Genomic DNA, 288,358 nt, shown 5'->3' on the forward strand with positions numbered 1-288,358 from the left:
ACAAGCAATAGGTGCATCTGTCGGCAAATCCAGCCAGACTCTTGATGGCAGCGCTTGAACAAATGGTGTGACGGTTATCTCTCTATAAACATAATTCATTATTGAGTGCACATTTAGCCTGATAAGCAATTCCCATTTTCTCTCTCTGTATATGTATAGATTCATATGTGACAAGTAAGCAGTCCGTGAGACAATTTTCTTCACTTACACAAGTCAGCATCAATAGAGATATGTTGATTGATATGCATCCAAAAGGGAACTTGATAATCTTTCACTCAATGTGGCGACGAGTTAAATGCTTTGCAATGTAAAAAAACAAACAAACAAAACCCAGAAACAAAACCGCCATCACTAAATATGTCTTAGCAATACAATCTGGCATAATGCCTTTTCTGTTACGTGAGGCAAGTGTTAAGGTGAACGACCCAGCATCTATAAACCTTTGGGATATTTTCCCCCCTCTCAATGTTTCCTAATGCTTCCCGTGGTTTTGTGGGGTCTGGACCATTTCAGATTTGGAAGAGGTTTTTAATAATCTATCCTGTATTTATTACAATCTTACCTTTGATGTGTTTTTAATGTAATTTTTTATCCTGTATTGTTGTTTTAATTGATATATTGCATTACTGTTTTATCTGTTTTATATTGTGATTGTATTATGTTGCTTATATTTTGTCCTTATGTTGTTTGGGCCTCTGCCCCATGTAAGTCGCCCCGAGTCCCCACTGGGAGATGGTGGCGGGGTATAAATAAAGTTTTATTTATTATTATTATTATTATTATTATTATTATTATTATTATTATTATTATTATTATTATTCTAACAAGAAGTGACTCAGAAATTGAATGTCCAGTCATTTCTTATTGGAATAAAAGGCAAGTGGAGGGCTTAAATAATGGTCAAAGGCTTGAAATTAGCCTTTTTGTAAATTTCCTTCAATGAAGAAAAATCCTATGATGTAGGCTTTATCACATTCACCAGACCTGGGAAACAGTTACAAACCATGAGGCAGCTGGACCCTATCATCTCTAATGAATTGATGAACTGTATTTAATCTGGACCAATTTTTTTCCTTGTCGATCTGGAGGCAGAACAGCACACATTCCAACTGTCCCAATTTGGTAATGGTAGTCTAATTAATCCTTTGTCACCCTACATTTCAGTTGCTTTTAAGGAGCCCCTGGTGGTGCAATGGGTTAAACCCTTGTGCCGGCAGGACTGCTGACTGACAGGTCAGTGGTTCAAATGTGGGGAGAGCAAATGAGCTCCCTCTGTCAGCTCCAGCTCCCCATGTGGGGAAATGAAAGAGGCCTTCCACAGGATGCTAAAACATCCAGGCATCCCCTTGGCAATGTCCTTGCATATGGCCAATTCTCTCACACCAGAAGTGACTATCAGTTTCTCAAGTTATTCCTGACACACACACACAGACACACACACACACACAAAGTTCCTTTTAAAATGTCCCAGTATCTCTCCCTTATGCCGACATCTCCCTTTGTTCAAACTACAAAAGTAGTGGTAAACTGAGTTGAAACTGCAAAAGTAGCACAAAACAGAGAGGAAAAGGTGCCCCATTAATACATACTTACAGACCTGTACACAGATGTGTGACTATAGGATAGTTTTCTCTGGAACTCATAAAAGTTACATTTTTGGTACAGTCCCCTAGCTAGTAGGTTCATTGTCTATGCAGGTCTCTGATTTTCCTACCAATGCATGACCACTATAAATTATTTTGAAGAAATCCCTTTTGCATTCCCAGCCTGACACTTGCTGTTTGTTAATTTTGAAATGCCTGATATCACCCAAACAGCATGCTAATCTCCTTGCTCTACAGCTTGTTACTGCAACTTGCCCAGTGTCAATGAAGCAAATCTATAATGCACGAACAATGCTTAATCTATTATTAACTGCTCAGAAGGTACTCATCTGCCAGCGGCTTTTGCAAGAAAATATGGCATCGCAAATTGTTTGGAAAAAAGAAATAAAAAATCCTTCCAAATTAGCTGCAAAGTTTGCTTGCTGACATTTAGAAATAACTGATTTGTTTACTCAGGAAACCTTAAAAACTCAATGCAAACAATTGAAAATTCAATGAACAATTCAGTTTTTAGGATGGTCTCCTAAAAAGACTATGTTTTTGTTGACTGTTTTGTTGAATAAATTGTTATTTAAAAAAAGAATTAATAGATAAGCATATTATTTTTAAGGGACACTGGGAAGAGAAATGCAATCTATTTGTTCCATGGGCCACTAAGAAGTGTTGATAGTCATTTATTTGGTATGTTTGTAACACAACTTTTGACCAATACAGGTGTATGAGGAAACTTGCAACTCACTGTTAAAGTATGAATAATTCCCTCAAACGTACAGGTGATAGATATACCTGCACTCTAAACCCTGTTAAAAAAGATACCAGCTCAAAAATTCATGTTTGGTGAACTATTCTAGAATGGTGGTTTTGTAATAAAATGTGGTATACTCTCCTCAATCCATCCCCAACCCAAACTCTCAAAATAAGCTGAAATTCTAGATATGGTTTGAATTATTTCCCTTGTTCCATTTTGCTGTCAGGATGGTCTATGGTCAGTGCAGGGCTCCCCTCCTCCCCACGACTTTCCTTTCCAGTAACCTGATTTATTTTGTTTTAAAACATTACATTAAACAAAAGTAACAATAATCTCCCACCCCCTTTAGCCCCTACATTTAGGAATGTAGCTGGGGCGACAAAATGAGGGAACTACCTCTCCAAATAAGAATGGTGCCACTTGATGAGATATGTTTCAGTTTCCAAAGTTCTTGCATTTTAGAGAGTGAAATATAGAAAGTTCCTCAAGCCTAGAACTGTTGTATTTGTTGCATTCATACTCCTTTGACAACATTGTCCTCCACCTTTCTTTGGATGCCTAAACTGTATTTCTAAATGTTCAAATGATGTTTTAAGATACTTTAATGCCCAAAATTTGGGATTGAAAGAAAATCTCATAAGAGGAGCAGAATTCTTAATGCCCTGATTTTAGTATGTCTTCCCTCCTTCGCAAATTCTATATCCCTAGACAAAAGTGAGCATAGGAGTAAAAAAACAATCAGCTATCAGTGTGGAAATAACACTCAATGGAATCCTGTTGGGGTCTTTATGTCTTTGTAAGTGGATGTATGACTGCGGAATTTAAAATGGTGCAAAATCCACTTGAGATTGGCTGTTACATCACAATGAAGCAGAGCTGGCATGCAATGATGTGTAATGTGAATCAATGGCCATTGGTCCTGATGTGCAACGGGCACTCCTGCCGGTGCATCTTCACAATTTAGTAAAAGGGTTTATTAGTGCTTCTGCTACATAGATATTTATTTATTTAATTCATTTATAGACTGCTTTTCTCAGCCCTAGGGGGACTCAAAGCGGAGTACAGCATTACATGGCAAGGATACAATGCCTCACATCCATATAAGCATATAAAAACATTACACATCTAAAAGCAATCACTAGATAGATATATGTCACATCAAAGGTCATATAGGATTCCAACAAATTGCTGAATTCATTTGACAGTAGTGTAATTGTTAACAACTAGCTGGCAAGATTTATTCATACATGACTGCTGACCTAGTCAAAAAGGGGGGCCAATTGTTACCTGCCCCCTCACAACACACACACTTGTCTTCCTGATCAGTTACAATAAGTAGCATTCATTGGTTTGGCCTGTCCAGTTCCCTGTTTCTGTTCCTCTTTACTGCAGGTTGGTATCATTTTACTATCCCAATGTTCTGAGTATCTTCAGTAGAGAAGTCCAAATGAAAGCCAAATCAAATTCCCTTCCAATGCCAGCCAGAACCTATATCCACATGCTTTGAACTTTATGGAAGCTGTCCCTAGAGGCTCCCATTGTGGAAGGGAGGTTAAGGCATTAAGAAGTCCAGTTCCTTCAGGAGCTGCTGTCTCAGGTCACCCAGGTGACTTCCGCAAAGTGGCACCTGCCCAAGATTTGTCTGGATCCCTGTGTCTTTCATTTTTGGGGGACAGACAGAACTGAGAGAATACCTTTTAACTATACTGATTTCGCAATGGCACCCTCAATTACTGTAATCTCCTTTGCTCCACTTTCCCCAGCTGCTTTATCTATCCCTCACCCCTTTTCTTCTGCATCAGTTTGCTTCAATTGCTGCAAACTGAGTTCAAAACTGCAAAAGTAGTTTTCACTCAATTAAATCAGCAGTGGAAAGAGGAGATTACAGAACCATGCTTTTTCCAGTAGCTCTGGCAAAAGAAAACTACTACAGCCTTTCCTAGACTATGTGTTTTTTCCCAAATACTGTATAACTTTTGCCATTTTGATGATAGAGGTATGCTAGTTTTCACGTGACAGATCGTGTAAGAGAAGTCTAACTTTGTCAGGGACTGACAGATCTGAATGTCTAGGACTGAATGACAAAATATGCCTAATTAATAGAAAAACCTGTTAAATAGAATAGGAATCTGTGCAAACATGTATAGGATTGTACTGCACACATATGGCATTTTTGATAGCTATTGCTTATAACATTTGCCTTTCACTTGCCTTTCTTTCTATTCCATTATCTAATTGTGAACACGGTCCTTAGAACTTGGACCTTTCCCCCCTTTTGCTTACACTGTGACATTTTTGGGCGGAATCTAGGGTGGCATTTGAGGTTTGGAAAAACTTTTTTTCTGGGATGATCATTATATTTTGAAAAACAAATGTTGGAATAATGGAAATTTGACTTGGGAAATTAATTGGCTCACCAACTGTGAAACTAGTATTTTGTACAGAAAAATATAGGCTTAAAGAACTGTTTTGGAACTGTTTTATGACTCATAGACTGTCCCAACTCTCTGCTCTGCAGGGATGCTCTTAAATTTAATGGGCATAACTATTTGTCATTTCTGTGCAAACAGCAATCACTTCCACTCTGTCAATAGCGAGCGCGCTGCATTCTGCTTCATCAGTTTCAATGGGCTTGAATAACAGAAACAACAACAATTTTATTCATTTCTATTTTACCTTTATCTCAATAATGGCATTCAAGGAAGCTAAAATATGTAAAATAATGCGTACGGAAACTATACAAAGCAAGAATAAAAGTATAAATACAAACAAACCATTAGGCATTAAAATTGAATTCATTAAAAGACTATGTACAATCCTTAAAACAACACTGTATAATATTAAATGCCCACACTTAATCAGTTTATATAATCTTGATGGCATGCCACTGGATTTTCCCTTGTTCATTGTATTTGTGACTACAGACTTAATCTGTTAATAAACTGATTTATTTCTAACTATTCATCCAAGGCGGTCAAGGTGTTTCATTTGGTTTCTTCTCTATTTCCAAATGCTATATTCACAAGAATCCATTGACAGATTAGGACTCAACACAAGCTGTTTGAATGAACAGTTTTTTAAAGTGTTTACTAGGCTTGTCCGATCGATGGAAAAAATGTTTCAATTCTCGTTTCTAAAGTAGGGGGTGCCGGCTCTTCGATGTAGAAATTATTTCTAAATGTTTCACCCAAAATTTTCGGATATTTCCGAAAATTCGTAATGTTTCTAAAATGTTTCTAAAATGGTGGACGCGCATGCGCAATCGCCAAAAAACAGAAACCTGGGGGGACTTTTCTGGGGGTCTCCCGCCCTCATTTCTTGAGCTATTCTCATCAAATTTGGTACAGTGGGAGAACACATTCCACACTCTTTGCTCAACAAATTGCAGAATGTTTCCTGTCTCCTATTACTTTTGGCGAATTTTCATAACTTTTTATAATACACTATTTTTCAATATTTGAAGAAACCTGTTCCTGGTTTGAAAGTCTTATTTCCTGTTCAATTGGGTTCTTATCACTGTAAAAGTCCCTCTTCTACTTGTGTAGACTTTGGATTAGAAATGCAGCACACGCCAAGCAATGCCTTGACAGGATTGGCAACGTCCTTTGGAAACTATAAATTGCTGTGGACCCTCTATTGAATCAAATCAATGTCTGACTTTGTGATTGCAGAAATAAAACTCAGCCCAAGGCTTGGGAATAGAAATGGAGCGTGAGGGAAGCAATGCCTTGGCGGGTGCCCCACGTCCTTTGGAAACTATTACTTCCAATGTACCCTTTTAAGTTTGAAAGCTATGTGTGTCTTTGTAATTGATGCAATAACACTCAGCCCAGGGGCTTGGGATTATAAATGAAGCGTGAGGGAAGCTCAGCGCTTACAGGGACGCAGACGTGCTTAGAAAACTATAATTTTCAAGCTCCCTCCTTTTAAGGCTTGGAAAGAAAGGCTTATGTGGTGATTGCTTTATTCCAGAAAAATTTAAAAAGGAAAGGCAAAAGTTCTCCCTCAGGAGTAGGAAAGCAAAAGCACCCCAGAGCTCAGTGGTTACAGGGACGCAGGCGTGCTTAGAAAACTATAATTTTCAAGCTCCCTCCTTTTAAGGCTTGGAAAGAAAGGCTTATGGGGTGATTGCTTTATTCCAGAAAAAGTAAAAAAGTAAAGGCAAAAGGTCTCCCTCAGGAGTAGGAAAGCAAAAGCACCCCAAAGCTCAGCGGTTACAGGGAAGCAAGCTCCCTCCTTTTAAGGCTTGGAAAGAAAGGCTTATGAGGTGATTGTTTTATTCCAAAAAAGGAAAAAAAGAAAGGCAAAAGGTCTACCTCAGGAGAAGGAACCACCCCAAGCTCAGCACTAGCAGGGAGGGACGCAGACTCCTTTGGAAAAAAAAATTCCCAACATCCACAGCAAGGACTCTGCCCCAAGCCAATTTCCCCCCAACACAATATCTAACCAGCAACAACCCTCTACCCCCAGTCACTTTGCCCTCTCAGCTTCACGGCGCGCCCGAACCACCCTCTCTCCTCGGTATCCCAACCCAGAATGGCTTGGCTCCATGCGGAGGCAATTTTTATAGCGATCCTCCACGTGGACGCAGAGGACGCTAGCCCCCACCTTTTTTAGCCATCATGGAAGACCCTGATTGGCAGGGAGCAGGAGCCATGTTAGGCTGCGCTAGGCTCCCGTTCATGTTAGGTTGCAGAAACAAAATAATAATAATAATAATATTTTAAAAATATATTTTTAAAAATTTTTGAAGGAAAAAAAATAACGAAAATTTTAAGACACAATTACAGAATGGGCCAACGATGGATCGTATTACATTGCCAGTTGCGCCCAGGGAAAACGTTTCAATACTCGTTTCAAAAAACAGGAACAATACGAAATAATTACGGTAGGAGAATTTTTACGAACATATGGACAACCCTAGTGTTTACGATAGGATCGAACACACTCCATCACATGATGCTCCTTTCATATCGTAGTTGCTCCATGGGTTCCTGTCTGTTTTCTGTCTGCAGCCCATCAGGTTTTTGAGACATATAACAATTGTCTCAAACCATAAACTGTACACCACTATCGCTGTATTTTCTGTGTGATGGATCACCGTAGGACTCATCCATCTGCATTTCATTCAGATTCTTATTGATATGTTTTCCTGTAGTATTCTGGGTTCTTTGCACTCCTGTCTTTGATTTCTTGACCTCCTGTTTGTTTCTCCAGAGAAAGAAAGGTAATTAAAGAACTATTGCATTTATTTCCAAACAACCTTGATTTCTTTGAGTATATCAGACAGCGTGTGATGACAAACCCGCAAGGTGTAAAATTGAAGATGGGAGTAGATGGGCTTGTGTGATGAGGTACTTTATTTTGACACTTAACAAACGGATTACAGGTGAAACACTACAGGAAGCATATTCAATGACCTGTAATATGATGAAGTCTGGAGAGTAGCCCAAAGCAAATATGGATTCAAACCCAGGTCTAATACAACCCATTACACTGTTTGGAAGATGTTCTTTGCTATTCTTGTTATTTGTTGTTGTCAGCTTTGATTTATGGTGACCCTATGAATGAAGACCTCCAAGAGCCCTAATCTTGCTATGCTGCTATAAACTCAGGGATGTCACTTCATTCATTTTGGGGACTTCTACACAGCCATATGACCCAGAATATTAAGGTAGATAATCCACAATATTTGCTTTGAACTGGATTATCTGAGTCGACACTGCCATATAATCCAGTTCAATGTGGATTTCCTACCTCCATCTCAAGCATGGTTGGTGGGGATGAGAGAGAGGGTCTTCTTGGTGTTTGCCCTTCCCAGGAAACTTAGGCAAGCCCCCACATTACAGCACTTTTGGAAAGAGCTAAAAACTTGGTTCTTTCAACAGGCCTTTTATAATGTTTAAGACAGGAGTCAAACTACTATCTTTAGCTAAGAAAGACTAAATTGATTGCGTGAATCTTTTAATCAATGGCTACTGACATATTTTATTGACTCTATTGCTCTTTCTAATTTTATATGTTTCATTTTAAATGTGTTATTGGTTTTTAATGTTGATATACTGTCTTTATTATGTTGTGTGGAACCATCGTGTGCTATTTGTAAGCCGCCCCAAGTTCCTATGGGAGATGGTGGTGGAGTATAAATAAAAGATGATGATGATGATGATGATGATGATGACGACTTAGTCAATTCAACTGTGATGTAAAATCCATCTACACTGGCACCTAAAACTGGGACTGGTCCTGGATTCTGCAGCTGTGTTTTCATCTCTCCGTTTGTGAACCATAGCAGTGACAAGAGTGGAGTCCCAAATGTCCAGTTGGGCCAAACCTTGCTCACTTCCACTAGATAGCGACCTTTACCTTTTCTGTTTGTCATGATGGAACAGTCAGGAGCTCTCAGGAGTTCTGTAGCTTCTTCCATGGTGAAAAGCAACACCCCCTTTTCCCTGTGCAGAGAAAACAGGATGGCAGCACTGGTTCACATTAGAACCACCCTTAACTGTTCACACCAACCCTGAAGTGCAGTGCAGCTGCAGGGATTCAGGGAAGCTTCAAAGCATTCCTTAACTTCTGCTAATGAGGGTGAAATTGGGTTAGTTGGTTCTAAGCCAAGATAGGGGCCAGAAGTCCCTGAATGTCTTGTGGGCGTCCAGGAGCAACTTCTGGGTAGACAGGCCCATTGTTTTCAGATTTTATTTTACTTACTTCCACGTTATGAAGAATTTTTTTTTTGACTGAATCAAGTCTCATGATAGCCTCAGTTTAGCTATGGTGGTTGCTAGTTGGATGTTTCTATTGCTATACATGTATTTTACTGGGAATTTGGCTTAAATGATGCATTTTTTTATTCTTCTGCTAAGGTTCTTTTCTTCATTTATTCCTTGCCTATATGTCTGTGAAATTATATCATGGCCCTTAGGAACCTTACATCGTCATAAAATAGTTTCACCTCTATTAACCTGTTCATATGTTTGGACTGAAGCAGAACTCCATGAACTCTCTTGCTCTATATTATATGTATGCATCTGATTTTCCCTCCTTAACAGTAGTGTCTTTCATTTATTCTGGCTGAAATGCATTCTATACATTTTGGCATAGATCTCAACTTCTACTAATTAGTCTTAACTAGTCTCATTTTTGGCACATTGTGTGAAAAAAAAGTTATGGCTTTTTATCTTATTTTATTTATATCCCACTTCTCCTCTTTTATAAAACCAACGGTGGCTTCTAAAAATTTAAGGCCATAGCCAGAAAGTGTGTGTGTGTGTTTGTGTGTGTGTGTGTGTGTGTGTGTGTGTGTGAAACTTTTTCTAGTGAATCATGAAGAGTAGTTCCATGGTGCAAAATAATTTAGAAATCAGGCTCCATTGATAAACTTCAGTGAACACTCAAGACAGATAAACTTCAGTGGACACTAATGGGGATTTGGTTAATCAGTTAAAATTCACGAATAAACCAGGTTTTTTTTAAAAAACCTGAAAAATTTCAGGGGGGGGGGGGTTGAACCCCTAATCCCCCCCCCTTGGCTACAGCCCTGGATTTGGTATCCACAGGGATCATGAAACCAAACCCCAACAGTTAACGAAGGACTCCTATACCATGTCTCTGCTAAAGCAATCTATATATCGGAGCTCCCAGATGGCGTAGTGGACTAAGTGACTTGAAGATTGGGTTGCTGACCTGAAAGCTGCCAGGTTCAAATCCCACCCTGGGGGGAGAGTACGGATGAGCTCCCTCTATCAGCTCCAGCTCTATGCGGGAACATGAGAGAAGCCTCCCACAAGGATGGTAAAAACTTCAAAACATCCGGGCATACCCTGGGCAACGTCCTTGCAGACGGCCAAGTTGCTCCTGACACGAAACAAAAACTTTTTTATACATACTTTTGCATCTATATTTCAAATATTCCAGTTTTTCTTCCTTCCACATTGTTGTTGTTATTGTTGTTGTTGTTGTCATCCGTGACTTACTTCCGTGTGTGGAAAGTAAATTGAAAGTGCAAAAGTTTACACACAGTTAATTCAGCAAGTGAAGAGGAGGGGACAGAATGCTTCCTTTCTCAGTAAGCTGAAGTTTATTTATCGTGTCAGAAGCGAACCGAGGGTACATGTGTCATATATTTAAAAATGCAAACAAAGTTTAAAATTTGGCATTATATTAAATGTCCTTTGACCAGTAGCTAGCCACTTGGAGTGCCTCTGGTTTTGCTATAAGAAAATCCTCCATTGTGCATGTGGCAGGGCTCAGACTGCATTGTAATAGGTGGTCTGTGGCTCTAGTAAAAGATCATTTATATTGGTCTGCCTCTGAAATTTCAGTAGGTAGGTACCCAACATTGTAGGAAAAATGTTTTATGTCTTCTTTGATTTAGATGAAAATCTAAAGCAGATATTATTTTTCATGACTGTAATGCTCATCTCACATTGTAAACAAGTATTAGGAGTTGCTGTAGCGGAAACCAGACTTCCCCTCTTCTCGGCTTGTGTGTCTGTGCGGACGCAGTGGAAGTAGGAGACAGACAACTGGAGGTTTTTTCCAAAGAAAGCAGTTTACTAAAAGTTTCCTGCAGCTGCAGAGGTTCATCCCACGCACAACTAGATGCTGAAAAGGGAGAACCCCGCAGACAGGGTCGAGTGTCTATTTATACAATTCAGTGGGTTCAGTTTACGACCGCCCACATATCAAACCATTGGTGCATATTTGTGGTGCAGTATTACATTTCATTACTTTCGTTTCTCTCAAAACACATGATTTCAGGGAAACCATGTGATAACCCATCGGCTGTGTTCCTGGCCTGCTCGTACCTCCTTATATGGCCATTTCCTCCTACCCCTTCATTCCTGCCTTATTCCCCCATTTTTTTTTTTTTTTGCGAAGCGTGTATACAAAAGCTGAAGCAAACTAAATGAGCAGACTTATGGGTCCCTCCAATCCCTTCTAGCTTGCAGCCAAGCTATCTTTTCAGTGGAAAATGAGCGCAGAATAGCATTTGTACATAGTTTCATCACCAGAGGTAAACAACACATGAGGATTAAAAATATTAATCAGGTTTTAGAAAGGACATAGTCCACAGTAGAATTCTGATCTAGCCCAGTCATTTGGCTTCTTCCGATGATGGATTTGTTGCTATGGCCAGAGGTGGCCATTCACATACATGTCCAACTTTCAGGTCTTTTCAGTCTTTGGCATAAAGTCAAACTGGGGGTGTGTTTCCTCTTCCTTGATCAAAGGAATAATGTTCAGTTAATTTGAAGAAAGTCTCTTTGTCCAATCAAGTCTCTAGTCTCTAAGAATTGTCTCTGTGTAAAGAAAAGTCTGTAAAGAAAATCTCCATCTCTCACAGGGCTTTAGCTGTTATACCCAGTATGTGTGGCGTGGGGTAGACTTAAACTCCTACGGGTTTTTGATTCCAAAACAGGCCTTCCAGTAATAATGCCTTATGGATCTCCATTTTGGAAAACAGGCCTCTCAGTAACAATGCCTTATGGATCTCCAATTTAGGAACAGGAGTCCAAAAAGCTGAAAAAGAAAGCAGGAAGACAGTGAGAGAGAATGGGGGAGGGGGAACGGATTACCCATCTGTCGATCATCCTGTTCGGCATCACTTTTGTCTCAGCCAATCTTGTTGAAATCCCTTGTCTCTCCACGGGTGAGGCAGGTAGGCCACTATTCAGCTCCCAAACGACCCCTCCATGGCCTCTTGAGAAATGATTCCTCCATGGGCCTTCTTTCGCGATCTGCAGTAATCCTTTTTACTCTGGTCCTGCTGCAATGGTTAACTTATTTTATTCTTTGTCACATTGCCTCCGTGCTATATCCTCCTTTTGGCTTAAAAAGCAAGGTTGTTAGATGGCATATGAAAAAAGTCCCTCATTGTCTCTCAAATCCGTCAAAAATCCGAATTATTTGCAATGTCCCATTACAAAAGGTCCTATCCAGGAGAGTTGGGTCAAAATAGAAAATTGTATGTTGTTGAGTTGGTCAGCCCTTACAGCCTCCAGCCTTATGCCACACTCCATCACAGCCTTAGCACTCAGCAACACCTATAGGCCCTCCCAGGCCTCTCAATAAACTTGTCTCATAGACTTCTGGGTTTATCCCATACAGGAGTTCAGGACCTGTAGCAAAAAACAATGAGAGGGAAAAGAAGGGGAGGGAAATACTCATCCTTCCAGGCTGTATGGCTCTTGAAGCACTCTCTCTAGTCGTTTCGCTCACATCCAAGGCAGGCCTCCTCAGAGGTTGTGCCTTTGACAACACACTCATCTGTCTTGAAATCCAACAAAATCTTTCTTCTCCACATCTTTTTCTTTTCCTTTCCGCAAACGATTTAACAATCGTGTATCCACTTGCTGCAATGCAATCTTCCACTCCAGTCCTGCTGCAGTGTTAAACTTACTCAATTCCCCTTTTACACCGACTCGTTGAACAGCTCAAAATTTGTTAGTAACACACGTTGAAAAGCCTCCTGCCGCTTCTCAAATCTGGCAAAATCCAGGCTGGGGGCGATGGAAAAAAATGCCCCTATTTGCATGATCTAATGTCCCGTTTACAAAAGTCCTAGTCCTTCCTTTCCGTAACCTTTAGAAAGAGTTGGGCCAAAATCACAAAGTCCAGAATCCAAATCTCACAAAATTATTATGAAGCAACATGAGACGTAGCCAATTATATCATGTCTTTGGTTCTCAAAAGGATAACTTTTTATCACTTGGGCACTAGCTCCCTTTTTGAATAAAATGTCAATCAAAAATTTAAAAATCAATGTCAGTTCTTAATCCTTCTGTGTCAGGAATATGGGGTCAATTTTTTTTTTCAAAAACAAATATATATATATATTTTTTTCTTGCACTGCCAACTTGTGACAGTTTTCCATACAAAGTCTCTACAACCAATAACTCCTCTCCTTGTATTCCAAAGTGCTGCAAAAAAAAAAAAAAAGAACCTCCAACATTTCCCTATAACCTGTAAGGGGTTTAAAGTCTGTAGCACCATGTTCTCTAAAAACACTGAAGCATTGTTCTTTCAAAACAAGGATTTTTTTTTTTCAAGCCTAAGACCATTTTTTTTTTTCCAAAAAAAATATCTACAGCTTCCGAATTGCTTCTGAACAAATCTACTAACATTGTTTATAACTCTTTATGCATTTTGAATTCAACACATACATCTCATTCACACAAGGTCCACAGGAATTCTGATTAGTGGTTAGTTGTTTAGATAAAGTCACACACTCTATCTCAGCTCATGAAACATTCTCACCCAGTTGTCCCAAAATAAGTCCAAAAGCAAGGATTTAAGATCCAGGTGAAAGACAGAACCCCAATATATATATATATATACACACATTTACATCATCATTTTCTTTCTTTCTTTTTTTCATATTAAATTCACATTACATTTTTACAGCGGCTTTCATTGACCTTGGCTGTCCACTGGAATTCCATTATCTTTCTCTGGGCATTTCGCCTGAGTTTTAACAAGAATAACAGGGAGTTTTTACCTTGAACTGTTGCCAAGATTTTCCCACTATCTTTTTGGCATGAGGCCCAGGTGCAAAGGAAAACTTTTTAAGAAAACAGCCTTTGTTCCTCAGAAATAACAAGGAAAAAAAAAAACTTTCTGAGCCTCAACACCACTTTAACTCCCTCCCTTTTTCTCGCCTCTCTGCAGCTTGTCAGCAAAAGCAAACTAACACAGACAGACCCTCTTCGGATCAGATTTTTTCAACCGTAATAAAACATTTCTAGATATTTGTGCTCAACATTTTTTGTGTAAATCTATAGACTCATTTTTCATTTTCACTTCAATATTACCACGAAACATGCAGAACTTGAAACTCATTATTCCCCACACATAACAAAGAAATCAAACAGTTTTTTTTTTTTTTTTCCTTTCCCCGGGAGTTGCGACTCCTCATGAGTCCTGCACGACTTGGTCTTGGGGCACCCTCACAAGTCTTGTTCTCTGGGGAATTCCTTCTACGGCTCTACTTGCAACTGAGCCGAAATTGTCTAACATACACTGTAATGGGGTGGTGGATTTGAACCCACTGCCTCCCATCCTGCCTAATAGAGGGGACTGCCTTGGACTGGGCACCTGGACACTCAACGGTGTGTGTCAGGAATAACAAGACAGAACCCCTTTATACCTCCCTGGGAACCTTTGTGTCCCTCCCGGCGCTGTTCCCTTAGTGTCTCATTTTAACCACTATACTTGCCAGATTGCTGTAGACGTCGGACCAACCTTCGCCCCTGGACTTTTCCCTGGATCCTTTTCCCTGCCTGGTTTCTTTGGAACCTCGCTGTCGTTGCGGCTCCCACCGTCGGCCGGCGTTGGCATCAGAGGCAAGTACCGCAGCCGGTCTTACAATATTCAGGGGCCCCTTCTCGTCTCACGGTAGTTGCCTCCGGCCCCCACCGCCGAGTTGGGACCGTCCCGCCAACGGGATCCGTCTCCGATCTCCTGGCCCGTCTTATTGTGGAATCACGTCGGGGTCACCAGAAAATGTAGCGGAAACCAGACTTCCCCTCTTCTCGGCTTGTGTGTCTGTGCGGACGCAGTGGAAGTAGGAGACAGACAACTGGAGGTTTTTTCCAAAGAAAGCAGTTTACTAAAAGTTTCCTGCAGCTGCAGAGGTTCATCCCACGCACAACTAGATGCTGAAAAGGGAGAACCCCGCAGACAGGGTCGAGTGTCTATTTATACAATTCAGTGGGTTCAGTTTACGACCGCCCACATATCAAACCATTGGTGCATATTTGTGGTGCAGTATTACATTTCATTACTTTCGTTTCTCTCAAAACACATGATTTCAGGGAAACCATGTGATAACCCATCGGCTGTGTTCCTGGCCTGCTCGTACCTCCTTATATGGCCATTTCCTCCTACCCCTTCATTCCTGCCTTATTGCCACAATGTTTACTTCTGAAAGGGAAATGCTACTTTAAGTAACATCACTGTTAAATCAGTCCTGTACATGTCTCCCAGGTAAATGGATGTAAGACTGCAGATTCAATATTTCTGCATATTTTTTAAAAAACGATTTTGACAGGTACAGCCGAATGCAACTATTGCAGCCTCTTCTAGCTTGCACATTTTCCCACAATAATAGTTTCTGGCATATTGATCCACTCTGATGTTACTTGGCCACACTTGTCCTAGTTTCCATCTGTGAAATGTTGGAGTGTATGCAAAAGGTAATAGGGTGGGTAGCAAAGCTTGAAATCAGTTCCTTGAATGCAAAAACTTCCATTTTTCTCCCTGTGTCTTCCCTTGAATATGAAAAGTTTTTTAGATGTGCCAGTTTGAGTCGCTGTGGTTGTTAACTCATGGAATGGATGGATTTGTTCAAAGATCCTAAGGAGCAATGCTGGTTTGAACACTTCCCCCATCCCTCCGCCCCGAAAAGGCATAAAAGAAAACACTCACAGTTATGTCTCCTGGCACATGAAGAAATGTAAACCATTGATCTTGGTATAAATGCTGAAAACTGTAGACGAGAACAGAAGAAGAAGAGGAAGGGGAGGGAAAAAAGAATCCAATTTATTCCAAATAAAACTACTCTGTTCTCTGGTGACAGATTCCAGAGTCAAACACCAGAGGGGAACTGACAGCAGATGTTTTAGAGCCAAGACACAGAGGGTCTGAGTAATAGTATAGAAAAGAAATTGCTTTGAACTTCACCCCTGTTTTAAATACTTCAAATCAATAGGGTCACAAAGCTCTTTAATAGAGTGATGAGGTCCTGGCCTAGCAGATCTTCACAGTGACAAGTTGATGTGCTTCCTCGCAGCCGGGTCATAAAAATTTCAGGCTTCCTTCTGAAAGAAGGCTTTGTGTTCCAGGGGTCCATTTGGAGTAAGTCCCTTGTATGGCCAGTCTCAAAAGCTGAGCTCTAATAGTCTACATCTAAATGGGACTGACCTCATGAATTACCTCCCGAAACTTCATCTATAAACTGGCTCCTTCTTATACAGACTGATGAATTCTTGTTTATTCCTAAATGGCTGTCACAAAACCTATTCATCAAACTCTTAACGGGGACGAGAAGTCTCACATAATCCGGCGTCAAGCGCGGCACCATTAAATAATCATTAGACTTCATTGCTGGTCTCGAGTCCCACTCCAAATCCACAAAGCAGGCTTTTTACCATTCATCAGAACTGCATCTCGATGAGATTTTGACCTGATTAATAAAAAAGGGTGTTTTTTGTCACTATCTGTTTCATGGCTGCGCTCCTTGTTCTTTCAGGAGAGGTGGGATTTGCACCCCAGCCCCCTCCCTTCTTAACAAAAGTAAGAGAAAATAAAGGCAGATGGCCAACTCTTTTCAATATCCATTTGCTTTATTTGAGCAGTTTAATGTAGTGAAACAGAATGAAATGTTGCTACTTGCTAAATGGTAAACAACGCCATTACCCAGAATTCCACAGCAGAGCAGCAACAAAACCGACTGCTAGTGATTAATCAAACTGTTGTAATTGTAATGCATGATACATAATAGATAGTGTGCTGGGCTTCCACCCCCCCCCCCCCCCCCGCTTCCTTCCAGAGCTGCAAATTAGCAAATAATAACTTCTATACAGAGCACATATCCATTCCATGCTGCTAATGCACAAATCACACAAAAATAAATAAAGAAATAAAAGGCCATTACGGCTAGCCATTATGTCTGTTTGATTTTTCTTTAAGCTGCAACAAGTGCTATTAGAGTTTTATAGTCTGGTGCAGCAGGTCAATTGTGCCTACAGGATAAAGGGGGAGATATTAGCCCGGGATCCAGACTTGCATACATGTGAAATCTCCTTTTGCATTGCTTCTGAGGTTATATTTTTGTTTTTGAAGATGGGGATAAGGCTTAGCTTTTAAGATATATGCACAACCCACAATACCAAATGGATGAAAAACAGGTTTATCTCCAGGGAGTGTGCACTCAGCAAATCTGTGAGAGACAATATGCAGCATATATGTAGACAGAAATTAGTTGTGTGCATGTTCATGGGTGTTTTTCATCCTTTATAGGAGTGTTATCTTTTCTATTTCCCCCGATGATGCCTCTGAAGTTTTGCATTTTAAATTTTAAAATGCATCTTTCCAAATGTTTTTGTGGTAAAGAGGTACTAAACAGTGTTTCAGCTTTTTACTAAAGAGCTTTCCAAACTGTGTGTCATGACACATTAATGTGTCAGATGCAGTGTGCTGGTGTCATGCAAATATAATGAGAAACCTCTGAGTCCATGTGAAATAAATCCTATATTTTAAAAAATATAAATGAAAGTTTTTCATAATATATCTTGTATTCCCATACATTTTGTTATTACAATTTATGTATGCGTATCCACTTCATTTTGTTATTCCAAATATGATAGGTTTTTTTTTACTAGGTTTGCTAGTAAAACTGTGTCCTGAAATGATGCATGTCTAAAAATTGTGTCACCAACATGAAATGTTTGGAAAGCTCTGGTCTAATGGCTTAAACAGTATTAAGGGTTAAAGTGATCTTAAATTAATAGCATCTGTCTTTTTCAATAGAGTCATATTTATAAAATCTTATGTGCCTTTGCTAGGGTTACTCAGTGATTGAATCATATAAGAATTCTTGGTTGCAAGAACTGCTTGGAAATTGCATTAATCTACCACAATCCTTCAGGATTATATTAATAACTTCCATGCATGCATGCTGTCAAATGTCTTGCATGAGGGAGGCAAACTAGCCATGATAGGCAAAACCCATCAATAGCTGCCAATCCCATAGGGCCATTCTACTTATGTGTCAGCATGCTAGCACTGAAAGGGTGGGACCCCCCTCTCCTGCTTTCCACACTTTCCCTTGCTATTCCAATCTGATAATTAAAAAATCTGTAATATTTGAGGTATATTCACCATAGCTGCAACTGCGGAATGTATTTAAAAATTAATTTAAAAATTACAGAGAAGTGGAAGTGCAAGAAGGCAGAACTACTGAGTATTTAGAAGTATGAGTGCTGGATCACAGATTGGTGAATCAGTGCTATTGCATGAAAGAAGAGACGTATGATGACAAGGGTGCTCATGCCAGTGGGTAACTACTATTGGTGAATGAAAACAGTTGTGGAATAGTGGTTTTGTGCAATAAAGTCTTCAGTCCCTTTCCAATGTTTGAATATGTGAAGGAAGGAATACCAATTGTGGCTTCTGAACCCTATGTGTTCACTTGTAGAGAAGAAACAAGAAGTCACATGATGTTACTTGACTCTTCTGTGTATTCAAAGAATTGTATGTAAGGGGCTAGGGAGGAAAGCTCTTTTAGACTATAGCAGTAGCAGTAAGCAAATCTGTTAGTTTTGCTTTCTCTCCAATTAAAGATTCTGACATTTCAAGTTCTCCCCTTCTCAGATATGAAGAGGTTTGTGATTTTTACTAAATTCTGGTGAACAGGGAACCAAAAAAACACCCCCCCCCCCAATTCTCACCCACTCACACTGGGATAAATACATTAAATTGATTTATCCTTCTGTCTGCCTGTCTGTCAGTAACTTTCTGTTTCTCTCTCTGTTTATTAGATTTGTATCCCATCTTTATTCCCTAATAGAACTTAAGGTGGCTTACAATAAAAAAATGAATAAAGCAAATACAATTAATGAGATAAAACAAATTCAGGCATAAAAGATTAAAAACTCACACTAATTAAAGAAAGCATAGCACCCGCACTGCTAAAAGCCCCTTTGGCAACAAGTGACATCAGTTGCCAAAGGTCTGCCTCAATAAAAAGCTTTTTGCCTACCAGTAGAAAGACAACCAGAGTTGAATTGCCACAGGGTGGAAAAAGCGGCTTAACCTTGTTCCTAAACTTTGTGAGACACATGATGTTCGCTCTTTCCCAGAGGAGCACTAGATTTAAAAACAAAACAAAACCCCGAAGGCTATAACATGGATTAAGCTAACTCACTTTTAATCGATTCTTTAGGGGGAAAAAACTTTTTGGTGTGTCTCATCATCTGGTTTAGATTTTGAATTTATTTGCCAGCATCTTGTAGAGATTTTAATGTTGGATCAAAACTCAACAGATGAGGGTCTGAATCCTTGTCTAGCCATGGGCACCTGCTAAATGATATTGGATGAATCACATTCTCTCAGCACAAGAGGAAGGCACTGGTAAATCTCTGAATCCCTTTTGCAGGAAAACCCTGAAATAGGATTGTCATAAGAATAGCTATCATTTTACAGAGGAAAACTAGGACACATGTAGCCAAGTCATAATAGAGTATGGTTAAAGATGGCAAAATGTATTAATGAAGAAGAACAGTACTAGGACAGGTTACAGTAGGCTGCATTTGCCTGAACTACTGAGAAGGTAAGATTTCACCCTTCCTCTCTTCTCCACCCTACAAATTCAACTGAATGCAAACTACTTTTGCACTTTGAAATTGGAACAGTGGCAGCAAACTGCAGATAAAGGGAGAAAATGGAAGGAGCAAATACTAATTGGACATCTTAAAAGCAGCTAAAAAATGGAAGACAGAAGATTAATCAGGACTGTTTATGACAAATTAGAATAGTCAGCGCTGAGCTGCTGAACTTGCGGACCAAAAGGTGCCAGGTTCAAATCCCAGGAGCGGAATGAGCGCCCACTGTTAGCTCCAGCTCCTGCCAACCTAGCAGTTCGAAAACATGCAAATGTGAGTAGATCAATAGGTACCGCTCTGGCGGGAAGGTAACGATGCTCCATGCAGTCATGCCGGCCACATGACCTTGGAGGTGTCTACGGACAACACCAGCTCTTCGGCTTAGAAATGGAGATGAGCACCAACCCCCAAAGTCGGTCACAACTGGACTTAATGTCAGGGGAAAACCTTTTAAACCTACAAGTTGAAATTAATTTGAAAGCACATAATTAGCATGTTGCCTGAGAAAGCAACCAATCAGATGAGACAGAGCACATACCTGAATATGCAGTGTGAATATTTATGGGGATAAATGGGGAAAATGTTATGTGACCTGGCATATCTAGAATTAATGCAATCCAAGCCTTCAACATCAGTGCAGTTGGCATGCCTCATTGAAGTGAATTTCAAGACATGTTAGAAAAGTACTGGCTCCAAAACTACTCTCTAAGCCAGTGCTTCTCAACCTGTGGGTTCAACAGATGCTTTGGCCTTCAACTCCCAGAAATCCTAACAATTGGTAAACTGGCTGGGATTTCAGGAAGTTGTAAAGCAAAACATCTGGGGACCCACAGGTTGAGAACCATTGGTATAAGTGATGAGGAACACATGCAATTTGGCTATTAGGTCTTGCTGTGGTGTATCCAACACAACACAATTATAGCAGTTTGATAGCACTTTAATTGGAATGGTTCCATTATATGAAACATTGAGATCTGCAGTTTGGTGAGATGCTTAGGGTTCTCTGCTTGACAGCTCTAATCCATTCCCTTGAAGTACAGCAGAGGGTTCCAAATTCCTCACCAAACTACAACCCTCAAGACTCCAAGGGCCAGAGTCAAGTGCTATCATTGTGCAGTGTGGACACATCCATGGTTATTATGAACACATATCAACTTTAAGAGAAGATGGAGTCCTTTTATGCTTTTCTCTGCATTATAGGACATTTTAATCCATGTGTTCAATGCCAACTTTATTCTAGATATCAGAAGAGGGTCTCCTACTGCACATATGGCTGAACAGTAAAGCTGCATTTTGGTCTTGTACCGTGGTTGCATGAATAACAGGCATTCGTTAGTCTCAGGCTACTTCTCTAAAAATATTATGTGAGAACAGTGATGCTTAGGAAGCAAGTAGCACTCCTGATACAGGCTGAAGGTGCCTGGTTGCTGTGCAGACAATTTCCTTCTTTGCATCCATAACATCTGCGAAGGATCACACTGACGTGTTTTCTGTGGTAAATCTAGTCTGTCTTCATCTAGATATATAGAGCTACCAAGAGTTCATCAAGATCTGGGAAGTTTGACGTAGAGAAATGAAATCTAGCTGGTGGGAATTAATTTATGAGCTTGTCAATTGTGAAAAGTAGAAAAGAGGACGTCATAAAATATACAACCAATTTGAAAGCAAGTTCTAAAGAAAAACCACTGTGGCCTTCATGGTAAACTTTGACCTCTGTTAACCCATTAATTGAAAAGTCTCTTTGATGACCCTCTAGATCTCTTCATAAGGCAAGTTAGCTACTCCAAGCCTCTTCAAACTTTTCATTTCTCTCCATAGTTAATAGAAATAAGAAACTCCACTTTCTTTAACAGAATTCACTCTAAACTGAACCTCATGATTAAAAGCCTTGTGGTTACTCAAACATTTTACATTTATTATTTTCTCGTGTAAAGGCCACACACACTTCATAATTCCATTTTTTGTATAATTTTGTTAGATGTAACTTCCACCAATTTCACATATGGCAAAATTAGGATTCAAGTAAAGTAAGACTGGTCAAATCTAGGGTTGATTATATTCCACCATTGCTTCCGTATTTGCTAACCCAACAGAAACTGTTCACAGAACAGTGCTTAAATTAGAGACAGAACTCTGAAAAATTACTTTTTGTGCTTTTTTAAATGTCAGGAGTGATTTGAGAAACTGCAAGTCACTTCTAGTGTGAGAGAATTGGCCATCTGCAAGGACGTTGCCCAGGGGACGCCTGGATGTTTGATGTTTTTCCATCCTTGTGGGAGACTTCTCTCATGTCCCTGCATGGAGCTAGAGCTGACAGAGGGAGCTCATCCACACTCTCCCTGGGTTGTATTCAAACCAGCAACTTTCAGATCAGCAACGCAACCTTCAAGTTATCAGTTCTGCCAGCACAAGGGGTTTAGCCGGCACAAAGGGTTTTTGTGCTGTAATACCCAGAATCCTGCTTGCTGGAAGTTCTGGGAGTGATTGTCTGAAGAAATAACTTTTACTGTGCTCTCATTAAGGTTGGGCATATCTGTAAAGCCTTATCTTACATTTTTATGCTGATAAAGTTGTACTAGTCTGTCCTGGTTTCCTGTTGGATGGCCAGTCCCTTTTCTGACTAAAACAATCCCTATTTTATTTGCAATTTTCAAAATACACCCTTTTTGAAATGCACACATTTTTACATACATTTTTAATATCTCCTCCACCTCTTTTTATAAATTAAGAAAGGTATGGGTAGTACCTGGAACAACAGAATCTACTGTAGTATTGTGTGCGGTATTTGTCCCGTTTGTTCAGTTCATGTTTCTGTCCATTCATATGGCATGAAACGGGTAGTCCCTCCCCCCCCCCCCCGAAACAAAAATTAATTCAATACGAAAGGCAGGCAGGCTCCAATAGCTGGCTCAGATCAACATAGGTCCAAAGTGCCGGGCTGCGGGCAATCCCGTGCTTTGGGTCTATGGGTGCAGGCTTTGGGCCTACGCGCCAAGGCCTCGCAGGGTCTGCTGCAGACTCTGCAGCAGAGCACCAAGTAAGGAGCTCTCTTTACTTGGTGGTCAGCTGCAGACTCTGCTACAGACCCTGTGAGGTCTGGGTGGGTAGGCCCAAAGACTGCACCTGTAGGCCCAAAGCTCCCATTCAAATTTATTGCGAACTTCAAATTTGCCCCCAGTTGGGAAGCAATATCACATACATATCCCTTGATTCTATTAGATTCTAGTGCTGTGCATTTAGGACTTACCTTGTTTTGTTTCATGTCCCGGGTGCAGGCTTTGGGCCTATGCACCTGGGCCTCGCAGGGCCTGCAGCTGATTGCCGAGCAAGGAGCCCTCCTTACTCACCAATCGGCTTCAGGCCCCGCAAGACTTGGATGCATAGGCACAAAGCCTGCACCTGTAGGCCCAGGTGCTTTGGGCCTACGGGTGAAGACCCCCTCATCCAAAAATGGGTCGAAAGAAAACAGATCTTTTGGTCCCCGAAAACAGAGAAATAAATGTCTCCTGAATTCGGCAGGCTCAGATGAAAATGGATCAGGACCCCGACGAAAGCCGGGACATGAAACAAAACAAGGTAAGTCCTAAATGCACAGCACTAGAATCTAATAGAATCAAGGGATATGTATGTGATATTGCTTCCCAACAATAACACTGTTATGATTGAGCCTCGTGGCTCTGTTTCTGACAGGCGTGGGCGTAAGACTCCTCGAGAGTCGGATACTCTCGAGGAGCGAGAGAGAAAAAGACTGCGAGACATATTTGCAGCACCCTCTGACGAAGAGTCTTTCGAAGGGTTCACGGAGAGAATGGAGGAAGGGCTGGTTAGCTCAGAGGAGGATGAGATGGATTGGACTCGGGTAAGGGAGGAATTGGGGGCCACTGGCCATGATGGGGCAGAAGATGAATGGGGACCTTCAGGATTAGACCCATGGCGTAGCTGGAGGGATGGGACGGGATCCACAGCTGGAGATGCTGTTGGGCGTAGTCAGAGGTGTTCCAGCTCTGACGAGGAAAGTGATGAGGAAACGCCCGGGTTAAGGAGGGCAGCTGACAGTGATGAAGATTTGTAACTGGCATAAAATGGGGCTTGGGAGCAATTGCAAATTGCGTCGGGCAAGGTAATCTGGGCAAACGCTTGGGATTCGTGTGTGTGTGTGGGACGCTTCCCTGAAGACTTGTGTACTTTCCTGTGCTGAGACGTAAGTTGATTGGAATCCAGGGTCAGACGGCGGGAGGGATTGTGTGGGCATTTGTTTGTGCAAACCTGTGCTTACTCTTATTAGCTTGACCTTCCGTCGTCTTCCTGACGGACGCCATCTCCTGCTTTGAGAACTCGGACTGAACTGACCACGGCTTGTCTTCCCCCCTTCTTGGACTTGGAAAAACTACAAACGTCTGCTTCTGGCTTTGATCTACGGAACGGAACTGGTCTACTCTACTGCTAAAATCCCTGGCTGCGTCTGCTCGTGTTGGAGATCCTGTCTGCTGTGTGTGTGTGTGGGAGCGACGCAAGTTACTCTAAAAAACAGTGTTGGCAGCAGAGAGGAATCTGCTGCCAATTAGTTGCATTCCTTGTATCTTTTGTTTCTTGGTTTTCGTTTTGTTTTTTACCCAGGCTGAAGAAAGCAGTTTGTTTTTTACCCGGATTAAACTCCGGTTTAATCCGGTTTATCTTTTGAGCATTTACTTTTGCCCCTTTTTGCTCCTAAAGGCAAAAATTGCCTGGCCCTTGTGTTTTTACGGGCATTTTTGAGTTCTGTAATCTAATAAACTCTGTTACTTTGAATCTTGTGGCGTTCTGTCCTTGACAGATTGCCCGACGCCCATAAAAGGTTTATTGCAGCAATAAACCCGTCAGGAAGACGATGGATGAGTTAAGGGTCAAATTAGATCAATTGCAAACGGCCTTTACCGTTAGCCAAACCGCTCATGCCGTGAAAGGACATGTTTTGACTCCTGAACGCTTTGACGGAACCAGGTGCAAGTTGCCAACCTTTTTGGCACAAGTGGAGCTTTATTTTTCTCAGCTCAGTGCTCACGCGTATCCTACAGACACTAGCAAAGTGGCCTTTATTTTGAGTTTGTTGACCGGTCCCGCAGGACAATGGGCCACTAATTTAATTTTGGGAAATGACCCAGTCAAGGACAATTTGAATAATTTCAAAAAGTTGTTAACTGATACTTTTGGGGATCCTCTCCGCACGGAGAACGCTGGGTGGGCTCTGTATCGGTTGAAACAGGGAAAGGGGACTGTTTTGGATTACTTAAATAAGTTTAACCTGTATCGCCACCAGCTGGATTGGGGGGAAAATGCATTCATGCTTTTATTTACTGCCGGGTTAAGTGAGATGCTCCAGGATGAATTAGCACGCTTGGAGCCGGCTGAAAGCTGGGACGCCTTAGTAGCTAAGGTGCTGCGTTTAGACGCAAGGTTCGAGGCTCGTAAACATTCAAAAGCAATGTGTGCGCCACCCATGCATGTAACCAGGGCACCTGTGGTGATGGGGGAAGAGCCCATGGAGCTGGGGGTCTTTAAAAAACTGTCTACAGAGGAAAAGAGCCGTAGGAGGCAGCTGGGCTTGTGTTTGTACTGTGGGAATGCTGGGCATTTTGCCAAAAGTTGTAATGTGAAACCTTCCCAGCTTTCGGGAAAAGGCCAGCCCTAGTGCGACGTGAGTCCAACGCACTAGGGCTCCTCAAGCAGTCAACTGAGGGGAGGAAGCATGTTTTCGTACCCATTACATTATCTGTTGGGGGAAGGGAACTTGTTTCTACTTTGGCACTGCTGGACTCAGGAGCCACGGTCTCTTATGTAGATATTGAGTTTGCTAAGAAGCATGGCATTCCTAAGGTGCGCAAGGCATGCGACGTGTGGGTGGAAGGAGCAGATGGGAGACTGCTGGAGACTGGGGTGGTTAACCAGGAAACCTCGGCAGTAACGTGGGAGGTGCAGGGAGTAACGGGAACGTTTGTGTGGGATATTACGAGCTTGCCTAGATATGATGTGATCCTGGGGATGGATTGGCTAGCTGTAGTAAACCCACAAGTAGATTGGGCAACACGTAAAGTGATCTTAAAGAGGCAGGACTGTTGCACTCTAAATGTTACTCATTCTGATATGGAGGGAGTGCCTGCTGAGTATGGGGAGTTCTCTGATGTATTTTGTAAAAAAGAAGCGGACAAATTACCACCGCACAGGCCATATGATTGCGCCATCAAGTTGGCAGAAGGTGCGAAACTGCCAGCAGGGAGGCTGTATGCCTTGACTGTACCGGAAAGGCAAGCTTTGCGGGAGTTTTTAGATGAAAATTTAGCCAAGGGGTTTATTCGCCCATCTAGTTCTCCAACTGCGGCACCAGTATTCTTTGTAGCCAAAAAAACTGGGGAACTTAGGCTGGTCTGCGACTATCGGATCCTAAACAAATACACCATTCGGGATAGGTACCCGCTCCCTTTAATCTCGGAACTGTTATCAAGGGTGCAAGGGGCTAAGGTCTTTACCAAGCTTGACCTGCGGGGGGCCTATAACTTAATCCGTATACGGGAAGGGGATGAATGGAAGACGGCATTTAACACGTGTTTCGGATGCCACGAGTTCCGAGTCATGCCTTTTGGGCTTTGTAATGCTCCTGCGGTCTTCCAGAGGTTCATGAACGATGTGTTCAGGGACCTAATTGACCAATTTTTAGTGATTTATTTGGATGATATCTTGATTTTTTCTAAGGACGAGAAAGAACATCGTCAACATGTCAAGCAGGTTCTGCACCGACTGCGGGCTAATGGGCTTTTCGCCAAGGCTTCCAAGTGCGTCTTTCATGTGCCTGAAGTGGAGTTCCTAGGTCATGTAGTGTCAGGTAGGGAACTTAAAATGGACCCACATAAGGTTGACGCCGTCAACTCATGGCAGGAGCTGAAGACTAAGAAGGATGTACAAAGGTTCTTAGGTTTCGCTAATTACTACCGGGAGTTTATTCCGAATTTTGCAAAGCTCACGGTACCTTTGACGCAGCTTCTGCGCAAGAAACAGCCATTTGTGTGGGGGCGGGAAGCTCACGAGGCATTTCTACAACTTAAGTCTAGTTTTCAATCGGACAACATACTAACCCATCCTGATGTTGACAAACCGTTTGTGGTAGAAGCGGACGCTTCTAGCTACGCGTTGGGGGCTGTATTGTCTCAGAAGGATTCCTCAGGGACCTTGCGTCCCTGTGGATTTTACTCGCGGCAACTAACACCCTTCGAGCAGAACTATACCATATGGGAGAAGGAGTTGTTGGCGATTAAGGTGGCGTTTGAGGTGTGGCGGCACTGGCTTGAAGGGGCACGGCACCAGATCGTGGTCAGGTCTGATCATAAGAACTTAGAGCACTTGCAAACAGCAAAGAAGTTAAACCAGCGTCAAATCCGCTGGGCTTTGTTTTTCTCCAGGTTTAACTTCAAGGTGCAGTTCGTGGAGGGGAAGGCAAACTTGCGGGCCGATGCTTTATCCCGCAAGCCAGAATTTAAGACCAATGAGCAGGTAGTATGTCAGACCATCTTGCCTACTGCCTCGCTGTGTGTTGTAGATAATGAGCTCGGGTTACATGACCAGATCCTTGAGGCTCAGAAAGATGATGTGTGGACTCAGGAGCAACTGATGTTGCTCTCAGCAGGTAACCGTACCATACTGCCGCATCTCCAAGATCAAGACGGGGTATTGGTGCGTAGGGGGCAGGTTTACGTACCAGTGGGGGCCCTCAGGTTGGAGGTGATTAGAGCCCACCATGACGAACCCATGGCTGGGCACTTTGGCAGGTTCAAGACCGTACAGCTTATCACCAGGAGCTACTGGTGGCCAAAGATGCGGCAAGACATTCTGCGCTTTTGTGACAGCTGCGCCGTTTGCCAGCAAAGTAAGACGCCTGTTGGGCGCCCTAGAGGGTTGTTGTCGTCTTTACCTGTTCCGGAGAGGCCATGGCAAATCATTTCCATGGATTTCATTTCAGATTTGCCTAAGTCTGGGGGTTATACTTGTATTTGGGTGGTGGTGGATTTATTTAGTAAACTGGCTCATTTTATTCCTTGTTCAACCATTCCGGCGGCCCCTACGTTGGCCTTACTATTTACAAAGCACATCTATCGCTTGCACGGAGCACCCGAGGTGATTATTTCCGATAGGGCTCCGCAATTTGTGTCACGCTTTTGGAAACACTTCCATGAGTGCTTGGGGACTAAGTTAAACGTGTCGTCCGCCTTCCATCCGCAAACGGATGGACAGTCGGAACGGGTTAATGGGCTCTTAGAGCAGTATTTGCGTTGTTTTTGTTTAGATCAACCCACGGCTTGGGTGAAGTGGTTACCGGTGGCGGAATTTGCTTACAACAATGCGGTGCACACGTCTAGTCAGCATACGCCGTTTGAGCTTACTTATGGCTTTCACCCACGGGGAGGTGTGGCGCCGTCGACCAATGTGGTCTCTTCGGACCCTGTGTACCGCTCTACGGAAATGGCTGCATTGCATGATGTTGCCCGTCGCTTACTGTTGGAAGCTAAGGCAACGCAGAAGACTCAGGCTGACCGCCACAGGCAGGCAGGGGAGGAGTTGGAAGAAGGGGATTTGGTGTGGTTATCTTCCAAACATATTAAACAGGCTGGGGGAAAGTTTGCGCCTCGGTATTTGGGTCCCTTTCCTATCGTTAAAAAGATTTCTTCTGTTGCGTTTCGTTTGCGTTTACCGTCTAGTTTAAAGGTCCATCCAGTCTTTCATCGTTCGCTGTTGAAACTTGATACCTCTAGTCGTCGTGGTGCTATAGCGGAGGGTATCACTGCCACTTCTCCGCCATCGGGGGAGGAGGCCTTTGTGAGAGGGGATAGTGTTATGATTGAGCCTCGTGGCTCTGTTTCTGACAGGCGTGGGCGTAAGACTCCTCGAGAGTCGGATACTCTCGAGGAGCGAGAGAGAAAAAGACTGCGAGACATATTTGCAGCACCCTCTGACGAAGAGTCTTTCGAAGGGTTCACGGAGAGAATGGAGGAAGGGCTGGTTAGCTCAGAGGAGGATGAGATGGATTGGACTCGGGTAAGGGAGGAATTGGGGGCCACTGGCCATGATGGGGCAGAAGATGAATGGGGACCTTCAGGATTAGACCCATGGCGTAGCTGGAGGGATGGGACGGGATCCACAGCTGGAGATGCTGTTGGGCGTAGTCAGAGGTGTTCCAGCTCTGACGAGGAAAGTGATGAGGAAACGCCCGGGTTAAGGAGGGCAGCTGACAGTGATGAAGATTTGTAACTGGCATAAAATGGGGCTTGGGAGCAATTGCAAATTGCGTCGGGCAAGGTAATCTGGGCAAACGCTTGGGATTCGTGTGTGTGTGTGGGACGCTTCCCTGAAGACTTGTGTACTTTCCTGTGCTGAGACGTAAGTTGATTGGAATCCAGGGTCAGACGGCGGGAGGGATTGTGTGGGCATTTGTTTGTGCAAACCTGTGCTTACTCTTATTAGCTTGACCTTCCGTCGTCTTCCTGACGGACGCCATCTCCTGCTTTGAGAACTCGGACTGAACTGACCACGGCTTGTCTTCCCCCCTTCTTGGACTTGGAAAAACTACAAACGTCTGCTTCTGGCTTTGATCTACGGAACGGAACTGGTCTACTCTACTGCTAAAATCCCTGGCTGCGTCTGCTCGTGTTGGAGATCCTGTCTGCTGTGTGTGTGTGTGGGAGCGACGCAAGTTACTCTAAAAAACAGTGTTGGCAGCAGAGAGGAATCTGCTGCCAATTAGTTGCATTCCTTGTATCTTTTGTTTCTTGGTTTTCGTTTTGTTTTTTACCCAGGCTGAAGAAAGCAGTTTGTTTTTTACCCGGATTAAACTCCGGTTTAATCCGGTTTATCTTTTGAGCATTTACTTTTGCCCCTTTTTGCTCCTAAAGGCAAAAATTGCCTGGCCCTTGTGTTTTTACGGGCATTTTTGAGTTCTGTAATCTAATAAACTCTGTTACTTTGAATCTTGTGGCGTTCTGTCCTTGACAAACACTTCCTGCACCTCAAAATGAGGTAGAAATCCCCCAGAGTCAAGCATCAGGTACCTAGACAACTGGAGAATGCAAGGAAAAGAAATAAAGATCACTTGTCTTCTGATTTCTATTATCCCTGAAATAGGGCTAACAAGTTAAGAATCCTGAGATATCAGGACTAAAACCTAAGGAACAGGAATTACCCTTCTGTGATGTCACAAGGGATAACCCCTTATGATGTCTTAAAGCATGAATCATGAAGCATCCATCACAGCTGCAGAATACTTTATTCAAATTTTAAAAAAAAAACCCAAGTTTAACAAATGAGGAAAATATGTGAGGAGTACATACTATAAATGGAAAAGAGATTTGCCAGTTTCCCAGCTGGGGGCAAATTTGAAGTTCGCAATAAATTTGAATGGGAACAAAGTGGTATGTGAAGGTCTTGTAATGTGTAGCAACTTTTTTTGTTCTCAAAACAATTAAAAACTTTTTGAAATGGAGTTTTGACAGAATTTTGAGAAAATTTGCAGGTTTGCTGAAAAATTCGGTTCTCAATTTTTTTCACAAACTGCCTTTTCTCATGCAGTTTCTTGGGCAAGCTGTGTAACTTTTCATAGAAAGAGTTGTAGTTTCACATCAATGCAGGAAAATATCCCAAATGTCCCAAAGTTATAGGGTAAAAAAAATTTATATAGAAATTTTAAGATTTACAATCCTTAGTACCCATATTTTTCATGGCAGTGCTCTCATTTTGAGATTCTTCCCTTAGTCCTGAAGACTGGAGAAGAGGACCTGAAATCTGATAACTCTAATCAGCAAGGCTTTCATTCAGTTTTCACCTTTGCATGGATTTTCTAGATGACCTTAAATATGCATGACTTTGTCATAATTTCTGGCGCCTCTGGTCTGTTTATTATGCACTTAGTTTGCCAGACTGAGACCTTAGCTACAGCCTGCCACAAAGCTATATCCCTGGCTTAATAGCAGGTCTATATAATTATTTCTGTATCACAATAAGAGAGAGAGAGGATATTGATTTAAGTTCAACTAATGAAGGCATAGCAGCAGTGATATTTGAATAAAGGACTTCTTACATCAGACTTCCACTTAATCACAAAGGAGTTGCATCAGCCATACAATTCACTGGGGATGAGAAAAATTAAGTGAAATATAAAAACTGTTATGTAGGAAAGGTAATAAATGTCTTGGGTTTGTATTTTCAGGTGAGGGATTATGAAATTTTGTTTCTTGGAAATGAATGCAGAATCAGATAGCTATACATTTCTGGATTTTTATGCTTCTTTAAAATAAGAGGGATATGAAAAATGCAATATAAACACTTTGAAAAAATATGTAACAGAAATGCAAAAACAGACAAAGAACGCTTGAGAGACAGATAAACAGCACATTAAGGGGGGTGAGTGTAAATTCACTGAAATATGTATGCATCACCATGCACCAGTGTAGATCTGAGCCAGAATGAATTATTGGAAAACTTTGATGAGATCAATCCTGACTATTATTTATGATTTCAAAAGTATTCCATCTGCTTTAGAATACATTAAACACTAAGCATTTGAGTCCACATACTCCTAGCAGCTGATCTGCTCAGCCCTATTTATTTTCTATTCATTCCAGTCACCTCAAGAAATGGGTGAAATGCTACATAATCAAGATGGACTTGGACGTATGAGTCCTTTTGGTTCCTGGCAGAAAAGATCTGTAGCTCAAACCATTCAGTTTAGCCAAGCTTATCTGAAATATATAAACTACTGAAGGCATGACAGCCACAGTCTCCAACTTCCTCCCTTTTTTTGTTTATGGATCTGACCTGCATGTTTTCACTACTTCAAACAAGAAGGAGAAATGCTGTGTGTTTCTGTGCCTGGAATTTGTTATTTTAGATTGCTTGTATGACATTGGGATGGTCTCCGATTGCTCTTATCTACCTTGGCTCACAGGGATGTTAAACATCAGACCTCACAAAGCCTACATACCCCAGGAACTGCTTTCCTAGCCCCAGCATACTTCAGGAGATATAAACAAATCTGATGGGACTAAAAGCTAATAAAAATAAAGAAGACATTAAGGACTAAGCGATTGCTTGCAGGGTCCAAATGTTTTATGATGCTACAGTTGTTCACTGGTCTGAAATGAACAATAGGAGAGAAAGGACCAAAACTTTCCTTTAAGGCAGGAATTGTAAGTTACCCAAAACTGAAGGAGTTACTTTTAAAAGTAATTGGAATTATATGTCCAAGGGAACCCTAGTTACTTTAAAAGAATTCTTCCCATTTCGCAAAATTAATTAAAATAAAAAGCATCTAAACGGGCAACAAAATGCCATGGTGTTCACATGACTGCTCCTGAGCTACGTCAATGGCGAGAACAGAGTCCTCACTGTGCATTTGACAGTAACCTTTACCTGTACCATTGTTTGTTGCTGTAGCAGTGGCCTAGGATTTCCAGGGAGCTTGGAGTCATTGCTTGGTGCCCCTGCTGAGCAAAGGTGCCCATGTGATTCAGAGAGAGGGAACTGAAAAAGAGGTTATTCCTCTCCTCTCTCCAAGTTGTGCAAGTGCCTTTGCCTACATTGGCAATGGTCCTGTTATAACAGCAGCAACAAATATTGCAACCTCTAGGCACATTTGCACTGGAGGAGTCCTGAATGCACAAGTGTCCAGCATCCCTGGCTGTTTGCTTCTATTATTCTCCGTCACTAGGTGGAAGATGTAGCACTGTCCCAGCATATTCTAGGAGGGAAATTATGGTAGCTAACAGCCAGCCACTTGAATATCCTGTTTCTCTCTCTTACTGTATGGGAAATGGGGAGGAAGGCACAATATGTTAAGCATTTAAATATACTGTATCACCTCCAACTGTCCCAATTTGGCAGGCACAGTCTAGACCAGGCATGGGCAAACTTGGGTCCTCTAGGTGTTTTGGACTTTAACTCCCACCATTCCTAACAGCCGGTAGGCTGTTAGGAATGGTGGGAGTTGAAGTCCAAAACACCTAGAGGGCCCAAGTTTGTCCATGCCTGGTCTAGAATAATCCTTCATCATCCCACTTTCAGCTGCTTTTGAAATGTCCAATTTTCCTCTCTTCTCTTGTCACTTTCTCCCTTTGCCCTTAGCTTACCCCATTTACTGCAAGCTGTGCTAAAAGTGCAAAAGTAGTCAGTTTCCATTAATTCAGCAGGTGGGAGAAAAAAACAAACAAAGGGACAAGGTCTTTTCCTTCCCAGTGGCTCACGCAAGACTAAACTGCTGGAGCTGCCCCTAACCTGTGTCTTCCTCCTCATTACAAACATTTGACATACTGACCACATTTGGATGTTGTTTGGCCTCCTGTGCCTTTTCACCTGTGAGATGTTGATGGGCATAAGATTATGGTATTCTCTATTCTCTCCCTCCCAAAGATAAATGAAATTACTAACTCTCTTAACTGGGTGTGTGTGATCATTTGAGCTTATTATTAGCATACACCTATATTTTGATTTATCCTGTTTGTAAGTCATAACCCATACCAGTAACTGCTATTCCCCTTCCCAAAGTGCATGGCTGTGCTTTCCCTTAATCACCAAAGTTTCTCTGAATAGGTTTTGTTCTGTCAGTGTCTAAATCCTACAATTTGGCACAGCAAGAATTTATTATACAGTTACTGACTTCTGGTTTTGGTTGCCTCAGTTTCAAACTGTCCTCCCCCTCCCCACCATTGCTGTTCAATTTTGCGTCTTCAGGTTCATTACAAGCCTCAGAGAGCTGAGTAGAAAATCAGTAGGGCCCACCTTCCCATCATGTCAGATAGTAAAGCTTAGTCATGCAGCTTAAAATAAAGTAAGCAGAGGGCAGATGGCAAAGAGGACAAAATGTGGTTTATTTAATCTGCCTTGTGTTTGCAAGGAAGCAATTGTCTTTGAAGCTCCTGAAAACAGAGTGTTACCAGAAGACAAATAATCAGGCTTCCCTTTCCAGGCTGCATATGACACTGTTTGTCTAGCCTCAGCAGCAGGCGCTTAAAGTTAATGCAACGCTTTCAATAAATTCGCCATATGTACAGGCAACCATACCTGAGCAATACCTCTCTAAGAAGTGTAAAGCTGGATTAGACCTGCTTTCTGGATGTAAAGTGGTCCACAAAGATGGCAGTTTTTTATCTGAATATTGTATGCTAGGGCCATTAGCTGGACTATTATCTAATTTTGCAATGAAATCTTGAAATCTTCCCTCCAGTTTTATGGATGTTTTTTTCCCCTACAGAAAAAGATTTTTTTTTGCCTTATTTTCAGAGCACCCATTTTGTTTTGTGTTTTGGAGGTGTCTTCAAGAGCCCCGGTGGCAAAGTGCATTAAAGCACTGAGCTGCAGACCGAAAGGTCCCAGGTTCAAGTCCCGGGAGCGGCGTGAGCGGCCGCTGTTAGCTCCAGCTCCTGCCAACCTAGCAGTTCGAAAACATGCCAATGTGAGTAGATCAATAGGTACCGCTCCGGCGGAAGGTAACGGCGCTCCATGCAGTCATGCCGGCCACATGACCTTGGAGGTGTCTACGGTCAGTGCCGGCTCTTCGGCTTGGAAATGGTGATGAGCACCACAGCCCAGAGTCAGACATGACTGGACTTAACGTCAGGGGAAACCTTTACCTTTACTCTTTCAAGACTGCACACCTCTAATCTTCCTGATTTTGCTGAGACAGTCTATGTTAATCTTATGTCATCTCATTTTTTAAAGTTGCTTTAGAAATGTCTGTTTCTCTTTCCTTTTCCCATTTTCCTTTTTTGTATGAAGTGTACTGCAACTGCTGCAAACCGAGTTCAAAGTGCAATCAGCCAAGCCAGCCCTATAGCCTTACCTTCTCTTATCGTATGCATCCTTCCTTATTAGTAACTTTTGCCGTTGTGACCATACAATGATGTTCTTTGGCCAATGTATCTCAGTTTTATCTGTAAAAGATTGGTAGGTTTGAGATTACCTTGTTATAGAATCATAGACTTGGAAGAGACCAAAATGTCCATCCAATTCAATCTCTTGTCTTACCTTGAAGCCCCTACCTTCAAGAAGTTCTTCCTAATGTTTAAGCAGAATCTCTTCTCAGTAGTTTGAATCCATTTGCTCTGTGTCCTAGTCTCTGGAGCAGCAGAAACCAACCCTTCTTCATCTTCAGTATGATATATTTTCACATTTTTAAATATGGCTAGCATGTCCCTTCTTAACCTTCTTTCATCCATTCTAAACAAACCCACCCAGATTGCTAAGCCACTCCTCATATGGCTTGGCTTACACTTATATATATGCGTGGTCTGACATATTCCATACAACTGAGATTTCAGGACTAGGACCAGCCCCTTAGGATGTCTTGGGAGCATTTCACACATAGAAATGGGAACAGGTGTGGCAAAGCAAGACCACAGTGAAATATCACAAAAATCACTGATTAAAAATAAGACATTAACTAGGAACACATTAGCTACAGCTGCTTGCTTTACCTAAACCTACTGGGAAGTACAATATCTGGTCCTCTGTTCTTTTCCCCCTATCCTGAGTTAATTGAGGACAAAATAAAGTCAGCTCTTCACATTTGCAGGGGTCACTTTTGTGGATTTGATTAGTCATGGATTTGAGTCATACATTATCTCTAAGAATCTCTGTGACCTCATCTACACTGCTGTATAATCCAGTTTGAAACTACATTTATATGGTCAGTGTAGATTAGAGGGCATAGAGATTCCTAGAGAGGTGGTCTCTTAGGTGATTCTTTATTTATGCTTTTATTCCTATTTTTGCATAGTTTCTGTGCCCCTAGCCACAATGAACGTGGAGAGCTGACTATGCTTCTTCACATTGAACCCAGTTTGCAGTAACTGAAGCAAGTCAGAAGAAAGTAGGAGGAGGATAGAGAAACTGAGGGCCCTTCCAGACAGGCCTCAAAATGCAAATGACACCTCCGGTAAAAGAGAATTAACTCTGCTTTGTCCCTAATTAGTTTGATACCCCATTAGACCCGGGCCTTCCTGAAAGGTCTGGGTCTAAAGGGATATTGGTCCTGTGGAGATTGACTCCTGGGTCCTTCCTGTCCCCACAGCCCTCTTTGTTCTTCTGGCTCCTTGAGCCCAGATAATTGAGAGGGCATCCACTGCCTTCCCCCCCCCCCTCAAAAGCCCTTAAAAGAAATAAAACCTACTCCAATGGCACTCCTCCAGCAGGCCTCCTGGCGCATAGAAATGTTGTGCCTGGAGGCGAGGCGGGGCATGGTAAGCATCATTTCTGCTCTCCAGGTGGCCTGCTGGAGGAGTGCCACGTTAGGTGTTTTCTTCTTTTAAGGGCTATTTTTGTGGGAGTTGGGGTGGCCTCATGCCATGATGGTACTTACCACGATGGCATGGGACACCCCCTCCCAGGAAAGCCTGAGTTTTGGGGAAGGTGTGGGGACAAAAACCCATTGACAAAGCAGGTTTTTAAAACCCGCTTCAGCATGGGTTTTCCCTATGTCTGGAAGTGTTTTGAGACATTCTTAAAGCAGCTGAAAAGGTAGGACCATAGAAGATAAATCAGGACTATCCTGGCCAAATCAGGACAGCTGGGGGGATGCAACCTGCACAACTGCTCGCCTCTATCTGTGCTGGTGCAGGTTGCTGGAAGGTGGAATCCAACAACATTTTGAGGGTCTTATGATTCCTTTTCCTGCCTCAAGTTTTCAGTTAGCTCCCTTTTGTCTGTGGCTGGTGCCATTTTGGCTACATAAGCAATGAGAGTCAACTTCAGAAATATGATTTATGTTTTTCCCCCCAGAGTTGGGCCTGCTTTTAAAATAACAACAGTAATGAAAACAATATAAAAATACCGCAGAATGTTTTAAGGCAGTCGTTAAAATGGGGTCATAAAATGGCAGCATAATCTCCCAACAACATTGCAACAATGCCAGCAATAAAAAGAGACATTCGGACTTGTATCCAAACAGTTTCTAAATATAGCTGAGCTGTTTCATCCAATCCCTGAATGCAAGGCAAAACATATCCATCATCAAGAAGATATTCTGGGTGAAAGTAAGGAAGAACTCCATGGCTAAAACAGAATGAATAAGAATTTCCTTGAATTAATAGCCTCAACAAAAAGAGCCATTTGGTACTTTCCAAGATCTGATGTGAGAAGAAACACACTACATCTTCAGAAATAACAGTTGCAACACCAATGGGGTATTTTGGAGAAATAAAGGGCACACGAAAATTTGCACATTTTATAATGTAAATGATTTAAAAGTGTGTACACAACTGGAAAAGAAATATATACTAAAACACTTCAGGCAATGGAAACATATGCTGCTGCTGTTAGTTCATTTATGTACCACATTCTTCCCAATAATGGGACTGAAAGGGGGTTTATAAATTATGAAAACTAGTACTGTAAGATTGTATCTGAAGGAACTATGTCCCAGGGTTTCACATTGAAACACAAAAATGTGAGTAACGATGAACGTTATTGAGTGAATGACTTCTGGTGATAGCATACCATAGAGCAGGGGTCCCCAAACTAAGGCCCGGGGGCCGGATGCGGCCCTCCAACATCATTTACCTGGCCCCCGCCCTCAGTTTTATAATATAATATTTTTATATCAGTTTTAATAATATAATATATTGTATATACATATAATATTGATAATAATCTTATGTTATACAATATAATACTAATAGTAATACCATATAATGATATTAATTATATGTTATATATTACATATTATATAATAGTATAGTGGTATAGTTCAATATAGTAATATATAATGCTAATATTGTGTTATGCTAATAATATAATATATTGTATGTACATACAGCTGCTCTGAGTCCCCTTCGGGGTGAGAAGGGTGGAATATAAATGTAATAAATAAATGCAGTAAATAAATAATTAATTTTAGACTTAGGCTCGGCCAAAATCTGACATGACCTGATGGCACACAACAACAACAACAACAATCCTAATTAACTTGACTATCTCATTGGCCAGTAGCAGGCCCACACTTTCCACTGAAATCCTAATAGGTTTATGTTGGTTAAAATTGTTTTCATTTTTAAATATTGTATTGTTCTTTCGTTGTTGTTGTTGTTGTTGCACTACAAATAAGACATGTGCAGTATGCATAGGAATTTGTTTGTATTTTTTTCAAATGATAATTCGGCCCCTCCACAGTCTGAAGGATTGTAGACCGGCCCTCTGCTTTAAAAGTTTGGGGACCCCTGCCATAGAGCAATGGCAGAGAATCTAGAAAATGGCACCACTAGATAATCCAGTGCAATACTATGGTCAGTGCGACTCAATGGCAGAAACATACTATAGAACAGGCATGGGGAAACTTCAGCCCTCCAGGTGTTTTGGATTTAAACTCCCACTATTCCTGACAGGTGTAAAGAATTTTTGGGAGTTGAAGTTAAAAACACCTGGAGGGCCAAAGTTTGCCCATGCCTCTATAGAATCAATTGTTTATTTCGTGTCAAAAGCATTGAGATCACAAGAATCAATTGTGGCAGGGCTACTTAAGCATTTCCACTTGTACCCCCTTTCATTCTGATAAATTTGTACATGACCCCAGGTATATAAATAGGCATAGAAATCAAAACATTTACTGATAACAAATCAGCATTTGCAAGGCTTGCTAAACAGGCTAATTTTGCCTTTTGTGGAATACATCTGAAGCATCCTCTGCAAACATTGCACAATAGATCTGTGTAAATGTCTAAAACAGTCATGAAGTGATGTTTAGGAATCTCTTACTGTTGCCATTTTTAGAAGGTACCCCAACACTGAGCTAAGACGACCTCATTTGGGGTCAGGACCCACAGTTTAAGAAGAAGTGACCTGGGAGACCAAGAGAGGAAATGAAACCATTGATACCAGTCCCTTGGATGTATATATGTGTGTGCGTGTGGGGGGGATTTAAAACTATGAGTGATGTCTATATCTATGTTTTTAAAAACAATTAAACAAGCCAAAGATTTAAAAACCACTTAAATTCATTAAATGTAAGATCTGAAAATCAACAGCACAACACACCATCAAAATCCCATCATAGAATATTGGATAAAGAGCACAGAAAATGCTCACATTAGGAAAAACGATCATACATTTCCATGTGGATTGCCTCCTCCAGCTTTATGACCAGGGAGATGAAAAACACGCAAGAGAGCTTCTAAGAAACAAAACAGAATTTAAGGCTGGCTGGTTTTCATATTCTACTGAAAAGGCCATTTAGAAATTGAATAATCTGCTTCAATAATATCCCTCAAATTGCAGAATCAAAGTCTAATATGAACAAAATGCACCAATTCCAAATGTGAAGCCCAAAAAGCAATTACCTAGTTATAGTTCCAAGGCCACACAAAATATTTATTTCAATAAGAGCTATATGTGTGTGTGTGTGTGTGTGTTTATCTATCTCTATCTCTATATCTAGTAACTCTCTGAAGTATCAGGAGACTATATTAGAAACTTTGGGAGACCATAAATGAACAAAACAAACCATCTACCATTACCTTTTAACTGGAACCCCTGGTGGCATTATGGGTTAAATCCTTGTGCCGGCAGGACTGCTGACCGAAAGGTCGATGTTTCAAATCCCGGGAGCGGGGTGAGCTCCTTTCTGTCAGCTCCAGCTTCCCATACAGGGACATGAGAGAAGTCTCCCACAGAATGGTAAAACATCCGGGCATCCCCCAAGCAATGTCCTTCCAGACAGCCAATTCTCTCACACCAGAAGCGACTTGCAGTTTCTCAAGTTGCTCCTGACATGAAAAAAAGACTTTTTAACTCACTTAGGCCCTACACTGCCATATAATCCAGATTATCAAAGCAGATAATCCTCATTATCTGCTTTGAATTGGATTATATGAGTCTACACACTGCCAAATAATCCAGTTCAAAGCAGATAATCTGGATTTTATATGGCAATGTAGAAGGGGCCTTTGTGGGGCATGAGGAAGTTGTCCAAAGCATAGTATGATAGTTCTCTCCCACCATTTAACCAGGCCAGCACCTCTAAATTATGTTTTCACCACAAAATGAGTAACATTGTCCTTCTTAACAAAGTTGTGTGTTTCCAAGTCATTTACGGCTTATGCCAACCCAAATGTAAACCTATCACCCTGTGGGTTTCCATGGCCAAGCATGGTCTCTAGAGTAGGTTCAACACTCAAGCTATTAAAAGCTGTAATTATAACAAAAGCTAAACATATTTGATATTGGGGAGAGGATCAGAAATAACTAAGGTAGTTATTTGTAATGCTTTATTTCCATTTCCACTCTTTCCTCACACTTTTCTCTCCAGCAAGCTTTCTCCTTTTGTGTATCATAAAAATCAATTATGCCCAGTTTCTTCCATCCTTCTTGCACTAGGTTCATCAGTGTCCCCAAGAAAACAGGTTTTAATTGCTCAAATTTGATCCGTGACACAATTTCAACCTTTCCCTATTCCCCTATATACATCTATAGCAGCCATTGACTTTCAGTACACTATGTGAATCTAAGCTCATTCTTTTTACTGATGTTATTCTGATTACATGAATGTAGGATGTTTTCCTTCTTTAAAAAATGTTTTTAAGAGTAGGAGAAATGCACCTTTAGCTATTCAAAGATGCATCTTTCTAAATAAGCATCAGGAGAAGAGATTGCATTAACCTTTTGGATAACCGGAAGCATATTAATCTCACCCCCTGCAGACTTTGTTGCCTTTCTCTCCCTTCCTCCTCAAATTTGGGAACATCCGTTAGCAACGCAGCATCTGATTAGCAAAAGTATTTAGTAAGCTAATGTTCACTGTCCACAGCAGGAGGTTCACACAGCTTGGCTGATGAGAAATGAACTGCCTGAAGCGAGCCTTTAATGGCAACTAATTTCCCATATTTGATACTCAGCTCAGCCAACTAATATCTAGTTCAACCGTGACAAGACAATCACAGTTAGTTTTGAAAATCCTTTAATCTGGGATGCAAAACAGTATGCTCAAGGCTATAATGAACTCCTAAGATTATGTGCTGGCGATTTTGTTTTTGGCTAGGGAGGGTTTAAGCGTCCATGGCTCCTGGATTTTGCTGCAACATGATATGGGCATAAACTGCCCACTACAAACCCAGCCCAGTATCTGCACTGAGAAAGGTCAAGAGGGAAAATATCACACCCTTCTCTTGCAATAACTGAAAGGATATGGCTTTAACCAGGAATATAACTTGAGCCATGGCTGCCTTTCAAATCTATTGATCTTGTAATTTGTAAATGCGCTTAAAATAGCTACCATGTATTATATACTACAGTGGCTTCATCTTTGACAAATCCCATTACTCTATCTCATTGCACAGTGAATTATTAAATAGAACACTTAACCTAATTAGATATGATTGTCATGAAACATGAAGGCTTCTTTATACAACTTATTTTTAGTTGTTGTTTTCAGGAGGGCTTTTTTTCTCATCCTGTACTCCTTTTTCAAATCCATCTTGTCTATACAGGTTGGGTATTCCATATCTAAAATGCTCAGGACCAGAAGATGTTGGATTTTGCGGGATTATACCCCTGCATAAATAGGGGTATAGCGTCTAGATACAGGGAAGTCATGCTCCCCCTCTATTCTGCCTTGGTCAGACCACACCTGGAATACTGCGTCCAATTCTGGGCACCATAGTTGAAGGGAGATGTTGACAAGCTGGAAAGCGTCCAGAGGAGGGCGACTAAAATGATTAAGGGTCTGAAGAACAAGCCTTATGAGGAGCGGCTTAAAGAGCTGGGCATGTTTAGCCTGCAGAAGAGAAGGCTGAGAGGAGACATGATAGCCATGTACAAATACGTGAAGGGAAGTCATAGGGAGGAGGGAGCAAGCTTGTTTTCTGCTGCCCTGCAGACTAGGACACGGAACAATGGCTTCAAACTACAGGAAAGGAGATTCCACCTGAACATCAGGAAGAACTTCCTCACTGTGAGGGCTGTTCGACAGTGGAACTCTCTCCCCCGGTGGAGGCTCCTTCCTTGGAGGCTTTTAAGCAGAGGCTGGATGGCCATCTGTCGGGGGTGCTTTGAATGCGATTTCCTGCTTCTTGGCAGGGGGTTGGACTGGATGGCCCATGAGGTCTCTTCCAACTCTACTATTCTATGATTCTATGATTCTATGATTTGGAATATTTGCAATATAATGATATCTTGGAGGTGTGATCAGAGTATAACCACAATGCTTCATAGTCACTCTATATACATGGTCTGAATGTAATAATGTATATACAACTAGCTGTACCCGGCCATGTATTGCTGTGGCCCAGTCTAATTCAATGAGAAAGAAAGGATAGAGAATCATGTTATTTTCCTGCTGGGAAAGGCCATAGGCCCCTCCCAGGGAGTGACCCCCGTGCCTCCCCACCATTATTGAAAATCAGGCTAACAGTATTTTAAAAAATCTGAAATCAGGACAGTAAATGAAGAACATCACCCAGAAAACAGAGGAATTCCATACATGAAATAATCAGTGCCAACTAACACCTCCCAACAAAGGATTCCCCCAGGCAGGAAGAAGACAGGCTTTGAAGCTGCAAGGCTATTCAATGCTAATCAAGATGGCCAATTACAACATTCACACTTGCCTCAAGCAGAAAAGAGTTCATTCTCCCACCCTGAACCTTCCCCGGATATATTTATATAATTATTTTATTTAATTATACTATAATACAGTTATAATATGCTATTATAATATAATAATACAATAAGTACAATAATAAAATATAATAATGTAATACAATTATAATAATATAATAAGGAGTGGTATCTCCTGGTCACCTGGCTGGGGCCCACGATACGGATTTTTACTCTCAGTATCCCTCCTTTCTGTGGCTAGGCCACAGAACCTCAGCTTCACATAACTTGCCAAGCCAAGCTGAGTGGTGAGGAGGCAGGCCTAGCCATCCCTTGTGGCCCCACCCACATCAGTTGCTAAAGGGAGGAGACTGCTTGGTTGTTGCTGGTACTGTTGCTAAGGGGAGGAGCTGTCTTCTACGGTGGTTGCTAAGGGAGGAGGGTACTTCTTGGCCATTGCTAAGGTTTTATCTGTCTGAGGTGTGACAGGTTTGTGATAGCAGGTATGTAAATAGCTTAAAACACTTGTCAGTTCAAATGCTACATTGTGTCCAAATTTCATAGCAATAGGTGAAATAGTTTAGGAGATATGATGTCCTCACAAATGGACATTACATTTTTATTTATATAGATATTTTAAAATGATTTTGTGGATTAATCAAAGGCTTTGTATATTGAGTCATCAGAAAGCAAAGGTGCCACTATCTCAGTCACCCATGTGAACCATTTCGTATTTTGGAGTATTAGAGATGTGGGAATTCCAGATAAGGGGTGTTTAACCCGTACCTATTTTTCTGAGAGTGATATTCATTTTAACATGACTTAATTAAGCTCTTTGTTTCTAAAGTACAATGGCATATACACTATATATGTTTATTTATTATTTATTTAAAACATTTATATTCTGCCCTTCTCGCCCCAAAAGGGACTCAGGGTGGAACACAACATATATATGGCAAACATTCTGTGCCGAAGCATAAGATAAACTATAAATATACATAAACACTAAAATCATTTATCTTTACATTAAAACCATTAAATTATTTAAAATCATCACAAGTCTGCCATGAAATTTCTTATTGCTGGTATGTTCCTGGTAATATCTGAAACTGGTAAATGTCAACATATGTATTTTGACAAAGTCAGATTTTGGGAAAACCTAAGAGAAACCCCAACAAATATCCATATTTTCTCAAATAGTTTTCTACATTTTTCTCTAAAAAAATGGGAAATGCACATATTTTGGAAACTTGCCTTCACATCTTTCCTTTCAGAGTGGTAATAGTCATGAAGGTTGGTACTGAAGACATTCACTGCAGTATAAGTATGTCACACTGGTCTGTAGTGTGAATAGGCATTAGAATAGGATCTGTAATTCCCTAATTTAATTCACTATCTAGGGAATTATTTCACACACACTCAACTGAGGACAGATACCTCCTCTCATTTTTTTTTACCATCACCTCTGGCGCTGTGCATCTTCTATATGCCTGGATTAAATAGGATATAATTAGAATTTCCCCCCTTGCTCTTGCTTACCATTTTTCAGCTTGAAGAGAGCCACACTGTTCTATTTATGTTTCAGTAATGATAAAAGTCTTAAGACTGTCCTATAAATCACTTGAAAATGCATGTCTGATAGGTACTGTGGTGTATGGCTAACATAACCCAGAGCCCCTATACTGTCAAGACCTCACCAGTGGGCTGTTCCTAACCCCAGTGATTGAAGCCTGCATCTGGGAAGTCCAGTGAGATAATTACTGACAATCCCTTTCAGGGAATTATCAGATCTATGAAGCTGGGCTGGTGGGTTTCACTCGACCCTTGAGAAACACAATGACCTCATATGTGGCTGATTTATGGGAAGAGCTCTTGCCGTTCATCATAACTTGCTCTTTCCAAATTGCCCAGAGATACCTCACATATCTGTTTCTGTTCAATCTGCCTATCAAAGTATTACTTACCAGAATTACTTTAGAAAAAAAATAGTTTTTCTCTTGCAGCCAAGCAATGATAGTCAAGTAAATATTCTTCTTTTAATAAAGCAACTCCATTTAACTGACATGCTTTGGAGGACTTATGGCAGCCTGGTACTTTTAAAAAGTGTCTTTTGATTTTGTACTAGTTTGCTGGTTTGATTCATAGATCAGCTTGGCAAAATGGGCTATTTTCCAAAGGAACAAACAAGGAAAATGCTGAGATTATTCAACACCAGTCCCTTTGTGAAGGCAACCCAGTACCTTCCACAGTTGGTCACAGAGGGCTTCCTGTCAGCCTCCAACCCTTTCAATTCTCTGCTTTGGGAGCAATTGCAAGAAAGATGTAAAAAAAGGAGAAATGTACCTCTCTCCTCCCTAAACCAACACCTGGAAGGCTATTTCAGCTCCACTATCTGAATCCTAGGGTATGAGCATAGAATATCTATTGTTGTTGTGGCTCTTGTGTCCCTTCAAGTCATTTCCAACATGGTTATCTTCAGGTGAACCTATGATGGAATTTTCTTGGCAAGATGTGTCCAGAGGAGTTTTGCCTTTGGTTTCCTCTGAGGCTAAGAGAGTGTGACTTGCCCAAGGTCATCCAGTGGGTTTCCATGACAGAAGTGGATTCAAACCCTGGTCTCCAAAATCATAGTCTAATGCTCAAACCATTGCACCATGCTGGTTATCACAGTGTGATAACAACAACAATAACTTCATTATGTAACTTTGTAAATACAGTTTTCCTATGGCTATCCATAGGAAAATTGTATTTACAAAGTTACATAATGAAGTTGTTGTTGTTGTTATTATTATTATTATTATTATTATTATTATTATTATTATTATTATTATTATTATCCTGTCACCAGCAGGTAGAGACCCTTTATTTAAATAAGCATTTGATTATTGAATAGGGTTTGTGTGTTGCATATGAATATGGTTTTACATGATTTACATGATTAATATGGTTTTACATAATTTTATTATTTGGTTTGGCAGAAGCCTCACTAGATAGTTGCTAAAACCAAATTGCCATAAGGGGCCAAATTGTACTCTGTAGCTGTTTGGAGTAGGATTTTTAACATGCCAGTGCTAAATGTATGAAACAATGCACAGACAATTATATTTTTGGAAATGCATTCATTTATGTAAATAAATACACTAGCATGTAATGCATTTTTATTCCCATGGATCTTGATATGCAGAACACTGATTTTATATATTGAGATTATATTGTAAAAGCTTTTGACAATACATTATATTGTATATTTTAATTTTTACAAACTACTTTGAAACTTGTAGTTTTAAATGGTTTATCTGTGTGTGTGTGTGTGTGTAAATGAATGAATGCTCAGCTTACTTGTCACTTGGAAAATTGCTGCCAAGGGTTTTTCCTAAAACATTTACCTCATTTCAAGTGGTTCAATGACCGATGAAATGTCTTTCCAGCTTTTTCACCTGTGAATGGTTTATGAACTTGTGGAGAGGATATTCACATAGCCTGCTTAGAATACAAGAAAACAAAATATTTGATGATGTGATCAAGAAACATGTATACAAAAGAGAGGATGAATGTTTGCCATCTCATACATTTTCTTTAAGAAAGAAGAATCTTAAGGCAGTAATTCTTAATCTTTCATCCTCCAGGTGTTGTGTACTTAATCACTCAGAATCCTTGCAACTTTGAGCAAGATAGCTGGGGTTTCTGGAAGCTCAAGTCCAAAACATTTGGAGGACCAAAGTTTGAGAACCATGGGACAACAATCGTGCTTCCTCTTTAATTGTACAGTTTTTATATGTCTGTTTTATTGTAAGCCGCCCTGAGTCCCCTGTTGGGTGAGAAGAGCGGGATATAAATATTGTAATAAATAAATAAATAAATAAATAAATAAGTCTTCTGAAGTAGAGAGGAGAATGGGCTTGTTAACTGTGTTATAGTTGCAGTCACACTGCTTGCAAAACATGGTAATATATTGGCTGTAGGTAACAGAGGAAGCAACAGGAGATAAAACAGAAAGCAGCTACATAAAAATATTGCCAATTATATACTTTTTCTTAGATTCATATTGAAGAGCTCTTTTTCCAGCTGCTGTAACAAGAGAGGACAAGTGAGTACACCTGAAACTTAATGGAAGCAGCAGCAGCAGCTCAAATTTGCAGGAATTCAATGGCAATCCCTTACAGTATGTGTATTGGGAAAGCTCTAGTGGTTGCGATAAACCCACTCCTGACAAATTTCATCCTTGACGCAACAAGGAGGCTGCTCATATATTGTCTCCTGGGTTAACCCAAAATGGCGCTCTGAAATCTTTGGGAAGAAAATGCTGTTACAGTTGGATAGTCTCAAAGACATTCATAGTTCAGGGTTGATTAAGGCTTTGTCACATTCAGATCTGGTTGTCATAGGATTAGGGAGATCAGTTCATATGAGTCAATTAAAATACAAGGTACTGAATATTTGTCTTACTTTTTGGGAGTGGCAGTGAAATTATAAAAAAACCACTACATTGAGAAGGGATGGGTAATTTCAGGGCCATGTTTTAATAAACAATTTTAGAGCGCATCTTTGGGCTTTGAATAGATGGATAGGCTTGTTTAATGGTCCCCTTTTAAACAATTTGCTGGCTGCTGTTGTTGTTATTACTATTTGCAAGACAAGTGTTATTATTTTAAGGCCAATTGGGACAGGATAGAAGTGGAAATCACCATTCTAGCTGGGTTTTAAAATGAGAAAATAGGCAATTGTACCTTGAAAAGAGATTAAAAATGCGTAAATGATTTCCATTCTTTTTTGTTACCAATGATGGGGTAGTAACGCTGATAAAGCTGCAGTCATTTCAATTGTTACATTTGACTGCATGCCAATCAGTGACCAATAATCGAGTAGAGGAATGACATATGGGTGTGTGTGAAACAGATGCACATAATGGCATGAGTAACATATTCTTGAGCATTTCTACTCAAGAGCAAGACTTACTGGATTTGATGGTATTTGCTCTCAGGCAAAGATGTGTAGGAATGCAGTCAAGCAGTGTGATTTGATTGGCAATTCAGAAGATGTCTGAACTCAATGGGACTTACTCCCAGGTAAGTGTACATTGCTTGCAAATTGGCCATACATCCCATACCCATTAAGCTCCATTGACACCAGAAGGACATATTTCTCATTACTAGTGGATATACCATTAAGCTTGATGGGTCCTTTATATTCACCTGCTATGTTGAAGTATCAGAGCTGTGTTTCCCAGATAAATACTCATTAGTGCAATGGAAATGCCCCAATAGTCTTTCCAGGGCTCTTTGCAATTTCACTTTAAATCATGAGTTTTCAGGCAGATTTTTAAAAATGGAGAATCTTGATTGCCCCCTCCTTCCAAGGTATCATATATCTGTGAAGACGGCATTGATTTGCTCTGGAGAAGGTGAAAGCAGGTGTGTGTGTGTGTGTATTTGGAGAGGGAGAAATCTAATTGTGGCCCTTGCCCAACATAATTTACATAACTCTGATTGATGAGATAGGAACAAAAATGTTTGCAATGCAAGAAGATAGGAATGTGGGGATTTAAGCAGGACGTACCTCAAAATGAGCTGTCTGAGGTAATTAGGAAACACATACTTCATATGTTTTCATTAGATAGTCCTATTATGCTACATAAGACCATGGAGTTTGATTAAAATTCCTTCCAATATAAAAATGTTGATGCAAATTACCAAGAAATCAGATTATTATGTTTTAAAAACTCAGAAGTGGACCTTCTCTCTAGATACATTTGGGTTAATAAATTGGACTCAAATAAAAATTACTAAAGAGGGACTGGGAAATAGAGTTAAAATTGTTGTTCATTTATACTCCCCCCCCCCCCCCCCCCCGTGCTTCACAGCAATGGCACTTTGGCAATCAGGAGTCAAGCTGGAAGGAAATCATCATAGATCATCATATGAATAGCAAAACAACAAAGAACCTTGTCATATTTAATATTTCAGTATGATATTACAGTAAATGTCCCAAACATTACAAATGAATTGTAATGTTTGTTGTATCTGAAAAAATGGATTGTAATCCATGAACTCTTATAATAGAGTTGAAGGTGCCACAAAATGATTATTTTGCTAGAACAGACTAACATACCTACCCCATTGAAAACAACAAAGAATGATCTTCAGCTATCATGATGTAATGGTTTGCATGTTGGACAAGAGGTGCATCTGTGCTGTAGGATTAACGCACTTTGATACTACTAAAACTGACATGGCTCAGTGCTCTGGAATCAGGGGAGTTGTAGATTTACAAAGTCTTCAATCTTCTCTGCCAAAGAATGATGGTACCTCACCAAACTACAACTTCCATGAGTCCTAAGTATTTAGCCATGGCAGTCGAAATGGGGTCAGATTGCATTAAATCTACAGTGTAGGTCCATCCTAAGACTCTGAGACAGCAAGGTTCAGATCCCCATTCAGTCATGGAAATCCACTTGGGCAAATCACTCTTTTTGCTAGCTTTAAAAGTCAGTGGCAAAGCCCCTCTGGATAAATCTTGCCAACAAAATCTTTGGATGAGGTAGTCATTAGTTGGGCCCGTGTGTGTGTATGTTTTAGAATAAACAGATGCCTAAAGAGGAATGTGTTGAGAATTATTTTGGATTTGACCTGAAACAAGCAGAGTGATCTGAATTATGCTCCTAGTGGCTCTCTCTTTTGGTCAGGTTCCTATTAGATACAGAATTATAGTTATACTGACAATGGAAGCAAGGTAAAGGTAGAAAGAAGACAAACAGGCAAGGCAAAGTGACAAGAAAAAAAACCTGGCATTATTATCATCAGCAAGGAAAAGAAAAGAAGCTGCACATTCCTGAAATACCTGGTTTGGTTTCTATCAGGTGAAGGTTTTTGGAGCCAAGGCAGTATGGGTAAAGTGATATGAGCAATACAGTAAAGTAGATGGGTGTTTGTCCAAGTCAACCTGTTTTGTGCTGCTTTCACTCCAATAGCCTTGGAAGCCATGCATTTGATGAAAATGTGGCTTGGAGCTATTAGCCTCCTCCTATTCATACCACCCTTCTGTACAATAAATAAGCAGTAGAATTGCTTGCATAATAGTCCAGACATGTCGCAGACAAATGAGCTAGAATCCTTTTAATCACATATGGAGTCACAAAAACTCCTATGTGTCTGAACTTGTAAGATCAGTGTAAAAGGAGGTATCCAGTATCTCCCTCATGTGACGATCCCCCCCCCCCCCCCCAAATGCCACCTATCTATCAATTGCTGACATGTGATCCATATCCATTTAGTGGCTGAGAAAGGAGAAAGAATATAGGCAGCATCCAGTTTCTGCAACTGGACACACAAAGAAGATTGCATCTTTCCAGACCTTACAGATGATCCCTGGAAGTCCAGGAAGATGGTATTTTCTTTGTGTATTTGGATGGAGAAACACAGCAAGACATCACCAAGGCATCAATACCTATGAGAAAAGTGGTTTAGAAACAGTTGAAATGTATATTTATGGGGAGGGTCCAAAATGTTGTCTTTTCCAGGAGGCTCAGGCAAAGGAAACCACTGCAGTCTCATTTAGTTTGTGTGTTCTTTCTCATTAATAACTTTAGCAATCCTGGCCTCACTCTGATGTTGCTTGGCCATATGAAGCATAGTTTGCATCTGTAAATTGCAGAGAAGATGGACTTGCAAATCACAGCAGTCAGCCTTTCTCTAGTCCAATGGTTCTCAGCCTGTGGGTCCCCAGATGTTTTGGCCTTCAACTCCTGGAAATCCTAACAGCTGGTAAACTGGCTGAGATTTCTGGGAGTTGTAGGCCAAAACACCCGGGGACCAACAGGTTGAGCTCTGGTCTAAGCAAATAGTAAAACAAGGCTAGAGTAGCAGCTACTGCAGGCAGAGTGTGTGTCACCCTTGAGGTAAATGGGAGCCACCAATTATCCCATACTTGAGATAATTGGGAGTCATCTGCAAGGTCCCTGGGCTTCACAAGGAACAACATTTGCATAGTATCGTAATTAAAATTAGACTTATGCTATGGGATGAGAGAATGCAAATCACACCTCCTAGGCCCAATGCTCTCCTGAGATGCCCTTTCTTACAGAAAGACCATGTATTTTTTATATGTTTCTTGTTGCTGAACTATGGTAGAAATCGTTGTAGAGCATTGCAAACAAAGAAGGAGGTTCTTAGTTAGCCACAAATCTTTTATTTACTTCAAGGATAGGAAACCTTTTCAGTCAAGAGCTTCAGTTTCAGAGAAGTTCTCAGAGGCCATGTGGGCCAGAGATAAAATCACAGGAATACCATAATTTAGGAGACATCTCTTGCTGACATCAACTAAACCCGAGGAGAGGCAAGCCAAATTTAAAAGAATGTGGGAAAACATAAAAGCAAGAAAAGCACTAAATGCTGGTGCTATGGGGAGGGAAGCATTGCCATCCAGAGGGCCAGACTGAAACTCTAGAAGGTCCAGATTTATTTACACACACACATCCAGTATTAAAATATGATTTAACATTTCTACCAATAGGTTTTTCAACCATCTTCAAAACTCTCTTGAGATTTGCCTCTGCAAAAGTGAGTTGCATTAACATATAATAATAAATATGATAAATAAATATTTATTTATATCCCGCTTTTCTCCCTGAATGGGACCCAAAGTAGTTCACAACATTTTTTTTAAAAAAAACAGTACAAATAACAAACAATGTGTTGTCGAAGACTTTCATGGCCAGAATCCCTGGGTTGCTTTGAGTTTTCCGGGGCTGTATGGCCATGCAGGAAGCAGCTAAGCTTTGAAGCTGCAAGGCTATTCAATGCTAATCAAGGTGATCTATTGCAACATTCATACTTGCCTCAAATAGACAATAATTCTTTCTCCGACCCTGGACATTCCAAAGATATATAAACCCCACTTGCCTAGTTGTCAACAGCCCTCACAACCTCTGAGGATGCCTGCCATAGATGTGGGTGAAACATCAGGAGAAAATGCTTCTGCAACATGGCCATACAGCCTGGAAAATTCAAAGCTACCCAAACAACAAACACATATAAGAATAAAACCATCATAAGAGTGACATAAATAAACATTCTGACATGGTTTAACAATGATTGGTAATATTCTCTCCTGCAGGTTTGGGGCTCATTGTCTGGAGGAAGTAGACCTTTCATATCACCTAAAATATGATGGTTTACAACATAATTTACTCATACATTCACCTGTGAGTTGTCAGAGATGTGAAATCAAATTATGTATATATGCCTAACCCAAAGTATAATCATTTAAACACCTTGCTCCTCTCTCCTACTCACCTTCCCATTCCAATTCACGCCTCTAACGTCAATTTTACACTTTCCTTAAATGAAAATATATATGCACTAGAATGGAAGCTACATTAGTGTCCACATTAATCTTCTCAGCCAGCAACTCTCAAGTCTCAGAAGGAGAGACATCAAGGAGAAATGTTCACCACACCAAAACCTATGGCTGAGAGCTCACCTTGTGGAAACTTGATCTCATTAAAAACAAGCCTGAGAAATAAGCCTCCTACTGTGTAACTGTGTACATAACTGCTGTGCAATAGAATCTACAAGATAATCCTCGAGGTAACCTGCTTTACCAATCCTTTGCATGCTTTGTATATTTTGTAGATTAATTTCTTTTCTGTATTTTTTCTGCTGAACATCATAATAAAATCTATCTGAAAAAAAAAAGAACAAAGGAGGGGGCGGATCAGATTTTCCTGCTACCAGGGGGAAAAACCCGTTGAAAGCACCAAGTTTGCTGACAGATGGCAGAATCAGTTGAAAATCGAGTACCATATTTACTAAGTCGAACACTTTTAGTAAGCCAGAAAAGTGTTATCTAATTCTTTCCCCTGTGTGTGTGTATGTTTTAGAATAAACAGATGCCTAATGAGGAATGTGTTGAGAATTCTTTAGGAAGAACCTGGAATCCCCCTGCCTCGGAGTCTGACCTTGGTGCTTTTAAAAATCAAAAGGAGATCAACAGCATGGACAGAGCAGGATCCTTAGGGAGCAGCAGAGTTTGCTTGTAATGGGACAAGGATACCAAAAGCTGTTATCACATAATGTAGGCGGATGAGGAACGTGATAACCCTTTCATTGGATGTTCTATTCTGTTTATTCAACACCCAAAGAATGTGGTGAGGGAAAGGGCAAATACTCTCAGAAGTGCTCACAAACCTGACAGTCACACAGTGAACACACTGGATTCATATGTGTTTTGCAGTTGATATCACACAATAGCTTGTTGAGGCATATGTTTCTTTGCATCCTGACTGAGAAATAGGGATGGTGCGTATGGAGGGAAAATTTACCAGCTCTTTGGAGATAAGCATTGAACATAAATGCTTAGTATCTGTGACTGTAAATCTTGCCGAATAGATCTTTGCTTCCACATCTTGTCCTCTGGAATTAAGGGGGAAAAAAAGACAGTGATGTGCACATGCCTTTTTCTGGTGTTTAAGAAGTCTCAAACCTCAGATTAACATTTCCAGGTGAGGAAATTCAGCCATTTTAGTCTGTTACAATTAAAATACCAGTGACAGGTGGTTACCTGCTGTAGGAGGAGTCATCCGTTGGTTCAGGGTGATTCATAGAGAATACTCTTTCTGTATCATGGTCTATAGTGGTCAATAAAGAAGAAATGTATTATCAAAAAAGAAAGAATCCATGTATGACTCAAAATGATATTTGCTAATTTATATATAGCTTTAGAAATAACTGCTAGAGCTGCTGTCTAGATGCTGATTGTGGATGATAGCTCCAGTGCTTTCTTCCTGGGATTATTTGTTTTACATGGGAGTTTATCACACAAAGCAGGCAAATCAGCAGAACAGGTGGATCATCACCTTTGGTGAAGGTACCTATCGCATGATGCCATATGCATATTGCTGCCTGTTTGCCTCTCTCTGTGATTTTATGGCTCCAGAAAGGGAGGCCTCTTCTATTATCTGTGCTTGCATTCTATAGATTTCTTTGCCTGAAACTTTTCTTTTGATGCTAAACTAGTGAATTAGAAAACGAGTGAATCGCCAGCTGTGGTTCTCAACCTGTGGGTCCCCAGATGTTTTGGCCTTCAACTTTCAGAAATCCTAAAAGCTGTTGGCTAGGATTTCTGGGAGTCGTAAACCAAAACACATGGGGACCCACAGGTTGAGAACCACTGCTCTAGCTGGACAGGCATCAGATGGCCCTGCAGATAGCATCCCTACAGCCTCTCCAGGTAAAGGGAAATAACTGGATGCACCCTACTCTTGAACAAAATGCAAATGGAGGCATTGGGGGTTGCATGGTTTACAAGATATGGAGGGATATTTTGGTAAGAACAGAATTCCAACCTCCACAATAAGAAAAAAAAGTGAGCTGCAATGTCGTAAGATTGTCTGATTCACTAACAGGATGCTAGACTCTGTTTTTGAAATGTTGAGTATTCAAATGCTGGGACATTTATTTATTTATTTACAGTATTTATATTCTGCTCTTCTCACCCCAAATGGGACTCAGGGTGGATTACAATTCACATATACATAGCAAACATTCAATGTCATTAGACATACAACATATAGGCAAACACAGAGGCAATTTAACATTTCCAGCTTCATGAGGGTATGCTCAATTCTGGCCACAGGGGGAGCTGCCACTTCATCGTCCATTTGTGACAACAAGTCCTTGATGGTAGTACTTCCTCAATCCTTTCCGCAAGCTGCTGGCAGTTTTTAAGGCATTGTAAATCAATTAAATTAACCGCCTCCCATAAAGCAGTACCTAGAATTTTCTACACAACAGATGCAACTGTTTATCAAGTTGCTTAGGTCGGCAGCAAGCTAGGCTATTAACGGTTGGGAGCCCTATCTGACCCCAGCTTCGATCACATGACCTCTTGGTCAGTAGTGAATTATTGCAGCTGGCCACTACCCAGCTGTGCCACAGCCCGGCCACATATCTTGTGCTAGATTGTCACATGAAACCCCCAAGGCAAACATAGAAAAGAATGACAACAGTACAAATATGGTCCTTAATATTGAGAAATATCAGCAATTGCAGTATATTTCTCAAATAGAATAACTAATGCTCTCAGCAGAAGTTCGAAGAGTTCACCAGCTCACCACCAACATAAGATCAAGTATGGAAAAAAGTAAATATATTCTTCTTTCTGTGGTATAAAAAAGTAGTTTTATTCTCAAATACTTGCGCATAATCACCACAGCTTCATCTTCTTGGGGAAAGGTAAGAAAAGAAAGAGTACTACATGGTATCAAGAGAATTGGAGCATTTCACTAGAGAGGCTTTTATCCCATGCTTCATGGAGCACAGGCAGGGAGAGAAAGAGGTGTGAAAAAGCAGATGAGACCCCAGAGAACAAAGGAAGGCCACATGGTGCAGAAAGAGAATGGATGTGAGAAGCGCACACACAAACAGGAAGTTACCATAAATGTATTGTGCCAAAACTCCTAGAGGAAGACATGTGGTCTTAACTACCAGAGAATACTGACATGCAAGGTTGCTAACTCCAACACACAGGGCCTCCAATCCAAGTGAATACCTGGAGATAATGCAATAAAAACACTTTAAATTCTATCTATGATGCTTCATATCATTGGACATCTGACCTGCAGGGAAGAAGTGTGATGGGGATGGCCGTGATTATCAGCAACTGCAATAACATATTAGTTACATAGAGCACACCTGCACCAAGCTAGACACCCTGAGCACAATCAAAGAATGCTGCCACCTTTTATCACGGCACAGATGTTTCAACTTAGCTTTTCAATGAGGCAGCTAATAGGTCAAAGTTATTGCAAGTGATGTTAGGATAGATTGTAGAGGGTCACTTGCTGCAAGACTCCAGGGCTATCAGAGGTTAGTACCTTCCATAAGCAATAAATCTAGTGGTTTTTATTAGAGGACAAGCAGTTCTCCTCCTCTCCCCTCCCCCAAGCTATAGCTATCAAATATAACTGATGGGAGAGGAATAAGAGATGAAGCAACATGAAAAATAGGCCTTTCCGCCAATTTAAAAGATTACTTTTCACTTTAAACCACCCACACACCTCTCTTTTGAAATCTTGGTTTCTGAACCTGCCTGGCTTTGGGTATGTGTGCGTATGATTGTAGCTTTGTCAATCTTAAAGAGATAAAATTATCACGAAGTTCTCTTTAAGATCATAATAAACAAGTATGGTTAGGTTAGCACATTTTTGAGAATATGGTGGTGGATTAGGGATGAACAAGGATACGGTTTGGTTTGAGACTTTTTAAAAGACAAGAAATGTAAACTTCTCATATTTTAGATGGAAATGATTTGAAATGTTTTTTAAAAAGAGACTATCGACTTCATTAGACAGGGTACTTTTTGGTGGTATATGCTGGTTCATTTCCCTTTTGCAATGGAACCCGCCATCTCCTGTTCCATGATGTAGAACAGTGGTTCTCAACCTGGGGTCCCCAGATATTTTTGGTCTTCAACTCCCAGAAATCCTAGCAGCTGGTAAACTGGTTGGGATTTCTGAGAGTTGTAGCCCAAAAACATCTGGGGACCCCAGGTTGAGAACCACTGATGTAGAGCTACTTCTGGCAGGGATCCATCGCAAAAGGGATGTGTGTTGCCACTGTGGTGGTATTCCACCACAGTGGCAACACAGGAGCCTTCCTATGTTACATTGAGATCAATGCGGGGAAGCCAGGCAGTGGGCTCTTCTTGTCGTTGGATGATGTAGGGGTAATCTGGGCAATGCGGGATGTGGGGCAATGGGTTCCTCCTGCCGGGCATTGCCGGATTTGCCATGATGTGTGGCATTTCCAGCGGCCAGTATGATAAGGTCATAAGTGGGAGAATCAGAATAATCCATTCAGGTTCAGGGATTTGGGTGCTTAAACATTTTGGTTTGAACTTCTGGATATTCAACCAGGTTAGATCTATATTAGGGCTGCTCTCCGAGGTGTAGTGATAGATTCACGGGCCATTGAATCCAACAAACTGCTTAGTGCCAAAAATCTAGCCAGAGTATCTTCAGCAAACAGCTCCATATTATGATCAGGTCTAATGTTTTTAGGTTACCCTAGAGTAGGTTTTGATTGACTATTAGAAGGAACATTTTAATGGTAACAGTGGTTTGCAAGTGTAAAGTCCCTTTAACTCGACATCTTCAATAAAGAGGCTAGACACATACTTGCTGGTCTAGTTGGATTTTCTGAACTCTGGGATGTGGGATGGGGTAGACTCGATGGCTAATGGGCTCCCTTCCAATATGATTCTATTAGGAGAGTGTATAATTCAAACAAGGATATTCAGGTGACTTGAATTAATGCTCACAGCACCCACACTGAGCAGGTTTCTTATTTATTTTAAAGTGGGGAGGAAGAGGTCTGGCCATAAGGAACTTAAAGTCAATATTTCAGAAATGTGGGAAGGCAACAGACAGGGAAAAGGGAAAGTAGAAGAAAATGTAGAAAAGAGTGAGCTGCATCACTTCCCATCAAGAAGCTAAGATCCTTTCCCCTTTCTTGGCACTGGAACACTGAAATTCATTTGAACAATGATGACTTGTGATTATTATGCAAACCTTGATTTCTTCACCAGCCTTTTAAAAAGTGACCTTTTAAGTATATGCTCTTGTGATTAGAGCTTTTTAGTTGCTGTCACTTATAATCCCCATGGATGTTTTCTCCAAAAGGTGTGAGGGAATCAAACCAGTGGCTGCCACTGCTGTTTTACTTTGAATCAGATGTTTTATGTGATTTATTTTCTTCCACACAATTAGACTTTAAGGACATCAGGACTCGGTTTCTGATTATTATTTTTTTAAAAAAAAAATCCAAGAAAACAGCATAATGTATTTTGCCCAACTGTGAGAACAGAGCAATACAGAATAATTTACTTCCCTAATGCCAAATTAAAATTCATAACACAATTCTTTAATTACCATCTGAATCTAATTCTCAGAGAAGTGTGTCCTAATTGCATTGTTGATATGCATGGATGCAAATAAGATGTCGACTGTTTCCTTTAGTAGGAAAGGATTCTGTTTCTAATATCTGCATATTGAAATGCAGTGGGATAAATCCATCATTTGTACTGAGTGCTGTTGAAGCCCATAAAATAACATTGGAGTTTTGCCCACCTTCTCTTGCATGGAAATGTGATATTTGTAAAAAAAAAAGAAAAAAGAAAAAAAAAAGAATTGGCCTTTTTAAAGAAGCACATTGATGGCAGACATCCAGAGAGAAAATTCCCCAGGCAATACAGTTAAAACATGCACACATATACACATACTAATTTCGGAAAAGCTGATACAACAAATAGATATGCGAGTGAAACGGATCTATGGGAAGAGAAAATCACCCAAACATAACAGAAGTGTGAGTGTGTGTTTCATTGTTTCCATATTCAAATTGAGTATTTTTAAAGTATCACAGTCAGTTAGATGTGACGATAACCTGGATGGATAAAAGCAGAAAGAATTGTTCATGACCCAAGGTATCAAGGCACTTGTGTGTTCTCTGTAAAAAGTGAAGATCTTCCAATAAGGCACTGGTTTCATGAATTACTTTGTCGTGTTGCATTAAGTGACTGTAGTGAGAAGCAATGTAATGCAAATGACAGAATGTTACGGGATATCTGATTCACTGGCTTTGTCTGGAAGTTCTGCAAGTGGTTTCATCCCTCCACCTAATCGTTTATTTCACAAAATGGTTGTTGCAACGACATTTTCATATTTAAATACACTTTCCACACTAGTGCTCCATTGTAGCAGTAGCTTGCTTGTGGTACACCTCCATGAGTAAGCCACCACAAGTCCCATTTGGGAGAAAGACAGGATAAAAATAAAATGAAAATAATGATAGTTGGAGTTCTAATGGGGTGGGGATTGTGAAATTTAAATGCTATTTTAAGTGTATTTATAATATACTAGCTGTGCCCGGCCACGTGTTGCTGTGGCTTGTTTGATGATGTTGGTGAGAAATTGTTGAGGTAGTGGTGGTATTGAATGTCTGTTGTATGGTTGTCTTTATGTTTAGTATGCACACTGAAGTGGATTATATGGCAGTGTGGAGTCAAGATAATCCAGTTCAAAGCAGATAATATAAGATTCTAAATGGGTTATATAGCTGTGTGGATGGGCCTTGAGTCTACACTGCCATATAATCCAGTTAAAATCTGATAATCTGTGGAAGAGGCCTAAGTGAGGCCTAACTGTCCCTGTCCCCTGGGCTGAGTAGGTTGCTAGGAGACCAAGTGGGCGGAGCTTAGCCTTCAAACTGGCAGCAATTGGATAAAAACTATTATTCCTCTCCCTGTAATTAGGACTTTATTTTTCTTTTCTTTTTGTTGTATCAACCTAGAGCCGTGAATGATGGGTTGTGTTGTCAAATTTTGAGGTTGGGGGGCCTGTAGTTTTGTTGTTTTGTCCACTGCCCTGATGCCATCACTCTTTTATATATATAGATTTAGCTGCATTTAGAAAAAATCCACACTAAATTAGTGGTTTTAAAAATTTTTTGCATTCACTTTGTTTGTAAATTATGGTCAAAGTGTGGGATTGTCAGCTGCCATGGGGAGAAGGTGGGGTATAAATAAAGCAGATAAAATAATAATATAAATAATATACATGTGAATGAATAGGGTGAAGCTTCCAGAGAGGGTCTGAATTGTGACAAGGCATGTCTGGAAGCATTAGCCATGGTAGTTGCTATACCTATAACTTATGGTATTACTTGTAATCGGACCATAAACCACTTCTTGTGTGCAGTTCCTAGCACTGTAAATCAAAACATATTGCACAGTTGTTTTGTCTTTTATTTTGAGAGAATATTCATAAAATAAGAAATCATGAAAGAAATAGCAGGGAAAGGCTTGGAAGATTGCAAGTATAAGATGGCATCTTCTAAAATTCTCTGACTGGGGAAAATGATTGTATGAAAATATCTCAGGTGAAAGCACCCTGAGGGATGACCTACATACCCGGAGACCTTGAAAATTTAAAAGAATTAGGAGAAAAGCACCTTAAGTAGAGCAAAGAAACAGCAGAAGTGAAGCTCTTAGCCCACAAACTGTTGACCTACTCCAAATCATTTCTACAAATGGATTTCTTCATTGATTTGTAATATTTCTATACTTTCTCCAAGTGGCTCGCTGTATAATGGATTCTAAGCATAAAAAGATTGCTCTCTCACCATGCAATAGGAGGGAATGGGGCTGTCATTAATTATTGCTTCACGTAAGTTGTCTTGAAAAAGGCAAGGATGAGCAGGTGGGTAAATGAGAAGATGCTGGAAAATTACAAGAATGGCATGGAGTTAGAAGAGACAAAAATCTAGATTGACAAGGTAGGAGACTGATGAACACTAAAGCAGTAAAAAAATCTTGTAAAATACTGATGAAAAACCTAGCTGGTGCCTTCTTTTATGTAGTATTGCTATCATTAGTGGTGTACTCTAACCTGCTAATCTCTCTCTCTCCATCTAAATCTAATGGACTGGATGAGAGCAGACAAAATGCAGCTTAATCCAGATAAGACAGATATTTTCCCCAGTTGAGAAGCAGATCAAGTTAAGGTTCAGAAGCTGCTGGATGGGGTCATGTGTCCCTTGAAATGTCAACTGCGCAATTGTGGTGTACTTCTAAAGTTATACCTGGGTGCCCAGGTATCAGTAGCATTTAGGAAAGTGTTTGCATAGTTAAGATTAAAATATGAATCGATCATTGAAATATCATATAATTCAAAAATGTGTCTGGCTGTTGGCCAAACTGTCTCTTTTCTGCTAGCTCCTGTGTGGCTTTAAATAGTTTTGGACCCTTGTTTAAAAGAAAAGCAAGATAATCCATTCTTCCCAGCCATGCTATATAAGAGGCAACCCTTTCTAATTCCCCTGGACTACCACATTCTCATGTGTTGTCTTCAAGTCAACTGTTAACTTATGGTGACTCCATGGATTTTATTGTGTTTTCTAAGGCAAGAAATAACAAGACGTTGTTTTGAACCATTACTAACAGATAGTGTAACATGTTACTTGTAAAATAGTGATAAATGAATAATATCAAGAAACTATTTTCATGTAAAGTAATGTTAACACACTAATCTTTAAAGTAGTTTACAGGTTCTGAACCAGGCTGTTGACCAGAGCTGGTTACAGGCAGCATGTCATATTTTTGGTACAACTTCACTGAATATTGGTCTGCTCTTGGGTCCACTATATACAGTAACACATTGTATATTACTTAGGACCAGACTTTTTACACAACCACATTTTCTATATGATCTTATTGGCAGATTCCATGCCCATATTTTGCCACCACTCCACATACTACACCTCTGCACAGTAGCCCACCCTGATGATATAAGGTGATGAGTAAGGGCTATATGAAGCAACCACAAAGACAGAAAACAGTCTTATATCAAGATAGACAACTTTTCCACCTAGTCTAATAACCTCCAGCAGCAGCTCTACTGAAACAGATCTTTCCCATCACCTGCTATCATTACTAGACTGAATATAGGAGCATCTCAGCTTGGCCATCTGTCCACCTTTCAGTTCACATTTACAGAGAGTAGTATTCTACTTGAAGGCACCTTCTATTTGAGGAGCTGGAGTCCTGAGTAATTTAGAAGAGCTGCTTTTCTTAGAACAGCTACCACTGGAAGTAACTTTGTTGTATATAAAAGTGCCTCTTCCCATGTGCTGGAACTCACTGGCAAGAAAAGTTCCCATTTTGCTGTTCTTCCATTGTTGGCAGCATTCAACACCCCTTTTAAAAATTCAGGCTGGCATTCAAGTTGGATTTTCTTGAAGAAACTTCAACAAATTTTGTGCTGTTATTTCTTTTTTTAAATGATTTTAATCTTTTTGAATGTGTCCTGGAAAAACCTACAATTCTATCTGTAGGACTTCTAAACAATGCTGTGCATCTCCATAAAGATCACACCCATAGGTTGCTCTCTTTCCAGCTATTGTACCCAGTGCCGTAGCTTTTTGATGGATCAATTACAATATGTTTATTCCACTTTTTATTACAAGATATTGGATGATATAAAATAAAATCACTTAAAATAATGTAAACCAATTAAAAATTAAAACATATCTTTATTAAGCAACCTCACAGGTAAAGGTAAAGGTTTCCCCTGATGTTAAATCCAGTCATGTCTGACTCTGGGGGTTGGTGCTCATCTCTATTTCTAAGCCGAAGATCCGGCATTGTCCATAGACACCTCCAAGGTCATGTGGCCGGCATGACTGCATGGAGCGCTGTTACCTTCCCGCTGGAGCGGTACCTATTGATCTACTAACATTGGCATGTTTTTGAACTGCTAGGTTGGCAGAAGCTGGAGCTAACAGCGGCTGCTCATGCCGCTCCCAGGGTCTGAACCTGGGACCTTTCGGTCTGCAAGTTCAGCAGCTCAGTGCTTTAACACACTTCGCCATACTTTGGAATAAATCAAATCGTCCAAAATCAGCATAGTGTAGTGATTTGAGTATTGGACAAGGATTTTGTTAGATCTTTGATTTAAATCCGGTTTAAATTTCTGGAAACCCACTGGGTAGCTTTGGGCAAGTCACATTTTTGAGCAACACTATGCAATTCCCAACAAAAGTTTCCAAGACATCTCTATTAGAAATCCTGTTAAGATACACAGTAGCATCAACATCAACAGCTATGGCTGAATCCATGCAATATTACAAATCTGGGAAAAATCAGTGGACCCGAAATGCTTCAGTAGAACCATGTTTTAACCTGGCACCAGAATAAATCTAAGAAGGGTGCTGGTTGGGTTTCCAAAAAGAAGGCATTCCACACACAGGGTGCCACAACAGAGAAGACCCTTTTCTCCATCCTAACATTTACAGGATACTGAGAAGTGCTGTTGCAGTGAACACTGATCTTGAGGCAGGTTTATCAGGACATGTGTCCCTTGAAGTATTGAGATATCAGGGTCATCACCAGTATCTTGAATTTGGAGCAGAGGCATATTGGTAACCAGCGCAATTCTTTTTAAACTGGTGTAATACAGTTTCTAAAGGATGTTCCTGGTACTGTTTTTGTTGCTATTGATGGGATGAGATCCATTGCTTTCTTTGAAAATATAAAGAAAGCAATGGATCTTCATTGACTGAATTCTCCCATTGATTAAACCATATTGATCAGCAGTTTGCTATGCATACATTTTTCTTTGGACACTCTTCAAATGTGCTCATTTTCCTAGATGTATTCCTTGTTGTTTTTGCATATTTTAAGAATTCCAGAGCAGAGATCATATATCCCCTGTAGACAACTGAGAATACAGAACAAAGAAATGTACTTGAATCTTGGACAAAAATCAGATGATTCACACTTACCATTTTGAAGTTTGCTGCACTTCACATCTTAAAATAAGCTTCCTTTTTCTCTACTCTATACAACCCTAATTCTGTACAAATAACTTTTTGTGCCCTGTTTGAATATCTTTGGCTCAAAGTCCATAAACCCAAGTGTTTTCTTTTCTAGTCCAGAGATTTCTTATTTTCCAAAAGGATACCCTTCATCTGTTTTATAGAAGACTACTCTGTGATGGTTTTGGCCATTAATCAGTGAAGCGGGATTAAAAAGGCAAATGGGAGATCTATGGCGATGGGGAAAGGAGGAGATAGTACAGACACCCGAGTATTGTATTAAAACCAGAAGGGATAGTGTTGTTTCAAACCTTCCTAAAGGGAGTTCTCTTTGACCTGGCTAATTGACAAATAGTAAAGTGTGAGCAAATGCAGGCATGGGCGATAAAACATGGCCTTTCAGATTCTTTCCAAAAGATGCAGGGAACAGCTGGAGGGAGCTGGGGAGGGTTAGGAGTTTAACTTTTAAAGCAGCTGTTTAAATCTATAGTGAAGTAGATTCCACTGAGAGTGGTTGCATGATGGGATTTATGATTTACAGCAGCATCATTGCAGTATGTAAAAGCTGACAAAAGATTAATGGCAAAGACTGAATTAAAGAGAGTATTCTTCAGTATGAAGCAGATTCTCTCTACCACCCTCATCTCTTTTTTTCTTGGGTCGTTTAGATGCACAGGCCATTGACAAATGGAACAAAGACCAGGGAAAGTAAATTCATAGTAAGGTAGGTGAAATGCTTTAAAAAAGAGCTCTCTATACACAGCTGAGATAAAGACAGCAATCCTATGTATATTTACCTGGGAGTAAATCACACTGAACACAGTGAAACTAATCTCTGAAAAGATAAGCATAGGATTGCACTGTATCTGCTTGATGAAGACCTCTGTTTGACCCCAAAGTAAAGCCTGAATATTCAAAAGACAACCCAATGAAAAATACATTTCTATTTTTATCTTTAATATTTGATTCTGGTTGATCTGGTAGTAAGTAAGGAAGCTATGAAAAACATCAGTCTCTGAGCCTTTCAGTGCTATCCATCTATCTACTGTCTAGCTGTGTGTTCTTATTGCTACATCTAGAAAGTAGGCAATATTTTAAAGCATAAACCCATTCACATATAAGAAATAAGATATCAACAACACAAATGAAGAAGGCGAATGTCTTTATAACAACTTAAAAATTGACAACCAATTGTAAAATTCCAATCAATTGGGAAAATCTTCACTGAATAATTAATTTTCACCCTCTTCCTTACCCCCCCCCCCCCCCGATGTTAAGATTAATTTTATATTGGACCAGAACATCAATTCTGAACCGTCAGTGTTTGGGTTGGTTAAATTTCTTATTGACACCTTGAGAAGCAAATCTTGGAGCTGAACCATAGTTCTGTATCTTTTTCTAGGCATGGGCTTATTTTTGCACTGTGATTGTGTTTATATATCTCCTTATCCTGGAAACGAATTCAGACAAATTATATCTATTATTTATTTCTTTATTTGCTTTATACCCCACCTTTCACCCCATGGGAACTGAAGGCATCTAAAAATCCCACACTTTGGTCATAGTTTTAAAAGTGCAATACAGATTTAAAAAACAATTAAATAATATAGTGTGGATTAAGGTAAAACAGATTAAAATATAATAAATACACTTAAAATATCCTTTCAAACTCACCCTTCACATCCCACTCACATTTCACCAGCAGCATAACCCTTATCCTTCCCCAAATGCCTGCAGGCAGAAGAAGATCTTGACCTGCCTGTGGAAGGGCAGCCGGGATGGGGCCCTCCTGGTCTCTCTTGGGAGGGAGCTCCACAGTTTGGGAGCAACAACAAAAAAGGCCCTCTGCCATGTTCCCACCAAATGCACTTGAGTAGGTTGTGGGACAGAGAGCCCCCCCCCCCAGGTAGATTGTAAATGTCTCCAAGGTTCATAGAAACAGATACTGTCCTTCAGATAACCTGGATTGGAACCGTATAGGGCTTTGTAGTTCAAAACTAGCACTTTGAATTGTGCCCAGAAATGTGCTAGCTGCCAGTGAAGCTGTCACAACAGATGACTTGTACACTCCCTGTAGCCAGCCCAAATTAGCAGTCTGGCTGCTGCTCTTTGGACCAACTGAAGTTTCTGAACACTTTTCAAAGGCAGCCCACATAGAACACATTGCAGTAATCCAATGTAATGTAACCAAGGCATGTTCCACTTTGATCAGATCAAACTTCTCCAGGAAAGGGTGGAGTTGATGCACTGGCTTTAATGGTGTAACAGAATTCCTGGTCACTGCTGATACCTGGACTTCCAGGTTCAGAGCTGAATTCAGGAGTGCCCCCAAACTGCAAACCTGTGCTTTCAGAGGGAGTGTAACCCCATCTAAACCGGCTGAATTCCTATTCCCAGATCTTTCTTTGACTAACCAGGAACACCTCTGTCTTGTCTGGATTAAGCTTCAGTTTGTTTGCCCTCATATAGTCCATTACAGCTGACAGACACCAGATTAGCACAAGAACTGCTTCCTTGGAACTAGGTGAAAAGGAGTAAAAGGGTTAGGTGTCATCTGCATATAGATGGCACTGTAATCCAGAACTTTGGTTGATCTCTCCCAGCAGTTTCATATATGTGTTAAACAGCATACAAGGAGTCAAACAGAAATTCCCTAGCACCACCTTCTGGGAATGACTCTCCAGGAAGGAATAGAGCCTCCAAGATCCATCCCATAAAGGCGACCCAGAAGGATATTATGGTCGATGGTTTTGAAAGCCACTGAAAGGTCCAGGAGAACCAAGAGGGACTCACTCCCCCTGTCCAGTTCTCTGTATAGGTCATCCAACAAGGCAACCAAAGCTGTCTCTGTCCCATAACCAAGTCTGAAACCAGACTGAAGTGGATCTAGATCAGTGGTTCTCAACCTGTGGGTCCCCAGGGGTTTTGGCCTAAAACTCCCAGAAATCCCAGCCAGTTTACCAGCTGTTAGGATTTCTGGGAATTGAAGGCCAAAACATCTGGGGACCCACAGGTTGAGAACCACTGATCTAGATAATCTGCCTCATCTAGGAATTATTGGAGTTGTGAAGCCACCACATGCTCTAGTACCTTGCCCCAAATTTGGAGATTGGAGACTGGTCTGTAGTTGTCCAGTACAGTGGGGTCTATTTCATCTTTATCAAGACCATTCTTTATCTTGTGGGCAGTGTTTATCTGATGGACATCACCTAACTGATGGCTGTTGTTGCATGCTTTCAAGTTGTTTCATAATCCTATCATGAAGTTTTCTTCTTCCCTAATTTTTATTAGTTTCATTAAAGAAGAAATCAGAATAAAATATATTATTGTCCTAAATCGCATTTCAACTTAAGAAACATACAGGAGGGAAAACGTGTGTGTGTGTGTGTGTGTGTGTGTGTGTGTGTGTGTGTGTGTGTGTGTGTGAGAGAGAGAGAGAGAGAGAGAGAGAGAGAGAGAGAGAGAGAGAGAGAGAGAGAGAGAGAGAGAGAGAGAGAAATCTGGGCAGTGAAGAAAACTGACTAGAGGAAGATCAATTCATTTGAAATGTAGTGTTTGGAGGATAGTTCTGCTGATACAGTAGCCTGTCAAAAAGATAAATGGGTTTGAGAGAAAATCAAGACTGAACTTTCCCTCAAAGCCAACAGTGTCTAAATTAGAGCTTTCATACTTTGGATATATCATGAGATGATATGACTCATTGGCAAAGACAATCATGCTTGGTAAAGTGAAATGCTATAGGAAAATAGGAATCCCACATTACAGATGGCTTGATTCAGTCAAGGAGGCCGCAGTCTTGCAAAGTCAGGGCTGTGGCTTCCTTGACTGTGGTTCTTGAAGGCCTGTATTTCAGAAAGTTACCCAAAGTTGAACCTGATTTCACACCAAAAAGCAATAACAACCAATTAATAGCACCATCAGAATTCTGGAGCAGTATTACTGACAGTGTGATATGTGCATAAACACTGGAACAGTGTAGACATGGGAAGGAATCCTTATTGGGGTGGCAGTAAATGGGGAAGGTGTGTGTATGTATATGTATCATTCAGCTCTCCCATGTATCTGCACTGTCACACATGTTAATAGCACAATTGTGTGAGTTTTGAATTTGCTTTATGACATCTCACCTCTCACGAATCTGTCTCTCTATGTCTATGTGAAATTGATCTGGTGTTCTGCTTGATGCATTTAATGCCTCTGGCAAAAGCACACCTCCATAAAGCTTTATGCAGGTAACAGAGAGCCCTGGCCAATTAAGATTTTCCACCAAGTGTAGGCATACATACTTCCCTCTTGTCATACACAGGGCTTGCTTTCTTATAATGCTGAATGTGTATCCCAAGAGAAGTTATTTTGGCCTTGTTGAGTGGTTAAAACTATTATTGACAGAAAAGACAGTGTGAGTAAAATGATTAGATCTGAAAGCAAGAATAAATACAGAAAATAAATTACAACCAACTCTTTGATAAAGAAAAGGCAAAATGGAGCTTATATTCTTTTGCTCGTTTAAAAGCAGCTACAATTTTAATAGCATCCACCACTTTTGTTACACGAAGTTTGATCATCTGGAAGCCTAACAATATACTAGAATGCCCAAAGAAACTTGGATAAAAATCATGATGAAGTATAGTATCAGCAAATTGGGGAGTTGAATTATCAATAGTGAATTTATTACCCACCTCTCCCTGCAGCTCTTTTACTGAGAGTGAAACTGAAATCTCAAAATTCTGTAAACTCTGTTTTAAACATGTATATTGCTGAAATCAGCTAGAGACTCTCAGTGAGATTTACCTTAATGTGTTTCTTCTGTGCTACCAGGCTGGCAACAGTAGACAACCTGCTCTCTTGTCCCCATTTCCTGATGAAGCTGGAATAGCTCTGCAGTGCCTTCATGCTCACCCCCCTCCCACTCCCGCCACACACAAATAATGGCGCTGATGCCTCTTGTCCATGTGACAAGCTTATGAAGGATGAGCCCAGTGACACTTCTCTTTGTCTCCGCAATGGTAAATTATTCATTGCTGGTGCAGCATGGGGAAAACGCAGAAAGGAAAAGCAGGGAAAGGACTGGTGTGTTGCAAGCAACTAGGGAAAAAATAAAACCTTAAAACAAACTTCTGACAGGTCCATAAGGGAAGAGGGCAAAGTCCCTTGGTGTGCCGGTTGCCCACTTCAGGCATTATGCATGCCATTTTCAGAACTTACCATCAAAGGATCCTTTCAAGCTTGAGCTGTTATTCATTGATGATCTCTCCTGTCTCCAGTTGGGAATGATTCATAACAAGACAGCACTGTCAAAGTAGGCGTGTCAGCCTCTCTGCCCTAGCTGAATTCCAGTGTGAATAGGGACATTTGGTTGATGTGCCTTGTCTCATCAGTGCACTCCGGTATGTTCATGTTGTTGTTATTTTTAAACCTCATTAGCTTCCAACCCATCAATATGTTGAAAGAGTTATACGCAGCTTGTCAGGTTTTGACAGGGGTATTGGGGGCAAATGGGTGTGAGAGACCCAGCCGAGAGGAATGCAAATTTATGTATGTCTGCAGTATGGTAGCATGGGTATGGTATTTATGGCCACTTGTTTTAAGGAGCATCTTAGGTAAGGATGTGTGAACACACTGCCCCACACTCTCAAAGGCAGTGAGTTTTTGTAAAGAAGGGGGTAAAATTGTTGTTGTTGTGTCTTCAAGTCATTTGTGATTTATGATGGCCGCAAGGAAACCCAATCAAAGGGTTTTCTTGGCAGAATTTGCTCATAGCATATTTGACCTTGTCTTTCTTTGAAGCTGAGAGTATGTGACTTGTCCAAGGTTAACCAGTGGGTTTTCAAGAATGAGTGAAGATTTGAACTCTGGTCTCACAGTGTCCTAGTCCAAAACTCAATCCATTGTGCTGGGTCTCTAGGGAGTAAAATATCTACAAATCAAAGTTGTGAAAACAGCCAATTTCAATACTGACAAAAAGGACAGGTGAAAGCTTTAGCAGTTTCACCCCAGATAATGCCACATTGTCTGCTTTTGATGGACAAGAGATTCTGACTACCAGCCACAGTGGTGTTTCATGGTTCCCACATTAATGGAGTACTGAAGAATTCCCTCTTGAATTTCAGTCAGTACTGTCCAAAGTGCTGAAATTATTTGAGGGGTAGGCTTCAAGGCCCTGAATAGCCCCTTCAAAAATTAAGCTAAAACATGTAAATGGATTCAACACCAGCCACATTTGACCCCCCAGCAAGAAAGTATGTGAGCCATTGGAGCAAACCCTTCAGTATAATTCATCTGCTGGCCACTCTTCATTTCAATGAAGATTGTTTAGGAGCAGCTAATGTTCATTCTGTGCACAGCTAATTGTTTGCTTTTTAGTGGTAGAATGGCTGCAAATGTATGTTTTCAGATAAAAGCTTTTTAGTACTTTGGAAGGGCATCACCCCAGAGGCAACTCTGACTTGTACAAATGTTGTTTTTTTTGGTTAATGTCTCAAATGTTTTGCTATTTAAGTCCTTCAATTGTGCTATACAGCTTAGTGATAAATATTTTACCATATACTTCAGCTGCACTCCTATATCAACTGACTTCAAAGTTAGAACATTGAACTTAATGAAACTTACCTCTGAATAGACATAATATAGGTTTACACTATCTCTTTCCTTTGTTTTATTTCCTTATTTTCCAGGTATTTTGTACTGAATATGCTGAACAAAACCTCACAAGCAATTGGATCACAACTGATTTGCTAATGTAAACTTGAAATTTGGCTGAAAATCTGGGGATGAATTTATGAAATACGGATTTTTTGTGTGTCAGAAGTGACTTGAGAAACTGCAAGTCGTTTCTGGTGTGAGAGAATTGGCTGTCTGCAAGGACGTTGCCGAGGGGATGCCTTGATGTTTTACCATTCTGTGGGAGGCTTATCTTGTGTCCCCGCATGGGAAGCTGGAGCTGACAGATGGGAGCTCTTCCTGAACCCCAGATTCGAACCATAACCTTTTGGTTAGCAGTCCTACCGACAAAGGATTTAATCCATTGCGTCACCAGGGCCTCCATGAAATATGGATGAAACACATTTTTGTAGAGAACAAAAAGTATATTTGCCCTCAGCATTGTATATGATGGAAGACTCACACATAGAAGGGATTACCCTACTTTGGCAAAGGAAAAAAAAGAAAGACAATATCTCAGTTACTGTTGGTTTTGATGATCAGAAAGAGTTGAGCATGAAAAAAGATAATTTGTATAAATGTTAAAGTGAGGTACGATTATAATTAATGTACGCAATTATAACTGCTGATAAGAAGATTGGAAGCTATCTTTTCCCATTTTTCTTTATTTTCAAGATTCCTTTAATGTAGTGAAATCTAATAATAAAATATTTCTTTTTAAGGGAAAACTGCCAATTCTTGCATTTCTGCCTAGCTTATTTCTTTACAAATTACACCAACCCGAAACCCATAAACCTAATGAATAAATACCATGAAAATTATCGATGGTATTAATGTGCTTGTGGTGTGACAGTATAAAATGGTTACAGCCATTGTTATATTTATGTGCCATTTCTGACTTGTGATATAGTTAAGGTTAAAATATCATGTGCTTTTTGTGGTGAGATCTTTTAGATGGAATTTGCCATTGGCCTCTTTAGCGGCTGGGAATGTGGCCCAAAGTCTTGTGGTGAAATGTGGATTTGAACCCTGGAATCCAGAGTCCTAGTCCAACAAAGAGACCACTATTACACCTCTCTACGTTACAAACATATATGCTTTCTAATAGTAATAATCATCAAAAAGTATACTTAGGGATTTGTTGTTGTTATATGTCTCTTTTTCTCCTCCATGGATCCCAAGGCAACTTACATAAAGCTCCTTCTTTCTATTTATATTTCACATTAACCCTATGCATGAAGTCAGTCAGCTTTTTGGCTGAGTGGAGACTAGAAACTGGCTTTCTCAAGCTTAAGTCCAATACTCTAATTAGTATGCTCTACTGGTCCCAGGAAAGGAAGCAGAAATGAATTTTCAGCCCTTGGCCAATCTGTGTCTTAGTAAAGTGACAAGTTTTAGAATTCAAATTCAAATAAGGTAAAAGCACAGGATTGCAAAACATCACTTTATTTTCAAAATGTAACAGTAACAGGAAAGTACTTAAAGCCTGAAATTTTCATACAGTAGTTGTCAGCTTCTGGTAAGTTTGGACACAGGAAACAAAAGACTAACACACAAATAATAATTCAAGAGATGAGCTTGTTGGCACAAAAAATTTTGCCTCACTCTCACCATCTGCTTAGCAGCTATTGTCCCAAACCTTAGTTCAAGTGTCCCACTTGGCCACTAAGGGCAACCCTAATTCAGCACCATAAACATGACTGAATACATAGGGATTCCAAGCTAGATTTACAACAGCTAAGTACTCAAAGCTTTTGCCTGGAATTGACAGGCAAATTAGCCAGTTTGATTGTCTTCCCCCAATTCAGCCTTAAAATCTCAAGTGCTTTACATCAAATTAAGAATTTCTAAAAAGAAAAACAAAGCAGATTGGGGTTGTTGTATGTTTTTCGGGCTGTATGGCCATGTTCCAGAATACAGCCCGGAAAACATACAACAATCCTGTGATCCCGACCATGAACGCCTTCGACAACACAAAACAGATTCTTTTACACTTGTCATGGTAAGTGCTTTCAGTCAAATATACCTATCCAGATCTCCTTATTCAACATTGATGGGATGATGTCTGTGCATATGAGTGTGGGTAACATGCATGTATTTTTGAGAAACACGTGGATAGGAATATTTGAGGCCTATCTGAGTATTTCAGAAATATTATGGGATCTAACCTTATTCCAAGTACAGTAGAGTCTCAGTTATCCAACCTTCACTTATCCAACATTCTGTAGTATCCAACACTGTTTGCCTTTTAGTAGTCAATGTTTTTGTAGTCAATTTTTCAATACATTCTGAAGTTTTGGTGCTAAATACAGTAATTACTACATAACGTTATCGTGTATTGAACTGCTTTTTCTGTCCATTTGTTGTAAAACATGTTTTGGTGCTTACTGTGTAAAATCTGGGCCCCTGGTGGCACAGTGTGTTAAAGCGCTGAGCTGCTGAACTTGTGGACCAAAAGGTCCCAGGTTCAAATCCCGGGAGCGGAATGAGCGCCCGCTGTTAGTCCCAGCTCCTGCCAACCTAGCAGTTCGAAAACATGCAAATGTGAGTAGATCAATAGGTACCGCTCCGGCGGGAAGGTAACGGTGCTCCATGCAGTCATGCTGGCCACATGACCTTGGAGGTGTCTATGGACAACGCTGGCTCTTCGGCTTAGAAATGGAGATGAGCACCAACCCTCATAGTCGGTCATGACTGGACTTAATGTCAGGGGAAACCTTTACCTTTAATTTGACATTTAATAGGCTTTTCCTTAATCCCTCCTTATTATCCAACATTTTCACTTATTCAACATTCTGCCAGCCCGTTTATGTTGGATAAAAGAGACTTTACTGTACCTTACCTCCATATGTTTTTGAATACTCAAATAGGTTTCCACGTGTCCTTTTTGCAGGCTTGTCAATATCCAAACAGGGCACTGATGCTTATATTTTTGGGCAACCTATCTGGGACATAATGCAATGGCCACATTTGGTTAAACGTGTGTGTGTATGTCTTAATTATTCATCTTTGAGGCCTTCTCTTTGAAGTCCTATCTAGTGAGCAGAAACTAGACCTTCTGGGAGAGACTATCATAGAACTTCTGAAGAGATTATCATAGCTTGTTTGTTCTTCCTGTGATGACAGTCAGTTGGATTACATGACTATTGACACTATTTATTTCAGAGACGTCTCATAGTTATGTCTACCTTTTCTTTTAAAGAGCTTGGAACGCCATACAGAGCAGCACTTTCCTGTCCTATAAGCTTATAGAGTGAAACCAGTGTTTGCCTCAATGGCAGAATCAGGCCACAGACCCTTTCCAGACCTTGCACGATTTCCATTCCACGATCCTTGATTTCCCCTTAACCATGCTGGAGTACTTGCTGCCTGCGGCAAGGAGAGGTCCCCGGCCTTCCTGACCTCACTTTCTGTGCTGTCACTGAGGTAGCAATTAGGTAAGACAGAACAGGCGGTTGCCTAGCAACCACCCCCCAGTTCCGATGCCACTTCAGTCTCCCCTCTGGTTTCTACCTTTCGGATGGGGAAAAAATGGGAGGGTGCAGACAGTGCAAGTGAAATGCAGTATGAGAAGAGAAATATAGGGAGGAGGGGCAGAAATGCAGGCCGGTGAAGACAGAGTTTCTAGCCATCCAAGAAATAGTTCACTATTCAGAAGCAAGGCTTAGCTTCAAATTAATGGCCATTGTCTCACCTCAGGCATTTTTAAAATCTGTTTTGCATTACGATTTCAGAATCTATTCTCAAGCAATGTGTTTTAGAGTTGCTCTAGAAGCAGCACTCCTCAGTTATTACTGTTACGTGAGGCTTGGAAGGTCTGTGATGATGATGATGATGATGATGATGATGATGACAAATGTTATTGGATTGGATGTTTTTTTTTATTCTGACACGGACACTAGACAGCAGAATGCCCAGATGATATGGACCTCTGATGCATGCCACAGCTTAAGAAACTGGCCATGTTTAACCTGCAGAAGAGAAGGCTGAGAGGAGACATGATAGCCACGTATAACTATGTGAGGCAGAGTCATAGAGAGGAGGGAGAAGGCTTGTTTGCTGTTGCCCTGGAGACTAGGAAGCGGAACAATGGCTTCAAACTGCAGGAAAGGAGATTCCATCTGAACATTAGGAAGAACTTCCTCATTCTGAGAGCTGTTCAGCAGTGGAACCCTCTGCCCTGGAGTGTGGTGGAGTCTCCTTCTTTGGAGGCTTTTAAGCAGAGGCTAGATGGCCATCTGTTGGGGGTGCTTTGAATGCAATTTCCTGTTTTTTGGCAGGGGGTTGGACTGCATGCCTCATGAGGTCTCTTCCAACTCTATGGCATATGCCCCCAGTTTAAGTTTTGAAAATAAAATCAATCAGGAAAGGTGGTATAGCAGAAGGAGGGTTCACCTTTAATTTATAATCAGTTTTTTTGAAATTACTAACTGAGCCTTGGCTTTTGCAGATGGAGAAGAAAACTCTGAAAAGTTATGACTAGACTTTGATTATTGGTTGTCCTTGTCTTGTGTTATTTTGTGTTTCTCCCTGGCCAGGGTAAAGGAATACTATAATTGGCAGCATATTTCGTGATGTCTAGGGCAGTTGAGGCCAGATGTGACATGTGTACTAAGTATACCCATTCCAGCTAAGGTGCTGGTTGATATAGGCATGCCAAGACATAACTGGTGCCCTGGAGCAAATCAGCAATGAAAAGAACAACAACAAAAAGGACAGACACAGAGAGAATATTCTCTGTAGCTTTCACAGGATGTGCCGGTTTCCCGTGAGATACTGGGCTATTCCTTGTGTGTAAGCACGCTTCAATATAGTGTGTCAACTAGTGAAATCATGAGAAAACTTGAAATGTATTCCCATTAGGGGCTAATTGATTTTTAAATACTCCATTATGCCAAAACTGGCATCTAATTATTTTCTTTGAACACCATGACATCCTAGTGGTAGTTTGAAGAAGCAATGATTGTTCCAAATGTAGCGCTGCAGTGGGCGACACAGGTTCAGCTTGAAAAGGGAGGAGATGGTGGTATTTCTCTCCCCCCTCCTTCTCTTTCTCTTTTGTATGTGATCTGATTGACATGTTTGATGGATTGTGTGGCACAGCAGAGAGGGATGTGAGATGAAGCAATGGGAGGCTTGTAGATGTTGTCAGACTCCAGCTGGGGTAAGACTTCAGTGCAGAGATCAAATGCATTACCTTTGTCAAACAAATCAGCTCGGCCTTTGGGTCAGCCATATTTATAGTAAAGAACTAATTAGACAAACACCCTGCCCACTTGACAGGCATCTTGAGAGGAGGAAAAGAGTCACACAGCTTTCCTTAGTCTCTAGCCATGATCGCAAATATTCTTGGATGTCTGAGAGAAGAGTCCATGTTGGAGGACTGCCAGGGGCTATTCAGCTGGTGTTTACTGGTATCACAAGAGAATTCCTGCTCCTGCTTTTCTAATGCTTAGCACTGTATTAGTTTAGATCTGACTGTAAAACTGATGGCTATCTATTGGACGTTGAAGAACAAAGCCCATGTGCCAGAATTCGGACACATAGCTGTATTAGTCTGGAATATGCGAAAGGATCTTGTAGCCCCTTAGAGGCTATCTGAGAAAAAGAAGCTGGTAGCATAGACTTTCATAGACAGCCTACTACATCCGAAGCTTGCAGAGCTGGAAAACCACACAAGCACAAAGTACTTTATAAAAATGTTAGCAATAAAACTTTTGGTTTTTGTCTTCTACAATTGCTCAATATGAAATTGAGCTTCATCTACGGTAGTAATTTAGAATACTACACTGGCAATATTTAATGGTAATAATAGAATAGTATTCTCTAGAATGATACCATGTGGATTTAAGGTGTTATGTCCAGAAATTGTTCCTTATATACAACGTACAGTAGCCCTTCCGGGACTCTTCGCGTAATATGATTTTAATATAAAATCTGAAAATATTTTTTGGAGGGGGATATCACCAATCAGGTCTCCCCGCCAGCCCCTCTGTTGAAAACTGAAAACATTGCACATAGTCAAATAATGTATTTTGTCTGAAAACAAAGCAGGAGCCAACTGAGTTATTGTAACTGGATCCTGTAACCAGCCCTCTTGAACAATTTGGCTGCTATTCTTTGGACTAATTAAAGTATTCAAACACTTTTCAAAGGCAGCCCCACATATGTTCCAGTAGTCCAAATGGGATATAACTAAGTCACATGTCAGTGTGGCCAAGGAAAGAACATGGCCTTGATGGGAAAATCAGACCATTTTTATCTCTGACATTGTTTTTTTTTTTAAAGAAAAAAACTTTTTAAAACCCCCTTCAAGCTTTTTCTATTTTGAGGGGAATAACATTTCTATATTTCCTTCAATCAGAAAAAAGGACAGAATCAGCATTCTCACCCATACCAAATTTTTGTCTTCAAGCAAAAGTAAAGTACCAAACCATCTCAGTCCACTAAAAAACCCCCTAAGTTTTGTAAACCCAAAGCAAGCACTGGAAGTTTAAGTGTATTTGTCATTAAGGTGAACATATCAACACACCTAAACAATACAATAATATTCGGATCAAAATGTTGGAGAGTACACAACTAAGTCAATAATATTTTTGTTTTACTAACAAAGTTTTATGATTCTATGCCTTGTTTTAACCCCTGAAATGCTCTGCCGTTCTGCTCCCATTTATCATCATGGCACCTTTTATTGCCGTACCCTTTCTGACACCTGCATTTCACATAAAAAGCCGATTCACGTAACATTTTAAACCTGACTACTTATAATCCTTTCAGATTTTTTGGTAACCTCACTTTGCTAACAGTAGCAGCAATGGATCCTCTATTGAGAAACTGAGCCAAAATATACAGATTAAAGCTGTTTCCAACACATCTGGGCTTACACACGCACATGCACATTCATGAATCACAACTTTCAGGAAATGAAATACTGTTTGCATTATCACATTTTTATGCTGTACAAGTGGCTGCATGTATTTTGTTTCAATTCTCAGATAGTTTATGATATACTTTAGTTGATCAAGGGCCAGGTTTTTGGTAGACGGAGGTGGGATTCAAGACCTTTAAGGAGAGATTGGGTGCTATGTATAATTAAAACATAGCTGAATCTAGGGGTCAGGTAAGCCGAAATGGCCTTAGGACAACGTCCTCTCTTCCCTGAACCCTGGGCATAACCAAATGCATAACCATAACCAAAGGAAAGTAGATCATGTGGTTTCTGGAGGCTGTGATCCTGAAGGGACAAGCTCTTTCACTCAGACCAGTTTTTTTGCTATGATTGCTCAACAACTTACACAATTACTCATAAATAAAGAAAGCTGAATTATGTGAGAAAGCTAAACTGCCAGCTTTCCTTAACTAGATTTAGGACTTTCAGAGGCCTCAAAAGAACTGAGTATGAATTCCTAGATGTCACATTTGTGGTACACAATTAGGGGTTGCCTTAAAAATCATGTAACTATTTTTTCTATCAAACTTTTCACTCCTAATATTTTAATATTAAGCTATCCTGGCAATTGCAGTATGACTGAATTTAGCCAGTACAGAAAAAAAAATAACTGTGGGGAATTAGCCTTTGTTAGCAAAGTGGTGAATAAAGTGTGCTTCAATTTCTCTACTTTTCCTTACTTATTCCAAAAAATAAACAAGACAGGCAGTTTCATGTGGTAAACTTTAAAAGCTTACTAATGGATTTGCATTGATACATGTATGGAAAACTTGCAGCCTAGATAGCTGATTTTTTAAAATCGTGTCAGAAGCCACGTGAGAACATACTGCAAGTTGCTTCTGGTGTAAGAGAATTGGCAGTCTACAGAAACATTGCCCAGTGGGCGCCGGGATGTGTTAGCTGTTCTCATATCTCCGCAAGCTATAGCTGACAGATGGGTGCTCACCTGTCTCGCGGATTCAAACCAGCAACCCAACCTTCATGTCAGCAGTTCAGCTGGCACAAGGGTTTAAGCCATTATGCCACCACGGCTCAATAGCTAGCTGATGAAAAGATTAGATAAAGTCCTTATTCATGACTCACTATCTTTCTATGGAGGAATGAAGCTTGGCTGTATCTTAGAGGATCAGAGAGATTGGAAGAGAATAGAATCTGAGAATAGAATTTGTATGACCCATGGTCCCAAAGAAGTGCCCAGGGTCACATGCTCTACTTGCAACACATTTATGACCATGCATTTCAAAGGATGGTAAGAGCAAATGTGCGGGTTTAAACGACAGAAATAAACAGAAAGATTGCACATGCAAGAAATCCTGTTTTATCTAAAACACCTATTGTTCCAACATACCTAACAGGCAAAACCTGCTCATCGCACTCTGCCATTTAGCTGCTGGTCCTCATTCCAACATTGCCACTTACTGGTTGGTAGAACACATGAGTGAATGCCACAGAGATGTGTCCATCTGTGTTCCTGTAGCTCAGTGGTTCTCAAGCTGGGGTCCTTAGATGTTTTTGGCCTTCAACTCCCAGAAATCCTAACAGCTGGTAAACAGGCAGGGATTTCTGGGAGTTGTAGGCCAAAAACATCTGGGGACACCAGGTTGAGAACCGCTGCTGTATCTGGATACGCAGCAATGACATCTCCCTCTGTGATATCTGGAAAGGGTCCTAAAGTCCCATGAAGTCATTCCATTTGTTAGGCTAAATGGATCTATTTCAGAAAAATCTGTTCTAAAAACTAGCAAATATCTCAGGATTTAATGCTGGGTTGTGCTGCTTCTTTCTACGCTATACTTGGTGCTGTGGTATCAAAAACATGAGTTCATTTTGTCTCAGAGACCAATAACACTCATCCAAAGTGACTGCTGAAATATCGCAACTGCAGCAGAAGGAATCAATCGCACCGGAAGTAGAGTTGGAATAGCAATGTATTGGGATGTATTGATGGATTTTTGCTATCAATGAAAAGAGATGTTTCACTAACAATTAAAATGCAAAGCACCAACAGGAGAGACACAAAGGTGTATAAGTACCAGCCAAGCACACTCTTATCCTGTTGTAATTGAAATGGACCAAGTTCGTGTGCTAAAGTTGTATGTCTAATGAGAGATTCAACCCAGGAAAATTATTTTACCTTTGCAAAGACTGGCCATAGAACAGGTGGCAAAAGGGGTATTTCTGAACATCAATCAGAATAATCCTTCTGATTTGACCACAATAAATAAATAAACTATCACCCATTTATAAAACAAACAAACAAAATCTACAGATCATTTCTTGAAAATTACATATTCCTGTTGCTGGCAACCAAACACAGATATGTAGAAGCTGCCATTTTCTCTAGGTAGTAGTAACTGAAATACAGTGTTCATTGAAATTAAACTAGTTCCTTGGATAATAACAAAATAATTAAAGAAGCCACCAAGGAAGAAAGAGCCAATTTATTTGGATCATGTTCATAAAACCTACAAGGGCCCAAAGGTACCTAATAATGTTGTTAGAATGGGAGATTGACATTTTTTAAAAAGAAATAAATGCATCTTGAAATTAATTAATGTCCCTGGTCTGAGAATAATATATGTCATAGTTTGTCCACAATATTCCCTAGTTTTTAAAGCCAGCTCACTTTTAAAAGTGTGCAGTTTTCAAATATAGTACTTTGTATTTTTATATATAAAAGCAATAATATGGAAATTAAAAACTTGTAGTCAGTATTGACCTTGGACCATGACTCTAGACCAGGAGTTCTCAAACCTTTTTAACCCTTTTGAAGCAAAAGTTTCTAGTGAAGAAATGTTTATATATTATATATAATGTATATATATCAGGCATGGGCTGGGCCAGTGGCAGAGGGATGGAGAGTGTTTATGTGAACTAATTCACATAGTGCAAAAAAGAAAGAAAGAAAGAAAAAGAACAATACAATATTTAAAATGAGGAGCAATTTTAACCAACACAAATTTAACAGTATTTCAGTGGAAGACCTCAGGGGCCATCCAGTCAAACCTTCCTCTGCCATGCAGGAAAACATAATTAAAACACCCCCAACAGATGGCCATCCAACCTTTATTATTATTATTATTATTATTATTATTATTATTATTATTATTATTATTATTATTGAAAATAATATGACTGGCTTGACCTTGAAGAAGCTGGGGGTGGTGACGCCCGACAGGGAGCTCTGGCGTGGGCTGGTCCATGAGGTCACGAAGAGTCAGAAGTGACTGAACAAATAAACAACAATAATAGCAGAGACCCCAGAGGCTATCCAGTCCAACTCCCTGCTGCTGCTGCTGCTGCTGCTGTTTCCAGCAGCCCAAAACTGTAATTTCCCTGCACATCTCAGGAGGAGGAAAGAAGAGGAGGCAGGAAGCAGCATGGTGCTCCAGAGCCCCTCACTATCGCCCATGGAGCCCCAAGAGCTCCCCGGAGCACAGTTTGAGAACTCCTGTTCTAGCCACTAGGGTTCAAATCCCTGCTCAGGTATGGAAACCTACTGGGTGACTTTGGGCAAATCACACTCCGTCAGCCTCAAAGGAAGACAATGGCAAAACCAGGGACAGGGAACCTGTACTTTAGTGACTACGTTTCTGGTGAGTGAATACCATGTGTTTTATGTGTCACTGTGGAAACTGAACCTGTTTCAAAGAACAAGAGAAAGAAGAAATAATGTGTGCATGTGTATGTGGGGGTGCGCGCGGTCTCATTCAACATTAGGGACACATTTTGACTGATTTTTCTTGGGGAGAAGAGTAGCCATCATAGCAAAATATTTTCCTTAGCCCTGAGGGATGAATATGTGAAATCGAGCAACCAGTGGCTTAGAATCTTGAGAGAGCAAAGCTTGGAGGGTTACCTGTTGGAACCCAGCTCCCAGAATCCTTCTCCCTACTGGTCAACTTCTTTTCTGCTGATTGTGTACTACAACCAATATTGTATATCTTGTCTTTTGCTTCTGTAGTCATGCCTCTGGTTCTTATTGCTTCTCCTGTCCCTCTTTTATGTTTTTGGTTAAACCATTTACTAATTGTTCCTATACTTCTCTAACAGAGCAAAGTAAACATTTGTATTAGGTTGGATGTTATGGACTCCTTCCTAGTAAGAAATGTTGAATCCATAGATGACTTGGGTGGAGGGATATTTATTGATGAAATAATGAGCATAGTCCCCAGAATGTTTTCTGGAAAGGAGTGGGAAGTAGATATGATAATACTTGTTTAAGACTCAGCAGTCCAATAAAAGCAGTACTTTTACTTCTCCCAAAACTTGCTCTGAGAAGAAACATGCTTCGAGTCAAGCATTTGCATAATGGCAGCTGGCAGATCATTGTAGTATATCATCTGAGTTTGGTCTATACTTTAAAGGCACTGGAAAAGGTATTGCTCCTTTCTTTCCTCCGTGGAGCCAGGTGAAGCGGGATGCTTCGCCTGGCCTTTGTGATAAGATCATAGGACATGGAGCAACAGATTCAAATTGCAGAGAAAGAGATTCCACTTAAATGTTGGGAAGAATATCATGATGGTAAGAGTTGTTCAGCAGCAGAATGTGCTTCCTCAGATGGTGGTGGAGTTTCCTTTTCTAAAGGTTTTTAAGTGGAAGCTGGATGGCCATCTGTCAGGAGTGAGTAGATTGTGTGTTTCTGCATGGCAGGAGTGAAGACTGAATGGGCTTTATGATCTCTTTCAACTCTGCTTCTTGAGGACATTACAAATACCCAGTCCTTTCAATCCCACTGGACTCCATTCTCAGAAGCAGATATAAAGAAGGCAAAATAAGTGAATTGTCCCCGGATAAAAATTACAGTTACCCACAAATCCTTCAGTTCTCAAATGTATAGTGTTGCAGTAACCTCAAACCTATAATTAACATTTAGAAATACAGTTTAAGCATCTCCCATGAAGGCAAATGAAATGAGAATATAGCAGACATCAGTTCTAGATGTGAACAATTTTCAATGTCATACTCTGCGCAATGCTAGAAATTTGGGAGGCAATGCCCCTGTTGTGTCCTTTTCCTGGAAACTATACCTATGTGTCCTTTCAACTTCTGGAAATGATCATGCCAGAGTCGTCCACTTACCCTCCGGACTGCCCATTTCTTTGAAGCCATAAGCCCTCTTCTCACTGGAGAGTGGGTACCTATGAATATAGTATGACTTCCACATCCACAGGGGATATATTCCAAGACTTCCAGTGAATAACTGAAACCATGGATAATAGTTTCATATTATATTATGACTGTACTTGGGCTGGAAGCACATCATAGAATTGCATTGGAGGACCTAAAGAGGCCCATAAACACTTCCTGGAGGATTTTTTTTTTTTGCAGAGTAAATAAGTGAAACTGAATATAGAATCCAGGGATAGGGGGACTGCATTGTATTGTATTCACAAGGCACAGATTCAGATCATTTTGAACCCATGTAATATCTATATGTTCTTGTTTAGAAGAAAAATTACAAAAAAGTCACAAATGTAATCTGAGCAATTGAGTTTTATCCTCCTTACAACAGTTGCTTGTCCATTTGAGATATATAGCAAATCCCTCACAAGAACAATACAGAAAGGCATAGTTAACCACAACTCACAAGAAGTCTTGGCTGTGTGATGCAACAGACCAAGTGCAAAAACTGTCATGGTGGTGAAGACCAAAGACTTGACTTAATGCATTTGGCTACAATCAAATGATCACCAGAAAAAAAATCTAGGATACCTTCAATGGCTATTTAGACCAAAGTAAGGGCTCTTTATCTTCTCATGTTCTGAATGGCTGGCCTCTCACAATGCTGTCATTTATGTAGACTGTATTGCCAAAGGCTAAAATCCTCTCTTACTGAATTTTGTGCTAGGCTGGCATACCTCATTACACATCCCTTCTTTTCCCCATTCCCCATGTATTGGTAGTGGCTTCTTTATCTTAAGAACCTCCTGTCTTCCTATATTTTCCCTGAGATGATGAAAAAAATAATTGCAGGGGATTTTAAAGAAAGAGCAAGAATAATTGCAAGGCAAAGGAATCTAATATATAATTAATTTCCCCCTTTTAAATAGAATTTTTGATAAAATGGCGAACCTAAAGCAAAGCAATGAATACTTAATTTATTCTTTTTGAGTAAAGCAAGGCAGGTCCATAATATTTTTTCCCTATTGAACTATCAGCATAAGCGATTCAAACCCAATATAACCCATTACAGCTATTAAGGCTGGTATAGAATACATTGAGGGAGAATTGAAAACTAAGGCTTAGATGCAAGAGTGCATGAGACAGCTGGTCTGCGACAGCAGAGCTGTAAAACACCAGAAGGACCATGAACATCATAAAAAACATAACCCAGCTTTTTCAACTGGGACTCTCTTAATTGCCTTTCATAAATCCCCATCTGAAACGGGCTGGGCTGCAGCTCGGTGGAACAATACACACTTTGCATGAGGAAGGGCTCAGGTTCAGTCCCTGGTATCATTTGGTTCAAAAAGGATCAAGTAGCAAGTGATGGGAAAGGCCTTTGCCTGAGACCATGGGGAAGTACTATCAGACTAGGTAGTACTATCAGACTAGATAAAACTATAAACTATTTGAATAAGTAGCAATTAAATACAAGGTGGATTCCATGGTTTCTTGTGAACATTTGTAATACTGTACCAGAATCAATTGCTACTTAAAAGGGCATCCTGGATAGAAGAGATGGGAAAGATCTCCACCTAGGATGCACCCAAATTGAACCAATATTTTTTTAAAAAACAAAACAGGTTAATCATTCAGGTTCTTTGCAAACTGTGGGCAAAAGATGTCACTGAAAATGTAAGAAAACACACAGAACTATCCAAGTTGACAATCTGAAAAGGACCCATAAGATGTGGGCAAACTTGCAAGATATTTAGCAATCCAACCAAAATGGTAGAAAAATGCATAAATGTCCACTTTTCTGGTTAAAACAAACTGAATACTGTTTCCATTGTTGGGAACCTATAATAAATTGCAGCCTGGTATTATTTTAAGTGTAACCCGCACATTTAAAACGAGTCAAGTACAATAGTTCCAGACTGGTCTCAAATATAAGGTACTCAATGAAACAAAGCAAAACATATCTCCAGAAACAGGTGTCCATTGCATTATTTGCTAACAGGGTCAATGTTGAGTCCTCGCACAAGATAGCCTCTAAGGAGCAGCAGTAGCAAACAGGCAAAGAAGAGCAGAAGCGCAAGTTGAATGGGTGAAAGTCAGATAATGGAAAACTAAATGGAGAGGCAACAGCCTCCTGATTTCTTGAACTGCATTGATGCCTTCTCCAATCAATCCCAGGAGAACCTAAAAGAAGCACTAGCCCTCTCTCCAATCCTCACAATAGCGTTTCTTGGCTGGATTGGAAAATTTAATTTAAAAGTCAATTGTTGTTTATTTATTCACTCGCTTCCGACTCTTTGTGACCCCATAGATCAACCCATGACAGAGCTTCCTGTCAGCTGTGGCCACTCCCAGCACCTTCAAGGACAAGCCAGTTACTGTAAGGATAACATCCATCCATCTTGCCCTTGGTCGGCCCCTCTTCCTTTTTCCGTCCATTTTCCCCAGCATCAGTATCTTCTCCAATCTAAAAGCTAAAATGCACCTTAAAAACTAGAGAAGTAGAAGCCATTTTGTTTGCCTGTATTGCTCCTGTTATCTCTGAAAAATGGGTTTTGAAAAGTTTTACCCTCAACTTCTCCTGGTCAAATCAAATCCCACAATTTTGACCGCAAAACCTATCCTTTAAGTTGATTTATACACAAGTATGTACAGTAGATTTCATTGCTTGTAAGATGACCTGGATCCTATAAAAGGATAAAAGTGGGAGATTAAACAAGCAAAGAAACACTTTAATTGGCTATTCTTTATGCACGCTGGGGACCTCATCAGATTGAGATATACATGGACTGTGATAGTGGGAGGATTTGCCATGCAGCGTGGTGAATCTGGCAGGCAGCGTGGGGACCCCATCACCCCACACTCCACATCGCCCACATCACCCCTTACCTATCCCATGGCGGGAAGCATTGCCTCCTGGCTTCCCCCCATGCTCGCCCCATTCTTCTCAATGAAAACATGGGAAGCCTCCCATGTTCTCATTGCTACCTTTTATGATGATTTCACCACAGTTGAGGGACAGAGCCCTGCGGGAAGTAGATGTACATCATTTGATACAATCCGTCAGGCTCTGTCCCTCAACTGTGGTGAAAGTGTTGTATGACAGGTAAATTTACCTGTGTGATAAGGCTGTATCTTGAATTCATTGATCACAGTGGGATTTTAGAAGCTTTATTGTGTACAGGATTGCAAATCATGTCATGATTTACTTTTGCAAATGCAGTAGAGTCTCACTTATCCAACATAAACGAGCCGGCAGAATGTTGGATAAGCAAATATGTTGGATAATAAGGAGGAATTGAGGAAAAGCCTATTAAACATCAAATTAGGTTATGATTTTACAAATTAAGCACCAAAGCATCACGTTATACAACAAATTTGGCAGAAAAAGTAGTTCAATATGCAGTAATGCTATGTAGTAATTACTGTATTTACGAATTTAGCACCAAAATATCACGATGTATTGAAAACATTGACTACAAAAATGCGTTGGATAATCCAGAATGTTGGATAAGCGAGTGTTGGATAAGTGAGACTCTACTGTATTTATATAGTTTTCAGAATTCACAGTATTTCCAATGGTTAGAAAGTTTCACTATGTATTTTGGCAGGAGTGGGTGGTTCTTTTGCATGCTTTGGTCTTTGTTTGAGCCAGCCTGATCTTTTTACCAGAGATTTATTCTTCAGTATTAAAATATTTTTTTTAAAACGACACATGCATAACACCGTTGCTGGGCATGCTTCGTGTTTCATAGAGTCAATCGCATAAAAGGTCATTAAAGTTACAGGCAGTGCTTACTTCCACATGTCAAACAAAAGGTGTCTTAGGGCTGATTTAATGACACGTGAAATTGGTAAACACAGGGCAAGATGGTGACTGCCTGGGAGGATAAGAAAGCTCTAAATTCTTCTGTAGTGATGGCAACGGCCTTCCTCTTCCCCTGGCAATACTCTTCACTCATAGGTTAATTATAAAATGGGCCCAGAATCTACTCTGTTGGGGTTCTGGTCACTGTCAGCTTACTAACAAATGTGAGAGGTGGAGGCATTATTAGCATGCTAGTTTCTGTTTTGTAAATTCCCATTGAAATTCACATGCAGTTTCAAATGGACTACTGAATAATATGTAGAGTTTTGAGCTTCATTGATCTGCAACATTTTATGAAAAGTTGCTGGAAGAAAATTTCTCAGGTATTCTAGTATTAGAGGAAGATGGCGGCAAACTTTCTTTAAATATATCTTGCCAATAAAATCCTGAATTAAAGTTGCCAGAAGCTAGGGCCGACTTGAAGGCATGTAACAACAAATTCTAGTTGAAACACAGGGAAAATCTCACTGGCTGAGATCAAAGACCCATTTCATCTAACCTCTTGCTTTCCAGAGTGACCAACCCAATGCCACATCAAAGTTAACAGACATGGGGAATCTTAAATCATTACCCAAGAGTCGTGGTTGGAATATGTTAATAATTTATAAAAGTTTGAATACTAAATCCAAAAGGGACAGTAAAATAATAGATTTACTAGAAGCGATCAAGATTCCCTTTTTGTAATGGGATATATTGAGACACATAGGGGAATTCCTCAGGTTAAAAGTTAAATCCTTGCAAAATATAGAAGGATTTTTAATTGAAAGATTTTCTTGTATAACTTCCCGCCTAAGGAAGAGTCAAGGGTTTAATTTCCATACAGCTCCCTTTTTTCTCAGTAAAGAGTGTCACTCAACCTTCGCTGGCTTGCCTTCAGTGAATTATAATTATAGATAGACCTGCTGACTTACATGATATAACTGAGAAAAAATAAGAGGAGTTACATATATCAAAATATGCCTTTATTCTTTATGCACTGCTCTGTGTGAGATGGCAGCAGAATCATTATTCTGTGTCAGCCTTTGTTGGCAATCCTGTTTTGAGTTCTGCTAATGGAAAACTATCACACTGATTTGCTTCAGTTTAACCTAATCTTCTTGTCACACTACAGGTATTTTCTATTATGCATAGCATATCTATAGTGATAGGTAAACGATTTTGATGAATTCTGACGCAATCTTTAAACAGCGGCTCAGAATCATTCTTTTAGAACCGCCAACAGTCGCATTGGGGGAAAAATGGTATTTGTCAGATGTCTTGGGTAATTTGGCTATTTTACTTCATTGTGCAAGTATGTGTGTGTACATGTGCACGCATATAGTAGGCATAAATGAGACTGGTTGTGGTAGAAACTGTTTTTATGCTTTGATTCTACAGTCTGGTGAGGACACCACTATGTTAGAAATGTGGTAGGATTGAAAAAAAGATCTGCAAACTCAGGAGTAAAGAGGAAGGCAGCACAAGTGTAATAACAGTACAAATCTATTTTGCATTGGTCAGACCTCACCTGGAATACTGTGTGCATTCTGGGTACCACAATTCAAGGATATTGATAAACTGGAACAGGTCTAGAGGAAGGCAACCAAAATAGTAAAAGGCCTGGAAGTTATGCCCCATGAAGAGCAGCTTTCAGAGCTGGGTATGTCTAGCTTGGAGAAAAGAAGGTTAAGAAAGCACATGATAGCCATGCTTAAATATTTGAAAGGAGGTCATATTGGGAGGGTAAAAGCTTGTTTTCTGTTGCTCCTAAGACTAAGACATAGCAGTGGATTTACACTATAAGAGAACGGACGTCACCTAAACATTAGGAAAACCTTAGTGGTAAGAGTTGTTCAATAGTGGAATACGCTGCCTTTGAGTGTGGTGGAATCTCCTTCTTTGAAAGTTTTTAAAGAAAGGCTGGATAGTCGTCTGTTAGGAATGTATTCCTGCATGGGATTGGACTGTTTGTCTCTTCTAACTCTATTATTCTATGAAAACCAACGTGATGCAAACAAAGCCCAGAGACGCATAACTAGCAATGAAATGACCCATAAGTTAATACATTACACTCTTTGAGCAAAATAGAGCATTAGATCTGGGCATGAGATAGGATCCCTTCAGTGAAGCTCCTAGGGGAAACCACAGGGTGACTAAAAACGGGGCATCATATGAGTGTTAGCCACTGCATAGATCCCTTCTCCCACTTGAGAATGATGCAGATCCAACAATGAATGTCTTCATTTCAAGGCAGGGTTGCTTCTCATCCCTGCAGGCTGCACTAACATGTCCAATGTGGCTGGAAGTGATAGAATGTCTCTTCCTGTTTCATTCTTATCTGGTTTTTCCGCAGATTTGGATGTATGTAAGAAGTTGGATGGAGAGTAATGGGCACAAAATCTTCACATTATGCAGTCATCCTGAATCAATTTGAGCATTTTTGAAGGAAATTTGCCCATGTCTTTAGGTGGTTTATAAAAGTGGGAAACAAGGGACCACAGGGATTACTTCCCTTAAATGGATCCATTCAAATCCAATGAAACTGGGGTTTGAATTTGGATATTTGATGGGGAGCGTGGGGCTCCATGGGCAAACTGGGACAGAAGCATCCTAGAATGCCTCAATTGCCCCATGTGATAAGATCGTATGATTTTTGGGAGAGGACCTTCCATCTTTTCCAGTACCTTCCCAGGCTTTTGGGGTGGGAAAAAGGAAGAGTGTCTTCTCTTTCTCACTGAAGCTGGGATGATCATGAGGAGGATGATAATCTTTATAGATGTCCTGACTTTCCTCCTTTCCACTTAAATAGCATTAAACAGTTCAGATAGATGGCAAATTCCACCCAAACGGGCAATGCTGGGAGATGGAAGAATGCAGAGGCTGCATTGCTTTCTTTGCATGAAGTCCCCAGCTTTCTGCTTTCATAGCACAGTATTACCCATCTTGAGTCTTACTCCACTGACCCCCTCCTGTGTAAAATTTATAAAAGCACAGAAAGATGGTGGAATAACCAAGGAAATCATTTTTTCAGTCGATTGAGTTCTTAATGGAAAAAAAACCCCTCTATGAATACTATCTTATAAATTAGACGATTCCCCGCTTTCCAATAGTTCTATTGAAATCAGGTTTTTGCATTTATCCTTCAGGTCATTCAGGCTCAAAATGCTGTTAGCTCAGAGTCAAAAAGTCAGAGTTTTAAAGAGAAAATGTCAAGTCCTTTTAGGCTGCAACTGACCTTTTAAACCAGATTAGAGATTTGAAGCATTACACATGGATTTTCTACATTTTATATCACATTAGTTAACAAATGATCAAATGCAGTTCCCAAGAACACTCTCTGTACAAGCCGTGACATTTTTGGCCTTTAAAAAAGGTATTGCTTGTCTCTTTTACAGAAAATTGCTCTTGATAAATTAATAATTTCTTGCTGTTCTTTGAGAGCTAGTGTACATGAAATAGCCATTCAGATCTTCCTTGGAATATTTCCCCACATCTGGAGAAAAGATTTCTCAAACCTTTAGTCATCTATAGCAGAGCAGACTGTCTATTAAGGACTGCAATTCTTCACTAATATTCTTCTGATTATTTTAGTGATTTTCTTTCTGTTGCAAGGATGTATTCAAAAATTTCAGTTTTCAAAGACTATTGCCCCTGACAGATGGCAGCAGCAAAATTTGCATACTGCATTTTTGTAAAGAAAACAACATTTTCTATTATTGTTTCTTGTGCATAAAATGCTATCATTGGAGGCTCATTCTGCACAAAATTGACACTTGGAGGGGCTGAAAATATATTTTCTGCATAGTTAATGGCATTTTCTCTGCAGAAATGTAATTTTTATACAGAATATGCTGTTCCCTTCACAAAAAAATGTTTTCTACACAAAAATTTTATGCACACATTTGGTGCAGAATATGTCCTGAACTGCAAAGATTCTTGTCAGTCCAGGATTATTTTTACTGGGATTTCCCAATACCCAAGAAAAATATTTTGACCATTTCTTGAATCTATTCAATTATTCTTTTACAGCATACTGATGTCTGGTGGCTTCCATGGCAATGGGATGCCTTTTAATAATATTTAAGAAAGTACTTCCCTCAATATTTTTAGAAATGCTGGGAATTGGAGAGTTGGAGGAATTTTCACATAGCTCACATAATTCCACCTCTGGCTTGTATCAGCTTTAGACTATAGATGAATGTAATCATCATGGTCTGCAAGTTAAATGAGTGTAGGAGACATTCGAGATGCACATGCTGGTAAAATAAACTAAGTTACAGACAACATCCGAAATCATGGATGAATTAACTAAGCAAGAAGTCAGAGGAAAACGAGGGTTAGAGAGAAATTTTACACTCAATTTCATCCTACTGAAATTGGAAGTAACTCATTGAAGTGGATTGGTGATAGATTCAAGATAAAAAAGAAGTATCATATATACTTGAGGTCAGATCTTGAGGGCAAATTATGAATTTTGATACGACTCGTCAATAAGTTAAGGGTGATTCCACAGAGGGAGAAACTGCCAGTTCCATCTCAAGGGGCCTGTTGCCCCCATCATTTTCCCGCCTAGGCATTCAAACGTCCAGAACCAGTACAGAAGTGAAAAGAATAGAGGGTATTGGTGTTTCTTTCACGTTCTCCTGGGATAGACTACATTCTTGCCTTTTGCTACTCTACTCAGAGATAGTGTCAGGTCCCTGGCTGCAGAGCACCAATAACCTTACACAGAGGCCAGTCTCTATCTAATATCTTTATTAAAGAAATATATAAAATCAATAAAAACAAGTGAAGAATATAGTTCAGAAGCAGACCTTTCAGATGAGGTCAAATATAGTCCAGAAATGTATTGTCCAATATAAGATATTAGAGTTCAAAGTTTTAATCCACTTGACCGAAACACACACTTTGCCAAGCAATAGTGTGGGGAAATAACAGAGTCTTAGAGTCCAATGAAGCTTGACAACAAGGCTGGAAATAAATTTGATTCTTGGCTAGATCCGTGACTGGAGACAAGGCAAACATGAAGCATGAAACAGAGTCCGTGGTAAAACCGTGAGACAGGGCAAGGCTTGAAGCTTGATCCGGGAAGCAAGGAACTGGGATTACGAAGTCCACACACGATCTCTCTCCTCAAGCTGATCAATTGACTCCGCAAAGAATCCCTCGCGCCAAACACCTATATTGGGTCTCGTTTTCCCGCCAACAGAACTCTTTCCCTAGAGAACGAGAAGCGAAACCCAACTCCGTCCAGATGCATGACTCCTTAGAATTTCCCAAGGGAAGCAGACCTAATCAGCCATTTGTTTGGCAGCGATTCTTAGATTTCTCTGATTAGCCTCCCTGACTCCCCTTTCTCTAGAATAAATTTCCTTCCTGGGAAACGGAGGGGAGTTCTGCCCAAGGCTTGTTTGGCTGAATTCTTGTGGGCAAACATCAACATCCTGCAGGTGAAGAGGCTCCAGTTCTTGTTGAACTGGCGAAAACCCCATGTTTTCATCTTCATCTGCCACAATAGTACTAGGAACAGGACTACAAGGCCCATGAGTCATCACAGATAGTTCATTTTTTGATAAGAGTTAAGTTACAGCAATAACATTGACCTATGCATTTTGGGGCTATTTTTAGATAACATTTCTAGACTTATACAGGAGTATATACAGTACTTCTTCACATAGTTAATGATGTGATTTGCTTCCACAAAAGTGTAGAGATGGCCACCGATTCAGAGTCCTTAAAAGGAAATTGAGCAAGTTATCAAAGAAAGGTATCCATGATTACTAGTCATGATGGCTACCTATTACTTCTAAGTCAGTAGTTGTGTACCAATTGCTAGATAATGCTGGAAGACACCCAATGCCCTCAGGTCCATCTGTGCTAGGGATTCTTCTTCTTCAGAAGAGGAAGGGGAACAGGAAAGTGTTCATGAATCTGAGGGGGAGTTGGAATCTGAGGAGGAGATTTTGTAAGTACCCACATTTCAGGAGAGGCAAAAGGAAACAGAGCAGAGATGTCATTCAGCTAGAATAGCTGCCAGAAATGCAGCTGAGTAATTGGGAACTAGCCTAGCAACTGTGAGGAAACCCAGGGCTATAAAGCAGAAGGTGCAGTCAGCTTTTGCTGGTAACAAACTGACTCTAATGCATAAGCCTTCACTCCCCTTGTGCCTGCTTCGAGGCTGCATCTGGGAAACTGCTCCTAAGGATTTATTGCTGTTTCATTGTCTGAAGTAAGACTGCTACTTGGTTTGTGAATTTATCAGAGATTTAACTGTGTTTGCTCTAAGACTACTTTGCTTTCTTTTCCATTATACTACTGAGTGTGCTGTTCTTTGTTTTGCTGAAGTAAAGCAGTTTTAATTTACTTACCACATTGTTTTAAAGCTGTTCTTAAAAGAGAAAACAGGACAATTTGGTTGGGAAATAGAGGTGCATTTGAGAGCCCCATGGAGAATGCCCAATAGAAGTCATGATAAACGTGAGTGTGTTCAGCTCCTAGTGAAGCTGTCAGCAAAGCTTCGACAAGGAGAGGGGACTTGCAGATGAGTATTTATTGGGCACAATAACCACATCTGCATCTGTCACTTGGCAGCGGAGAAAAAGTCATTTTAACAGAGCATTATCACAGGATCATTGTCACACAGCTTTCCTTCAGTGTTTATTTTTGATAAACCCCTCTGCTTCAGTTCAGCATTTATCTAGCTGTTAGGGGGTATTATACTGTGACAACCTTCTATTCCATTGTTATAGTGTCAGATTCTTGAAAAAGACAATAGGAAGACTTTTATCTTTTACCTCTCCTCCCCCTTTTGAATGTTAAGGGGTGTGTGTGACAAAGTGGTTCTTTAATTTTAATAAATACATAGAGATTTATTTCTTCTTGTTTTTTAAATCTATGACATAATGGCATTTGTCTTCCTTCCTTCTTCTGTCAGCCTGCAACCCTGCACTGACTTGCAACTTTCTGAGTTGGCATACATAGATTGCTTACTATATACTAGCACTTTTTTTCCAAAGTGCACAAGACAGTTCATAATGTAAAGTACTTGCTTAAGTACAGGTTAAGTATACTTTATCTAGAATTCTGAAATCTGAAATACTCCAAAATCCAAATTGTCCACATGGGTGGCTGAAGTAGTGACACCTTTTTTTCTGATGGTTCAACACACACAAACTTTGTTTCATATTAAAATATGGTGTATAAAATTATTTTCAAGCTATATGCATAAAAGCTATATAAAATATGAATTAATTTCATGTTTAGATTCGGATCCCATCTTCAAGATATTTCATTATGGATATATGTGCGAATACAAATATTCCAAAATCTCGGAGGGGGGGGGATACAAAATCTGAAGTGCCTGTAGTCCCAAATATTTCAGATAAAGGATTCTCAATCTGTAATTAAGAAGAATAATAAGAAACAAGGAAAAGAGGAGAGGAGGAGGGAGAGGAGATGAAGATGTAATTCACAAAAGAAGGGCTGAAAAGTTGTACATAAAATGCTTGAGAAATGAATAATATGGGGGAACGGGAATTTTAGCAAAATAGGCCATTTTACAAGGACATGTTTCCTACTCAATTTAACTGTTTCCCACTGGTTAATATATTTAGCCTGGACCCTTTCTCATCCCAGAATGCCAAGACTGAAGTCTTGAAAATGAAGAGTACCACTAAATTTTAGAATTGGGCAATGACAAATTTTGGTTAGGGATGGTTTCTATGAAAGCTATGTATATGCTCTCAGCATCCTAATGTGGCAAACACGAATAAGGGGGACCATATCACCCCCTTCATGCCACGCCCCCCAGGCATGTTACATTTCTAACCACAATCTCAAGGACCTTTTTTGAAGTTTAGAGATTTTTCCTATATTCATCGTTGAGTGTTGAGATGAACATAATAAATGATCATGGCAAAAGTCTTTTAGAAACAAAATCCAACACCCCCTTCTCCAACCGCCTTTTACATAAATAAATCTGCAGGCCTTGCATTTTTCACCATCTGGCCCACAGTGTGAAATGACATTAGTAGCATGTCAGGTTTATTCTGTTATTGAAAAGGAGGGGGGAGAGAAAGAAACACAGAAAGAAAAATACATAATCCTAATCTACAGTATGAAGAGTATTAAAATGAAACATCTGCCCTACAGAAAAAGTGTAGATGAACTCTGTAGTCAGCAAGCTGCTGGGCTTTGTCAAGTAAGTGTTTACATTGCTGACAGCTGTAAATTTTCAGGATGGTGACAAGGCCTCTAAAATATCTTATTCAAATGTTTTTAAACACATGGCTCCTTTATTTTTTTACCTTGTCAGCTTTATTATTTTTTTCTTCCATAAATTAACTTTTCTTTGTACAAGGTACAGAAAAGATCAGGACAAGATGGAAGATATAGGCATTCAAGTGACTCATAAAAGTTCCAAAATGAACCAGCATAGAGTTAAACGGCAGTAAGACAACAAAGATGCTGACTGTGACATATCCCCAAGTATAAGTAACACATGATTTGTTTTTACAGGAACAATAGTATGTTCCATATAAAATGTTGCACTGTAATTCCAAATGCAAAACTGTACCTATTGAGAAGAACAAAGGGTTGACTCATCAAAAGCCTTTGTAGAAATACCAAGATGCTTGGGAAAGAAACTTTCATATTGTATAAAATAAATTATTCCTCCTATAAAAATGGGTTGTTTTTTACTCCCTCTGCTTACAATTGTGTTCAGAATTCTAGAGATGGATCCACACATATTTAGTCCATATGTGGGGAGATCCCAAGCTGAAGCTCCTGTTACACTGGCATCACCAATTCCTGGCATTTTTTCCTCTTTTTGGAACTTGGTAGATGCCAAAACAGAACAGAGGAAGCTGCTTTAGTCAGGCAATAGTCCAGAACCATTTCCAGGCTGAAGTGAAGAACAAGATGGACCTCCTCCCCATTCTATCTACAGAGGCTGAATGTTGAATATTCATTCAACATTCAAAATATGGCTGGACTGTTATTTGGGTCTCAGGTCTTGATCCTATTTATATACGTACTACCAGTTTACTTAAACAAAAGTCCAGGGAGGTACAGACTGCCAGTTTATGAAGGAGTGTCAGAGGTCTTTCAGTGTACTTCTATCAGTCTTGGGGAAAAAGCAAGATATAAATTAAGATGATGACAACATCAGCAAGAGTGGCTAATGTACATTTGTCCTGTTTCACATTGGTCCCATTGTGCAATGGTCCCTTTGCTAGCTCTGCTACATAGTAACAGCAGCCCTTTAAACAATACAGATGATTTTCTGTTCTTACTTGGCTATGTCAGTGATTGAATCCTGGGCTTTCTGCATGGGTGGTACATGCTTTGCTACTGAGCTACAACTCCTTCTGTGTGGCCTCATGCTTTTTACGCTATGAAGTAGTGTGACTCGGATAGAAGGACTAAAGAATCCCCATAGCATACCTGTGTGCTGAAGCCTCAAGTCCAAGCTTTGAGTAGAACTGCCAGGAGCTTTATGGGATATGTTTGCCACCATAGATAGGGAATACATCCAGCACTGCACATACCCAGCATATGGACAGACAGGATGAAGAATAGAGGTTCTTCGTAACAAACAGTAGGTCCTTTCCATGAGTTTGTTTTTGTACTGGTGTAAAGCAGCACCTGCAAGATGTGGTAGATGGTACCTATGTTTTCATGATAAGTGCATGTATTTGAACCATTATAGTATTTTCTATATTTAGCACATCATTTAAAAAACAGCATAGTGTGCTTGTGTATGTAAATGTGTTCAGGTCACTATATGTCACTGATTCTCTTTTACAGGAAAATTGTCTTTCTCTTTGGGGGAGATAAAATGGGATAATAATAATGATGATGATGATGATGATGATGATGATGATGATGATGATGATGATGATTATAGAATCTTCCTCTTCTCTTGATATAACTGATTGCTGTTGCCTCTATTGATATCAGCCACTGGGGGAAAATGTGTATGGAAGGGGTGAGAAGAGGGAAAATACATGGATGATACCTGCATGGGAAAGGGTTCGACTGGATGGCTAGTATGGTCTCTTCCAGTTCTAAGATTCTATTAAACCAACCACCCAAACAGTTGCTCGGAGCTATAAAAATGAGATTCCAAAGCGCATGATTAATTTGTTATTATCAGGAGAGGCATCTGAAACAAGACAGAGGTACATAGCTGTGATAACTGCACACACACACGCACACTTCATAGAACCATTTGTATAGGATTGAATTATACTAGAAAATGTGAAGCCTTGTTTCTGCACAGAGATCACCTGGGGTCACAGAATCATGAAATCACAGAGTGAAAAAAAGACCACTGGGCCATGCAGTCCAACTCCCGTTGGCCATGCAGGAATACACAGTCGAGGCACTCCCAGATCTCAGGGTTTTGCCTTATTTTTCTAGGGATTGGGGAAGACACTTACAGTGAGAGCATCACTTTGAAAATTACCCTGTTGTGTATATATCTATCTATCCATTTATTTATCATCTGTCTCTGTATTATCTATTATCTTTCTCCCTCACCCATATTCTGTATGTTCTGTAGAATACTACCATCTATGTATTGAGAGATTTATATATCATCTATCTATTCCAGTGGTTCTCAACCTGTAGGTCCCCAGATGTTTTGGCCTTCAAAACATCTGTCTGTCAGTCCATCCATCTGTCCATCTACCTACTATCTGTCTATTCTGTATGTTTTGGGGCTACATAATACTTTGGAGTGGCTGACTACTGAAAAGCTATTTGTATTCATTGCACGTCTTGGAAATGATCTTTGCCTGGGCTACAGCTCCCATGAACTCTTAAACGAAGTTCACACAAAGGTGTTAAAACAACTAGGAAATGCTTCCCCTTTTCCTGTTCAATATAGAAGGTGAATCCCCCACCATTTATTATATTTTATTATTTTTATTTGAATGACAGGCTCTGAGCAACTGGGGTTGATGCTTACTGTCTCATGCTTAATGACGTCACCAGAGGCACATTCATACTACAGGGATATAGCATTATTAATCCACTTTAACTGCTGATGTTGCATTCTATGGAATTCTGGGGGTTGTAGTTTGGGTCAGGCACTAGAACTCTATCGATGAGAATCCTATTTACGCCTCTTTGAACTGCGAATCTCAAGATTCCAAAGCACATTGCCATAGCAATTAATGTGGAATTGGAGCACTATGTGAATAGGCCCCGAGACAGGCTCTTTGTGGCATCACAAGAAACGTTTCCTAGATCCTCCTTTTTGTCCCTGAAAACTCAGGCTCTTGATATGCCTTTGACCTAGCAACCCTAGGCTCTCCAAAGTGTGTAAGAAATGGGTAACAAGTAACAAAGTCACCTGTAACACGTTATCTTTGTGGGTAATTGGTGCATAACAACAAATATATATCACATAAGCAATAAAGCAAGTGGTGGTGAACCTTTTATTGGTGTAACAGTAACATTTGGTGAGGATATGTGAAGGTGCATCTATACTGTAAAATTAATGAAGTTTGATACCACTTTAACTGCCATGGGTCAATGCTATGGAATCATGGGAGTTGTAGTTTTATAAGGTCTTTCACCTTCTCTGCTAAAGAGTGCTGATGCCTACCCAAACTAGGATTCCATAGCATTGAACTATGGCTGTTAAAGTGTTGTCAAACTGCATTAAATCTACAGTGTAGATACAACTTCAGAGGACTTTCTTCATAGTTGATCCTGGGTTATGAAACTCCCAGGGCCCTTCCACACAGTCCTATATCCCAGAATATCAAGGCAGAAAATCCCACAATATCTGCTTTGAACTGGATTATCTGAGTACACACTGCCATATATTCCAGTTCAAAGCAGATAATGTGGGATTTTCTGCCTTGATATTCTGGGATATAGGGCTATGTGGAAGGGCCCCCAGTCATAGAGAGTTTTCCTGTTACTGTTCTTCTTTAACCCATAGGGAAGTAAAGGATCTTATTTTGATAGCTTCTTGGTTATGAAATGGTTGCAGTGGAAGAGGATTTTGATGGAGGATGCTGTACTCTTATCCCTGTTATTATGTTTTAAATGATTTTAAATGTTTTCAAATTAGTGCTGTTTTTAACAAGACAGTTAATTGGTTTTTAACATTTTTACTATTGCATTATGTTTTAATCTATACTGTAGTCACCTTGGGACAAATGTGGGGCATAAATTAAACAAATAAATAGTTGGGGGTTTTTTTGCTATTATTTTTAAAGGATATTTTCTCCACAGATTTTTTTTTCAGGTTTAGGCCATTCTCTTGCCAGTCCTCGGATTTAATGAAAGCAATGAAAAAGTTATGAGTAAATTGTGTGACTATTGTTAAGAGCAGCAACAAGCAAGGCACTGAATTAATTTTTTAACACCACAAGAAATAATTGTAAGGAATTAATTTTAATCACTTTAATGATTAATGTGAATGAATTACTATTTTTTGAAAACAGTAATTCCCTAAGCTCTGTGGATAACGCTTCAACAAGTATACTTAGAATCTCCATTTTTGGGATTCTTAACAGTATTTTACAAATCCCGCTTTTTGGAACATTGTTTTGGGCTGATTTTAAAAACTGATGGAATCTGGGTATAAGACTAAGGCAGGATAGCAATGTGATAAATAGTGAGAAAAAAAGAATGAAACAACATTCATTGGCATTATTATTAACTGTTTTTTTCCAGTACTTTGTGTACATAACGAGTGATAACATCATAAGATGAGGCTGTATGTAGCCATTTCATATATAATTTATACAAGCACAGTCCATGTTTTATGAGACTTCCATTACAAGTGCAGATTTGCTTCCATCTGCTGAGATCAATATTTGCTCAGTGTTTTTTTTTTAACTAAATGGAGGACAACTGAATTAAAACACACATTAGAAACATCTATCTTAACATTCTCCTTTCTGATTAGTATAACGGAAGATGTTTGCTTTCTTAAACATCCATTTACACAATCCATGTTGACACATCCCCAAATTCAGACTGGGGACAATTGCTTTTATATAAGGGCATGCTCAAGCTATTCAAGACTTTGCAGTGGTAAACTGATGCTTTGAGATGCAGGGCATCAGTGCTGTCATTTTATAAGTCCTTATTGATGGATGGCTTCAACATTTTAAAAGTAGGATTCCAAATTCTGTCCAACCTTTTCTGTGCTTATTTGGAATGGCTGAGATCAGTTCTGTGCTGAATTGCTAAAGAGTTTAGCAAATTGCCAATCGCCAGAATGACAGTGAAAAACTATTCATAAATTTCTAAAAACAATTGTTGCAAAACATGTTTTATTTGTTTTGTGTCAAAAGCATTGCATAAATAAATAAGTTTAAAACTGATAAAAATAAAGTGAGTAAAAGCAGCTAAATAATTTTAGATCAAAAACGGGCAACAGTGACCGCATTGTCTGTAGCTTTAAACAGTTTTTCCTCTGTGCATGAGGCAGGGCTGCTAACCAGCCTGCGCCACAGCCCGGCCCCAGATATTCTGTGGTTATTCTAATTGTTTTTCAAGTTTAACTACTAATGTTATGGAATCATGAGAGTTGTATTTTGATGAAATACACACTATTTGGCAGAGAAGGCTAAAGACCTTGTAAAACAGCAATTCCCATGATTCCATAGCACTGAGCTATGACAGTTAAAGTGGTGTCAAAACTGTATTAATTTTTCAGTGTAGATGCACCCTAAATTTCTTCTTAGCCAAAAGAAAAGAAGACTAACAAGTGATATGTTAACTGTTTTTAAATATTTTAAAGGCTATGATGTTGAAGATGGGGTGCACTTGTTTTTTTGTTGTTCTTGTGGGTGGCAGGTGAATCAGTGGATATAAACTATCAGAAATGAAATTCTGACTTCCTGATGTCAAGAATTGACCTTGGAGAGCTATTAAATACAGTAGAAGGTGGATGATTATGTTTCTTGGATGCTGTAGCTGTTGATTGCTGTGCTAGAAGAGGGGGGAAATCTATCTTAGGGTGCCTTCAAGCCCAATCCTTTTAGGTTTCTAAGAATATTTAGAAAAGGCTCCAGATCATATCAGTGGTGTGTAGAAATCATGGAGATTGTGAATGAATTACTACATCAAATGAAAAGTGAATGCAAAGTATTGAGACGACGTTAATGATGCGGTTCAAGAAACGGAAGGTTGAGTTGAGGTTATACATTTTGGCAAATATATGTCGTCTAATGTCAAAATAACATACTGTATTAGATCTTTATACTGTCTCTAAGGGGGAAAATGCTCAATGTGCTGGCCCTCCATGCCAGCTGCAATATTCTGCAAAATGATAATAACTGGAGAAAATAGTAGCTTTTTGAGTTTTCATGCTGCATGGTTAATACTTTCTTGGCAGCCTCCCCACACATACATACATACATCTTCCCGGAAAATGTCATGCTCCCTCCCACCCTGGCCACAGCTCACACTGCCCCTAATATGTTTCTTTTTGAGCCGTTTCTATCTAAAAGGACAAATTATGAGGCACAACCTCTAGCCCGTACAAGGATTTTTTTTAATTTTTGAGTATTGTTTATATAGGCATCACAGAGGGAGATGTTTGATACAAATTGTTTCAGTTGGAATGAGCCTTGCCAAAGAAAACAGACAGGCAGCTGTTTTCATTGCATATAATTTTTTTTGTTAAATATGACTGCACCTGTATAAACACAAACTTTTATTTCTGAGAAGTGCCCCTGCAGCTGCAAAAGCCTTCAGACCTTGCCAGACATGTTATTTTCATTAGAGCAGGCTACAAACTCAATTGCTCTGTGCTTGGCTGCCATGCCTTAAGAAAATGTGTACCATTAGAATGCTTGCACACTTTAATGAGAGATAGGTCTCTGTCTATCCATATTATCTTATCTACTCTATATATCATACTTTATCAATTTTGGCATAGTAATAGTAACTCCATTTATTTTTTCACTGCCTTTTTTGTTTTAATTCAAAGTTTAAAATAGACCTTATAAAATAGTATTTGACTAACCACAAGAGGCTTTCTCATGTATTCACAGCTCAGCACTGGAGTTCAGCCAAACCTCACCCAAGTCCATGGGAAATGTTCCATGGACTTCAGCAAATTTTGCAGGTTACATTTTTTTTAAAGTCTGATTGTCTCAGAAACTAGATGTGGAAATAAAAACGTCTAGGAAATGGGTGGAATCCAAAATTAAAACACATCACAATATTTCCTGTCAAATAATCTAGGGATTGTTCTATAAGTAAATATTGTATGCATTTATGCATTTTGTTCATACTTTTCCCCAGATGTACTTTAAAATGTTTTATTTCAGTTGTTAACATGGAAATTTTGTTTTAATATAATAATTTATTTTTTAAATAAATTCCAGCAGCCACTTTGAGGCCCTTCCCCAGGAGAAAGGTGGGGTATCAAGCCAGCATGCAAACAAATAAATCAATCCTGCTGTTGACTTGGTCAAGATATTGCACTAATTAATATAGCTCTTGGATGTTAATATAGATTTTTGGCATTTTCTGTCAATGAATATACAGAAGATGGTTTATAAACTCTTAAACTCCAAAATGAAGAGTTTGTTATCATGAGCACAGAAAGCAGCCATTATTTTGCATTGTCGAAGGCTTTCATGGCCAGAATCACTGGGTTGCTTTGAGTTTTCCAGGCTGTATGGCCATGTTCCAGAAACATTCTCTCCTGACTTTTTGCCCACATCTATAGTAGGCATCCTCACAACCTCTGAGGATGCCTGCCATAGATGTTGGCAAAATGTCAGGAGAGAATGCTTCTGGAATATGGCCATACAGCCCAGAAAACTCACAGCAACCCAGCCATTATTTTGTCTGCCTTTTTGTATATTTAGTAAGCTACACAACAAGAAAAGATGGCTGTTGCTTTAAATTTCACTACAAAAGGAAATATGCAGTGACACTTTTGGTTTGGAGTTGTGAACATGAAATGTGGGCTGGCTTCAGAGTAGAGAACAAAATCTCAGAATATGTTGCCCCACTCATACTGGGTAATTCATGTTTTATTGAATCCAGTCCTAAAACATAAAGCATTAGTTGATTATGTGTAACCAAATGATGTTAGATGTCCATGGGCACTTATAATAAAATATTAAAGGCTGCTTCATAGCCTAGGAGGAGGGAAGAAAGGAGAGATAAAAATATACCGCCATAGACTTTTGATTTAGTTGCTTCAATTTCACTTTTTGGACATTAAAAATGTATATAAGAAATGCCATCTCCATTGCAAGAGGATATGAAGTTGCTTTCTATTCTTCCTTTTTTTCTCTCTCGTCTCCTTCAAGCATGAATATCAAGTTAACCAATGTGTGTCTGAGCTGTTAAAAATCAGAGAGAGTTTCTGCTGCAAAGCTACTTGCATACAAACAGAATAAAGGCTCCCAAGTCTTGCTTTAACCTTCACAAAATAAAGTTTTGTTTCCTCAAAGCGGCTTATGGAGTTTTGGGGTGCATTTTACACACCCAATTCTCATACCAAAGTAACATGGGGTAATATGCAAATTGTGTGTGTGTATGTGTTTTAGTATCAGCTGCTTTGAGTCTATTCTGAGGGAAATAAGTTGGATATAAGTGATGATGATGATGATGTTGCACACAACAACATCCTGCAGAAACTTACTGGCAGTGCATGGGGTGCAGACACACAATGAATAAGAACATCAGCCCTGGCCTTGTCTTACTCAATTGCTGAGTACGCCTGTCCTGTCCGGCACAAGTCTGCCCATGCGAAGCAGGTGGACATAGCACTGAACAAAACATGCAGAATAATCACAGGATGCCTTAAACTACACCTGTTGATAAACTCTACAAGCTAGCTGGCATTGCCCCCCCCCCCCCCCCCCCGATGTGCGATGGGATGTTGCTGCTAACTGGTCGAACATTGCGAAATAATAAGGTCGAACATTGTGAAAGCAATCCACTGCATGACTATCAGCCTCCTCCCAGTAGACTCAAATCAAGGAAAAGCTTCATGACAACCACTCCTCTTAATGTTCCCCCAGCAACATCAAGAGTGTCCTTCTGGGCAGCTAAACCAGGCAATTCCAACTGGATGGTCCCCCATGAAGATCTGACTCCAGAGGCAAACCAAGAATGGGCAACTTGGAAGTCCCTAAACAGACTCAGAAGCAGAGTGGGCAGATCAAAAGACAACTTGGCAAGATGGCACTACCTGGAGGAATCCTCCACCTTGTGTGACTGTGGAGCAGAACAAACAACTCCGCATATGTATGCTTGCCCACAATATCCTGCCTCATGCACGGAGGAGGAGTTGTTTAAAGCTACAGACAATGTTGCCCGCTTTTGGTCTAAAACTATTTAGTTGCTTTTGATTCCTTTATTTCATCACTTTTAAACTTATTTATTATGCAATGCTTTTGTCATGAAATAATAATGCTGCTGCTGCTGCTGATAATACTAATAATAATAATAATAATAATAATAATAATAATAATAATAATAATAATCCCCCCCAAGTAAAGTTTGATGTCTAGTTGCAGAAGGGTGTTTCATTTTGTCTTTTTTAATGCCAAGGAGATTATTTTTTAAAAAACTAGTATTTTCCATTGCACATGAAAGAGCCTAATCTCAAAGCAAATACAAACACAAGCAAACAAACACACTCACCTTTTTCATCTCTTCTCTTCAGTTTCTTTATGGTTTTCAGAAAGACAACAGCATAGGCATTTAAATCTGCTTCTTAAATCAGTTTGTTGGCAAAGGTTTAGAGTTTACTCCTGACATATTACATCAACTGGGATCTCCCATTGCCCACAAATTTACTATCCGGCAGGTGACTATGCCTTAGAAGGATTAATAAGGCTTCTTCTGGATGTTTTCTGTAATGAAAAGTGCACTCAGGGTAAAATTACCTCACATTGGTGGATGAAGTTAATAACATACCCAAGATCCTAATGGGAAAAGCATATCACATTTAGAAATAAATAACTCTGGTGCAGGAGTCTCTCAAAAAGAGAGAAATGACTTGCTTAATAAAGTCTAAATCGTTCTTTGGGTTAGCTAATAGAAGTGACCATGGTTACCAAATTAATCAGGCCTTCCTATTACCGCAAATTGGTGAAGATTCTATTGACATGTCTTCATCTACATGTCTCATCAGAGGTGTCCGTGCCATTTAGCTACAAAACCCCGGAGGGTTTATTCTTCACAGAATCTTATAATACTTCAATTAAGGGACACCAAGCTGCCAGCCAGACAGCCAAGCGTTTATTTCTTGATGACTCCTTAAGTTGTGCCACAGGCCTGTCATTAAGAGAATATTTTTCACAGCATGTTGCAAAGATCCTCGCGCCATTAAAAGGAATTGAAAAAGCATCCAATTTGTTGTTTCCACCTAACACAGATATTTTTCATTGCTGGAACAGCCATTAAATACAATCTGTTTTATTGCCTTCTGAAAAGATCACAGGAAGTACACACAGTGATTTATTTCAAGGATGACAGTAGTATTAAAAGCATCATGAATCTGTAGGATTTCGAATAAATATTCAGGGAAACAAAAACATTATGGAAGTTGGGTGTTTATTGTTTTTCATTCATCATGTCCTATGCTTGGTCTGGCTTTACTAACACCCAGGGCTGACTGAATGGGACCTAATCCAAAATACACACATTAACAAGAGTGCAATTAATGGAGGCATCCTTCTGGGCCAAATACATTTGTATATAAATGAGTCTGGCATTCTGTATTGCAGTTACCGTTCCTCATAACCTAGAGTTATGGATCTGTAACAATGCTGTAAGACTACAGTGGTTCCTCAGTATCTGCTGGGATTTGGTTTGAGGATTCCCATATATATATATCAAAATCCATGGATGTTCAAGTCCCATTATATGCAATGGTGTAGCAAAATGGCATCTTTATATTAAATGGCAAACTACTCAAATACATGCAGGAAAGAGCCTGTGAAATGCCGGGCAGCTACAACAGGATATGCCTATACATCAGTGTAATATTCAGTGCATGGCAAAATCAAAGATTGTTTCTTGGAAAGGCTTTATGAATATTTTCAAAACATGGTTGATTGAATCCATGGAAGAAGAATGCCTAGGTTCAAAGGGTTAACTACAGTATAGGTAAAGTCTAGTTGTGTCCGACTCTGTGGGTTGGCGGTCATATCCATTTCTAAGACGAAGAGCTGGCGTTGTCCATAGACACCTACAAGGTCATGTGGCCGGCATGACTGCATAGAACACAATTTTCAAAGTGTTAGGGTGGCAGAAGTCGGGGCTGACAGCAAGAGCTCACCCTGCTCCCCAGATTCGAACTTCTGAGCTTTCGGTCAGTAAGTTAATCAGCTCAGCAGTTTAATCTGCTGCACCACTAGGGACTCAATTACAGTATATATAGTTTTATTGTAAGACTATATAAGCACCCCCTCAAGCCCACCTTAACAGCCAAAACTTGCCACATTAGGCAAATCAGGGTGTAAGGAAGTTATTTCCACCAGTGAATGTGGCTGTGACGATTAGAAGCAGGGTCACAAGTCCTTGTTGTAGTTTTTCCCATTGATGGAGGAGTACATGAAATGTCATCCTCTTGTGCCCCAGTGGCAAACTAAGTAGATTTGCAATCAATGTAGCTACTGGCTGTCACAGTTTGTGAGACGGTGCCTTTCCCTCAGAGGAAGCAGAAAAAAGGAATATTCTCGCTTTCTCCACCTCTCCTCAGCGTGGTGGCAGGTTGCAGCCCTTTTCTGAGGGAAAGAAGAACTACCTCAATTTCTGCCTCTGTTTGTTTTTCCTGTGTTGTCTCCTCCTCCAGAGGGAAGAACCACCAACACCACATCATTATTTCCTCACTTGTGATGGAGAAACTTAGCTTCGCCATGAAGACCCCAAAACTTCATGGTGAAACTAGTTCTCTCCCTCAGAAATGAGAGAAATGAATGTTGTGGAATTTGCAGTTTTGTTGCCAATTGAGACAGAGAAAAGAAGAGCAGCAGAGGCAAGAAGTAAGGCAGTTCTTCTTCACCACCTCCCTTTCTCTCTAAAACAGCCAATCGTAAGTTAAATTTTAACATAACCTGGAGCCTAAGATTCCACCTCCTTCCATGAAATAAGGCCACACACACCTTACAATTTCATCCCTGCTCCCCACTACTCCAATTTGAGTCCAACAACCTCCACAGGCTGCATTTCAATTGAAATCAGAACTTCCAGCATCCTGACTGGATCAATCAGTGATGCCTCCTTTGTCACAGGTTAGTTTGGTAACTTTGATGCCTACAGAAAAGAAATGTGTAGAGAATGATAAACACTTGGAGAAGGGAATGCAACTGCAGATATGGCCCCATGAATACAAAGATCATACTGTTCAGGCATGCTAAAGTTGCTATCTAACTGTTAGTTGAATAGCTATTGCTTCCTAGTTTGCATGCTGGAGATTTGGGATGATGATAACTGTTCCTTTGTCCCAGCTGCATAGCCGTAGTTGGCAGCACTTCTTTGACACCCCACTTACTGCCTGGCACCAGTTGGCCAGGAGCATGTGCCCTGGTGCCATCAAGTTGCAATCTTCAGGGAGTTGGCGCTCAATGCAAGTACACTGGTGGATCTCTACACTATGCCATGGTACTATTGGATCTCACCCCTGAATTAAGTTGGAGTTTTATTTCCTATACTAAAGTATGTGGGAATGTCAGTATTTATGGTGTTTTTCCTGGGTGTGTGCCAGCTTAGCATTAATTAAGCATTATTGTGATATTTATGCCATCGGTGACATTTTAAGAGATGTTAAGAGGATGCTATCAGATGGGACGCACATCAGCCATCAATAAAAAGGCATCCATTTCAGTTATTTTCAGTGGGAAAGAAAGTCTTCTCTCTCGGATATAATCAGGCACTGCTTTACATCCTCTGAAGAGACAGCCCAAGTACTTCTAAGATATTTCCTAACATTAAAACAAAATTAAATATGGATTGCACATAAAATTACCTGGCTGACACAGAAGTAATTTGCAGCTCTGCACTTCCAGAAGTCATTTTGATATAGAGAATTCCCCTCCTGATCCTCATTGTATTTCACTGTGAACTAAATCCTGTCCACAGAGCCATTGAGAATGGATAGCCTCATGAGGGACAAAATGGGAGTTCTGATAAAAAAAAATCCTGATTAATTTGCTTAAATGTTGGAAGCTGAAAACTGGGTACTTAATGGAGCAAAGATTAACATGTGGTTAAGGAGTCATCCAAACAGGAGTCATTTTTATATATTAAACCTCCACTGTCCACTGCCTGCATTTGCTATTGTGGTATTGGCAGGATTGCATTGGCTGCATGAGGTCCCTGCAGTGTTTCAGTGCCAGATAACTGTATTTTCCAGCACTTCTTCATGATTTCATGTTCACTGTCACATGATTGGGTAAATTGCAGGTCCTGGTGTGTGTGGGTGTGTGTATGTGTGTTCATTTCAAAAACGAATAGACTCATAGAATGGGAACACACCACAAGGGCCATCTAGTCCAATTCCTGCCTTGGAAGAATTCATAATCAAAGCACTTCTGGCAGATGGCCATCCAGAAAGACCTTCACTGGTATAAAAATGAATGTTTCTCATTTTTCAAACCAATCTTTGAAAATGCATTTAAGGCATGCTTAAGGCACTGACATAACTTGTTCAAATTTAATTTGTTGTTGTCTTGTACCTTCAAGTCATTTCTGTTTTATGGGAGCTCTACACAGATTTGATTTTGCCTCTCCCTGAGGGTTAGGAGAGTGTGACTTTCCCAGGGTCTCTCTGTAGGTTTCCATAAATTCAGATCCTATTCTCCAGACACTGAAGCCCAACACTGAAACCACTACACCACATTGTCTCTCTCCACACAAGTATTTCTCAAACTCTGCTCCTGCAGGTATTTTGGAAATCAACTCCCACAATTCCTAACAGCTGGTAAGATGGCTGGAATTTCTGGGAGCTGAAATCCAAAACACCTGAAGAAGCAAAATTTGAAAAAATGTTCTACACCATTGTTTTATCAGCTCCAAGAAATGAATAGGAACAAAACTAATGAGTTATTAAAGCCCCTTCTACACTTCTATATAATCCAGATTATTAAAGCAGACAATCCACATTATTGAACTGGATTATATGAGTCTATACTACCAGATCAAAGCAGATAATCTGGATTTTGTTAATCTGTGTTCATTCCCAGGCACTATGATTATTTATCAAGAGAAGTTAGACTACCCTTTTCCTGACATCTGTCTGGCAGCAAAGAAAGAAAGAAAGAAAGAAAGAATGAAAGAAAGAAAGAAAGAAAGAAAGAAAGAAAGAAAGAAAGAAAGAAAGAAAATGTTAATAATAATAATACTTTATTTGTATTCCACCCTATCTCCCCGAGGGGACTCAAGACGGATTCCAGCAAACACAGAAACATGGCAAACATTCAATGCCTAGAAACAACAACACAGATAAAGGTAAAGGTTTCCCCTTCCGGTTCATCTCCATTATTAAGCTGAAGAACCTGTGTTGTCCATAGACACATCCTAGATCATGTTGCCAGCATGACTGCATGGAGTGCCATTTATCTTCCCGCCAATGCAGTACCTATTGATCTACTCACATATGCATGTTTTCGAACTGCTAGGTTGGCGGAATCTGGAGCCAACAGTGGGAGCTTACTGTGTCCCATGGATTCAGACCACCAACCTTCCAGACAGCAATTTCAGCAGCCCAGCGGTTTAACTCATTGCACCACCACTTCAACTTAGATTGGATATTATTGCTGAATGTTTCTATTGTTTCTTTTCATTTATATGTTGAAATTGTGTGGAAATCTGTTTAAATGCTTGGGTTATACAGTGGTTCCTGCTGGAGTCACTTTTGATGTGTGTCAACCAGAAAAGTTACTAGTGCTCATAATAGTTGGAGAACTCTGAAAATTGTCATCAAAACAAGTCCCTTCCCAACCTTGTCTTAGGATATCTTTTTAATCAGAAAGACCAGAAAATTATTCTGAGATCATCCATCCACAAAGCACATGCTGTGCCAACGTCACAAATCAGACATGGAGGTTTGTGTAGGGGCTGTGCTGCAAGCATTTGCTCAGGTCAGTAGCAGACACTTAATCAGACCATGTAATCAGGAACAGAAATCTGGATGCCACAAACCCTGAACCAAAATGGAAATGATGCAAATCCCTTTCATTCCACAATGCAATCACTGAAAGTACCTCAAGTTCTTAGCATGATTACTTTATCCACAAGTCTTTCAACTGCAACCATTTAGCTCACAACAGGTATAATTACCAAATGATGATAGCTGTTGGTTTTCTAAAATGCATCTTCAACAACAGAGATGGCTGCTTTGATTATCAGTAAGAAAAGAGACCCAAGTCTTCTCCAGTTAACTTAAAGTAAGTAAATTGTCATCAAAACAAGTCCCTTCCCAACCTTGTCTTAGGATATCTTTTTAATCAGAAAGACCAGAAACAGGTTGAGCCTGCAAGCCACCAGCTCATCCTGCTTTCTCAAAGAAGCAGAATAAATTCAAGGTAGAACACCCTAGTTCTGAATAAAATATTTCATATGTACATAATTTATTTATATAGAGGAATAAAAAACCTGGTTCACAATTTACTGTATAAACAGTTAGAAATATATCTTTAGAAAATATAAATTTACTTCAGTGATTGAAGGCTGACATCGACAGGCATATGTATCGGGAATTTTGTCATCTTCTGACCAGAGATCTTCAGATTATTATTTTTTTAAAACTGAAATGCTTTGGCCACCCCACTAATGGTACAGTAAATTGCATTTTCTCATTTGGAACAATGTAATAGATTTCTCTGCCGAGTGATTTATCATGCAACAATTAGGAGCCCTCGGGAATTGGATGACCATTTAAAATTTTATCAGCTTGTTTCAATAAACTGTTAATGTGACCCTAATGTTTGGGAAGCACTTTAATATAATCAGATTTTAGTTGTTCAATCTACTGACATTAATGGCTAACTCATTAATCATGGGATTCTCACTGAGACCTCAGAGTCTGTGCTAAATTCAGTGGATCTGTGTTTTCTTACAATAATAAAAAATCAGTCAGTTTTAAGTAAAAAATCTTCTCACTTTCACAACAAATAATGTTTTGTTAGTCTCCAACAGTTGACCAGGGCAAGTAATGACTACTTAAGGGAATCTTGATTCCATGTGTTTGCATCTTTCCAACTTTAAATAAAAAACATGGTCTGTCTTATATTTATTCCAGTAATGGGAACATAAACAGACACTATCAATGTATCAGACAATCAATGGTAGGCAATCATCTACAGATACATTTATCTGTGCAGTGTGCATATGACTTGAGCCTGATATGACATGAAATAGCGAGTCCAGAGAGTTTGTGATTTTTTTTCCAGCAAGAAAAAATGCCATAGTGGTGTATGTTCTGCCCTTCCTCAAGCCATAAAATACTTACATTAAGGACACTTGAAAAGTTGTCCTTCCATCGAGAAGCCAAGGTGATGCCATGGTCATCGGAGGCACAGCTCCATCATGACGAGACCCATAAGAAGATGAAAGCCTCTTTTCTCCATCCCAGCTGTCACTGCCCTGGCCTCAGATGAAGAGAAGAGGCTCTATCATACCACATCTAATTGTTTAGAAATATAAAATCTGAGAAGTTTATACACAATTCATTCAAACTCAGGCAAATGAATCCGTCAGTTTGGAAGTTGTTACCCTGGGCAAAACTATAGGCAGAGTAGACATAATCACCAGGTATTGCTTGACAGTTACTAGTGTTACGAGTTGAGTTTAAAAATAAATCTAAATGCAATTTATATACATATATAGGTGCTTCAGGTTGCATGTTGACTTATGGTGACCCCATACATTTCATAGAGTTTCCTTAGGAAAAGTACTCAGATGTGGTTTTGCTTTAATATTCCTCTGAATCTAGCCTACAGCACTTGGTGTCCCTTGATGGTCTCCCATCCAAGTCCCAGTGGTTCTCAACCTGTGGGTCCCCAGATGTTTTGGCTTTCAACTCCCAGAAATCCTAACAGCTTGTAAACTGGCTGGCATTTCTGGGAGTTGTAGGCCAAAACACCTGGGAACCCACAGGTTGAAAACCACTGGTCTAGGCTTCAATTCTGCTTAGCTTCCAAATATCTGGTGCCTTTATGGTATTTAGGCAGGACCTATATGCTGTTTACATTAATACAATTATTTTGCACAGTTAATGACATGAACAGCATTACATAGCCTTAAGTATTAGCTGCTTCTTTAGCTATTTCTATGTCTTTTTCACTCATGTTACACTTGGCAATTTATTTTACTAAGCAATCCAACTGGAATCACCAAATGATGTATGGCTGTGAAGATAAAAATCACTGGATTATTTTCAAATCACCATAAATCCTGTAACAGTTCTGTGGTTTAGTAGCCTCTCTGGTGTTCTAATAGAAATTTTGGATTAGTTTGCTTTAAACATTTTATTCTTGAAAGTGTTTTTTGTGTTTGTAGAGTGGAACTATCTTATAAGGTAGAGCTATGCACAAATCCAAAGTAGGATAAGTTAATAATAAAATGTTTGCCGTTGTTAAAAAGTAAGAGCCTGACTTAATGGTGCATGATGTAAAAGGGTAAGGGACCATTAAAAATAAACTATTCTAGGATATTTATTGGTAGATGCTGTTGATGCTCAACTGAATTGTGGTGAAATATTTATTTTTGCCAATAATAATAGACCCAGGTTGTAAATGGAATATCTCTAACTTACTTATACTGAAACATGTTATACTAAGTAATGGAAACTATTTTGCATTTCAAGCTTCTCTGACAGAATTCATTTTAAAAATTGATTTTGGTAGCTTTGGATTTCTATAATGATATTAAACCTAAATTATGTAATACAATATATAAATTATTTACAGTACTGTCAGCATAGTTTAGTTTCTTTGCCCAATATATTAAATAAGCAACTTGTCTTAGAGAAAGTATGTTATATTGACATATTTGATATTATCTACATTTCAGTATTATGTTTTGAATCCAGGGACTATTCTTAGAGTAGGCCCAATGAAATCAGTGAGACTTAAGTTTAGTCTTGACAGACTTAAATTCCACTCATTTCAGGGATCATTCAATTCAGTGAAAGCAAATTAGGTTATCAGTTCAATATGTTACAAAGAACTATGTGTATTTATTTTGTTTGATGGCAACACTGAACATTCTAAAATAATGATTATTACAATTTTAAAACCTGATTCTAAGAATTTGTCCAGTGTTTGTTAAATACCTTCATGTCATTTCTGACTTATTACAACCCTAAGATGAAACTCTCACAGGGCTTTCTTTTGCAACGTCTATTCAGAGAAAGTTTTCTATTGCCTTCCTCTGAAACTGGAAGAGTGAGGCTTGCCAAAAGTCATCCAAGGAGTTCTCAAGGCTAAATGGGGATTTGTAACTTGGTCTCCAGAATCCTAAACCAACCAATGAGATCTGCAAACCCTTTTCACATTTATGGCTGTCATCCTATATCTGTACATCTGAATTTTCCTGCCTAACTACAGAACTGCGTTCATCCTGATTGGAATTATTTTTGGCAATTTTGGTTCAGATTTTCAGTTGTTGCAATCATCTTTCATCCTAATTATGTCTTATGTGTTCTTCTCATTTGGTATCATTTAAACATTTGATGAGCACACTATCTTTTCACCTAAGTTATATATAAAATTGTGGAACAAAACCCTGCAGCACCCAATCTATCACTTGAGGATGACAAGGAATAATTGGTGAGAACTCTCTGAGCTTGGTACATTTACCAGCTACTAATACATATGAGAGTATCATCATCAAACTGACATTCTTCAAGACTGTCTGCAAAACTCTCATGGAGCCCTTGTGGAAAACCTGAGGGATATCCAGAAGCTTGACATATGATTAGCTAAAGTCGTCATTCTGTAAAAGGAAGGATGGAAGGATTCAATTGTCATGATTTATTTTTGAGAAAGTGATGCTGGTTGTTAATAATCATTGAGTATTTTACCATCTGCTGGCAGACTTTAATAATTTTTCTATCATCTTTCCTGGAATTATGTTAAATCACCTAGTTGGTAGTTGCCTGGGTATTCTTTTTTCCTTCTTTTCAAACATGAGGGGTATATTTTCACTGTAGAATGAATGCAGATTGACACCACTTTAACTATCATAGCTCAATGATATGGCATCATGGGAGTCGTAGTTTTAAAAAGTCTTTAGTCTTCTCTGCCAGAGTACTGGTCCCTCACCAAATTTCAAATCCCAGAATTTCATAGCAATCATCATCATCATCATCATCATCATCGGTTATCATTCGTGGCCAAGTATAATTGCCTTCCAAGTGAAGGGTCTTTGCGGTGGGTCTGCAGGTGACTGTAAAGACTTGTTCTGGATCTTCATGTTTTTTCACAGTGAGGACATCAATTTCCAGATAGAAGGTAATCCCGACAAGGGTTGGCTTGATGCACCTTCTTCTTGACACATTTTTCACTTTTGCCCTCCATTTGTGGCTCTCCGAATTTCACAGCATTGTTGGTAACAGCCGACCATCGAGTGCCAGGGCTTCCCAGTTCTTGGTGTTGATGCCACAGTTTTAAAGATTAGATTTAAGCCCATCTTTAATTCTCTTTTGCTGATGTTTGTAGACAGTTCACATTTTGCAGGTGTATAAAAGGGTTGGGAGGACAATAGCTTTACAAACAAACATTTTGGGATCCCTAGGAATGTCCTGTTCCTCAAACACTCTCGGTTTCATTTGAAAAATTGCTGCACTCACAGAGCTCAGACAGTGTTGTATTTAGTGTCAATGTTGACTTTTGTGGAGAGCTGGCTGCCAAGGTAGTGGAAATGATCAACATTTTCTAAAATTACACCACGCTACACGTATTTCTGACAGTCCAGAGGGATTGGCTGGTGCCTGCTGAAAAAGCATTTTGGTTTTCTCAATGTTCAGTGACAAACCAAGCTTTTCGTATGCTTCTGCAAAGTTATTTAGAGTGGCTTGCAGGTCATCTTCTGAAAGAGCATAGGCTATATTATCATCAGCATACTGGCGTTCTATAACAGACATTGTTGTGACCTTGGTTTTGGCTTTCAATCTGTTAAGGTTAAATAGCTTGCCATCTGCCCGACAGATATTTTCCACACTGTTGGGAAGCTTCCCATCAACAAGGTGCAGTAACATAGCTATGAAGATGGAAAATAAGGTTGCGGCAGTAACACATCTCTGTTTGACACCTGATTCCACCTTAAAACGGGTCGCTTTCGAAGTCACTGCTGTCCAAGTCTGTTGCCATTATGGAGGAGCCACAGGACATACACGAATTTATCAGAGCATCCAATTTTTAGGAGGATGGTCCATAGAGCACTGCTATACAGTATGTTGAATGCCTTTGCAAGGTCAATGAATGCCATGTACAGAGGCTGATTTTGTACCGTTTTTCTTGGGGCTGTTGTGCAATGAAGATCATATCCACTGTTCCTCTAGAGTAGTGGTTCTCAACCTGTGGGCCCCCAGGTGTTTTGGCCTTCAACTCCCAGAAATTCTGCTAGCTGGTAAACTGGCTGGGATTTCTGGGAGTTGTAGGCCAAAACACCTGGGGATCTACAGGGTGAGAACCACTGCTCTAGAGGGGCAGAAGCTGTTCTAAGATTCCAGGAGAATCTCTTCTGAAATAAGTAGAAGGCGGTTTGCAAGGATTCTTGTGAGGATTTTCCCAGTGGAGCTTAAAAGGGAGATACCTTGATAGTTTCTACAGTCTGTTCTTTCCCTCTTTTTGAAGATGATGGTGGTGTCCTTGAAGTCTGCTGGGATTATCTCGGTCAGCTTTTTCAATGAACTGGTGGAGTTGTTGTGTTTGTTCAGGTCCACCCTCTTTAAAAATTTCAGCAGGGAGCCCATCGATTCCACTGGCTTTATAGTTTTTTAATTGGCTGATGGCTTTGCTGACTTCCTCAAACTAGGCAGTGCTGAAAGTTCATCCTTGGTTGGTTGTTGTGGGATTTGTGAGAGAATGTCTTCGACTACGTTGGAGCTGCGGGTAAGAAGGTTATGCTGGTGCTCTTTCCAATGTGATGCAATTGATTTTTTTTAATACTTCAGAAGTTTCATTCCATCTGATGAACACAGAGGGTTTATGCCATGATTTGTTGGGCCATAGATGACCTTTGTGGCTTAGAAGAATCCCCTTGCATCATGAACATCTGCAAAGTGTTGGATTTCTTGAGCCTTTTTTGTCTATCAGATGTTCTTGAATTCTCTGGTCCTTCTTTGGACCTCAGCTTTTGAACTAGCATAGAAATTTTTCTTAGGAGCACAGCATAGCACTAAGACATGATAGTTTAACGATATCTAAATGCATTAATTTTACAGTGTAGATAAGTTAACGTGTGCCTGTTTCTAGTTTGTAGGGACCCCCTCCCCAATTTTTGAGCAGTAGGTAGTATTTTTGAGATTACATTGGCAAGTTTCTTTAATATCCTTGGAAGCCACTCATCTGCTCTTACAGACTTCAATTCATTTCAACTCTCTAGCTTCCCCATGCTACTTCTTTACCCAAGTTAGGCTGCAGCCCCTTCCCTGCATGATTTATTCTGTTTTCAATTAAAAGTAATTTGGTTCCTTGTATTACCGGGTAGCATTCCCCAGAGGGAAGAAGAAGAACCTGTCACCATTGCATAGTTTTTTTATATATATAAATGAGCTCTCTGGCTTGTGTTTTTAAGTAGACAAGTGCACTATATTACTAGAGATACAGGAAAGTTAATGAGGAGATATACATGAAAGTAGAGATGGGCAGTGCTCTGCAAAGATTGAAGAATTTTAATTTAACCTGAAACTCTTTCCCTACTTTAAAGGAATATTCTATCTGTAGCAGAAGCTTGAGTGGGTTTCTAGCAGAGGATCGACATGATGTACGACCTCAGTGCAAAACATGACAGTTTTAGTGCACATTATCTGCAGTCTATCATAGAATAATGTGTCACATTAGCTGCTGGAGCCTTCCTGGTTTGATTTAGGTGACTTCATTTGTGGTTAGTTGAGAATTTCGAGCAGCTTTGGTCAAATGGCTCCATTGCACTGCCAGTGAATCTAACTTGCATGAGCAGAACAAAGCATTTTGTTCACAAGACTGCAATGTCGATTTGATTGAAAGGAAACTGTTTCCAAATGCTTCCAATGCATGGTTTTCTTATATTTATGGCAAGCTAGAATAAATAAGCATAGGCCACCTATCTTTGAAATGTTACCATCTTTTAAATATGTATGTATGTTTTGTCATCCCAAGCTGACTGGACTTCCCAGTTTGAGAGCTTTGCTCTAAGTCTCTGAAATTAAGTATTTTCACATAATTATTCATTACTTGTATCTTAATGTTTACATTTTCAATTTGCATCTATTTTTTGCATTCTTATGTGCTGTAAACTCAAAATTAAATTCCCACATAATATTTGCATACCATTTATTTTGAAAAATCCTAAGCAGTTCATTATAAAAGCAGAAGCAATAAACTCAATGGCTAAATATAGAAAATAACAATTATTTAATAAAATAATTCATTATAATCCAGTTCATTAATATCCACAATTAAACAATACCTTTAATAATGGGAAAATAATTAAGAAAATGCCTGAGAAATAGGTCATTCATCTTTTCTCTCACCTAGAATGTGTCCACCAGCTCTGAAATGGCTGGTGGCTGTCACCCATCAACTGGGCTTCTCTTCTGTAGTGCTCTGGCACCCCAGCCAATGTCACTCCAATTGATGAGTGACAGGCTGTCACCAGGCATTTCACAGCTGGTGCGCACAACTACATTGAGTTCAGGAAAGGGATGGTCATGACTCCTTCTCACTGCCACAGCGACCCAAGGGCTGGTGGTCTTATTCCAGATAAGTTCTATAGTAAACGGTCCATATAGATGCAGCCTAAAAGGCTAAACTGGTTTCTATTTTAGCACGAACTGTCATGGATATGAACTCATTTCCCAGACTGATATTTGGGCCTTGAATATAAAGATATTTTCCCACTTGTGGGAGTGGGATGGAGTGTAACAGGATCCAGAAAGATGAAAAACATTATCTTTGCCCTGAATTTTCAAAGAAATGCGTACTTTACACACAATATTGTAAGGGTTACTTATAAGTGGACTTGCATATAAATGTAGACTGTTAACCCAACTGGTTGGGAATCTGTTATTACCCTTCAGTCTTGATGGAAGTAGGGCCAAATCGTTAAAGGAAGATGTCAACAATACATTATAAAAACAATAATGTAGACTTTGCAGTTTTACTGTACTGCCTTCTTACTGTCTGTTTTTCAAAATTGGCTGCCAATTAGAAACTCAACCAAAAGTAAGACACGCCATGTAAAATGCTCACATAATCAGAAGTAAAATCTTCCCCACTTCTAAAGGAAATGTCTGGATGTTCAACATCCATGTTCTCTACAAGTACCTCAGTAAATAACACATTCTTTTGCTACATTATGACCAGATTATATCTATTAGTTACTGCTGTGCACCATGTAAATCTCCAGTTTCCCTTAGGAGATGAGAAAATCATTTCAGACTTCAATAACTAACAATCAGTTATTGCTCTGGGCAATAATAAAGCTGAATGCAATTACCTAAAGTGAAGTTAGCAGTGTAACAAATGAAATACAGATCTTCTCTTTCAAAATAAATGTAGCATCTCTCATCACACACTAGTGCAGTGTGTACTGTAATAGCAGCTTCAACAAATGCATTGTTTGAACTCTCCATTTGAGGTTGCAAGGATATATGTGATTAAAACTTATAGGAAGTTATTTTTATGTATCACTTGCGTGCTTAGCTTGCTTAGCACAAGGGTATGATAGACTATATGGGCTATGAAACTACAGCAGTTAAAAAATCCTTTTAGGAGAGAATGTATTTTTAAAGACACTGCACTTCTGCCCTGATAGCACCTTCCTCTATTTATAAGGGCAAGAAAATTTATAATATTGTGTCTTATATTGAAAATGACTTTTCCCTGGGTTTACTGGGAGAAAACATTCCTCTATAGTATTCTATAGTTTATTGACACTAGTGGCACAATGGATAATAATTATGCTCTGCAATGCCCTTCAAATCTCTTCCACACAGCTGGATTATCCATGACAGTTTGGGAAGAGTTGAGCATCTATGGGGAACAAGAGGCAGAGAAGAAATGGAAGTGGAAGGCCTATTGCAGGAGCAGACCTGTTATATCAAAACATTTATGGCTAAAGTTTTGTAGAAAATTGAGCATGAGAATGGGAGATGATGAGAATTATAGGCCAACATATGTAGATGGCACCATGTTAGAGAAGGTTGCAATATATAGGACTGAATCCTATTGTTGCTTCCAACTAGATCAGTGGGACCTGCTCACCTGTTTAACTGTTTATTCAGCTGAGAGGAGACATGATAGCCATGTACAAATATGTGAGGGGAAGTCATAGGGAGGAGGGAGCAAGCTTGTTTTCTGCTGCCCTGCAGACTAGGACACGGAACAATGGCTTCAAACTACAGGAAAGGAGATTCCACCTGAACATCAGGAAGAACTTCCTCACTGTGAGGACTGTTCGACAGTGGAACTCTCTGCCCCGGACTGTGGTGGAGGCTCCTTCTTTGGAGGCTTTTAAACAGAGGCTGGATGGCCATCTGTCGGGGGTGCTATGAATGTGATTTCCTGCTTCTTGGCAGGGGGTTGGACTGGATGGCCCATGAGGTCTCTTCCAACTCTACTATTCTATGATTCAGATAAGCTCCAGTTGGAACTAACCCATAGAATTAAGCCTTAGCACAAATGGGATGGGTATGAGAAACATAGGCTGGGAGGAAACAAAGGATCACACAATAGTTGCTACACATCCTAAAACTCTTTGAGGTGTTGTTATGTGACTTCAAGTTGCGGTAATTGTTTCATAGGGTTTTCTTGATCTGATATATTCAGAGGAGGTTTGTCTTGGCTAAGAAATATGTGACTTGCCCAAAATCACTCAGTGTGTTTTTACTGCTAAGAGAACTTTGCCTCCCTGATTCTGAGTCCAGACTACAACATGACATTATGTTTGCAAATAGCAGTCTCATTCCAAACATCAAACCTTTTTTTAAAAAAATGAGAGACATTTCTAATGCAATTTGCAATATTAGGTTCCATCTACACTGCATATGAGCCCCCAGTGGCGCAGCGGATTAAACCGCTGAGCTGTTGAACTTTCTGACCAAAAGGTTAGTAGTTCAAATCCACTGTTAGCTCCAGCTTCTGCCAACCTAGCAATTTGAAAGCATGCAGATGTGAGTAGATCAATAGGTACCACTCCGGCGGGAAGGTAACGGCGCTCCATAAAGCGCCACATAACCTTGGAAGTGTCTTCAGACAGTGCTGGCTCGTCAGCTTAGAAATGGAGATGAGCACCAATCCCCAGAGTCAGACACGACTAGACTTAACATCAGGGGAAACCTTTACCTTTATTTACACTGCATATGGTCACTGTAGACTCATATAATGCAGTTCAATGCATTATATGCATCCATATTATAGTACTGATCAAGCTAGAAACAGCGCATAAAGAAAAAAAAACTTCACCAGAAAGTCCAAAATAAGCCAGTGTAGATGGGGCTTTAAAGAACCCTCTCTATGGTTTGAAAAAAAAAAGACTTGAAGACAGTAAATCCTACAAAGTGTTTTCTCATTCTCAACTTAATATGGAACTGGGATGAGACAGAAATGCCAACGAGATTCTGAGAAATATAACGAGAATGGGACTGACAGATTTCCACATTCCTAGCTATAACCTTGCCTATAAACCCTAGTCAGAGATATTCCAAGGTTTTGACTTTAACTGTAAGCCACAATTTTCTAAGTACTGGTATGAAAAAAGCGGCAAAGAAAAGAAATTAAATGCATCATCCAGTGACACAAGTCTCATGAAGAATTAACTAGGATAAGCACTTATTCTATCTTGTGCAGTGACAATCTGAACAATGCAGACCAAAATAATAATTAAAACATAGCTTCATGCTGAGATGAAACTTTCAAGAGTCTCAACTGTGTTCAGTTTATGATTTTTCTGTTCTTGTATTTGGGAGCATAATTATGTCCCTGAGGCGGCAGGAACCAGTGCTTGTCATCTCTCATTTCCCCCTCCAAAAGAAGATTAATTTCTTTCCATAGAAATCTAAAAGTTGATGCCAGAGTAATAATAATAAATGTGAACAACATCTTTTATTTTTTTTATAAAAATCCAAGAATGCATAGTTTGATGGCCCAATCACACAAATAATGAACATTCTATATATAGTTTAGACAATTACGGGAAAAGCCAAAAGGTAACATTTAAGTATTGACTCATTGGGAAAACAAAATGATCGCAGACATCTGCATGGATGATAGTATTTAGTAAAATGCTATAAAATCAATAAAAGAAAGGTGGGCATGGGTCAGTAAGAGCAGACTCGATGACTCAGGGCCCAAGAAATAGGATATAAAGCCCATTGTTTTTCATTCAACATCTGAGAAAAGCACAAAAGAATGAACATGACAGCTTTTGGGTGGCTGATTTGGTGACGATGTTGGATGAGCTCATATTCATATGGCTCAGAGCGGACAGCTCTTTGTGTTTTAAGAAAAATGGATGCACTATCCGTAAACATTAAAGATCTCAGGTTATTGCCAAGGGTATACAAGAAAAGTCTAAGAAAGCAATTCAGGAAAATTGACTCCTCAAGGGATTGTCAAACTCTTTGTGCATGTTCTCTGCACACACTGTTTTATTACTAAAGATTTATTTCTTGCACTTTAAAGTAGTCTTTTAACCATGATTTTCTGGGCAGTGTAAAGTACATTAAAATGTTAGCCTGAATCCAACTGCCAACCTCAACTAGAGTAGACATGTTGCATCAATGGCATTTAGAGAAGTGTTGACTTAACCTTCAGCAATAGATGAAAAGGGTGCAGACTCTAGCAATTAGATTTTAGGCTATACAAAGCAAACAATAAAACAATGTGGAAAAGTGGCCTATAATAAAACCAAGGTTAAAACCATCAGGAAAATATGAAAATACTAAAATATCTGAAACCAAAATAAAACCAGCAGCAAGATGGAAGAGCGCTATGATCTAAAAGCACTAAAATCAGACAGAACAATGATAGACTAAAAATGATAGCAGCAACCTATAAAATAATGGAGCACTGAACATATCACCAATATCCCTGTCTGGGAAAAGAAGTGTCGAGAACATATCACTACTGTAAGATGATCCAAATAATCAATGGAAATTCAAATCTAAAATCAAAGCAGAACAAAAAGGCTTAACTCTTTCTTTAGACTTGGCAGGGATTACAGTGAGAGATTCTTACAAAATTATAAATTAGCACACATAGTGCGCTTCTATACAGGCTATATAATGCAGTTTGAAGCTGGCTCGAAGGCGCAAAGAATACAAAATGAATTCTCAATGTACACTATAGTATGGATCAAACCAGAAACAGCACGTAAAAAAAAAACCTAACCAAGAAAGTCCGAAATAAGCCAGATAATGCACTGCAGTCAACCAGAGTATATCCCATGCAGGGCTTGAATCCGAGTCCGAAAAATTTGTTCTCGTTTCACGTGTCCTGTCATGGTCTAGTGCTGATCCTGAATGGTCATATATGTGTGCATCAGTGCATCTCAGCAGACTGCTTAAGAGAAAAACCCTAATTTTCCTGTCTAGTCATAGATTCTATGGTTCCTGGGTTCGTTTCTGATCCACAATCAGTGGACACTGAGACCACCGTCTCAGCCTTGAACACCCCAGGCTTGTGGGGTGTTTATGTAGGCACTGCACAGTGGAACTAGTTTGTTTTAATGCACCCCCAAAATGCATTATAGCGTCTGTGTAGAAGCACCTATACTTGTTAACATACAATTAAGATATAAACATTTACATTACTCAGTAGGATACTAAAATATTCAAAATGCTCAAAATGTTACTTTTTGGGGGCTACAACATGAAGAATGCCCCTTCAGCAAAACCAGTGTGGATGGTGGTCTTGCAGCTGTAAACCAAGCAAGTAATTTTTTGAAGCCCTGATTCTAAACAGGTTTGCTTGCCATTGATTTCAATAGAATCTAGCCCTTATAACAAACTTCAAGGTTGCAGTATTAGTTTATTGTTTTTAAACTGATGTAAAACTTTGCCTATTATATTATTACATGGTAGAATAAAGTATTTCAAGGGTTTTCTTCCCAATGTGTGATTTATAACCAGACTTTTTTTTGCAAATAAATAAATAAATAAATAAAAATAAAATCAAGAGCACAACAAGCATGAGGGGTATTTCACTACATCAAAACATAATTTCTTCTCAAGAATGAGGAAAATTGTGAGTATTCTTTAATTTTGTAGCATTGACTGAGAACAGGAACATCATACTCTTTATGAATAAAATAAAATAAAGTAAAATTCCCAAACAAGATTTTAAGCACTAAAACACAAGTAAGCATTGCGAGTATGACTGTGGAAAGACATGTTTAGATTAAGATGAGTCACTTGTCTTTACTTCTTTTCAAATGTGAGCACCTTTATACTACATTGATTTGTTTGCCTATGAAATACCTTGTTTTGCACATGCCAAAACCAGCTTGGCAGGTATTATTGCTGGCTGAGTTTATTTGATCATGCATTCGTCCATTTTCTCCCTTCAGAAATACTTGTCTGCTTACAAAGAACTCTCTTACATAAATGCACTGAAAACTCAGGTCAGTACCTTCAAATATAAGTGTGTATGTGTATGAAAAGAATACAGTTGAGGATCAGTATAAACTGGGAATTAGCATTCATAATAGACTTCATATTTTGTAATCTTCTATTCTGTGACAAAATAATGATTGCAATTTTACACTATTTACATTTTGAAATTAGTAAAACATATAGCACAAAAAGCATTTGGAGTGAATTCTTTTTGACAGGATGTTGTCAAGAATCAGCTAACGCTCAGACAATCAGATATACTAATCTTTGTTAAAAATGCCACATTGTGCTGTTTCAAAATACTTTTGTGGCTGTGGTGAACATATCTTTTATATTGCACTGAAATATGGAGTGTCATTGGAACTGATAAGCATAGAAGATTATGATAAATTCTTGTCTATTCATTTTTGGGTTGTAACAGAAATGTCCTGGGAGACCGATCACAGATTCAGTTACCAAACATTTCATGTAGCGTTTGGGCTGATCCTCATTTCTCTTTACAATCAAATGATCTTGGCAAATTGCAAATTGAAACATGAGCTGTAGCCATTTTTCAACACATTAGCACCAAATTTAGTGCTTATGATGAAGAGATAGTGATAACATTAGCTTTGACAAGAGAGAAGGATAGCACGAAGTGTAGAAAGCGTCACCAATTCATTTCAGCTCCAAGCATTAGCATTTGCCATTTCATTCTTGGGTCTCTCAAGCAAAACATGCTGAGATGTATTTGGCTCTGTGATGTGGATCAGGAAGAGTCAGTCATTAACTTTTTCAGTTCCAGCTTCCGCAAGATTTTTTTGTGTTTGTGGAATTTGAAGTGCCCTGTTTCATCTCAAAACATGAGGAATAGTTTTGTTTTGTTACAGTTGTTTGATCCTAGACTTTGTAAACAAGAACTGTGACATGAATGAGATGAATAACAGTTATTGAACTTAAGACTTTTTAAAATACAGCAGTCTTTTCAACTTAGGGCCCTTCTACACATACAGTAAAAGGTGGAAGTAACCAGGATAAAAAAATGGGGTGGGGTAAGCAACGTTTGGAGAAAGTGTGGGCGGAATCGGGCTAACAGCTGAAAAACACATGTTTAAAGGTGTGCTTAAAACCCGATTCCACCCCAAAAATGTTCACCTTCACATGACTATATATCCCTGAAGTCATGAAAAACATGTGAATTCCTTCACAAACTGATTGCTCCCAAAACACAGGGCATTTCAAATATGTGATACAAAATTAATTGAAAGGATTTACGGCAGATAAGAATTAAATTGCTTCTAGTGATTAGCTCTTACTTTGGCCCTTCTAAAATGCCTTTTTCATCAAAGTAAGACTTCTGAGCCTATAGTGATGTGTCCACAAGCAGTATACAGATTGGCTCTTGTATATAAAATAAAAAAAGATTTGCTGCTACACAGTAGGGGTGTGCGTTGTTCGTAGGCAGTCATAAGTCGTATCAAATTTGTTAGAGTCATACTAATGATGTGATATCTGACACATGGGCATGGCCAGCACCAAAAACTTAAGAATTGAAACTTACCCAATACTTTTTTGTTTGCATTTTGTAAATCTCTGAAGCCTCCCAAAGTCAGTTTTATTTTCATCGTAAGGAAGTAAGGCAATGCCAAAAAGGCTGCTTTTCCTGTTTAGATTAATGGCCTCTCTCCATTAGGAGAGGGAAAACAGGGAACAGAGTTTATTGGGAAAGAAAGCACAGAACTCTGTGAAATGTAGTATTTGGGAGGTGAGGAGCCCTATGGAAAAAAATGCAAAAGGCCCTGTCTTAAACAACATTTCCCAGAATTGTGCTCGCCCCAATCAGGTTAGGGGAGAGCTATTTTCTCTCCATTGCAGCAGCTAGAGTTCCAATAAATTGTTGAATCTGCAAAGAGGAGGACTGACTGACACACCTAGTAAGTAAGTAAATCTCTGTGCTGGGCTGGGAAGAATGGATGCCTCTTGGAGGTCCCTTCCAACTCAATAGGGGAAGCATATTAGTTAGTTTAGAGGCTGTATGGCCATCTGTTGGGAGGGTTTTGATGTACCCTTCTGCCTGGAAGAAGGGAGTTGGACTAGATGGCTCTTGGGGGTCCCTTCCAAATCCATTCTATGAAAATTTAGAATTGGTTAATATTGGTTACTATTGGTTAATATGCGAGATATTCCATGAGATAGCTGTTGTGGCTTTTTTTTAAAAAACACATTTTTGTCAAAACTAAAAAAAATCCTAAAATCAGACGATCTCTTGTTATCTTGTATCATTATATAAAAAATTCAAGGAGATAGCTCTTGTAGTTTTTTTTAAATGTTGTTTATAAAAAAAATATGTGAAAGTGAAATGTTTTGAAACTTGATGGGCTAACAGTGGTAAATGTGTTCTACCATGTAACACATCTCACCCCAATAGCTGTAAAAAATGAGGGAGAAAGGAGCCACAATTAATATAATGAAAAAGTAACGAAATTTCATTACTCTCGTTACAGTAAAGAAATTTTCACTAACTATACTTTAGAAACACTTTAGAAATGAAATGCAAGCCCCCCCAATTTTGTAATGACATTTGAAACATTTTTTATTGATTGCACAAGCCTACACACAGTATTACTAGCACACTCGAATACTAAACAGCCTGCCTGTAGTTACGTTTGGCAGACCTCAGTTTTTCTAACATCATCAACAACAAAAACCTTGTGAGCTCTTGTGCCTGGAGTAAAGGATGGATGTTGTTTTCTGTAGGATCATGAGGTTTCAGAATAAGAGATAATCCTTTAAAATAATGCACATCTGGCATCCCAGTCTGTTGTCTGCAGCAAATCTGCCTGCCTTTCTTTGGAGAGTTGCCAGTGGACTGTTTTGAAATGGAAAAGCATTCTGTGAACTCATATGCAGGAATACCTGAGTTTTACTGCATATCCTATTCATATCCAAATTATTTCTCCAAAACAGAGCAGTGGGCAAACACTCCTACTCTCTGGATACTCCCCCACTTTCCCCCATGTCGTTACTCCATGCGATTCACTTGGTTACTTCAAAGATGCCCTCTACCAGGTTCTCCATAAAACATGAGAAAGGGAAAGTGCATGTATTTGTTTTCTGTAAAAGTCCAGCATGAAGGAAGAAGAGAAAAACAATTATTTGAATGCTATCTGAATGTTCAGCAGATCACAGAGCACTCAATGTGCATGGAGCAGGGAGTATTTCCTCTCTTCATCTGCTGAGATTTTTGAAAAAGCAAAAATGTGAAAAATATTTTAATTTTCAGAGCATTTCTCAAGACTCACACCTACAGAATCCTGCCATATAAGTTCCATATTGGATTTCAATATTTTTCACCTTTCTTTCATGGAAACCTTTGTCTTAATGTTCATTTTTTTTTTTCATGTCAGCAGCAACTTGAGAAACTGTAAGTCGCTTCTGGAGTGAGAGAATTGGCCGTCTGCAAGGACGTTGCCCAGGGGACGCCTGGATGTTTTGATGTTTTACCATCCTTGTGGGAGGCTTCTCTCATGTCCCCGCATAGGGCTGGAGCTGATAGAGGGAGCTCATCCGCACTCTCCCCAGGTGGGATTCGAACTTGCAGCTTGCAGATCAGCACCCCAACCTTTAAATCACAAGGCTTTAACCCACTACTCCACCGGGGGCTCCTCTTAATGTTCATAAACTCATAGAGCCACAAAGTTGGAGGAGACCCCAAGGGCATCCCCCTGCCATGCAAGAATACACAAAGCACTCCAGTCAAATGGCCATCCAACATCTATTTAAAAAACAAACAAACAAACAAAAAACAAACAAACAAGAAACCTCCATAATAACCTCCGTGAGACTCCATCACATTCCAAGGCAGCCTATTTTCACTAGCAAACAGATCTCATAATCCTGAAAAACTCAACTTAATTCAGCTACACTTCAGGCAATAGTGATATCAAAGACTTCTATAGCAAACTCTGGGAGCCTATTCATTCTTTTTCCCATAGAAGGGGATCTTTTTGATATCTGTTACATCTAACAACCTCATCAGATGGGGCTTTTTTTCAGCAGCATACGTTGGTTCCTCAATAGTTTAGCCATGGGGCCTGCAGGTTCCCATCTAATGACATTACACTACTTCTAGTGGGCTCTGTGGCTAATGCGAAGCATGACAGGTTCCCCATGCCCCCTGACGGGCACCGGTGGATTTACCACAACCCATGTTAATTCCAGTGGCCTGTATAAGTCTGTTAGACACATGTACAGATGCAACTCATGGGCCACATGTTGTCTTATGTTGATTTTGTGTCTTTCAGCTCCCCTCCAGTAGGTGGGTCAAATTAATTTTGTTCTAGAATGCCTGCATATTATTTTAGGAGGTGTGGAGGGCATTTTCATCATGTTGGGAAGGCTCCTGGGCCTCAGGGTTGTCTTTCTGTCTGTTTGTCTCTATCATAGAAGGAGTTTTGGTGGGGTGATGCAGCCCTTCAAGATCTAATGTGCTTCCCTAGCCTTCCATAGTTGCCCACATCTAATCTAAAAGCACCCTTCCACAACCTGTGCTCTTCCGATGCTTTGGACTACAAATCCCATCATCCTTTACCATTGGCTATTCTGTCTTGAACTAAGACAAGTTGCAATCCAAAACATGAGGGTCTTAACTTTTTGCCCCAGGCATAAAAGATTTGGGTGTTGCAGTCACCAGAATGAAATAAAATAGCTCTGAAATGGTAAAATGAACCTTTTCTTTTTGAGTTGTATGGAAAAGGAAGATGCCAGTTGTGAAAGCTCCCCATGTAATCCGCTGCCATGGAATAAATAGAAAAGAAAATTAGCATTATAAACAATGGAGTGAAGAAGAGTTCTTCTTTCTTGGTGTTATTTTTTCTAAATTGTGTAAATTATGTCCTCTACATCTCTGCTCAAATTATAAAGCAGGCTTCTTTTCTTAGCTGGTGTTGTAAGAGATGCAGTCCTAGCAGTTCTGGTCAATTATAATACTAAAGTGGGTGGAAAAATAAAACGTAAGACTTGTAGATTTTTTGGATGTTCTCTCCCACTTTTCCCTAATAGTTTGAGCCTTCTCCACTTACAGGTGGATAAAGGGGAAAGTGTATTACTACAATGCCTACCTCTTTGTTCTGTTGTATCATACCCGAGGAATGTACTGGTGCTCATGTCATCCAGGGTGACTCCTTTCATGATGTTAGAACCACATTATTTAAAAAACGTGGTTCTAACATCTATTTATCTATTTCCTTGTTAAAGAAGACTTGTTTTTTAAAAGTCGAAATCTTAATTCAACATAAAAATGTAACTTTTAACAGTCTACATCCATAACACTTCTATAAACCATACCATGACATTTAACGAAGGTACAACTAAAACAGAAAAATGGAAAAAGAATTAATTTCTTATTGTGCCATAAACTATAAAATGACTGTAAGTTTTAATGCATTTCCCACAATTGTAATGAAGACTGAAGATCTGAAAAGATAAGCATCATTGAATGCATCACTTTAAAAGAATCAGAACTTCAAAAGAATCAAAACTCCGAAATATCTATCTTCCTTTAGCCACATCTTTCATTAAATGTAAAGCAAAACTCTTCAATTTTGCTTCAATTTTGCAAAAAAAAAAAAAAAACAACCCAAATTTTCTTATTATTTTTAATTTCCTCTGCATGAACAATACCTTATTTTTGTTTCAAATTGGCTTTGTAGTGCAATCTTTCCTGTGGGGTAAAGGGGGAGTGTGAAGCAACCTGGGTTGGCAGAGCTGCTTCTGTCTGTGGCCCTTTCTTCTTCCTCCTCTTCCTCCTCTCTTGGAGTTAATCCAATTCAAAAAAAAAAATCCAAACCCATGGAACTAAGGCTCCATTAACTGGAGCCCTTTAGAACTGGTGAAATATAGTACTTCCTTTGGGTTGTGTATGGTATAATCAGCATTTAAATGTTGGTACAATAAGCCCTCCACTTTTGCAGGGGTTAGGGACACAGGACACCCCATGAAAATGAATGGAAAAAAATCACAAGTAAAAAGAATGTTTTTTCCCCAGTCTATGGGAATACCTCTCTAGAAATCTCTAGGTTCTCCAGAGTGACTTTATGGTCAACTTCTGCCAGAGGTTAACCATAGAATCAAGCTGGAGAATCTGGTGATCTAGAGAAGCGTTCCCACTAGGAATCTCTGCATGCACCAGTTTGCAACAGAACCTATTAATTTGTAATATTAATCAAATTCACGACTAATAAAATTATCTCTGCAAACTGTAGTTTGTGGTATGATAGACGTACAAACGGATGGATGGATAGTCACAACACTGTTTTAGAAGCATCAGATGACTTAAGGAATGTAGGATCTACAACATTTATCACTGGGATTTTTATTTGATTTTTCCACTTTTTTCTGCATCAAAGGAAAAAATGCAGAATGTGTGTGTGAATGCTGAGAATCAAAGAGGAATTTAAACTTTTCCCATATCTTATTTGCAGTTGGCACCCTTAATAATTAGGGCTGAAGAAAAATGCATTTGGAAGCATTTATATTTTACACATGGAACTATACTGCATTTTTAAAATTGTTTAGCAGTGGCAGATGCCAGAGTTCTGCCAGTTTAGCTTTTAATAATACTCCACATGGCACAGCTTCTGTATTTGTGCTCAGGCTGTTTACATAATATGATCACCCTGCTAGATCTGCCGTCACCTGGCATTTCTTTCACAAGTTCTGGCTGTGCATATTCCAGGACATTAACACCAGCACCGAGGAGGTGAATAGGAGTAGGGAGTGAGAAGATAACAAATCTCACAATTTTTATTTGCTGCTAGTCAGATTTTGGAAGTAGCTAGTGGCAAATTCTAGGTACTTGAAATACTTGAAATTAGTTCCTTTCCTCCGATACCGAAGATACATCTACACTGCACGATGATTGCAACACAACAAGGGATAACTTTACCCCTTTTGCAATGCAAATTGCAAATTTTAGTTAGTTTTCTAGTTACAGAAGAGTGGCCTCACTTCTGAAGAGTATGACATAGTTTAGATCCTGGTTTGTACTATCCCTTGTGAGTGTTAAAGCATCAATGAGTTGGATAGGAGAAGGTGTGTTGTGACATAGTCCCTGCGATTATTACTGCGACTAGGCACTTCTTTACATTGGCCCACTGTACTCATGTTGAATGGACCACTGGCTCTTCCTGTGATACACAGCAGCTTTCATTATAAACTGACTTTGTCTACTTTTCGGCAAACTTGGGGGCTACTCCGGAGTTTGCAGGAAACTCCAGAATATCCGAGGGATTTAGAACAGTCTGAATAGCTGACTCAGGCTAGATTTGGTGAGACCATTATCTATATCAGGAGTCCTCAAACTTTTTAAGCAGAGGGCCGGTCCATGGTCCCTCAGAGTGTTGGAGGGTCAGACTATAGTTTAAAAACAAATATGAACAAATTCCTATGCACACTGCATATATCTTATTTATAGTGCAAAAAAAAGGCCAACGAAATGTTATGGTTTGCAAAGGCACTGTGCTATATTTGTGTGTTAACTGGAAAATGAAGTGCATGAAGCCGATTGGCTGAACCTGCAAAAACCTGTAATTTGATTCAAAACTGTTTCTGTTCTGCTGCTGGAGAACTGGTTTGAACAAATTTTTGTTCAGTGTGAGTCTGTGTGAGTACTGCCTGGGGAAGATGGCTCTGTACTCAGAGAGTCCTTGCTATTTCTAAGGCCTTGTTTGCTACTGGGAAAAGAGGATGAAGAACCAGGACTGTATTCTTCACTGAAGCAGATTTATGGACTGAAAAAGGACTGTTTATGACTGTTAGGTTTCTGTAAGCAATCAGAGGGACCATTATAAATACCATTGTTCTTTGGATCTCTTGGAATTAGTAAAGTTCTTGTATTATTTGTTCTGCAAATCTGAGCGGTGCATCATTGTTCTGCAGGGTGACTCTGGGCTCATGGGCACACGTAAGAGCTTCCGTTTACCATCTACAATGTGCAACACGAAAGAACAATATAATATTTAAAAATAAGAACAATTTTAACCCACATAAACCTACCAGGATTTCAATGGGAAGCGTGGGCCTGCTTCTTGCTGATGAGATAGTCAAGTTAATTAGGATGGTTGTTGTGGTTGTTGTTGTTAATGTTGTTGTTGTTGTTGTGTGCCTTCAAATCATTTCAGACTTAGGGCGAGCCTAAGTCTAAAACTGAGGGTGGGGGCCAGATAAATGACCTTGGAGGGCCGCATGTGGCCCCCGGGCCTTAGTTTGGGGACCCCTGATCTAGATGGACAGTACTGCCATCATCCTTTCCCTGTGCAAGATCAGTTGGTCATGGATCTCTGTCCAAACTCCTGCCCACAGTCCCTTCCTTCCTGGTGGTTGCGCAGGTGGCCCATGAGAGCCAGAGCTTGGATGGAGCTCTCTGTTTGGCTAGCAATGGAAGCAGCAACAAGGAGGAGGTTCCCAGGCTACTTGAACAATGGCCCTGGATTCCAACCCTATGTGTGCCCAGGGTTGCTGCAAGATATTTTGGAGCCAGAATTGAAGCAAACGATGGTGGTACTTCCCATCCCATAAATGCTTCCCATTCCATATTACATCTGTGAGAGGACAATGTTCTCCACTACACCTAAGGCAGAATGCTAACTTAGGGGACCATGAGGCAATCTCTGTGGTGCTTAAAAAAATCCTGCCCTAGCAGCTCCCCCTCAAATATTGCAGCATCTGTTGCACAAATTAATTGCTTCATACTGCCTAATGGAAGATGACATACATTGTGGAGGCTCCTTCTTTGGAGGCTTTTAAACAGAAGCTGAATGGCTATCTGTCGGGGTGATTTGAATGTGATTTTCCTGCTTCTTGGCAGGGGGTTGGACTGGATGGCCCACAAAGGTCTGTTCCAACTCTAGGATTCTATGATTAGGAAATGAAAGAATTAGTAGGTGGAAATGCAGAGAGAAGTATAAGCCAAGAGGGAAAGAAACTAAGGAGAGATATGATGAAATTTTTTACTTAATTGCCTAAATATCGTCTATTGTGTAAGAAAGAATGAACACATTAGAGGAGCACAAAAGGGCTCATAGCAGCTCCCACACATAGTAATATAGAAACAACAGTTAATAGAAAAGGTGAATGGAAGAAAGCCATATAGAACTTTACAGATGAACCCACGGAAGATCTCAGGCAAATTTAGAAGAAACAGCTTGCACAAAACCATCAGTTATATTTCAATCCTAATCCCCTTTTCTTCTGGGCTTTTCTTTTTTTCTGAATTTGATGCAGAGAGAAAGAGTAAGCCATCACAAAACTTAACAAAACTTCTGATAACTAAGAGTAATTAAATTGTTAAACTGTGAAAATAACATCAGTGTTAATGAGGAAATTTAGAGAGTAAAGCCATTTGGAGGGTGGGAGTCTAATGAATCTGTAATTTAATGAGATATTTAGATAATTATTTCTGAACATTGTGTGCAATTTATGAAATGTTGGTGTTTATGAGGAATTCCCACACCATTCAAATGGATGGTATGTCCACACTATGGTATTGTTTACCAGAATGTATAAAAAGTATGTTGCTTTTGTTAACTATCATCAAGTTGATTTCAACTTATGGCAAACCTATGAATGAGAGACCTCCAAATAACTATGTTATCAACAGCCCTGCTCAGGTTTTGCAAGGTTAGGCCTATGGCTTCCAGGACTAAGTATATCCTTTTGAAATCCTCCTCTGTTCTTATTGCCGTCAACTTTACCAAACAGTGTTGTCTTTTCTATTGAATCATGTCTCCTCATGATATATCCAAAAGCAATCTCAACTCAGAATAAGGTAGTCACCTCAGAGAGCAGATTTTGGATGCCAAGAGGACAACAAATAGTTATTTAACATTTCTTTATTAAATTTTAATTGCAAGAAAGAGGACAGGTACATTTATAAGATTTTCTGTGTCAGCTGTCTAAATAACATAGTTCCCCTTGAATTTGGGAGTATGGGGGATATTATTTGCTTTTCTGCCTTGGGAAGCAAAACATCATGGTTCCAGCCCCAACAAGAACCACATTTTTCCCTTTCAAATACTCTTCTAACAACTGTTCTGCTGAAGGGGGAACAACACCTAATCCTGACTCATGGGATATGCAGTTATTTTTCAATTGTGTTGTCGAAGGCTTTCATGGCTGGAATTACTGGGTTGCTGTGAGTTTTCTGGGCTGTATGGCCATGTTTCATAAGCATTCTCTCCTGACGTTTCGCCTGCATCTATGGCAGGCATCCTCAGAGGTTGTGAAGTCTGTTGAAAACTAGGCAAGAGGGATTTATATATTTATGGAGAGAAAGAACTCTTGTCTGTTTGAGGCAAGTATCAATGTAGCAACTGGCCACCTTGATTAGAATTTAAAAGTCTTGCAGCTTCAAGGACTGGCTGCTTACTGCCTGGGGGAATCCTTTGTTAGGAGGTGTTAGCTGGCCCTGATTGTTTTCTATCTAGAATTCCCTTTTTTCTGAGTGTTGTTCTTTATTTACTGTCCTGATTGTAGAGTTTTAAAATAGTGATAGCCAGATATTGTTCATTTTCATGGTTTCCTCCTTTCTGTTGAAATTGTCCACATGCTTGTGGATTTCAATGGTTTCTCTGTGATGACTCATGGGCCATGTAGTCCCGTTCCATGTACTATTGTGGCAGATGAAGAGGAAAACTTGGGTTTCCCACTGTTTCTGCCAGATTTTGAGCCCTTGCACCTGCAAGATGTTTGCCCACAAGAAGTCAGCCAAACAAGCCTTGAGCAGAAATCTCCCCCATTTTCTCGCCGGGATTATTATAATCAAGATAGGGGCGCTCGAGAGGCGACTCGCCGGAGCGCCAGGATAGCTGCCAGACAATTAGCTGATTAAGTCTGCTTCCCTTGGGAAACTTTAAGGAGTCATGCATCTGGACACAATATAGGTTTCGTTTCTTGTTCCCCAGAGAAAGTGTTCCTTGGCGGGAAAACAAGATCCTATATAGGTGTTTGCCCGCAAAGAAATCCTTGCGGAGTCAATTCGTCGTCTTGAGGAGTGAGATCGTGTGTAGACTTCGTACTCCAGTTCCCAGATCCCGGATCTAGTTTCCAGCCCAGCCTTGTACCATGGACTTCTATGGACGCAGTTCTTGATTCATGTTTGCCTTGTTTCAAGTTTGATCTTGCCAAGTTTCAAGTCTTGCCTTGCCTTGCGTTTTTACCACGGACCTTGCTTCTCAGATTCAAGCCTTGTTTTCCAGTTTCCTTCGGATTTACTTTAAGCCTCAAAGACTATGGACAGTTCCCCACACTATTGCTTGCCAAATAGTGTGTGTTTCGGTGAAGTGGATTATAACTTTGGACTTTAATATCACATATTGGACATTGTTTTCCTGGACTATATTTGACCTTTCCTGAAAGGTCTACTTCTGAACTATATTCTACACTTGTTTTTATTGACTATATATATTTCCCTAATAAAGATATTAGATAGATTCTGGTCTCTGCGCATGGTTATTGGTGTTCTGCAGCCTGGGTCCTGACATTCTCTGTGTAGCCTGACATGGTGGTTGTTAAGAGTGGTCCAGCACAGTATTAAAAAACTCTAAAGTCAGTATTAAAATCAGTTTTTTAATTACATGCTAATCAAGGTGGCCAATTGCTACATTAACAGGCAAAATGTCAGAAGAGAATGCTTATGGACCCTGGCTATACAGCCCGGAAAACTCACATCAACCCAACTATTTTTTCATTCTTTTTTTATCCCCCTAGAAATGTGCCATATCTTTTGACTATACAAACCTTGATATATATTTCAATTTTGCTGGCAGATCACTGCTGAAAAAGCAGTTCCTTTGATTTCCTTTGATTAATCACAAATTCTTAATTTCTTTTCCCTGTCAGGTAGTGCTACATCTCCAGATTTCATTAACTTTATGATCAAAAATACTTGATATTAATATTTTAGTATCTACTACAACTAAAGAACAAAAATACATTGTAGAAGATCTAGTTTAATTTTCATGAAATTTTGTGTGCTGGCAGATATTGCTATGTACACTGGAAGTCCCTTTGGACCTTATTATTCTTGTTAATCATTTATATGGGACTGTAAATGTACAAAGCACAGTGCCATGTAGTTTATAGCACTTCTATTCATTTTTATTAGTTGAGTCATTTACAATATATTTTTATATTAATGAAAGGGAATGCATGATGCCTAAGATAGTGGGGATACTGCAATAAATTCCCTCAAAATGTAAAAATAATGGGTACTTCATAAAGAGCTGAAATATATTCTTTTAGAACCTGTACATAAATTACACAAGTTTTTAAAAAGTGAACTGGGCTCCATTCTTCTACATGAACAGAGGGAGTAGAAAAAGCCTTGTTTGTGCAAATTGAATATACCTAAAGAAATTATATAATTTATGGGCAGAATCTTCTCTATATACCTGGACATTTAAGCTTTCATTGGAGTACTATACCTGCAATTCAAATAGGCCTTACGTTGTGGTGGAACATATGGAAACTAGTGTTGTGCTTTTGTATGGAATTGCTGTTCGTTTTGTGTAGTTTCATTTGTGTTGTCTCATTTTTGTATTTGGTTCCTGCTAACGAAATTGGGCCACCTATATGACATGAATTTTCATCTGGCTAATGAAAAACATGAAAATTTTCATGCCATTGGCAGCAATGGGAGGGTTTCTAAGGCTCATTCCCCCCCCCCCCCCCCCGGGCTAGAGGAGTGAAAATCGCCACACATGGAAAGCATTTCGATCCCTTTTAGCCCACCAACTTTTAAAACATTTGGATCTTCCCTAGAGTGTTGTTGTTGTTGTTGTTGTTATTATTATTATCATCATCATCACCCATTTCCACACATCAGATGTAATGCAGAGGCATTCTTCTGCCAGGCTCAGCTTTGATTCCCAGAGTAGCTATCGATATATATAGATATATAGATATTATTATTAACTCCCATTTCCACACTTCAGATGTAATGCGGAGGCATTCCTCTCCCATGCTCAGCTTAGATTCCAAGAGTAGATATCGTTATATATAGATAGATAGATAGATAGATAGATAGATAGAGATATCAACACCCATTGGTACACATCAGCTATAATGGGAAAGCAGCCCTCTGTCATTGCCTGCTTATCGTTATGGGGCAGAAACGAAAGGAAAACAAAAGCAACAATGACTGCAGATTTCATTTTCGTGTTGCCTCTTGTTTCCTACAAAAATGTCATCATTCATTTTGTGTAGATGAGTGGTTGAAACGAAATGATAACACAAAGGAAACAAAGGAAAAAAAATTCGCACACATCTCTAATGGAAACATGTATGATCATCCGCTGAACCCCTGCACTTTTGTCCGTGTCAGGTATTTGATGAGACAAGGGTTCACTTGTTGGAAATGCAGCGATGCTCTGCATTAAAAAAATTAAACGTGTCAGAGAGCGCAGAAGTGATATTGTTGAGTGTTTCAGAAACCTACAATCTTCTCATGTTTTATCCACTTATCCTAACCTCTTTTAGTCTGATATTCTTAGGGATCACTCTACTTCTCTCTGCCTCCTTTTCATTCTTCCACGGTTCCAAAATTAAAACTTTTCCTTGTTCTGTCCATTTGATATGAATCTCTCCATCCTCATTTCAAATATTGAGGTATCATAAGACAAAACAAGTCTCATTTCAGCCTTAGGGTCTGCTCTCTGCATCTATGGATTCAGTCCTCCATGGTTTGAGAATATATACTCATATAATAAAATGAATAGCATTAAAAGGCAAACCTTGATTTTACAATCTATCTATACACACAATAAAAGTGAAAGATGTGTATGTGTGTATGTGGAGGAGGTGTCCACGTACACAGACAGCCTCACACCTCCACAAACAGCTATAGTTCCCACTGAGCAGGAGACACCAGTGGCCCTCCTTCCACTGACATGCAGGTTATAGTGAGCGCTGTGAACATGTAACCCAAACCCTGCCAGTGTCCTTCACAAACACCCCACCCAAGTGAAGGCTTTCATGCGGGGACAATTTCATCCTAGATGTTCTGTTTTTTCTCCAGAATGGACATCCCGGGGACCCTCAATTTGCATGACCCCACCTACTGCCTCTCCCTTAACCCTTTCCTATCCTTCCCTATGGCACACAGTTAACAGAGCAATTGATCAGCAACTGAACAAGAGTTTTGGGGGGAATTCACCATGATTTACAAGAGTTGTACTTGACTTACATCCAGAGAGCATTGTTAACCCAACCAACGATGGCTCTGGACCAATGTTGCCACAGATAATGGGACTTGCAGTACCTTCACTGATACTGAGACCCCCACCAACAATGGACTGGGACCAAACTTGGCCTGAGAAGCCCTATGACCAACTGAACATACTGCAGGGGTTAGTGGGAATGGATCTTGATTTTGCGAGTTATAATTCACCTACATCCAGAGAAACTGTGACTCCCACCAACAATGGATTGGGACCAAACCCGACACAGAGAAGCCTCATGACCAACTGAACATACTGCAGGAGTTAGTGGGAATGGACCTTGATTTTGGGAGTTATACTTCACCTGCATCCAGAAAGCACTGACTCCAGCTGATGTCATATCTGGACCAAAATTGGCACAGACCCAACATGGACAACTGTGCATACAGGCCTGTTTTTTTTTGGGGGGGGGGGGGATTGACCTCGGATCTGGGAGTTGTAGTTCACCCTTATCCAGAAAGCCCTGAACCCAGCCGACGTCGGATCTGGACTAAGCTTGGCACACAGACTCAACATGGCCAACTGCAAATACTGGCAGGTTTGGGGGTGACTGCCTTGGGAATCTGGAAGTTGCAGTTCACCCATATCCAGACATTATTGAACCAAGCCAATGGCGGATCTGGACCAAACTTCAGTGATATTACCTAACATCCCAAAACAAACAATGTCTTCTTATAATAACCTGGATACCACCAGGTCCCTAAGCTAGTTTTATAAGGGATACCATTTTTCAATACCACTGTATATAATGTAACTATATAATAAGTATCCATAGATTTTGGTGTCCACGTATATGGGCATGTGTACTGGAATCAAACCACAGGGAATACCAGGGAGATATACACACACACACATACAGCTAAAGTCCAAACTCAGCTAAAGTTCTTCCCTCATAATGACCATTTATATTAGTTGTTCCAGATATTTGTTTAAAGAATCTTCTCTCTGGCCCAGGAAACCTTTCAGGCTCCTGTGAAATTATACACATGGTTTTCTTCCAAAAGCTGCAACTGAGAGATAAAGAAAACTCCATTATTAAAGAAGATCAGTCTAGAGATTTTAAAATGATGGAGTACAATAAACCAGCCTTTGTTTCTTACATCACTTAATTTCAAAATAATTAAAGGGCCAAGTAAACATTTATTTGTAGCCGACATCGATTTTACTTCAGCTTTTGATTTAGTAAACAGAGATTAGTTATGGCATAAGTGGGACATGACCATTATTGATAGATGTCTGCTCTCACTTATATATAAGTTGCAGCATAAAAACAGAATGCCTGTTAAAACCTGGATGTTAAAGTACTTTAACACAAGCAAATAACAAGACGTGTAAAACAAGGTTGTAGTTTGGATTTGTTTTTATATAAATTCTACTGCCATGGAAATAACAACTCCCTATTGTTAATGGAAGATCTTGGCATTTTGTGTTGGCAACCAAATATGGATCTCATTAAAAACACAAGAGCTCTTGATAGAACCAATGGGAGCCTATTTGGTTCATTGTTCTGCCTCTGCAGTGGCTATTATTATTTCGCTTGTGACAGATGTGGGCAAAACGTCAGGAGAGAATGCTTCTGGAACATGGCCATACAGCCTGGAAAACTCACAGCAGCCCAGTGATTCCGGCCATGAAAGTCTTTGACAACACGTATTATTACTATTTACTTTTATTTATACCCCCATAGTGAGGACTAAAATTGGCCTATGGCAAGCCTACAAGCAGGAATAGCATATCTCTGCTCATTTATTCATTTATTTACAACATTTATACCCCACCTTTCTCACCCCGAAGGGGACTCAGTGGCTTACATGAGTGGCATTATTCCATGCCCAAACAACAACAATGAAAAGCAATTAAACAATTTAAAACATTAAAATGACATATGTAAATATTAATGATTATTGTGCTTAGATCCAAAGTCAGATAATCAGATAATCATATTAATTAATCCAAAGCCAATTCCAACTATATTGCACAGATAATTATGCTGGGCCAAATGCTTGCTCCCAAAGCCAAGTTTTAACTTGTTTGAGAAATAGCAGGAGGGAAGAGGCCGATCTAATCCCCCTAGGGAGGGAGTTCCACAGCCAAGGGGCCACCACTGAAAAGGCTCTGTCTCTCATTCTCAGTTGTGACTGCAAAAAGTGGTGGGATCGAGAGCAGGGCCTCCCCAGAAGATTGTAACCTCTGTGATAGTTCATAGAGGGAGATACATTCGGACAGGTAAGCTGGGCTTGGGCCATTCATGCTCATGCTGACTGGTTTTCAGAGACACAACATTACTATTGGGTAAATCCACGCTGCACTATTAAATCAGTTTGATACCACTTACACTGCCATGCTGGTTTTGACCTATAAAGGCCGATATGGGCTTGCACCCGGGTTATTTGAAAAACCATGGATGTTCATAAAGATGACGTGATTGCATTAATTACATGGGCTTTCCCCCCTAAATGTGTCACACACTCTTGGAATTGCTCCCCTGAGCATTTGTGGACTGCTGGTTGTTTTAAAATCTCAATTGAGAACTTGTTTGTTTACTAAAGCTTTTGAGATTTTAGTTTGTAATCTTGTAATTTTTGATAATGGTAAATAGCTAACCATCGGTTCGTTCCATCAAGTATGAGGTCTGCCCAAGGGCCACTTGTGGTCTCTTGGTATCCAGTTTGTTAGTCGACATGTCCATTGGTTTGTGCTATATGCCCTGCCCATCTTCTTTACACACACACTAGATTGTATGCCTTTGGCAAGGTTCATTGTCTTGGCTGGTTTTATTGTAAAGCCTCATGTACATAATAATAAGTTTTACGTTTTTGTCAAATATGTTGTGTTGTTGTTTCGGGCTTGTCCCTGTTGTGAGCCACCCCGAGTCCCTTTGGGGAGATGGGGCGGTATATAAAAATAAAGTTTATTATTATTATTATTATTATTATTATTATTATTATTATTATTATTAATAATAATAATAATAATAAACAAACAACTTTTTTATACTCCACTCCATCTCCCTGAAGGGACCTGGGGCAGCTTACAACATGGATAAATACAAAATACATAGAAAATAAAGAATAAACAAAATAATTTCACATCAGATCAATGTAAGACAAAACAAAATAAGTCTATGTACATTGGCGCAAGTTCTATTGAACTCTTAACAGCCTTTACTCCTAACAGCCAAGTATGGAATGGCACTGTTAGGTCCCTTCTACAGTGCCATTATAATGCAATTGAACTGGATTTGAATTGGGGGTGCTTTGAATGCAATTTTCCTGCTTCTTGGCAGGGGCTTGGACTAGATGGCCCATGAGGTCTCTTCAAACTCTATGATTATATCACAGTGTAGGCTCATATAATCTAGTTCAATCTGCATTACATGATCCCCCCCCCCCATATTTGAGCAAATCTTGCCAAGAAAGCCTCAATAAAAGTTCACGTTAGATTTGCCATCCATCAGAAATGACTTCAATGTACATTACAACCAAAGAAGGAATTTCAACAGGAGCAGGTGAAATTAGTTCTTCTGTGCAAGGAATAATAGTACAGTCCTTCCCAGTTTTCAAGGAGACAACCCTATTTTTTGGCCTTTTGAAAGGCCAGTTACTTGGCCTTCTGTATCTACAGATCCAACTACCTATGACTTGAAAACATTTTCAATCTTTGGTTTTGCTATTTTATATAAGGGACACCATTTTACTAAGCCATTGTATGTCACGAGAGTTAAGCATCCACATTGTGGCATCCAAAAAGGTCCTGGAACCAAACCCTGGCAGATAGGAGAAGCAACATGGGGAGGGAGATGCTCATGGGATTGCCTGTCTCCGGTGCCAAAATAAGCTTGGCTGGGCTTTGGCACGAGAGGAAGGAAACCCCCACCAACAAAACACACCCTTCTCTGGGTTTCTGTGAGTTTTCTAGGCTGTAAAGCCATGTTCCAGAAACATTATCTCCTGATGTTTCACCAACATTTATGGCAAGTATCCCCAGAGGTTGTGAGGTATACAGTATTGGAAACTAGACCAGTGGTTTATATATCTGTGGTAGGTCTGGGGTGGGTGAAAGAACTCTTTGTCTGTTGGAGGCAAGTGTGAATGTTGCAATTAATCATCTTGATTAGCACTGAAAAGCCTTGCAGCTTCAAAGCCTGGCTGATTTATGCCTGGGGGAAAAAAACCTTTGCTGGGAGGTGTTAGCTGGCTCTGATTTGTTTCATGTCCGGAATTCCCGTTTGTTAGTTGACATGTTCATTGGTTTGTGCTACATTCCTTGCCCATATAGACATACACACACACACACTGAATTGTATGCCTTTGACAGGATTCATTGTTTTTCAGAGTGTTGCTCTTGATTTACTGTCTGAAAACGGGAATTCCGGACACGAAACACTCAGGGCCAGCTAACACCTCCCAACAAAGGATTTTCCCCAGGCAGGAAGAAGATAGGCTTTCAAGCTGTCATGCTTTTCAATGCTTTTTTTCGTGTCAGGAGCAACTTGAGTCGCTCCTGGAATGAGAATTGGCTGTTTGCAAGGACGTTGCCCAGGGGACGCCCGGATGTTTTGATGTTTTTATCATCCTTGTGGGAGGCTTCTTCATGTCCCCGCATGGAGTTGGAGCTGATAGAGGGAGCTCATCCGCGCTCTCCCCGGGTGGGATTCGAACCTGGCAGCTTTCAGGTCAGCAACCCAACCTTCAAGTCACAAGGCTTTAACCCACTACTCCACCGGGGGCTCCCCTTTCAATGCTAATCAAGCTGGACAGTTGCAACATTCACACTTGCCTCCAACAGACAAGCGTTCTTTCTCCCACCCTGGACCTTCCACAGATATATAAACCTTCCTGGTCTAGTTTCCAACAAACCTCACAACCTCTGAGGATGCCTGCCATAGATGTGGGCGAAACGTCAGGAGGGAATGCTTCTGGAACATGGCTATATATCCCGGGAAACTCACAGCAACCCAGTGATTCCGGCCATGAAAGGCTTGGCCAACGCAACGCAAAGCCTTCTCTGTGCCTCAGGCGGCACTTTGTCTTGGGCTACCACTCTGTTCCTCCAGCTTCACCCATCCCAGGTTGGAGAAGGAAGAGGCGCCCACCCTCCTCCTCAAGCTGGTGCCACAACATAGAGCACGGCAGGACAGATCTTGTTTGCTTGCTTCCTTGCTTGCACGCTCGTTTGCTTGCTTGCTTGCTAGGCAGCCCTCCAGCCACGTGGGCCTTCCTCCTCCTCCTCCTCCTCCTCCTCCCGGGTCGACTCCGCCTTGTCTCCAGTCCTCCTCCTCCTCCTCCTTTGCGCCTTCTTCCTCCCTCAGCCTCCCATTGCGCGCCCGGCGGTAGGTAAAAAAACCCCACAAAAACAACCTTTCTTTGGACCGGGCTTTTTCTGGGGTTCGGGGGCGCGCGTGCCTGTGCGCGTGCGTTGCCTTCGCGTGCTTCTCTATGATGTCAGGGCTTGTCTCGCGCTCTCTCTGTCTCTGTGTATTTCCGTGTATGTGTTTTGTTTGCATTTCCCGGGTGGCTCCATCCTGGAAGCTGACCAGGACAATCTCTCCAAGCTCTGCGTCCCTTTGGGAAGTGTCAGGCTCCTCCAAAGCCCTTCTTCTTGGCGCTTTTTGGGTTGAAAGACAGAATAAAAGGCCGAGATCTGGGCCCAAAGGCTGCCTGGCCTGCACAATGTCAGAAAATATTAGGAGGAGAAAGTGCACGCTCCAGTCCTTTCCCTCCTTAAGCATTGCAGCCACCCAGCAATACTCACAACACTGGGAGCATTTACACTACAGACACTATTAATCTGCTACATTTACAGTAGAGTCTCACTTATCCAACATAAACGCGCCGGCAGAACATTGGATAAGCAAATAGGTTGGATAATAAGGAGACATTAAGGAGAAGCCTATTAAACATCAAAGTAGGTTATGATTTTACAAATTAAGCACCAAAACATCATGTTATACAACAAATTTGACAGAAAAAGTAGTTCAATATGCAGTAATGCTATGTAGTAATTACTGTATTTACGAATTTAGCACCAAAATATCACGATGTATTGAAAACATGGACTACAAAAATGCATTGGATAATCCAGAACGTTGGATAAGCGAATGTTGGATAAGTGAGACTCTACTGTACTAGGGTTCTCTTCTGTGGCATCCTAGGGTGTTCTGAGGACCCATCTACACTGCCCTATAATCCAGTTTCTGAATCCAGATTATCCACTTTGAACCAGATTATAGGACAGTCTACCAGCTGTTAGGAATGGTGGACTTGGAAGTCCAAAACAACTAGAGGGCCGAAGTTTGCCCATGCCTGATGTAGCTCCAACTGTGGAATTTTATTTCCTTCAATTCTGTCAATTATTAATTCATTATACCAACAAGTCGAGCTTTGCCGAAGCTTCCCGTGTTTTGATTTCAGGTATAAAAAATATTGAAGGGATGGGAAATATCATATTGTACACACAAGCTTTTCTAATGATATGAACCAAAAATGATAAAAATGAAAAAGTATACATTACAGGCTTTTTATTCCTCTTTGAGATTGCATATTAATTAGGGAACGGAAACCCGTTGCCCACTAGAGCATTATTGGGCTTGTAACCCCCATCAACCCCAGCGAGCACATCGAATGGCCAGGATTTATAAGAACTGTAGTCAACTTTCACTAGAAGACAAGATGACCCAAAGTGTGGCTGCTGTCCATTGGTAAAGTGGAAGGCAATGGAAAAGAGAATAGACTGAATCAAGGAAACCATGGTCTGGAATCTGCAAGACTAGAGCAAGGCAAGTGATGATGAATTCAGGTGTATTGATACTGTAGACGTAATCTAGTTTGATACCACTTTAACAGCCATGGCTCAATCCTGTGGAATCCTGGGAGTTATAGTATTGTGAAGCATCAGCACACTTGGGCAGAGAAGGCTAAAGACCTTGTAAAGCTACAACCTCCATGCTCCCAAAGCATAAAGCCATGGCAATTAAAATGGTGTCAAATTGCATTAATTGTACAGCATAGATGCGTCCTGAGACTCTTGGAGGTCTCTGATGTGAAGCAATGCATGCTTGTTTTGTTGTTTATTCATTAAGTCGCTTTCGGATCTTCGTGACCTCCTGGACCAGCCCACGCCAGAGCTCTCTGTCAGTGGTGACCACCTCCAGCTCCTTCAAAGTCAAGCCAGTCACTTCAAGGATAACATCCATCCATCTCGCCCTTGGTCGGCCTCTCTTCCTTTTTCCTTCAATTTTCCCCAGCATCATGATCTTCTCCAAGCTTTCCTGTCTTCTCATTATGTGGCCAAAGTGCTTCATCTTTGCCTCTAATATCCTTCCCTACAGTGAGCAGTCGGGCATTATTTCCTGGAGTATGGACTGGTTGCGGTCCAAGGCAATCTTAGAATTTTTCTCCAACACCACAGTTCAAAAGCATCTATTCTCCTTTGCTCAGCCTTCCTTATGGTACAGCTCTTGCATCCATAGGTTACTACTGGGAATACCATTGCTTTAACTATGTGGACCTTCGCTGCTAATGTGATGTCTCTGTTCTTCACTATTTTATTGAAGTTGGTCATTGCTCTCCTCCCAAGAAGTAAACGTCTTCTGATTTCCTGGTTGCAGTCTGCGTCTGCAGTAATCGAATGCATGCTTGACTTGGCAGCAAATAACAAAGTCCAGCAATATCTGCCCATCCTTGATGTAAGTGAATGAGACCATACTATGTTGATAAAATTTGGCTACATGATGTAATAAAGCCAATTCAGAGGGTTCATTCAGTGAACCAAGTCTTTCATCCTTTCTGTCACCATTCCCTGAACCACTTGCCAAAGGGGATGGAGATACAGTAGAGTCTCACTTATCCAACACTCGCTTATCCAACGTTCTGGATTATCCAACACCTGTTTGTAGTCAATGTTTTCAATACATCGTGATATGTTGGTGCCAAGTTTGTAAATACAGTAATTTCTACATAGCATTACTGTATATTGAACTACTTTTTCTGTCAAATTTGTGGTATAACGTGATGTTTTGGTGCTTAATTTGTAAAAGCATAACCTAATTTGATGTTTAATAGGCTTTTCCTTAATTTTTCCTTATTATCCAACATATTCGCTTATCCAACGTTCTGCCGGCCCGTTTATGTTGGATAAGTGAGACTCTACTGTATTTTAAAGTCTCGACAGAGGAGGAACTTTTTTTAAAAAAAACAAAAATGGTCCCACTTTTTTGGTTGTGGTTCTGCTAGGAACTTCTTAAGAATTGTTGCTGTTAAAATTGCATTTTTTATTTAGACAAAAAGAATAGTCATTTTCCTTCAGCACCAGTTGCCAATTGCAAAGATTTTTAGGTTCTTCCATACTTTGTTAAATTTTTAAAAAGTATTGCTGTAGTCTGTATTATTTTAGACAAGGCTTTTGTTCTGAGAGAAGGCTGATTTCAAGCCATTCAGTAAAATGCAGAAACCTGATTCGATGATCACAATGGAAAGAAACCATTCCTGAACAGAAGTCATCCATAATGAATATATTTTCTTATTAATCCATATTTCAGTTTAACTTGGGCTCATGGCAAGTTTTATCCTCCGGGAACCCAGAACTTATTTATTTATTTTACAAGAAAAGGTGATGAGCTATGATCTCCGGGGAATTGAATTGTGAAAACAATCTTGGTTTCATACATGCAAATATAGATCCGCTATTCCCTTCCCGCGTCTATTGCAAGATGTTTTGAATTGTGCCTGATCTTTTATGCAAATAGCTGTCTTATTAGACATTGCGGCTGTATGTGCTAATGTCTCCGTGGGTTTCTTGGGAGTTTGCTATCTAACCATCAAAGCGGTTGGAATGAATGATGATTACTGCACAGCTTTGAAGAACAAAGAAAAGTCACAGCCATTTTAGAGGTCCTGGCGTTGGAAAATCAATGACAGCTTCAGCCACACAGACATCCAGGAAGGGCTCTGTGGCTCATATTAACTAGACAAAACTTTTTAAAAATTGAAATTATTCTTCACTCCCTGGTTTATTGGCCGCAACAAAAGTGAAATAATTTTTTCAGTGCTGACATTTTGTGGCAAAACATTACAAGACTATTGAAATTGAAAATGGCAAATTAAATAAAGCGACTTCTTTGAGTGAACTGGATGGTGGGCATAAAAGTTTATCCCATAGCTTTATAAAGTTAGATAATTCCTTCCTTCTTTGTTTCTTCTCTCTCTCATCTGGAAAATGAAGTGCCAAAGATTAGGCAAAATGTTCTCATTGTCTTAATTTTCTTTTTTTATGGACCAGTATGGCACTGTCTTCTCTGTATTACCTGTATCAGTTTTATATTCCTTTTAGTGCTCTAAGCTCCTACACAGAATCCTGGAGACTGTGGTTTGATGAAGAAGCTAAGAGTTCTTTAGCACTTTTGACATTTCTAGGTTTTCTTTAGAAGGGGGGGGGGAATTTAAGTATTTACATCAATAATAAATATAAGAGTATAAATCTCTAGTTATTATTTTTGCAGACCTCACTTTCTCCATATCTGCCCTATAGGCATGTGCCATAGGTAGCAATGGGTACAGCTGTGCCATATGAAATTTGAAACATAGAAGCACAATGGGTTAAACCAGTGGTCCTCAACCTTCCTTAATATAGTTCCTCATGTTGTGGTGACCCCCAACCACGATATTATTTTCGTTGCTTCTTCATAACTGTAATTTTGCTACTGTTATGAATCATAATGTAAATATCTGATATGCAGGATGTATTTTTATTCACTGGACCAAATTTGGCACAAATACCCGATACGCCCAAATTTGAATACTGGCGGGGTTGAGAAGGGATTGATTTTGTCATTTGGGAGTTGTAGTTGCTAGGATTTATAGTTAACCTACAATCAATGAGTATTCTAAACTCCACCACTGATGGAATTGAACCAAACTTGGCTCACAGAACTCCCATGACTAATAGAAAATGCTGGAAGGGTTTGGTGGGCATTGGCCTTGAGTTTTGGAGTTGAAGTTTACCAACATCCAGAGATCACTGTGGACTCCAAACAATGATCTGAACCAAACTTGGCACGGATACTCAATATTCCCCAATTTGAACACTGGTGGAATTTGGGGGAAAATAGACTTTGACATTTGGGAGTTGTAGTTGCTGGGATTTATAGTTCATCTGCAATCAAAGAGCCCCTTGAACCCCACCAACCATAGAATTGGGCCAAACTTCCCACACAGAATTCCCATGACCAACAGAAAATACTGAAGGGATTTGGGTTCCTATGACACTCAGAAATATGTCTTTTCTGATGGTCTTTGGTGACCCCTCTGAAACCCTCCTTGTGATCCCCCCAGGGGTCCCGACCCCCAGGTTGAGAAATGTTGGGTTAAACCCTGCAGGTTGGCGGTTCAGATCTGGGGTGAGCTCCTCTCTGTCAGCTCCATCTTCCCATATGGGGACATGAGAGAAGCCTCCTACAGGATGGTAACACATCCGGGTATCCCCTGGGCAATGTCTTTGTAGATGGCTCATTCTCTCACACCAGAAGCAACTTGCAGTATGTTCTCAATTCGCTTCTGACACTATAAAAAGATGGAATTTACTTGTAGACATAAGCCTCTGTTGCATAGAGAGTCTGGACTGGGTGGGATAGACTCCTTGGTTACTAGCCAGTGGAGGACACTTGCCCATCCCCACTTGGTTCCTACCGTGGAAGTGGGAAAAGGGGTGGACAAGGAACAAGGCAGTGGTACCTCTAGCAGCCTTTATACACCAGCATCGTCCCTTTTTCCTTCCATGGTAAGGATGTACAAAGGTGGGTTTTGGACTATAACAATTGCTCTTTTTAACTTTAACCACCCTGGTACAATGATGGATAGAAGCCCTTTTCAGGTTTCTCAACACTGTGCTGCTAGATCCTACATTTTGCCACTGAGAAGCCTGTAGAAATGGCAGCTACCTTACAATATTTTTGTACTTCTGATTTAATCTATTAACACCAGAGGAAATTGGAGACTAAATGTACCTTAATCAATAGGATACAAAGATCAAAAGGGAGACACATCAAAAGATCACTAAAATACGATACACTGTAGGTACTTGATATCTTTCTAGTTCAGCCTTCTGTAGCCACAGATTCTGGACCCATAGATTGAACTACCCAAGGCTTGAAACCATTTTAAAAAAATCCAAAAAGCAAACCTTTATTTTGCTGTTTTATGTAAGGGGCATCAATTTACTATATCATTCTTAATCATGGAACTTCAGCATCCTTGAAAAGTGTTAAGTGCCTTGTAGTTGTATACATGACACCATGAAAAGACACAACATATCGCATGCACTATATGGCTCTTTCAACAGAAAGGATTGAACCATTACTTTTGGGAAGTTAAATATCACCTCCCCACCCCCAACCCAGCCCCCACACTGGGGGATTCTGATAGTTGTAGGACCCCTCTCCTTGTCTATAGTAGTTATGTGAAGTGCATAACATTAATGGTTTTCTTGCAATCTAATTGTATTGTATGTATGCCCTTCTGTTTAATTCTGCCTAATGTATTTATTTATTTATTCAGTTATTTATATCCTGCCATTCTGTTGTAAAAATAGTCCTCAATTTATTCCACACTGCATTAAAAACAACCACTGACATTGTTAAACTACTCTTTCTTTATTTCTTTTACAGAGTTTTTGAATACAGAAACATGGGGAGAAAAGATGCTTCTTCTGCAAGGATACCTGTTGATCAGTACAGAAAACAAATAGGTAAAAATGGATCTTCCTGTACAATATAGTCCTGACTCCTGCATAAATTATTCATGAATTCTCTACATTCCTCAAGAAAAGACAGTGAGTGCTAAAGCTAGCTATTTATAACAATCTATCAAAGTATTCAGAATCTCTTTTCATTGAAGTAGGCTTTTAAAGCAGGACTGGGGAACCTGTTGGCTCCAGATGATGTTGAATGCCAAGTTCCAGTAGCTCCAACCAAACTCTCCAAAGAGGAGACATGCTGGGGCATGTAGTTCAACATCATCTGGAGGGTCACAAGTTCATCATGCTTACAGATAGTTGTGCACTGTGAACTCAACTTATAAGGGTAGTTTGAAAATGTAGTGTAATGCCAGTAATACAAATCTTCCAGCTAAGAAGAGCGAATGCCTATAAGGTATATACTAAGTCTTGAGTGGAGACTTCTTGAATAATGAGTTGTATGAATGTAGGCTGACTTTGGGCATATGAAAAAGTGAATATGTGATTATACGCAGCTCTGGCACAAAGGCTCTGACAGCTAAAATATTTTGTTGGAGAATCATGAGTTGTCACTCTTGCTGACCGATACAACTTTGGACTGGAGATGATGAATACTATACAATTTACCGAAGCCACTCAAATAAAACAAACATGGTATAGAGAAGTCTAGGCATAGTCTTAAATTTGTAGGAAGTTATTTCATATAACAAGGGCCATACTTTGGTAAAGTCTCCCAGTTTGCAGAGCTGAGGTCCAAAAGAGCCTAGATCAAGAAAGAGCAAAATGTGACTTGGAGTTTGAAATGCACTCAACGCAGTAGAAGCTAGGTGATGCAATACTTCTTATGCTGATTTACGTATATCTGAAGCTGGATCTGCACTGCCATATAATCCAGTTTCTGAATCTAGATTATTCTAGATTAGGGACCTCAGTTCAAAACATAATCTGTATTCAGAAACTGGATTATATGGCCATGTAGATTGGGCCTCAGTGTAAAAAAGTGTGCTAAACTATTATTTGTGCCAGTAAATTGGTTTCACACAAGTGCTTTGCTGTGGCCCGCAACTCTGTGACCCTTCAACTGGGAAACAAAATTTTCATCTGAATCTAGTGACCCCTCCAGCTGGATGGGTGAATCAGTGAATCTTCAAACATGCATCAAATACTAGATGTTTTTCTCTTAAGGTTGCCCTCAGTGGCTTAAGGCAAGAAAAAAAAAAGAGTAATACAAATGAGTGTTTTTCTGATTCATCAAAAAGAAGAAATGTCTCTAGGTCAGATAGTATTTTGTACATCTCTTTGCCTTTTCCCCTTGATGGACTATAAAACCACTCTTTAACTTTATAGCATGAGTAAATTGTGGGAGAAAGACACAAAACAAGACTTCCTTTTGTTCTCACTTTGTATCAGGAACCTCAGCAACCATGAGATTCAGTTTGTAGAACTGCATCTGGCACATAGTTTGCTTCATTTCCCTTTATTCTTTGTGGCAGATAATGAATCCTAAAGTTTTTCCAGCCCAATCATCCAGTTTGCTATAACTGCAGTTAATCTTTTTGAAATAATGTTTGCATTCGACTTTTCTGCTACAGTCACATAATTAAAAATTTAGGAAAATTTTCTCTATAGTTGTAGTTTTGTATTGGTTTGTTCTATCACACTGCCATGCCAATTGTTCTGTGGTGTGTCTTGGGTTTTTGTAGAGTTTCTCACAACTTTTTCTTGAGCTTGTGTATTTTCTTCTTCACAAACTTGTTTTTCACCCTGATCACTTTTCCATGTGAATTCTGAAGCCTCATGATCTTGTTACCCCCCCCCTCAAAAAAAAGTAGCCAAAAAGAATTGTTATTATTATATTTATTTATATTTATTTGTATTCTGCTTTATCTTTCTAAAAGAGACCGAAAGAACAGTGAAACTCAAATGCATTTTTTTGCACCTGGATTTGGGTTCTTTTAAAATTCACAGGGGATTTTGCAGCTCTTGTCAATTTCACCTCTATCATCATGAACTTCTCTGGATTGAAAAATATCCATTTCAAACTTCTGTTTACAATCTTTTAGGTCTTCTTCACCTTTATTTCTCAGAGCAGTGTGTTCAAAAGTTTGCATGTTTTTTTCCCCTTAATTGTAACTTCATTGCATAAAAGCTATGGCTATTTACATTAGCAGAATATCAGCATTCAGAAAGAAGATTGAGCCGAGATAACTCCTGTAACACATTTTAAATAGACAATTTTGTTCACACATAGACTTCTGGAGGATAGTATCTGTATCTTCCTAATACCTGGAAATAGAAATAGCAATATTCTAGGAACAAGGATTACATGATGGCCATGTTAATGAGTTAGACCCTGGAAAAATAGCATTTCCTTGTAGCCTGGCACCTTGGATGCAATATTTAAGATACCAAGGAAGGACAGAAGAGTTTTAATATTAACTGAAGAAGAAGTTTCAGAGTAGTCCGCACTTCTATCACATTTCTGCAAGCAGTATAAGCTCTCCAAATTCAGATGCTCAGACAAGTAATTGTTGGCTGAAATAATGACCAGTGACACAGCTGATCAGAAAACACATATTTCAACATCACATCAGTCTGAAATTGAAATTGAGAAGAGGTATGACTACAAACCACATTCACAGTATCATTTTTTGCTTTTGGCAGTGGATACCAAATGAGAAATACATATATTCCTTTGTGGAACAAGAAATGAAATAGCCCAAAACAATTATTGATCTTGTACTGGAACTCTACGAGGAGGGGGGTTAGGTTTGGATATCCTTCTCTCACACCCCACATGTTCTTCCCACTACAGAATAGTGCACTGACTGAAAGAGGATACGTAGAAGTGCCTAGAAATATATCTTATTTCACAGTATCAGAGATGAGCTATCCCAGGTCCCACAAATTCTTTTGGATATGTGGGATAGTTTGTGATTTTCTCCTCCTACCCCATGTAGAATTAACTCCAAAGGGATACCCAGCTTTCAACATGATTGGGGAGCTGATCATGGCAATGGTAAGAAGGGTGCAAATGGTTTCGTATGTGCATGGTACAGTGTGATCGATGGAGCTTGTTATATCTTTATAGATGCATTTCTCTAAGCTTCATGAAAATGCAAGATAACCTGAAATGCAATTGAAAAGGCAGGAATACTAATGAGAGTCAAGTGTAACTTTTAAATGAATGGCAATAGAGGGAATTCAGGAGAAAGTTCAGTTGTCTCTATTCCATATTCCCACTTCCTATTTTAGCATTCAGAATCTGCTATACTTTGCATCAGAGCATTGATCTTTCTGATCCAGTATAGCTGGCATCTACTTTTGAGTTTCAGGATTTTTTTCAAATTTGTCTAGAGATGCTAATTTTGAACTTGGATCTACTTTATACAAATACAGTATTCTGCTACTGTACTATGGCCCCTCTCATGGCTTGTGAATCACTATTAAAATATGTTATATTAGTAATTTGAACAGGGAAGAGGAAAGGACAAGCAAAGCTAGTTGCGCTCAACCTGTGGTCTTCCTTAACCAATATTTGCAAGATATCTAGTGTTGGGACTCAGGTGATGGCTCTAAGTACGAGTTGAGAGTTTTTTTCTTTCTCTTTTTTCCTCCCATGGAGAAGTCTCAGGAGAAGCAAAACTGAATCTCTATCGCTGACCCTTCCATTCCACTTCTATGCTTTCACCTGCATATATCATATAAAGGCCTGTTTGCCAGCTGTCTTGGGGTGGTCCCTTAGGACTCAAAGTGTGAGATTTTAAATACCTCCGTAGTCAATCAATTGATAATTGATTAGTTAATTGATTGTTGTAGGAATCACACTAAATAAAATGAAGGAAAGCTTCTACTGCCAGGAATTTATCATAGTAAGCACAAATTCATACTCATTAACTACTGAGAATTGATTTCCAGACAACTAAGACTCGGCTATAATCCCTTGCTTAAAGTAAAGGAAGTTCTCTCTATGAACTCTTCTTCAGTACTCCGCTTCAGTTAAGCAGGCATGTTATTTACTGAGAAGCTGATTAAGCACAATGATATATATGTAATCATCCCGAAAACTACTACTGGCATCAAGAGAGTACTGTTGTTTCAAAATGTAGACTGAAGAGCCTACCGCAAACTCTGAATATTTTGTTTCTCTTGCCACCAGAATTTTTATTTGTACTTGCTATGCGTACAGACACAAAAAGCTTTATTGTTGTTGTTTTTAAAAATAAATTACCTTTTTAAAAAATGAAGAGTATCATCCTGAGAATCAATAATTCTTTTGCAATTTTAAGTACTTAAAGTTTCAAAGTTTTGTATGGAATCTTTGTAGGGATTTTTGGTTTCATTACAAAGAGAATAGAACTGTTAAGTGCGAAATGGATACGTCCCAGAAGCAAGGTGAGTTATTTTCAGTGGGTTGGCTAGCCATTTGGTTTATGCCATTGTGTCAAGACAGTAGTTGATTAGGGAGAGACACACATGGATTACTATGGTTAAGGAAAGGCTGTAGCTGGCATTCCAGTTGAAGCTGACCACAAGTTGTGGGACCTACCTTGGCCTCCAGTAACAAAGATGGGTTGAGACATCCTCCCAGACTGTCTACCTGCTGCTTCACCCTATTCAAGGTAAGGTAATCTAAACAATTCTTAGACCTGAGACTCACCAATCTGCATAGTGTCCATCATATCAGGATTCAACTTCTATTTATTTGCCTTCACCCAACCCATTATAATATCCTGTCACTACTCCAGCAGCTGCACAGTCCAGCGTATTCAAATGACAAAGAGAAGTAGAGCTGACTGTGATTATCATATGTTCGCACCTAGATCCCAAGCTCCTAATGTCTTCCCCAAATGGGAACTCATAGATGTTGAACAGCATGGGAGACAAGATGAGCCTCTACAGCATGTTGGCAACGTGGCTGAGTCCCCAGTGCCATTCCCTGGCACGATCTTGCATTAAAGTGCTTCTTCCTGCCATTTACTATGAGTGGCCCATTAAGATACACTGATCAATGGTGTCAAAAGCTGCTGAAAGATCCTGGAAGATCAAGAGATTAGCACTCATCCTACCTTTTCCCTGTAGCAGATTGTCATTCAGAACAACGGAGGGTGTCTTGGTATCATACCCTGACCAAAAACCACGCTGAAATGTATCCAAATCTGAACGTCTGAAGCTGCCCATTTCCCACAAGTTTAAAAGACCTACCCAAATACAAGATGTTAATTACAGGGCAGTAGTTCTCACATCTTATATTTGCAAGATTATTACAAGATAAAGCATACCTTATCTCATAAGTCTGTACACATGCAAGTTCTGCAACATGTCTTGTATACACAAAATCATGCTTATATTTTAAAGGTGTGGGTGCTAAACATAAGTGAAATTGAAAATTATGATTTCATAAACGGTATGAATCTTCCCTTACGAGTCTGTTCAGGCTTTAAGATTGGCTAGGGAGGCCCTCCTCTCAAAGGCCCCCTGGGTCTGGAACACCCTTCTCAGGGAGGTTAGACAAGCAACTACCCTCACGACTTTGAAGAAGGATTTGAAAGCCTGGCTGTTCAAACAAGGCCTTTGGCAATGATTAATTAACACCCCCTTAATGTTGATGAGGTCTTTGTTATATGGATAAACTCCAACTTGGGTATTTTGGCTTTTATTTAACTTTTATTTAAATTATAGAGATCACTGTGTTTTAACTAATGTTTTATACTGTCTATTGTTTAATTTGTTTATTTTGTTTTATTTTGCTTTGTCTTTACATTGATTTGTCATGTTATTATCTGGTTTAGTTTTACTTTGCATATATTATTCATTGTATTTATTTATGTTGTAAGTTCTCCCGAGGCCTCTTGGGGAAATGGGGCAAAGTATAAATAAATTTTATTGCTGTTGTTGTTGTTGTTGTTGTTGTTGTTGTTGTTGTTGTCATTATTATTACAAATCTGTCCAAAAATGCATAAAATATGTACATTATAAATGTCACAAAGAAATATGTACTTTGTATTCATCTTGGATCTTACTTCAAGAGAAATGCAGGATATACATTAATTCAATGAATGTATAAAATTTAAAAAAAAATGGGTAACCTTCACAAACTAATCTGAATTAAAAAATAGGGCAGTCTTAAAAGTGAGATTGAGAAAATACAAGAAACTGAGACTTGAGGGGTTTTTGAAATACCTGTCTGGCCCAAATACCCTGAAGGCACCAGATCCTATGAGATTTTGGAAGACAACCAAGTTAAACTCTGATTAGTGCTTGGATGGGAGACCACCAATGAATATCAGGAGCTGTAGGCTCTATATATGTGGAAGGCACTGGCCAAACCACTTCTTGAGTGTCCTTGCCTAAGAAAACTCTGAAATTCATGGAGTTACCATAAGTTGACAGGCAACTTGAAGGCACATACATACAGCATGTATCAGCTCCTTTCTGTCTGACTTTGTGTACAGTTGTGCATACAGCAAAGCAAGTAATATAAAAAGCCGGTATCTTTTATTATCCTTTCTTAGACCTTCTAGTACGTTTTAACCCCTAATTTCAAAGTGTTAGAAAGAGAGAAGGGGTCATGTCTTCCATAAACCTGGGCTGTTTCCCTTGCGTTACAGATGGGCATATCCAAAATTCTGGGGTATTTCTGCCATTTGGAGAGAATAGACTATATCTATCAGAGACAACTATACAATTCAAAGGAATGGGAGAATGCAATCATGAATTAAACAGGTTGTTTCCTTTTGTTGAAGTGAATAGGAAATTCATGCTGGGTGACTGTAGTAACTATTAACCTTTGTCAAGCATCCCTTGAACTCCTAGCACAAAACAGTAAAACCATCAAAATGACATAGGTTAAAGTAGCAGAAATGTGCTTCTTCCCAACGTAGCACTTTTTAACAGTACAGTCAGTATATTTAACTTGTCAAATAAATATCTGATTGTCACAGCTATATCTTGTATAAAAGATATATGGCACAAAATAAGTTTTGGATGGAAAGAAAACCGTCTTGAGTCTTTTTGCTACTTTGGCTCAAGCTGCTGCAATGTTAGGAAATGACCACAAAGATGCTGATGTACGGTAATCTATGGGATTCTGGAAGCAGATCTGAAAGGAAGTGGGGTTCATTATGTGTGGACCTCCTTAGGACTGAGGAAAGTAGTTAGGATACTGACTGGAGAATGTAATGACTGGAGAAATTGGATGGGGAGAGGTAACAATAGATTGCGTAACAATGCCAGATTAAGGAGGCAGGAGTCTTGCAGACCAAGTATATGGATCCTTGTATTTCTTGTCCTGGCAAGGAAAAAACAAACCCAAATAGAAAGTTATGCAGTACTTTCATTGTTGGATGAAAACATGAAGATTTTTCTGTTGTTTCAGATTGGTATTTGTAATTTCGAAATGGGTTTTTGCTTTCTGAGCAGAAGTAGACATGGATTTTTGTTTTCTTTGCAGAGTATATGTTTTCTGCTTATAAATACATGTTATGTGTAGAAATACACTTGACTTTTCTACACAGAAAAGTCACGTGTATTTTTGAGCAGATGAATATCTTTCCAAAGTGCAGCAAATATCTTTCCAAACCTTGATGCTGCCTGAATTCTCTCCAGTAAGGTTTGCCAAGTGTCTGGAGACCCCTTTCTTGGTTGGACAACAAATAGCATACTCATATTTTTTGCATTCGTATTACAGATACGTTTGTCTTTGTGTTACTGTAATGTTATACTAAGGCTTGCTGTACTGCGCTAGATTTTATAGTGTTCCCTGACTTACTGGGGATAACCATTTGTAGTTTCTTGAAGGAGGAGGAGCTCAAGGAAGCCATCTTCCAGGCAGTTTGCCCTTCCAAGAAGCACACACACTTTACACAGGCTTTGGGAAATGCAGCCAAATGGGCTGGCAAGAAGGACTAGTTGGGTATCAGCATGAGCTCAATTATGGTCTGTCTCCTTGCATTATAAGGTAGACTTAATCCCAATTCACTCTCCCTCTGTTTTGGTACTTATTTTCATTTTGATTTTTTTTTAGATAATGCATCTATGATTCAATTTTAAAAGTTTTAGCATGGGACCCAGATCTAGTGAGAGGCTGGGAAATGAGGATGGTGCTCACATCACAGGTCCTCTTCAGCGTTTTGGGTATGTGAGCAATCAGGGTCAAACCCAGCTGCCTAAGCTCTAGGTGGTAGCTTCCATTTATGTAGAATCTCACATCTGTCACTTAAGATGAACCCAGCAGGTAGCCTAGGTTATTGGGTTGCCATGAAATTATTCAGCAGGCGGTTAGGTGAACTGGTTGTCCTTGGTCAGCAGGTGGATCAGCTAAACTAATACTTGCATACATACCCATCCTGGCACCAGCTTTCTTCAACTGTAACGAGTAAAACTGGCCTCTTTTATACCAATTATTGTGTTGTGCTATTGTTCTTACATAGAGCCTCTCTTGCTGCTATGTTCTCATTCAGATATAGTTATCATGTGATAAAAGAACATACATTGCATTAGGAAATTCTGCTGTGTGTACGACTGTCCCCCCTAAATGATTGTAGTTACCATATTTACTGCAGATTTTGGAAGCTCTCTTTACTGCAGGAGAATACTTTTGCAGTACATTTCCCATCATGATGCGACAGGAAAGGGTGAGAGAAGAACAAGACATTGCAGCTTCATTAGTGGGAGTGACAGTCGTGGGCGGTGGAACCTTGACAGCCACAAGCCACATTCCTGTTGCATACGGGTTAGTTTGAAAAGTAAGGTGCCTTGGTGTATTTTCAAACTGATCATTTTTGATGTTTTTAAAAAGGCTTTCCTTATGAGCCATGCAGTGGCCTGTGTTTAATTCCAGAAAGTGGAATCGTTATGCATTTGTCCATAAATATTTAATACTAATTTTTTATAAATGAGAAATTGATTCTGAAGTCCGGTAATAGCAGGAGCCAGTTTGAAAGAGGTACTTTTGCAATGGTTTTCCATACTAGTAGTAAATGTAATTTATGATCATTTTTAGAACATGCCACCAGGGAAATGAGTTTTGTAATACATTATGGTATTGAACCAGTTATAATTACACTTAATATTTTTCACGTAGACAGCACCTTATGTCTGTCCTTTGAAATCAAAATATTTTGCAAGGATTTATTGATTATGTGCTTACATTTCAGAAAATGGATGAATTTTAATTGGGCCATGTCCCTGTCTTGCAATCAGAAGCAGGAAACCATATGAACAATAAGCCAAGAATCCTGGCTTGTTGAACAACAATGAAAATAAATTGTATGATACTACATCTATTATGTTCACTTCTGCTTTGCTCTTCCAGTTGTTTGAGACAGAAGCAGCTAGTGGCTCCCACATCAGTGGAGCAATAAGTCTGATCTGGGTTTTATTGTAGGTTTAAAACAGAGTATCCAAATTGCTGATCCCTATCCTCACAACATTTAGTTTTCATGGCAAGAATGCTGGTGTGGGTTGCCATTACCTTCCCCAGGGATCTTATTTAATCTGACCTCTCTGCCATGACCTTCTCATCTTGGGGATGATGAACCATGGTTTTGCTCAGGTTCCCAAGCTTGAGGTTCCCAAGCTCCAGCACTGCGACAAGGTAATGATCCTTTGCTGAAGAAAACATGGAGGCAGTGACAGACTTTGTATTTCTAGGTGCAAAGATTACTGCAAGCACAGACTGCAGCCAGGAAATCAGAAGACGTTTACTTCTTGAGAGGAGAGCAACGATCAACCAAAATAAAATAGTGAAGAGTAGAGACATCACTCTGGCAATGAAGGTCCGCATAGTTAAAGCAATGGTATTCCCCATTATAACCTATGGATGTGAGAGCTGGACCATAAGGAAAGCTGAGTGAAAGAAGATAGACGTTTTTGTACTCTGGTGTTGGAAGAAAATTCTGAGAGTGCCTTGGACTGCAAAAAGATCCAACCAGTCCATTCTCCTGGAAATAAAGCCCGACTGCTCATTGTAGGGAAGGATGTAGGCAAAGATGAAGTACTTTGGCCACATCATGAAAAGACAGAAAAGCTTGGAGAAGGCAATGATGTTTGGGAAAGTGGAAGGAAAAAGGAAGATGGCATCCTTGAAGTGACTGGTTTGACCTTGAAGGAGCTGGGCATGGTGATGGCTGACAGGGAGCTCTGGCGTAGGGGTTGGTCCATGAGGTCACGAAGAGTAACGAATAAGCAACAACATCCTCACAACAGGTTAAGCACCTTGAATTGTTTCTTTGCATTTGGGATTAACACATGTAATAGGTTCACTGCCCCATTGGCATAAGAACTAGCAGCCACTGCTGAAATGGGGCAGTGAACAAACCTTAGACTTATAGTTTAATACTTTAAGCTTCTGCTGCAAATAACTTTTATCAATGTTCTACATTTTGATTAAGACCACATGGGAATGCTTTGACTTGTTCTCCTCAAATGATCCTTCTTTTGGCATGGTGTGAGTGTGATGTATCTAGGTAAATGAATGAATGCATATTACTGTATGTTGACCTAAAAGGAAGAGGAAAAGTCTTCTAGCCTGAGGGTAGAAGTCTTTCTTGGCAAGGTGTGCCATTCCATAAAGAAAAGTCTCTTTTGACACTTTTCCGACCAACAGATTTTGTTCAAAAACATTTAATGGATTACAATCCACTTTGTAAATGAATAATAAATACAGCCTAAGTGTCTTTGATCCTTAACATTTTGGATCAAAAGTGTTTTGTATCCCCCCCCCCCCCCCCGGCAGATTTGGAATACTTTTGTTTATATACACATAGATAATGTGGTATCTCGGAGATGGGACCTAAATTTGAACATAATATTGATGTCTTCTTCATATACACCTTATAATACAAGCTGAAGGTAATTTATACATATTATTTCAAATATGTTGGGCATGAAAGAAAGTTTGTATACATTGAACAACCAGAATACAAAGGTGTTGCTATCTCAGCCACAATTTTGAATTTTTGCATATTTTGGATTTTGGAATTCTGGATAAGGGATGTTCAACTTGTATTAATCAGCATTGATATTGATAAGGCATGTGTCCTGATAACTTGATGAAAATCATGTGCTATAGCCTTCACTAACTGGTTGGGGGAAAATTGATTTTATAATCTAGAGATACTCAAGTGCATTAGAATTGGAAAGTCTTGTCTTACAAGTCATTGAGAAAGATACAGAATTTTTTCTTGCATATTCATTCCAGTATTCCAGTATAAATAAACAACAAATTATGAAATTTACCAAGAATATCCAGATAACATGCTAGCATATTTGTGAAGCAATATGTTGTGCTATTTAGAAGTAATTTGTGAGGTTAAGGATCAATAATAATTTTATAAGGGGTGTTGTAAAATCTCTTTGAAACAATCATTAAGCTTTCAAACATGATTGCTTTTTAAAAGCTTAGTAAATAAAGTGAGTGAAAACAGCCCAGCATAAAACTGGAAATATATTCACAGGGAGGTTAATAAATACAGAACTGAGTTAAAATTCCAAGAGGGCAAAGAGAAGAGTGTCTCTGTGGGAAGAGAAGGTGATATAAGGTGTGGGCCCTCCTGTTAAAATTGTTGGTATTGATGCACATCGACTGCTCATCTCTTTTGTTCTGTCTCACTTTCTTGACTGTACCATCTGTGCATTAACTTCAAACAGAAAGGTTATGAAGGTAGACATTTCCCAACGGCTCCCTCACAATTCTTTTGTTGAAACTGCCTTCCCCTAGAGAAGAAGTCCGAACCTCAGTAGCTAAACAGAGGGGCTTTGGGCTGGCATTTAATAGGTAGACAGATGTGGAGTAATTTTAATTTCTATTCTCTATTCTGTAAGCATTGGTATTTTCCTGTCTGCCTTTGAAAATTGCTTTGCCTCAGCCTGAGATACGTTAACATCTGCAGGGTAGGATTCTGCACATCTTTTTTCATTCTTACACATCTCTTGTACTGATTTTGGCCACTTCAGACTTAACTATGCCAATACAACTCCAAAGCAACCATTGTTTCATATTCCATTTTATCTTACAAATAAATTAAATTAAATTGTATTGGTATGTTTCAGTATTAAAAAGAAATATATGGCTAAAGTGCTTCTGAGAAATGACCATCCAACCTCTTTTTAAGACTTGCAATGAACAAGAACTGGTGACATTTTGGCAGCCCATTTCACTGTAAACAGCGCTTACCATCAGGAGGTTCTTTCTGATGTTTAGGGGGAATATCATATCTTGCAGTTTGAATGTCACCAAATATGGTGCTGCAAGCTGCAGAAAGATTGAATGGAATGAAAATACTGTACATACCCCAAGAGTCTCTTAATATCCATGCCAAGTTTGAGTTGCTTGGATTTTTTTGATCCAACATTCATAATCATCATCACCTTTATCATTATCACAGCCATATCTCCACATTTGTGGGGCTAAGGACACCATACCCTAGTGAAAGTGGGAAAAATACCCAAAAATTCTATCCCCCCCCCCCTGAGAAATAATGTCTCTAAAAATTTCTAAGACTTCCAGCATGACTCTATGATTAACTTCTGCTGGAAACACCATAGAATCACACTAGAGAACCCGGAGATTCCTAGAGGTGCTCTCTAGAAATCTCTAGATCAGTGGTTCTCACCTTGGCCCCCCCAGATGTTTTTGGCCTTCCAACTCCCAGAAATCCTAACAGCTGGTAAACTGGCAGGGATTTCTGGGAGTTGTAGACCAAAAACATCTGGGGACCCCAGGTTGAGAACCACTGCTCTAGATCCTGTAGCATTTTTGGGAGACGTTGACCATATGGTCACACTGGATGACCTAGAGATTCCTTACAGCAGTGGATCTTAATCTGTGGATCCCCAGATGTTTTGGCCTTCAACTCCGAGAAATTCTAACAGCTGGTAAACTGGCTGGAATTTCTTGGAATTATAGGCCAAAACATCTGGGTACCCACAGGTTGAGAATCACTGCCTTAGAGAGAACCATTTAAATCAAGTCATTCCACTTGCAGGAGGATATTTTTGGATTCAACTTTGCAAGTTACTATCTTTTTTAGAACTTCATATGTTAATATAGGGAGATAGTTGCATGTTGACAGGCAATAATAAGCTATAAAGTAGTCATTTATCAATAATGTTTATCCATTTACTGCTACATAAATGCTTTGGTGACTACTTGCTCCTTTACTGATATTCCTTGTATAGACCTCTGTAGTTAATGTTTTTCTGTGAAACTAAAGTACATCATTTATCTATGTGTCAGTGCTCTAATCATTCATAAATATGTACAGTGTCTCAGTTTTAATGTAACCTGCTATTGCTGTCATTCATTGTTTCAGTTCAAATCTGTCAGGTGGCATTTATACTGGAGGCAGTAATGTGGCATTATAAGGGCTCTGAAGACTTTGGAGCACTACAATTATGAGTTATTTGGGAAGGATTATTTCCCACAAGTAAATGTAGCACGAGAGATTAGTGAGGTACACAAGAATAGATCTCTTTTCTGTCAATTCCCTTACATGCCTCAGTTTTTGTATACATTATGCATGGATTTTTAAGAATATAATGACATTTCTATCATCCCCATACTTCCAATTGTAACACCACTTCCAACAGAAAAGCCAGTTCATTTAGGAAATGGAGCACAGGTATCAGAGAATACTTCTTGTTGATGCTTCATTGGGATTTTGATTGTAAACAATTATGGTCGAGATGGTAGAGAGAAATGTATCTGGCTCTTAAAGAATCAATATATTACCCTGCGAAATATTACACTGGTTTTATTTTACATGTGCATATTGTTAGTTTTGGACACAAAGTTTGCCAAAGCATGTTGAACTGTTCTTTTTTCTGTAGAAAAAGACCTATCCCTATTTTTTCAATGTTATTTCTGCCCAGAGATACCTTTATTAACTGAGGTATACCTGTACTTGGCCCATTTAGGATCTGTGCATGAATTAGTAAACACAGGTTTATTTTATTCATTAATTACATTTATTAATTATATTTATATCCCTCTTTCCCCCAGTGAGATCAAAGCCACATGCATTACTGTTCCCCCTCAGTGGGGACTCTACTCACTAAACCACATTGATTCTGTAAGTAAAATTAACGTTAAAATGTACAGTCCGTCCTCCATATCCACAGATACTGTAACCATGAATTCATCTATCCACAGCTTAACCCCCCCCCCCCCCCAAAGTCCAAAAAGCAAACCTTGATTATGCCATCTTATATAACGGACACAATTTTTCCATGACATTATTTGCAAAATGGAACTAAAGCATCCATGGATTTTGGTATCCACGAAGGGGGGGGGGGGAGGCTGATACCAAATCCAGTGGATACCAAGGACCCATGATATGTTTAAAGATGCACAGATATGCAAAACAGCAGTTGTTTGTTTTACAAATAAAACAAAAATAACCAAGAACATTGAATCTCTTGATAGCAACTCGAGGTTTTCTATAGGAGACTTAATGGCCATGTATAAATATGTGAGGGGAAGTCAAAAGGAGGAGGGAGCAACCTTGTTGTTTTCTTCTGCTCTGGAGACTAGGACGTGAAACAATGGCTTCAAACTACAGGAAAGCAGATTCCACCTGAACATTAGCAAGAACTTCCTCAGTGTGAGAGCTGTTCAACAGTGGAACTCTCTGCCCAGGAGTGTGGTGGAGTTTCCTTCTTTGGAGACTTTTAAACAGGCTGGATGGCCATCTGTCAGGGGTGCTTTGAATGCTATTTTCCTGCTGCTTGGCAGGGGGTTGGACTGGATGGCCTGTGAGGTCTCTTCCAACTCTATGATTCTATAATCATTGGTCTAACCTAGCTGGTTCAGAAGACACTAAGTATACTTACACTTTGACCAAAAATTGTACACACATATTTGAGTACAGGAAGAATGCTACACAGTCCCCTGCTGTATAGGATTTTTCCTGTACTATAAACTGGATAGAAAAGAAAGATAGTGCTCCTTCTTTTCTATTCAGTTTATATCATTTCTGCCTCCTGCCTTCCTTTCGCCTGAGTGAAATGTTTGCTTTATGGGTTTAAAATTGTAGCTTAACTTGTACACACAGACCTTGCTGCTGAAACTGCAGGGAGAATGGAAATAATTGAAGGTATAGATATTGGTATACTCAAGGAAGTCTTTTATTAAGGGCAAAGAAACCCTTGCTGGTAGCATAAAAGAAACTTATTCACTTTAATGCATCCTTCTTGTTGGCTTAAAGCTGAAATGCAGTTGCTTGGAAATTAATTTACCTCTCATGAATGACTGGCTGGATTATCTTTGTAGCATAAAATGTAATGATATGTCAACCCGGAGCTCAGAACACGTTGTGTCTACTGTAAAAAAAAGTTGTCCCTGAGCACTTAATGTTGTGTTAAATGATGATGTGTCCTTTGCAAATGTATTATTAGTGTCAAGCTGTTCCATCTCTCAAGATTGAGAAATGGCTGGCGATTTGAGCTACCATTAAACCTGAATAAAAAAGACATGGGCAGTGGGGGGCTTTCATGCTCTCTTTGAGTACTTTCACTCCGACTCTTATTCAATACGTATCAAAATGTTTCCGTTCGCCGAAGACTCCAAAAACATCTTTAATCACGGCAATCAAAACTGTATTAAAGCAAATCTTTCTTTTATAGGGAGAAAATTCTCGCTATACCCAAGGATGTTAATAGTGAGATATTGTAAGAAACCATTGTGAGTGCTGCGGATGTTGTTGTCAACCGGCTTGCTATTAATGTGAATGATAGTAAAGCTGAGTCCTTTTCTCTAAACTGGGATTTTTCATTTTGCAAATTCAAGTAATGCTCTAAATATCTCAGTGTCCCATCTCATTGGAAAATTCAATATAATTAGCCAAAGGAAAATGGGTACATATGTCATGTTTTATTGGAATATTTATTTATTTATTTATTTTATTAGCGACATTTATATCCCGCCCTTCTCACCCCGAAGGGGACTCAGGGCGGCTTACAAGTTATATATACATACAATATATTATATTGTTAGTACAGCACAATATAAGCAGTGGACTATATAAGCATTATATATTATATTGTACTATATGACTATATTGCAATATTACATAAATATACAATTATAATAGTGTATTATTATTATTATTATTATTACTACATTGTATTACATCATAATATTATTATTAATAATATATGTATATACTTCACTTCACTTCACTTTATTTCTTAAATATGGAATATTTAAATATGGAATATGGAATATGGAAGTGGTGTCATGATTGTGAACAAAGCTTTTGATTGTATGGATTGCAAAATTGTCTCTGAAATATTACAGAATGTACACTTTCCACATTGAGGAATAGGTAAGAATTTGGTTAATTAAAAACAAATTATAATATTGTGGTATTTGTAAATTGCACCGTAAGTGTGACAAAGGAATAGCAGATACCAAAAATATGAATGCGTAAGAAAACAAAACAGATCAATTTGTCTATTGAAACCAAGGGCTTTGAGAAATGAAGTAAATAAATATTTAGCATCTTAAAATCTGACCCTGAATTCCTGTGTATTCACCAATGGATTTGATTCTGAACTAAGTTTCCCACCTCCTTTTTACAAACAGACTCCTCATATTTAATAGAGCAGACAGTTATAAAACCATTTGCTCCATGCTGGAAAATACTTACTGAATTTAGCTAGCTGAGAATGCTAAAAATAGTTTTATTTTTACTATAATTTTTTATCAATAATTACAGATTTCTTAAGCAGGAGGGAAAGAACGTGAGATTTTGTTTTGAAAAATGAATGCATAGGAAAACAAAATGAAAATACTAGATTCATTTTCTTTCTCTCTTGTCCTGCTACCAGTCAAAGTTTTTATTATTGTTATTATCATTCAGGTAGGATGTTTTACAACTTGACATGGATACAGGAAGCCATAGATAATAGCGAACACTATTTTTTCAATATATCAAAGTATCAAAAATAAGTGAAAGTATGGATAAGTGTAACTAATATTAGTTCCGTGGATATAGGAGGTTGTACTGTATAAAATTGTTTTAAAAACTTAGTAATATAGTATTTAAAAAAACACAGCATGCACATGTCATAAAAGGTTCCATACACCAATTAAACATTGAAATAAAAAGTCTTTGCTGGCAAAAGAGAGTACAGATGAGGCCAACCTAGGCTCTTTTGCATGTCCTTCCCTATGATGCTGGTGAGATCTAGAGAAAGCCTTTGCCCAAGGACCTTAATACTCAGGCAGTTTTAAGATCCTTTGTATAGGAGAATATAATCCCCTAGGTAGCTTGCTTTCAATTGGCTTCAGCTGTTGTAATTTGCCCCTTTAATTTTGTTCTGTGTGAACATTTGTATGAATATTTTGAGAGCCGCTGTTGTGTAGTGGTTTGAGCCTAGAGCTCAGGATAACAGGGTTCAAATCCTCAGTTAATATGGAAACTCATTGGGTAACCTTGAGCAGGCCACACTCTCTCAGCCTCCTAATAAATCCTGTTTGGGAAAAATGTGATTGGTTACCAGCAAGTCGAAAATGACTTGAAGGCAATGATGACAAGGAATACTTCATCTTGCTTCATCTTTGTGTTTCCATTGCACACTCTTCGATATCACTGTATGTTATTTTAAATACCGTTTTCCAGAGAAAGGCAATAAATCCAATAAAGAAACAAATAGTGTCTGGGTAACATACAGACTTTAGCACTGAATGGTGGCTCATTTGCTTTTTATTTAAACATAAAATGGTTTAGCACTTTCCTGCTGGAGGGAGAGCTGAGGTTACCCATGCCACCACAGTTCAGTTCAGTTTAGCGCAGGCATTGTGGCTAAAAGATGCACAAGGAAGCATTAGTAGAACTAGACTTTCTGTGAAGGCCCTGCGGCTTTACAGTTCCCTTTCCATGTAGCTTAAATTTATCTCTTTCACACCACATGTTTAAATGGCTATACTTGGGGATTAGGAAGGAGGAGAAGCTTATTTGAACCTGATAGGCTGCCAGTGGGTAATATTGAATGCACTGAACGCATTAGATAAATTTGAATTTTTCCCTGTCATTTAAAAAATATGTCAAAGGTTAACAATATTTGAATGCTCTGGGCATACAATACATCTGTTCTGAAATCATGACGTTAAAGGTGTCTTTTCAGGTCATACCTATTCTTGGTGCTAAGATTTTGGTTCTGAGTATCTGTCAGCCCAGTTCTGTCTATATCTTAAGGGTCTTATTCAAAGATTAGATAAATCTCCATAAAGTTGGTTGCACTGGAATCAGACTATTACAACCATTCTAGCAACAAGCGATATTGGATTCACACCATTTTTGATATTGCTTTGCCTTTATTACAACTTCATTTATTATTGCAGTGCAGAAGATAGCTTACAAACTGCATAGGAAGAAATAATGTTTTTTTCTCTTTTGGGTATTATTGTGGCACCAGCACAAAAATATTCAGGGCAGCAGTTTCTTGTCAGTTACAAATTGGAGCAAAAGTGCTGAAAAGGATTTTAAATCTGTAATGTTGATTTCTTTTACTATCTGTCAGTTTTTGGCATGCAGTAAATAACTCATTTTCAAATAATTTGCCTATGTAATTAAATTTAGATTGCACACTTCTCTTTTCAAATATTTTGACTCTTCCTTGTTTGCCATTCAATTGTGGCATAATTGGTGTGGTCTGTATGAATGGGCAATAAATTTGCGGACTTTTGTTTGAAAGATCAGGCAGTGAATGGAACTTGGTAATCATCCCAGGAGGAATTACAATGGAACATGTTTGCGAGAGTTAAAGAACCGAGTTTATTTTTGTTTTTGAATTAAAGACAATTAAAGATTTCCCGGCACCCATAAAAGACAATGTATTTGAGGAACCAGTTAGAAGTGAGTCCATTTACAGGTGAAAAGAAACGTCTTTGAATCACCACCAGCTGTATTTGCCATGAAAGAATGTGCTTGCTTGATAGCATAATGTGCTCCTAAGCAGCTTACGCTTTACAGTATTCAGAAAATAGGAGTGCATTAATTTTTAAAGTCGCAAATGCAGGCAGAGAGCAGCACTGCCTCATGATGATAATGAGGGTGGATATCGGAAAGTCTGGAGGGTGGGGGAGGAAGGCCAACAAAGGGGCTTCTGAAATGAGAACATTCATAAAACAATAACCACACATCCCTATGATAATGAGATTGGACAGCAGCAAGAACAAAGGGCAAAGAGGAAGACCCCTCATTAATTACTAAGAAAGTTAAACAAAAAAACTGCCTTATACTCTTAACTGCTTGCTTAATGTCAGTAGCGAGCTTGCTTAAAATGCTGGTGTATTTCAGAGACAATATTGATTCCTTTGTAAACTAATCTATCAAATTTGGCCAAATTGTCTGTTGAGCAATTTTGGATGCTGCCAAGAAGGAGTGCTGACGGGCGTAGTAGTTTTGTAAAATGCCGATGGGGTCCTGTGAGAACTGAGACAGCAGCAAACTATATGTCAATGGTACATTGTATTTCTTGTAAATAATTTTTTTTCACTCCAGCAAAATGATTTAATTAAACATAGTAATCAGACTTGTTTTGCTTTCCAGTGACCAGTCACAAAGCAAAGGAGAAGCACTTGTTATTACAGACATCTTTCACCGCTTGAAAAAGCACATCTTCTAAATGTATACGTTGTCTAGTTGGATGCTTAGTCATTTCTGTTTGTCACCATATATTTGCATTTCTCAGTTACTTTTTGTAAAGATAAACTTCTCTTCCTAGAACAGCAATGCACAACTGTGGCTCTCCAGGGGTTTGGAACTCTAGCTCCCGGAAGACCTAGCCAGCTTGTCCAATGGTCTAGAATTCTGGGAGCTCATATCCAAAACACCCAGAGGGCCACAGGCTATTTATCCTTCCCTCCTGGTAAGGCAGTGATGCACAAACTGTGGCCCTCTGGGTGTTTTGGGTGTGAGCACCCAGAATTCCTGACTATTGAACAAGCTGGCTAGCTCTCCTGGGAGCTGGAGTTCCAAACACCTGGAGGGCCACAGGTTGTGCACTGCTGTCCTAGGAAGAGACGTTTGTCTTTCCAAAAAGGAACTGTTTGGTGACAAACAGCTGCCTTACAAGGAGGGAAGGATGCATCATTTGTGTTGTTGAAGGCTTTCATGGCCAGGATGACAGGTTGTTGTGTGTTTTCCGGGCAGTATGACCATGTTCCAGAAGTATTCTCTCCTGACATTTCACCCACATCTATGCCACAGATGTGGGCAAAACGTCAGGAGAGAATACTTCTGGAACATGGCCATACTGCTCGGAAAACACACAACAACCTGATGCACCATTTGTTTGTACTCTATATTTGATGAAAAAAAAAGTCTGATTGTACTTCCTTTGGTGTTACAAAGTAGCAGGAGATTCTCCTTTACCCAACATTGTATTAGTACCCGTGTGCTTGCATATTTCCAGATTCCCTTCCTTTTCCTGATCTTCCATGCTGCCTTAAAACCAGATTCAGAAGATTTACTAGTCCCCCAGAGTCAGTTTTAATGGTTTTAATGTTACATGCCCATGGGAGGTCTGTAGAGGAGATGTGGGCCAATTCCATCAGTTGAACTACCCTAATGGCCAATGATTGACTGCTTCATATTATGCTTCAAAATGTTGCAACACACTCAGCACACATTTGTAGGCCATGTGCTCTTCCTGTATTTAGTAAAATCTTCAATACATTGCATTAAATGCAGTGCTTGGTTCAGCAAAGAAATATAGGGATTTTGTTGAACCTTTTCATTGTAAATCTGTGGAGTACTCATATATATGAGTATTTTACAGATTTACAGCCCTAATTAATGTAAATCTGTATGTCACTGAGTGTAGAACATGTGGCTTTCCAGATGTTATTACACTGTAATTCCTATTGTTGCCACTATTGGCTTTGCTAGTTAGAACGGATAGGAATTGCAGTCCAACAACATCTGGGTGGCCACATGTTCCTCATCACTGATCTAGTCAAATGTGTTGGTTGAACAACAGTCAAAGATTGCTCATATTATCCAGGTATTTCAGGTGACAGCTCTTTGGTGTGTGTGTGTGTGTGTGTGTGTGTGTGTGTATGTATGTATGTATGTATGTATATACAATTTCGCAAAACAAGTGGTTACCTTGAGATTTTTAAAGAAAGTTCAGCTGTTTAAAGGAGTTAGTTTTTTTTTAAATGTCCAATAGTAAAATGTGGTTTTCATTACCAAAAACTTAACAGATGTCCTTTGTACATTTTTACACACAGTTGATTCAGACTAGTATTCTCCAGTATGTACTTTCTCTTCTGGCTACAGCACTTAGCAAGCAGAGTGGTAAATTAATCACAGATGCTTTGTTTTGGAGACTTACCAGCTGTAGAGTCATTATTAAAATAGATGGTTTGCAATAAAAGTAGTTTCAGTTGCTAATATCAACTTTAATTTCAGTCTGCAAATATTGTCATGTTAATTTATACCATGGTTAGATTTAGGGAAATAGGAACAGTAAGCTGAAGGTCCAAAACCACATATTAAATGTATTCTTGTTTTTGGGCATGGACTTTCTCTGGAATTGGTGACTGCATAAATATAAACAGAACAATAAATGTTCTCTCTCTTGAAAAAATAGATGTATTTTTCTTAAGGTGCCACAGTGCTATGAAACAATGTCTGTTATGTGTTCCTCAGATGCACCCTAATAAGCTTTTAGTTGACATTATCTGCATCGTGCTTCACATCGTCCAGTCTGCTTATAGGAACAGGCTGGACATCTCTTATCTGGAATTCAAAAATCTGAAATACTCCAAAATCTGAAATTGCCCACTTGAGTGGCTGAGACAGGAGCATGTCTGCTTTCTGATGGTTCAATGTATACTTTGTTTCATGTACAAAATTATTTAAAATATTGTATAAAACTACCTTCAGGTTATGTGTGTGAGATGTCTATCAAACATAATAAATTTCCTATGAAATCCTGAGTTTTGCATTCGAAGGAGGAATATTTAGAGTTCTCAGTCAGAAAGCTATCGTTCCTGAACAAACTACTTATTCCTAGATTACATAGGACATTTTCATGGCAATTAAAGAGGAATCACAGTGCTATAATATAGTACAGTATGAAAAGGCCTTAAGAAAGAATACCTAAGTTGTTCCTGCTAGAGTTGACAACAGTAAACAGGATGAACCAATGATATAACAGATCTCTGTATCCCCATCTTTGCATAATGCTAGTGAGTGCTCAGCTAAGCCATGGTGAAGCTAGTAAATGTTAGGAAATTGTGGAGGGATATAACTTATTTCAGATCAGACTTTCACTGATCTGAAAGTCTAGACATTACCTCCCACTCTTCAAAGAATGTTCCCAAGTTTATCCCCCCCCCCACACACACACACACTTTTGTTGAAAAACAGACTAAAGGAAAGGTCAGAGGGAAATTTTGCTCAGCTTTACTTGACCCCTTCCAGCAATTGACCCTTTCTATCCAGTGCATATTGTCGCTGGCTAAGCCACATGAATTTTTAGTTTGCAGTAACTTTATTTAATGAACAGCATACTAAATCTAGTTGCATAGCAAATACACATACACCAGTTGTAATATGCATTACACTTGTGGCTTTTTTGTTTATTTGGTAGCTACTGCTTGTCTCAAAGTCCCACAATGTAAACTAAATTGTGAGCAAATGATGACTCTTTCAGAAATCCATCTAACACTTTTATCTCCTCTGCTTTTCACCACCATAGTTTTAGGACCACTGCTCCAGCTGTCTCCTTCACCTGTGAACACTAAAAAAAATGTGAAATAGAATTTTCATTTATTTACATCATTTTGCAAATTCCTTAACAATATTAAATAACATTTATAAATACATAAACAAATAGTTACATAGGTATTTCTTAATTTGATTTATCTTTTACCTTTTTCCAAAAATGGGACTCAAGGTAGCTTGCAATATAATATAAAGAACCATCAAATTGCGTATTTTATGCCGTGAAAATCCTTTGGTATTCCTCATGGTGCAAAATCCAGGCAAACCTTTGCTTAGTCTTCCAAGTTGCAGCCTGCATTTCCTTCACATTTAAAGTAGGTATAACAAACTTGCACCTAATGTGACTCCTGGTAAATGCTAAGCAAACAGGATGTCTACACCATGCTTTTTCTAAAGCTGTATTCTGTTCACAAACCTCATATCTTTGGGACATGATTCATATCTTGCTTTTCCTACCTCATTGCTATGGGCATAGAAAGAAAACACTTCAAATTTTCTTAAATCTTGAAGTGAACAGTTTTGTTTATCCTTTTCTTAAAATTTTATTAATTTGTGTCCAGAACCCTTGTGAATAAATGTCTGTAGTTGTTCTGTAGTACAAGTTTTTAGTAGCTGTGAATCTTTAGTTCAAATTGGCTCCAGAAAGTATTACAAGTTCATATATAAGTTTTACCCTGGAGTGAACTTTTATGAGCTCATAAACTTGGTCAATTCATAATGGAAATTTTGACAGGTCCTTTACTATCACATAGCACATGGTAATATAATGACTGGTGGGGAGCAATCCATGCAGTCTCTCTTTCCCTTATTCCACTGTGGCCATCTTTAAACATTTTCTAAGAAAAGAACTGATTTTCCCATATGTTTCACCTTTACTCTGAAACACTGGGGTCAACACTGGGAAGACATCCCAGTATTGATCATATCCTCTCCTCCAGTGGTGGAAAGGGAAGGAGAGATTCAATCTTGGATGTTCCTCCACTATCTCAGAGAGTGGGATACCCCTGAGACATTCACCTCTTTAATGCTAGAGTTCCCAGTACCAATAAAAAACTGGGTACATCAGGATGTGCATTCTGGTTGGATTAGGAGTCCCCAGGTATGCCTCCAGCCCTGATAAATGGTTCATCAGTTTTAGGATTGCTGTACATTTTTTCCCTCTCATGGGCTGCAATAGCAAAAGGCCAAAATAGAACAGAAAAAGAGACACGAAACATCTCTCAATACTATCTTCCATGCTGCCAGTGTGAACCAATGTGAAGGCGGCTTCTTCACCTTCATGTTTTCTCATTGCAAGCTCCTCACCTCGGCTTGCTCTGTAAGACTCTAGTTCAGAGTAGAAGCTTTCCGGAGATTCTGGTTTATATTATCTTAGGAAAACATATCTAATTAAAAAAATAGGAGTAGGAATACCTTTCAAACAGATTTTGCCCTTTGCACATGATTTTCTCAGCTATGGTTCCCCAGCTCCACCCCTTGGATGTCCAGCTGCTGTCAGTAGGCAGCTCACACTGACCCATAACCTGGGGCCAATCTGGATCAGCCTCAGTTATAGTCTAGACCAGGGGTCCTCAAACTTTTGAAGCAGAGGGCCGGTCCACAATCCTTCCGACTGTTGAGGGGCCAAATTATCATTCGGGAAAAAAAACCCAACAAATTCCTATGCATAGTGCACATGTTTTATTTTTTGTAGTGCAAAACAGCAACAACAACAATGAAAGAACAATACAATATTTTAAAATGAAAACAATTTTAACCAACATAAACCTATCAGGATTTCAATGGAAAATGTGGGCCTGCTTCTGGCCAATGAGATAGTCAAGTTAATTAGGATTGTTGTTGTTGTGTGCCTTCAAGTCATTTCAAACTTTGGTCGAGCCTAAGTCTAAAATTAATTATTTATTTACTGCATTTATTTACTACATTTATATCCCACCCTTCTCACTCCGAAGGGGACTCAGAGCAGCTGTATGTACATACAATATATTATATTATTAGCATAGCACAATATTAGCATTATATATTACTATATTGAACTATACCACTATACTGTAATATTATATGTAATATATAACATATAATTAATATTATTATATGGTATTATTATTAGTATTATATTGTGTAACATAATATTAGTATCAATACTATATGTATATACAATCTATATATATAAATGAGTGATGGCATCACGGCGACCCACAAAACAACAAAACCCATCATCCATGCCTCTAGGTTGATACAACAAAAAGAAAAGAAAAAAAGTCCTACTTAGAGGGAGAGCAATAATTGTTTTTATCCAATTGCTGCCACTTAGAAGGCTAAGCTCCGCCCACTTGGTCTCCTAGCAACCCAGTCAGCCCAGTGTTATTAAAAGAATAAAAAATAAAATAAATACAAATAATACAATAAAAATAATTAAAAACACTAAAAAATTAATACAATAAAATACTATAACAAAATAACTAAAAATAATACAACAAAATAATAAAATATAATAAATAAAAAAGATAAGTTACAATAAAATTAATTTAAAAATACAAATAACGTCAAATAAAAATCCCACAACAACTTTTAACCAATACCACCACCACTTTGCCACAGCAACGCGTGGCTGGGCACAGCTAGTATATTATATTATTAAAACTGATATAAAAATATTATATTATAAAACTGAGGGCGAGGGCCAGGTAAATGACCTTGGGGGGCCGCATCCGGCCCCCGGGCCTTAGTTTGGGGACCCCTGGTCTAGACAGTGACACCCCTGCCCTGCTGTTGAATTGCCCAAAGGCAGTGAAAGTCCAAATTCTACCACAGACCTAAGGTCTATAGGAACAGTTGGGCCAGTTCTGAAATAGATCTGTGCATGTCCGTAACTATCCTCACTTCTATTCCATATTTCATACAATCTCTTCCCTGCACCTTTCCTACCTCGTGGCAGTCATTTATGGGTGCAGCATAGTTCCTATCTGTCTACCGTTGCATACCATGACATCAACTAGGGTAACAGGGTGTACTGGAAAAGGAGGAGAAGAGGGACATCATGGCATGTAAGGGCAGGGAGATAGGATCTGTGTTGTGGCTGGGGGCTTCCACAGCAGAGAGGGCAGGGTGGATAGAGGGTGGCTGCTCAGCAGCACCGGATTGTGTTTTTGGTGCTGCTAGGAAGAGGGGACTCCCTCCCACCTCCTCAGTGTCTGGAAGATTCCTAACTGTACCATACCCAGAGTCTATCCAATGCTGGATATGATAGATAGCCCCTGGGTTATTTGTCAGTGTATATTCATCCATTGATAGTAGTTGGGCATCCAGTGGTTCATCCAGCCGAGGCGCTATAACTGAGATATTCTTGTGCCTTGGAGATAATGCAGTAGCAGGAGTAGAATCTAAAGATCTGTCTGTGTTCAACCCAAAGTACAGCTAGAATTGGATTGGGGTGAAACTGTTAAAATGAATAGTTGGAAGGCAATTAAATGACCAGTGCAGAGTGTGGTAAGAAAAATAAAAGGAACCTAGATATCTGGTGAATGAAATCAGTGTCGTTTATCTCTTCTGAATGGGATGGGATTGTTTTATTTTATTTATACAGATTAGAGATTCTAACATAAAATAGGCTGCATTTTAATTTTTTTGGATGCATGGAAAGCATTTTTCTCCATAGGAATATTTCTGTTCTTACTCAAACTAACAACTTTTTGATCAAACCTGAACCTGACAAACACATGGCATAACATCGGTCGTAAACACATTTGCTTAAGATCACAGCCTTAAAGTCAAGGTTATAAAGTATAGCTTTTCAGCTAATCTAACACTGATAGGCAGGCAGGCATGTCACCATAATGCAGTCTTGTGATAAAAGGCATGAAAATGGATACTGTTAAAACAATTTCAACCTGGCCAGAACCTATTATTACCAGGTAGGAAGTCCATTTTCATTTCCTAAAATTCAGTTTGAGTCTAATAACCTCATGATAGACAAGCAAAATGGTTACAAACTCCCCCCCCCCCGCCCCCCCAGGATTGTCTCTAGAGAGTAGTTCAATCTTATGATTAATATTCCTAACACATGCAAATACTATCTTTATATGTTTTCTCAAATATGTTCAACTTCATCATACAAATTTCTTTTAAGCTGGTAGGATTGGTATGACTGCATGGTTTGCTGTCTTTTAGACTAACTTTTGTAAAATGTGCAAGTAAAATAACTTCCCAAAGTCCATAATAATAAATTGCTCAAATTATACTGTTATGCATTCCCTATTAGAACAAATGCTTCAAAATTTGTAATTTCTCAAAAAAAGCTGTAATGCATACACTTCTTCTTTGTGACCATTAAAAGAATGCAGTTGTGTTTTGTGCTTTGTAAGGGAAAATTTGGATATGGTGCAGACATTAAGATAATTGTTCCTCCTTATTGTGGAGTGGTTTCAGCAACTGTTTTTCCTTCCTTAATAGGAAAACAAGATTACAAGAAAACCAGGCCAATGTTAAAAGCAACGCGATTAAAAGCAGAGGCCAAGAAAACCGCACCAGGCATAAAGGTATATCTAGCTGATAGCTTACACCAACTTCCTGTAGGTTTTGAGTTTCTTTTCCCCATAGATATCCTGCGTGAATATTGATCGCTGTGAGATATTGTTTATGACACTTCCAAACCCTAAGTGGAATGCTAGAATTTAAAATATTCATGCTGTATTTCTTCCAGTTTCACCCACAGCCCAAGTATCATTATGAAAGTTGAGAAGTTGCACTCTGCTACAGCTTTGCTTTAGAATCATTCATGTTAAACTCTGTGAAAGCCATTTATGAGTTAATATGTATAGAATAGGGCAACAAAATGTTTTCGATTATTTGGCTGCTTCACAAAAAGCATGCATGTTTTAAGACTGCCAACAAACCACTGTCATTGTTTGGTTTTAAAGCAGCTACCATCCATGGACACAATACTATCATGTTTATTCAGACTGAAGCCAAATGAATTTAAGTAGGGCTTTCTCTTAAGTAACTGCCTACATAATTGCTGCCTTACTGGTTTTTATGTATTGCAGACTCACCAACTGTCCCAGCTTGGCAAAGAGAGTCTAAGGCCCTTTTTATACAGCCATATATTCCAGATAATCAAATCAGATAATCCACATTATCTGCTTTGAACTGGATTATATGAGTCGAGAGGAAGTGGTGGAATTTTGTCCTTCTCAGAAGACTTCTGCATCTTTTCCTAGCTTATATGGTTTTCCTCATTAATAACTTTCTCTATCCTAACCACATTCTTTCCATTTCTCTGTCCATCTCTGCTCAGTTAGGGATTTCAAAGACAGTTACTATTTTCCTTGTCTCTTGGAAGCAAGCATACGTGGTTACAATTGGATTGGCTAGAGGATCCTGCCATTTTGGATCCTGCCATTTCCCCACTCAAACTTTATTGCATTGTTTACTAGCAATGTCCAAAAGTTTACGTTTCTCCAGTCCGTCTTCCCCATCCTTCCAGCACTGATACTGCTTTAAAGAAATCTAGCTAGATGGAGAATTAAGAGCTGGTCTACACTGGTCAAAAATTCTGTATTGGCACTGATTGGCATGGACAGGTGGATTGTTTCACTGTCCACCATACCCTTTTATCTGCACTCTGTGGCGTGGGAGAAAGAGGATAGAACTCACCTGGGTTGACCTTTGTCACTGCAGCAGCTGGCCATGAAGCTCTGGAGATCAGCCTCTTCTTCTCTGGGTCATACGAGCGCCTTTAGTGATGTCAACAGAGATGCCTGCTTATGACCAGGAACTCTCTGCAGCTTTGTGTCTTGCTGCTACAGTGACAAAAATTGGTCCAAATAAGGGTTACGGTCTCAACTGGATGGTCTGGACTCTGCTCCCACTGCTGCAGTTCACAGACAGAGCATGGAAAAGAGTTCTTTGGTATTTGGGACTGGTCTGAAGCAGAAGTTTCTAGACTGGCCTTGGACTTTGTGGCTTGTATAGATGAGCCCAAGAATAAAAAGGACGCCTGGAGAGGCATTAAAAAAACTTTGGAAAAATTAGCTTCTTTCTTAAAGATTTTGTTAACTAGGACAGGGCTCCTTAGACTTTTCTACTTGCGACCTCTTGTTTCCTGATGAATTGTTATAGGTATACAAATCAAACTTTTGCCAACAACTAATCAGCATTTGCAAGGCTTGCTAAGCAAGGGAGTATATAGCTGGAAGTAGTCAATGTAGCAATGCAAATGTATAGTCTCAAATGTTTTTATTATAAAATTAATATAATATAAATAACACTCAGGTGTTCCTGTATCTATCAAGAGAGAAAGAGTGAGATCTCATTTGTTAGGCTTAATGTTTTGTATTTGAATGGTATCTGTGCAACTATGGTTGGTGCTTAATGGTTCCGGGTTAAATACACCAAGGGGGTGCCCATTTTGCTATCACAAGGGGTCTTCCCTAGATCTCAGGTTCGGACACTGGAATATCAGAATCAAGAATAGTCATAACTGAACATAGAGGATAATAATAATAATAATAATAATAATAATAATAATAATAATAATAATCTTTATTTATACCCCGCTCCATCTCCTGAAGGACTCGGGGCAGCTTACACTGGGACAAGCCCAAAACAGTATTACATCAATAAAAACAGTAACACAATAAAATCACAATATAATAACACATCTTACAAAAGTTAAAATAACTTAAAACATAGACAGTAATCCCAATCTGTGGTCAAACACCATAGGCCATGGGCCATTTTAAGAGGAATGGAAATCTGAAAATGCATATTCTTTGGTGACTAGGGATGGGAACGACTAAAAGTAATAAAGTGCATGGAATGGCCAAGGCCTAGGTAAAACACATGGACAATCAGTTATCAGTTATGAGAAGGCACCTGTGAACATCCAAGTTTTCAGATTCTTCTGGAAGGAATCAAGGGTGGGAGCTAATCTAATCTCCTTTGGGAGGGAGTTCCAGAGCCTAGGGGCCACCATCGAGAAGGCCCTCTCTCTCGTCCCCACCAACCGCGCTTGAGACGGAGGTGGGATCGAGAGGAGGGCCTCCCCAGCAGATCTTAGAGCCTGTGTGGGTTCATAGGGGAAGATGCGTTCACAAAGATAGGCAGAATGTGTTCACGAAGATGTAAGCTTATTTGACTAGGCTTCCCCTCTTTTCCTTCCCACTGCAGCCTCCTCTCATCTAATCTAGAAGATCCAGCAATATGGACAATCCAAATTTGAGAACAAAAGGAAGGGAGGTGCAGAAGGAACAGCCCCTGACAATGTTCTGCTGTTGGGAACTATTCCATCAGTGGGCTAATTTGATATGATTCTAAACTATTAAGAATTAGTGTTTTGTTATTAATACATATAACATGGAACCAGGCTCCCGTTTTCATCTTTGCCTCCAGCATGGAAAATCATTGCCTTTTCTATCAATTGACCCAGCAAGGAGGCTGCTGGACTTAAAATTATTCTGAAACCTCTTGCTTTGAAAGAATAAGGAAGTTGCAATTATGATTTATTTAACAAGCGAAAGAAATAAATAATAACAGGTCAGGCATACATAATATATTTACACAGGGAAACCCAAATACACCCCTGACCTTGTTTGTGGGTTTTGGCTAAACATATGTAGTTTGTTTAAATTGCTTCCAATATTTTCCCCTCAATTTATTTTTGGTTCAGAATAAATTAACATAAAATCAGCTTAGCCGCCCATGCTGAGCAAAAGAATGAGCTGTTTCTATTGAAAGAAATTTCAGGAATGTTCAAAGAAGATCGTTTTTTTGTTTCTGGCGGAGGAGAAATAATTTCCCCCTACGTTATAGCTTTCAGCAAATGCAAAGGTATTACTACCATACTGTAACAGCTGTTGAGCCACCAGATGATACATTTGGTTGTCTTCCAGAATTTGCTATTATAATCATGAAACTGGTTTCTTTTCCCACCCTGATAGCTGATCTTGATCAAGCATTGCCACGCAATGTGGTCTGTTTTCACAACATAATCTGCTCCGTTAGTGCTGTGCACCAGGCTCTAATGAGAAAAAATAGATTGCCTTTTTTGTTGTTAGTTTAAAGATTGATTATTAACCTGTTAATTTGTTCTGTTTCTCGATCCCTTTCCTGATTAAATTTTATTTCTTTTTCTCATCTTTAGTTTCCTATCTGTAAAATGGACTTGATTTATGATCGTTGAGGAAAATAGAGGTGATGCAACACTTTGCATATTAAAAGTTCATTCAAATAATTAATAGCCCTTTATAATGAGCTACACTTCGATTAATATCCCTGGGGAATGTTTTCTGGGTATTATTTATTTATTTGTACAATTGATATGTATGTTATTTGTAAGGTTTATATATTATTTATGTCACATCTTTTTCCCATGCAGGACCCGGTAGCTTATAAAATAGAAAAATTTCTTGACTGACTGCAGAGTGAGCTCAGCCGAAACACACTGCTTATCAAGGGTCATTGGGTGCATCTACACATAAAAAACTGTGGCTTCTGCATGTCTCGTGAAATTATATGTGTATATATATATATATATATATATATATGTATATATATATATAGTAGAGTCTCACTAATCCAAGCCTCGCTTATCCAAGCCTCTGGATAACATGAAGTTTTGGTGCTTAATTTGTAAAATCATAATCTAATTTGATGTTTAATAGGCTTTTCCTTAACCCCTCCTTATTATCCAAGATATTCGCTTATCCAAGCTTCTGCCGGCCCGTTTAGCTTGGATAAGTGAGACTCTACTGTAATTAAAATAAAATTGCAATCCACATTTTGTCTCTGATAGACATGGTTTGCCTTGGATAGAAAATAAGTAATTTAATTTGAGTGTAGAAAAAAAGGGAAGGAGAATACTATCAAACTTGCATTCCTCTCCTGGAGACTCCAAACCATGACGGGCTGTGGTGGAGTCTCCTTCTTTGGAGGCTTTTAAGCAGAGGCTGGATGGCCATCTGTCGGGGGTGCTTTGAATGCGATTTCCTGCTTCTTAGCAGGGGGTTGGACTGGATGGCCCATGAGGTCTCTTCCAACTCTACTATTCTATGATTCAATAATTTGAGATTATATTGAAGCTCTAGGCATCGATTAACCTACTGCTTCAGATATGTCATTCTCTGACATCTTAAAACCACATTCAACTCTGCAAACAGTGTTGACTGTATGGGTCTTATGTAATATGTTAGTGAGAATGCCTGTGTTCAACATGCCATTTTAGGGGCCTCACATCCATTCCCAGCAGGTGAGCATGGAGTAAAATATTTGCATATGGACTACTGGAACTAACCTACTACCATCCGTGATTTCCATTCATTTTCAAATTCATGCAAAACTGTTGTCCATACTTAAGCTGCATTGTTTTTGAAGCAGCTGCAGGAGGGAGATGTGCGAACAAGTTGAAACAGAGCAATAATGTTTTTGGATGTTAGGTCAAGGCTTCATTTATTGCACCAGAAGCAGTCCCATTATTTCATTTTCAGTAAGAAAAGGAAGAATTTCACAACTGAAACACTACAGAATGTTCTGTTATACTTTAACTCAAAACCGATGGAATCAGAAGTGGATTTCCAGCCATATCTGTGTTTTTAGGGCAGTACTTTGCATATTACACGTTTTGTGGAAATGATTAAACCCCAGAATAAATAAGCTCCACTACCAGTTTTAGGGGCACTGAAAATCCATTAAACTGTGAAGAACACTGTGATTTCATGAAGTTTTACAAACACTGATTTCATCGCCTGACTCCCACTTGTGACATAGTTTGCCGAAAGTTGGCAAACTTTGGTCTCCTAAGAAACGCATAATTCAAACCAGTCCCTCAAAACAGGCACCAAACTTTTGTTAACCAATCCCAGTGCAGTACTTTTGATTTCATAACTGGCATACTAATTAGTCTTTCCTGTCAAATTTTGATTGCCTGTCATTTTTATTCCGGATTGAAAGTAGCAAAGTTTCATTTAGTCATTGCCATTTAATACTTTGTTAATTTCCCCAATGAGTGATTTTTATCTGTGTTGATAATGTCAACACAGTAACTTGTGAGCAATAAATACCCAACGTTTCTTGACTCTGTGTTATTGAAGCACGTTGATTGTGCTCGATGGCTGGATTTATGTGCTTTTCTGTGTATATTAAAAGCTCTCCATGCGTTAATAGTTTTTCTGTTTAAAATGCTAGCGTAGGTTTCTTTGATTCCATTTTCTATTAGCCAAGAAAAATTAATGGGAGCGTTGTAACTATGACTGTCAGCCACTTCTTCCTCACTCTCTGCTCTTTGTATAAATTCAGAAATGAATAGTGTTTGTTTCATGGAAGTTTGTCACAACACCCTTTCTTAGCCTCAGAATATTGAATGATTTCTTAGGCATCATTTGACTACATCTTTGGTTTTCTCTAAGTTTTAACAAAATTTGGTGTACTACATTTACACTTTTTTTTATCTTGCATGGACAAAGAATGTGAGAGCAGTGAATGAACTGAAAAGGTTGTTTGCTTCCTTTTTACATTGCAATTCTAATTTGTTTTCCATAAGTGTAATGGAAAGAAAATATGTTTTAGAAATGATTGTGGAAAAAGGGAAACAGATTTGTCCATTCAGGTTGTTAACTTTCACTCTTAAATGTCTGAATTTTGATGTCACATTTAAGGGACTGAATTAGAGCTGCACTAATTTTAATTTTCTGTTATGTTTCTCATATTTAACAGTGACATAGCAGGCAGGTGCAACCAAATCCTCTCTTCTAGGAATATTTGTGCCTAATGAATTTGGCCAATGCAGATTGTAAGAATTTTGTTTGGTTAATTTCTTGATCAGAATTTTCCAAAACTTGTGCTTTTTCATTTGTGGGATGTAAAGGCCTTCAGATATTTTGAGAAAACAAACATGTTAAAAAGGAAGGTAATGTAGTCATCAACCCTTTTTGAGGGATGTTCTCCCTTCTTTTGTCACTGTGAACATTGTGCTGTATGATACAACCTCCAAATATTGCTGGACTGTAAATCTCATTGGTTCTATCCAGCATACCATCATAGAATCAGAGTTGGAAAAGACCATCATGGCCATCCAGTACCTGCCATGCAGGAATGCATAATCAAAACAAACCTGACAGATTGCCATCCAGCCTCTGTTTGATTCCACCACCATTTGAGGCAGTGCAATCAGGGCAGGCCCAAGGTAATGTTCAAGTATAGGCTAACATAATTTTGGTCCCCCCCCCCAAAAAAAAACCCAATCACTGAAAAATAAAAGCGTTGGATAAGCAAAAAAAGTTGGATAATAAGGAGGGATTAAGGAAAAGCCTAAATAAAGAACGACACTCTGAAAACACGGGAAATCCAGACAGGAAACAATCAGGGCCAGCTAACACCTCCCAACCAAGGATGCCCCCAGGGAGGAAGCAGCTAGGCTTTGAATCTACAAGGCCATTAAATGCTAATCAAGGTGGCTAATTGCAACATTCACACTAGCCTCAAACAGACAAGAGCTCTTTCTCCCACCCTGGACTTTCCACAGATATATAAACCCCACTTACCAAGCTTCCAACAGACCTCACAACCTCTGAGGATGCCTGCCATAGATGTGGGTGAAACATCAGGAGAGAATGTTTCTTGAACATGGCCAAGCAGCCCGGAGACCTGGCCTCGAGGAAGGGGTGAGAAGGAAGGCGTTTGCCGCTTTGGGGAGCAGAGAAGCACGTTTGTCTGTTTTGCAAAATTGGGATCACCTCCCTTCTTGCAAGGAAGGCGATCCCCACTCCGCAAAGCAGAAAAGCCGTGTTTGTCTGCTTTGCAGAGTGGGGATCGCCTCCCTTCTCGCCAGGAAGGCGATCCCCACTCTGCAAAGCAGAAAAGGCCTTCCAATCGACTGCGCGGACGGGTGGCGCTCTCCAGGGGCTGCCTCCGCCGCGATGGGAACGCCGTCGAGGGAACAATGCGCCACAGGCAACGGCCTAATTGGCCTCACCGGTGGACCGCCTCTGAGTGCAATCCACTGCCCAACAACTCTTACCATCAGGAAGTTCTTTCTAGTATTTATGTGGAATCTCTTCTGTAGTTTGAATCCAGTACTCTATGCCTAAGTCTTTGAAGCAGCAGAAAACAAGGTGGCTCCATCTTTAATATGACTTTTTTCATATTCAAATATTTAAACAAGGCTATCATGTCATTCCTTGCTTCAGTGGGGGATAAAAAGATTTGCAGCTCTGCAAACATCTGGAAACCTACATGCTCTCCATCCCTGCTGGAAGATGAAGTTGTCTACTCCAAAGCAGATGGTGCTTGCAATTTCATGTTCCTTGTGTCCAGATGCATCTGGGAACACAGCTGTAGCAGATTCAAAAAAACGAAGCAAATGCTGCCTTTTCATATATATCCCCTGATGATGATGATACTTTATTTTTAACCCGCCCTATCTCCCCAAAGGGGCCCCTGGTGGCACAGTGTGTTAAAGCGCTGAGGTGCTGAACTTGCGGACCAAAAGGTCCCAAGTTCAAATCCTGGGAGCGGAATGAGTGCCTGCTGTTAGCCCCAGCTCCTGACAACCTAGCAGTTCGAAAACATGCAAATGTGAGTAGATCAATAGGTACCGCTCTGGCGGGAAGGTAACGGCACTCCGTGCAGACATGCCGGCCACATGACCTGGAGATGTCTATGGACAACGCCAGCTCTTCGGCTTAGAAATGGAGATGAGCATCAACCTCCATAGTGGGTCACGACTGGACTTAGCGTCAGGGGAAACCTTTATCTTTACCTTATCTCCCTAAAGGGACTCAGGGCAGCTTCCAGTAAAAAAAAACACAGTGGCAAACATTCAGTGCCAAAAACCAAGAACAACATATAACAAATCAAAAACAAACTCAATAAAAATTAAGATAACATAAATAAACATGGTATAGTACAACCCACACTTTACAACATAAGTTCTTTTAAAACTCTTTAAAAGTTTGACTAAAATGATTATTAGAGCTAAGATGGTATAAGTTGATACTTTATGAGAATAATATAGCTATTGTCAGTTCTTTTGCACAAGTTGAGATTTAAAGTGAAAGTACAGTGGGAACTCTGTATCTACTGTGGTTTTGTTGCAGGACACACACACTCTCCCATGGATACAAAAATCCATAGACATTCAATCCCCATTATATATATAACACCATAGTAAAATGGTATATTTTATATAAAATGGCAAGACCAAGGTCTGGTTTCTTTGGAATTAAAAAAAATCAAGCCATGGATGGTGGAAACTATGAGTGCAAAATTTGTGGGTAAGGAGGGCCGATTATGTATCAACAATTGTTTAAGCTATTATGAGCCAAATTATTTCCACGTGAAAGGAAATTGAGGCTACCTGCAGCATGACAATCCACGGAGAGATCTTTACTCAGAGGACTTATAAAAGTGTATGAGGTGGCATATACTGAATTATGGATCTAAAATACTGATAAAATATAAAACAGATTCATGTAAATGCAAATGAAATATCTTCCAAAGGAGCCTGCCAGATCTCAGAGATGAAATAAAAAATGGAGTTGACAGATGAATTTTAACTCTTTTGTGGTCTTCTAATGATACTGTTTCATATTCCCTCTTTGGCCTGAGTCTTGCATAATTGTTTGTGCAGAGAGACTATATGTTCACTGTGAAAATATTTAAATCCATTTTGAAGACCTGAAATTGATTCATGTTACACAATGTATAAATAAATACATGTATTTCAGAATGAGCTGAATACATGCTTGCTTGTTCTTCAACATAATGTATTCTCTCAGCTCATAAGGAACTCATTTAGAGTGCAAGATTAGCTATCCAATATGTCCAAAGGCCCACTGAGCTGAGACTAGGTGAGCTGAATCTGTTCTGGGTCCATATTCTTCATAGATGAAGGATGTTTGGGAATTGTTTAGTACAGTGGTTCCTAAACTTATTTGGCCTGCCGCCCCCTTTCCAGAAAAAATATTACTCAGCGCCCCCTGGAAAGGGGGGGCGTGGCTCAGAGGGGGGCGTGGCTCCTGCTGAAGAGGGCGGGGCTGAGCCTCTCCCCTAGTCCAAGATGCAGGGCTGGGAGGGGGAGGTGGAGGTGGGGTGGGGCCACAAATGGGCGGCCAGGACTGGGATGGGCGGAGTTATGAGCTCTGAGGCAGGGCTGAGCTTCTATTCCTGTCTTGCGGTGCCTGCCAGGACACAGGGGGCGGGGCTAGAGGAGGGGGTGGGGCCTCTTCCCAAGTACCTGTCACGACCCAGGCTGCAGAGCACCAATAACCATACACAGAGGCCAGAATCTATCTAATATCTTTATTGTAGGAATATATAAAGTTAATAAAAACAAGTGTAGAAAATAGTCCAGAATTAGACCTTTCAGGAAAGGTCAGAATTAGTCCAAAAAAGCAATGTCCAATAAGAAATATTAAGGTCCAAAGTTGTAATCCAATAACCGAAACACTCACTTTGCCAAGCAAAGTGAGGGGAGATGACAAGGTCCTTTAGTCCATGAAACTTGAGCGAGGCTAGGAAATAACTTGATACTTGAAACAAGGCTTGAACGTGGAACAAGGTAACTAAGAACAAGAACAAGGTCCGTGGAATAACTTGATAAATCCGTGGAACAAGGCAAGGATTGATCCTGGGAAACAAGGCAAAGTCCGTAGATAAACAAAGGCTGGGAAGCAAGGCGAAGGCTGGATAGCAAGGCAAGGCTTGAGCAGGAGCGAGGCTTGAACCGGAGCGCGCTGTCCAGACACAACTCGCTCCGTAGGCTGACGAATTGACTCCGCGAAGTTACTACGCGGGTAAAACACCTAAATAGAGTCTAGCTTCCCGCCGAAGCAGTTCTCTGGGAATCAGAACCGAAAGCTAACTCTGAGACCAGATGCGAGACTCCCCAAAGATTCTCACGAGAAGCAGTCTTAATTGGCCACATTCTTAGCTGCAATCCTCGCACTCCTGCGCGAAGCTGAATCCAAACTTCTCTGTTGTTTACAAAACTCCCGGCGCAAGAATACGGGAGAAGTAGGCTCTGGGCTTGTTTGACATACTTCTGGGAGACAACTTTCTTGCAGGTGCAAGGTTCCCAGATCTGCCTGGGAAAGATCTGGCTGAGAGGAATCCAGTTCAGACTGGGAAGGTAAAAAACCCAAGTTTTCATCTTCATCAGGAATTACAATGTCCTGAGCAGGACTACAAGGCCCATGGGTCATCACACTATCCCCCTCCTCAAGGCCCCTCCCAAACTGGGGCCCTCTCCCCGAGGCGCGAGGTCGCGGTTTGGTGGGATAGGTCTGATGAAAGCGACGGGTTAGATCAGGAGCATGGACTGTGGAGGCGTCTTCCCAAGAGCGTTCCTCAGGGCCAAAACCCACCCAGTCAATGAGATATTGTAGGCGGCGGCGGTGAAAGCGAGAATCCAAAATGTCCTCAACCTCGAACTCCTCCTCCCCATTCATCAAAACAGGAGGGGGGGCCGGTTGGTCTGTATCAGGTCGCACACCATCCGCCGGAAGGAGCAGGGAACGGTGAAACACTGGGTGAATGCGCATTGAACGCGGAAGTTGGAGTTTGAAAGTCACGGGGTTTAATTGCGCCACCACTGGATAGGGACCAATGAAACGGGCATCTAACTTCCGGCAAGGGCGGTGGGAGGGCAGAAAGCGAGTGGACAGGAAAACCCGATCTCCTACCTTGATTTCAGGGCCCGGCTGGCGATGTTTGTCAGCGTGGCGTTTATAGTCCTCCTTGGCTTGGTCCAGTTGCTGGAGCAAAAGTTGTTGCACCGCTGTGAGTTCCTGCAGCCAATCCTCTGCTGCGGGAACCTCTGAAGTTTCAATGACAGGGGGAAAGAAACGTGGATGGAAGCCGTAGTTTGCAAAGAACGGCGTTTCTTTTGTAGAAGCTTGAACTCCATTGTTGTAGGCAAACTCAGACAGTGGTAACAGAGAAGCCCAATTGTCCTGTTGATAGTTTACATAACAGCGAAGATACTGCTCCAAAGTGGCATTGGTGCGCTCCGTTTGCCCATCTGTTTGGGGATGATGAGCTGAAGATAAGCGAGAGTCTATGCCCAATAGTTTGTGTAGTGCCTTCCAAAAACGAGAGGTGAATTGAGATCCACGGTCTGTGACTAAACTCTTGGGCAATCCATGTAGTCTGAAAACATGTTGAAGAAATAGATCCGCAGTTTCCTTGGCCGTGGGGAGGCCTTCGCAGGGAATGAAATGGGCTAACTTGGTGAATAGGTCCACCACCACTAAGATCGTGGTGAATCCACAGGAAGGTGGTAGGTCAGTGATGAAATCCGCGGAAATTATTTCCCATGGGCGAGATGGGGTAGGAAGGGGGTGTAAAAGCCCTGAGGGCTTCTCCCTTCGTATCTTGGAGCGCTGGCATACTGGGCAGGTGTTGACATATTTTTCCACATCCTTGCGGATCTTGGGCCACCAAAAATCCCTTAGGATCAAATGCATAGTTTTAAATAGTCCGAAGTGTCCTGCTGGTTTGCAGTCATGACACAGACGAAGCGCTTTTTCCCTGCCCGGTCCGGGTGGGATATAAACATGATTTCTATAGCAGAGCAGCCCATCTTTAAGCGAAAAGGGGAAATGCAGACCTTGGCGAAGTTGGTCCTGCGCCCAGGCATCTGCTTGCTGACTAGCCCTGATTTCTTGAGCACGGATGGGTCCTGGAGTAGGGGAAGTTGAACCAATGGGAATGGATTTGGTGTTCCCCACCGTGAGCGTGGCAAAGTTCTCAGGTTGTAGCAGTTGGGATTCAAAGGTCTCCTTGCGTCCTGCAGCGTATTCCGGTTTACGTGACAGGGCGTCTGCTTGCTTGGTTTGGGCTGGGGTCACATAATGGATCTGGAAGTTGAAACGTTCAAAGAATAAAGCCCAACGTTGCTGCCTCTGATTTAGTTTGCGGGCAGTTCTTAGATGTTCTAGATTACGATGATCAGTGTGGACTTCAATGGGAAATTTGGCCCCTTCTAGCCAATGTCTCCAAGTTTCAAAGGCTGCCTTTATGGCCAGTAGTTCTTTTTCCCAAATGGTGTAATTCCTCTCTGGTGTGGTTAGTTGACGAGAATAAAAGGCACAGGGGTGGAGGTGATCTCCCACCGGTTGTAAGAGTACAGCCCCAATTGCCACATCAGAGGCGTCCGCTTGCACCACAAAAGGGGTTCCAGGATTTGGGTGCTGTAGAATTGGCTGGGAGGTGAATAGTTTCTTTAGTTGCTGGAACCCTTTCTCTGCTTGATCAGTCCAGCGGAAAGGCTGCTTTCCACGGATGCAGCTAGTGATGGGGTCGGACCAGCGGGCAAAATCTGGAATGAACTTGCGGTAGTAGTTCGCGAACCCCAAGAAACGCTGCACCTCTTTCTTGTTAGTTGGCGCCCGCCATTCCAATACTGCTGAAACTTTGGCTGGATCCATGGAAAGCCCTAGAGGCGAGATGCGGTAACCAAGGAAATCTACCTCTTGTAGATCAAAAGCGCATTTTTCCAGCTTGGCATAAAGTCCATGATCCCGCAATCGTTGTAACACCATTTTGACGTGGTTCTCATGTTCTGATTGTGATCTGGAAAACACCAAAAAATCGTCCAGGTAGATTATCAAGAACCTGTCTAGATAGTCCTGAAAAATGTCATTGACAAAATGCTGGAACGTTGCGGGGGCTCCGCATAAACCGAAATTCATAACTCGGGACTCAAATAATCCGAATTTGGTCTGGAAGGCGGTCTTCCACTCGTCCCCTTCCCTGATGCGAACTAAGTTGTAAGCCCCCCGAAGATCCAGCTTGGTGTAAACCTTGGCTCCTCGAAGCCGATCCAGTAGATCCGAGATTAAAGGCAGGGGATAGCTGTTCCGCTTGGTGATATTGTTCAATGCTCTGTAGTCCACCACCAAGCGTAGTTCCCCTGACTTCTTCTTCACAAACATCACTGGGGAGGCGGCTGGGGATTGAGAGGGTCTGATGAATCCCTTGCGAAGGTTTGTCTCTAGGAATTCCCTGAGAGCTTCTTGCTCTGGTTCAGTCAGGGAGTAGAGATGCCCTCGCGGGATCGGGGCCCCCTCCACCAAGTCAATGGCACAGTCATAAGGTCTATGTGGGGGTAATTTTTCGGCTTCTTTCTCATTGAATACATCCCAATACTCGGAGTACTTCTTTGGCAAGGTGATGATGGGCTCGGTGTCTGTGGCATGGCATACCTTGGCTACGAGGCAATGGTTTTGGCAGTACGGTGAAGCAAACTGCAGTTCTCTGTTGGACCAGGAGATGTTAGGGTCGTGGAGAGTCAGCCATGGAATTCCCAAAATCACAGGGAAATGGGGGACCTCGGTAACAAAGAAGGAAATCTCTTCCATATGTTCCCTTATCCACATCCTGGTGGGTTCCGACCACTGACTTACGGGGCCCGTCTTGAGGGGACGGCCGTCTATGGCTTGCACCACACGGGCATTCTTGAAATCATGATATTGTAATCCCAGAGAGTCGGCATACTCTCTATCGATGAAATTGTTGGTAGCTCCAGAGTCTATCATGGCGTGGATCATGACGGGTCCCCTTTTTGCTGACCATAATGTGACCACGAGAAGGAACAGGACCCCGGTTGGCGGCTCTTGGATGGATTTTTTGACCGGGTTGGCGAGCCTCTCTACACCCGGTCGTTGGCTTCCCCCGCCGGCTGTGTGCCAGTCGGCTCAGACGCCTTCGTCTCCGTGGAGGACGCCGCCGCAAGACGGGCGGCAGGCTTCCCTTTGGCTGGGCACTCTCTGGCGAAGTGGCCCCCGTTCCCGCAGTACCAGCAGAGGTTTAAGCGTTGACGACGGGCCTTCTCGGCGGCATCTAGTCTGGGACGCACATTGCCCAACTGCATCGGCACCTCCTCGCCTCCTCTGGGGTATGGGGTTGGCGGTGGGGGTCTCCACACCGGACGTGGCTGAACGCTGGCGGGAGCGGGGGGTTTTGCCCCGGCTCTACTGCCCTGGCCTCGAACCCACTGTTTCCTGTTGGCAATCATGACTTCAGCCCGTAAACATTGATCAATGAGTGCCTCGAGGGTCTGGGGAGGATCCACCTTGGAGATTTCTTCCAGCATTTCAATGTTGAGACCCTCCCGGAATTGTCCCCTGAGGGCTACATCGTTCCAGCCGGTGTTGTGGGCCAGCACTCGGAACTCGGCTATATACTGAGACATAGGTCTGTCTCCTTGGAAAAGGCGACGGAGTTTGTGACCGGCTGCCTCCAAATTGTCCTCGATTCCCCAAGTCTCCTTGAGGTGGTCCAAGAAGTGTTGCGCTGATCTTAGGTGTGGAGAGGCTTGGTCGAACAGTGCCGTCGCCCAGCTGGCCGCTGGCCCGTCTAGAAGACTGTAAACCCATGCCACTTTGATGTCTTCTTGGGGAAACTCGGCAGCACGGGCCTCCAGATAAGCTTGACATTGGCGACGGAAGACATGAACCTTAGAAGCTTCTCCAGTAAACTTGGTTGGCAACGCCATGGCCGGAAGACGAACTCCGCGTTCCTTCAAACCCCTTATTTCTCCATCCTGTGCATTGAGCTTATCACGGATTCGGTCCACCTCTTCCTTGTCGATGGTGTAGGTAATCGGCTGGCCGCTCGGCCCAGGTACGACTCCGGTAGACATTCTGGCCGAGGTTAATTGGTGCTTAGGGGCGCGGAGTCAAACTGTCACGACCCAGGCTGCAGAGCACCAATAACCATACACAGAGGCCAGAATCTATCTAATATCTTTATTGTAGGAATATATAAAGTTAATAAAAACAAGTGTAGAAAATAGTCCAGAATTAGACCTTTCAGGAAAGGTCAGAATTAGTCCAAAAAAGCAATGTCCAATAAGAAATATTAAGGTCCAAAGTTGTAATCCAATAACCGAAACACTCACTTTGCCAAGCAAAGTGAGGGGAGATGACAAGGTCCTTTAGTCCATGAAACTTGAGCGAGGCTAGGAAATAACTTGATACTTGAAACAAGGCTTGAACGTGGAACAAGGTAACTAAGAACAAGAACAAGGTCCGTGGAATAACTTGATAAATCCGTGGAACAAGGCAAGGATTGATCCTGGGAAACAAGGCAAAGTCCGTAGATAAACAAAGGCTGGGAAGCAAGGCGAAGGCTGGATAGCAAGGCAAGGCTTGAGCAGGAGCGAGGCTTGAACCGGAGCGCGCTGTCCAGACACAACTCGCTCCGTAGGCTGACGAATTGACTCCGCGAAGTTACTACGCGGGTAAAACACCTAAATAGAGTCTAGCTTCCCGCCGAAGCAGTTCTCTGGGAATCAGAACCGAAAGCTAACTCTGAGACCAGATGCGAGACTCCCCAAAGATTCTCACGAGAAGCAGTCTTAATTGGCCACATTCTTAGCTGCAATCCTCGCACTCCTGCGCGAAGCTGAATCCAAACTTCTCTGTTGTTTACAAAACTCCCGGCGCAAGAATACGGGAGAAGTAGGCTCTGGGCTTGTTTGACATACTTCTGGGAGACAACTTTCTTGCAGGTGCAAGGTTCCCAGATCTGCCTGGGAAAGATCTGGCTGAGAGGAATCCAGTTCAGACTGGGAAGGTAAAAAACCCAAGTTTTCATCTTCATCAGGAATTACAATGTCCTGAGCAGGACTACAAGGCCCATGGGTCATCACAGTACCTGATGGGGCTGAACCTCTATACCCCGCCCGTGTGTTCTAACAAGCGCCTCAGGGGAGGTATACAGAGGTTCAGCCCTGTCTTGTGCTCTTGGGAAGAGGCCCCACCCTTGCCCCCTAGCCTCACCCTTTAGTCCTAAAAGGCCTCTCAGGAGAAGTATAGAGGCTCAGCCCTGTCTCAGGCTCTTGGAAGGAGGCCCCACCCCCTTCCCTAGCTCCGCCCTCTGCGTCCTAACAGGCGCCTCAGGAGAGGTATAGATTCTCAGCCCTGTCTCGGGCTCTTGGGAAGAAGCCACGGCCACTCCTCTGGTTCCACTCCCTGTGTCCTAACAGGTGCCCCAGGTGCTCAGCCCTGTCTCCAGCACTTGGGAAGAGGCCCCGCCCCTCCCCTGGCTCTCACTTTGTTGGTTTTCCCCACCTTTTTTTTTTTTGGCTTTTCTGCTATTGGGTCATAGCCAGCAGACCTGATCTACTGGCACATTGTTCTGTTACAAGATCTCCATGATTATCCAGAAGAAGAAGATTATCCCAATAGAAAAATCCTAGGTCTTTGCACCCACTACCTTTTGGAGTTTGGATTACATTGATCCAAAATGCTAGGAATACTCTCATTGTATTAGTTCATAGGCTTCCAATATTATATAAAACTGCATGGATGAAATTACTTTTAGCTCATAAAGGTTTTAGAAGATGATGCAGGCATAGTGGTCTCTTACTTTAGTCTTGCAGTAGGTTTGAGACTTTTAAGAACTGCCAAAATCTCCCATGCTGGTTGTGGAATTTTGGAATAGTCCAAAAAGGAGCTTTTCAAAACTGTCGAATTAAAAATAAATCTTGCAAATAAAGGCAGAGAGACTCCTTTAAACATTAAAGATGCTGGTGGAGAACACAAGATGTTCCATTCATTTAAAGTGCTCTGTGAATTGTTCCTCTCTTCAGAATCATGTACACATAGTGTACATTACAACTCTGTTTATGGAAGTCTGTCTTCTTTGTGCAATCAACAAGGATTAGCTAATGGTAAAGTCATCCCCTTCCAGCTTAAAGGAAATCAAGATTTCTAGCAAGCAGACTTGATATGTAATTAAATATGTTTTTGCATTTAATACTGAATGTTTGATATAAGTAGATGCCGCAGGAGTCTTGATTGTGATCAGACCACAGCAGTTGAAAAGGGAGACATTCAGTCATTATTAACTTCAGTGATTCTAAAATCTGCACTCCCCACCAACACGTTTTGTTAAGAGACAGGCCCCCATTGATGGCAACAAATTGTAGTTTGGACCTTTGGACTTCAGCTCCCAGAATTCCTGACCATTGGACAAGCTGGCTAGGGCATCTGGGAGTTGGAGTCCCAGAAACCCAATCCCAGAAGCTCACTTGGAGGGCTACAGGGAGTGCAGGCTAACAATACAGAATAATTCCATGGCGCTCCTGATCCTGCTTTCACCATGTCACAAACAACTATTTTTGCTAAAAATGAATAATGCATCATTAAATTAGTTTTAGTCCTAATTACAATGGACTTTCTCATGTGGTTGAGCATCTCCTTCTTCTTTATGTTACTCCACAGTCCAACAAATCATGCCATCCGCAGTTCTCTACACTGCTTGGCAAACTAGCACAAAGTTGTTTGCTTCAAACGTAATTCTTGTAATAGGTCTTCAGAGTTAAGAGGGAAAACTCAATATCTTTCTGTATTGTGAACTTATCAAATCATTTCAAAGGTTATTAATAGTTACCAGTTGCCCATTATGAGACACTTTGTCACATTGAAAGATCTTTGATTTGATAAAGCAGGAAACTTACATTCTCAAGGTTAACCATTTCACCATAACCATGATTGACTGGTTCATACATTATCATAAAGTTTAAAAAGACTAAAATAATTTGCACTGTCTGAACTGATGATGAATTAAAATTATAGTTTTATCAGCTCCGTTGGGGTCTCTTTTTAAAAAATTCTGCGCTTTCCAACTGTTTCATTAAACCCATGATTGTGAGGCCCACTTTGTATAGCTCATTACTACATATGAACATCTTGATGTCTTGTTCGGTTTTTCAAAAAGAGGTTAAAATCAACACATTAGGCTCTATACTGTGTATTCTTGCTCACCATATATGGAGGCTAATAATCTAAAGAGCAAAGTCTCTGCTTCCTCTGGAGACTTTCCACATAATTGGGAAGCCCGATTTTTCAGGGCTTCCGATCACACAGAGAGCCTCGAGGCTGTCATTCATCACATCAGGAGAGTGATGACCAAGGTTTGCTTACCTCTACTACAAGGAAGGGTTTTCTTACCTCTATTTCTCATCTGTTAGCTTTAACTTATTTTAAAGGCCTGCGTGGGACATCCATTTGGCCCCATTATCTGGATAGCTCAGGATTTCAGCGTGCAGCAGGCCCTCCACATTTATGGGTTTGACTTTTGAGGATTTGATATCAGTCCTCCAGTGCAACTCTGATCACTTTCCATAGAGTCATGCTGGAGAACAATGACATGCCTAAATTAAAAAACAAAACAAAACCTAAGACTCTCTCAGCCCTCAGGTGTAATTCTGTTGTCAACTCAGCAAAAGTTGTCTATAGGATTGTTCTGGCAGATCTAGAAATTCCTAGAAAGATGTTGTCAAAGTTTTGAAATAGTGTATTAAAAAACACATGATATTTCCACTACTGCAGGTGTCCTGTGCCTCTAACCCCAGCAAATGTGGAGGGCTGACTGTATGAGAAGGATAGTGAAAAATTTTAGGGTCCATGTATGTGGTCCATTGTTACTATAGTTGCCTGAATGTATGGATTAAAATGTTGCTTGCTTTTAATTAACCTGAGATGATGATATATCTTAACTTTTTAACAATTCTGTCATTGCTACAGGAAGTCAGCCTCATCCTTGCAGCTATATTGGTCTTTCTATTGGCGTGTTATGCTTTCTTTTACCTTAATCTATCTGAAGAAGTTGACCTTGATCTGGAGCAAGATGAAAACTAGAAGTCTCTACAAATTTGCTTCTGAAAAAAAGCATAACCTTGATCATCAAGATCACAAACAAGCAATCTACTCACAGAGATGGATAGAACATAAACTACTTCCTTCCATTCAGAAGCTAAGAATACTTAGGAGAATACCTCAGCCTTATGGATTTTTATGAGTTTCATCTGAGTTTCTGACTGATTTACTGACTGATATTGACTGGTTTTTTAAATTTGGGAAGCTGAAAAGATTTGATTCAAGAGAACAGTTTCTTACCTGAATTAGCATAGGATGTTAGTGGATAATTCCTGATGTCCTTGAAGCTTGCAGGACCATTTTGCTTTTTTTGAAAGGATGACAACAAATAGAAGCCAGGATCAAATACGATGAACTAGCATTCAATGACATTATGCTCTCTTTGGGCCTTGTTCTGTTATTAGTACTGTTAAATTGAATTAATTACAGTGAGAAAGATTCAGTCCTATATTTACTGCTTAAGATCGGTAGAATTTTAAATATATTTAACCTTGCCTTCAACATGATCAGCATTTGTTAGAACAAGATCCGAACGCTACTGTTTACTTTGCAAGGCAAGACCTGGATGCAAGCTAGTGAACCGAGAAATCGCTATTCTATGCAAAGTCTTATCCATACCAATGCCACAAAGAATTCCTTCTTGCATTACTAGGCAGGATGCCAAGAAGCACATTAAGGGACCATTAATTTCAATGGGAGAGTGAAGCACATCTAAATCCCAATCAGAATGATGACATTTCAAAATGGTTAACTCCAGCTGGGAGTCAATATCAGTATCAACTGAAAAATGTAGATACTATGCTGTTGTCAAGACCCAAAACTCAGAGGTGGCCCTGATATGCAATACTGACAGTGTCTGTTGCCTTCAATGGGACTTTCTTCCAAATGATTGCTCATAAGACTTCAGCCAAAATGTGTTGTAACTTTGCAACTGCAGAGAACAACTAAGCAAGCAATCTTTATGCAGTGTTTTTGTTGTTGCTTCTGCTGCTGTTTTGTAAATCAATGTGCAAAGACCACCTTGAGTCAACTATCTTGAGTTTCCCTAAGGAGACAAAGCTGGGGTTTTAATTAGAAAACCATAAAAGCATAAACAAAAATAAGTTCTGATAACAGAAACATGTGGTGCACTTGGAATTCTTATCTAATAGTAAATTAAATTGCTTAAGGACAACCATTGTGGGATCACAAATAAAAAGGGAGGTTTAAGCCAACTAATTTTAAGGCCAGAATTACCTAAAAGAGAAAACATGCCAGGCTTCTCTGCCACAAGAAGACAAGGGAAAGGCCACCTACAATCAATGCAAGTTCTGCTGTAATTTCGGATGGCCGCTTGAGTCGAATATGAAGAGCTTTTGCTTGATAAAGATTATTTGGAGTCAACTGTGATCAACATAGATGAATCAAAGCCTCCAAGTTATCAAGAAGTATCAGTAGAAAAATAAATATGCTTTATTTGTAATTTCCACACAGTAATCAGTACTTTGTAATCATGGCAAGCTTTCCTGCTCAGAAAGAGCTTTCTGTTTTGTTTTGTTTTTTAAAAAAAATGGGTGCAAGTTTATTTTCAGCATCACTGCCGTGTGTGTATGTGTGTATCAGCAGTCAGCTTTTTCATTCATTGCCAACTGTTCAACGCACATGTGTTCTGTCAGAAATGGCACCTGGATGACAGAAGCTGAAGCATTCACATATGCCTCTGAAGCAGAGTTCGTTGCCTCTTGGGCTATCTGAAAGAGTGTAAATAGAAAGTTCAGTCTGTGTTGATTTTAATTAGTGCATTGCTTCATTAATATGAGGTTGAAATTCTGTTTTAATTAAACGATTGCTGCTGCCTCCAGTCTCTGCATGGAAGATACAGGAGTGTTGTTTTTTTACAATCATTTCTCCCCACTATGCAGTGTTTTCCTTTGATGATGATGATGATGACGACAACAACAACAACAACTTTATTTGTAACCTGCCCTATCTCCCCAGGGGGACTCAGGACAGTTCTAATGGTGGATGGAAAACCTTTTCCATGCATAGTCCTAGTAAATTAAAACCACTGACTTCATTATTACTCAGAGAGGCTCATACCCCAATGAACTCAGTTCCAAATGGAATTAAATAGTATAAACAACAACATCATTTGAATATAGAATTAAGTCTGACATTTTTTTCTTTTGTGATTCATTTTCTATACATATCCGATTCCTGGAAAGATTGTTGTTATCATTGTCATTGTGTGCCTTAGGGTGTCATTGTGTTTTTCCTCTAAGTCATTTGCCCTTGTGTTTCATTGTGTGCTTGCCCTAAGTAATTCCTGACGTAGGGCAAGTAACCATTTAGTATGAGTTTTTCTTGGCAAGATTTGGTCAGACGGAGATTACCCTACACTTCCTTTGGGGTTAAGAGGATATGACTGGCCCCAGTTCATCCAGTGGGTTTCCATGCCAGAGTAGAAACTTGAACTTGGTTGCCAGAATCATAATCAAATGCCATTACACTTTGCAGCTGCCCTTTGGAAGGATTATTTGAAAAAAGTTACTTGAAAAAAGTTGTGATAGTTCAAAACAGCAATGTTTCCAAGCTCTGGTTATGATGTATTGAATCCTGTAATCCTTGCTGCTTCTGAAACTATTCATTCAGCTGGGGTTCCAGAACAAGTCCAAGTCTTGATCAGGATTTGGAAGCTTAGTAGGTACTGGGCTAAACCAACATTGTGTTGCTGGGTGCAACAGAATATTCTTCCCCTCCCTTCCCTTCTCCTCTGAAATCTGCTATTCCAACTGAAAACTGGATCTGGGAGGTCCAGCTATCCCTGGGGTCAGTTTTAGGCAAGTACAAAGAGAGGGGAGATAATCTCTTCCCAGCTCACCGGGTTCTACTTTGCCACCAGCAGATATTGGCTGTTTAAGAACCTATCACACAAGGCTGGTAAATCGCAATTACAACAGAATAATAGTGTCATTCCTCTGGTGTTCTGATGAGAGACTATTTGGTAAACTTTTTTAAACAAACCAATTCATTGATTATCTCCTGTAAAAGAAACGCTCTCCAGTTACTTCCTATTAGGAGAAGCAGAATAATATTATGTGATAGATCTTGCTGTTGTCCTGTTGTAATAGTGCTTTTGGTGCCTTGTATGATGAGGCTTTTACTTTGCTTAATTGAAATAATGCAGACTTTTTTTGAAAAATATTCTTTTGATCATTTGATCATAATACTCGGTTCAGTTTAGGGGACCAACTGACATTTTAAAAATTGCTGCATCTTTTTTAAAAAATAAAACATTCCTCAAGCTGCAGTCTTAAACAGACCTGCCTGGAAGTAAACCTGTGAAAATGCAATGGGATCTAATTTTTATTTCACTTGGTGTAGTAATGGAACAATTTTACAGTTTAGGAAATGGTATTTTGGCATTTCATTGCGATTGCAAACATAGTTGGTATTGGAACAACTTCTATAATAATTTGGTAGTTAACCCTCCTTTTACTTTTGGAAATGAAACTGGCAAATCAATAAATTATATGATTGTATGAGTATTATTTTCCCCTTTTCAACAGAATATTAAATACTTTGAGGTCTTAATTCGTACAGTTTAACCGTTGGCACGTCCCAATCACTAAGAACATTGGTGAGATCCAGTATAATGACAACAGAGGGAAAAGCCCCACCAGCATGTTTATGCTGGATCTGTCGTTTAATTAAGAGAGTGGAGTCATTCAGCAACTTACTGGGAGCTTTCAGTGTATATCTCCAACCAGTTTAGTGGCCACTTTGGCTTGGATGGGTGGGGAGCAGACTTGCACCCAACTAAGATGTAATATTGAATTGGCATTATGAAACAGAAATGTACTTGCTCAGGAGTGTGCTGGGTGCCTTTATGTATAAGCTTTGGAAAGATACAACAAGGCATATGATCAGTAGTTAACACAAATATGGTTCCAGGATGCACTTACATCTTGAACCTGAGTACATGCACACTATTTAGAAGGTTCAAAAAAGAAAAGTAACACAGAACTTTAACCTTGTAGGTATATGGATACAGCATGTATAACCTCAGTTTACAAAACTGTGTTTCTAGCTATTTCTAACTATGATGATATTTTAAAAAATTTAAAAAATCTGCTGAAATACACAAATTATAGACAAGTCATTTTGGTGTCACCCTCTCTGAGAATGTTAGCCAATACGGTTTGTACCCTCCACATCCACCTAATGACACAATTACCCAATATTTAATCTTGGAGTTTGTAGTTTGTTGAGGCACTGGAGTGCTCTGGCTGAGAATTCTTAATATTTCTTCCCGAATTGCAAATTCTAGAATTCCACTGAATGGAATCATGACACTTAAAGTGGAATAATAGCGTACAATTGTATAGTGTGAATGGGTCTCTAATCTTAATGATCTTTCTCTTTCACTGGGGATAATGGTTTGTTCAAATATTTTCCAGCTTTGCTACCTCTTCGATTTCTCTTGCGGTGGAGGGTGAAGAGAAAGAGAAAGGTTTTCCACATTGGCTAGCAAAGTCATGCAAAGCATTCCCAAACCAGAAATATATAGCATCTATCTTTGTATGCTACTATTTTGGTTACCTCAGAATATTCATGTTTTGTATAGTATGTATGTGTGATATGTATATAAATGTTTCAAGAAGATGATTTTATATGGCATAATATTAATTGTACTTAACTGATAGCAACCCCTCCTGTTTTAGTATCAAAAGCCAAATTTGTGGGGAGACAAGCTTACATTAGGTACCATTGTTAGGTAACAGATGTCTCGGCATTATTTTGTAGTTTGCTTGGATGAATAAACATGCGCAACAGTGAAATGTTACATTGTATGAGCCTTTAAAAATATTTTTCAAAATTGGAAAATCTGTTTACTGTCCTAATTGAGACAATAATGTCACTTGTTGCCAGATTTGGATAGCAGTAGCTAAATGCTATAATCACATGGACTGGGCAAATACCTGGAAATGACAATAACACAAACATTTTTTAGCTTTTGGCACTCTTGTACAATTCTATCACACTTATGTGTTACATTAAAGACAATGAGTGTTATTCGAATGCTCTGTTGTGTCTGCCCCAAACTCAAATCTTCATTGTTTAGGAACAGAAGATTAAAGGAAAAAGAGAAAGCAAGCAAACCTATATTTCTATATTGGGAGTGTAGGTTAAACATTAAGAAACATTTTGCCTCTGAGCACAAACTCCCCCCTCAAGAATGAGTGATCCAAAGTCACAAATAATTTCACAGAAGCATCCACCCCAGCTTTTCCACCCAAACCTTTGTTTTCTCCAAATCCAAATTGAGATCCAGTCTTCTTCCTGCCCATTTCTATACTAGCCTATCCAGTGAATGACTTAACATGTCTGGATATTAGCAGACATTAGCAGTTGGAGGTCATCATCACTATATAATGGGGAGCTGTATCATAACTTAATGAAAAAGAAGAATCTTGAGATTGAATCTAATTAATTAGATTAGGTTGATACCTCTTTCATTGTCATGGGTCCATCCGACTAAAATATGAAATTTTGTGGTTTGATGAGATACTTTGAATTTCCTCCCAGAGAATTCTAGCATTTCAATTCAGAGCTCTCTAGTAGAACATTATGAATGTCTTATCAAGATTCCATAGGATAGAACTTTGACAGGTAAAGGTGGTATCAAACTGCTATAACTATGTAGTGTAGATATATTTTTAGTTAATTGCACATTTTTGTCCTGGTTCTGCATAAGTTTGGGACTCAGTTTCAGCACTTCAAGTAGAATAACTTCTCACACTGTTGAAATTATCAGCTTCCAACTCTTTATTAACTTCATTGACTGTGATGCTACGATTGCACAAAGCTATGTTTTTCTCACACATCATACTTTCTTAGTGCCTTAAGAAACTGTAATCTCCCAGTGCTGTGTGGAAATCCCTGCTTCTGAACTAGGATTGTAAGCAGGTGATTGTTCACAAGCATTTAACCAATTTTTGTGTTGTAACAGGAGTGATAAATCCACATAAAGCAGTGGTAATAAGTGGAGGCGATAGACCAGTTCTGCTATCATCCCAGAATAGTCTTGTTCACCACCACAGTCCAACTACTCTGCACTGAGTTTTTGTGTTTACAGAACTGGCTTTGTCATGGGCTCTAAAGCCAAACACTCACTTTAGTATGTTAGCTACTCACTGCACAAAAGAGGGCTTAAATTAGTGTATCATTGCTTTGCTGGAGTAAGCTCTCAATGACAAATAGTCAAACTGAGATACACCTCTATTCGATCAGGTTTCTGAAGGCATTAGTTCCTAAAATGACACTGGGCAAAGGCAGAAAGAGCCCAATTACGAGGAAATCTCCTCTCAGGATATATTGCCAACCTTTTAGATTGATTATTAGCTTTAATAACGGAACGGAGGAGCCCTGTAATGCTTGCCTCTTATTTATATTGCAACTCAGTGGTATTCAAGGGAGACGCGATGCAGCACAAAGGTAAAGAATTGCCAGAGAGGAGCAGCTTGAGAATGGCGAAGATTAATGGACAGATAAAGACGCATATGATTGCCTGCCTTTCCAGAACAAGCAGCAACCAGCTCATTAAGCTGGTGAGAACTCTTGAGACAGTTGTTACAAACAGCCTTACTTGGAGCAGGCAATGGTGGCATCCTCGGTCCCATTTATAAAGGTTCCTGACACGGCAGCAAGAGAAAAGCCTTAAAAAGAACTGCATATTTTGCAAGAATGTGACTGAAGATGAGCCACGGGATAATGTTATTTTCTGACATCTTTATAGTTTTACTTGGAAAAAATAAAATTCCCTTGTTTTAAATTTTATAACAAAAGGAAGGGAACCTGACTGGGGCCAAAGGCCAAAATCCCCTTTGAGAAAGCCTTGTGAGAGGTTGTATGTTAGAGTCGGCCAAATCCTTGTGAAAGGTTGTGAGATTAAAATATTTGGGTTCATCTCTTCTTCATACCCACATACATGCATTCTCACACTTAACACCCACCAACTCATTTATATATGCACACACACAATCACATGCATGGACATACTAAGGTTGGACAACTATCAGGTATTAAGTGGCATCATCAACCATTCTGGTGGACTTGGAGAGACAGAAACACACACATCACATAATATTTGGCATTGAGGTTGGCCCCAAACTTCGCTGCAAGTTTGGGATCAGCAATTTTGCCATGTTCTTAATCACTGTAACATGTTAGCTCAGGTAGAAGTTCCATGGGAAGTGACATGGAAACCCCCCATCTGTTCTTGCTGGGGAAAAGGGTTCTCTTGAGCCTAAATTTGTGGAAGGGGATACCCATCTGATGTGTACCAATCTGTTTTATCCCTGTTAGAGGACCTAGAGCTCCCAGGAAACATCTCAGTATTTATTGAAGTCCTGGAGGACTCAGTATCTTCAACAGATCAATTGAGAATCCACTTTCTGATAGAGATGGGAAATCTGCAGTAGATCCAGAAACAGAACTACTCCCAAGAACTCCGGGTAATGATGCTTAAAGAGAAAGCCTAAACTGACTCCACTTAGAAGGAATACAAGGTTGCAGTTCTCATCAGCAGAATCAGGAATTCTCCATGTGGATACTGTTTGTTTTTAGCCAATGGCAGCATCAGATATTGGTCACTATTTCAGTGGAGTGCTGAATCCAAATCCAGTTTTTAGTTAATACTTTAAAGGAATGATCCATGGTACTGAACCCTACCCATCAAATAATACTGAGGAACATGCTGTGCCAATGTCCATAGAGCTATCATAAGAGCATCATGAAGGGAAACATTTGATACTGGAAACACATACACACTTGGTAAGAGATTCCACCTAAATGTTAGGAAAAACTTCCTGATGATAAAAGCTGGAATATGCTGCTTCAGAGTGTGGTGGGTGTTTCTATGGAGGCTTTTAAGTAGAGATTGGGTTGGCTATTTGCTGGGAGTGCTTTGACTGGGTGTTCCTGCATGGCACTGGGTTGAGCTGGGTGGCCTTTGTGGTCCCTTCCAACTATGGTTCTATGGTGTCGCTCTCTTCATTGTATTCATAACATAAACTCTTTTGACTATGGTGACATCAACTTGATATTAGGCTTTGTCTCTTGCTTGCTTGAACTTGGGTGGTCTTTATGTATTGTGACTCTAGCTCTGCTTGTTAAACCTTGCTTTTAGATATTAGTTACATATTTCCTTTTTTTTTTTTTTTTTGCTAACTCTGTGTGTGACTTCCATTGGCTGTCTTGCCTAGACATTGTTTTTAGAGACCCCTTAGCTGCTTAGTTGGCTTTTTGTGATGCTTCTCTGGGCCACTTTGGAAGACACAGTCACATGGCACCTGGAACAAGAACACAACATTTCCTTCCTTAGGCAAAAAATAGATCTGTATACACATTTCAGGCCGAATCAATTTCACAGTTATCATCTGAAGGCTGCAAGTTCAGGTCCCACCAGGCTACTGACTTGCTGGTTAGAAATTATCAGAAAGATACCCATAGCATTAGCACTGACATGGAGTAGGACAAAAGAGAGAGAGAAAATAAAAGAAACTATATCAATTTCTATGGAGAAATCTGATCATATCTCTGATAAGCCCAATTAAGCAAGCAAAGATTATAAGAACCGGAACATCCTAGCATCCCAGCACCCAAGTGAATTCTCTCAAAAAGTCAACTGGATCATTCTTTTACTAATGAGAAAAGCCTTTACTATTCCTGAATGCAAGTGCTTTGGGCATTATACTATGCTGGAGTACAGAAATGAATACAAAATGGAAATCACAAAAAGGCCCAGGAGAAAATAGTTTGATCCCAATCACAGGCAACCCTTTCACACTACACAGTTATAAGTGCTATTGTATGAAATCCTGAGATTTGTAGTTTGTGAGGCACTAAAACTCTCTAGCTAAAAATTCTGAATTGCAAATGTCAGAATTCTATAGGATGGAACCATGGCTGTTAAAGTGGAATCATATCACCATAACTGTGTAGTGTGAAAGGATTCAGTGTGTATCAGCACATCTTTTACATGAGTTTAACCATGCTTGTACTGATAAGAAGAAGGAAAAGTCTCTAGGAGTGCACCAACACTGTATAGTAAATACAATTTGATGCCACTGCCATGGTTCAATGTCATGGAATCGTAGGAGTTGTAGTTTGGTGAGGCATCAACAGAGAAGACTAAAGACCTTGCAAAATTTGTGACTCCTTAGCAGGCTCCTTAGCACGTATTTGGACTTTAACTCCCAGATATCCAAACCAGCTACCAAATAAAATTTTGGGGAGTTGAAGTCCAAAACATCTGAAGGTCCAGTTTGCCCATGCCTGCTCCACAGCATTGACCCATGACAGTGGTGTCAAACTGTAATATATCTACAATGTACATACACCTTCAGAAAGCTATTCATGCCTACACATTAAAGCAGATATACTATGATTGCTACACACAATACCTCAGCATGATGATAGGATCAAATCTTATATTTAATGGCTCTCAGGAAAGGGAATACATTTAAAACTGAGTGTTTGGTTGTCTATATTGAAGAGTTCATGGCCATCTGTAAAACAGCTGTTTCAGGAGAAGATGAAAGTCACTCCTACTGCTGCTAGTACATTATACAGAATGTAAGAAACAAATACACATGTAAGTTTTTAAATCCTCAACAATGTTATAGTTTTATGTGAAAATGTTCTAGCTACCCCTCCCACTGAGAACCACTCCCCACTATTAAAATACAAACACATCCATAATCAGAAGGGGCAGAAACAGTTTAATCCCAGGATAAAATAATTCCTCTACAACATATTAAAACTGTTTCTCTTTCTCAAATGCTTCAAAAGAAAAGGTGTTGCATAAAACTGGAACGATCGTATTGTGTAGAAAGTGGGTCAGATAAAATGGAGAAAAAAGTGTTTCCTCTTCATTAAGCGAAATGCATTTTATGCATAATAGTTGTCTGCCTACTCCTCTGGATTTCTTCTTCTTTCCCCAGACTGGATTTTTATATTGACTTGCAGTCTGTAAGAGGCACTCAGAGATATTTATGTGAATTCAATAAACAACTGAGCTTTTACTCTCCCCCTCCCTAAATTGTTTCAAACATGATTTTCACATTACAGCTTTATTATCCTGGCAGGTTTTTGAATTCATTTGTTGAACATCATTACATCTGCTATGTAGAACACTCCAAGGAATCCTTACAGGTGTGCCAAACCTGTTACTTATTACAACTGGACCTGTATTGCTAAGACGATAGTTATAAAAACGCCCTTGCTAAAAAGTGATTAGCACCAGCTAAACTGTGTTTTTCTGTCAAAACCAGGTGAAAAATATCAAGGCTGGGGGAAAAAGTCTTCTCAATGTCTTAACAATCTGCACTATTAATACGAAACATTATTTTAAAAGGCACCAGCCTTACATAGTTTGTAAAAGAGAAAATATTTCAAAATATGTATCAGATTTGTAGCCCAAGGGTTTGGAACATAACAAAGAAAGCCTGCTCATATTAGTCTCAGTTTGTGAAGTCAGCTCTCACATTTTAGTTTAGAAAATACTTGCATAAAATGGGTCTAGACCTCTTGAATGCTAAGCACCAGAGCTTGGAAAAATTACTTTTGGGAGTACAGCTTGCAGAATTTCCAACCCAACTTGGCCATTGGAAATTGTAGTTCAAAAAATGATCTTTTTCAAGCTGTGATATTTTTCTAGGGCCAGTTTTGTATGTAAGTGGCTATATAGGAGGCAAAACAATTGTGGTATTTTATGATATTTGAAAAATTGGATATTTATGAATATCTACATGGCAATACAATTGTCAGTTGTGGTGTCAGTTGTCTAGGCGAGAGCTTTCTAAACCTTTCAAGTTGGTGACACACTTTTTAGACATGCATCATTTTGCAAATCAGTAATTCAGTAACTACCAGAGGTTAAACCAACCCCTTATAAGAGATATGGACACATTCATAAAGTGTAATAATGAAATGTATGGGAACAACATATCTCATGAAAACCTTTCATTTATATTATTTAAAATATATGCTTTGTAAGATAATGACACACATTCCCAAGATTTTTGTTATTTCTTGTTACATTTGTGCGACACACCTGCACACTGAAGCTGACACACTAATGTGTTGGGACATGCAGTTTGGAAAGTGTTGGTCTAGGCTAATATGACTCTCAGAATTGGGTTTTGCACTGGCTTTTGCACTTCCAAAACACATTGAAGTAGAAAAATGGTATAAAATGTGTTAAAATGCATTTGCAAATATTTCAAAAGAAACTATATTTATTCTAAACCCAATGGGTGACCCTGGGAAAGTCACACTTTCTCAGCCTCAGAGGTAGGCAAAGGCAAAACTCCCTCTGAATAATCTTGCCCAGAAAACATTGTGATAGCTTTGCCTTAGGGTCAACATGAGACAAAAACCGTTTTCCAGCAGACAACAACAATTTGAATGCAGATTTGGGAATGGTTGAAGGTTTAATCACATGGTAGTTCAAACATGAGCTAGAATGCCTGAACACATACAAAAACTGATACAGAGCCGTGTCAGTGTATTTTGCCTATCCCGTGTCCCATAACATATCCGCTGAATCCTGCTTTGCTCTTGATAATGGGGAATGACCTGAGAAGAACACATCACTGGATGTGGATCTTTGCAAGGTTTAATAATTTACCTCACTTCTTGCCACCATTCAACTTCATTCTCCTCACACATTCTCCTACATTTTTATTTAAAAATATAGATTCCATTGGTTTTCAAGAATATATTCTTACATTTCAGCCAAAATTATGGCACACACAAGATCGACTTTGTCCTGTTCACAAACTGTGGGGAAATGAGGGCACGGTTCCTCCTCGGCTATTTTCCCCACATGCAAACATTTCAGAGAAACCATTTTGCCCTTAATTAACAGTCGACTCAAGTACCCAGTTCTTGAGTTGCTGAAATGGCTTTAGCAAGAGGAAGCCTATACTTAACAAGAGTTTTCCCTGGATGGTTCTTTCTAAAGTAGCACTACAGGAATGCAAACACACAAGAGGTTTTGAGAACAACAAGGTCATAGAAACAATAACTATCACAAAGTGACTGCTAATAATGTATATTTTCACTCTTTAACTACCATCCACACTGCTGTCCCACTTCTGAATAATACAGCTGTGAAGGTAATTAATTAATCTAGGAATGGGGTTTAATAATAGCACAAGCTCTCTCATTGGTTGCTGGCATCAGCTACCATGCTGATAACAGGTCCCTACCATTATTGTCACCTCAGAAGAAAATTAGCATTTAATTAACTTAGGGAGCCATGGAATCATTTCGATGAAAGACTTATTCATATCTTTAAAAATTAAATGCTCCTTTATAGAGTAGGATAATCCAGATGTGCAGACTATTGGACTGCAGAGAAACCCTAAATGCTGACCAGCTGGAATTATTACCCATGGTTTAGGACCAAAGAGCATAATTAGATAAACTCAATTCATAGATTGCTTCTGATAGAACGAGCATAGTTTTAATTAGCAGTTTATTTTAACATTATTCTTAGCCCAAGCAGCACCCCACCTCAAGAGCATCAGATGTGTAGTAGCTTGGCACAGTATTATGTGCCAAACATATCTTTAACATTTTCCCCTCAATAATTTCAATTCAATTTAATAGCAAATACATTTTTGAAGCAATAAATGTGAGTGAAATGACTGTGGATCATTGATGAGGCATCACACTTAGGAAGTGGTCAAAGCCTATAAGCGAGTAGATAGATATCCTATTCCCATTGTACAATTATCTCTCTGGAAGGCTACAGATACCCAGCTTCCTTGGTCTTCAGTTTGAGCCTCAGAAAAGAAATTACAAGATAACTCTACGGTGACTGTTCATCCTCACATGCAAGGACAAAATAGTCAAGAATGACATCCTCAGTCCCTTATCCCTTATATCACCAAAAGAGATGACAAAATCAAAACAGATTTATATGTGCAGCTGCTGACTTAGACAGGACTACTATAAATTATATAGAAATACAATACTCACCTTTGTTCTGTGCGTGTAGCATAAGGTCTAATGGTTTTAAGTAACAGGACAGTAGATTTTGATTTAACATTCAAAGGGACTTCTTGACAGTCAGAGTGGCTTGAAAATGGATTCAATTGCTAGAAAAGGTGATGCTATTTCCTTCCTGGACATTTTCAAACTGAGGATTGAGAACTACATGTTGGAAATACAATAGCTGGCGATCCTGCATTAGGCAGCGATTTGGACTCATGACCCATAAAGCTCCTTCCAACTGTATGATTCTATGATTTCCATAATGGAGGGACTATGGTCTGTGTGACTGTTTAGTCTGAAATCTAGGTGTTGATATACAACTCCTAGGCCCCTTCCACACAGTTGAATAAAATCTGCTTTGAACTGGAATATATGGCAGTGTGGACTCAGATAACCCAATTCAAAGCAGATGTTGTGGGATTTTCTGCCTTGATATTCTGGGTTATATGGCTGTGTGGAAGGGCCTTTAGACTCCTTCTTTTCTTTCTTAGGATTCTGTATCTTTCAATTTGGAGTCCACAGCCTTTCCAACAGAACATATCCTGTAGACTCTGTGTTCTATCTCCCAAAACAGAACTACTGAAATTGGTGCCACGACCCTCAATAAAATTGTTTTCAAAAACAATGGCAAAGTGTTTGGCATTTTTCTTCCTTTTGAGAACACTCCTTCGGAAGGGCAGGGCTGTATGATGCAGGTGGGCACTCTTGCAGGCTCCTGTGCTCCCCAGGCTGGCCAAAGTTGCTGCTGAATTGCTAGGACAGCTGCAGCTAAGATGGTTAATGGTAATGGCAGGAAGTTTGACCAGAAGGTGTAAGTAAACATTGATGTAGGGGTTGTTGTGCAGTCTGTAAGATTAGGGCAGATGGACATCCTTTGATCAACATAGTCCAAGGGGTTAGATCATTATATGAGGCAATATTTTGTCAAAAAGCTCTCACCATTAAAATACAGGCTGAGTTTGTCAGTCTCATTGTTAAAATAGTGCATTATTTTGTGCTCTCACTGCAGAGGGAGAAACAGAGAGAAAGGGAGAGAGAGAGAGAGAGAGAGAGAGAGAGAGAGAGAGATTATCTGTGAAGTAGACTACCACTTGTGGGGTGGGGGGATATTATCTTCTTATTGAAAGGGATCGGTGGCTGTGTTGTGAAGGGCTGAATCCCAGGAGGGTAGCTCATTGCTGCCATTATAGCAGGCTGACAGGTAGGGACTGACAGCACCCATCAATCACTCCTTTAACAGCCTGAACTTTTGCCATTTCTCTTCCTGAGAGCAGCAGACAAGCCAACAAGCTTCGCTGTGCTGTCAATGAGGTAAAAGTCCTTGGTGTCAGAACTTCTCCTGAGGGGGTTCTCCACTGTTGTGCATTTTTAGCAGAGAGCAGCTGCCCTCTGCTTTATTATTATTGTTCTTTTCTTCAACTGGACCAGGAGGTGAATAATAATACAGCCGGAGGATGGGGTGGAATTCTACTTAGGCCAGATGTTGTTTAATGTGTGTGTTGTACGCTGGATTGCCTGACACAGTGATATGTCTGGGGTGTGACAGAAGCCTAGGAGGAAGGATCCAATTAAATGGCAGCCAAAGAATTGGCTGGCTGGTTCAAATCAGTGTGTGAAGTCACACACATATGCACATCAGTGCAGATACACACAAATGTTTCTTGCCTAATGTTACCTCCTCAGGGCTTCTTTCCACAAGGCTGCAAAAGCAAAACAAACAAAACCTTTCATTGCAACTTTATAACCTGCCCTGCCAATGTAACTAATAGTATACAGTTCATTGGCAATCAAGGGGCCCACTTTCTATTCACACTTGAGCAGCAGATTCCATGCTTTGATCAGAATAAAGCTCTTCCTCATTGTTGTCACAGCTTAGACTTATGATGTCTGTATGAAGGACAGACTTCCAAGAGACTCCGTTGAAAGCCCTGCTGAGGTCTTCTAAACTCAGGGCTGTAGCTTTCTGGATTGAGTCTATCTACCTGTAACATCGTCCTTCCTTTTCCACTTTACTAACCATTGTTTATTTATTTATTTATTTATTTATTTATTTACAGTATTTACATTCTGCGCTTCTCACCCCGAAGGGGACTCAGGGCGGATCACATTATATACATATAGGGCAAACATTAAATGCCCATATACACATAGAACCGAGACAGATACAAACGCAGAGGCAATTTAACCTTCTCCTGAGGGGATGTTTGATTCTGGCCACAGGGGGGAGCAGCTGCTTCATCATCCACTGTGACGGCACTTCCTCATTCCAACGTCGTAAATTAGTTAAATTTGCCTCCCCACTTTTTATAAGTGATACCTTATTTCCTACTTGATAGATGCAACTATCTTTCGGGTTGCTAGGTCAGCCATGAGCAGGGGCTTTTTTTTAAAAAAAATGATGGGTGCTCACCCCGCCACAGGTTGGCCTCGAACTCATGACCTTATGGTCAGAGTGATTTATTGCAGCAGGCTGCTCACCAGTCTGCGCCACAGCCCAGCCTCATTTTCTGTCATTTCTTGATGTATCCAAAGAACAATAGCTTCAGTTTAGTTGTTGTACTCCTAAATAGTATTCAGGCCTGATTTGCTTTAGAATCCATTAAATTTTCTTTTTTCCTTCACATTTCAAATGAATTGATGTTATTCCTATTAGCTTTTTCACTATCCAACTTTCACAAGCATAAATAGAAATTGGAAATCTTACATACTCAGCAGCTGCCCAGATTTAGCAGGGGGAATCCTGCTTAATCCTCTGCCATTCCACATTTCCAACTGATTTTAAAAAGTCCCAGTTTCATTCTCTTCCACATTCCCCTTTGTCCTCAACTTTCATGTTTCTTGACCATACAGATCCCAGTTTTGAATCCACACGAGAGTAGGAGGCAATTTTTCTTTACAATAGACTCTGGCAAAAGCAAACTACTGCGTCATCGTCTAGGATACAACTGAATGGACTGTCCTTAATGAATGCATGCCGGGTGTCTCTGAGGAGAAGGAAGCCAGTTCAGAAACAGAATCTGCAGTTACAGAATCAAGTAGAAACTTTTCTCCCAATCATAAATGATGCAGAACAAGAACAATCTGGGGAGGATGAAGGGTTCTTGAATACAGTTGAATGGATTGTCCTTGAATGCACAGGGGATGTCTCTGAGGAAGAGGCCAGTTTAGAGCTACAGATTTCAGTCACAAATGAAGAGGAACAGGAACAAGAGCAATGTTCAGACTCGGTGCCCCCCAAAACCCCTAGTATCAATTCTAATCAGACACTAGAGATAAGATTAAATCAATAGCACTAATTTGCAGAGCAAAGCCATCGGGTGAGAGGAAAAAGAAATGTGCCCCCAGATCTGAGTTTCAGTTCGATATTTTTATAGTCAGAACTCTTTGAATATACGTGAAGTTTAGTGAACTTTTTCTTCCTTTTTGTTTACTCTTATCAGTAGGCAGAAGGATTGTTTTCAGCAGCTTCATTCATTCTCAGTAGCTTACACTTCCACTCTCTCTCCTCTTCCTACTGAGCTCTATGTTTTTACTTCAAGCCCCTCTCAGTCCCTCTCTCTTCAGCCCTCTTCTTTCCACATCATCAGTCTCGCATTCTAAACCTTTCCCCAACTTTTATCTAACTCAATTGCCTAACTAATGCTTCTGCTGGGCTACTGTTTTACTAGCAGACTGACAGAGTGAGCTTTCTTTTTCAACTCCCCCAATTTCCTCCCTCCCTTCTGTCTTAATCTTCCTTTTAATTTTTTTAAGCTTCATTTTACTGGTAATTCTTTATTTTTCAAGCTTTAGTTCCAACAGCAACAGGATAAGTTCTTAAGAGATCTGCAGGGCATCATACTGGATTCAACATAGGAATGGGACCTTGTCAATCCCCAGAGGCAACATGTGCTGGTAGTAGGGTACTCCCTCCTGAGAGGAACAGAAGCGGTAATTTGCAAATGTGACAGGATGTCTCAAAAAGTATGCTGTCTCCCTGAGGGAAAAATCCACCATGTAACTGACCAGCTGACGAGACTAATCAAGCCCACTGACCATCTCCCTCTCCTGTTGGTTCATGTGAGAACCAGTGATGCTTGAAGGCACAGTCTACAAAAGATCAGAAAGGATTTTAAAGCTCGGGGGGGGGGGGGGGACGTAATGCACATGTTGTTTTTTCATCTTTGCTCCCAGTTGCAAGATTCAGCCCAGGAAGGGTGAGAAACATTGTAGAGGTGAACAACTGGGTCCGCAAATGGTGCTGTGGAGAATGATTTGGCTTTCTGGACCATGGTCTACTTTTCCAGAAAAATGGGCTTCTGGCACAGAAGTTAGAAGGAATGTTTTTGCAATAAACTTACAAGCCTGATCAGGTGGACTTTAAACTGAGTTATTATTATTATTATTAAACTTTATTTGTACCCCGCTAGCATCTCCCGAAGGACTCGATGCAGCTTACAAAGGCCAAGGCCTCAACACACAATATAACAGTACAAAACAAAAGGCAAATTAAAAACAATTAAAACAGTATAAACAACAAGCAATAAACAATACGCTAAAACACAATAAAACTGGGCCGGGGAGTTATGTGGGAGAGGGTGACACTATTCTTGGGGACAGTATTTTATCAAGGCTTAAATGAAACAGAGAGAGAGAGAGAGAGGGAAAGAGAGAGAGAGATGGACAAACAGAACAAGTACCAAACAGTGAGAGGACTGTAATCTCAAATAACCAGCTAGGAAGAATGTCTCATGGGCTTAGATATCTCTACACTAATGTGCAGAGGATGGGAAATAAACAAGATGAACTAGAACTCTTAGCACAACAAAACAGTTACAACGCAATAGGCACTACAATTTAAGAGAAATATTGACAAGCTGAAATGTGTCCAGAGAAGGGCAACTAAAATGATCAAAAGTCTGTAGATCATGTCCTATGAGAAGCAACTTAAATTGCTGGGTATGTTTAGCCTGCAGAAGAACAGGTTGAGAGGAGACATAATCACCATGTTAAAATATTTGAAAGGTTGTCATAAGGAAAGGGGAGATTGCTTGTTTTCTGCTGTCCCGGACTCTGTCCTGTTTTGTCTTACAAGAACAGCCTTAAAACACTGTGGTAAGTAAATGAAACTGCTTTACTTCTGCAAAATGTAAAGTACAGCACACTCAGTGGAATAATGCATGAGGTAGCAAGGAAGTCTTAGGGCAAACCCAGTTCTTAGTCTCTGATAAACTCCCAAATCAAATAGCAATCTTACTACAGACAAAGAAACAGCAATAAATCCAGATGCAGACTCGAAGCAGGCGCAAGGAGAGCGAAGGCATTAGAGTCATTTTGTTACCAGAGAGAGCTGGCTGCACCTGCTTCTGCTTTATAGCCCTGGGACCCCTCACAGCTGCTAGGGCAGTTCCAGCTGAATTTCTGGCAGCTATCCTAGCTGAACGACGTCTCTGCTCTGTTTCCTTTCGCTTCTCCTGAAAAGTGGGTACCTGCAAAATCTCCTCCTCAGATTCCAACTCACCCTCAGATTCATGAACACTTTCCTGCTCCCCTTCCTCTTCTGAAGAAGAGGAATTCCTAACAGACTCGGAGCAATTGGTTCAAATTACAAGTAAGGAGATTTCACCTGAACATTAATAAGAACTTCCTGATCATGAGAGCTGTTCATCAGTGGAAGTCTCTGCCTCAGAGTCTGGTGGAAGCTGCTTCTTTGAATCCTTTTAAACAGAGGCTGGATGGCCGTCCATCAGGGTGCTTTTCCTACATGGCAGGGGGTTAGACTAGATTGCCTAGGTGGTCTCTTCCAACTCTATTATTCTATGATGTAAATGTACATTTTTTAAAAGGCGAGGCAAAAATTATCACTTCAAAATGATTTAATAAACAATTTTTATTTGAAAAATGTGGTGGGCAGAGCCTTGAAATGTTGCTTTTCTGAATTACAGCTCCCCAAAGCTCTGAACAATGCTTATGTTTAGGGATTCTGTCATAGTCCAAAAAGTAACTTTTCCTAATTTGATGTATACATTACATGTATTGGCATCAACTGCAAATGTAATAAATAAAAAATAATTGTATATCACTTTTCCATTCAAAATATCCATGACCATTCATAATAGTGTGACCAAGACAAATAAATAACTTTAGATGTAAACTTACTTTGAAAGGACAACAAATATATTTCAAGTCCTTCTTTCCAAAGGAAAGATACCAGTTTTCTGGCATGGAGAATAGCTGTGTACTAATTGCCAGAATGGGATTGGAGGGGGGTAGGTGTGGTTCTGCGGAAAGTACCATTTAAATGAATGATGTAATTTGTAATTTTGAATTAGAAAATATAACGGCTGGGCCAGCACTCCCAGCTGAACTGCTGGAAGTTAATAAGGTGTTAATTGAAGCACCAGCTGACTGTAGCACCTCAGCACTTAGTTGACAACCAAATGTTAAAAGTGAGAGAATGGAAATAAATAGTGTTTACAACATATCCTGAAAGAAGAAAATAGACTGTACTATTTTTTCAGTAATAATTGCCAGCTGCAGATTTGTACACTGTAGGCTTCAATCCCAGTAAGTCAAAGGACTATTCGAATCAGGGTTTTGCCTCTGGGTACACAACTGATCTGGATGGAGAATTGTGACTATAGTAGTATCCTGTATCTGTATAGGATATAGTCCTGGACATACTGTGGCAATGGGAACTCACGCAACCCTCTTCAAATGAATTGCTTCTGGAGGAAACATACCAGAGAATTCTAGGAAGGTCTAGAAAATGACTAGAGAAAATTGTGTGTGTGAGAGAGAGTGTGTGTATGTGTGTATATACACACAGAGAGAGTATCCAAACCCTCTTACAGTTATACTGTAACAAACCATCAAATTTCCATTTAAAAGGCTGAAATATCACTTTAATTATTATTGGGCAAGATCAGTGGAGGAGGGCAGGTAGCTGTAATCTTTCATCTTGAAAAGCAGACAAATGGCGGCTTTTCTACTTTTGGACAAACGTTCCTTGCATTGAGCTCCATGTTCTGGCATCAATGCTGGTATCATGGTTCAGCACCAATGGGTATCAACACCAGTTGTTCCCATGTGGATGCAGTGGCACACCACCTACTTCACATTTTATTCCAATCCTTCAAGGAGCTATCCAAAGTACTTAATCCTCTCAAATAAGATGAGCACCTTATATATTTTATAACTATCCAAATCCTAGAATAGATTGAATATTTACCTGTCATGACAATTGCTGAGCACCGCTAGGTATTAACCCACATCTATCCCCGTCAAAAACCCACCACCAATCTCTGATGCATCAAAGATCCTTTCTAGTTTCTCACCATCCTAATTGCTCTTAAAGCAGTCTTCAGGTGTTTTTGGCCTACAACTCCCAGAAACCCCAGCCAGTTTACCAGTTGTTAGGATTTCTGGGAGTTGAAGGCCAAAACATCTGGGGACCCACTGGTTGAGACCACTGTCTTAAAGGGAGAATAATCAGGGCCTAATAAACTGATCTCATTGTCCTGCCTAGGTTGATTACTTTGTATCTTTGAGTGATCAAGGCCAGAGAGAGCTTGGCCTGATCACTCAAAGTTGTCATTTGGGTTGGGAAAAGGAGTGGGGTGTATACTCGGATGCTATATAGATTTTTCTCAAACATTTTCACCTTTTGGAATTGAGCAATATGAACACTCATTCTATGGTAAGCGTTAGTATTCCCCATTATTTTTATCATGTCAGAAATGACTTGAGAACATACTGCAAGTTGCTTCTGGTGTGAGAGAATTGGCAGTCTACAGAGACATTGCCCAGGGGATGTCCGGATGTGTTACCATCCTGTTGGAAGGCTTCTCTCATGCCCCCATAAGCTAGAGCTGACAGATGAGAGCTCACCCTGCCTCATGGATTCAAACCGGCAACCTTCAGATCAAGAACCCGGCCTTCAGATCAGCAGTTCAGCCACCATGAGGGTTTAACCTGTTGCGCCACCGCAACTCCCCAGTATTAGATTCAAACTATTCCTACACACAACCCCTCAAAGCAAGCACCATGAACCCCTGATATATTCTCAATCCCAGTGAGACATCTTTCAGTCATTTCTGACCTAACCAGGTTTGTTCTGTCTCAACTTACAAGTATCCTGCTCAAATGTTCAGGACAGGGATAATGTTATAAGAAAAAAGGGCAGGCTAGCCTTATCAAAAACATCATTATACGTACCTTGTGCCCTTTGACCTAATCAGGGCCGGCCGGAGATAATTTTTAATGGGAAGCGGGGGTGCTGAAAAGCGCCCCCGCCACCGGCCCCGCCTCCCGCGCCCTGGCCCCGCCTCCCACGCTGCGTGGGAGGCGGGGCCATGGCGATTAGTGAGGGGGCGGGGCCACAGTTGGCCCCGCCCCCGCCCAGCGTGCCCTGGCCCCGCCTCCCACGCTGCGTGGGAGGCGGGGCCAGGGCACGCTGGGCGGGGGGGCGGGGCCAGAGTTGGCCCCGCCTCCCACGCTACTCCCACTCGCCCGTCTGGCCTTCCTAGCAGGCCAGAAAGCAGCGGAGGTCCCTCCAGGCCGCGATTGCGGCCTGGAGGGACCTCCGCTGCTTTCTGGCCTGGTAGGAAAGGCCAGACGGGCGAGCGGGAGTAGCGGAGGCGGAGCCAGCTCTGACGCCGCTCCCCCCCCGCCCAGCGTGCCTTGGCCCCGCCTCCCACGCTGCGTGGGAGGCAGGGCCAAGGCACGCTGGGCGGGGGGGGAGCGGCGTCAGAGCTGGCTCCGCCTCCCACGCTACTCCCGCTCGCCCGTCTGGCCTTCCTAGAAGGCCAGAAAGCAGCGGAGGTCCCTCCAGGCCGCGATTGCGGCCTGGAGGGACCTCCGCTGCTTTCTGGCCTGGTAGGAAAGGCCAGACGGGCGAGCGGGAGTAGCGGAGGCGGAGCCAGCTCTGACGCCGCTCCCCCCCCGCCCAGCGTGCCTTGGCCCCGCCTCCCGAGGCAGGGCCAAGGCACGCTGGGCGGGGGGGAGCGGCGTCAGAGCTGGCTCCGCCTCCGCTACTCCCGCTCGCCCGTCTGGCCTTTCCTACCAGGCCAGAAAGCAGCGGAGGTCCCTCCAGGCCGCAATCGCGGCCTGGAGGGACCTCCGCTGCTTTCTGGCCTTCTAGGAAGGCCAGACGGGCGAGCGGGAGTAGCGTGGGAGGCGGAGCCAGCTCTGACGCCGCTCCCCCCCCGCCCAGCGTGCCTTGGCCCTGCCTCCCACGCAGCGTGGGAGGCGGGGCCAAGGCACGCTGGGCGGGGGGGGGGAGCGGCGTCAGAGCTGGCCCCGCCTCCCACGCTACTCCCGCTCGCCCGTCTGGCCTTTTCAAGCAGGCCAGACGGGCCAGGGCGCACTGGGCGGGAGGCGGGGCACCGTCAGGGCGGTGCCCCGCCTCCCGCCCAGCCTGACGGCGCCCCCCCGGGCCTGCGCCCGAGGCGGCGGCGTCAGCTGCCGCATGAGTGGGGCCGGCCCTGGACCTAATGCAGCAAAAAGAACTGAGAACAGGCATTTGATAAATTGGTTAGGTGTTCAGCATGGGGCTTGTTGTGTATAGGAATATTTTGAATGACGGCATTGTTGCACTCTGCTTTGAGCAATCAGCTTTCCTTTGATAAATTGGTGGTATATGGAATCATTTCACATTCATAATTTGATTCATTTGATTATTCTGTTTCCTTTCTCTAGTGTCATATTCATCCACAGTAGACCTTCTTCACGTTAAAATAATAGATCTCCTTTGGCAGGCATGCTACTCTATAATAATCTTTGCAGTATATTAAAATTGCAAATTAAAGCTACCTTTAATTTAAATTGTAAAAAAAACCCTATCCCCACCATGTTCATTATATAACTGCTGTCAGAACATAAACTATGTGGGTGTATAACTCTCCTGGGTCTCCGATCAGACCTGAAACACTAAATGAAATGAAAAGCACAAGGCTTGAGTTTTCACATAAGAGTAAATAAATAATGCTGTGCATAAATACCAAGGCACTGAACATAAAACAGTTCAAGTCAAAATATAACTTACTTCTCTTATTATTTTTAAAAGAGCACTTTTCCACCCTAGGGTGCAATAAGCTCTGTCTGTAAAATTGGCTCAAAGGGACAGCAGCTTACTTTTTATAAATTTGCCTCTTGAATTTCTGCTTTATATCAAGCTCAAGACAATATATTTGTTTACAATGATCTTGCACACACACACACACACACACACACACACACACACACACACTGACACACACATACACTGGGAAGCCAAGCACTATAGTATGGTAGTAAAAACTACTACCAAAATGGGCTTTCTGTTTTGCATTCTTCTCTCTCAAAAATGTGGGTTTTTAGGACTATGTGGATTATCTCTGCCCACACACTCCCAACCAATGTGTATTTCATTTAGCACACAATTTTCTTTAAACATATTTTTATAACTTAAAAAATCAGAACTGTGTTTCAAATGTCAGAGAACTGAGAAAAAGGATTGATAGGAAAATTCCAGTCTACCTACCCTGTTTCCCCAAAAATAAGACTTCCCCAAAAAATAAGACCTAGCAGAGGTTTTGCTGAATTGCTAAATATAAGGCCTCCCCCGAAAGTAAGACCTAGCAAAGTTTTTGTTTGGAAGCATGCCCGACACCCGCCAAACAAAACACCAGAGCATGCAGGATCGGTAAATGTACATACCTGTTGTACATGGAAATAATGGTAGTAACAAGAAATTCTTGACAGAAGTCACAGTTTGTCTGGTTTGGTTATGTTGGTTTGTGATGACAACTACTGTACAGTATATAATAAATGTTCATTTTTTTTGTTCAACAATAAATGTGAATTCTTCTTCATGGAAAAATAAGACATCCCCTGAAAATAAGACCTAGCACGTCTTTGGGAGCAAAAAATAATATAAGACACTGTCTTATTTTCGGGGAAACACGGTATTAGTTAAGGAAGTACAATCAGCTTATTTTGTAGTCAAATGAAAACCAATGCTCCATTCATCTCAAAAATCTCAAGGTGATCCCAAATTTGTTGGGCTGATGTTATCTATTCCCAACAAAGCTACAGTTGGTGCAGACCACCCATCTGAAAAAGTCACTTGCCCTGGAGTTATTTGGAAACGAATTCCTTTCTTCCTCTCCCATCATGTAACCTCTTTTTCCATCTCAGTGACTCATTCTGCCAGTGCCGCTATCTTCTTGATCAGTTGTACTTCGTATCCTGAAAGAAGCTAGTAGCCTGTGTGACCTGGTTACAAGCTAATTGCTTTTAATTATTGTTCCTCAGGAAGATCATTTTGCCTTCTTGACATAAAAGAACATCACTTGTGTGTCACTGTTGTTTTCATCCAGGCTTTTGAGCTTTGGATTTGGTTAATTTATCCAGTAGGTGAAACCAGGAATGGGAGTCATTTGGTAGGAAGATTTTCTCTGAAAGAAAAAACAAGATAATACATATTTATTTAGGGTTCAGGTGGAATTATAGAATAATAGAGTTGGAAGAGACCATCTAGTGTAATTCCCTGCCATGCAGGAAAAGCATAATCAAAGCACAGTTGTTTGATAGAAGAACTGTGACATAGATCCTTTCATGATCTTTTTATATTCTGCTCCCCTCCTTTTTGCTGTTGTTGTTGTTGTTGTTCAGGGATATTTGAACATTACATGGGGTATCAACATCATCTTGTTTTATGGGAAGGTTATTGTAATCATATCTGGAAACTCATTAAAAATAAAGTCAGGCTTCAAGGACTGGCTTGTTTGCTTGTGAATACTATTTTAAGAATGATACCATTCAGAATCTTCTTTTGAATTAAGTCCTATTATTTAAGCCCCTTGAGGCATTGTTGCTTTCCATAGCAACTCTTAATATTTTCCTGAGCAACAAAAAAACTGAAACAAAGTGCCTGAACTCCCAGTCCAAAAAGGAATGGTACTGATTCTGGTTGATAGACCCAAAGGATAAGCAAAGCCGGCATAGCAATGATACCAAGGGGCCTTTGGAGACTGGCTCCCAAGATCTCTCACTTACCATGGCTACTAGGGATCTTGGGAGCTACAACCCAAAGAAGTAGTTATTACAAGCTCTGTTAATTGGCCCCAGGTTTGTTTGTTTGTTTTTTTAATCATATGAATCTTGTTCACACTACAATGTGATTCCCAAACTCTTGTCCAACTTCCATAAACCTCATCAGAGTTTGGGAAAGAATGCACTACCTAGTTATAGCACAATTGACATGGCTCTAGCCTGTGAAATCTCGACATTTGCAGTTTTGTGAAATCTTTAGAATTCACTGTCAGAATTCACCAAACTACAAATCTCCAGGTCCCATAGGATAGAGCCATGGCAGAATCACTATAGGTTATTGGCACTGTTCTAAGTTCAAATTGTTGTTTTATATACTAGTGGGGTTTTTTTTGTGTTGTACTGTGTATTTATTTTATGCGTTGATTTAGGCACCTTGTGCCATATGTAAGCCACCTTGAGTCCCTTTGGGGAGATGGAGGTGGGGTACAAAATAAAGCTGTTGTTGTTGTTGTTGTTGTTGTTGTTGTTGTATGGCACAGCAAACAAGATAGATATGCTGGATTTCATTTCACAAAATCACAAGTCGAACACTTCCCAAGTGTCTAGGACTGTGTGATGTATTTTTGGATGATGCGCGTAGATCCAAGTAGGGTGGTCTTTTGCAGTTAGCAGATCGTAATTTTGTCAATGTCTATTGTTTCCAAATGCCGGCTGAGATCTTTTGGCATGGCACCCAATGTGCTGATCACCTGCACTGGTTTCTGCCAGAGTCTTTGAAGTTCAATCTTGAGGTCCTGATAGCGGCTGAGATTTTCCTGTTGTTTTTTGTCAATGCGACTGTCACCTGGGATGGCAACATCAATGATCCAAACCTTTTTCTTTTCCACAACTGTGATGTCTGGTGTGTTGTGTTCCAGAACTTTGTCAGTCTGGATTCGGAAGTCCCACAGTATCTTTGCGTGCTCATTTTCCAATACTTTTGCAGGTTTGTGATCCCACCAGTTCTTTACTGCTGGGAGGTGATACTTGAGGCATAAGTTCCAATGAATCATTTGAGCCACATAGTTGTGCCTCTGTTTGTAGTCTGTCTATGCGATTTTCTTACAGCAGCTGAGGATATGATCAATGGTTTCGTCGGTTTCCTTGCACAGTCTGCATTTTGGGTCATCAGCTGATTTTTTGATCTTGGCCTTAATTGCATTTGTTCTGATGGCTTGCTCCTGGGCTGCAAGGCCTTCTGTCTCCTTCTTCAGGATCCCATTCATGAGCCATAGCCAGGTCTTCTCCTTGTCAGCTTTTCCTTCAATTTTGTCAAGGAACTTTCCATGCAATGTTTTGTTGTGCATTCTGTCAGCTCTAGTTTGTAGTGCGGTTTTCTTGTACTGGTTTTTTGTCTGCTGTTCTATTATTATTATTATTATTATTATTATTATTATTATTATTATTATTATCATTATTATTATTATTATTATTATTATTATTATTATTATTATTATTATTTATAAAGAGACTTTGTGGTTTGGGTAGTCAGATGCAAAAGTGAAGAGGGTCCCTGTGCCTTTAATAGTTGTATGGAAGAACGTTATTGCAGTGATTTAATCCTTCCCATGCACACTGGGGATATATGCCAAGGCCTTATTCTATATGTCACACCATTAGTGATACTGTGAGGAAGGCCACAACTGTAAGAATGGTTTACCTGAAGAACACATTACCTTGGAAGCTGGTGAGCTCTCTGTTCCTGGAGGTATTCATTTATAGCCCAGCTTTCTTCTAATGAACTCAAGGTAGCATACAAGACTGTCTTCCTTCCTATTTATTTCCTGTGAGTAGATCAGGCTTTGTATCTGTGAGAGAAAGAAAGAAAGAGAGAGATGCCAATTCAAGGTCACCCAGTAGGCTTCTTACCTCAGTGAAAATGTGGATATCTCAATTCACAACCCCACTTTTTAACCACTACAAGACAATGACTTCAATGAGCTTGTCGAACTATCATATTGTAACAACATTAGGCTATAGGCAGACATCTGAAAAGTTTAATATTCAGGTGAACATCTCAGTGAATCACTACTTCCATTTCATCTTCTTCCACCTCTGGCTAACAAGAATTGATAAACCTTCTCAGAATATGGTTCCTACCATGTAAGAAATTTATGAATTAAAATTCCCATCATTCACCATTGGCAGTTCCAGTACTGGGAGCTGAAATTCAACAATATCTATGGAAACACAGTTCCCTTAGTTTTGGTCTAAATTCACTATGCTATAAATGTTGAAGCAGCAAATGACAGTGATGCAGAGAGAAGGAATAAAGAGAGTTGAACAAGATTAAGCCTGAATCCTATTGTTGGCTCTAACTACAGAAGACCTTGTAGAATAATGTAACTTTCATAAGAGTTCATGTACCAAGTTGCCATGGATTCTGTGGATCTTCTCTGCTTGGGATGAACAACTAAGTTTTGTTTCTAATACACCTGAGGCAGTATTTAATTAATCACTATCTTTTCCATTCATTGTAGATTTTTCATCATGATTGATGAAGAAGCTATGAAACTTGTCTTTATGTTTCCAGTCTGATAATGATAAAACTATATGCCACCCACTCTGGAGATATGGATTTCTGCACTATGCAATCTGAACTAGAAAGAACCCAGAATATCACCTGCCCACTGTTCAGTTCTCAATTACTTCAATATACCATAATGTTAATTCTCCTTAAAAGTATAGGTTCAAAGCTCTGCAGGCTGCATGATTGTTTACTATGGCACCATCCACAGTTTTATGCAAGGTGATGGTAGTTGGACAAGGGACCACATTTAGATATTTTTTTAATATCCTCTACTATCACCTATAAGGAACCCCGGTGGCGAAGTGTGTTAAAGCACTGAGCTGCTGAACTGGCAGACCGAAAGGTCCCAGGTTCAAATCCCAGGAGCAGAGTGAGTGCCCGCTGTTGCTCCACATGCCAATGTGAGTAGATCAATAGGTACTGCTCCGGCAGGAAGGTAACGGCGCTCCTTGCAGTCATGCCGGCCACATGACCTTAGAGGTATCTACGGACAACGCTGGCTCTTCGGCTTAGAAATGGAGATGAGCACCAACCCCCAGAGTCAGACATGACTGGACTTAATGTCAGGGGAAAGCTTTACCTTTACTATCACCTATACATAGGCAAAGTAAGCAGCAAGTATATTTACATGCAATTTATTGGGTTAAAGGCAATTAATGAACTAAACCAGTGGTCCTCAACCTTTGGTCCTCTGGGTTTTGGACTTCAGCTCCCACAATTCCTAATAGCTGGTAAACTAGCTGGGACTTGGGAGTTGACATCCAAAACCACCAAATTAAATTTTAATTAATGGACAACTCCACTTACAACCCCGACCACTGCATTTATTTCTGTGATTTATTAAAGATCAGGTATTTTAACAAGAGATAACTGTTTAGTTGTCAAAGGGAGGGACAATGGAGTTTGCTTTAGCTCCAGGCATAGAAAACAAAGAGTCTGAAGTTTACAAAGAACTGGATTCATAATAGGATAGGTTACTCAGAAGATAATGAATAGAGCAACTTTAGTAGATCTTCCAGGGTCATTCTCGCATGGGTGGTGTAACTAATAGTCTTGAATAAGATACTTTAGCTTAAACCTTCACCTTTTGAGGTGCTTCTGTTCTTGTACTAATTTGTTTTTTCCAACCATGAAGATACAGATTTGGCCATGTCAATACATGCCATTTGAAGGGAATAAATTAATCAAATAAAAATGAATATGTTTTCCTGTAGCAGTCTGCTCAGGATTGCATTTTTAATTTTAATTTAAAAATGAAATCTATGTTGACTTTCACTTCTCAGCAGGTCAACTATTCAAATGGCAGTTTTAATAAAATCAAATAAAAGTAGACTAGAGATCACAAAATCTGTATTCAGAAGCTGACTAATATGAAAGAGGATTGAATCAGACCCCGTGGGCTGAGAAGAGCCATCTTATCATGAGATATTATTATTATTATTATTATTAGCCACTTTCCTCTCATAAATGAGACTCAAAGTGTCTCACAACACTAAAAACAATCCATTAAAACTAAAGGGGTTCAAGAGTTCAAGGGAAAGTTGCATTTATATTACATTTTGCAGGGAGCCACATAACACCAAACAGTTAATTTACTTGTTATATGAGTCACTGGCAACTGTATGACAAACAGTTTCTTTACTCCAAACCATGCTGCAGACCCCACCACATCAGCCAACCTAAATAATATCTCTGCAGCCTTTCTCAAAATGGCAATAGGAAATATAACAGGTAGTATAGGGCTCAGGGTGCTGGTTAAGGTGGGATCGTATATTTTTTGCATATTATCATGCATTGGGGGAGCTGTGTCTACATTCTTAGGAGGCAAGAGTGTCCTATGTGAACTGGCTGACAAATGCAGGAAGGGTTTTTTCAGTGATGGCACCATGTTTAGGCTTTTTCCTGAGAAACACACTGCTTTCATTAAAAAGGTTCAGATGTCTGGTCAAAGCCTTCTTATTTAACCAGGCATTTATATGCAAGACGTTTTCTTTTATTGAAAAGTGACATAGAGAAGATTTTGTATTGAATATTTACAACAATGTTTTGCTCTGTGCAATGTTATTTTTTAAGCCTTTGTGTATTTAACTTGCTGCTATTTATTATTTTTAGTCTGTTGTGCTAAACTGTTGTTTTCTTCCACTTTTGTGTCATCTGCTTTGAGAAGTTTCTGAATTAAGGAGCAGACTAAAAATATTTGGAAACAAAGTCATAAAATACATACATATATAATGAGACTTCTGTACTGCTTCTAAAGCTTTGATTTATACCATTCTGCTTTGGAGAGATCAAATTCAGCCAAGCCTACACACAGGAAGATGAATATTAAAGAAAGAAGCCTTTATAACAGGCGTAAATAATTTAATTCTTACGTTGAAATCACCATGCTCCCTGGCACTGCAAGTTAGCAAAGACCTTCTTCACTATAATAAGATTTAACAGTTTTCTTTGTTGTAATAATATGAGTAGAATACTTTACAAGCCTCATTCTTTCATCTGCTGTGGATATTTATTTACTTGTTTATTTTATTAACATATTTATATTCTATCCTATATCTGGGGATGCAGTTACTCCAATTATCCAAAACCCAACTGGCAACCACCACCCAGAGGACCTTTTCATCGGCCACTCCACAACTGTGGAACAAATTGCCAGCTGGATCAGCTGTTGGAATTTAAGAGTCAAGTGAAGACCTATCTCTTCCGGCAGGCCTACCCAGACAGTTTAATGGTGAATTTTAAATTCCACTGTATGTCTGGTTTTTGTTTTGTGTTTTTTGATATGTATGCATGGAATGTGTATGTGTCTTCATGTCACTTGCCAACCTATGGTAATGCTATAAGTTTACATGGTTTGCTGGACAAGGAATACTTGGAGATACTTACAACAAATTAATTTTAAAGAAATATTTATGAGAACATTTGTTGTGGGGAGATGCATGAGAAAGAAAAACCCTAAATAAGCCACCCACAGACCACTTTGTGTAAACATTTTTACAACTTAAATAAAAAAATTAAGAGAAAACAAAACAAGCCCAACTGGTTATTTATTCTTAGAAAATTTTCACACCTAATTTTAGGTAGTTCTGGTTTACAATGATATAAACATTTGCACTAAGAGACTATGCATAGACTATGGAAATGAACAATTTAAAAAAAAATACTAAGAGTAACTTTATCAATTAGTGCATTTCCAAATAATGACCAAGAGGTGTAAGGTAGTGATATATTTCACCTGATGCGTAATGATTTCAGCTTTGTTTCTGATGCTAAACCCACATGCTAAACATACAAAAAGAATGAGAGACTTCTGAACATTCTTCAAAGTTATTCCACAACTTGAAAAGATATCAGTAAAGTAGCAGCCTCAGACCATAGTGCATTGGCATTTTATTTACATGATCTTTCCAGCAATAGAATCAGATGGATTAGGGCAATTCCTCCTCTTCCTCCTCCATGCATCCTCCTCATATCTGTTTATAACTGTTCCAGAGTGCTGGGAAATACTTTGCATAGGCTTTGGAATAGCTTAGTTGACTGCAGAAGGATGGGAAGAAAATCCCATCATTTTATCACTGGTGCAACACTTACATTAGACTATAACAATCTTTCATTGTGCTAAATTTGTAATACATGATCAATGCCCATGCCATGCTTGCTTTGTGAACAGCCAACCCCACTTACAACCTCATCACACATGGCTTTTTCCACATTCTAGGAGGCTGCCAAGATGCAGCCATGACGGAGCCATCTGGAGTCCATTACATGATGTAGGGCTACTTCCAGTGGGTATCTGTCCTGGCTCCATTTGGGCAGCATATTCAGAGGCTGCCCTGAGAACAAGGGCGACTACATATGATCTCATTCAAGAAACCAGAGACAGTGCAAGATAAAGTGGGAGGCAGACAGGAAATGCTGTGTGATTATAAGAGGGCAATGCAGGGCACTGCCCCATGGTTTCCCCCACTGCCCCACAAAGTCCCCTGCTGACCCTTATGGACCTCCATCTGATGAGGATAAAGCTGCCTTGTGAATGCTCACACAGAAGCCCCAAATTCAGGAGGTGAAAGTAGCAGTACAAGAATGCAAATAGTCAAAACCATGAGTGTGAAGCCCATGAATGTGGAGGGATGACTGTGCACTACCAGATGTGCTGTTGGTGTCACTCCCCATCTGCCATTAATATGTCAGCAAAATTCCACTAAGAGAGAGAATCCTGTACACATAGGAGTTATATCTTAAGAGAAATGCTAATCCTCACTGATTTTGTCCCTGTATGTGAGGATGAATGGTTTTCTCCCTAATGTGAGAACACAGTTTTTGTCCAGTGTTTGCATATATTGAAACATTTTAGGAAATTATTCTGCACATGTATGTCTCTGTATGGGTGCATGTGTACCAATTATGAATTTTTGTGTAAAAAACCCCCCACATTCATATACACAAAAACTGCTTCTAGAAACACATGTGTTTTTTGTACAAGACTGGTGTTTGTTGCACAAAATCTATGAATTTTGCATAGCCCACTCCACCTGATTTACTGAAACAGTATTGTTTATGCAAAATTGTGTGTAGAATTTTTTTGTATTCACCTCTGTGGTCAACAATTTACAGAAACAATCATTTTGTGCAAAATATCATTTGTACACAATCCCCCCCCCCCCAAGTTAATTTCTGAAAAGTAGGGGGTTTTAATACAAAAATGTGATTTTTTGCAGGAAAACAGAAATATACATTTTTCTGCAGGATTGTGGGCTTTTGATCAAGGGATTCCATTAAGTTAAGTATACTGTCTGTTACTTTAGAAAGGATGGATATAGCCTTACTGATAGTAGAAAAGTATTTGAGAGGGTAACAGTGGCTAGATTTACTATCAGTCTTTCTTCTGAAAGGGTGATCCTCAAGATTGGGAATTATTTTACTGGTTGGTCCACTGATGCTCAGAATTACAAGTACACTGTCGTATTTTGACTTACCAAAGAGAGTCTTGTTTCTGTTAAACAATTCTGTTAAATTGTAAAAAAGTATTTTCGGTATTTTAAATAAAACATATTTGGAACCTCATAGAACAATCATTTAAATCTCACTGTTAGTTAGTATTTAGGTTTTGCAACTCACCACTCTTGACAAATACACGATGAGCATGAATAAATAGGGTATACTGTATTTGATGACAAGATGTAAGGCTTGGATGGTAGGATCAGAAGATTAACTGCAGTTGTAGCAGGTAGCTGTTCAGGAACAAATAATTCCTTAGTAACAGGCTATTTGACCCCAGAGCACCTCGATTCTCAAACAAACATTTAGAACCTTGTAACTGCTGTTTCTTCAAAACAGTATTGAATTTGTAGCTTCATAAAAAGGATGATTGATTTATGATGCAATTATGTATTCACACAGGCTCTCATCTGATGTTGATCAATATCTTTGATTAATGTGTTCGCATTTTATTGTTTATATTTGAAAGCACTGATGAAATAATTGCGTCACAGTGGGTCAGGGGGAAGAGTGGAGGTCACAGTTGTGCCTGAACAACATATATGCACATATTCCCAAGCATTTTAATAGGAGTTTTTAATTCCTTTATTCAGTGTCTGAGAAAAAAAAAATAGAAGGCCAAGCGTTTGAGCCAGTCCTGAAGTCACAGTACCTTAATCTTAAAAATGCAGCTCACTACAATTGCTAGATAAAAAGGGGAAAGACATTCTGCACTTGCCCAGAGGTTCTTTACATTTCAGTTAATCCATGTATCCCAAAGATGAGCTATATGCTATATGCTATATGATATTTGATTGAGCATGCTGGGTCAGTGATACTAGAAGTTGTTAGATCATTGTCCTTTAGCCCTCGAGTGTGTACTCTAACAGACAGTAGCCAATCTCCTATAGCACAAGAATATGATTCTTTGATTCTGTGTTTCATGGCTCCGTTAAACCCCTTTAGATCTCAGCTGATTTATTTCTAGGGTATTCTAACTCAACACAGGATTCCTTTCCATCTCTCTTCTCTTTTCTGCCTCCTGTTACTACGCAACCCAGTTTGAGGGAAGGAAGGGAATGACATAGCCTCCAATATTTCTCAGTTAAAACAAGGAGATGTGTCCAAGCAGCATCAGAATGTAGTCAAGATGACAAAAGTTAATAATAAGGAGGAATGCTTAGGCTAGAAGATGCCACAACAGTTTCCTTTTGCCTAAGCTTACTGGGAAGAGCAAGATTCTGCCCCTGCTCTTTGCTTCACTCAGTTAATCTTTCTGGATGTGTAACTCAGTTTGCAGCTATCAAAATGAGCTTAGAACAAAGGAGAAAGTTGGGAGGATGAGAGAGAAACTGGGACATTTTAAAAGCAGCTGAAAAGGTGAGTTGAATGGAGGATTGATTGGGACCTTCCCTAGCAAATTGGAACATTTGGAGGATATAGAATAACACAATGAGAAGAGAAATCTACCTCAGTTGTGCCTTTTGGTTTTATTCCTCCACTGAGACTCAGCTGGTGTTTGAGATAATGATCCTGGCAAGAACTCCTTGGAGGTGCAAGTGAATGTCTAGACCGGTGGTTCTCAACCTGGGGTCCCCAGATGTTTTTGGCCTTCAACTCCCAGAAATCCTAACAGCTGGTAAACTCTCTGGGATTTCTGAGAGTTGTAGGCCAAAAACATCTGAGGATCCCAGGTTGAGAACCACTGGTCTTGTCCTCTAGAACCCTCATTGCCCATTTGGCTGTAGTCCAAAAGAATACATTTTCCAAACTCTGGGTTTCCATTTTTTAAAAGAATCACTGGAGCTGTGTTGTTACTGGACCTCTTTGCTTAGAATTGCCTGTCTGTCACAAATTATTTATTTGCAGACATTGTACCTGGATTATATTCAAAGACTTAAATATTAATCACAATGTCTTCTCTCCACTCCCTGACCCAAACTGATTCCCTCAATCACGCTTCTTTTTCAAGTTTGCTTTTCATGGGCGAATGATATTGTAGATTGGACTTAATTTTCTATAGATTTGTTTGACAAAGGTCAGCTTTAAGTGTGGCTGATATCCTGTTTCTTTGTTAATTAGTTTTTGTTTGGCTGATGTTCAGCCTTCAAATAAGGATAGGTTTGGGCTTTGAACAAGCTGAGGTGAGAATTGAGATGCAGTATGAACTGTCTAAGCAATGTCAGAAAGGGCAGGGAACCTGGAGGTCACATTGTATAGGTCTGCTCTTGCGATCTCTGCCTCCTCTCAGCTGATAAATAATGGATTTAAGAAGTGGCCTGTGCTTTGCATGGAACTTGTTGTTGGATAGATATGTCCTTACCCACAATTTCCTCACAAACAGGGAGGCAGCATGAAATATCACTTCATTCTGTCAGGGACTCAAAATGTTTCTTCATTTGGGAATTACTTTTAGTAGATGTTGATCATCTACTTGGTTGACTTATTGTTAGTGTGGGATTAAGGTCACAGGATTTCAGTTAAGGATGGATCTACACTGTAGAATTAATGCAATCTGACACCACATTAATTGCCCTGGTTCCAGTTTAATTCTGCACTATAGATGCAGCTTAAGGTTTGCAAGCACCTTAGGCTGCAACTACAGCTTGGAATGTGTTGAGAATGTCAGTCTAGGCAACTAATTGAAGGAAAGTGGTCACCATGACATTATTGGCAAATTTTGTGATTTCTACAGATAGCAATATAGTGCTAAAAGAGGCATCTTTAGACAACCAAAGCTCAGGACAGTGACGATAAGGCACGGTTAAGATGGCCTTTCACACCACACAATTATAGCACAATATTCCGCTTCATCTACTATAATTCATCTAATGGATTTCTGGAATTTGCAATTCGTGGTCAATATTGAAAATTCTCAGTGAGAGAAGCAACTGAGGATTCTGTAGGATGTTGCCATCACAGTTAACATGGCACCACAGTGTTATTATTGTGTAGTGTGAAAGAACCAAGACTTCTGTTTTAGACTCATGCATGGTAACAACACAATCAAGCCTTGGTCCTAAAATGATTATGGATGAAATAGTATACATGCAAATAAGGGAAATAAAATATTTTGAATGCATTCTTCCAATATGTGTTTGGAGAGAATCCCTCCCAACATAAATACATTTAATTACCGCAATGGTATTCAGTTTGAAATAGGCTAGGCATGGATATCCATGAAATACAATGAGATGTATGCCCAGAAAACATAGTTATGATTACTTTGGTATGTGGCATACTCAGCGGTTAGAAATGTGTTGTCTACTTCCTGTTTTTTAATGAGGCTGTCATCATTATATTTGCATGGTTCCTACTGGCCCATTTGCAAACAGGTAAGACTTTTTCTTTATAGTTATATGAAGGCTATAGAGAGGGTATACGAAGAATATGGAGGTTATATTCATTACATTGTCAAGGTTTCCAGTGTCCTATTTTCAATGTTTCTTGTGTTTTTAGAGGTTTGTAATAAAATGATTGGAATGTTCCTTGTATTTCTGTATTACCTTTTCCATTTTGCAATGCTCGTTTCATACAACCACAATAAAATGCCATTTAATTTGAAGTGCACTGTGAATTGGGTAATATGGAGATGTGATAGCCTTTTGCTTAAATGTATGGCAGCTTCAGCTCATTTTGCGCATTTCAGGAATAGTTTCTTCATAATTAAAGTGTCAGAAAAACACATTTGTAACAAGAATGATGAAATTCATTCACAACAATTTTCTGGAGAGCAACTTTAAACTTCTTCTGCTCACTTAGTATCAGTTTTATACTTGCTCATAGCCCTTTCATCTTTCTTTCTTCTTTCTACTTCTCTCCCCCCTCCCCCCTCGTTTTCCTTATTATTGTAAAAAAATAATTGAGTGCTCTGAGAGCAACTATTGTCTGCATCTCTTTTGATGTTTATGAGAAGGATTTTGTCAGCCTTTTCTATGAATTCTAAAAATGTCAACATATCCAAACCTTGCAGAATTTTCTAGGATATAATTCCAAACCTGCAATGAGAATGAGCATTATTTTTGATGATAATTTGGCTAAATCAGAACACTAAACATCTTTTGAATGTGACAAAGAGTAGTGCTGTAGGAAATTCTGTATTGGTGTGGGATTAAAATCACGAAATTTTAGCTAAGGGCACATCTACACTGCAGAATTAATGCAGTTTAGCTGTCATGGCTCAATGCTGTAGAATCAGGGAAGTTGTAGTTTTACACTCTCTAGTCTTCGCTGTCCAAGAGTGCTAGTGCCTCACCAATTTACAACTCCCAGAATCCCCTAGCATTGAGCCATGACAGTTAAATTGGTCTCAAACTGCATTAATTCTACAGTGTAAATGCAACCTAGCAGCAGGAAAAGTGGAACAACTAATGATTAATTGGAATTCTCTCTGCCAAATTGGGATAGTTATCATGGCTGGTGGCAAGAGGAATTTGGTGGGATGTGGTTAACTGAAAGCAGAGTGGATTCTAGGAACTATACTCCCCCAAAAGAACTTTTCCAAACTCTTATATATTCCACTTTAGGTCTATCAGAGATCCCCCTCTCTTGACTTTTCAACCGTTTCCTTTTCCTCTTGAGCTGCATCCAATATCTCCTCTTGTTAATCTTACAAGATGCTTCATATTTTCTGTGAGGGTGTTGAACATTCTTTGTTTCCACTGATGTTAATGGAATAAGAGGCGATGGAATTAGCTCCAGCGATTCAGGAGACAAGCGGCACTGTAGTCAGCTTTAGAGTTTTCTCAAGCAAAGGTCAAGTATAATTGCACAAAGCAAATAAAGCATTCTGAATAATTTAGCACTTTAAAAAAAGGTTTGCCCTACCCATGCAGCTGCATAGCCATAATGGTTTTGTTAAGGAAAATAAAATGCCACAGACACATCTGTGCTATATTAAAGAGATATGGTTCTCTCCCCCCCCCCAACCCCGAGACAGTTTGTGCATTTGCAAGATTTTCTTCTAGCACCTGAAAACAATCCTGAATTGCCAAAACACAGAATATCACAATGTGGTACCCAACTTCAAACAGCTTCTCACTCCATTATTCTCCATCTGAGTCTGGTTGGGAGGTACATCTTTCTGGGTTCTCTTTATTAGCAGTTATATGGCTAGATATTTTATGGTGAACTTTGAAAAATAAATGAATTAAAAAAGAAAAGGGAGTACAGAAAATAATGTTTTGAAAACATCTGAGGGTAGACGTTTGATTATTACATCAAGCCTAACCAAGTTGCATAAAACTAATAGGACCCCATCACATGGAGGTCTTTAAGCCAGGGGACAGCGGGGCAATTCATTGGGCAGTGGAGCGAATCCATTGGGCAGTGGAGGAGACCACTGGGCAGCACCCCGCATTGCCCCCTTGCCACCATAGGGTGTTTCCTGTCTGTCCCTGGCTTAGTTCCATGCTGTCCGTGGCTTAGTCTATGAGAACACGGGTAGTTAACCATGTCCTCAGGGCTGCGTCTTAGCATGCCAAGACGCTGCCAAGATGGAGCTGGGATAGAGTCCTGCTGGAAATAACCCTGCGTCATGTGGTGGGCTTTGGCAGGTTCTGTCCTGGCTGCATCTCGACAACATCCTGGGATGGGCAAAAAGCTCCTTGTGATGAGGTCCTTAGGGTGTCGTCCAATTTGTGTCCTTTCAAAAATGGAAAGCATACTTCAATAGAAAGGAAAGCTATTTTCAGTCTGCTTTATTCTCTTGGATTTTGGCTAGTGGCTAGAGAGGCAACAGATTTTTCCAGCATGTTGTATGTATGCGTCTTCCATTATCACATAGGGTTGAATGCTAACACTTTAAAAAAGGAAACATGTTTTACTAACTTCTTCAACAGTTATCACATTTTTAAACAACATTGCCAATATACGTCTCTCTTTTCTCCACAGAATATGAGCACTGGAACATTAGTCGCTAGAGGATTTCCCTCTTCATTAAGAGTTATGCTTCGAATTTTCAATTAAAGCTAAGTCACTTTGGTTCATTTCCTATTGGCAACGGTAACGAAGTAGGTACTTAAGTTCATTGTAATGTTAGATAATGGAATAATAGCAGTGCTGTTTACACTGTAGTTAATGCACAAACAAGGAGGTTTAAAAGTCTTATATTTGTTTTGCAGGCACTTTGAGTTATAAGTGTTTTCTTCTGTCATGAATGGATGCTCCTTGTATTTAAAGTTATCCTAATAGGGAATCCAAGCAACCCAGCACCACCAGAAACAGAATGTGCAATCCATCAGGGACAGCAAGGCATAGAGATTATGAAAGGGCCATAACAATTCAGTGGCCAGATCTTCACATTGTTAGGGGAGATACTGGAGTGCTTCACTTGTTCAGTGTTAATAAGGTAGCAGATCCTTGAGAATAGATAAAGTAAAGCCAACTTTTATGTTTTCTGTTGCAAAGGTTATACTTTTGCCTTTCCCCTCAGTCAGGATCAACTTTGGATTCAGTCAAAACTGAAATGGGCATGAGTCATCAATTGCTTTCATCCGCCAGCACCTAGATGTGGCTGCTATACTTTTTGTTGTAGCAGGATATTGATTCTCAGAGAGTATAAAAGCAAAGATGAAACTTCTGCAGCAAAAAGGAGGGAGGAAGCCTAACTGTCATCTGTCTTCAGTAGGAAAGGTCCACTAATGTATGTGGAGGAAGAGGATGTGTCTTTGAAGGGCTGGGAGCCAATCTCCAGCTGGGGTGGTAGAACAGCAGCTTTCTACAATTTCCATGGTTTAATTGATGTGTGGCTTGAACTTGCAAAGAATTTCCAATGGGTTCAGTGGGTTTGCATCTTCCTTCCTTTCCAGTCATTATAATGCCAAGGTTCCCCTTTTGTCCTGCGTTGAATCTGACTTCTGGCTCAAAGCAGGCAGGACAGATTCAATATTCTTTATTCTGTCTCTCTAAGCAAATGAAAGAAAAAGCAAAAGCAATTGTTTCATCTCACAGAAGATTTCTGTATTCTGTTCGGACCCAGATTATTTGAAAAACCACATCTCTGTATACAAACCAGCATGAGCACTGCAATCTGTGGAGGAGGCCCTGCTCTCGGTCCCACCCCCGTCTCTGGTGGGAACTAGAGAGGGGGCCTTCGCTGTGGTCGCTCTCTGCCTCTTGAACTCCCTCCCTAAAGAACTAAAATGGTCCCATCTCTCCCCTCATTTAAAAAGCTTTAAAAAACTTACGTATGCACTTTAGCTTACGGAGATGAGGAGGACCAGTACATCTCTATATATACCCTCGCCTAGATATTGGACACCTACCGCCGTCTGTTGATGTAAACCATCTCAACTTTTAATGCCCCTTTAGACTAATTTTAAGAGTGTTTCATGTGATGTGATATATTATGTTTATTTTAGTAAATTTTCGGTTATTTTCAATCAGTTTTATAATTTTATGTTGAGATTGTTTTAGCCACTATTTTGATTTGTCATTTGTTTTTGGTTTTTTTCTGACATTGAATGTTTGCCATTTTGTTACTTTGCTGGAAACGACCCTGAGTCCCCTCGGGGAGATAGGGTGGGTTATAAATAAAGTGTTATTATTATTATTATTATTATTATTATTATTATTATTATTATTATTCCAAACAGTAAAAGTATGCTCTGTATGTGTGGTTGTGTGATTGAGGACCTCATCCCTCAAAGGAATGAGTGGGGGGAATCATCTTCTAAGTGTGACATTCAGTTCCCATCCCACCTTAAAATCCAAGAGTTCCCATCCCACCACAAACACCCAGTTTCAGCCATTTCTATGCGAACGGAAAGAAGTGGAATCAATCCCCCCCTCAGCTTTACAAGTCTCTGTTTCTACACACTTTGAAAATGAGATTAATCAGAAACAGTCCTGCATCGTTTGATGAGCTCCATGAGAATCCATCTTTAAAATAAATAGATATGATAAGAAGATGATTTCCCCCTTGTTCTCCACATCTTGTGGGACGATGACATCCTGAGTGGCAGCTATAAGCAAATGTGGGTGGTATTTAATTAATGTCTTTGCCTTCAAGTCATCTGTCAACTTATGGCAGCCCCATGAATTACATTGGGTTTTCTAATATATAACACTTAATGACATCACCAGGGAGCCAACCCAAGATCTCAGTTTTTGGCCTGCAAACCTCAGGACCTAGGACAATCCTGAAATGACAACCCTGCTGCATATCTCCATGACGTCTCTGGAAGAAAACATGGATAAAAACAGTAAAACAAAACAAAGAAAATCAATAGGAAAGTTGTGAGAGAATATGGGAATACAAAAGGAGTTTCCTCCATAGCTGTTAATAAACCAGTACATTACAGTACAATACCTATATCATGCAGGATGTATTTTAAGAAGCACTAACTACAGTAGAGTCTCACTTATCCAAGCTAAACGGGCAGAAGTTTGGATAGCAAATATCTTGGATAATAAGGAGGGATTAAGGAAAAGCCTATTAAACATCAAATTAGGTTATGATTTTACAAATTAAGCACCAAAACATCATGTTATACAACAAATTTGACAGAAAAAGTAGTTCAATACTCAGTAATGTTATGTTGCAATTACTGTATTTACGAATTTAGCACCAAAATATCACGATATATTGAAAACATTGACTACAAAAATGGCTTGGATAATCCAGAAGCTTGGATAAGTGAGACTCTACTGTACTTACATGTATTGTTTGGGCAGAGTAATTTAAAAGTCAGCTATGGCTAAAAACTCCCTATGTTTCTGATTCATTCAGTTATGATACTTGGAGGCATAGTTTAAAATGCAGGAAGAGTGACATTTTTCTGTAGCACACAAAGCCCAATACAAAGTCAATTGGGATTGTGTCTGTGCATAGAAAAGGCAGCATTTTGTCACTGGGTTTTTAGTTTCAGCTTAGTGCCAGTGTATGAATAATAAGCATTTAATAACACTATTCATTTCTGTCCTCTCCAGGCATGTAGCAAACACTTCCATGTGTATTCGAATTTGATTTAATAAGGGGAACTGCATTCTGCTCAGTTCCATCTCGCCACAATGACAGAGTTGCAGGCAGGCAAGCAGCTTTTCTGTTTGGATAGGCTAAGTCTCACTTGTAGTGAACTAGATAGCTTGAAGCCCTTCATGTTCTTGGACTTTATCTCCCATCATCCCTCATCTTTGATAGTATTGACCAGGGCTTCTGGAAGTTACAGTTCAAAAAGTATTTGTGGGTTACAAAATATTCCTATTTCTGGCAAATAGGCAAGAGACTGAATGTTTTGGACAGATGATGACATACTTTAAGACATTTTGCTTTTTAGGACTTGGAAATCTTCACACTGGCTAGTAGGGGTGTGCAATTCAGTTAAACCCCATACTGTTTTTAGTATCCAGATGTTGGTGGATTTTTGGGAGCCTCCCAAATTTGGTCAGGAAAAAAAACCAGTTTTTTGATCCAGCAGCCACCCAGAACCATCCAGGCTTCCCTTTCGTCACACGGAGGGAAATCTAAGCTTCAGTAAGACTTCTAGGTTCAGGTTTTAAATAGGGAGACCCGGCTGTTTCTCCTTCACTCACCCTTCTTTCCTAAGCTACTTCAAGCCTCAAGCCAGCTGGGTTCAGGTTTTAAGGGAGAAGAGATCTGGCTATTTCTCCTTTAAAACCTCAATCCAGCTGGGTTCAGCTTTCAAGGGAGACTTGTCTATTTCTCCCTCTACTCTCCCTTCTTTCCTAAGCCTGGGCTTCATGTTGCCAGAGGCAGCCCACACTGTCCTGCCTTCCCCCTCATCACATGGGTGGAAGCCTCTTTAAGCCAGCTCAACACATTTTTCCTTATGGACAGATGGGAAGCCTCCCATCCTTTCTGGGATTCCTTCTCCTTATATCCTTCAATAAGACTTGGGTTAAAGGAATCAGACTAAAGAAACCACCCTTTTCTGGGATCATTTGCCCTCAACATCCTTTTAAACACTTCAGTGGGAGCCACACTATCTGAAGTAGCACTAGTCATTTAAAAATATATATAAATTACATCCTCATTTTATGGCAGCTTTAGAAATTGTAAGATACGTCCTCTACTCCACATTTGAAGCTTGCCTCATGTGAAGGGCACCATCAGTGGCCGTTTTTTAAGGGTGTAGAAAGTAAGGTCAAGGTCAAGGTTTTCCCCTGACATTAAGTCTAGTAGTGTCTGACTCTGGGGTTGGTGTTCATCTCCATTTCTAAGCCAGAGAGCCAGCATTGTCTGTAGACACCTTCAAGGTCATGCGGCCAGCATGACTGCATGGAGCTCCATTACCTTTTTGCTGGAGCAGTACCTATTGATCTACTCACATTTGCTTGTTTCGAACTTCTAGATTGGCAGAAGCTGGGGCTAACAGTGGGAGTTCACCCCACTCACCAGATTGAACTGCTGACCTTTTGATCAGCAAGTTTAGCAGCTCAGCGGTTTAACTTGCTGCGCAATCAGGGTAGAAAATAAACAGTTTATTTATTGCTATTTGAGTCAAAAAGCAAGCTAAGCCATGCAGAGCTGTGAGTGGCACTGAGCATGGATGCTTCTCCATGCTCCATGTGTTGCTGAAAGAAACTGAAAGCATTCGTTTTCAGCATCCATGTGGTCTGTTGCAGCTGGAAAAAAATGGTGGTTGAGCTTGTGCCATTACGGCTGGCCGAAATGGCTGAATCAGTCGAAAAAGCCGGAGCCTGTTTTGAAAAATACATCCTTGCACAACCCTGGGGATACAAAACTGAGAACTTTCTCACATTGTAATGTATACATATTTTTTTTACATAGGAATTTCCTCTAAAACAGGCTATTGCATTGCTGGTTGCAAATTTTGAGTTTTCTCAAAAATTTCTCTGAGGTAGTTTTGTGATTTTTCATTTTTTTTCTTACTCTTGTAAGGCAGTAACATCCATGTTTGCTAATGAAATATCTCAAATATTTTGGGTGTGCAAAGATAGAGCAGGAAATGAGCGAAAATAGCTATGAGAAAGTTTTATCTGGTGGCTTCAAACAATTCACTTATTCGTAATTTGAATACTGCATCTGCAGTACAAGATGGCAAGGAAGGGCAATAGCAGAGCTTGTAAAAGTTACTTTTTGGGCTATGACTTTCAGAACCCCACATTGACCTGGAGTTGGGGGACTGCAAGCACTGCGTTAGGGAAAAAGTTATTTTTCAAGTTCTGGATTGACCTTTCCGTGTAGGGGCAAAATGAATAAGACTTGTGAGAGACTGGTGTGTATGTGTTCGAATAGCATTCACATCTCCTTTATAAATGTGTGGTTCATATAAAACTTGACCCTGTGCTGATTTAAGTGGAGAACAGTGTATTATGTTACAGGACACTTGGCTCTGAAAAGAGCAGCAGCTTTGAATCTTTTGGCAGCAGTGCCTGCGAAGACATCACTCTTTTCATTTCCTCTGTAGATGAAGGATGAGCCGTGTGACTGATCCCCTAAATGGAGCACATATTTAAATGGGTCTCCAGATAGTGGCTGGCATGCCCTCTCTCCTTGCTTCAGCTACAATATTACAGGTGCGTGCTTTGAATTCAAATAATGGGGCCAGGCTGATACTTTAGTACATGAAAGTATATACAGATTTAAAGTGTGTTTGTGTGTGTGTGTGTGTGTGTGTGTGTGTGTGTGAGAGAGAGAGAGAGAGAGAGAGAGAGATTTTCTCAGTAGTTTCATTTGTTCTACAGTCTGATCAGTTTCAATATTTCTCTTCCAGAATATAGGTACAGATGTTCAAAATCTCTATCTAATCTAATCTAATTAATTAATTAGTATTCTATCTAATCTAGTATTCTATCTAAGGCCCAGGCTGTGGCGCAGGCGGGAGAGCAAGCCAGCTGCAATTAACTGCAATGAATCACTCTGACCAGGAGGCCATGAGTTCGAGGCCCCTCGGAGCCTATGTTTGTTTATATTTGTTCTATGTTAAAAGGCATTGAATGTTTGCCTATAGGTGTAATGTGATCCGTCCTGAGTCCCCTTCGGGGTGAGAAGGGCGGAATATAAATGTTGTAAATAAATAATAATAATAAATAAATACCTTTCTTCTTGGAGCCTCCGGTGGCTCAGTGTGTTAAAACACTGAGCTGCTGAACTTGCGGACCAAAAGGTCCCAGGTTCAAATTCTGGCAGCAGAATGAACGCCTGCTGTTAGCCCCAGCTCCTGCCAACCTAGCAGTTCGAAAACATACAAATGTGAATAGATCAATAGGTACCGCTCCGGTGGGAAGGTAACGGCGTTCCATGCAGTCATGCCGGCCACATGACCTTGGAGGTGTCTACGGACAATGCCGGCTCTTCGACTTAGAAATGGAGATGAGCACCAACCCCCAGAGTCGGACATGACTGGGCTTAACGTCAGGGGAAACCGTTACCTTTTATCTTTCTTCCAGTACTGGGCCCAAGGTGGTGAGAACATTGCCTCCCTAAATTTTTTAACATTGCAGTAATTTAAACTTCAGTCGAACATTTAGGACTTTATTGGACACAGGGAGAGGAGCATCTTCTCCCAATTTCTTTCCATTTCTGGAATGGAGTCCCCCACATGATGCAGGGCTACTTCCGGCAGGACTCCGTAGGATTGTGTTCTGGCAGCAGAGAGAATTGGTGCCCAGAGGAGTTGGGTGTTTACCCAACTCCTGACTGAAGAAGGGAAGAGGAGGCAAAGAGGAAAACAACAGGGAAATGACGTGGGAAGAAAGAAGACGGACCCCGACAGGAGAGAAAAGAGTCTGACGGTTCTCTCCACTGTCTCCCGCTTTACCTCACTGAACCCCCTTTCCCCCTCCCCGTTTGATAAGATCCTTAGAAATACTATTTAGGCATTGGAATAACAGGGTCAGGCACAATTCCCAAGGGAAGGCAAACACAGCTAATATGTGAACACATGTGTGCAGACCTCTGTGTTGTGATATACATTTGGGAACAGAAAGAACATTTCATTTTGGGTTGGCAGAATTTTTATGGGAGGGAGACATAGCTATACTTGGGTGATTGGACTGTCCGGGATTGATGGGAGTTGTAGTCAAACACATTTAGAGAAAGCTATAATTGAATTAGCTAAGTCATTCATCCATAAGTCTACACAAGTTGAGCATCCCTTATCTAGAATTCTGAAATCTGAGATGCTACAATACAGTATCTAACATTATCCACGTGGGTAACTGAGATAGTGACATCTTTGCTTTCTGAGAATTCAGTGGACATAGACTTTGTTCCAAGCACAAAATTATTTTAAAAGATTGTAAAAAATACCTTTCATCTTAATGTGTGTAAGAAACATAAATGAATTTAGTGTTTATTGACCATTTTTAATTTTTAATTTTTATTTATTTATTTATTAAAATAGTCATAGATTAATTTTGTGTTTAAACTTGGGTCCCATTTCCTAAATTTCTCTTGAGCATAAATGGAAATACGGGTATTTCAAAATTCTCAAAACTTCTGGTACAAAGCATATCAGAGAAGGAATACTTAATCTGTACTTTAAATACACCAGATTCTAATGGATCTTGGAAGCTAAGTAGAGTCAGCTTGGTCAGTACTTGGATGGGAAACTGCTAATGAACACTGGAGGCTTTAGGCTATATATATTTCAGAGAATGGAACTGGCAAAGCTACTTTTGAATATTCTTTGCCTAAGAAAATCCCTTGAAATTTATGGGGTGGTCCTATGTTGACAGGTGACTAGAAGGCACATGCACACACACATTGCTAAATGCCTTTTCAAAGGGTTGCATTATGACATGTTGTAGACAGAGTACATGGCCAATTGACTGAGGACTAATCCACTAACTGACTGCAGGCTATACTTTAACAGCAGAGTTTCCATATGAACACTGTAGATTTCTGTCCTGCCCCCAAATTAGTTTTGCTTAAGGTGTATTTTAGATATCAAATTACTGCATACCTAACGTATTTTTCAATCCTCCTCCTGCAAAATCCATTCTTACTAGGTTGCAATCCCAAACCAATTCACTTTGTCCCTATTTGCAAACGGTCTTTTAAAACGACTGCCCCATTAATCTGTTAACGTGGTTAGAAAGAGCGCTACAACTGCCACCTATCAATATAACTAAATTAGAGACAGTTCACCAAAGGCAGACCCACAAGCGGGGGTGGCTGGGTGGAATGTATTTATTTTATGAAACTCACGCCTCTCTCAACTGGAAAGTGACAGCAATTCTGATAAAATGCTTTTATTATTTACTTTGAAGAAGTATCTATAGTTACATCCTGGCTATTGTCGAATCATTTCCATAATCTTGTTAAAGGGCAGGCAATAAAAGGAAAAGCACTTGAATGGAATGAAATGGCTTAGTAGCACCTGACATCTTTAATGGCATGTCAGTGATATGTAGATATCCTCTTTTCTGTCAAAACAGAGCACTGTTCTCTCGGCATTCAACAAATGCATTCCCTCTCTGAACTCAAGTATCATCCCTGTATAGCACCTTAGGAAGTGTATTTCTGCAATTTAATCATGACAACTAATGTTTATATGATGCAGTGACTTAGAGGGAAAAAACAGATAATGGTTAGATAACAGTCAGCTGTCACTGGCTCTATTGATGTAATTTCCATGTAACTACAAATCATGGGAGGTGATGCAGTGGGTTAAACTCTTGTACTGGCAGGACTGCTGACTTGACGGTTGGGTTGCTGACCTGAAGGTTGCCGGTTCAAATCCAACCCAAGGAGAGCGCAGATGAGCTCCCTCTATCAGCCCCAGCTCCATGTGAGGACATGAGAGAAGCCTTCCACAAGGATGGTAAAACATCAAAAAATCTGGGCATCTTGCAGATGGCCAATTCTCTCACACCAGAAGCAACTTGCAGTTTCTCAAGTTACTCCTCTCTCACACACAAAAACTGGTTAAGGAGAGTGCTTCACCAAATTACAAATCCTAAGATTCCATAGCATTGAGCTATGGCAGTTGAAGTGGTGTCAAACTGATTTCTCCTACATTGTAGATACATCCTTTGTCTCTTATAATACTAACACTTGTCTTTTATAATATTAACACTGAATTGTGGGAGATTCAGGGCAGAGAAAAGGAAGTACAGTAGAGTCTCACTTATCCAAGCTAAACGGGCCGGCAGAAGCTTGGATAAGCGAATATCTTTGATAATAAGGAGGGATTAATGAAAAGCCTATTAAACATCAAATAAGGTTATGATTTTACAAATTAAGCACCAAAACATCATTTTATACAACAAATTTGACAGAAAAAGTAGTTCAATACGCAGTAATATTATGTTGCAATTACTGTATTTATGAATTTAGCACCAAAATATCATGATATATTGAAAACATTGACTACAAAAATGGCTTGGATTATCCAGAGGCTTGGATAAGTGAGGCTTGGATAAGCGAGACTCTACTGTACTTCCTTATATTATGTACAGTTAGCATAGATGTCATAATAGATACCAATGCAGATCCTCAAAAAGAGGATCAGACAAATATATGTAGGATAAGGTCCAGGACAGCTATCAAGTACCAGAAGTATTAGAGCCATATGTCTTTGAGTATCACTTGATGAGGAATCCAAATTGAATGGTGCCATTGTTTCATGTATTACTTATGGGCTTTTCATAAGTATCTGATTGGCCACTGTAAAAGTGAGGTGCTGGATTAGGTGGTCCTTTGGTTGGGACTCCTCTTTTGTTCTTACAAAGGTGCTATCTGGAGCTAAACATTTGCACATCTGTACCAATTGAATGAAAATGTCACTTTTCATTTTCTAGGGACATTGTTCTCCTGCCATGAATGGGTTTGAACTCCAGGTCAAATGGTGTGTCAGTTTCATAATAAGGAAAGCATTCCAAACACTCTCTAGTACAGAATCTACACACGTGGAAGCAGAAAAACTGAGAGGGTAAAAAAGGCTTTTCTTCATTTTGTCTGCAAGGGCTGTGTAAACACAAACAAAACATTCTTTCAGTAGAGAACATGGAGAACTGGCAAGGAAACAAGAGCGTAATGGAGAAGACTGGTGGGCCACCCAGCCGCCTAATTATTGGCAGCATCTCTACATTTTTACAGCATGCCTCTCCTAACACAGCTTTGTGCAAAACAAAATGCAATATTGTCCCAGAGGTTCAAATAGACTGTTATTGTGTATACTGTAGACTGACGGTGCTTTTCTTTCCGTTGCATCAACCTACTGTGGAATTTTGAAGAGGCACATTAAATCCAATACTGCAACCTGCTGCTATCTCATCTTGCAACATATTAAAATTTAATTGATTGAGATGAAAGCGGAGAGTGTCTCATTTCATTTTCCATCCTGATCTTGAAGACAGTTGTGGCATTATTCACATTGTTTCCCAGAAGATAATAGTGAAGAAGTGGGGCACCGCCGAGCCTTGCGTTTGTGGGGACCACACTGTGCTTTTGAAGAATCACATCGTCACTCCCACAAGGGGCAGCAGATTTCTGATAACAGATGCCTCTGTAATGGCATTAAACAAAGCAGAGAAAGTAGATCTGAATTTGTTAAAAAGGTCTTACTGATATCAGAAAGATGGAAGAAGGTAAAGATGTACTGACTGTGCCAAGGGATGGAATCAACTGATACTCACTTAATCAAAATGCTATTAATTCATAAGGTGCTATGCTACAATATAAAAAAGATTGGGAGGAGGAATGTGGCAGCCACTTCAAGGATTCTGTTGCATGAAACAGGCAAACAGGCAAACAGGAAAACTGGCTGTGTTCATCTTGCTGATGGTCTGCCTCCTGTCTATAATTCACTCTTCCCTGTCAATAGCTCCCATGTTCACAATATCACCATATCCTATATTGGTGTGATGGGCCCATTCTGCTTCTGTGCCAGAATGCTAGCAGTAAAGTGCCATCAGGGGGCAAGATTCTCCTCTTTTCCTCCTCTTTCTCTTCCCCTCACTATTCCAAAGTTGTCCATTTTTCATTTTCTATTTTATAGTTATATTTGCCTTTTTTTGTTTTCCAAAGTTAGAATTCCAAACCAGCTCTGAAATAAATATAACTAATCATGGAATAGTGAAAGTATGGGGAAGGATGGTTACAAGGGGATGTCATGGAACCAAGTCCCAGGGCTGAATTTCCAAGCCCTGGACTTGGAGTCATAACATAAATAATTCCGGATGTCTCATGAAGCACCTGGCAGAAGAAGATAGAAGAGCCTGGGAACTCGGGGTTGAAAGTATAAACAATTATAATTGGTAGAATGTGTGGGAATAATAGTAATGTGATACAGGGGGTGGGATTTGGTGATGATATTTACGTGTGGTGTGACGTTACGACAGAGGTGATAAAAATGATTGTATGTAAACATTAGGTCATTCCCGACTTTTCCAAAGTCATGTATTCTTCAATAAAGATTGGATTTGAGAGCAGTAATCTTTGACCTGCGTTCAGACTGGTCCTTTGAAGTGAGCCTGACATTTAAGTCGGGAATCCCCGTTCTCACCCTCCTGCGGATTCGCAGTGAAGTGATAATGAGTGGAGAAGGCGATCAAAGCCTAAATGGAGCAGAGAGGCCTCTGCCAGGGGCCCGGCCGTTGGGGGAAGAAACGCTGCAAGCCATAGCTTCCTCTACGGGGTACCCCAGGCCGAACGGCGTGACCCAGAGGATTCCCAGAGGAGGAAGAGGCGTCTCGGCGGCTGCAGAAACCAGTTGGGGATCTGGAGGAAGCATGCCGGAGACCGTGGCCCTGCGGTTATCCATCCTGGAAACTAATTTATCCAGGCTGTCGGAAACCGTGGGGAGATTGGTGCCACTATTGGAAGAGAATCTCCAGAAGGAGCCCACCCGATATGGCGCCGAGAGAGAGCCAAGTAAAGAAAGGGCTTGGAGCCAGAGGGGCCAGCGCGCCTCAACGCAGAGCCCCGTGGCGGCGAGGGGCGAGGGGGATGAGGAATACTGGCAGGAACTGGAGTTCCGGGACAGAATGGCGCGCGAGGTGGAGCGCCAGCAAGCTCTGGGAACTCTGAGACCGCCAACTCCAACAGGACTCCCAACCCCCCGAATGGGCGTCGGGGTGGAAAGACCACTGGGACCAGGAATCGGGTCCAGTGGATTAGCAGAGGAAGGCGGAGAGGAGCCGGAGATCCAGGAAGAGGAGGAGGATGTGCCGTACGACGAAGGAAGGCGAGGTGCGGGGGCTACGGCGAGGCCCGCATTCGGATGGGGAGAAGGGTCGACAGCAGCGGCAGAGTTTCGGGAGCCGCGGGGAACGACCGCCGGGATGGGGCGCGGCGTGTTCAAAGGGGCCGTCCAAGGGAACCCGATGCAACCCTTCCCCATGCCTCCCAGACAGCATCAACGGGCCGCAGAATGGATGCAGAGGAGGGAAGAGCTCAAACTGGAATACGGAGGGGAATCATCTGGACTGAACTTTTTCCTCATTGGCATCAGGGGATACATGGCGGACAATGCACACACATTCCCCTCCGAAGGAAGCATGGTGCGGGCCATCGGCAACACACTAAAGAGAGGAGCGGCCAGCTGGTATGTGCAACTACATGCCAGACGCGACCCGTGCTTGAGGTCAGTGCCCCGCTTCCTCGCCGCACTGGAAAACCGGTTCAGAGACCGGCTAGAGCAATTGAGGGCTCGAGACCAGCTTAAAGGAATAAAGCAGAGGGACAAAACGGTGCCCGAGTACGCAGAGGAATTCCTCCATCTCGCAGAAAGGGTACCAGAGTGGTCTGAAGTGACCAAAGTGGAGATATTCAAAGAGGGACTACGCTCCGAGGTTTTTAGTTGGGCGGTACACAGAGACGATCCAGAGACACTTCAGGGCTGGATACAACTGGCAGGGCGCGTCGAATCCACCCTGGCCCAAGTAAAGCAGTTCCGGAGCGGCGGCGGCCAGCAAAGACCGGTGGCGAGGGGTCGAGGAGAAACGAGGAAGCAGGAAAGGCCCGGAGGGAGGCCGGGGATCCCCTTCAAAGGAGACGACAACAGACCCAAGCCGGGATGCTTTGTGTGTGGGAAGACGGGCCATCGAGCAGCAGAATGTTGGGCCCGGAAGGGGGAGCCGCAAAAACCCCCAAAGCCCAAGCCAGCAGCCGGGAGACGAGCGGAGGAGGAGGTGCGAGCCCCAGAATCTCCGGAGAGGCTGGTGAGTCAAGACAAACGCATGCTAGTAGTGCCAATCTGCCTATCGGGGTTAGAGAATCGGGCCACCTGCAGGGCATTCGTGGATTGCGGTTGTTCTAGGAACATTATAACTCCGGAATTAGCAGGAGCGCTAAAATGCCGGCAGACGTTGCTTGACTCCCCGATTGCATTTTCGCAGCTAGATGGATCAGTTGCTGCTGGAGAGGTATCTACGAAGGAAATATGGGGGGTCCCATGTAAAATAGGCAAATGGGAAGGAAGAATATCCTTTGTGATAGCCCCTATTGCCACATACAATGTCATACTAGGGATCCCATGGCTCGAACAGGCAAATCCCGAAGTAGATTGGAGAGGAAAGAGCCTGGCATTTAAAGAGCAACAAACACAATGGGAGATAAGCAAAATAGCAGCAGAGGAGGACGAGGGAGATGAAACAGGGGAAATAGACCCACAGCTATTGCCACCTGAATACAGAGACTTTGTGGATGTTTTCAATCAGAAAGAGGCAAGTAAATTACCTCCCAAGAGGAATATAGAAGTAGAAATTGAAATAACCCCAGGAGCAAACTTACCAAAACCAAAAGTGTATCCCATGTCTGTTCAGGAGAAGGAGGAATTGAGGAAATATATTGATAAGAACCTGGCGCGAGGCTTCATTAAGCCATCCAACTCTCCTCTCGGAGCCCCAGTGTTATTTAGGAGAAAGAAAGACAACTCTCTAAGATTGTGCATTGACTATCGAAATTTAAATGCAATTACTAAGGACAATAAATACCCTATGCCCTTAGTAAAGGATTTAATTACCGTATTGAAGAAAGGGAGCATATTTACTAAACTGGATTTAATTGAAGCATATCATAAATTAAGAATCAAACCCGAGGATACTTGGAAAACTGCATTTTCCTGCGCATTCGGCCATTTTGAATATAAAATTTTGCCATTTGGGTTAAAAAATGGCGGCGGTTGCTTTATGCAGCTTATAAATGAAATACTGCACCCATTGTTGTACCGAGGAGTATTCATATTTCTGGATGACATCTTGATCGTGAGCGAGGATAAGGAAAAGCACGTGGAATTGGTCCGGGAAGTTTTGCAAAGACTAAGGGAAGCAAAGCTGTATGCAAAACTGTCCAAATGTGAATTCAATAAAACTCAAATTGACTTTCTAGGGTACCGGATATCTCCAGAAGGGTTAGCTATGGACCCGTCTAAAGTATCAGACGTAAAAGAATGGGGAGTACCTCAAACAAGGAGACAATTGCAATCATTTCTGGGATTTGCAAATTTTTATAGATCGTTCATAAAAGGCTTTGCGCAAATAACCGCTCCCCTTACTGAACTTTTAAAAACAAAAGGGAAAGGGGAGACAGCAAAAGTGAAAGCTCCTGGCGCCAAACTGAGTTGGACACCAGAATGCCAAAAGGCATTTGAAACCCTAAAAGGACACTTCACAGAAGAACCTGTCCTAAAACACCCCGATATCCGGAGCCCTTTCATAATTCATTGCGATGCTTCAGACTGTGCATACGGGGCAGTACTATTGCAAAAAGATCAAAATAGGAATTTAAAACCTTGTGGATATTTGTCTCGGAAGTTCAGTGAAACTGAAAAATGTTGGCCCATATGGGAAAAAGAAGCATTAGCCATATTAAAAGCCTTAGAATGCTGGCGGCACTTCCTCGAAGGGAGTGGAATCCCATTTGAAATTTGGTCTGACCATAAGAACCTCCAGTATTTAAAATCTCCTCGAAAATTGTCCCATAAACAAATTAGATGGGCACAATACTTTAGCAGGTTCGATTTCCAATTAAAGTTTTTCCAAGGGAAACAGAATGTCTTGGCAGATGCTCTTTCACGCATGCCTCAACACGAGGGCATAACCACTACAAAAGAGGGAACATTATTTTCCGATAAACAATGGGGTTTAGCTGTCAGTACAAGAGCGCAGACCCAAAGAGAGAACACTGCTATGATTGAATTTGACGAGGAAAATAGTTGGGGAAAAGAACTGAGACAGTCATACGAAGGAGATCAGTGGATTGCATCCAACGCAGAAAAGGGGGAGCAGAAGGGGGGATTTTGGTTTGTGAACAAGAAACTGTATATCCCGGCAATATTAAGGATTAAGATTTTGCATCGTTTTCACAATAACCAGAGCGCTGGTCATACAGGGATTACAAAAACAACAAAGGCGATAGCAAAACATTGTTGGTGGCCTGGGATGAGGAAGGACATAAAGAATCATGTTGTCCAATGTGATGATTGTGCCAGAAATAAATCAAGAGGAGGGAAGCCAATGGGATTATTACAAACAGTAGCAGAACCTACCAGGCCTTGGGAATGTGTGGCTATGGACTTTGTGGGGGAACTGCCGGTTAGCAAGGGACATCGTTATATTTGGACAGTATTAGACCTGTTTTCTAAACAGGCCCACTTTATAGCACTGACGAAACTACCATCGGCAGAGAAGCTGGCTGAATTGTACATAAACCATATTTATAAACTTCATGGATGTCCCAGTAGAGTGGTCAGTGACAGAGGGGTTCAGTTCACAGCAAAATTCTGGGAAAAATTCTTGGAAATGCTAGGAGCAGAAAGGAGCCTAAGTTCTGCTTTTCACCCCATGACAAACGGGGCAGTAGAACGTACTCAACAGACGCTTGGACAGTTCCTCCGCATGTACTCAAACATGAGACAGAATGACTGGTCTAAATGGCTAGCCTTCGCAGAACTAGCTTTTAATTCGGCTATACACTCCGCAACAAATAAACCCCCCTTTGAAGTTGTTTACGGGTATGAAATACAGCCTCTGCCCCAATTGCCAAGATGGACAGAGAATGAAGAAACGGGGGCAGGGAAATGGAAAACTCAAATGCTACAGGGGGTGATACAGGGGGTGGGATTTGGTGATGATATTTACGTGTGGTGTGACGTTACGACAGAGGTGATAAAAATGATTGTATGTAAACATTAGGTCATTCCCGACTTTTCCAAAGTCATGTATTCTTCAATAAAGATTGGATTTGAGAGCAGCAATCTTTGACCTGCGTTCAGACTGGTCCTTTGAAGTGAGCCTGACAAGGGGATAAGGATGGAGGATTGGGGGACCATGACTTGTCGAATTAGCACAACTGAAGGGAGATGTGATATCAAAGATGCTCAACTGAGTATGTATCTGCTATCAATCATAGCACGACTGTAGTGTAATAGTGGGTTTGTAAATTAAGTACAGAGCCTGCTTTTATTTATTTTAAGATGGCTTTCATGGATATAAATTTACCCACTTCTCCAGGTGCAGTACTGAGTGATATTGGTGCTTAAGAAATAAAGCATATTTATACAGTTGTAGGAGTGGCTGTAAGAGGACCCAGAAAGATTTAAATCAAGATCCTTGCCCTAAATTTTCAAATGACTGCATAAGGTAATGCAGGTCTTTTAGATCTTTATAATTGTTAGTTAATGTTGCCATAATTACTGAGAGTAAGTCTGAGAGTTCAAAACACTCTCTCAGGATCTTCTTTTTCACCCCATCTACAGTGCCCCTGGTGGTGCAGCAGATTAAACTGCTGAGATGCTGAACTTGCTGACCAAAAGTTCAAATCCAGGAAGTGGGGTAAGCTCCTGCTGTTAGCCCCAGCTTCTGCCAACTTAGCAGTTTGAAAACATGCAAAAGTGAGAATATCAATAGGTACCACTCTGGTGGAAAGGTAGTCATGCCGGCCACATGACCTTGGAGGTGTCTACGGATAACGCTGGCTCTTTGGCTTAGAAATGGAGATGAGCACCAACCCCAAGAGTCGGACACGACTAGACTTAATGCCAGGGGAAAATCTTTACCTTAACCGTTATCCTGCCATATAATGCAGTTTTAAACTAAATGAACTGTAGACAAATTTATATGTTAATTTTGTTCAAGAAACCTATGACATATTTGAGTTCCTGTTTGCTTTTCACTGGTGATCATGGCTATATATATATATATATATATCACTGCTCATGTTTGTGCATTATAGGTAGCTAGATTGCTACTCTGTAAATTATTGGTTAATCCTATTCAGGATAAACTGCACCATCTTTAACATGGCTTGTCTGAAATGAAGTCCTGGCCAGTTACATACTGGCAAGGTAACTGTTCTGCCTTGCTTGTTTCCCTTGTTCTAATAATACATTCATGATCACAAACATCTGTATACAATGATGCAGATGTGTGTAATTATAGAAACATTTAAGGATTACATGAGATTTTTGATTCTGAAGCCTTCCAAGCTTGCTGGTGGTTCTTTTATTCATTTTGTTTTTGATAAATGTTGAAAACATGTTGGTTATTTTTTTGGTTGGGAGGAATAATCTTTTCCTGCCAGCTATGACCAATGTCTTTAGCAATGCAGCGCTTTCCTTGTGCACAAGAAACAGCTGTCCAGTAAAGCACTGTTGATCCTGTTCAGTCCTTGGTCTGAATTAAACTCTGCTAGTATTACATTCTTGTGGGACTGACTGGCATTCAGGGAGAAAAACACACAATAATAATAATAACAACAACAACCCGCCTCTTACATTGTTTTATTTTATTAATAACAGGTATTATAAATCTTGGTACCAGGCAGATAAGTACCTACTTATCTGCTAGACAGATAGATAATGTAAGATTTTAAGTTCAAAGCAAATAGCGTATGCTGTTCTTCTACATCTCCCTTTTATTTCCACTAACAACATGTAAGTCAGGCTAGTCAAAAAGAGAGCTATTGATCCATGTTCACCAGCAAATTGTGAATCTGAGAGGTCTAAGCTTCTCAGCCCTCCTCAAGATCTAACTCAGCAATAGGAAAAATGCATTTGGTCAGACATTTCTGTGCTCCCGGTATCCCATTTTTCACCAGATGTCCCTAAAAACTCACTAGGAAAAGTGTGGGGCCATTTCAAAAGGTTTAGGCTCAGGAGAAGCTGTTTTTTCTAACAAGAAGAGAAATTAACAGATTGTTCCATCTCAAAACAGAGAAGGTTAAAATCATGCTGAGAAGAACACTCTCAGAGTTGATTTTCCAAGGTATGATTTGGTTTTCAAGCCAAAAGAGATTTTTGCCCTGAGGATATTGCATCTCCCTCTCCTTATGCCTCAAGCTGCAAGGCGAGGTGGGTAATAAATAAAAAAATGTCATGATGGTGATGATGATGATGATGATGATGATGATGATGATGATGATGATGCATGGCTATTGCTTTGGGAACAGATCCAATTTTTACGTAAGTTTAAACTTAAACTTCCTTCAAAAATGCCTCCCCTCCTCCATATCTGATTGCCTAACTAGCTGATTGCAGATTTTTGATCCCAACTGACTATCTCTCAGTGCAGGAACATAAAATGCATATACAAATGCTATGTCATTTCCTACCGTGCTTCGTTTAGTGGAAGAGCATGTGAAAAGGATCTAAGGGTCTTAATAGATCACAAACTTAACATAGGACACAACAGCCAAAAACAAAGAAACAATGCAATCAACAAGAGCATAATATCCAGTTGAGGGAAGCATTAGTGCTTCTCTTTTCTGCTTCAGTGAGACTTCATCTGAAATATAAGGTCCAGTTCTGGACACTATTCTTCAAGAAGAATATTGACAATTTGGAACATGCCTAGAGAAGGGCAACCAAGATCAAAGGTCTAGAAACTAGCCCTTATAAGGAACGACTAAGGGAGTTGGGTATGTTTAGCTTTAAAAAGAGAAGACTGGAAGGTGACATGATCACAATCTTTAAAGATCTGAAGTGATGCCATGAAGAAGATGGGGCAAGATTGCTTTCTGCTGCTTTTAAGATTAGAACATGAATCAATAGATTCAAATTTCAAGAAAAGAAATTCCACCTCAATATTAGGAAGATCATTTTTTTACTGTCAGAGTTGTTCAGCAGTAAAATACGAGATTCTCCCAGAAAGTTTAAACACCTCTATCTTTAAACAAAATTGGACAGACATCTTTCAGGAGTGTTTCTATTGTGTGCTCCCACATAGCAGGGAGTTAGAAGAGTTTTAGGATTTCAAGATTCCTCATTCAGCATGTCTCCCGATGTAATTCTTACTGAGAGGGAAGTTACATTTAAAATATATTCTGGCAGATAGAAGAAAATTGACCGTTCCTTGAAATTTCTCCTTCCAGTATTTTTAGGAGATGCAGACTGGTTCTTCAAGAAGTCTTTAAAAAAATCTTAGAAATAGCATTCAGATCATATGATGTGGGAGTTGCCATGGTAACTACGCATTTGCTAAGGGACAGCACAGAAATACTGTGTAAAATGTGTAAATTATCATCTCTGAGCAACTGGTGCCCTGCAGCTTGCTTTCTTTTATTTTCTTTTCAAAAAGAACTTTTCGATGGAGATAAACTTTTCATTCACATATGTTCAAAGTGATATATCTTCTGCCATCACATTTCTTTCACATTGTGACTGTCAGGCATTCAGTGCCTCCTCTTCACAGACTAGTCGCTGGACAGATGCAGGAGGGCTTCTCCAGACTTAACATGGTCAATTTTCTTTTAATTTTCTTTTCACTCATTCTGCTTAAGGAAAATATAAGGAAAAAAAAAGTCCTGAAATATATCTTCCTCATCAACCCAGGCTTCCAAGCTTTAACATATATGATACTCTCTTGGAGTCTAACTGTTGCTATTGCTTGTAATGCAAGGGCGCTGTAGCATTTGAGAACTAGAGACACACTTTCTGCTTAATGTCATCCTTAGAATGGCGCTGACCTAATAACCCAAAGGATATGTAATGCACACATGCAGATGCACACATATTCCAGAAAGAGCTACCCATGACCATAGAAATACTGGCAGAAGATCACACACACTTTCAGTGCAATGAGATTTATATACTGCTAATACATAAACCATTTACGTCACATGTTTTAATTCTCCTAGGTGCCAGTGATGCATTATTTTATGGACTTGCTAGTTTTGTTCTAGTGTTTTTTTAAAAAACAAGAAAGGCTTTTTTAACTTCACATAAAATGTCGATCCATGACTTAAAGCATGTTTTTGTAGTTCCTTAGATTTACATGTGATGATGGGTACCAGCTTAAGATATCCCTGCATGCCATCGTCTTCTAAAGCAGTATGTAACTAGGTCCACATGGCAGAGGGCAGGAGCTTTTGGCAGTATTCTTTTTCAGACATTACTCTTTTGCCTAACATGATGTTAGGGACAGGCATTTCTTTTCAGTTTCTGTGTTTTTTCCAAAAACAGTTCTTAGGATTACCACATGGGTATCAGCAAAATAAGGAAATGTGTGTGTCACCATAAAAGAGGACCTCTATGTGTATTAAATTATGTGTTATCATATACAAGTGCGAAGTCAGAAGTAGTAAAAAAAGAATCCCAGTATGTCTCACCATATTGAGGAAGATGGGATGAAGTGGCATATATACAATGCTCAATTTACTATCCAGGATGTCATTCACAATTATGTAGCATTTTTTCAATACTGTAATAATAATAATAATAATAATAATAATAATAATAACAACAACAACAACAACAACAACAACAACAATATAAAAATCTTTATTTATATCCCGCTTTTCTCCCTAAATGGGACCTGAAGCGGCTCACAACATTATAAAAAAGACAGTACAAAACAATATATATATATATGTAGAACAATAGCTTCTAAAAACAAATTTCCAATAAGAAATAAACACATTTTAAAATATTAGTCTAATACAGTTATTGCAAGCAGCTCAACAAGATAGATGGGGATCTTAGCGCAACTCAATAAAAGTTAGCCTTCCCATCATTAAAGTTAAGTGTCAACTCATAGGGTACTATCTATTCGTCCACAGAAGTTGTCTCCTGACAGTATCAGAATAATAAATGTTTCATTTGAGAAAAGACTGGTCTTAGAACAGATTGTAGGCTACTACCACTAGCCTAGAAACCATATTCAGTAAGGTGTACTGACCAGTTTTTAGTCTTTGAGGATTGGTTCTTAAATTGGATAGGTATTACGGATGTGTGGTGGATGAAAAAAATGTTTCAAAACTCATTACAAAATTAGGGGGCGCTGGTGTTTTATTTCTAAAGTGTTTCTAAAGTATCGTTAGTGAAAATGTTGTTACTATAATGAGAAAACGAAATTTTGTTATAGTAATTGCGCAAGTGGGAAAACTTCAGGGGCTCCTTTCTCCCTCATTTTTACAGCTATTGGGATGAAACTTGCTACAATGGCAGAACACATTTGCCACTGTTAACCCATCAAGTTTCAAAATGTTTCATTTATCCACTGAGTTTTAAGGAATTTTCAAAGTTTTTATAAACAACATTTTAGAAAAAAACTACAAGAGCTATCTCCTTGAACTTTCTATATAATGACACAAGATAACAGGGGATTATTTTCCCCAAATTTTCAGAAATATTTATGCATCTACTGGGAATTTTTAAAAAAAGTTTTGACAAAAATGTTTTTTTTTAAAGCCACAACAGCCATCTCATTGAATGTCTCTCATATTAACCAATTGAACTCTCATTTAAGGATTTCTTCCCAGCCCAGCACAGAGATCTACGTACGTACTCTGTGTAAGTCCTCCTCTTTGCAGATTCAGCAATTTATTGGAACTCTGGCTGGCTGCTGCTACAGAGAGACAAATCTCTCCCCTATCCTGATTGAGGCTTTCGAATGCTGAGCAGAATTCTGGGAAATGTAGTTTAGGGCAGGGCCTTTTGGATTCTTTGAAATAAGGCTCCTCGTCTTCCCAAACTACAATTCCCAGAATTCTGTGATATCCCAGTCTCTTTCCCAGCGAACTGTGCTTTATCCCTGCTGCTTCCCTCTCCTAATGGTGAGAGGCTATTAATCTAAAGAGGAATGGCAGCCGTTTTTACTTTGCTTTGCTTGCTTGCACTGATTTTGGGAGTGTTCCAAGGTTTACAAAAAAAGTATTGGGTAAGTTTTGATTTTTAAGGTTTTGGTGCGGGCCATGCTCGCATGTCGAATATGACGACTAATGATAATTTTGCACATTTTGTACATGCAGAGAAGCAAGCATCATTCCAAGCAGCCTGTGTAGAATCCCTAGGTAATATAGATATGGTAGACTATGTGTTTAAAAAGGGGTTGGGAACTTTCGCTTAAGTTCAAATTAAGACCAGTGTCCTCACATTTGTAAACATTTCTCAATGGTCATGATAGCTTTGTTCCCTTTGAAATGACAGCATGCTTTGCCTATTTTGGCAGTCGTTACCTGTTGAAGTCTTTCAGCTTGGAAAATCATGAACAAAGGGGGAACATTTCTTCTGAAGTGTTGCAAACTCTGCCTCTGTGCCGCAGCATTGTGTACTGCAACATGCAGACATGGCTCTTTGAAATACTCCCAGTTCTGCTGCAGATAAAGAAAACCATAGATTTATCAAACTGTAATGTTCTGCAAATTACTGATGCAAATTAGTATTTATTTTCATCCTGAGTGGCATTGTATCATTCCCATTTCCTAATTCGTTTACAACAATTATGTAAAAATGGGATTTACAAAAAACTTTTGGGATCCAGTTTGTGGCATGACATTTTCAAGAAGCCTATATGTGTGTGTATTTATTTTCCACAACAATGGAATATTTTATCTTTTCTTATGCCTTGAGCAAGAAGTTGCACTGCAGACAAATCAAATTCTATAAAGATTACCATGGTCTTATCACCGTCTCCCACATTTTCCATTTTCTGTTGCAAGAGTTCTGCACAATTGACAATATAGGATCCAAGAATTAAAAAAAAACAACAACTCCAGTGCCACTTACAAAATGAAACATGAGTTAAAATCTCCTTCAGCACCTGACCATGTGACCAGTTAGAATGGCATTGTATGGTCAATGTGGACCCATATAATACATTTTAAACTGTATTATATGGGTCAACGCTGACCATATAATGCATTTCAAACTGCATTATATGACTGTGTAAATCCAGCCCCAGAAATCATACTCCCTTAACTAAAGTCATATTTTATTTTCCTTAGTCATCAAGCACAATTGGAGGTGAGTAATCAAAGAGTTAGTTTGCCAAAACAACTGTTTTTACAGATAATTTTTCACAAGAATTAGGGAGTTCTTAACATACATTTCAAATTCCCTTCCCTTATGCACCCTTTTAAACAGTAAAAGGCTTTTCTGTTTCCTGGGAAGACTTCCAGACACAGTAAGTACTTGAGTAATGGGCATATATTATCAGTAGATTTTATTTTAACACAAGTCAGAAAGAAGCCTGTTAGGTTTAGTACAGACATACATAGCAATTCCCAGATTGAAAAGTTTCTTTAAGATTACAATTCCCAGGAATCCCCCCAGATGACATGGACAGTGAGAGCAGACTGTGTTACATTTGAAGCATTGCCCATTTTACAGCTCAAGGGCACTAAAGAAGGAGTCTTGAGAATGCTTGCCAGAAGTTATCATATTGGGTCCATCTATATGAGAATCTAAATCCGGGGCTGATCTGGAGCATTAGCTGTCCCCAGATTAGCTAGTGGAGTCTATATGATCTGTTGCAAATTTCAAGAACAGACACCAGACTGTCTAGCGGGCAGAAACATCCTTTTCTCCCAAGTTGCACAGTACCTTTATTTACTTCACAAAGGTGCCTGGTAGTGGGAGAGAGCTCACTGAAGCTCTGCCACTGCTTTTGTAGTGACTAAAGTCTGGAAAATAAATGGCATCCCACTTTCCCTGTGCCAAGGAGCATAGAAAAAAGGGGAAGGGGCTCTAGTCTGTATGGACACTCTGGGATTAGTTTCTGGAAAACTCCAGAGTGTTTCCCTGACTTCTGCTAATGTAGGGTAAAACTCTGATAACTGGTTTTATTCCACATTAGGGACTGGAGTATTGTTCCATTATCTGGGTGGAGGCCAAAAGGGTGTGCTAGACAGAGAAGGATAGTCCATTTTATTGTGGGGGGGGGGATTGAGGGAGGAAAACCATTTTCACCAATTTCACCGGTTATTTCCCCTCTCCACTTCCCATTTCATAAACATGGGTTGTTTCCGCAATAGCGACATGGGTGGGGGGAATAACAGGAAAACAGCGAGAAATGGTTTTACTCCTTCAAACCTCTCTCCCACCATAAAATGGACTATCCTTCTCTATTCCCCTTTTGACCTCTTTCCGAATAATGGAACAATACAGGGACTGGAAGTGCCTGGACATTATCTGTATGTCCAGGTTTGATTTTTAGCACAGTTTGAGTTTTGGACCCATATAATTGGTTCATTAACTACAGACTGAACAGACAACAGGCTATGTGTGGTGATTTTTGAGACAACTTTAACCACTATAGCTATATTCTAGGGGATCTGGTGTTTGTTGTTTCATGGTGTACTTAAGAGTTCTCTGTGAAAGAGCTCTAATATTGTAATTGAAAGTGCAGTTTTGCAGAGAACTGTAAGTACCCCACCAAACTACAAACATAAGATTCTACATGCAGCTAAAATACTCTCAGACTACTATAACTACAAACTGTATTCCAACATTTTATAGCTGAAAACTAGAACACCTGCAGCAGAGCTCAGATTCTGGTCAGCTGACAAGAGGGAAAAGGTTATTAATGAGACAGAACATTAAGAATGACTATTTCTGGCAGAGAAAGCCTGAAATGTATGTGCTGAGCTTAGAAAAGCCTGAAAAAAGCCCCATACAATTCAATAAATATAATACTCATGTGTGAGTGCACGCGCACACACACAGACACACACGAGTATTAATCAAATAAATGAAATTATGGCTAAAATACTCTAAGATCAATGTAAGCCAAATTACTGAAGGGTTGGTCTGTAATACATTATTATAACAACAAATCAAATCAAAATCTTTATTACGGTCACAGACCAGCATGAGTGGGGTACAGTCTCATAAAAGCAGGTACATTACTACAACTTTAACCCAGTTCAACCTAAATAGTTTACTTGATTTCACTGAGCCTATTCTTATTTCACTACTATACAAAATGAAACCTTCTTTGTTAGTGGTGATTCTATGTAATTGTTATGAGGAGGCCAATGAGCCCAGAATAATTATAATCATGGCATGTGGTTTCTTTCTACCTATCTCCTGTGGTAGCAGGTTGTAAAAAAAATACAGATGATAAGAAGTGGGAAATATACCTTGAGGCACCTGCTTCTTTGGCAGATGTTTCATTCCATTGTGTTCTCAGTATTCCAGATATTCCCAGGGCTGATTTTTGCCATAATTCCTGCTCTTTTCTTGTGCATTTGGAATCTATTTCCCTCAACTGGTGTTTCATTCCTGGCTATTACATCTTCTTTTCAGTAAATGCTCTGTTTACTCTCTTCCTCTGAAATGCCTGAGAGTGTCAAAGATCCTAAACCGGTGTGAATCAAAGTGGCTTTGTTGCATGTAGACCTCAGCTGTGCTGTGCTGATATATTCCAGAAGAAGACTTGCTCTATAATTCTCCTATGCTCAAGAAACCTTGATGTGCTTTCCCCCTGAAACTTCAAGCAGGCTTTCATCTCATCTCACCCTGATTATTGTTCTTCTCTCAGGCAAGGCTTTGCCCAAATCCCAGCTCTATAGACCACAGTAGTTTTTTTTAAAGAAATCCCTGCAGCTGCTTATCCTCTTTCACTTGTAAAGCAACAACATGACATGACCTCCATCTTGAGGCACCTTGACTGGTTTCCAGTTCTTTCAGAATCCAGTTCAAAGTGACTTTCATTGCTCTGCAGATTCTCCAAGGCCTTGCTCTGTCTGACCCCAGAGGCCTTGGTCAATCTCTCTCTCTCCTCCTTTTTCCTTTTTTATATAGCAGATTTTTCATCATGCTAACATGTTTGCCTTAGCAATTCCTTCATCCTGAACCAATGTGAAGAATGATCAGATCCTAAAACAGCTTTTCTTTTGGCTGTTAAAATATTTTAAGCTACTAATATTAATGAATCTTAAGAACTCCTATCTGGACTCTCTCTCTCTTTGTCTCTGCATGCACATGCACACATGTGAATGTCTGGTTTTTCATTTATAATAAAAGTCCGAGCTGAAAGTTCTTAATTAAACTTTTTGTCACAAAGGCGCTATCTATACTGCCACATCAATGCAATTAAACTGCATTATATGTGTCTGCACTAACCATATAATTCAGTTCCAAACTGCATTTATATGATTGTGTAGATGGGATCAAAGACAAAGGTGGCTCAAGCTCTTCCATTGCCTAAAACAAAGTACCAAACCCTTGGTGCCAACACAAGGCATAAGTGTCACCCTTATTAGCTGAAACCAGAAGATACATGCCTAGGCCAACTATAGAAAGCAACCATCATGGCTTTACTTAAATGGGAGAGATTAAGCTGGCACCTTTTTGTTTCCATAGTCATGCACAAATCCCTTGTTTTTATCTATGTTTACTTTTGGGTTTCCCCCCCGGATATGAGTAGAATGGCAAACTTGCATAACAATTAACCATTGGACACAATCCTCATGCTCATGAAGAATGTGCCTATAATCTCACGATGTGCCCCACATATATATTTTACAAAAACCCTCCACTCTCTGTTTTGGTAGATATCTGTGTGTTTTGTACACTCCCCATCCAGCTGATTTCTCTTTCCACAAATGGAGTGGTGGAAAATTTTAAGGGGCCATTTTTGCACATAGCTCCAAATTGCCCAGAAGGACATATGAAAACATGTGGCCATTGCTGATCTTTTCACTGCTCTGGTTGTAGAACGGAGGTAATGTTACAGAGGGTCAACAGTACTGTAATTATTTATTCACACATGTGAGGATGAAATATTTGGAAATAAGCAACCTTAAGGAGTGCTTGGGACTAGCAATGGGTCCCTTGTTGGAGTAAAACATTCAGTAGGTACTTTTTTCGTTGTCAGGAGCGACCTGAGAAACTGCAAGTCACTTATGGTGTGAGAGAATTGGCCATCTCCTAGGACGTTACCCAGGAGATGCCCGGATATTTTGATATTTTTATTATCCTTGTGGGAGGCTTCTCTCACATCCCCACATACAGCTGGAGCTGATAGAGGGAGCTCATCCGTGCTCTCCCTGGGTTACTTTCGAACCGGCAACCTTCAGGTCAGCAACCCAACCTTCAAGTCATCAGTCCTGCTGGCACAAGGCTTTAACCCACTGCACCACTGGGGGTACTGTAGGCACTGCAGAGAAGGGAATAATCCAACTTTCTGGGCATTGTTTGACTGTAGTATCTAGTAACCCTGCTGGTATGGTAAGGGATGCTAGAAACTGCAGTCCTACAATATCTGGAGGGTGGCCTAATTCCCATGCCTAAAGATGATGTCAAATTTAGACACAGTCTTAGCCTTTTAAATGCTGGTACATTTTGGCTTTTATTTCCTGCCCTCCAAATGTCTGTTTTCTATCCAAACATTTTTTAAACAAACTTATCATATCGAAGCCTTATATCTTGCCCTGAATCAACTACCTTCACCCAGAGGAAGTACTCTGTCTGATTATCATATCAGTTACTAGCTTGCAAATACAACTTAGCCTTAACACTGGGAAAAGAAACATCTGTTTGAATGGAAACATAAGACCTCTGGGGATTTATGCTTCTTTGGTCTCCTTTGCTCCTCTTCTCTTTTGTTTCCTTGTCCCCAGGTTTGTTGAACTGGTTTAAAATTACAGAATTAAATGCCATTGATTTCAAGGAGGGAAAATTCACTGAAGCTGGAGATAATGAGCAACTCATGGACCAGGATATTCCTTATGGCATTTTCAAAATAACTCGAGCAGATAAGAGTGATATTCTACTCATGGCTAAAGAGAACAGATCGCTATACAATGCTGAAGGCCGACCCAATGTCTAGAGGTCCACATGTTCTCTGAGGAAGAAGTTAAATAATTTAAAAGAAATGGGCACACTACAGAAGAAATTTTGCTGCCTGAGGCAGAATCGTAAATGAAACCCTGCCAGCACACACTGGGAAGAAACATATCTTATTTGAGTTTCCAGTATTTGTAACTGTAGTCTTTTTTTTTCCAACCCTGGATTATTTGCAGCAATTCTTGACAACAGGAACAACTTTTTATTCCCATGTCGTGACTTTTAAAAATGAATAAAATAAATCAGAGGCATGTTACATAATAAACTCCCAAAGGTCATGGTGTGTATATATGTGTTGTGGTTCATGATTAATGTTTTGGACAGTTCTCTAAAGATGTGCCTTATGTAGTATCCTGAATTCTTTGCATAATGAACAATTTTGTGGTAGTAGGTGAGAAAAAGCAAAAACAATTATTCCTTCCTTGTCATTTCCTCCTTTACAGTAAAATTGGAATTATGGCACCTTAGTGAATAACACTTATGCTTTAAAGAACTGTTTTGTCATTTCATTGCAATACTAGTGGGCATCCAAGAAATTGCTCTATCTAGCAATAAACATTATCCCTCACCCTATTAACAGAAACTGGAAAGGAACAAGTGGATGTGAAAGCGACTAAAATTGGTACAGTAGAGTCTCACTAATCCAAGCCTCGCTTATCCAAGCCTCTGGATAATCCAAGCCATTTTTGTAGTCAATGTTTTCAATATATCATGATATTTTGGTGCTAAATTCGTAAATACAGTAATTACATCATAACATTACTGCATATTGAACTACCTTTTCTGTCCAATTTGTTGTATAACATGATGTTTTGGTGCTTAATTTGTAAAATCATAACCTAATTTGATGTTTAATAGGCTTTTCCTTAATCCCTCCTTATTATCCAAGATATTCGCTTATCCAAGCTTCTGCCGGCCTGTTTAGCTTGGATAAGTGAGACTCTACTGTAACTGTAAAAAAGAAGAAAGAGCTGTATTCTGATTGTTCACACATCTTTATACCAGTCTGAAAGAGGCTTCAGTCAAATACATGGCTCACAAGGCCTGCCAGGTTTTTGTGTTTGGTGCCCAAGGCCTCCTTGGTTTTGTTTTGTTGCTATCAAGGGAGAGATTTCCGCAAGAGCCTCTTCCCCTCTCTTGCAGGACATGAAATGAAATATTCGGGATTGACAATTTGTTGATTCCTTAAAATAACCCAAACCTAACATCTGAGGTATCTGTCTCATTCTTTTGCATAATCAGTCCTGACAAGACTACATGCCAATATATTGCTCTTCTATGCATGTCCCCCACTATCATAATCTCATATTATATACCAAATAGCAACATTTTTATATTCAGTTTTTCTTGGCACATGATGCTCTAAATATGTCATATTCAGAGGTTGTTTATTTTATTCCATCTGTGGAGGACAGACAAAATCCACTTGCATAATATACTGTGAAGCATGGGGTTAAAATATATGTCGTCATGGACAATATAAACTGTGAAATAGAATTTTATATCTTTGGCTTGTTTTAGGTTAGATAACCTTCTCAACCCTATTTAGTGGTAGATACTAAAGTTCACAGAATAGCTGTGAGTAGTTTGTAAATTGTTGAGTCAATCCAAGGTTAAGTTGTCATTTGACCAAGAAAAAGAAGCCCAATTGATATGAACATTATGACATAGTCAGGCGATTTGAACTCAGATTACTGAGATGTCTGATATTGATCATTTCTTATTCAAGAATCCTTTCTTTCGTGGTGTTTCTAAACTCAGCTCGACTGGCTCTGAAAGCAAAACTACCCAGCCCACCTAAAATGTTTCTTTTCATCTTTGAATCAATTTGCCTTCCACAAAGATAGATGCCTATAATCACCACATTCTCAGAATGTCAGTTATTGACCATGATTCTTCAGCAGTTATTTTGAAAAAGTCAAGAAGAAAGACCATTAAACCATTTCAGTTTTTTAAAAGCCTATCTATCTGTCTATATCAATAATAGACACAGAGAAATGTAAATGAAGTGTTAGGGGCAGGAAAAGAAGAGGTAAAAGCATAATATACCATGAAACTGGTAATAAAATACTCAACAAATAGGAATGAACACGCTTTGACAATTCAGTGTTTCATTCATCTTCTCATACTATAATTTTAGGTATTTGTCTGTTCCTCTTTTATGTTGCACAAATCCACAGACTTTATCATAGCATCACAGTATGTTATCCAGTAGTATCAAAACAAAAACAAGAAATACTGTTATAAGGTTTTGGAATGCATCTCTTAACTGAATTAATTTTATATGTTTTTAACTATATCTTTTTAAGTTGTTTGCAGATTTGTGTCCTAAATCTGAAAAAGTGGGCTAACAATAATAATACACTCTTTTGGGTTATCTAGCAATCATGCATGCATTTTCAATGTGGGATGGTTTATGTAGTTAGTTTTGTTTGTTGCTTAGTAACCCGAAGCCAAAGCTGCATTCCAGAGTTGATGGCACCATTTTAGGGGTTTTGCATGTGATGTGGGAAATGGGAGTATACTTCCTGGAGACATACAGGAAATTACATATGCTTTTAGAATTTGGGGCATAAAAGAGGAGACTCTCTTTTGTTCTCTCTCTTCGTCTCTTCATGCTCTTCCCGCTTCTTGATCCTGCCATGTCTGATGTTACTTCTTGTTAAGAGATATGTAGTATCCTGAACTGTATTCTTTTGGAATTAAGATGTTTTTACCTGTATGACCATCATATACAAGATTGTGAGTAAACATATTTTTACTATTTTACTTTTGATGTCTCTGATGCTTATTCTATGTACATGACTCTTTAAAGGGAAAGGGAGACTGGCTATTTTGCTTTTTTCTCACCTCTGCTCACATAAACCCCTAGACTTCTGTATTTTTGTTACTCTGCACCAATATCTAACCATATTGGTATCATAATCCTAACAGGTTATGAATATATTCCTAATACACTAAATTTCTGTATTTTAAACACTAGGATATACGGATATGAATTTATTTTGGTAAATTTGACCATCAGATTAACATGGTCAAATCAGATTATGGATTTTCTTTCACTCTTGTACAACCACATTCTCTTTTCTCCCTTGTGCTTGAAAGGCAAGGGGGGATTTATTTCTTGTCTCCATTTTTTGTCCCATATCTCAGTTTAAGGACTAAAGATACTTTTAAAAGCTTCAGTTGGGTGGCATGAAAAGCCCAATTGATTACAAATGATTGATGAACAAAATATAGAACACCAATTCTTTGTAAAGCGACATTGCCTGCCAGTCCCTTTTCAGGCGAAATTAAAAAACTGGTGAACAACATGGAACCACTGTCTTTGAAAGACCATCTTTACCCATACCAACTGGTCCAAACTACATAATTGTTTGCAGCCAGAAGCATAAGACTGGCAAGTGAGGCCAAATAAGCTGGACAATTACCATGTCTCTTTTATTATTTGTTTTTAAATAGACTATAAATACATCACTGCGTATAGCTGCATTAATTGATTGATCTGAGGCTGGCTCAGGCTTTAAAATTATAATTCATGCTGTTTTAACTGCTGGATTTTTGACAGAACTGTTTGATGTTTGTTATTGTGAATTTGCACTTCATTCTTGTTTTTAATTTGGTTTTGTGATGTTTCTTGATGGACTACTTTGACAGGGCTGTTGTTCTTGTGTAACTCCAACAACTTCTTCACACAGCCCTTTAGGGCTAAAAGGGAAGGCACGTGGGCAGCTCGTGGCGCCCTCCCTCTTATCCCCATCATACGGTGGGGACGGAGCAGGCACCCCGTCTTCATCAGATGGGAGAAAGGGTTGCCCTGATGCCACTTCCCCCATCATGTGTAAATATGTTTTTTTAAAACTAAACCATGATTTCTTTCAATGATTGGTGTCAAGTCTTTCCACAAATCAAATTTGTTAAACCATGATCTGAAACTGGAATTTGAATCTGCTTTGCAAACCACAATTTGTGTGAAAGTAACTTTGATACCTGAAGTCAGAGACCAATTGACAGACTAAAGTTAGTGTTAGATGAAGCAATCCCGGTATGTTTATTTCCTCCCTATTTCCTAGTTTGTATTATGGTGACTTCTCATTTGCTTCTCTTACTGTACCTACATTATGCCTGCTTCGCACCAATCTGCTACCATTTTTCTTTTCTCTCCACTTTTTTATATTATGTATTAGACATTGTTCAGGAATTTGTTGGTAAATTTACTTTTATAGATGCTTTACAAAGAAGACTGTATTTCTTTCATTCTTTCCTAGAACCTGTGTGTGAATAGGTGGCTGTGGGAGTCATTTTATTCAGTTCCAAGTGATTTAATTGCTTAATATATACCAAACTAGTTTTCATATTTTCTAAGTGTTAGGGGCATTACTTTCTCCCAAAAGAGTAAACTTTGAGTCCAAAAATGTCTATACCATGAACAGAGCCAGCCCTAGGTATTTTTCAAGTGTAGGCGAACAGGATTTTGCCCCCCCCCCCAAAAAAAAACAATCACTGAAAAATAAAAGTGTTGGATAAGCGAAAATGTTGGATAATAAGGAGGGATTAAGGAAAAGCATATTAAACATCAAATTACATTAAGATTTTACAAATTAAGCACCAAAACATGTTTTACAACAAATCACCAGAAAAAGCACTCTCAACTGCGCCCCTGTATGTTTGGCGCCCGAAGCGACCGCTTAATTTGCCTCATTGTTGGACTGGCTCTGACCATGAAGAATAAACACATGAAGCCAAATCTTAAACAGATTGGAGATGAATTGGGCAGTACATTTGCCTACTGCACATCCTGAAACTCAAAATATATTGTTTGTTGTTAGCTATAGTTATGACAAGACATGGTTTTGCATTACTTTTCAAGTGCCAAAAGATGTTCTAAGGACCTAGTAATATGATTGCCTAAAACAAAGAACAACAAGATGTTACATCTCTTTCTATATACAAGAACTTGTTCTGTCAAGGGACTGTGTTTTCCATTGCACCTTGGGACTGACTAGCTTAGGGGGTACAGACCAGGCATATGGCACACAGCTATCCCCTCCAATATAGAATCAGAGATTCATAGAGTTGGGAGAGACCACAAAGGCCATCCAGTCCAACCCCCTGCTATATTTTGCCGCCACCTCTTGATATCTTCCCATTGCCTAGCAATAGGATCTTCCCTGTGCTCTGTCAGAACTCATGGGTTTTGCCTGGTTTGAGTGTGAAGATCTTCTTTGTCTGACATTTAGATAACAAAAACCATTTGATCCATTTACCAACCCTAGAAAAGATAAAGCCAGGTGGTTCAGTCAACTCCTTTATGTTGCTACTTTGTTCAAAAGACTATGACCTCGGAGCACACCAGGCCATTATATAATATTGCCTTGAGAATCTCATCCCTTCAGGTGTCCTCTTCACATGAGAAATGAAACCAAATATTCTATTCAACATGTGCAATACCTTATCAGGAAATGAATGTGTCTTTAAAAAGCTACCAGCATGCCAAGGAGAACAAAGGCACGATTGGCTTAGAACCCCCATATGGGGTTTGCACCCTGCTAGTCATAAAGAGATATGCCAGTGGGAAGCGCTCCCATTGGTTTTCTAGCTTTGATCACAAGAGGGAGCATTTGCAAATAATCTTTCCTTAAAATGAAAATGCTACTTCATAACACAAGCAGTGGATATGCACGATTATCTACATTGTACTGACAACATCCCTGCTAGTTGAAACAAATGCTAATCGAACTAATATGTTAGCCTTCCCCTGTGAACATGTACAGGAGTAAAGATCATATAATGCCCACTGCTGTTTCTGGAGACAAATGAACATGAAACATGAACATGAAACATGAACGTGGACATGAAAATTTGTTATTATAGTTGAAGAAACTGCAATGTAAACCCACTTGGGGAATTCTATCCAAATTGATTTCTCCCATCTTTGAATTTTTAAGCCACAATTTCTTTCAGTTTCAAATATGAAGAAATGTTTAAGCTTTTTGTAAATCTTTCAAAAACTAACTGAGAAGAAATTTACCCCCATCTGTTTCAGTCAGGTTCAATATGTGCAGATATTCCCAGTGCTATGCTTGTCTGCTATATGGATGCCAATGATAAGGACTTTTGCTTTAAAAAATATGGCAGTCTTTATTCAACATCAATTAAAACTGCTGAATCCACAGAAATTCAAAACCGGATTTTAAACAATTAAGCTTTTGGAGCACTAGGTTTTGTTATATGAATCCATCAGTTTGGTTCTCCCCCAATTTCATTTTTTTTAAAAAAATGCAAATTTGTTTCCATAGCAATGAACACATTATTTTGAAAGAAGTGCTTCATTGGCCAAAGATGGCTCAGCCTTTACCTTCTCCTCTGCTCCCCCCCCCCCCCCGGAATGGCAAAAGCCCCACCCATGTTTCTTAGAGGGCATTTGGTGGCAAATTTTGATATATATATATATATATATATATATATATATATATATATATATTAAAAACCTCAATTGATTTCTAAAGGGCTGTCAGTCTGGACTTTGCTCACCCCTGATTTGGAAAAACACGGCATCTGAAAAGTATCTCTGTGTTGCATAGTGGCTAAAGGTGGAAAGTTTTTATGGTTCAAATGTGATAGTCACTAGTTTGTCAGGATGGGTGGGTAAAAGCAACTACTCCTAGAGTTCACTGGTTGAAAAATCAAGACATGTTCTGTAAAAGAGCCAACTCAGTAGGTGTTGCTTGTTACCTGGTTGTGTCACAAAACCTGCTTTAATTTCCTTTTCTACACAACTTTTAAAAGGATAGATGACATCTTCCATTTTCAGTCTGACAACCCTATCACCTTTACACCTACTACATGGAGATAATGCTGGCATCTGTACAAGGTTGTTTTAAAAATAAACGAGATAATGTGCTAAATTAAATGTAAAACATCATTATTACAATGCTACTTACATATTAATGTTATTGGAAAGAACCCCATTCCCCAAAGAGTGTATCTAGTACACTATTTATCAGTCCTAGATAGTTTCAAGCATTTGTTTAGAGCTCTAGGATTCCCTTCCCAAAGGCTCATTCCAGGATTTATGTCTTCATTTGGTGAGTTGGAAAAATACCAACCCAGTGCTATCACTTTTAATGAATACTCTTGGTTTGAATAGACTAAAAGTATATGTGACCCTCCAGATGTACTTGGCTGATGGGAACTGTAGTGTACCTCTGATAAATATTGATGGTGGGTCAATATTTATGGAGGGAAATAAAGATAGCAAAGTCTCTATGTTTTGCTTACATTGATGGTTCCATCTCCCACCTCCAAGTACAAGTCCATTCTGTCTCATTGCTTCATTTGTTTAAAGAAACATTTTCATTGTCATACACTTTTTAAAGGCACAAACAATCACATGCATTTTTATACAGATTTTTCCTAATTTGTGCACTACCATCTGTAATGAGTTTACTTCCCTGAATAAATGAATGTTTGTAATAGTTCCCTTCAGTATTCATATTGTTTGGGCATAATGTGACATTACTGCTGGCAAAATGTCAGTCTTCATGCATGTTATTTCTACTGGGATTCCTCTGTTGCTGGTGGTGCTATACTAGGGCCAACACCCGAGATATCAGTTGGTAGGGTGAGATGGGTTCCTTGCTATCATCTGTCTGCATTTGAGCAGCTGGGCAATAAGGAGCAATCACTGACCCCCTGGAGCTTCAGTGGGGATACTGGAGTCTGAAAGAGTGGTGGTGATTACTTTTTCCAAGCTGTGCAACACTAGACAGATAGCATCCAGGGCCCCCCACAGCCATGGATGCTGAATGACTGAGGCAAGATACCCTGGTTTGGCTAGTCCACATGACTGCTTTATTCAAAGATTTATTGGATATTGCGAGGTTATGCCAGCATATGCAACCTATAGGGTTCCTGCCTTCATGTGCTAATTTGGGACAAGGAACTTCATTGCACAATTTGGGAAACTGCAAAACCAAATAATAATTGCAATGTGGTATGTTTATTTATTCAGAAGATGTGAATTAGAATATGAACCAAACAAATTTGTCCACTCACTCCCATATTAAGAGCAACTGCAATTTGGAATTTTCTCTGCCAGTGAAATAGCCTCCTATATTCAGTGGCCTTGTTTCCAGCACGAGACAAAATGAAACCACATTTATTTCCTTCCCCGTGTCATAAAAATCCCCAGATTCCAATGGATATCTGACTCTACCACAACTGTCACTATTCCTCTGCTGCTCTGGTTTGTAATTGTGACTAAGGGCACATCTCTGAGGGGCAGGTTTACCCAGTGTGATTTTGCCCTCAGAGGAGAAGGTGTGGGAATGCATATGCCCCACTGGTTGGCTATGGAGTTCTATCTGAGCTCCTAGTCACTGTGGTCATTTATTTTTATGTCAGAAGGGGGCACCTGTGAGACCAGCAAGAAAAGGGGTGATTTCTGGCATTAGTAGTGGTGTTCATGATGGCCAGGAACTCTGTGGCCATGGCCAATCCACCTACAATGGAGCTCTGTGGCCACTTCAGAGATAGTAAAATGGACATAATGTATTCCCTCTATCTGAGCTTATCAGTGCTAGGGAAACGCGATGGTGGAAGTGTCTGGACAGCAGATTGGGCCAAATCAGAACTGATTTAGATTTAGACTGCCTCAATATACTCTGAATTTTCTAGCAAACTCTGGAGTATTTGTGCAATTTTACTTAAAGCAGGGAAAAGTCAGCATAGTGAAAAAAAGCAGCAATATTCACTGGTAGGAATCCACCTCATCACACGGCCACTACAAAAGGCGGACATCACTTCACCACAGGGCGTGGGGAAGCCACTGCCCCATGCCCTGCATCGATTGGCTCCTCTGGCTATTAATCCCATTGGGGGAAGCGTGGTGTGAATGTGGACCATGTGGCTTCCCCTCTTTTAAAGTCAATGGCAACATGGGAAGCCTTCCGTTTTGTCGCAGTTGTGGCATGCCAGTTCTGCCCCCCCCCCCTTCATCCACAGAGCCAGTACGACATTGCATGATGGGAGCCAGCCAGCTCCATGGGTGACTGGGGCTAGATCGGTGTATGCCACCAATATTAGCCCTGTGTGACAAGATCGTGTTATCAAGACAGTAGCAATTCATTCATAGTGAGCAGGGTTTTTTTGGTTAATGTCAACAAGCCTTTAGAGGGGGATTTCTTGAATTTACATTTGGTGCCTGCTTTCAAAGCCATCACCCACATGGATTTGTTTGTCTCTCTTGCAAAGAACAGCTAGGTTTAATACTGGGGATTCTTCTTGCTCTCAAAGAAACAGAAGAGAGAGGGAGGTCAATGAAACCCTGCCAACCACCCTTTTCATACACTCTGATGGAAGGATCTATATTCTTGTTCTTAAGCAGAAAGAGTGTTGCGAGGTACAGTGCTGACAGTGTGCATTTGCAGATGCCACCATATGGGTCTGGAAGGGAAAAAAACTAGTTGCACTGATGATTCCCTGCACATGTAGGAGACAGTTTGCATTGTTGGCACCGTCCCTACACAGAAACAAGCACAGCTTAGCAAAGTTAAGCAGATGGCAGTAGATCTGGTGCCAGGGAACCACTGAATTAAAGGTTATACCCACCAGGTTTGATGCAGTGCCAGTTTGAATTGGTACAGAAGCTTCGGCCCACCTGCTTATTGGCCTCATGACATCTGGCATCTTTATTTATTTATTTCTTGACTGAGCTAAATGCAATAAGAGGAAGAAAATGTTGTTTTAAAAGCTACTTACCAGCAAATGGGATTATAAAACTCCCAAACATCAAAACCAAGTGTGGTGAGTTCAACATAAGCTATATGTGTAGCTATATATTCATAATGCCTTCCGGAAACCTTAGAAAAGATAGCATGCTTTGAGGTATGTGTGTACACATGGGTGTGTATGTTTCCTTTTTGAAAGCATTTAATAAAACTTCATTTTGTAGTATAATTTAGTTAGCTTGGCAAGGCAATAATTGGATCATACAGACTGCAGGAGGTTGACTATAAGCACTAGGCTATGAATGAATAAATAGCAGACAGAACCTTATGTATCACAATGTATTAAATACTCATTTTAACATGGCTATACAGAAGGTACATGCAAAATCTCCCAGCAATAATCTGCTGAATATTTTGAACTAATCCAGTAAACTGGGACCTTCTTCTTTATGCCTGTCCTATTTGGCTATGCTGAATTTTTATACAGAATAGGTAAAGATAAAGATTTCCCCCTGACATTAAGTCTAGTTGTATCCAACTCTGGTGGCTGGTGCTTATCGTCATTTCTAAGCTGAAGAGCCGGCATTGTCCGTAGACACCTCCAAGGTCATGTGGCCAGCATGACTGCATGCAGCACCATTACCTTCCTGCTGGAGTGGTACCTATTGATCTACTCACATTTGCATGTTTTCAAACTGCTAGGTTGGCAGAAGCTGGGGCTAATGGAAGGAGCTCCCACCGCTCCCCCGATTCGAACTGCTGACCTTTTGGTAAGCAAATTCAGCAGCTCAGCGGTTTAACCTGCTGTGCCACTGGGTGCACAATATACAGACTAATCCCACCTTAAAGGGATGCTGCTTTAGCTCCACTTGGCCTAGATTCTGATTTAACTCTATATAGTCAGTTTCATATAATGATTCTGAGAATATAGTATATGAACTGCTTATGACCATTGTTTGTTCACAAGACTCTCAGCGTGTACCCAAGGCAGTCAATCACATAGGCAATCTTTCTGAAATTGCACTTACTAACTGCTTTAAAGCAATAATGGTGTGAAGTGGACTTACAGTATCATAACTCTCTAATAGGATGCCAACCATAGAAACACTCTTCCTGGCTATTGTCACAATAAAAAGGCATTCCCATGGTATAGTTATTTATGCTGCCAGGAGGACTAAGCTGGCTGTGCAGACTGAAGCTGTTTATAAGCCTTGTCCACTAGGAATTTCAGGCCTGCTTTTCTGTTGGTGTCAAATGAAAGCACCCAGCTGGGCTGCATTCTAGCGTTGGCTGCTGCTATTAGGATAGAGAAGAAGTTTATATAGTCTCAGGTTCATGACTATATGGGGTTGAAATAAAATCTATGCAGCATTGCCTTTGATATGTTTTCTAAAGAAAGCATTGGGCAGTTTGTTGGAAAAAAATTGGAGATTAATTAAAACTGAAAAACAGTCACACACTTCAAATGCCACCTTAAACGAGGAAGAGAGAAGGGTGGAAAGGTGAGCAATAAGAGAGAAAGATATCTTTAAAATAGTTAGACAATATCACAACTTTCCTAGAATAGCACTAATGAAGTTGGATTCCTAATGGAACCACAACCACTAACAAAAATTATGAATGTCCTTGGCTTCTGGCTATTTTTTTCCTTAGCAAACAACTAGTATGTGTGTGTTAAAACCAAAGCAGATTCTGTAGCCTGTACCAAGTTAATATTATTATTGGAATCCTGTTGGAGGTTAATGTCTTCATGAATGGGCTTCATGTCTGTAGGAATTAGTATTCTTCAGTTGCCTAATGTTCATATCCACATCCAGTAGAGGACTGCATAAGAGTGCACATTACAGTGCAGTGTGCATTAGTTGCAACGTGCATTGGAAATTTTCATAAAGCGATAAGTATCACTGTAGTGTATTTTGAGAAATATCAACAGTGGTGTTTCAAGTATTCACTTGTATCCCCTAAGTGGGTCTGCTACATATAGGTGCAATGTTCAACCAGAAGTCTGTTTGGCTTGAATATGGATCTTGATTATGTCCTCTTGGGCTGGCCTACAAAAATCCTATGCTGCTATCTGAAAGCCCATATGTTCTCTCTGTCTGGGTTTTATGATAGGGAAAAGGCTTTCTGTCCATCCCATTACCATCTCATGCTTATCTAGGAGGAAACCTCCTTGGTGGTTGCTCCAAAGTTTTGGAACTCCCTTCTAAGGGAGGCTTAGGCCCCTTCTACACTGTCCTTATATCCCAGAATCTGATCCCAGGGTATCTGTTTTGAACTGGATTATAATCTGGGATAAGTAGATAACCTGGGATCAGATCCTGGGATATAGAGCAGTGTGGAAAGGGCCTCATTTGGCCCCCTTCTTTCCTCTCTGTTTTCCGGCAGCAAAAAACTCCCTATTTAAAGAAACCTTCAGATTTTAACTGACTTGGATAGAAGGATGTGCTATGGCTTTGTTGTTCTTAGTGTTTCTTAGTGTTTGTGTTTCTAATGGTTTCAAAACAAAGTTTTAAAATAATATTTAATTATATTGATTGGTATGCTATTTCTACCACATATTTTACCTTGAGCTTCAGTGTGGTATAGTGATTTGAACACCGGAATATGATTCTGGACACCAGCCATGGAGACTCACTAGGTGACCCTTGGTGAGTCACATAATTTCAGCCCCAGGAAACCTCATGATAAGGTCTCCCTGGGAGAGAAGAATGGTATATTAAATAAATAAATAAATAAATAAATAAATAAATAAATAAATAAATAAGGACATGACAGCATTGTGTTTGCTATGCTGTTTTAACTTACACCATAAACTACTTTGGTTCCCATTTTGGGAGAAAAGTGAAATATAAATAAAATGAAAAAAATGAAAAAACAAATTAATGGGATGAGATTTTACATATTTTTTCAGTTCACTTGTGTCAGCTCCTAACTATTTTGAGAGCAATCATACCCTTCACTAATGATCTAAAGAACACTTATGCTCCCCTGTTTCATGCAAGTTTAGATATGGTAAATATCATAGACTTCATCATGTAGAGGCACCAGATGGCTACTCTTAAAAAAGAAAGGAAAGAAAAATACAGTAGCGCAAGCAACTTGTCAGTTTGCCTTGATCACCAGCAGTTGTTTGATGATCAAATAGCATTATTTGTTAGGACATGCGTTTCATCCATTTCCATCCAAGTAAGATACTGTAACTATATTTTCCCCATATATGCTGATCTTTCTTCCTCTGCAATCACTCAAAAGAAAGAAAATGTATACCATATGATTCCTGGTGTTGAGCCTTCATCTCTAATACATACATTCACAAAGTAGTTTAAAGTATTGACATAGAATTCAGCCAGCATTAGCCATTTTGATTTCCTGTTACACCAAAATAGAACTGAAGCATTTCACTGGGCACTAGAGTATCATAAGTTTCAATGGGATGGCATCTTAATGTTCTCAGAACTCAGCCCATTTTGTCTGAAAAGATAGCATTTCTTTTGCAAATCATCAAAAGCTGCACACTGCCAAAAGGAGTGATATGAAAAGAGAGTTACAGAATGCATCTTTAAAAAAAAACAATCTATATTGTTCTCTTCAAGGATGTCAGTCATATTATTTCTTAGGATATAGTGAGGAGATGTCTGTGTGTTTTAGCTGGTTTGTGTTTTGCTTGTTTAAATCATAGAATCACAGGATTTTCAGGTTGGCAATCCTTTTTCAATAAAAGACCTTTCGAATTATCAACATTCTGATGGATAACCTCCACTAAAATCAGTTCTTAGTGAATGTGTCCCATGTTCCTTTCCCATTTTTCTAACAATGTTAAGTTAGAATTGAGAAAAATCATATATTATTATTTGTGAGGTGTCATTTAACTTTCAGATAGGCAGGGATGTAATTACAATTTAGAGTCAATATGAGAGGGACTGAGAGATTTTTTAAAGTGGGCTTCAAAAAAGTAAGTTGAGATTTGGAAATGGGGTCACCGTGTTGTTAGGAATAATACTGTAAGGCGGAATACTACCCTTCCCTTAGCCATAAAGTAGCCCTATATTTAAAGGGCATGCAAATCATAATTTAATTCTTTCGTATGGCTTTTTAAAGGCTGGAAATAAAAATTTTAAAAATAATCCCAGCAGGGCTACTTTGTATGAACTACAAGTTTGCCTAGTCTTCTCACCCACACAAAGTCTCCTTCCTGATCTTCTCCTGCTGTTGGCAACTTTCAGTGAAGTTGTACATTTGGCCTAATCATATCTTAAATAATCTAATGAAGAAGACCCACCAACTTCTAAAGCAATGTGTTCCACTATCAAAATGTTCTCACAATTTCCTACTTGTTAATTGAATGTAATTTGATTCCCATTGATTTCAAATTCAATAAATCTACTGTAGGTAATCTCACATTGGATTTAGTTCTGGAATGTTTATATCAGTGTTTCCCAACCTATTTTTTTTTGACCGGGGACTACTTTGACCAGGGACCACACTCCAGCATTGGTACCAAAAGGGTTACAAATCAGTTTTTGGTCAATTTTAGATTCAGTTTGGTTATTTGGGATGCTGATTCAGAAAATTGCATTGGATAGACCACATCAGCTCTAGTTTCTGATACAGAACATATGCCATCCAGTAGTTGCCATATGCTTGCCCACAGAAAACCATATTTAATAATCTAGAGCTGATTTTCCCCGCATGTCTTGTGGAGCATATTTTAGGTCTTGTGGCCCACAGATTGGGAACCACTGGTTAATATGAAATGTGGTTCCTTGCAGGTTTCACGCTTTTATTACACCCAAAGTTATTATTACAATGTTTTGGTTCGAACATGGCAACTGGGGGACCTTCCAGATAGGCCCTATATCCCAGGATCTGATCCCAGATTTTCTGCATTAAATTGGATTATATGAGTCCCCACTGCCAGATAATCTGGGATAAACAGAAAACCTGAGAGCAGATCCTGAGGTATAGGGCCTGTCTAGAAGGGCCCTGACTGGCTACTGAAAAAGTGTTTTTTTATGAGAGTGGTACTGGCGTACATCCTCTCATTGATGTATTTGTAATGGTTTTTAGTCCAGGTGTTGCTTAAATATATATTTTTAATACAGTAGTTAAAATAATTTATTGAGTTGCATTGATTTTTTTAATCCTGTTGTGAGCCATCTTGAGTTCCAGTGGGAAGGAAATGATATTGCAACAAACAAATAAACAAGGTGTTTTCTGTGTTGTTGAAAGCTTTCATGGTCAGAATCACTGGATTACTGTGAGTTTTCCGGGCTGTGTGGCCATGTTCCAGAAGCATTCTCTCCTCACGTTTCACCCACATCTATGGCAGGCATTCTCAGAGGTTGTGAGGTTTGTTAGAAGTAGGCATGTGAGGTTTATTTATCAGTGGAATGTCAAGGGTGGGAGAAAGAACTCTTCTCTGCTTGAGGCAAGTGTGAATGCTGCAATTGGCCCACTTTATTAGCATTTAATGGCCTTGCAACTTCAAAGCCTGGCTGATTACTGCATGGGGGATCTTTTGTTGGGAGGTGTTAGCTGGCCTTGATTGATTCTTGCCTGGAATTCCACCATTTTTGAGTGTTGCTCTTCATTTGCTGTTCTGATTTTAGAGTTTATTAATACTGGTAGCAAGGTGTTTTCTGCTTAGCTGGATGCATTTATCACTTGATTTCAATTGTTGTTGTCCGCTTTTCCATCTGTAGGTTTATGGGAACCCTATGAGCAAGAAACCTCCAAGAGCCCTGAACATAACCAGGTCTTGCTCAGGTTCTGTAGGTTAAGAGTGGAGGCTTTTTTTTTGGTTAAATCCACCCACATGTAATATGATGTTTCGCTTTCTCTAGTGCTTTCTCCTTTTGAATAAGAAAAAGTTTAAAGGCCAAGAAGGGACCAGAGGGTCCTTGTTATGATGAGTCCTTGTTATATTGAGTGCAGAAGAGTATGTACACCAGACACATAAGGAGTCCGATGTTATTAAAATGTGTCTCACAGTAGTTCTATGCAGCATGTTGGGATCTGTATTCCAACAACTTCTGGAGGTGGAACAATTCTCACTCCTGTATAAAACACCTTGGTCTGAGAGACTGAAGAAACATGATTCTGCTCGCCTTTTGTTTGTTCAGTGAATATTTGAATGATAACGTATATCTGATTCTATTGGTTTAGCTCTCAATCAAGACAATGGTTGCATCTCACACTGTAGGGTTTCAATTAATAGAGCCAAAACCTAGACATGATTCTGTCATAACACCTGTTATTGCTGTTGTGATTAAAAGTAACTATGCATTTAAATTTTACGTAAAATTTTCACAGATGGAACCCTGTGTATTTCATGGCCATTTGGCCTCACTGTTTATACTCTTTCCCCCTCTTTCTATCCACATATATCTATATATCTGCTGGCTGAGAACTACACTTCAGGCATCTGACAAATTGGGCTTCAGTCCATGAAAGCTTATGCTGCAGTAAATCTGTTAGTCTTTAAGGTGACACAAGACTTAGTGTTGTTCTCAATCCATATGTCTGTTACCTTCATCAGCCTACAATAGCAAGGACTGTACTTCTGTTCAACGTTACCCAGGGTATAATTCCCAGGAATAAACTGTATGCCAGAAAGTACCGGCGATATGTATTTAAGTCCTTTCATGAAGGTTATGACCAGACTATATATATATATATATATATATATATATATATATATATATAGACTGTTTCTTCATTTATTTATTTTTTGTAGGCTGGATTTCACGCTGCAAGTTACAGACTGCAAGTTTTTATAGACTTTCTTTACAATTGGAATGGCAGACAAATAAAAGGGGACATAAAAAGGGTCATTTGTTTTTGAAAGTTTTACTGCTTACATTTACAGATAGTTCACAAAAGCGTAAAAAAAAAAACCTTGGTCCATATTAGGTCTGCTGTATATTCCAGCTTTTTCCTTGTTCAAATAAATGAGTGGAAATAGCAAACAAAAATAAAAAAAAACATTTTTTGTGTTTGGCCATTTTTCATAACACTTACTAATTAGTAGTTTAACATTGTTTTCTGCCTTCAGTAATTCTGCTAAGAATTCACAACAGTGACATTTGAGGGCCAAACTACACATGACTAATGCTTAGCAGAAAACTGAAACTCTATTTTTTACTTTAATTATCAGCACAGTGGGGTGATCTGTACTGGGAATGTAGCATGTGGTGAGAGTAGGTTTCTCTTTCCTCCACAGTGGTTTTTAAATGACCCCTCCCTGCAAAACACACATATAGAGCTAGAATATTCAGGCAAAATGCCTGAATTAATGGCAATGAGATCTTCTTTCCAAAATGTCTAGGTGCATGGGTCAGCAGTGGTAAAGTGAACATTTGCTCTGATCATGCTTAAGTGAGAAAGTAAGGTAAGCCCCCTCTCTTGTGCAGGTTAAAAATCCCCTAAAAATAAAATGCTTGATATATATTAAATGAACGTTGACAGTTAATATGCGGATTCCCAGTCAAACATTTGAGTTCTATGAGCTAGATTCAACCCAGGTTTAGCATTGTTACATGCCCTTGAGTGCAGTGGGAGACTTTTAGTGTCTTGATAGATTTTGATATTGTAAGAGTTCTGTATTATAAGACTGTCATACAAGATGAGAAGTTTTCCAATACATCCAACACAGTGTTGAGTGTTGAAATAAACACAAGGGCTGGCATCTTTTTCAGCATCATAAAAGGATTTAAAATCTCATGACTTCTGGAGATTCATGCTTACAGTGATAGACAACTGAATATGACCTCAAACATTTAAGTCAGGTAGCACCCTGACTTAAACCTAGTTGAAACCTAGTAGCACCCTGTTAGAAGTGTTTCGAGGGTGTGAAGATCAGGGGACTAGGACATGACCTCTGCAGCACTTTCCTGGTCACAGAGCACCTTATTTTAACTGTTTATAATTGTTTTTAAACTGATTAGTTTTGTTACTTTGCAGGTTTAACAGATTTATATGTTTTATTTAATTATTTAAACTTTGTGCGTAGTTGTTATAATTTGTTAGATTATAGATTATCTTTGGGGCTATTTGTTCATTTTGTATTGTTTTATGGCATTGAATATTTGCCATCCTTTGTTGGAAACTGACCTGAGTCCCCAGTGCAGTGGAAAACAAGCATGCCTCCTTCTCAATGTGGAATCCTTTCAAATATTTAAACATGGCTATCATGTCCCCTCTCAACCTTCTCTTCTCCAAGCTAAATACACCCAGCTCCCTAAGCCATTCCTCATAGGGTTTGGGTTCCAACCTTTGATCATTTTGGTCACCCTTTTCTGGATACATTCCAGCTTGTCAATATCCTTCTTGAATTGTGGTACCATTCTCATTTACTACCACAGTCCAATGATTTTCCCCATAACATTACGTGGTAGACACTAATTCAGGCATTATTTATTTATTTATTTATTTATTACATGCATTTATACCCCGCCCTTCTCCCCAAGGGGACTCAGAGTTTGTTCAGTATACATGTTAGGCCAGATCCCAGAACAGTTCCTTTTTTAATTCCTCAAATTTCTCAACCAACATGACCATGTAAGCTGGCAGCTTCTTGAATTATAGTTTAAAAAGTAAATTCTCCAAGCTCTAAATAGGACTCAGCCTTCAACTCCATCAAAATCTGATTTAACTGAAGTAAGCAGTAGGCTTGCTCAAATAATTCGTTTTCCCCGTTAACCGTTATTAATTCGTTATTTTCGTTTGTTTTGAAGCAATTTTGAAGCATTGGTTGTCCACACGTCTGGATATCGCGGTTTCGAATCGCGAGAGGCCGTTTTTCGTTATGTTGTCGTTTTTTTCGTTAGGAAAAAAAAGCTTTTGCAAATCACCCAAACTCCCACCATTCAGGCCCTTTCCTTTTGCCCCTCAGCAAAAGGGGCGTCACGGGCTCAGCCAATGGGAGGGGGTGAGGGGGAAGGAGGCCGAGGAGGAGGAGGAAGACGGAGGGAGGAAATGGCCGCCGCCGCCTCGCCTCAGCTCAGGCCTGGTGTCTCTCTGTGAGGCGGGAAGGCGGTGGATGGAGCCGGGAATGGAGAGACCGAGAGAGACAGAGAGGGGCCCGGCGGTGAGGTTTTGATGTCTGTGCGAAGCTAGGCAAGTGGGGTTTATATATCTGTGGAAGGTCCAGGGTGGGAGAAAGAACTCTTGTCTGTGGGAGGCAAGTGTGAATGTTGCAATTGGTCACCTTGATTAGCATTGAATAGCCTTGCAGCTTCAAAGCCTGGCTGCTTCCTACCTGGGGGAATCCTTTGTTGGAAGGTATTAGCTGGCCCTGATTGTTTCCTGTCTGGAATTCCCATTTTCTGGGTGTTGTTCTTTTACTGTCCTGATTTTAGCTTTTCTGTAGCTAAAAATGCATATAAAATTGATTCTATAGGGAGGATAAATGATTGGATTTCAACTCCTACAGCTTAGCTTTCTCTGCCAATAATGGTACCATATCAAACTAAACCTCCCAAGATTCTGTAGCAGTGAGCCATCTTGGATATTGTAAGGGATTTATTATTATTATTATTATTATTATTATTATTATTATTATTATTATTAGACCTTGCTCCCAGGAAGGTGCCTTCGCTGTGGCTCCCAACTTATCTATCTATCTACCTTTCCACATATTCTCCACATTGTGTGTATGTGTATGTATATTATATATACATGAGCCCCGATGGCAAAGTGTGTTAAAGCACTGAGCTGCTGAACTTGCAGACCGAAAGGTCCCAGGTTCAAATCCCGGGAGCAGAGTGAGTGCCCGCTGTTAGCTCCAGCTTCTGCCAACCTAGCAGCTTGAAAACATGCCAATGTGAGTAGATCAATAGGTACTGCTCTGGCGGGAAGGTAATGGCACTCCATGTAGTCATGCCGGCCACATGACCTTGGAGGTGTCGATGGACAACACTGGCTCTTGGGCTTAGAAATGGAGATGAGCACCAACCCCCAGAGTCAGACATGACTGAACTTAACGTCAAGGGATACCTTTACCTTTACCTATATACACACACACACACACACATTATGCAGGGACTATATACACAGTATATATCACACACACACCAATTTAACAAAGTTTCAGCCACAAAAACAAAGTTTCTGAAGTAGAACAATGACTTTCACAGTAAAGACAACCCAATTTAACAGGAAATAAGACTTTCAAACCAGGAACAGATTTCTGCAATTATTAAAAAATGGTTTATTATAAAAGCTATGAAAATTCGCCAAAAATCAGAGGATAAGGGAAACGTTCCAAATTTTGGTGAGCTATCAGTGTTAAATGTGTTCTACCACTGTACCAAGTTGGAAGAAGATCACTCAAAAAATGAGGGTGGGAGAGTCCTGTAAAGTCCTCTCCCTCTGTGCTGTTTTTGGGAATTGCGCATGCGCGTCCGCCATTAACGAATTAATTTAGAAAATAACGAATTTTTGTTAATTTCGAATTTTTTGGGGGGCCAAATTCGGAAATACCATCAGAAACGAAAAGCTGCCTCCCTCTAGTTTTGAAACGAGTTTAGAATCAAATTTTTCGTGGATATCAAGCCTAGTAAGCAGGAGGTTACTACTTAAATTACCATCATTCCATTGAGATTTGGTATTCACTTAACCATCCATGGTTGGGTGGTCAACAGTGCCCCTCTGAGAAGACTCCAGTGTCCATTATGTCCCCTTGGACATATTGACTAGAATTGATGTGCCAAAAATATCTTGATGACCACCGCTGCCAGCTCTTGATTGAAGGATTGAATCTTCTTAATAAGCTTAGTGTGTACCTGGGCCTTTTGGTGTTTAAAATTAAATAATCCTAAAAACATATTGTTCACCCTCTTAAATAAGCATTTTTCTTATTATGTTGCTTAACCGATTGCTATTATGAGCTGTTTGAGATAAGTGTTGAAGTTTGTAAGCTTAGCATATAATCTTCACATGCATCCACATCTGAAGAGCATGTACCACCAGCAACACATAAGCAAGTGCTTTTGACATTTTTTAGAAAGACATTCTGGGTCCCTGCAGCCCCAGAAAGAAGCTCAGAAAGAACAATTATATCCTTCATGTAAATCCTTCTTAATGTTTGGATTACTGACCTAAATGTCTCCTAGAGTCGACTGGGTCAGTCCAGTTGCCACACATTCATACAATGCACACTTACATTTTAATCATCTCAGTTCTTCATACATACATATAATCAGTGGTAATGCTATTTATCCAGAGAGCCAGTGAAAGAACATGGCATATGTTTTTGATAAGCTTCGTCACTTGAGATATTGAAAACCCGGTTGTTTGTTCTTCTGTCTTTCTCTGCCTCTTCATCTGCTCTCCTTCTTTACCTTCATGAATGTGAATATTCATTAATTTATATTTATGTAAATAATTCCTACAAAGCATAAGTGGTGACTGCATGAAAACCACATCCTACCTGACTTATGAAGTAGTTTTTTTTAATTAAGTCAGACCAATTGTCCATTATGCTCAATATTTCTGCTCCAACTGGCAAAAACTCTCCCAAAATCTATTCATTAAAATTCCACATAGGATCTTCCACATACAAACTACATACTGCACATAGGAGCCATGGTGATTGTTGTGACTGCTCTGTGTAACTTTTTGTGATCTCCTTCCACAACATCTATATTCCTGTTACATAGGATTCCAGCTCTAATTAAATAATATTCTATTTGAAAGTGAGGATCTGTAACCAATGATACACATCAGACAAAAGAACTGCAATCCTCCCAATGACTTTTCTAAGTGAACATTTCCTCTTTGTACTACCCTTTCTTATTTCTTCTTTTGTATATAAAAGAGCAAAGTTATATACATTTTTGATGGGCAATTAATTGTAAAGGCTCACTGCAAAAAGATTTACTTGAGGTTCAGCAGCATAATAATCTGTTGGGCATTTGCTATTAATCATGGTTGTTGGCTCCTGTCTCTACTAATTAGTAGACTAACTTATTATTAAGTCTCTTAAAGATTATATGAGATCTGGGCTGTGTTACAGAACTGCCAGGGGAATGAAAATACTTGAACATTTTATTGTGCACCTACAAAGCAGATTGCTTGGGTTTTTGGACAGTTTTAATCTACATCTGACAAGACGGGTTACATATCTCTCGGCATCCATTCTACCCATCTATAATTATAAATGATGAGTCTTTATTGTAGGGCCTGTATAGTATGTCAAATCAGTCATTTCTCAAGCACTGAATAAAGGTCTCTGAGCTGAATAATTCAAAGTGACTGGTACAGTAGTAAGTGAAGTTTTTAAACAACAGTAGACAAGTTGATTAGAGCCTTTGGAGATGCATGCTCAGAATAAAAGGGTAACCTTTGCGAACTTTGAATACAAAGCTTTCAAATGTATTTCATATGAAATATGGGGGCACAGAGAGGCACTATTCAAGGAGAGCTGATTAATTGAGTCACAGTACTTTGTAAACCTTGACAATGCTGGAGAATGTATTGATATGCTCCATGTAGCCACACCAAGATGACAAGATTGACAGAGAAAGCAAGGCCGAGAAACACAAAAGAGCCTCTGTTGAACACCTCTGGAGATACAGAGGGTGTGTGAAATGTAAAAATCAGGATTTACAGTTATTATACTGGTGAACACTGTGACTATGTACAGACTGAAGGGAGAGGGAAAATCCCATTCAGAACCAATAAGTAGTTTAAGATGTGCAAATAGAGGTTTCTGGAGGAAGTCTAGCATCAGAGCCACCTGGAGCATGTGGTAGAGATTGTATCCATCAATGTAGCAGCTGGGCTGAAATTATAAAGAGCACTGCTTTTCATCACACTTATTTTTAATGCATACATTTCTCCTGTCACTTGTACTCTGGAGGGAGAAAAAAATGCCAACAACAAATACAAATGGTACCCATTAGCTTATATTTAGAGTTGTGACAACAGAAGCTAGGACCTCACCACTGCAGTAAACAATGCATATTTATTAATATAGTAGCACTGTGCTGAATGTTTCCTTGTTGTGTCTTAAAGGAAGAAACTAGTGATTTTGTGGTAGATTTTTTTGCTTTGAAAAGATATTTTGTGTGCACATATGCTTATAAAAAGAAAAATCTGGTGTGTTTGGCATCATTGGCTTCCAGCTGATGCTTCTTTAGAGTCATTCATTTCAGGTCCCTGATTTTTCTCCCCTCCTTCCTGGATAATCTCACCCAGTCAGTGATCATGTGGAAAAAGTATTAACCTCACAAGACTTCTGGTCATCTAAAGTTAGCTGTTGATGATACCACTGAGGACCAAGAAAGAGAGGGACTCAATAAGTGAAGGCACCAATCACATGCCTGTATCAGCTGGACTCTACAATAGGAATCATGGAGACTAGCTTCAGACTGAAAGAAAATGGGGGAAGAGAGAAAGAGAACTGAGAATGAAGGTAATATATATGCTTAGCAACTATTGCAAACAGTACAATAACACCCCAAATACCCCGCAGCAAAAGATGGCCATTATGTGACTAGTGGATAACATTGGAAATTGGAGAAGCATCAGGTAATCAGATATAGAATGATTGCATCATCTGCTGAATCCTTGGAGGAACTCAGTAGATATCAATGGAAGATGCCATCAGTCAGCTTCTGTCTAAAGGGCATAGCCAGGGGATTCTTTAACCAACCTTCCAATAGAAATGGCCATTGGAGGTGCAGGAGGAACTAACACAGTAAAACTATGAGTCCTGGGAAGGGTAAGCAAGTCACTGTAGTAGAGCTCCACCTACTTAACTCTTATGCTTTTTTGGACAATGTAGGATCTTGACTAATAAAAGGGAGTGCCACTTAACAGTAAAATCATCTCATATAGACATAGTCTTGCTCTACACTGAAGAACAGCATTTCTCAATCTGGGGGTCACGAGGGGGGTTCAGAGGGGTTGCCAAAGACCAGTATTTTCTGTTGGTCCTGGGGGCTCTGTGTATGAAGTTTGGCCCAACTTGATCATTGGTGCGGTTCAAGGGGATCTTTGATTGTAGGTGAACTATAAATCCCAGCAACTACAACTCCCAAATGTCAAGGTCTCTTTTCCCCAAACGTCACCAGTGTTCAAATTTGAACATATTGAGCATTTGTGCCAAGTTTGGTCCAGACCCATGATTGTTTGAGTCCACAGGTAAACTACAACTCACAAACTCAAGGTCAGTGCCCATCAAACCCATTAGAAAGGTTGAGAAGCACTGCTGTAGAAGTAATGCAGTGTGAGGCATCAGCACCCTTTGGCAGAGAGGCTAAAGACCTTGTAAAACTACAACTTCCAGAATTACATTGTACTGAGTTGCAGCAGCTAAAGTGGTGCCAAACTGCATCATTCTACAGTGTAGATGCAGCCCCAGTCCTAGTTGTTGAATGTCATCATAAAGAAGAGATGTTCATGGTTCTTTCAAAAGGTAGCCATGTTCAGAATTTGACATCTCTAGTGGAACCGCAGCTCTGGAGCAGGTTCCCCAAATGCCTCTCTACGCAATATACCTCTAATATAACATACCTCACTTGTTCAATAAACGAGGTGTATGAATGACAAAATCAGAGAAGAGGTGTTGATTTTAACTTCTCTGGATAAAGAAGTCAAATTGGTTCCAGAAATATACAGGGAACAGTTGTCACGGCCTTATGTAGTACATAAACTAGGAGTTGTGTTCAAAGACAATAAGAAACCAATGCCTCTGTTGCATTCTATTTGTGTGGGGTAAAAAATTACGCTGCAAAAAAATTCTAGTATTCATACATGCAATGTCTACAGGTACATATAAATCAATTAATGCAGCTTTATCTAACATAGTAGCACAGTAACTGGACAAACCTTAATGGTGGACTGTCATTTTTATTATGCCGTGGTTAAAGCATAGAGCCTCTGTACAATAAAAAGAAGATGGTGATGCAATAGCCAAGGAAAGTCATTAGCTCCTCCAGTTTTGCAGCTTTTCACATGGAATAAAAAAATTAAAAGACAAAAACAACAAACCAAATCTGAGCCCAATGTATACTGGGGCAATATGTGTCTCCGTACAAGCAAAGAAAGCCATTTGGTAAGGTGCTCACAACGACACTAAGCAAGCCACATTGCACATATAGAGACAGCTTGTGCTATTAAGCAGCATGCCTGTGTTGTGGGTGGTAAGGAATCAAATTGTTCCAAGAGAGAGTTATGGGAAACTCAGCTATACGGACACACAATACCACCTACTGCTCCACAGCAGATAGAGGGGATGTGCTCGTTTAGAACACAATGTGTTCTTCCTTTTGACTGCCACGTCCCTGCCTGCTCTTCTTAAACTTGGGTGCTTGGAGCCAATTAATCTGCCCACCATCGTTACTCCTACAAGTATTGATTCCCTATCAACGAACAGTCATAGTTCTTGACAAGAATTTTGTGCCAAACATTCCAAATAGCTTCATTTTAAAATTCAGGTAGAATTCTATTGGCCTTTCTTCCTGTTTTCTTTGGAAAAAATATAGCCTTATATCTATTCATCTACAAATGATACAATATGCATAATACTGTTGAATGAGAGAAAGAATGAAAGAGAGACACACAGAGAGAGGGAGGAAGAAATTGGTTGGAAAACTAGAAGTTATATCATATTATGAGAACTGAAAAATATTCAATTTTTCTATTTCTATAACATCAGAATTCTTCAGATTTCAAGTTCTCACTATCCTGAATATAAAGTTGGAAAATTGTGGAAAATTCTTCAAAAAATGAAATGAAATTATTCATCCGTACGAGCCAAATGCTTTGCTCCAGTTGCTCCCCTCATGGAATGGACCTGCCTGTCATACAACTGCTAAATGTAAGGAGCACCTCTGGAATGAGTGCTGTTAATGACACCTTCACCCTTTGGAACCATGGAGAAGAAGAACTAAACAAGAACTAAACATGGGAAAGGAAGAAGATCCGGGATATACTTACTGCTCCCACGAAAGATGAAACGTTTGAAGGTTTTTCTGGGGATGATGGGTCTGGGAGTGGGATGGAAGATGCTACAGATTGGACTCAAGTAAATGTGTGTGCAGAACCAGTTTCTGAGGGTGCATCAGGAGACTGGCAAACTACTGGTACACCAGGGACATGGGGAGATCTAAGTCTTGAACAAAGATGGAGTGATTGGAGGGCTGATAGGCGAGGTTCACATATGAGATCAAGATCAGCTGTGGATAATGATGACAGGGCAGAGGCCTCATCATCATCAGACCCTGAGGTGTAAGTTAAAAGTGGAGTTGGAAGTGAAGGTCCCTTGCAGAAGGCAAGGTGTCGTTTTGGGACATTGCTTTGTTGCTGCCTGTTCTCCTTGGGTCCTGGCTGTACAGCTTCGTGTTCCTGAATCCGGTTTGGCTCCTGACGACGACAACGTTCGTTCCTGGTTTGGCGTTCTGGCTTCCCTTTGGCTCCTGAATTCGGTTTTGGCTCCTGATGACGACAATGCTCGTTCCTGACTTCCCTGTGGCTCCTGAGTTCGGTGTTGGCTCCTGACGACGATAATGCTTGTTCCTGGCTTCCCTTTGGCTCCTGAGTTCGGTTTTGGCTCCTGATGATGACCACGCTTGTTCCTGGTTTGGCGTTTGCTGGCTTCCTTTTGGGTTTCTGGATTTGGCTTGGCTCCTGACAACAGTGTTGCTCGCTCCTGGCTTGCCGTTTGTTGGCTTCCTGCTGGTTCCTGAATTTGGCTCGGCTCCTGACGACAGCATCGTTACTTCTGGTTTGCTCCCCTGTTGGTTCCTGAATTTGGCTTGGCTTTTGATGACAGCATTGCTACTCCCTGTTGGCTTTCTTTTGGGTTTCTGGATTCGGCTTGGCTTTTGGACAATGGCATTGCTTGCGCTCACTACTGGTGAGTGTTTAGACTCTTCCTTGGCCCTTTGTGCAGTAGCGGGGTGTGACTCTAGTTCCAGTGAATGTTTAGTTGAAGTTAAACCGGATTATCCGGCCAGAAAATCCGGATTATTTTCTGTTCCGTCTTTTTGCCTTTTTATTTTTTGCAACAAGGACAATTACTTTTGTTAGGAACACTGAATTTAAGTGTTTCTAAGTTCAAAATATCATTTAATAAACACTTGTTAACTCTACTTATTGTGTGTGGCCCTTTAAGAGGAGGCTGAGTCCTGACAGCCTGGAAAATTAACAGCAACCTAATGCTGGCAAATTCAACGCTAACGTCGTTGAATACACAGAGATTTAACCTCATATTTTAAACAATTGTGTAGTAAATGTTTTGTATATGCAGGATCTTGCCAGTTTTGGTTTGGTGTGTACATGTGGAGAGTCAGATCATCCTTTTCCTCAATTCTCTACCCATATGACAACTTGAGGCATTAATCAAATTGCAACCAAAAAACGAAATGGATTAACAGGTGTGGAAGGGCAGAGCAGAGTGGGTTTTGCCAAAAAGGCTTTAAACTGAAATTACTCATATAATACATCAACGTGTCTCTGCTTTTTAAACTTTGATGCTGAACTTCAAGCTTCTCTTTTGGTGAGGAGAAAATTGCTGGGATTTTTCCTTCACTAATAATGCTTCTGTCATGCTGTGACTGGTTCCATATGACTTCTTTCTTCATGCATTATTTTTAGCTGTCAGCTTTGTAAATAGGGACTT

The 288,358-nt window shown here is 40.0% G+C and overlaps 1 protein-coding gene and 3 long non-coding RNA genes across 9 annotated transcripts; 3 read left to right on the top strand and 1 right to left on the bottom strand.

Annotated features, from left to right (window-relative positions):
* Window positions 1-49,691: 49,691 nt before the first annotated feature.
* LOC134298827 (uncharacterized) lies at window positions 49,692-67,820 on the bottom strand. The gene is made up of 3 exons (XR_010005917.1): window positions 67,493-67,820; window positions 52,890-52,956; window positions 49,692-49,775 (listed from the first exon to the last, which is right to left on the bottom strand). It is a non-coding gene; the product is annotated as an uncharacterized LOC134298827 (long non-coding RNA).
* triqk (triple QxxK/R motif containing) lies at window positions 55,134-199,271 on the top strand. 6 transcript variants are annotated; one of them, XM_062980187.1, is made up of 5 exons: window positions 63,370-63,425; window positions 147,971-148,050; window positions 175,236-175,321; window positions 178,927-178,976; window positions 194,315-194,434. In XM_062980187.1, exons 1-4 carry the CDS (start codon window positions 63,370-63,372, stop codon window positions 178,963-178,965), a joined length of 261 nt encoding a protein of 86 aa, XP_062836257.1. In that variant the 3' UTR covers window positions 178,966-178,976; window positions 194,315-194,434. The 6 variants fall into 6 exon arrangements, with proteins under 6 accessions (XP_016848291.1, XP_062836257.1, XP_008106565.1 ...); XM_016992800.2 differs by lacking the exons at window positions 63,370-63,425; window positions 178,927-178,976 and adding exons at window positions 141,550-141,640; window positions 143,864-143,995 and having other exon boundaries at window positions 194,315-199,271; XM_016992802.2 differs by lacking the exons at window positions 63,370-63,425; window positions 178,927-178,976 and adding an exon at window positions 55,134-55,195 and having other exon boundaries at window positions 194,315-199,271.
* Window positions 199,272-237,754: 38,483 nt separating this feature from the next.
* Window positions 237,755-243,299, top strand: LOC134298825 (uncharacterized). The gene is made up of 2 exons (XR_010005915.1): window positions 237,755-238,556; window positions 242,787-243,299. It is a non-coding gene; the product is annotated as an uncharacterized LOC134298825 (long non-coding RNA).
* Window positions 243,300-254,351: 11,052 nt separating this feature from the next.
* On the top strand, window positions 254,352-263,764 carry LOC134298826 (uncharacterized). The gene is made up of 2 exons (XR_010005916.1): window positions 254,352-255,083; window positions 260,770-263,764. It is a non-coding gene; the product is annotated as an uncharacterized LOC134298826 (long non-coding RNA).
* The last annotated feature ends 24,594 nt before the right edge of the window (window positions 263,765-288,358 follow it).

The sequence above is a fragment of the Anolis carolinensis genome, chromosome 4, assembly GCF_035594765.1.
Source record: "Anolis carolinensis isolate JA03-04 chromosome 4, rAnoCar3.1.pri, whole genome shotgun sequence".
Lineage (NCBI taxonomy): Eukaryota > Metazoa > Chordata > Lepidosauria > Squamata > Dactyloidae > Anolis > Anolis carolinensis.

Coding starts and splice junctions, on each gene's coding strand:
- triqk (XM_016992802.2), top strand. CDS start 147,990: ATGGGGAGAAAAGATGCTTCTTCTGCAAGGATACCTGTTGATCAGTAC. Junction 148,051..175,235: donor TCAGTACAGAAAACAAATAG/GTAAAAATGGAT, acceptor CTTCCTTAATAG/GAAAACAAGATTACAAGAAA. Junction 175,322..194,314: donor AAACCGCACCAGGCATAAAG/GTATATCTAGCT, acceptor TCATTGCTACAG/GAAGTCAGCCTCATCCTTGC.